We start from the raw sequence: 244,509 nt of genomic DNA, 5'->3' as shown, positions 1-244,509 counted from the left end.
TTCGAGTTAGATATTTCTTGAGCTCCTGCATTATCAGCAGGCTTGGATCTGTTTCCCCAAAGGTGTAAAACTACAGACTTCTCCTTGTCTGAGTGGGGAAGCCTCGTCCTCTCTGGAAACACAGGTCGGGTTGGGAGTTTCATGCCCTTGCAGGGCTGGAGACCTGATCCTAAGGCCATGCTGTTGAGTCTAAAAGCACCAGCTGTTTAAACACGCACTTACCACTTGTCCCTGCATGACAAATAGAGCATCCTCCAGATGTGAATAAGGTTCCTTGGGACAGATTGTCTAAAATGCACTGCCTTCCTCAAATATTTCCATGCCTTTTCCATGCCTTTGCATTACAGATTGCATACTTTGCAATCTGTACTTAATTTTGGTGTTTCTCAATTCTGGTTCATCTGCAAGAAAGGAACCCTCTGTTCTGCCACCAAGTGCCTGGAGAATTCCGTACTCCAGGAACTGAAAGAAACTTCCATGTGGAGGGCTGGATGACATTGCCCTTTGATCTCCTTTCACTCAGGAACGAGGTCTCCCTGCAGCAGTTCTCCACGAATGTGTCAGACTGAGAAACAGCACCAGCCTCTCTAGCACTGCACCCACTCGCCTGTGTTCACTGCCTCTCCTAGCAGCTTCCTGACAAACTGGTCTCAGCAAAGGGCCTTTCTAGAAGTACATTCTGTGTTAGCATTTAACAGAATGACTTATTTTTTAAAGGGCTTTTAGCTTTTGCAGTTGTGACAGGGCAGAAACTGACAAGAGGTGTTCTCAGCCTTCCCTCTTCCCCTCTCTCTACCCCTCAGAGAAAGTATGTTTTCCTCTCTAGACTGCTCTCTGTGTCTTGTTGAGAGCAAGCTGGGGAATGGGTAGAGAGGAAACAAAAGGAAGACAGACATTCTGGGGAAGACAGTCAGAGAAGCGATACTGGGGTCAGAATTTGGTGGGTTTTGGAGAAAGCCATTGTGGGCTTGAGGGAAGTAGGAGGAAACATCCTTTTCTAGAAGTTTTGTGACAAGTTATACATTAGTTTTCAATTAACGTTCAAGAGATACAAAGGTTGTGTTAAAACATACTAAATATGGCCTAAGAAGGACTCCTTACTTCTATATTTGAGTCCTTGTGGGTGAACTGTAATCTAGCTTACCAGTCAGACAAAATTGAAATCCTAAACAGTATGCACCTGTAACAATGGCTGAGTGCTGGCCAATCCCAGTGGCCATACTTCAACCACTCACAGACTGCTGAATGTTCAAAATGCGTTCAAATAAGGCAAATGCCGAGCTGTAACCAATCCCACTGTTTCTGTATCAAACTTCCAATTCCTGTACGTCACTTTACCTTTTTTGTCTATAAATTTGTTCTGACCACGAGGCACCCGTGGAGTCTCTGTGAATCTGCTCTGATTCTGTGGGCTGCCCAATTCGCCCCCAGTCGTTCGTTGCTCAATTAAACTCCTTTAAATTTAATTCGGCTTAAGTTTTTATCAGTTGGAAAACATTTACATTATTTTAGGTTACCAGACTGATTCTCTTAGTGCAGCTTGGTACACAGATCTGTGGGAACACGAATCTGTTGGTACATGCATCTGGCCACCTACGGCCAGAACATTTATTGGGATGCTAGTGTACTCAGAGGGACAACCAGCTATGTTTCCATGGGTAGAGACCCTCTAAGAGTAATGGCATGTTTAAATCCCCCTCTCCTCCCTGGGGACTCACCTGCCTGTGATTCCTGGAGTCTGCCCTCTGCAGGGCTGACATATCAACTTTCAGGGCCCACAAATTTAGATTTTCTTCTAAAATCAGAAGAAAACAATGAATATAAACTAGCCTGGGTGAGATATATATAATGTATATCATATATATGATTATACATATATTATATATATTACATATATATAACCAATGCAGTAGTAAAATTTGTGTGTTTTAGCAGACCTACTTAGTATCCATAATACTGTGTTTATAGAGGAAGGGGCCCACAAAGTCAAAAGCACTGAGGACCCAAGAAGGTTGCAACCCTACCTCTGTCTTGTCCTTTGATTGGGCCAGATCCTGCGCTGCCTCCGAGGGCAACAGGGCTGACTACAGTCAGGGAAAGCTGAACTCAGCAGTGAAATATTTGGAGCATTGTTTGCAGCAGAAGTCAAAGTCGTCAATATTACTTTCAATAACGTTGCTGCAGTGATTTGCTGTCTCCCTAATTCCTCTATCTATTGCTCCACTGTCCTGAATTCAGGGGGCCCCTCAGCCTCCAGCATCACATTCCCAGTTACTTATTTCAGTGGGTCAAACCCACTCATTCTTTTCACAAACTTCATAATGGCTAAATTGCATTTTGATACTTTTTGATTAAACAAAATTTAATCCAAAAAATGTTTTATTGCTTGAGGAACTTTACTTCAGTGATCTCTTCTGTGGTTTTGGTGCCATTTTGTAGAATGGGGAGTCCGCCTCACCAAGACAGACATGACCTTTTCAGGATCTAGTATTAGCAAAGGGGTCTCTGTATTTGGTTGTGTTCACCATGACCTTGACTCTGATGGCCAGGCTGAAAGCCTCCCTGATAGACTTCTCTTTTCCTTTCTAGACCCACAGACTCATTTTCCACACTGCAATTGGGATGATCCATTAAAAATATAAACTGGAATATGTTGCTGGTGTGCCTAAATCCCTTCCATGACTTACCCTGTGTCTGGGAAAAAATGAAGATGCTAACGTTGCCCACACAATCCTTGGGGTCCAGCTCTTCCCTTATATCCCACAGTGTCCCCACCACCCCAGCTCTCCATCTCACTGAGGATGCTCCAAGTATAGGCCTCTCCCAGTCCCTGGACCACACCCCACAGTTCCCATCCCCAAGCCTCAGCATGCTGTTCCTGGTATTGTCTACTGTAGCTCTTCTCCTGGCGAATACCCCCTGATCCTTCAGGGCACAGCATTACTGTTGCTCTCTCAAAGAAGTTGTCTCTGATTCCTAAATCCAAAAGTCCTCTGACATTATCCTCACTGACCCCTTCTTTTTCCTCTACACACTTATCAAATCTTGCAATGACATTTGTGTGATTACTTGTATAATATCAGTCTCTCCTATTGGATCGTAAACTCTATGAGGGCAGGGTCCGTCCATGTCTGGGTCACTGTTTCTTCAATGTCAAGCACCAGACTGATTTCACTATGACTTTATAAAGAACACGAGGATTTTTAAAAAAGAATAACTAAAGCCATACTGTAATGGAGCCTTTATAACTAAAGATTTCAGAGTGTTTTGCCCTCAATTTCTTGTTCTTCCTCATTAAAGAACTAATACGTTTTAAACCTCAGCATTGTGGCTGAGAGAACAGTTTGCATTCTTCCTGGACTCCCTCTTCTGGGTGGTCCACATTGTTCAGAGTCCCTGTTGAGCCCCATACTTTATTTCAGGGCTCTTAATGCTCATCGCAGACAGGTCTGTGCTGCAGTTTATACACTTGCTGAAGAAAAAGTCTCCATGTAGGAAATCCCCATCAACTAATTTCTATGGAAGTCTTGGCTTCTCTCCAATTTGCTTTGCAAATTTTTGAATGGCTGTTTTACTTTCTGATACAAATGACTGAGTGATGCTGCAGCTCTTTCTAACTTGAGCACCTCTATCCGTGTTCTCTCAGGTAGCTGCATTCTCTCTGTGGGGCCAGCACTGTCTGTGACTGGGCATTGGTGAGGACGCCACCATTCTGGAATAACAAGAAGAGTTACATTGAGTGCTTACTTTGTACCAGGCACTTTTCTAAACATGGGTTCATTTACTCTCCAAAAACAAAACAAAACAAAAACTAACAAGGCAGGTACTATTACAACCCCCACTTAGAGGTCAAAAAACAAAACAAAACAAAACCGAAGCATGGGGAGTTTAAGAAACTTGCCCAAGATCATACTCTAGCCATAGAGTCAGGATTCAAACTCAGGCAGCCTGGCTCTAGTGACCTGGCTGCTAAGTACTATGTGCCAGGACCACTCTGGAGACTTGTGAATGCCATGACATTTCTGGGCAGCTTAATTAATTAAATGCCACATTGAAAGAAAGGGCTAATGAGTGGCTCAGGATATGCATCTCCTCTCCTACTCTCCTGGCAAGTGTGGTATTGCAGGTAGATGGTGGGTTTATGGAATTTTCTTCTGGTTCAGAAGTAACTGCTACCTTGGCAGTTACTCTTTCTCAGGTGGGAGTAGCTGCTTTCTGTTCAGTGACAAGGGAGCTGGCATACATGCATGGGCTGTAAATAAGTGAGATGTTTAGAAGTTGACTCTTTGTATTTATCATATGACATAGTAGTGTTCATAATAGGAAGTCAGAAATGAATGTTGAATGAAGAAAATAATATGAGTGGAACAGTTCCTGGGCTCCTGGCACATTTCAATGTTAAAATCCATTCCTCCTGTTTAATAGAAAATAGCAAAATAATTAAATTCACCCAATAAATGAAAAGGAAAAAGATGTTATTAAGTCGAACACTTGAGCCATTAGAGTAGAATCAAGAGTAGATTTAGAAAGACATTTCTTGGCCCTCGCAACCAAGGAGCTGCTGGGTTTTCCCTGAGGATTCTCTTTCATTTCTTCCAATACCCTTGTGTCCCTCCCTCCCCATATCTTTCTGGACTCCTAACACTGCCTCATATCACGTGTCCTACTCAACAATCCGACCCTGCTGTCGAGCCCATACTGACCAACCCAGTCCTTTGCTCTGTCCAGCCCCTTGGGTCCTTTCACTTCCTCTTCTCATTCATGCCTTGTTTTCACTATTTTTCTTAACTCTTTAATGCTCTGTCTCATGTTTACATTTTTTCCCACTTTGTTCCAGGTTTCCCAAAGTTTCTCCTTGTTTTCCCCTTTAAACAATCATTTGTGATCACAGTGGAATCCAAACTGGAAAATAATGACAAAAAGACAAAAACATATAAGCATAGGTAAGTTTTAAAATAAAATTCTAAATACTTAGGCTCAAAGAAGGAATAAAAACAGAAAATATAGATTATAGAAAAATAACGATGACAAGATTGCATATCAAAATCTATGAAATACAACTAAAGCCATATACATGGGAAAATTTTATAGCTTTAAATGGTTTTATTAAATTAGAATGATTGAAAAGAACTAAACTTTCAATTTAAAAAGGTAGAAAAAGGCCCAGCGAGATGGCTCATGCCTGTAATCCCAGCACTTTGGGAGGCAGAGGTGAGAAAACTGCTTGAGGCCAGGAGTTCGAGACTAGCCTGGGCGATATAGTGAGACCCCCCCCCCCCATTGCTACAAAAAAGGTAGAAAAAAAAGGTAGAAAAAGAAAACTCAATCAAGAAAAATGAGGAATAGGTATATAAGAAAGATAAAAGTAGAAAAATATTTAGAAAATGGGAAAAGAATAGAATTGATAAATATGACTAACATTTTTTCTTGGAAAGTTTAATAATGTCAATATCTAACAAATCTAAAATGAGAAAATTCAAATAAACAAAATTGGGAATAAGTACTAGGATATAACCATTATGTTTTACTTGATGCTTATACATTTGCATTGCTTATACGACCAAAAATTTGTAATAGAATGAATGTACTTCAACGGAAAAAAAATTGGAGAAATAGATACCATGGAAAGCAATTTAGTCATTAAAATAATGACTTCCATACACAAGATGTGAAGGACTCAGGATTACACACTCTTAGGGGGATTCCTAGGTGTTCTCTCCCTGGTCTTCCTGTGTTCAGGCCCCTCCCGTTGGCCCATCTGCGGTGGATTTTCTTACAGTCCTCTCTGATGGTGTCATTGGTCTCCTTGACAGCCGGAATAGTTCCTTCATTATCAGACCCAGCAAATCTGCTACTTGAATCTCTTAACCACTTGGCACTCGGTTTAATAATGTTTCTGTGTGGTGTATATATGTGTGCATGTTCATGAACTACAAGACATAGTTTCTGCCCTCAAGAAACTGATAACTGCATACAATGATCCGATAAAAGTTACAAAGCAACATTAAGTACACAGGGTCAAACTTTCAGGGCTGCTACGAGACTCAGGGAAGCGGAGGACATGAAAATGTTTTGCAAACTGGAAGCTGGCATGCAAATATTAGTTATTTTTGTGTTGGTATTTTCATTGCTGTAGTTCCAATAAAAACTCCCGAGACTGTCTAGAATATAAATTGCTTCCCTAATTTCCTACTCCTGTTTAGCCTGCCACCTTTCACGTCATTCATTTGACCCCCACACAAGCTGCTCCTGAACTAAAAATAGTGAATGCAAAGGAAGGAAAAGCTCAAAAGAAAAAGGCAGGAGGGAATGAGTGGGAATTCAAAAATGTATTAAGTCAAGTGGCCTTATGGTGATGCCATGTACAAAATCAGCTTGTTGAAAATCAGGGCCACTAAAAAGTCTGTATGTATAAAAATTGGACAAAAAGTAGCTTGTTGTTGTTCAACTTTTGAATATTTATGTTACAATATCCTGGACTGGGCCGGGCACGGTGGCTCACCCCTGTAATCCCAGCACTTTGGGAGACTGAGGTGGGCGGATCACGAGGTCAGGAGATCAAGACCATCCTGGCTAACACGGTGAAACCCCGTCTCACTAAAAAACACAAAAAATTAGCCGGGCATGGTGTCGGGCACCTGTAGTCCCAGCAAGTCAGGAGGCTGAGGCAGGAGAATGGCATGAACCTGGGGGGCGGAGCTTGCAGTGAGCAGAGATCGTGCCACTGCACTCCAGCCTGGGCAACAGAGTGAAACTCTGTCTCAAAAAAAAAAAAAAAAAAAAAAAAAAAAAAAAAGAATATGCTAGACTGAACAATTTTGAAAATAATTCGAATGCGAAAAGTATTGACCATTTATGCCTTTTGAACATAACCGGTAGGTATACTGACTGCAGACATTTGGCCATTCTCATCTTAACACAATATAGATGGTCTCCAGTTTATGATGGTTCGATTTTTTGACTTTATGATGATGCCTTCAGCTGTGTACAATAGCAGTGAGTACCCATAAAACCATCCTGTTTTTCTCTTTGAGTATGGCATTCAAAAAATTACAAAATATTCAATACTTTATTATAAAAGATACTTTGTGTTAAATGGTTTTGCCCAACTATAGGCTAATGCAAATGTTCTGAGTGTGTTTAAGGTAGGCAAGGCTAAGCAATGATGTTTGGTAGGTTACATGTATTAAATGCATTTTCGACTTAGGATATTTCCAATTTAAATAGGTTTATTGGGACATAAGCCCATGGTAAATTCAGGAGCATCTGTAGATCTATTTTGGGTAATCAAATACAACCAATCTGGCTGGGCGCGGTGGCTAACGCCTGTAATCCCAGCACTTTGGGAGGCCGAGGTGGGTGGATCACTTGAGGCCAGGAGTTCAAGACCAGCCTGGCCAATATGGTGAAACCCCGTCTCTACTAAAAATATAAAAATTAGCCAGGCGTTGTGGCACATGACTGTAGTCCCAGCTACTCAGGAGGCTGAGGCAGGGGAATAGTTTGAACTCAGGAGGTGGAGGTTGCAGCGAGCCCAGATGGTGCCACTGCACTCCAGCCTGGGTGACACAGCGAGACCCTGTCTCAAAAACAATCTTCACTTTTGAGTATAAACATAGGGAAGAAAAAAAATCAATGAATAGAATTCGTCTAAACATTGCTTTGTTGGTGTTATGGTGGCAAATATTTCCATCATTTTATGGAATTATTTCCACAGTTTCCTTAAATTCTTCTTCTATAAATCATCTTAGGAGGTGACTTTACTTTATTCAACATTTCATTGATTGAATCAACAATTCCTTGATAGCTGAGAGCCTTAGAAAGTCCGGTGAATTGCCTACAGACCTGTGCATTAAAAAAAGTGAATATTCATTTCATAGTAACTGTGGATTATCACTTGTTATACCTCAGTATTTAATACAGACAAATGATGAAAACTCAGTAAGCATAATTTTTAGGCACAGCATCTTAAATAAAAAATTTCACAATTTCTTGAGTGAGCAACCACAAAATCCTTTCTGTTCTCTCATTTTTTCTCGTAATAGAAACATTATGGTCTAGGCTTTCATTTTCTTGATAAAAATAGCATAGAAGTACTGCACACAATTGAGAAATGCTACATTGATTATACTGAATTAAACACTATATTTTTGTTGAAGCTCTAGAAACATAATTGCTTATGTATACTTGAAGGTATAAGATATTTTGTGAATATGAAATAAGAATATTTAAGAATTGTTCCTAATTTTCTAAGCATTTTAGTTATGAATGTTTATACTAGTGACCGACTGTCTTTAAATCCATTAGAAAATCAACTTCTGTTCATGAACTTTGTACAGCAGGCAACAGGGATGGACCATGGCTTACAGCATTTAGAGTCCATTAGTGGAATCTAAAAGGAAAATTCAGAAAAAGACAAGGAATATGGTTTAAAAACAAAAACATTTCAAATAACTCACTATAATTAATCAGCAGCAAAGTAGTTTTTAAAAAAATTTATTAATTCCTCCAAAATTATTTAACTTGTATGAGCTTTTCTCTCTTTCCAAACAGATGTTCATTATTTTCTGGATAAACAAAAAAGAATTCCTAATTCTTTGAATATTGGAGACTAAATGTACACGATACTTACTTTAGCCAATAAACCAAGCAGAGTTTTTGTTTTTTTTTTTTAAATATGGCAGAAAGCATAGGGAATCAACATGTTCAAATCATGCAAAATATACTTAAAGTTTTTTTATGTTTAATTTTCTATTTTAAATCCTTTGACATTGGTACTATTTTCTATAAGGTCCTATCCTAGCATAAGCAAATTGCAATCAGTTCAAAAGCTAAAATTCTGGAGTTTGAGTAAGAAGTTTTATCAAAATTGAAAGAAATACATTATAAAGGGTAGAGAAAGCACTCCAGGTTCATCACATTTATGCTTAATGATTATTTGAAAATTTGTAGAGCCTGTTTAAAAAATGGTATGTAGAACAAAGGCATAGTTTTTATAAAATCTAGTGATCTTTCTTCCCATGTGAGCTTGTCTGAACGCTTAAAATTCAGTTTTATTTTTGTGGGTTTTTGTTGTCAAGAAAAGCTTAAATAAAGTCAAAACAGCGTAATGTTATCTTAAATTTTAAAAAGCGGTCATTTTAGTTTCAAAAAATAAAAAAAGTATGTAATCTTTAAAAAATAAGCACCCACTGGAGAGATATGGAAACTGAAGTAGAGTTCAGTATATAATAACAGAAAAAAGTTAAACACACCAAATAAAATAGAATTTAAATTTAGACTATCATTTTCCTTTAACAATTTTTCATGTAAATTAGAGGAAATTTAAAGATTGATAAGTGAAATACACTCATATTCAGTAGTGTCAAAATTTACCTAAGAAGTAAATTTGGATGTAATACACAGAATTTCCCAAATTATTTCAGTACTTGTCTGTTCATGATAAACCAAAGCACAAGATGATAAGTGGTACAATCTCGGCTCACTGCAGCCTCAACCTCCTGGGCTCAATCAATCCTCCCACCTCAGCCTCCAAAGTAGCTGGGACTACAGGCACATACCACTGCACCCAGCTAATTTTGTTCATTTTTTTTGTGGAGACAGGGTTTCACCATGTTGCCCAGGCTGCTCTCCAACTCTTGAGTGTTGGGATTCACTCAGGATGGTGGCAGAAATATTGAAGGAAAATATTAGGGAAAGTTATAGGGAATAGTCACAAATCTTTTGGAATGCCAAAAAGGTTACATAGCTTGTAATAATTGAAGGCAGCCGTTCTTACCTTAGAGCATTAGGTCATAGGGTAAATAGTAGGGACAATAGAGGCTTCCCCATTAAGTCTGTTTACCCGACCTCCATTAACTAACCTTTGAGTCAGATGGCCCTCTGGGGGGAGGTCGACCAGGGAAATTGCTCCCTAATAGTATTTACTTTAGACTGCCCTGAGATTTAATCCTTCCTAGAACTACTCTCTTAACCATGTTAATTATCCATAAGTGTGTCTACTTAAAGTCTCTGTTGTTAATTCTATACTAAATAAATGCCTGGAGTGCAAGCTGCTCAGGGCTGGCCCGCAGTGACAAACCTCTCATGGTGTGCAGGCAGCTGGACACTCAGCTGGACTGGCAAAGCAGAATATCTGTGTGTCAGTGTACGTTTTATTCAACTGTCATTTGGGTCAGGGTCTGCCGGCAGACCCTTGCAGCTAATGCCATCTTGTGAGGAGCAATACTTCGCTTGAGTTCAAGTGATCTGCCCTCCTTGGCCTCCCAAAGTGCTGGGATTACAGGCATGAACCACTGTGTCAGGCCACAAGATGTTTTTATAGCATAATTAGTTAAAAAGATTTTCTTGGCTTTAAATAATTTCTTTGTATATGCAAAGAGGCATAATAAAGAATAATCATTCACAGAGGACTGTTCCATTATTAGTCATTTTGGCTTAGTTCAGGAGGGTCGTTACATTTAAAGCAGTGTAAAAGCTATCAGAATCCAAATGGAGTCACTAATGTTAGGAAATCCCTGACAAATAGAGCCAAAGAGGGCCACGAAAAGAGGGTCCTCATGCTTATATGACTAATAACAAAAACTATCACAAAAGACTCTACCAAAACCACAAGCTTGCACAAAGGCCATTGAAAACTTGCACAAAAACAAAAAAACAAACAAAAAAAACAAAAAAATTCTACACGGACATTTGCCCAACAACTGCCTGTCCAATCTTGGACTGGTGTCACCTGTTATTGATCTTTGTAAGCCAAGTATACTTCAAAACAATTATGTAATCCTTCTCACATTTTCCTTTAAAAACTCTTGTCTTCCTTTACCTCCCTAAATATGCGCATAGTTTACTATAGCGTGCATATTCCCATTGTAATGCTATATTTCCAAACCAGTATCTTTTCTTTTAGAGAGCCTTTCTCTGTGACTTAGGTTGGCAGCCGGCATAACAAGTTTATAAAGTTTTAGCTTGAGAGATCCTCTCAAGCTGCATTTTGTAACTAACAATCATTGGCAGTCTTCTTTTCTCATTATATACATGTAGAAAGTTATAGCAGACACACAAAGATCAGAATTTTGCTGAGTTCAACACCGCTTGTCCTTGATAGGAAGGAAGGATTTCAAGAGGAAGGATTTGATCCAGTTTTCCAAGGTAATTTTCTGGTGCAATTGAAAGAGGGTTAGTGTAATCTGACTACTGCTTTTTCAAGGTGGTAAGCATATAAATCTGCCAAATAGCTCATTCAGTGTCTTGTGCTGGAAAAATAATTCTAATGTCAAATTGACTCCACCAGTCCATACCAGTGTACTCACCATCTTGGGTCGCCTTTCTGCACCTCAGGCTATTAATTCCAAGTTCTTCTTACCGATTTCCTCGCTCCAGCCCCACGCCTTGTTCTCTGCAGAGCATAGCAAACCAATGCTCTGAAAAGGAGGACAGCCCTTCCGCAACAGTGAAATACTTTGTCCAGTATTCTCAGTGAGTCCAGACCACTGGTTATATAATCCTCAAACGAACACTGGCACGTATTTGTCCTTGCTCAGTTTCCAAGAAGGCAACGCCCTATCTTTCCTACACTTGGAAAGCCAGGTGTCCACTTCAGTTAAACTCTTTTACCGGCATAGAGCAGGCACTGGATGAGGAAATTGCTTTCCTGAAAGCAGAGTATACATCCGTTTGTACTTGCATTATGTTAAAACACAGATGAATTGGATAATGAGATTACTGTGACTTTTCTTTTTAAGTTTGACATGCGAGTGAAAGAAATATCAAGTTATTTGAAGCCATTTAGAGTACTTCTCCTTACAGTATGGATTACTCAAAACTTTCCATCTGTTTCCTACTCAGATGCTTTTCAAGAAATTATGCATCAACTGGAAAAAACAATCAGAACGGCCTACGCATATTCTTCTTAAATTCTCCTCTTTGCCTCGCCCTCTCGCTCCCCGTCACTCATGCCACCAGTCATGCTTTGCATCATCAAGACGTCTGCTGTGCTCTTTACAAGGATTTCCTGCAGGGAGAAGTGGAGTCGCTGCTGCTGGGCCTTGCTTCGTAGCCCTGGTCCCCTGCGTCCCTGGGGACTGCGAAGTGGCGGCGCTGGGGGAGACGGGCCGAGGAGGGGGTCAATGTGGCGGCCGCGCCCAACCGCCGCGGCGTTCCTGCGTGTCCCCGGGGCGCACGTTGGCGCAACAGGGCCTCCACGTGCCGGGCTGCGCAGACCTGCCCGGGAGCCCCGGCCCGGCCCGGCGGTCTCTCCCAGGCTCTGTCCGGTGTGGGGGGCGTGGCGGACGGCCGGGCTCTCTGACTTGATCTGAAAACGCGAAGCATTTGCGTCCCGCGTGGAAGCGGAGGGTGTCCGTTGAACCGAGTCTAACGTCCAGGGCAAACCGTAATCCTGCGTGGGTCGCGAGGCGCTTCGCGTCCAAAGCTTTTGCAGCCTCAGATTTCTTGGCGGGATGCGGACCCTGGGAACGGGGAGAACCTGGGTCAAAATGGCCAGGAGCTTTGGACCGGTTCAGGGTCAGCTGCGGTTCAGCAGGTTCCTGAGCGGTGGCCTCCCAGGCAGGCGGTTTGAGTGTGCGCATTTTTTTCTAAATATCACCAAGATGTCCATTATTCCTTTCTTGTGCCGTTCGTTCCCTTCCTCCCGTTAAAGAAAGGCCTCCCCCTCCCATCCCGGACATACTGCCTGTGCTCCCTCCGTTTGAGGACCGGCCTGGGCGACCTCCTCCCTGCACAGTGACCCGCCCATCTGCATGTTTAGGACGGTGCCATCCATGCCACTGCCCAGCGGCAGACAAGAGTCCATGAGTCTTGCGGGTGTGGTAACCAGAAAGGGAGGGCCGGGAGCCAGGGGAGGGTATTCCAGCCTCTACCCAGACCCTAAGAACTTCTGGATTCGGGAGACACATTAACAGAGGCTTCCTGGAATTCGGGGTGCCTTCATCCATGTCAGAGTTAGGATGGTGCGGTTTTCAGGCCGGTAGAGGAGAGTTTGTTTTCAGTAGGTGTGTACAGGGGGGCAGAGGTGGGGCATAAACTGGGGGAATTTTTAGGGTCTTTAAAATCTGGCTGTCTAAGGGTAACCCACTTCCCCTTGCAGGGGTTTGGCTCCGTCTGAAGGTGTGCCCATGTTCGGAGTGTGCCAGGAGCCTCAGGATCCCATCCTGTTTCAAGGCATTTAGTGCTTCCTGACTCCTACTCCTCTCTCTGAGATCTGCCTTCTCGGTTGGTGTTCCCCGTGGAGGCCACCCTGGCCCAGTCCTTCCTCTTCTGTTTTTTTCTCCTTCTTTTTGCATTTTTCTCCTCACCTTCTGCATTTGCTTTTCTTCCTTCTTTGCAGTTTCACCCTCCAGTGAGTTTGATCCAATCTCATGACTCTAATTACTAATTTGCATTCATGACTCATAAATCTGTCTGCACCAGACCTCTTGCCAACCTGCACTAACTGCCTGTTGGATACATCCCTTGGCTGCCTGCCAGGCTACAAATCTAAACTCCAGGTCACCATGTTCCCTTTGAACCAGTTCCTCCTCCTGTGGTGCCTGCTTCTGTTAAGGAGACAGGGGTGCCTGCACCCCTGTCCTCCCACTCTCCTGAGCACAACCTTAGACTGATCTTTGATCCCTTCCCTGGCCACCCCATCCAGCTGTGGGGGCAAATCCTGTCCCTTGAATCTTTCTGTTACTACCAGTATGTCCTCCCTCAGGCCTTTGTCGCCTCTTGATTATTAAAGTAGTTTCCCAACTATTCTGTCTCATGCTGATTCATGTTACACAGTCTTCAAGATCAATCTTTCTGATTATATTGTTTCCTTGATCAAATTACAATTACAGACCTGTGCAGCTGACAGGGTAAAACCTGTCTTTAACTTATGTAAAGTTAAACTGATGTTTAATTTATGTAAAGAAGGCTTTCACTTATGTTTAAGACCGTCTGATATACTTTGGCTGTGTCCCCACACAAATCTCATCTTGTAGTTCCCATAATCCCCACCTGTCCTGGGAGGGACCCAGTGAGAGGTAATAGAATCATGGGAGCGGTTACCCTCATGCTGTTTTTTTGATAGTGAGGTCTCATGAGATCTGTTGGTTTTATAAGGGGCTTCCCCAGCCCACCGCACCCACCCCTGCCATCCTGCTTCACTTCACACTTCTTGCTATGTGAAGAAGGACATGTTTGCTTCCTGTAGGCCATGATTGTAAGTTTCCTGTGGCCTCTTCAGTCATGCTGAACTGTGAGGCAATTAAACCTCTTTATAAATTACCCAGTCTTGGGTATGTCTTTATTAGCAGCATAAGAACAGACTAATACACCATCTATAATCTGATCCAGGCTAGTTTTCTAATTGTATCTCCAGATTTTCCCCTTCACAGCCTACTCTCCAGTCAAATTGTCTATATTCTGAGACATACCTGATTCCTTCCTTACCCCCAAACCTTTGCTTCTATGTTTTCCTCCACCTGGAGTTTCTTTTTCTTTATGTCCACTTGTCTAGATCCTACCCATCAGCTGGATGTCATCTCCTCATCACCATCCATGGGAGTGCATTTAGGCTGTGCCTGGTACAATACTTTCTACTTGCATTACTTTCATTATAAGGCAATACATAATTAAACTAAGTTATGAGCTCTGTGAGGTAGGATCCCTAATTTATTTTTACCATTCCTTAAGTGCTTGGCCACAACTTTTTAGATGTTCCATTAAAATGTGTTGAATAAATGTATAAATGATTATGCATTTCAGTCTGCTCTCTGTTACGTCTTTTGTCTTTGTTATTGAAAAGGAATGAGTCTAAGAGTTTCAACCACAAAAAAGCTACCATCATACAATTAACAATTTGTTGCCATATATCTTATGTACCTTAGTACAGAACTGTACTAAGTCTTTTCAAATGCATTAAAAATGTATTAATATTTAATCAGTTGAGGCTGGCACAAGTCTTGTGGCTAAGGGAAGTTACAGCTGCTACTAAGTTGGAATAATGGAGTACTGTTTGTAATATCCTTGCCAGACCCCAGACACCTATCCCCTTCTGCCCCTGTGACCCCATCGGAAGTCTTTCTTCACTCATTTCTCCACGAGGGTGTTGCAGGCTAAGAAAAACAGAAAACAAACATGATGCTGGGAACACCAAGGACTGGTTGGGAATAATAACAATAGTCGTTATAATAATCATTAACATTTAGCTGTTAGTATGTGCTGGCACTGTGGTAAACACTTATAGAGCTAAGCTCATTAAATACAAAGACACGACTAGGTAGATCTTTTTGCTCTTTTACAGTTGTGGAAGCTGAGGCACAGGTAGGTGAAAATCTTGCCTAAGGTCATATGTACAGCTATTAAGAGGCAGAGCTGGGATTTGAAGCCCGCATGTGATTTCAAAGCCACCACATTACTCCAGCCTTTTCAACTGATCAGGATTTTCTGAGTGCAGAAGCTCGGTGACAGATGCAGAAAAAATATAACATGATGCCTTCTTTAGAGAAACTTGCCACCCAGCTGGGGCAGAGTCAGGGAACCCTTTGGATGAATAAATAGCTTTCAGTTCTTTGTGCTGCCTCAGCATGCGGTCCCCAGCATTGGGTGGTTTGTGCAGTAATCACCTCTTTCAACAGCTGGCTCTCCACTAGACTTTGGACTCCTTGGGCAGGGACCAGTGCCATTTACTGCGGTTCTTCCTTCGCCCAGCACAATGCTTTGCACATAGCAGGTGCATAGAATGTACTTGTTGAACTGAACCAAAGTGACAAGCGGAGTTTTCCAGAAGCCAAATATAATAGCAGAGCAGAAGTGGGATTGTCTGTTGTGCTGGGGACATTGGGGGATGGCTCAGGAATGAGGTGATAACGGAGGAATGAATGAGGTTTAGAGCCTTTTCCTTTGCTGTTCTTCCCTTCTCTTCCTCTTTGTTTCCCTTCCCTTCTTTCTCTTCTCTTCTTTCCTATCCACTCCCCTCTTTCTTTCTTGGTATTCACTTTTACATGCTGGACTTTGTGAAGGTGTTTTAATCAAATGATTGATTTCCTTTCCTGGTTCCCCACAGCCACTAAATCTCTTCCACCTGTTGGTGCCTCTGCCTTTTCCCTCATGTCACAATGCAAAAGGGATTGTCCACAGCAGCGCTGTCCAACAGAACTACCATGCAAGCCACAGGTGGAAGTCAAGTATAAAACATAAATTTTTCTAGTAGCTATGTAAAAACAGTAAAACGTAAAATTAATTTTAGTGATTTATACTTAACCCAGTTTATCCAAAATATCATTTCAACATCTTATCAGTATAAAATTATTACTCAGGTGTTTTTGAATTCTTTGGTACCACATCTTCAAAATGCAGTGTGTGCTTTTCACTTGCAGCACATCTCAATCTGGACTAGGCTCATTTAGAGGGTCCTGAGCCCCACATGGCTCCTGGCTATGACATTGGTCAGCACATGGCTAGAGCCACAGGCAGGGCTTCCTAACTTCGTCCAGGTCATGCCACTCTTGGGAAGTGATGGTATGGTATATAGCACACCTGGGGCAAATGGGGATGTCTGATTGGCTGAAGGTTGCTGTGCAGCTGGAAGAATCAGTAGTTGGACTACCTGCAACCTTTTCAGGGCCCAGATGGGAAGGACCATTTCTTAATCCTTTAAAATCCATATTCCCCTTTGATAAATAGAAAAATCCTATAACTTTCTGTTTGAAAATTCAAAGTAATTTTATTTTCTAAATGAAAATCTTATACTGGTTGGGATCGTGAAATGACTTTTAAATTGACATGTCCCCTGCCCCCATATGCATTGAGAATTACTGAAGAGGGGAGCAGAGAATTCATAGTCAAGGTGGAGGGACCTCATACCAGGTCCATAAACCAATCCACACAGGTCATTCAAATCTGCTCCCGTGTGATTGGGCTGTTTATTGTCAAAGTTGGGACCAGGCCCCTCTCCCTGCAAACTGCACCTACAACTTCAGTTATGGCGAAGAACACAGAAGACCCTGGAAACATTCTGACTCTCCTAGACCCTGGGGGTGGAAGAGAAAAATCAAAAGAGCATTTTTTTCACAGTTTTTTTTTAAAAAAAATTTAGTTTTAAAATTTTTTATTTCCATAGGTTATTGGGGAACAGGTGGTATTTGGTTAAATGAGTCAATTCTTTAGGTGGTGATTTGTAAGATTTTGTTGCACCCATCACCCAAGCAGTATACACTGCACTCAATTTGTAGTCTTTTATCCCTCACCCCCTTCCCACCCTTTCACCCTAAGTCCCCAGAGTCCTTTGTGTCATTCTTATGCCTTTGCATCATCATAGCTTAGCTCTCACAAGTGAGAACATATGATGTTTGGTTTTCCGTTCCTGAGTTACCTCACTTAAAATAATAGTCTCTGATCTTATCCAGGTTGTTGCAAATGCCATTAATTCATTTCTTTTTATGGCTGAGTAGTATTCCATCATGTACATATATATACTATGGTTTCTTTTCTTTTTTCTTTTTTTGAGACAGAGTCTCACTCTTGTCACCCAGGTTGAAGGCAGTGGCGTGATCTCAGCTCACTGCAACCTCTGCCTCCTGGGTTCAAGCGATTCCCCTGCCTCAGCATCCTGAGTAGCTGGGATTACAGCACTCACCACCATGCCTGGCTAATTTTTGTACTTTTGGTAGAGACAGGGTCTTGCCATGTTGTTCAGTCTGGTCTTGAACTCCTGACCTCAGGTGATCTGCCCGCCTTGGCCTCCCAAAATGCTGGGATTACAGGCACGAGCTACCATGCCTCACCATACCACAGTTTCTTTATCCACTCATTGATTGATGGGCATTTGGGTTGATTCCACGTTTTTGCGATTGTGAATTGTGCTGCTATAAACATGCATGTGCAAGTATCTTTTTCAAATAACTACTTCTTTTCCTCTGGGTAGATACCCAGTAGTGAAATTGCTGGATCAAATGATAGTTCTACTTTTAGTTCTTTAAGGTATCTCCACACGCTGTTTTCCATAGTGGTTGTACTAGTCTACATTCCCACCAGCAGTGCAGAAGTGTTCCCTCTTCACTATATCCATGCCAAAATACACTGTTTTTTTATTTTTATTTTTTGATTATGGCCATTCTTGCAGGAGAAAGGTGGCATTGCATTGTGGTTTTGATTTGCATTTTCCTCATCATAAGTGATATTGAGCATTTTTTTTCATGTGTTTGTTGGCTATTTGTATATCTTCTTTTGAGAATTGTCTATTCATGTCCTTAATGCACTTTTCTTTTCTTTTATTTATTTATTTTTATTATACTTTAAGTTCTAGGGTACATGTGCATAACGTGCAGGTTTGTTACATATGTATACTTGTGCCATGTTGCTGTGCTGCACCCATCAACTTGTCAGCACCCATCAATTCATCATTTATATCATGTAAAACTCCCCAATGCAATCCCTCCCCCCTCCCCCCTCCCCATGACAGGCCCCGGTGTGTGATGTTCCCCTTCCCGAGTCCAAGTGATCTCATTGTTCAGTTCCTACCTACGAGTGAGAACATGCGGTGTTTGGTTTTCTGTTCTTGTGATCGTTTGCTAAGAATGATGGTTTCCAGCTGCATCCATGTCCCTACAAAGGATGCAAACTCATCCTTTTTTATGGCTGCATAGTATTGCATGGTGTATATGTGCCGCATTTTCTTAATCCAGTTTGTCACAGATGGACATTTGGGTTGATTCCAAGTCTTTGCTATTGTGAATAGTGCCGCAATAAACATACGTGTGCATGTGTCTTTGTAGTAGAATAATTTATAATCCTTTGGGTATATACCCAGTAGTGGGATGGCTGGGTCATATGGTACGTCTAGTTCTAGATCCTTGAGGAATTGCCATACTGTTTTCCATAATGGTTGTACTAGTTTACAATCCCACCAACAGTGTAAAAGTGTTCCTATTTCTCCACAACCTCTCCAACACCTGTTGTTTCCTGACTTTTTAATGATTGCCATTCTAACTGGTGTGAGATGGTATCTCATTGTGGTTTTGATATGCATTTCTCTGATGGCGAGTGATGATGAGCATTTTTTCATGTGTCTGTTGGCTGTATGAATGTCTTCTTTTGAGAAATGTCTGTTCATATCCTTTGCCCACTTTTTGATGGGGTTGTTTGTTTTTTTCTTGTATATTTGTTTGAGTTCTTTGTAGATTCTGGATATTAGCCCTTTGTCAGATGAGTAGATTGCAAAAATTTTCTCCCATTCTGTAGGTTGCCTGTTCACTCTGATGGTAGTTTCTTTTGCTGTGCAGAAGCTCTTTAGTTTAATTAGATCCCATTTGTCAATTTTGGCTTTTGCTGCCATTGCTTTTGGTGTTTTAGACATGAAGTCCTTGCCCATGCCTATGTCCTGAATGGTACTACCTAGATTTTCTTCTAGGGTTTTTATGGTATTAGGTCTAACATTTAAGTCTCTAATCCATCTTGAATTAATCTTCGTATAAGGAGTAAGGAAAGGATCCAGTTTCAGCTTTCTACTTATGGCTAGCCAATTTTCCCAGCACCATTTATTAAATAGGGAATCCTTTCCCCATTTCTTGTTTCTCTCAGGTTTGTCAAAGATCAGATGGCTGTAGATGTGTGGTATTATTTCTGAGGACTCTGTTCTGTTCCATTGGTCTATATCTCTGTTTTGGTACCAGTACCATGCTGTTTTGGTTACTGTAGCCTTGTAGTATAGTTTGAAGTCAGGTAGCGTGACGCCTCCAGCTTTGTCCTTTTGACTTAGGATTGTCTTGGCAATGCGGGCTCTTTTTTGGTTCCATATGAACTTTAAAGCAGTTTTTTCCAATTCTGTGAAGAAACTCATTGGTAGCTTGATGGGGATGGCATTGAATCTATAAATCACCTTGGGCAGTATGGCCATTTTCACAATATTGATTCTTCCCATCCATGAGCATGGTATGTTCTTCCATTTGTTTGTGTCCTCTTTGATTTCACTGAGCAGTGGTTTGTAGTTCTCCTTGAAGAGGTCCTTTACATCCCTTGTAAGTTGGATTCCTAGGTATTTTATTCTCTTTGAAGCAATTGTGAATGGAAGTTCATTCCTGATTTGGCTCTCTGCTTGTCTGTTACTGGTGTATAAGAATGCTTGTGATTTTTGCACATTAATTTTGTATCCTGAGACTTTGCTGAAGTTGCTTATCAGCTTAAGGAGATTTTGGGCTGAGACGATGGGGTTTTCTAAATATACAATCATGTCATCTGCAAACAGGGACAATTTAACTTCTTCTTTTCCTAACTGAATACCCTTTATTTCTTTCTCTTGCCTGATTGCCCTAGCCAGAACTTCCAACACTATGTTGAATAGGAGTGGTGAGAGAGGGCATCCCTGTCTTGTGCCAGTTTTCAAAGGGAATTTTTCCAGTTTTTGCTCATTCAGTATGATATTAGCTGTGGGTTTGTCATAAATAGCTCTTATTATTTTGAGGTATGTTCCATCAATACCAAATTTATTGAGCGTTTTTAGCATGAAGGGCTGTTGAATTTTGTCAAAGGCCTTTTCTGCATCTATTGAGATAATCATGTGGTTCTTGTCTTTGGTTCTGTTTATATGCTGGATTACATTTATTGATTTGTGAATGTTGAACCAGCCTTGCATCCCAGGGATGAAGCCCACTTGATCATGGTGAATAAGCTTTTTGATGTGCTGCTGAATCCGGTTTGCCAATATTTTATTGAGGATTTTTGCATCGATGTTCATCAGGGATATTGGTCTAAAATTCTCTTTTTTTGTTGTGTCTCTGCCAGGCTTTGGTATCAGGATGATGTTGGCCTCATAAAATGAGTTAGGGAGGATTCCCTCTTTTTCTATTGATTGGAATAGTTTCAGAAGGAATGGTACCAGCTCCTCCTTGTACCTCTGGTAGAATTCAGCTGTGAATCCATCTGGTCCTGGACTTTTTTTGGTGGGTAGGCTATTAATTGTTGCCTCAATTTCAGAGCCTGCTATTGGTCTATTCAGGGATTCAACTTCTTCCTGGTTTAGTCTTGGGAGAATGTAAGTGTCCAGGAAATGATCCATTTCTTCTAGATTTTCTAGTTGATTTGCGTAGAGGTGTTTATAGTATTCTCTGATGGTAGTTTGTATTTCTGTGGGGTCAGTGTTGATATCCCCTTTATCATTTTTTATTGCGTCTATTTGATTCTTCTCTCTTTTCTTCTTTATTAGTCTTGCTAGCAGTCTCTCAATTTTGTTGATCTTTTCAAAAACCAACTCCTGGATTCATTGATTTTTTGGAGGGTTTTTTGTGTCTCTATCTCCTTCAGTTCTGCTCTGATCTTAGTTATTTCTTGCCTTCTGCTAGCTTTTGAATGTGTTTGCTCTTGCCTCTCTAGTTCTTTTCATTGTGATGTTAGAGTGTCAATTTTAGATCTTTCCTGCTTTCTCTTGTGGGCATTTAGTGCTATAAATTTCCCTCTACACACTGCTTTTAATGTGTCCCAGAGATTCTGGTATGTTGTATCTTTGTTCTCATTGGTTTCAAAGAACATCTTTATTTCTGCTTTCATTTCGTTATGTACCCAGTAGTCATTCAGGAGCAGGTTGTTCAGTTTCCACGTAGTTGAGCGGTTTTGATTGAGTTTCTTAGTCCTGAGTTCTAGTTTGATTGCACTGTGGTCTGAGAGACAGTTTGTTATAATTTCTGTTCTTTTACATTTGCTGAGGGGTGCTTTACTTCCAATTATGTGGTCAATTTTGGAATAAGTGCGATGTGGTGCTGAGAAGAATGTATACTCTGTTGATTTGGGGTGGAGAGTTCTATAGATGTCTATTAGGTCCGCTTGGTGCAGAGATGAGTTCAATTCCTGGATATCCTTGTTAACTTTCTGTCTCATTGATCTGTCTAATGTTGACAGTGGAGTGTTGAAGTCTCCCATTGTTATTGTATGGGAGTCTAAGTCTCTTTGTAAGTCTCTAAGGACTTGCTTTATGAATCTGGGTGCTCCTGTATTGGGTGCATATATATTTAGGAGAGTTAGCTCTTCCTGTTGAATTGATACCTTTACCATTATGTAATGGCCTTCTTTGTCTCTTTTGATCTTTGATGGTTTAAAGTCTGTTTTGTCAGAGACTAGGATTGCAACCCCTGCTTTTTTTTGTTCTCCATTTGCTTGGTAGATCTTCCTCCATCCCTTTATTTTGAGCCTATGTATGTCTCTGCGTGTGAGATGGGTCTCCTGAATACAGCAGACTGATGGGTCTTGACTCTTTATCCAATTTGCCAGTCTGTGTCTTTTAATTGGAGCATTTAGTCCATTAACATTTAAGGTTAATATTGTTATGTGGGAACTTGATCCTGCCATTATGATATTAACTGGTTATTTTGCTCGTTAGTTGATGCAGTTTCTTCCTAGCCTCGATGGTCTTTACATTTTGGCATGTTTTTGCAATGGCTGGTACCGGTTGTTCCTTTCCATGTTTAGGGCTTCCTTCAGGGTCTCTTGTAAGGCAGGCCTGGTGGTGACAAAATCTCTAAGCATTTGCTTATCTGTAAAGGATTTTATTTCTCCTTCACTTATGAAACTTAGTTTGGCTGGATATGAAATTCTGGGTTTAAAATTCTTTTCTTTAAGAATGTTGAATATTGTCCCCCACTCTCTTCTGGCTTGTAGAGTTTCTGCCGAGAGATCTGCTGTTAGTCTGATGGGCTTCCCTTTGTGGGTAACCCGACCTTTCTCTCTGGCTGCCCTTAAGATTTTTTCCTTCATTGCAACTTTGGTGAATCTGGCAATTATGTGTCTTGGAGTTGCTCTTCTCAAGGAGTATCTTTGTGGCGTTCTCTGTATTTCCTGAATTTGAATGTTGGCCTGCCCTACTAGGTTGGGGAAGTTCTCCTGGATGATATCCTGAAGAGTGTTTTCCAACTTGGTTCCATTTTCCCCCTCACTTTCAGGCATGCCAATCAGACGTAGATTTGGTCTTTTTACATAATCCCATACTTCTTGCAGGCTTTGTTCATTTCTTTTTCTTCTTTTTTCTTTTGGTTTCTCTTCTCGCTTCATTTCATTCATTTGATCCTCAATCACTGCTACTCTTTCTTCCAGTTGATTGAGTCGGTTACTGAAGCTTGTGCATTTGTCATGTATTTCTCGTGTCATGGTTTTCATCTCTGTCATTTCGTTTATGACCTTCTCTGCATTAATTAGTCTAGCTGTCAGTTCTTCCACTCTATTTTCAAGATTTTTAGTTTCTTTGCACTGGGTACGTAATTCCTCCTTTAGCTCTGAGAAGTTTGATGGACTGAAGCCTTCTTCTCTCATCTTGTCAAAGTCATTCTCTGACCAGCTTTGATCCGTTGCTGGCGATGGGCTGCGCTCCTTTGCAGGGGAGATGCGCTCTTATTTTTTGAATTTCCAGCTTTTCTGCCCTGCTTTTTCCCCATCTTTGTGGTTTTATCTGTCTCTGGTCTTTGATGATGGTGACGTACTGATGGGGTTTTGGTATAGGTGTCCTTCCTGTTTGATAGTTTTCCTTCTGACAGTCAGGACCCTCAGCTATAGGTCTGTTGGAGATGGCTTGAGGTCCACTCCAGACCCTGTGTGCCTGGGTATCAGCAGCAGAGGTTGCAGAAGATAGAATATTGCTGAACAGCAAGTGTACCTGTCTGATTCTTACTTTGGAAGCTTCCTCTCACGGGTGTACTCCACCCTGTGAGGTGTGAGATGTCAGACTGCCCGTAGTGGGGGATGTCTCCCAGTGAGGCTACTCAGGGGTCAGTGACCCACTTGAGCCGGCAGTCTGTCCGTTCTCAGATCTCAACCTCCGTGTTGGGAGATCCACTGCTCTCTTCAAAGCTGTCAGACAGAGTCGTTCGCATCTGCACAGGCCTCTGCTGCTTCCCCTGTTGCTTTTTAGCTGTGCCCTGTCCCCAGAGGTGGAGTCTACAGAGACAGGCAGGTTTCCTTGAGCTGCTGTGAGCTCCATCCAGTTCGAGCTTCCCAGCGGCTTTGTTTACCTACTTAAGCCTCAGCAATGGCGGGCGCCCCTCCCCCAGCCTCGCTGCTGCCTTGCAGTTAGATCGCCGCCGACTGCTGTGTTAGCAATTAGGGAGGCTCCGTGGGCATGGGACCCTCCCGGCCAGGTGTGGGATATATCCTCCTGGTGTGCCCGTTTGCTTAAAGCGCAGTATTGGGGTGGGAGTTACCCGATTTTCCAGGTGTTGTGTGTCTCAGTTCCCCTGGCTAGGAAAAGGGATTCCCTTCCCCCTTGCGCTTCCCAGGTGAGGCGATGCCTTGCCCTACTTCAGCTCTCGCTGGTCAGGCTGCAGCAGCTGACCAGCACTGATTGTCTGGCACTCCCTCGTGAGATGACCCCAGTACCTCAGTTGAAAATGCAGAAATCACTGGTCTTCTGTGTCGCTCACGCTGGGAGTTGGAGACTGGAGCTGTTCCTATTCGGCCTAATGCACTTTTCAATGGGAATTTTTTTTTAAATTTGTTTGAGTTCTTTGTAGATTCTGGACATTAGTCCTTTGTCAGATGTATAGATTGTGAAGATTTTCTTCCACTCTGCTGACTGTTCCCTTTGAGCACAAAATCTCTTCAGTTTAATTAAGTTCCAGCTATTTATCTTTGTTTTTATTGCATTTTCTTTTGGGTTTTTGGTCATGAAATCCTTGCCTAAGCCAATGTCTTGAAGGGTTTTTTTTTTTTAATGTTATCTTCTAGAATTTTTATAGTTTCAGATCTTAGATTTAAGTCCTTGATCCATATTGAGTTGATTTTTGTATAAGGTGAGAGATGAGGATCCAGTTTCATTCTCCTACATGTGGCTAGCCAATTATCCCAGCACCATTTGTCAAATAGGGTGTCCTTTTCCCACTGTATGTTTTTGTTTGCTTTGTCGAAGATCAGTTGACTGTAAGTATTTGGGTTTATTTCTGGGTTCTTCATTCCATTCTACTGATCTGCATGCTTATTTTTATACCAGTACCATGCTGTTTTTGTAACTATAGCCTTATAGTATTGTTTGAAATCAGGTAAGATGCTTTTGGATTTTTTTTTTCTTAGTGCTGCTTTGGCGATGTGGGCTCTTTTTTGGTTCCATATGAATTTTAGGATTGTCTTTTTCTAGTTCTGTGAAGAATGATGGTGGAATTTTGGTGGGAATTGCATTGAATTGGTAGATTGCTTTTGGCAGTATAGTCATTTTCACAGTATTGATTCTACTCATCCATGAGTGTGGGATGTGTTTCCATTTGTTTGTGTCATCTATGATTTCTTTCAGCAGTGTTTTATAATTTTCCTTGTAGAGGTCTTTCATTTCTTAGTTTAGGTATATTTTTAATTATTTTATTTCTTTGTAGCTATTGTAAAAGGGTTTGAGTTCTTGATTTGATTCTCAGCTTGGTCGCTATTGGTGTTTAGAGGAGCTACTGATTTGTGTACATTAATTTTGTATCCGGAAACTTTGCCAAATTATTTTATCAGTTCTAGGAGCTTTCTCGAGGAGTCCTTGGGGTTTTCTAGGTAAACAATCATATCATCAGCAAACAGTGACAGTTTGACTTCCTCTTTACCAGTTTGGACCCTTTATTTCTTTCTCTTGTCTGCTCTGGCTAGGCCTTCCAGTACTACACTGAAGAGAAGTGGTGAGAGTGGGCATCCTTGTCTTGTTCCAGTTCTCAGAGGGAATGCTTTCAACTTTTCCGCATTCTGTATTATGTTTGCTGTGGGTTTGTCATAGATGGCTTCTATTACATTGAGGTATGTCCCTTATATGCTAATTTTGCTAACAGTTTTAAATATAAATCGTTGCTGGATTTTGTCGACTCTTTTTCTGCATCTATTCAGATGATCATGTGATTTTTGTTTTTAATTCTGTTTATGCGGTGTATCACATTTATTGACTTGCTTATGTTAAACTGTCCCTGCATCTCTGGTATGAAACCCATTTGATCATGGTGGATTGTGTTTTTGATATGTTTTTGGATTCAGTTAGCTAGTATTTTACTAAGGATTTTAGCATCTATGTTTATCAGAGATATTGGTCTGTAGTTTTCATTTTTGGTTATGTCCTTTCCTGGTTTTGGCATTAGGGTGATTCGGGCTTCATAGAATGATTTAGGGAGGATTCTCTATCTTGTGAAATAGTATCAGTAGGATTGGTACCAATTCTTCTTTGAATGTCTGGAAGAATTCGGCTGTGAATCTATCTGGTCCTGGAATTTTTTTGGTTGGTAATTTTTAAAATTACCATTTCAATCTTGCTGCTTGTTATTGATCCGTTCAGGGTAGCTAATTCTTCCTGGTTTAAGCTAGGAGGGTTGTATCTTTCCAGGAATTTATCCATCTCCTCTAAGTTTTCTAGTTTATGTGCATAAAAGCGTTCACAGTAGCCTTGAATGATCTTTTATGTTTCTGGGGTGTCAGTTTTAATATCTCCTGTTTTGTTTCTAATTGAGCTTATTTGAATTTGTTCTCTTCATTTCTTGGTTAATCTTGTGAATGGTCTATCAGTTTTATATATCTTTTCAAAGAACAAGCTTTTTATTTCATTCATCTTTTGTGTTTTTTTTTGTTTCAGTTTATTTACTTCTGCTCTGATCTTGGCTATTTCCTTTCTTCTGCTGGGTTTGGGTTTGGTTTGTTCTTGTTTCTCCAGTTCCTTGTGGTGTGACCTTAGATAGTCTGTTTGTGCTCTTTCAGACTTTTTGATGCAGGTGTTTAGGGTTATGAACTGTCCTCTTAGCAGAGACTTTGCTGTGTCCCAGAGGTTTTGATAGGTGAACTGTCCTCTTAGCAGAGACTTTGCTGTATCCCAGAGGTTTTGATAGGTGAACTGTCCTCTTAGCAGAGACTTTGCTGTGTCCCAGAGGTTTTGATAGGTGAACTGTCCTCTTAGCAGAGACTTTGCTGTGTCCCAGAGGTTTTGATAGGTGAACTGTCCTCTTAGCAGAGACTTTGCTGTGTCCCAGAGGTTTTGATAGGTGAACTGTCCTCTTAGCAGAGACTTTGCTGTGTCCCAGAGGTTTTGATAGGTGAACTGTCCTCTTAGCAGAGACTTTGCTGTGTCCCAGAGGTTTTGATAGGTGAACTGTCCTCTTAGCAGAGACTTTGCTGTGTCCCAGAGGTTTTGATAGGTGAACTGTCCTCTTAGCAGAGACTTTGCTGTGTCCCAGAGGTTTTGATAGGTGAACTGTCCTCTTAGCAGAGACTTTGCTGTGTCCCAGAGGTTTTGATAGGTGAACTGTCCTCTTAGCAGAGACTTTGCTGTGTCCCAGAGGTTTTGATAGGTGAACTGTCCTCTTAGCAGAGACTTTGCTGTATCCCAGAGGTTTTGATAGGTGAACTGTCCTCTTAGCAGAGACTTTGCTGTATCCCAGAGGTTTTGATAGGTGAACTGTCCTCTTAGCAGAGACTTTGCTGTGTCCCAGAGGTTTTGATAGGTGAACTGTCCTCTTAGCAGAGACTTTGCTGTGTCCCAGAGGTTTTGATAGGTGAACTGTCCTCTTAGCAGAGACTTTGCTGTGTCCCAGAGGTTTTGATAGGTGAACTGTCCTCTTAGCAGAGACTTTGCTGTGTCCCAGAGGTTTTGATAGGTGAACTGTCCTCTTAGCAGAGACTTTGCTGTATCCCAGAGGTTTTGATAGGGTTGTGTTACTATTGTCCTTCAGTTGGAAGAATTTTTAAATTTCCATTTGATATGATTTTTGACCCAATAATCATTCAGGAGCAGGTTATTAATTTCCATGTATTTGCATGGTTTTGAAGATTCCTTTTGGAGTTGATTTCCAGTTTTGTTCCACTGTGGTCTGAGAGAGTGCTTGATAGAATTTCAATTTTCTTAAATTTATTGAGCCTCATTTTGTGGCCTAACATATGGTCTATCTTGGAGAAAGTTCCATGTGCTGAAGAACAGAATATATAGTCTATGGTTATTGGGTAGAATGTTCTGTAAATATCTGTTAAATCCATTGTTCCAAGGTATAGTTTAAATCGATTGTTTCTTTGTTGACTTTCTGTCTTGATGACCTGTCTAGTGCTGTCAGTGGAGTATTGAAGTCCCCCACTGTTACTGTGTTGCTGCCTATCTCATTTCTTAGGTCTATTAGTAATCGTTTTATAATTTAGGAGCTCCAGTGTTAGGTGAATATATATTTATGATTGTGATATTTTCCTGTTGGACAAGGCCTTTTACCATTATATAATGGCCCTCTTTGTCTTTCTTTAACTGCTGTTGCTTTAAAGTTTGTTTTGTCTGATATAAGAATAGCTACCCCTACTCACTTCTGGTGTACATTTGCATGGCATGTCTTTTCCGCCCCTTTACCTTAAGTCTATGTGAGTCCTTATGTGTTAGGTGAGTTTCTTGAAGGCAGCAGATGGTCAGTGAATTCTGCGATTCTGTATCTTTTAAGTGGAGCGTTTAGGCCATTTACATTCTATGTTATTATTGAGATGTGAGGTACCATTCCATTCATTGTGCTATTTGTTGCCTGTTATCTTGTTTTTTTTTTTAAATTGTATTTTGTTTTATAGGTCCTGTGAGATTTATGCTTTAAAGAGATTCTGTTTTGATGTGTTTCCAGGATTTGTTTCAAGATTTAGAGCTCCTTTTAGCAGTTCTTGTAGTGCTGGCTTGGTAATGGTGAATTCTCTCAGCATTTGTTTGTCTGAAAAAGACTGTATCTTTCCTTCGTTTATGATGTTTAGCTTCACTGGGTACAAAGTTATTGGCTGATAATTGTTTTGTTTGACGAGGCTGAAGATAAGTCCCCAATCGCTTCTAACTTGTAGGGTTTCTGCTGAGAAATCTGCTGTTAATCTGATAAATTTTCCTTTATAGCTTACCTGGTGCTTTTGCCTCACAGCTCTTAAGATTCTTTCTTTCATCTTAACTTTAGATAACCTGGTGACTATGTGCCTAGGTGATGATCTTTCTGTGATTAATCTCCCAGGTGCTCTTTGAGCTTCTTGTATTTGGATGTCTAGGTCTCTAGCAAGGCTGCCAAAGTTTTCCTTGATTATGCCCCCAAATATGCTTTCCAAACTTTCTAATCTTCTTCGGGAACACTGATTATTCTTAGGTTTGGTCGTATAACATAATCCCTGACTTCTTGGAGACTTTGTTCATATTTTCATATTCTTTTTCCTTTGTCTTTGCTGGATTGGGTTTGTAGCAGGATGAGCCATGGACAAAACCCCACAGACACCGAGATAGTGAAGGAAGTGGCTTTAATCAGCTGGAAGCATCAGCAGACTAGCGTCTTAAAATCCGAGCTTGTTGAATGCACAATTTCTGTCCCTTTTAAGGGCTCACAACGCTGAAAGTTTTGCATGAAAGGGTCGTGATTGATTGAACAATCTAGGGGGTTCTCTGACAGGGGCTGCAAGCACCGGTAATCAGGGTGGAACAGAACAGAACGAGAAGTTTCACAATGTCCTTCCATACAATGTCTGGAATCTATGGGTAACATCAGTTGCTAGGTCATGGGTTGAATTGTAACTATCAGGCTAAGGGCAGGCAGGCCCAGGCCTGGTTTTTGGGTCCGGTGCCTGGCATCGGGGTGCCTGCCTTTGGTTTCGTTTCCTTGTTTCTTCTTAAAACAGGTACTGAGTATAAAACAACATATGACTATATGGGGGTCTCCTTCTCTCCTGTCTCAGGTTAAGTTGAAAACCTTGTCTTCGAGTTCTGTGGTTCTTTCTTCTGCTTGTTGGATTCTATTGCTAAGACTTTCCAGAGCATTTTGCATTTCTGTAAGTGCATCCATTGTTTCCTGAAGTTTTTATTGTTTTTAATTTATGCTATTTATTTCATTGAAAATTTCTCCCCTCATTTCTTGTATCATTTTTTTGACTTCCTTATATTGGGCTTCACCTTTCTCTGGTGCCTCCCTGATTAGCTTAGTTAACTAACCATCTGAGTTCTTTTTTCAGGTAAATCAGGGATTTTTTTCTTGGTTTGGATCCATTGCTGGTGAGCTAGCGTAATTTTTTGGGGGTGTTAAAGAACCTTGTTTTGTCGTATTACCAGATTTGGTTTTCTGGTTCATTCTTATTTGTGTAGGCTCTGTCAGAGGGAAGGTCTAGGGCCGAAGGCTGTTGTTCAGATTCTTTTGTCCCATGGGATGTTTCCTTGATGTAGTACTCTCCTCCTTTTCCTAGGGATGTGGCTTCCTGAGAGCCAAGCTGTAGTGATTCTTACCTCTCTTCTGAATCTAGCCACCCAGCAAGACTACCAGGCTCCAGGCTGGTACTGAGGGTTGTCTGCACAGAGTCCTGTGATGTGAACCGTCTGTGGGTCTCTCAGCCGTAGATACCAGCACCTGCTTTGGTGAAAGTGGCAGGGGGGTTAAATGGACTCTGTGAGGGCCCTTAGCTTTGGTTGTTTAATGCACTATTTTTGTGCTGGTTGGCCTCCTGCTGGGAGGTGACGCTTTCAAGAGAGCATCAGCTATGGTAGTATGGGGAGGAACAGGTGGTGGGTGGGGCCCTAGAACTCCTAAGAGTATATGCCCTTTGTCTTCTGCTACCAGGGTGGGTAGGGAAGGACCATCAGGTGGGGGCAGGGCTAGGCGTGTCTAAGCTTGGATACTCCTTGGGTGGGTCTTGCTGTAGGTACTGTGAGGGATGGGGGTATAGTTCCCAGGTCAATGGAGTTTTGTTCCCAGGAGGATTATGGCTACCTCTACCGTGTTGTGCAGGCTGTTAGGGAAGTAGGGGAAAGCCAGTAGTCACAGCCTTACCCAGCTCCCACGCAACCCGAAGGGCCAGTCTCACTCCCACTGTGCCCCATTAATGGCGCTGAGTCTGTTTCCTGGCACTGGGTTAGCAGGGCTGAGAACTTGCCCCAGGCTACCCACCTCCCAGCTGTGAAAGCAACTAGGGCTTTCATGCCTCCACCACCTGTGGAGCCTGCACACCCTGTTCACACCCTCCCCAAGTTCTGACCAGGAGACTTCTGGATTGGTTCAAATTGTGACAAAGTTCAGCTGGAGGTTTTCTTCTCCTTTGGCCTTTCCCCAGTGCCTCTGGCAGCCCTCCTCAAGAACCCCTGTGAGGCAAGGCAGAAATGGCTTGCTAGGGGACCCAGCAAGCCCACAGGGCTTTTCCTGCGGCTTCCTCTACCCCTGTGTTTCATTTGGCTCTCTAAATTGAGTCAGCTCCAGGTAAAGTCAGCATCTTCTCCCATGATCTAGATTGTCAGGTTCCCCAGTGATGGTGTGTGTTTCGGGATGGACACTGCCCCTTTTCCACTTCCACAGTGTGGGCCCTCACAGTATTTGGGGTGTCTCCTGCGTCCTGCAGGAGCAATCTGCTTTCTTCAGAGGGTCTGTGGGTTCTCTCAGCTTTCCTGATTTATTCCTACAGTCGTTCTGGAGTGAAAGTTACAATGCGAGCCTCCACCCACTGCTCTGTCCATCTGAGTGGGAGCTGCAGTCTAGTGCTGCCTCCCATCCACTGTGATCTTCAAGATTCCAAAAGAGAATTTTTAATAAGCATACTCGAGGACACCCAGCCTGTGGGAAGTTGGGGAGGTAGTGGGCACAATGACCCCTTGCCTGAGCTGATTTAGAAAAGCATCTGAAGCTGTTCCCTCCCTTTCATCCCAGGAGCATTCGGCTGGTAGGCCTTGGAGAAAGCCAGAGTAGGACCTCTATCTTGTTCACTGCTGAATCCTTGGGCCTTGCCCAGCACCACATTTATGCAGGGGCTCAGCAAATATTTGTTGACTAAATCCACCATTGATAGAACAAACATGTTAGTCCTGGCTGACAGCTTCTCACCTCATCCAAATCATGTCTACTTGGGGTCATTCTTTTTTGAAGATGATGGCCTTTTCAAATGTCCCTCATGACCAGTTCTAGGGCAGCTCTGAGCTCTGCTGCAGAGCTTGGTTTCTATCTGTGTAGGGAACTGCCTCATCCTGTCCTGGAAGAGGGTAGGCCCAGACAGCAATTCAGAAGCTGGCAAACTTGCCAAACAGCGAGAGATTGGCTGAGGCCTGGCATGCACATGGCCAAGGGGACTGTGTGGGTGGGGTGGCGAAGCCAGCTGGAGTTTCGGGTATTAACCGCAACACAAATTGGGCTTTGAAAGGATTAGTAGAGTTTAGAAACATCTTTATTTTTGGCTGATGCTCCTAGTTGGGCCCATGCCCAAGGGTTCACCCAAGGGTTTATCCTCTGTATTCGGAATTTAAAAAATAACAGGCTTTAAAAAGCTTTGCTCAAATTATAAACAGAGTGCTAAACTGAGTCAAAGCTTCTACAAGGTACACATGCCCCTTCCAGCCGATTCTGATGTATCCTCTTAGTAGGGCTGACTACCATCAAGGGTCTCTGGGTTAGATGTCCCTGGGGCAAAGTTCAAGCATCCCAGAACCTGGGCCCTGCACAGCTTTGTCAGGGGAATGCTCGTTCATCCCATCTCCTATGGAAGGCGCCATCTCACCTACCATCTGCCACTGTTCCACTTGGGTGTGCAGTCTGACTCCTGCACAAGGGCTGGAGGCAGTGGGATGACATCCAGCCCACATTCTGCTCACCAGACCCTAACTGTGAGGGGCACATCCACCTGCAGGAAGGGACCCTTTCTCTTTTTTTTTTTTTTTTTTTTTTTTTTGAGACGGAGTCTCGCTCTGTCGCCCAGGCTGGAGTGCAGTGGCCGGATCTCAGCTCATTGCAAGCTCCGCCTCCCGGGTTCACGCCATTCTCCTGCCTCAGCCTCCCGAGTAGCTGGGACTACAGGCGCCCACCAGGTCGCCTGGCTAGTTTTTTGTATTTTTAGTAGAGACGGGGTTTCACCGTGTTAGCCAGGATGGTCTTGATCTCCTGACCTCGTGATCCACCCGTCTCGGCCTCCCAAAGTGCTGGGATTACAGGCTTGAGCCACCGCGCCCGGCCAGGGACCCTTTCTCTAATGCATCCAGAGACACTCTGGGCTACAGCAGCCTTGCGGTGGTGACTAAAACCTACATGACCCTGCCCTGATGGAGTTTAGGTTCAACTAGGAGAGATACAATGAAGAAATACACACAGAGATGTGCTTAGAAGTGGGAGAGGGCAATCGAGGAAAAATATCAGGTGCTACCAGGGGAACAACTGCGGGCACCTACATAAGCTGAGGGGTCAGAGCTGGCTTCCTGAAGATGTGACCTTTATGCTAGTATCCAAGCGTGAGAAGGTCCCAGTCAGGTGAGGATGTGGGGGAAATCCCAGGCAGACAGGCAGGGCATGATGGTTAACTTTGTGTGTCAACATGGCTGGGTTATGGTACCCAGTTGTTTGGTTCAACACTAGTCTAGATATTGCTGTAAAGGTATTTTGTAGATGTGACTAACATTGACAATCACTTGACTTTAAGAAAAGATTACTCTTGATAATGTGGGTGAGCCTCATCCAATCAGTTGAAGGCCCAAGCCCAAACTGAGGTTTCCCAAAGAAGAAGGAATTATTCTGCTTCAAGGTTGCAACATAGGAGCCCTGCCTGGGTTTTCAGCCTGCTAGCCTGCCGTACAGATTTTGACTTGTCAGCCATCACAATTGCACAAGCCAATTCCTTCAAATAAATCTCTTTATGTGCATATATATGCAAATGTATATGTGTAATATGTGCATATGTATTATAGATGCATGGATGACATATGAGTGCATATATCATATATGCATATAGATGCATACAGACATATGAGTGCATATATCCTATTGGTTCTGTTTCTCTGGAGGACCCTGATTGAACCAGGGGGCATGTGGAAAGACCTTAAAGAAAAGAATAGCTGGGCCCACGTAAGATGCTGAAGGCCATGTGGCCTAAATGCAGTAATTGTGGCACAAGGAGCCCTCAGGAAAGGTCAGCAGGGTCATGCAAGGCTTTGGAAGCCACGTTAAGAACTATATGTTTTATAGCAATGTTAAGAACTATATGTTTTATCATCAACTCAAGAGAAGCCATCAAAGGGTTTTCATTGTTGATTTATACAACTTTCTCCCTACTCATATGCTCTTATTAGCAGTAGCTAACTGCTGCCTTAACTCACATAAGACACCTAAGACATCCCTTAAGCAGTGCCTAATGCTGGCAATTAGCAGGCAGTTGGGGAATTTATTGGACCCAGGGAGGCTTCAGGTGACATCAGCAGGTGGCTTACTAGTCCATCTAGACTGCTCAGTTGGGTCCCACAGCAGTGACCAAGAGGCAGCCCTGTCCTCACCAGAAGCCAGCTCTTCTCTGCTGCTGGAGCTACACAGGTTCACACCCTACTCCCCTGCAATTCCCTGCTGCCCCACTTCCTGGCAGGCTTGAGTGCTGGAGGCAGGTGATAGAGATCCTATGACTGTGATTGTCTTTCACCTGATTTCCACATGGTGCCACCTATATCTTTCCACATGTGCCACACTACTGAATCCTGTCAATAACCCTGGAGAATGAGGTTCTTGCACTCCAAACTGTCCTCCCAGGGTCAGGTGGCTACCTGTGGTAGAAGTGGGCTCAGGGAGAGGTCTGCAGGGCCCAGCCCGTCGCTCTTGTCCCTATACCTCAGCTGCGTGCAGATGAGAGCACGCAGGTGCCAGCCCACTGGGCAGGGATTCCAGGCCTGGAGAAACAGCACTAAGGGAAGAGACATGTGGTCAACCAGGCCTTTGCAAGGTGGCATTCATTATAGCTTGAGGTAAAGTCAGTTTCTTCACCCAGTCGATTCCTGACTGTATCAGAGCTCTAGATTGGATTGCCCCCTAGAAGACTCCTCAAACTCCCCAGGGACTGCTGTGGAAACCAGACCCACCACATTGACTTACAGGGAGAAACCAGACTGCAGCCAGTGCTGTGCACTCTTCCTGCAGGCACATTTACAGGAAAGTCAAACTGTGACCAAAAGGCCCTTTGGTGGGCTTAAAATTGGGCAGAAATATACAAGTGATATTTTACTTTAGCCATAGAGAAGTTTGATGAACAATGCTACCACCTTGGCCAAAATTGGAGTGTGTCTGTCATGTTTGAGGCTGAACGTTCATTTAACAGGTACTTGATGTAAATATTGAATGAATGAATAAGTGAATGAGTAAACACCTGTCTAGAGTGAGTTTGCTTATTAGTGATAAAAAGAGCATAAGCGACATTAGCAGCTAACACTGTCAGTTGGTCACGTGCAGGTACGTGGGTTACATCCCTCAATCTTCACAATTCTATGAGGCAGGCACTGCCATAGTCCCTATTTTAGGTGAGGAAACTGGGACTCAGAGTGGTTAGGTACCTGCCCAAAGCCCCACAACTAGTAAGTGGTAGAACTGGGATCAGAACTCATTCAGTGACACTCCTGAACCTTAAGCCCTGCACATTGTGACTGTGTGTCACTTTCTCCTGCAGGATGATTGTGTTTGCTGATACATCTGATTTTTCCTGGTATCCAGGTTACAGGATGGTTTCTCCAGTCCCATTTTCTGCACTCTGCATTGAGCAATATTACAGGTGTTTACCTGTCCCTATTACTTAGAGCTTCCATATTATTAAATCTTTAGAAGGTTTTTCTCCTTTCCCCTGGATGGCATATACCAATGATACAATTCATGTTTTTGTTTTGAGTGCTGGGCTACGGGAGAAGCACTGAAGGCAGGTAACGAAGCCCAGTCTATCTGCACGTAAGGATGAAGAGTTCAGAGGTGCTGAGAACTCCCAGAAAGAAGAACAAATGCTTCCCAGGATGAAGGGCAATGGCTGCATGACAAATGGACAATCCCAGCTCTCCAATGAGGTCTCAGACAGTGGTGTATGTCGTGCTGGGTCAAGAGGCTTCCTGTAACCTATATATGTCTTGCTTGAAAAATGAACACATTGAAAAAAGCAAGCCATTGGCCAGGTGTGGTGGCTCATGCCTGTAATCCAAGCACTTTGGGAGGCTGAGGTGGGGGGGATCGCTTGAGTCTGGGAGCTCGAGACCAGCCTGGCCAACATGGTGAAAAACTGTCTCTATGAAAAATAAAAAAATTAACTGGGCTTGGTGGCACACCTCTGTGGTCCTAGCTACTCAGGAAGCTGAGGTGGGAGGATTGCTTGAACCTAGGAGGCGGAGATTGCAGTGAGTCGTAATTGTGCCAGTGTACTCCAAACTGGGTGACAGAGTGAGAATCTGTCTCAAAAAAAAAAAAAAAAAAAGAAAAGAAAAAAGAAAAAAAAAAAAGGGGGGGAAAAAAGGCAAGCCATTAAGAGAGAAGGTGACACTCTCCCAAGTTACTATCAGCCAGATATATTATCCCAGGATTTCAAAAAGCCGCAACGATTGGAAAGGAGAGTGTACTACAATGAATACCCTTATTTCTAGGATCTGGAGTAGGTGCCTAGCTGTCACCTTTGTAAACCCTCTGGAGGAGACAGAGTGCAAGCACTGTGGGCCACCTTCACAGGCCTAAGTAGTATCTGTGGTGGCCCAGTCTCGTCACCTGTTTGTAGAATTTCATAGATATTATCTAGTTATTTTGATGCTATAAAAATGTATTTTGGAAAAATATACCATGTCCTATTGATTTTTATTTTGATGAAATTTGTTTAAAAGAAGAAGAAACTGAAGCGACAACACAAGTCCCCAATTTTTGAGTAGCCTGTCCTTTCATGAAACTATTTAAGTCAAAAGGCTTGTTTTGAACTTGCTCTGGAGTGAATTTAAGTTTGCAATGTTTGTTAGGGCTGAAAAGGAGGACATATATCACTCTATGTTGTTGGGGTGGAGGTTGGGGTAGAATTGGAGGAAGAAGTAGTAACCGGGGTTACATTTGACCTGGATATAGGGAATGGGCACTTCAGAGCAGTATTTCTCCAACTTTTTTCAACCATATTCACCTGTGAGATGTACATATTACATTTTTACCAGTCCGCTCATATGTATATGCAGACAGACAGATCCTTAAGAAATAAATACTTTCCCTTACTATGTGTAAAATATTTTGGTATTTTGTGTGTCATTATATCCTGTTTGACTTAATTAAAAATGGTGTTTGTTGGCCGGGCACGGTGCCTCACGCCTGTAATCCCAGCACTTTGGGAAGCTGAGGAGGGTGGATTGACTGAGGTCAGGAGTTCAAGACCAGCCTGGCCAACATGGTGAAACCCTGTCTCTACTAAAAATACAAAAATTAGCTGGGCGTGGTGGTGCATGCCTGTAATCCCAGCTACTCAGGAGGCTGAGGCAGGAGAATCACTTGAACCCAGGAGGTGGAGGTTGCAGTGAGCTGAGATTGTGCCATTGTACTCAAACCTGGGTGACACAAGTGAAACTCCATCTCAAAAAAAAAAAAAAAAAAAAAAAAAAAAAAAAACAAAAAAAGGTGTTTGCTACCATCAGACTGAACAGACAACCTACAGAATGGGAGAAAATTTTTGCTATCTACCCATCTGACAAAGGGCTAATATCCAGAATCTACAAGGAACTTAAACAAATTTACAAGAAAAATCAAACAACCCCATCAAAAAGTGGGCAAAGGATATGAACAGACATTTATCAAAAGAAGACATTTATGCAGCCAACAGACATATGAAAAAATGCTCATCATCACTGGTCATCAGAGAAATGCAACTCAAAACCACAATGAGATACCGTCTCACACCAGTTAGAATGGCAATCATTAAAATGTCAGGAAACAACAGGTGCTGGAGAGGATGTGGAGAAATAGGAACACTTTTACACTGTTGGTGGGACTGTAAACTAGTTCAACGATTGTGGAAGACAGTGTGTCAATTTCTCAAGGATCTAGAACTAGAAATACCATTTGACCCAGCCATCCCGATACTGGGTATATACCCAAAGGATTATACATCATGCTGCGATAAAGACACATGCACACACGTATGTTTATTGCAGCACTATTCACAATAGCAAAGACTTGGAACCAACCCAAATGTCCATCAATGATAGGCTGGATTAAGAATATGTGGCACATATACACCATGGAATAGTATGCAGCCATAAAAAAGGATGAGTTCATGTCCTTTGTAGTGACATGGATGCAGCTGGAAATCATCCTTCTCAGCAAACTATCGCAAGGATAGAAAACCAAACACCACATGTTCTCACTCATAGGTGGGAACTGAACAATGAGAACACTTGGACACAGGGTGGGGAACATCACACACCAGGGCCTGTCGTGGGGTGGGGGGAGGGAGGAGAGATAGCATTAAGAGATATACCTAATGTAAATGATGAGTTCATGGGTGCAGCACACCAGCATGGCACATGTATACATATGTAACAAACCTGCACGTTGTGCACATGTACCCTAGAACCGAAAGTATAATAATAAAAACAATAAAAAAAAAAGGTGTTTGTAACATAGTAAATTAACTTTACGACCCTTACCAGGCAGTGAACCACAGGTTGAAAAACTCTACTCAGGAGTTTAACCTGAGAAATTTTACCCAAGGGACAGGAGAAAGGTACAGGGAAGAATGATCCCTGTCTTTCTTTAAGATGTACAGTATAGTGAATGTTACACTTTTTGTAGGGAAATATAGGGGCTGATGGAGTGGGTCTGGGAGTCAGCCATAGATTTGATTTGACTACAGAAAAAAATATCAGTTCAACCTATCCAGTATTTATTAGATGTGCCCTACGTTTAGGCACTGTTTTAGGGCTGAGGATACGGGGTGAGTGGCATAAGCCTTGTCCTCAAAATGCTTATAGTTATTTACTAGTGGATAAGAGTACCTAGGGAATGCCTATAGAATAAAACCCAAGAGGTCCAGAATGGAGTCCGAGAATACCAAAATTTAAAGGATGGGCAGAAAAAATGGGAATCTGCAGTAACAACAACAAAAAAATCCCCCCAAAAAACAAAAAACACCAAAAAGCAAACAGAGGAGGAGGAAGCAGGAGGGCGAAGCATCACAGAAACGAAGGGAAGCGAGTGGTTTAAGAAGGAGGGAGTGGGGTCAACTGTGATGAATCTGCTGAGAGGCTCAGGATCAAAGAGAGTCCATTGTATCCAGTAGCCCAGAGGGCATTGGGGACTTTGGGGAGAGTGATTTTAGTGGTGAGGTGAGAACAAAACATAGCAGAATTGAGATATAAACCAGTTTAAGTGAAATGCTATCTAGAGGCAGCAATTTTTGAAACTGACTGTTGAAATTGACCATTCCCTGAGACCTTATTAATATTTCCCATTTCAACATCTCATCTCTGTATGTGGGTCACTGTGTTGCAACATCATGAACGATGACCAGTCCTTTAGGGCAATAGGGTGTTATTATTGAATGGTATTGCTATTGAAAGGGCATCATTAAATCCAACCTTCTGGTGCCAACATATTGGAACCATACTTGAGATTGAGATAAGGATGTCCATCTGGCCATGCCAATCATTAAAACTTAAAAAAGATTAAAAATCAAATGGAAGATTAAGTTCTCCAGGGACTATAAGCCTCTAAACTCCACTCGTATTAAAATGGATCTCAGGTCTCAGTCTTCTTGTGTGACATTTAGGTGATGGTATAAAACTCTCAGCTGCCTTTGACAGGGAAAACAAACACTACAAAAGTGCCTGGGAAATGGGAATATAGTTGGCCTTAGATAAGAGGAAGTGGTGTGGGGGTCCTGGAAAGTCAGATGAGGTGACAAACCAAATCATTCCCCCACAGAAAGGATGGATCATATTAGTGAACAGGCAAAATGCATGTATAGTGACATCTCTGGGTTTGGCTTGAGAGGGGATCCAGGGCTGCGCATTGGAAGGGCTGAGGAAGGGGCAGAGGGTTCCCTTGCTCAAACTCAGTTATTTCAACAGCCTCCTCTGAGCTTTAGGGAGGTCAACTGTGTTTCACAGCTGGGAAAGATTATGTAACTAGAGCAGGCAGGCAGCTGTGAAGAGCAAGGGTGCAGCGTGGGCTCCAGGTCTCCCTGGCCCTGACCTGGACTCCATGCAGCCTGGGAAGACACAGGCATTCATGTCCTTTCCTGAAACGGGGTCTTGTGCAGAATGTGGAGGTTGTGCACCATGTGGAGGTTGGGGTAGAATTGGAGGAAGAAGTGAAAGAGACAGGACCAGCTTTCCGCTTCAGCATCCTGAGCTTGACCGGCAGGGCTGCCCTGGCTTTGCCCCCTCCGGGTGTCGGTTTCACTTTTTGGCACATTGGCGCAACCATCTCACTGACGGGGGAGCTTCACAAGGGAAGGTCCTTGGGAGCAGCTACAGTGTTATGAGTGGAGCTTAGCCTGCTTCTTGGTTGAGGGGTAGAGTGAAAGAGGTGATGGTGTAGAAAGTTCCTCCCTGTTAACAGTGGGGGCAGGTTTTACAGGGTGCAGCCTCTCTCTGTTTGAGGGGTAGAAGATGCTCTTGCCATGAGGCCTTCTCCTCGCTACTGGTCTAGAGGCTGAATGAGGTTAAAGGAATTCATAGAACATCATCTGCTAGTTCACCTGTCCTTCCAGAGAGGATAAGCAGCCCCCACTGGCTTGCTGTGTACACATTCCGAGAGCTCCAGAATGCATCAGGATATAACTGACTATGAGACAAGTTCTTGGAATCTCATTTTGAGAGTTTTAGCAGTTTAGGTGAGCTACTGTACCATGTGATCCAAGAGGAGGGCAGGATCCTTCGGACTCTGAGGTTTTTGTGGAGGTATTATATAACCACGGGCAGAGCTAAGCTAACCCCAGAAAGCTGTGGTAAATCATGGCCAAAGGTTCAGAAAGAGGGGATAGGTGCTTAACAAGCTAAGGGAAATTCACTGTCCCCTTTATCCTTACTCCCCTTCAAAAGGAAGGAGTGTTGTTACCAAAACAGGTCAAAGGCTAAAGACAGTCGATTGGTTACTGATTTCACTGTGAGGACATTTCAATAAGGAGAGCTTGCATCCTGACAAGCAGAGGGACCCAAACTCACATTGAGATGTTCTCTTGTCTTCATCTTGAATGATTTTTCTGTCCACAGGATGGAGGCTTGAGAAGGCTGAGGCTGCTCTGAACAGGAGGTGGGAGAGAGGAGAGGCAGGGCCGGGTCTCCTCTCTTGGGAGGAGGTTGGTGCTCTCTTTCTCTTTGGTTCCTCTTTGTCCCTCCTCTGATTTTTCTTCCCACTTAGCTAAGGAAAGAGGGCTTGGGGCATTGCCCACAAGGGTGCTATGCTCATCCTGGAAGGTGGGGGTAGGGATTAAATTCTAGCTTTTGTGGAGAAACTCTTCTTCTTGCCCCCAGCGTATGCAAAGGGGTCTCCGTGTGGATGCCAACATAGCTCCCAACCTTCCACATGAGAGCTTGGTGCTGAAACTTTAAGGGAAAAGTGAACTGATTTGTAGGTCAATGCCTGAGACTTTGAGGGCAGGAAGTCAGGGAGCTTAGGGGAGTTTAGGATACCACGTCATGGCTATCTAGAATTATTTGTCCACCTTTTAATTGTGAGACAAAGAGTTCTTGAGAATTGTAAATTGAAAAGTTCTCTCTGTGTGTGTATAAGTTAAAATTTTTCTAGAAAAGAACCTTGTTCTTGAGTAAAGAGACTGCCAAAAAAAACAAACAAAAAAAAAAGGATAATATTCACTTAAAACCAATGTCCGTATTGTTTATTAATTCAAGGACTCGGTAGTTTGTTCCACTGGGAAGACTTTGGGAAGTTCTAAATGTGTGTGTATGTGTCTGTATCATTTTTGGAATTGACTTTTGAATGTGTAAAGGGAGTATTTTTTGTTTTTGACATTTTTCTTTTTAGACAGATACTGATTAGGTGAAGGAGTTGCTTGGTTTCTAGACACGTCAAGACCCTGGACCCCGTTTCAGGAAAGGAAATGAATGCCTGTGTCTTCCCAGGCTGCATGGAGTCGAGGTCAGGGCCAGGGAGACCTGGAACCCACGCTGCACCCTTGCTCTTCACAGCTGCCTGCCTGCTCTAGTTACATAATCTTTCCCAGTTGTGAAACACAGTTGACCTCCCTAAAGCTCAGAGGAGGCTGTTGAAATAACTGAGTCTGAGCAATTTTAAGGGATGCGTCATAAGAGGTTTTTGATAGCATTCAAGGAGAAAAGGGGACTTGTGCTATGAGATGGTGCGTGGGAATGTTAAGAAGTCTTTGATTAGCATCTAGGGCTACTTTCTACCTCAGCAGCATTTCAGAGGCACATCTGCCTTAGTTAATGCTTTCCCCTGTTTCCAGGATTAGGCACAGTTAGCCTTTGCTCTCCTAGTATTTCCTCATCTATTAAGCTGAGCCATATAAAATTACCATCTTTATAGGTAAAAAATGGTTGAATACAGCTGGGTGCAGTGGCTCATGCTTGTAATCCAGCACTTTGGGAGGCCAAGGTGGGTGGATCACTTGAGATCAGGAGTTTGAGACCAGCCTGACCAACATGGTGAAAACCCATCTTTACTAAAAATGTAAAAATTAGCCAGGCATGGTGGTGGGCCCCTGTAATCCCAGCTACTCGGGAGGCTGAGACAGGAGAATCACTTGAACCTGGGAGGCAGAGGTTGCAGTGAGCCAAGATAGCACCACTGCACTCCAGCCTGGGCAACAAGTTAGACTCTATCTCAAAAAAAAAAAAAAAAAAAAAAAAAAAAAGGTTGACTATGTCAGTGATTTTATATATCTCAATCTAATATTAAATAAGGACATCTAATGACAAAGCATGACCCCCTTGTCTTGGAATGCTTGGATGAACACAAGATTTTATTTAATTTTGGTACTGTGTTCTAGTGGACACATGAATTTATTTCATTTTGGTGCTTGGTAATACCAATTTGGTAATTTTGGTATTTGTCTGAAACACTTGAAGAAGAATTCTTCTGATATCCTTAGGACCAAGGGGTTGAGTAAAGCTGGAATCCATCTGGAAACCTTTCAGGTCTTATGGGTGGGCTGTTGTTAGCCATAAGAGAGCAAATGAGACACAGACTGCTTTGGAAGGGCCTCTCCACTGGCCTCTGCTGATTCTGGCTCCTCTTGGTCATCTGTTGTCATGGGAAGAACAAGGAGATGGAACTGTGAGGGGCTGGGAAATGAATCTGATTTCTCTTTTTGTATTATTTAAGCCTTGGCTCAAATGCAGCCCTCTGAGCCAAGCTTGAGAAGTGCATGGCTGAGTCCTCTGGTATGGGCAAGCGTCACAAAGACAACAAAACCCCCCAAGATTCTGCAAAGAGTATCAATAGAGCTTCTGTATTTTATCAGAAAACCCCCAGGGCTTCCGGACACCGAAATGGGTGCTAGAAATACCTCTGAGGACTAACAATAGCAGAAAGCATCTATGGGTCACCCTTTTCATGTCCTGGCATAATCTTAATACAGTTTGCCCTTCTGTGTTCTCTCTCATGTTTTTCATCTCTATATCTCTCTGGATTTATTCTTAGTGAATTACTCAAGATGACATTTTTGTCCTGATATAGAGTTTGGTTCATTCATTCATCTATCCATTCATTTATTCATTCATTAAACAAACATATTGACCATCAGTGCTTACCTTGGAGGAGTGGATTGCTGCTGAATTTTGTGATGGTGTCAGCAGAAACACATGGAACTCCTCTCGGATCTCAGTAATTTAAGGAATTTTGTACTGCTTTGGATAACAGGTGTATAGGACCCCTTCAGGAGAATATTCCAGTTTCCCTAGTGTTAGTACTTCAACGACCTTGTGTAAATGCCCCTTCAATCAGAGACATAGAAAGAAATGAATCTCACTTTTCCATGCTGTGTCAAGAATTTCCAAGTATAAAAGATGTTGCTCTTTAAATGACTGATTCCTCCTAAAGTCCAGGTCTCTGTAGCTTTTCATATTCTACTTGCAGATGACTTTCTGATATTCCTGGGTAGATTTCAGAAAAAATGCCTGGACCTGCTTATAAAAACAAGTAATGTTTAACTTTCAGTGGTCCAATAAATCAGTTGCATGGTAGTGATTTTAGGAACAGATGACCGATTTTCCTGTGGCCCAACTTCTGGAACAAGGTTTATTCATCCCAAAGTCATTTGACCCATGGAAGGACAACTCTTCAGTCCCTTTTCCAGTTATCAGGGTGTCTTAGAAAGTCTGAGGATGATGGCTAAGATCTTGGGTTTGTTCTCTCTCAAGGAACAAGGGCTTGGATTTGTTCTCTCTCAAGGAAGAATTTTCCAGCCAAATTCTTTAGCAGTGGGCTCATATCCTAGCATCACTCCACTTCTTTCCCTCATTCCAAGGGCTAAATTCTGACATAATCTGATTGTATTTTTAATTCAATAGCTGTTTAAATAGAATTTATCCCTATAAAAATGAGATTCAAGAAGATTTAATGTAAAAACTGTAAATGCTATGCTGAAATAAACTTTCAAACATTTTCTTTGTTAGTATCTGTGATGTGCTAAAACATTTGGGTTACATTAAAAATGCTAACACATACAATTGTGTGATCTCCACTGTAGAGTTAAGGGCCCCAAGTTTTCAACCTTGGCCCATTCTCTCTCTCTCTCTCTCTCTCTTTCTCTCCCACCCTCTCTCTCAGTCTCTCTCCTCCCCTCTCTGTGTGTCATCATCCCGGATTCTCATGGTTTCAGCTATCACTTCTCGGTGGATCACTCTGAAATGTACATCTTCAGCTCAGGTCCTGAACTTTGGACTTGGATATCCAGCTTTCTTCTTGACATTTCCTGCTGGATCTCCCATTGGCACCTTGAAATCAACAGAGCCAAGCTGAACTCACACTTCTCTCTTTAAAGTGTGTACCTCTTTACTTGAATTTTCAGTCCCTGGGACTACCACAACTTTGAAAATCCATGATGGAAATTTGGAATCTATTCTTTCTTTATTTTTTTGTACTACCTCTCTCTCCATCAACCCTGGCCAGTTGCTGATTTTACCTCTTAAGCATTTCGGAACATCTGTTTCTTCTTCCTCCCTCTACCCACTGTCCCAGTTTATGCCTTTCACATCTCTTGCCTATCTGTAATGAGTTCCTAAGTGATCCTCGGTCATCAGTCAGTGGTGTGCATTATCTGTCAGTGGCACACATTCCTGGAAAATTCATTGAAAACACAGATTCCTGGGCCCCACTTGATTCTGTGTCTGTCATAGCTTACATCTCTGCAATCCATAAATGTTTGTTGGATGAACAAATGGAATTCAAGAATTTTCCTTCCACATTATGGTGCATAAAGAAGAAGAAAGACAAGGAAATAATTTTAGCTGATAGAACAAACTATTTAATAGCACTCAGAAAACAGAAGACAGAGTTGCTTCTATCAACCTGTATATAGAACAGGTAAAGTATTACGTGACACTCAGATTCATAAAACATTCAGATTCTAACTCCTGATACAGTAGAGTAAGGTGCACATATACCTGTCCTGTGTCCATAACAGGATTTATACTGAGAGAAGCATCCATGGTGATGTTCTGTAGTGAATTAAAAATAAGCTGAAAGCTACATTGCATACTCCCTTTTATAAGCAGTAAGGATACCTTCTTTTACTGGCATTTAAATGATGATTAGAAAATACCATTAAAGGCCAGGTGCAGTGGCTTATCCCTGTAATCCCAGCACTTTGGGAGGCTGTGGTGGGTGGATCACCTGAGGTCAGAAGTTTGAGACCAGCCTGGCCAACATGGTGAAACCCCGTCTCTACTAAAAATAAAAAAAGTAGCCAGAGGTGACAATGCACGCCTATAGTCCCAGCTACTCGGGAGGCTGAGGCAGGAGAATCACTTGAACCCGGGAGGCAGAGGTAGCAGTGAGCCAAGATCACACCATTGCGCTCTAGCCTGGTCAACAAGAGTGAAACTCTGTCAAATAGAGAAAGAAAGAGAGAAAGAGAGAAAGAGAGAAAGAGAGAAAGAAAGAAAGACAAGACCATTAAAAAGTTCTACTCCTTGTAGAATCTTTAAAAATACCAAATATTGTCAGTTACAATATGTTTCTTAAAATAAATAAAAAATTAGAGGTTTTTGGCTAAGTAATTATTACAGAATTCTTGATATGGAATCTACCAGAATTTTTTAAGCTTATAAATATTGAATACTAGTTCATCTCCCCATAATGTTTAAGTTGCAAATTTTTACCTTAATCAGTCTTAATATTATACAGCCATTTAAAATAGCAGTTGTGAAGATGAAGTATGATAGCAGCATATCAAGTGAAAAAAAGCAGGTTATAAAATTATATTCATAGATGAGAATGTATGTGTAAAGCTATGTAGAAAAATACTGGAGTAAATATACCACAGTTCTCAGTATGGGCATTTTAAAGTAATAACATGGAAGAGTTTTAGAAGACCTAACTTTTCTAATGAAAACATGTGGCAGGGTTGTCTTTGTCTTCAGGATTAATGAATAGGCACCATTTATTGAGTATTTACTTTGTGTAAGACACATTGCTAACACTATATGTAGTATCTCATTGAATCCACATAAACACCCATGTAAGGTAAGTTTTAATAATTTTTTTCCCATTAGAGCTTTGCTTTTTATATCCCATTGTTTCCTTCCAGTTTATTTGTTGTTTTTTTTTCCATGAAAATTTGTGGTCGAGAAGCTCTTTCATTCCCATTGGAAAAGTCCATTCTCACACTGCTAATAAAGACATATCCAAGACTGGGTAATTTATAGAGGAAAAAGGTTTAATTGACTCACAGTTCAGCATGGCTGGGGAGGCCTGAGGAAACTTACAATTATGGCGGAAGGGGAGCAAATATGTCCTTCTTCATGTGGCGGCAGCAAGGAGAAGTGCAGAGTGAAGCGGGGGTGGGAAAAGCCCCTTACAAAACCATCAGATCTTGTGAAAACTCACTCATTATCATGAGAACAGCATGGAGGTAACCACCCCTGGATTCAATTACCTCTCACTGGGTCCTCCCACGACATGTGGGGATTATGGGAACTACAACTCAAGATGAGATTTGGGTGGGGACACAGCCAAACCATGTCAAAAGATTACGGAAATCTAGGTTGACAGTTATTTTATCTTAGCCTTTCGAATACATTACTCCATTGTTTTCTGGCATCTGGATTGTTAAAATGGTCTAGTGTCATTGTTTTGTTAGTAATCTGTCTTTTGACACTGATGGCTTTTTAATATTTTGTCTTTTATCTGTCACCTTAACGTGTCCACATGTTGATTTATTTTTATATATCCTCCTCAGCATTTGTTATAGACTTTAAATTTTGTATTTCTTTCAGTTCTAGAAAATTCTCAGCTAATATCTTTCTGCTATTCCCTGTATTTGCTACTTCTGAAACTCCCGTTAGACATGCCAGGGCATTTTGGTTTGTCCTTCATGTCTCCAATTTCTATTTCATATTTTTAATCTTTTTATCTCTCTGGGCTGTATTCTCAGTGAACTCCTCCACATAATTTTTAAATTCACAAATTCTGTTTTTGACTAGGTATTGTCTCAAGTTTTTTTAAGTTTAATGACAATGTTTTTCATTATCAGGGTATTTGGCTCTTTTCACATGCACATATTCTTGATTCATAGTCACCAACTTTTTCAGTCTCCCATTTTAAAAAAATAGGTACATTTCTTTGAGGATCTTACACATACTTATCTTAAAATCATTTCAGTTTGCTCTATTCACCCCTTGATAATAAATTATCTTATTTATTGTATTGCACGGCATTAGGCTTTTTTTTTTTTTTTTTTTTTTTTTGGATGCTTTTAAAATTTCAGTCTACAAGCTTATCCTGAGGAGAGTTTCTATTATTTTTTCTCGTCTATCTCTTATCGATTTTATGGTTGCTCTCATCTGGTTTCGTGGTTTAGAATCAGACCCTCTGTCAGCAGCTCTGGGCTCTTTTCGCATGGGGAGATTGTTTTTGGTTGGACCATTTCCTAGTTTCCTGACAACCATTGTAGCTTTCCTCAGAGTCAGGAATGAACAGTGATGGTTTGGCTCTGTGTCCCCACCCAAATCTCGTGCTGAATTGTAATCCCCACATGTTGAAGGATGGTCCTGGTGGGAGGTGATTGGATCATGGGAGCAGACTTCTTCCTTGCTGTTTTTGTGATAGTGAGGGAGCTCTCCTGAGATCTAGTTGTTTAAAAGTGTGTGGCACTTCCCTCTTTGCTTTCTCTCTTCTGCCACCATGTGAAGATATGCTTGCTTCCTCTGCCTTCAGCCATGATAGTAAGTTTTCTGAGGCCTCCCCAGCCATGCTTCCTGTACAGCCTGCAGAACTGGGAGCTAATTAAACCTCTTTTCTTTATGAATTACGCAGTCTCAGGTCGTTCTGTATAGCAAAGTGAGCTCGGACTAATACAAACGGGAAAGCTCAGCCTCAGTCCCTGTTTCTCACAGAGAATAAAGCTCTGTTCTCCATTGTGATGAGGGTGGATTTCAGTCCCTGTTTCCCTGAAAGAGTTGAATTCTTGGCTGCTTTTGCCTGTTTCCCATCCTGGAGTCTGGTGCACCTAAAGCTTCAGTCCCCAATATCTGTGAACTCCCACCCTACAGTTTAGGAAACGAAGGCTCAGGGGGCATATGTTATTATCCTAAGGTTGCCCAGCTAAGGCATGGCTGACTGACACATGTAGGCCTGTCTAATGCATGCAAAATGCACATATCTAAATGCTCAGATGTGGCAGGCTCTCACCAAGAGTACCTCAGGAGCAGGGGCCATGTCATGCTGGACTTCACAGCCTGGGAGAAGGTGTCACCAGTACTCGGTATACGGATGCTGCAGTGATTTGAACTATAAGAATCTGGGTCAAGTTCCAGTTTCCATTAAGACATTGTCTTGCCAGTAGGCTTCATTTGCTCAGGTCCAGACTTATGTGCCCCTCTTTTGAGGCACAGCTGTCATGTGTTTTCCAGGGGCTTTTCAAGTAACTAAGTCTGTTGCCAGAAGATATTAGAATAAAAGATGTGTGGCTTTCTCTCTGGCTATGACAGAATAATAAGGACAGTTCACCACACATGGACTAGTGTGTGGTAACTTATCTTTATTGTGCCTTAGTATATGTGGATGAACCAAATGCTGATTTGTCATTTGAAGTGACTTATTTAAAAACCTGGAACTACTGTGACGTAGTGAACAGAGTATGGAATTTAGAGTCTGTTTTTGAGTCTTTGCTACACCATTTACTAACTGTAATTTGATTGGGGAATTTAACCTCTCTGAGCCTTAGTCTTCTCATCTGTAAAATGGGTATATCAATATTAATACCTAGCTCATGGGGTTGTTATGGAGATTAATGAGGTAATATACTGGAAAAGGTTTCACTAATTGCAAAGGGGTATACAAATGCTAGTGGTATGCAAAAGCAAATCTGTGGTATACAACTATGATAATAGCATGATATTGACAGCACTACAAATTAAGCTAAAATTTTACTAATTCAACAACCGTTTACTGAGCACCTATTATGTGTCAGGCACTGGGCCAGGCTCTGGAAAAATAAAACTGAGTGAAATGCAATTCCAATTACCCAAGGCAGAAATGAGCATTGCTCTTTCCTTTTTACTTCCTCACCATTCCCTCAGCAAGTGCCATCAATCCATCAGTTTTCCATCTGAAATAAGTTTGGAACCTGTCCCCTCCTTTCCATCCCTACTAGTACTCCCTAAGTTCAGGTCCTCATCCTCTCTGGCTTAGATTATTGCAACACCCTCCCAAAGGGTCTCCCCACTTCCTAGTTCTGCATTAGTCCTGCCTTTTCCTCAAATCCATCCTCTATGCAGCCACTAGACTGAACTATCTAAATTCCAGACTCAACCGTGACTTCCTTCTGTTGAAAACCCTCCATTGGATCCTCACCCCTAAAAGACAGATACCAAATGTGTCAGTGGGTGGGAACATGGCCTCTGTGGTCCCTGACTAACTCCTGGCTTCATTTCCCAGAATCCCTTGCTTTGTGCTTTCTACAAGGTGGCCCCATGTTCCCCAGACACAGCGAGTAGGTGTTGCTATTTCTCTGTATAATAACTCCCCATCTGCCCCCTCGCCTGCCTTTTTCTATGAGCATGACTCGTCTTCTAGATCTCTACTCCAGAAGCTTTCCCCAACCACCTTTCTGCCTCTTCCTCCTGCTCAGGTTGCATTAGGAAAAATGCCTAATAGTAGCATTATTGACTCAAACGGTATGCACAATGTGAAGTGTAATACATATTTCGAGGAAGGTTAAACCACTGAAATAAATTATGGCTAACACCGTAAACAGACTACTCATTTTTCTACATGCTTGCTGACACCAAAATGATTATTTATTATTTGCCTATGTGACAGGCAAAAAAAAAAAAAAAAGCTCTGCCTCAGCATTTTTACTAAAAATTTACCATACCAGGGATATGGGATTTGCCGCTTATCTTGTGAGTGCCTGTCATATCATCAATTTCAACTTCAGAACAGGCCGCTCTAAAACCACAATGAGGGTTGATGTCACCTTCTGCCTTCTCTCAGTCTATGTGAACTTTAGAGCCCCTGATAAGACAGAATAGACTGTGGTTAGATTGTAGGACTGGAAATGAAGCTTCAGCTAAGAATATGGAAATCAGGTAAGTTAAATTGGCTTCAAAGAGTTAAAATATGCCACAAACGTAGGATGTTATGCTCCTCAATGTTTCACCAAGTACTTAGAGCAGGGGAGACATGAGCCCACCATGAGGAGAATAATCTGCTTCATTTCAACAAAGGAAGATGTACTTTTAACTTTAAAAAGCCTAAAAATTTTAAAACCTGTACTCCACAATATATCTTTGTTTTCAAAAATATTGAGCAGCATTTTAAATGACTATGGTTGAGAAAAGAAAGAAAACCCAAAATACTTTTCTTTTTTAAACCATCTTGTTGGTTGGTGGGCTAGTTGCTGTGGCAATGAGGATGTATTTTGCCGGAAGTGAGGCTAAAATGAATTCAAATGACACAGTTTATGAGACCAAGCACACAGATGGTGGCCATTCCTCCTCTTTGACTTATTGCTGAGACATTTTGAAAGCCCAGACTCACATACGCTTGTGATACAACTGCATTGTCTTATGAGCTATGTTGGGCAGTCACGGAGTTGATAGGTCCAGATCCTGCTGAAGAAGTGTAATATTTCAATATATCTAGGAGGATTTTGTTGGAAAGTTCCAATAAAATATTTTTCAGCTAAGGAGAAAAAAAACCTTCAGTGAAGGACTTTTATTCATGATGCGGTTTCTTTATTTCAACAATAACACAGACATAGAGGTCCTATGATCAACTCTCTCCACTCAACTTTGAAGTATCATTTCCTTTGTAATAGTCTTTCCATCTGAGATCAAAGCATTTACAACTGTGCCTTGCAAGAAAAAACCCTGCTAAAGAAGTCCTCTTTTAAAAAGCAGTGATTAATAATTACAACATAACATAATAATGCATAACGTAAAATTACTACTTTATTATAATATGTATAACAAAATTACTACTTTATATAACACAAAATTACTATTTTATATATAATAATATATAACATAAAATTACTACTTTAAGCATTTTATATGTAACATAAAAGTACACTTTAAGCATTTTTAAGTGTAGCACTTTGTACCATTAAGTGTATTTACTCTGTCGTGCAACCATCACCACCATCCATCTCCAGAACTTTTTCATCTTCCCCAGCTGAAATGCTGTCCCCATTAAACACTAACTTCTCGTTCCCCTCTCCTAGTCCCTAGCAACCACCATTCTACTTTCTGTCTCTATGAATTTGGTGCCTCAGATAAGTGGAATCACCCAATATGTGTCCTTTTGTGACTGGCTTTAATAAGCCTGCTTTTGAAAGCCACTCTTCGAAATGTGAAATCTTTCACTTTATCTGGGTTTTGTATCTTTGTGCATCTGTTCCAATGTGCACGCTTGTGTTCTCTGTCTCTCTCTCTCATTTCTCTCCACCCCCACTTCCTCTTCTGTGAAAAAAAATTAAAAATTCAATCTTGTGTCTGAAACACCTTTTTTTGGTCAAACAAACATGAATGTAGTCGAAAAAGTCTCAGTTATTTTTCCATTTTGTAACAAATGGGCAGATATCCAAACCATTGTTTTTACAGCATGAAGAAACATTGTGTCATTTAACACAGGGAAAAGTAAACTCTCTGGGGCTGGGTGTCTCTTGATGAACGGTGCAGCCTCAGCTGGTACATTTGTGAGGTGGAGTGTCCTAATGAAGGCCACTGCTCAGGCAGTTCTGTGTCTGGTGCTTGGCTCCAGCCATGCATGCGAACTGCACATATTTAATATATCAACACCATGTTCAACACAAATCTCACAAATCATGAAACGTGACATTCTCTTTACCACTCTCAAGCCCTTTGCCAATTAGAACATCTTCACAGACATCATCATCACATGGTAGTTAGTGGTCAGATCTGTCACATTTGTGCTTTTAATTAGTTGCAGTATAAACAATCAGGTTAACTGCTGTTTTGAGCTGCTCTTCAAGGATATCTTTTGGTACTTCTACTGATGTTATGAAAAGGTATCATTTGATGCTGTCATTTGATAAGATCAGCTCTCTTTTTAATCTCTTGTCCTATTTGGGGGCACATTTTTACAATAGTAAATCACCCCAATTTTCCCTTTTGCATGATTTTCACCTTCTTACATGATTTTGAAATTAATCCTCACCTTTGAGTAACTTTCTTTTATTTTGCTACTCCTGGTCAAGGTTTTCATTAGCTGCAAAAATCTCAGCAAGTTTTGTTCCTCAAAATTACATAACTTGATCCATCTGGACAAAGTTGCTGATATTAAATAATTGATGCCAGCATTGGGGAAATGACCTGCCATTTCCAACATGGTCATCTAAATGAATGAGACTTTCTTCTTTTTCCTATAAACTCTCCATTCTTCTCTTTCTTTCACAAATACTCCAACTCCTTGTCTTCCTACACTGCCATTCACCCTATGATGTTAGTATTTTACACATGCACACATGTATATATATTCTATGATGTTAGTATTTTACACATGCACACATGTATATATATTCTATGATTTTAGTGTTATCATGGATAATACAGGTTATAATATTTTCTGAGTATGACAACTCCTCTTTTACCATTTTTCTTGTAGTGAAATTGGTTTTGACATATATGTGTTAAAAGTTGCACAGTGTTTTTCAGAAGTATCTGTTAGAAAGTGACTATGTTAACACATTAAGCAGAAGAGGAGTTTGTGAAGTCTTGTGAGCTTGGGAGAAAAACAGAAAGAGAGGTAAATGCTGGCAGTGGGCTGGGAACCCCTGCCAAATTTGGGTATTTCCCAGCTCGGCTGACAGTAAGACGGATTTGTGAGTTTGGCTTGCATAACTGCACTAAGGAGTCAGTTTATTGATGTTCACTTTTGAATTCTATGTTTGTTAGGGAAACTTCTGGTTCTGGTCTGGCTTCCTGTGTAGACCTGCCTGCAGGGGAATGTGACCACCATGTAGACTCTGAACATTCTGTTCCCTCTACAGTTGTTATGATTCTGCAACTAAGGAGAATGAAGAAGTGGGGAGGGCTCTGGTGATATTTTGGCTTCACATCTAAGTTGACTTTCAGAGAGAAACCAAAATGGGCCACAGGTCAACAGTAGAGTGAATTCCAGAAATAGAATGCTGTGAGGACTTTAAAAAGCAAAGATCAGGAGGCAGTCTCCTACTGATGGTATCTCAGGATGCTTTCTAGGGGCCTTTTAGAAATGTTTAAGTTTGGAGAAATACAGCAAAATAAAATAGGTCCAAAGAAGAATCATAAAAATGATTGCATGATGGGAAACCTGTTCTTAGAAAAAAAGAGCAAAAATTTATGACCAGATTTGACCAGTGGGAGCTCCTTCCATCCACCTCGGTGACCTTTTGACATGTCCCCATTATTCTGTGAATACTTCCTTGAGTTCTGGCACAATTAAATATTCCAGGTTCATTTTTTACTTTCCCTGCCCTAGTCCTGGAATCAGCTGTTAGGATTGGAGCATAACATTAATTGTATTAAGTAAATAATAATAGTAACAAATTATCACCCATTGAATAAAACAGGAAACCATAAGCCCATACTTTTGTAAAAAATAAACAGGCTGGGCGCGATGGCTCACTCCTGTAATCCCAGCACTTTGGGAGCCTGAGGCGGGCGGATCACGAGATCAAGAGATCGAGACCATCATGGTCAACATGGTGAAACCCTGTCTCTGCTAAAAATACAAAAATTAGCTGGACGTGGTGGCGGGCACCTGTACAGTCCCAGCTACTCAGGAGGCTGAGGCAGGAGAATTGCTTGAATCTGGGAGGTGGAAGTTGCAGTGAACCGAGATTGCACCACTGCACTCCAGCCTGAGCAACAGAGCGAGACTCTGTCTCAAATAATAATAATAATAATAATAATAATAATAGTAATAATAATAAATAAACAGAAAGTTTAATGAGGAACAATATCTTGACGTAGTTTCAAATTATCTCCCCACAGAATATTTATTAACTACAGAAGGAGAAAAACCACCTCACTGTGGACAGTCTTGGTAGATGCCATCTTAACCAAGTATGACACGTCGAAGTCATGTGTCGCCTGGCAGGATGCCATGAGGGGAACGCAGAGTCACTTTTGTAATAGTCTGACAAAGACGCATAATCTTGATCTAACCACGACAAAACAATAGACAAACTCCAAACGGGAGACATTGGACAAGATAACTGGCCAAAACCTTCCGCAGTGTCAAAGTCATGGATGTCAAAGAGAGAGGGAAGACCTGATCCCTGCTCCAGGACACCCAAGAGACAGGACAACTCAATGAAAAGTGAGATTCTGTATTGAATATTTTTGCTATAAAATACTTGATTGGTACAATTGGCAAATCTTGAACGGAGTCTGATAATGAGATAGTAGTTGTGTATCGGTGTTAATTTCTGGATTCCGATGGGTATATTGTGTAGTGTGTAGGACTAAACTCTTAAGTATTCAGGGCTGATGGGGCATTAGGTCAGCAATTTACTCTCAAACGATTCAGGGGAAATAAAATTCTTTATAGTATACATGCAACTTTTCTGTAAACTTGTTTCAAAAGCTAAAAATGAGTTAAAATCAATTCTGGTAAAGAGAAGGTTGAGAACTGGCTAAATAATGTTCTTCAGGTATGACAAGCATTGTTATAAGGAAGGTCTTTTTCACCTGCCGAGAAACTTAAAAGATTCATGTGAGACATACATATTTAATTCAATTTCGCTTATTTCCTAAACAAGCCTTACATGAGTCTATTTATAGAAAGCATTCACATTAGATACAAATACAATAGTCAAATCATTAAAATAAGTGTTAAAGATGAGAGTCAAGAAATGAGATGAAATGAATAATAAGAGAGTAGGAATTTATATATGATAAAAACTGGCCAGGTGTGGTGGCCTATAATCCTAACATTTTGGGAGGCCGAGGCGGGAGGATTACCTGAGCTCAGAAGTTTGAGACCAACCTGGGCAACACGGTGAAACCCTGTCTCTACTAAAATACAAAAGAAATTAGATGGGGGTGGCAGCATGCACCTGTAGTCCCAGCTACTCGGGAGGCTGAGGCAGGAGAATTGTTTGAACCCGGGAGCCAGAGGTTGCAGTGAGACAAGATCATGCCACTGCACTCCAGCCTGGGTGACAGAGCAAGACTCAGTCTCTACAAACAACAACAGCAACAACAAAACATAACTAAATGAAGCATAAAATTTAACTTTGAGTTTCCTGGTTGCCAAGGCAAAGATATATAAAGTTACCAAGTGCTTATTTTACAATAAGCCCTGGCTGGGTCCCAAGACTAGCCACCGAGCCTCTGTTGCATCTTAGTGTCTTTCTCCCTCACTATCCATCCCTCGTCATCTGCTATAGCCTCTCAAGCTCACAGTTCTTTGTCTCTGTTGCTGGTGGCCTGGCTTTTTCTGCCAGCTGCTTGTCTCTGGTGGCATTCTATACTTGTGTGCCAGGATAGCTTTCCATTTTTGCCTATTGCTGTGAGGAAATTTCACTTTTCTTACTAAAAATAAAGTTCAGAACCTCAGGGTTGGCACTGGGTCGTCCTTATGGCCTTGGCTTTCACCCAAGACTCACTTCCTTTGGGGTCTATGTCTGATCCTACCACTGACACATTGGCCTAACGGGGCACTGTTTCCCTCTTTTTTTCTTATACTGGATGCAGGACTCTTGGGTTGATTCTCCGTAGACCAACTGATCAGAGTTAGAATGTTCATATAAAACCTGGATAAATGAAAGGAGGAAACAAAAGAACAAGAAAAAGAGACAATTTCATTGATCTTTACAACTCAGCTTACTTCTCTTCAATTGTTGAACCAATACATGGGTTCTTCCTGGTTTCTGGTCTACCTCCTCATGATGGTGACTATTATTTATACCCACTGGCCAGGGGTGCCTGTAACTTCCATGGTTGACCTGTGAGACCAACAGAATATGAGCTCCCTCAGTTCTAGTTTCCTAAATTCACGTCTTTCCTCTGGGTTACTGACACTAGGCATGACCTCCCCATTCAAGAAGATCCAACCTACCTTCAGATGTGAGCTTTGTATTTATAGATGCCACCAGGATACCAGACAACCCTCCCAATAAGCCTAGGAGATGTGCCCATGTATGCTCAATATGGTAAAAGCATGGTTAGTTTCTTATTGCTTCCAGTGAGATCTTCCTGTTGCTTGTTTGGACAAATTCTCATGTCTAATGGGGTACCTTGCTCAACTTCCCATGCTATCTGTATGGGGTTGTTTTGGTCATCACAGCTTTTATAACCAATCTCCCATTAGACAAGAGAAGAGAGTCAGTCACAAGAGGCAGGATATAACGCAAGATTTCTGGAGAGCAAGAAATATTAGAAATCCCAAAGTGCTGCATCCTATTAGACACTAAGACTGAAAGGTATAAGCACTAAATCCATACTGGGAAACACTAAAAGCTTTGCAAAAATCCCTCTGTCTTTATCTGTCCTCACTATTCACAGTATCATTTAATATCAAATCTATAAGGCATTGCAGGAAGGAAATTATGGGACTCATCTCAAAATTATCTGCCTTCCTGTTCTGATAATACAGCATTTCTCTTTCTAATGAAAACCTTTCAATAAAAAAGAAATAAAATAAATAATAATAGACTTAATATTAAAAATATAAACAACTGAGCACATCTTTTCAAAGTCCCTTTTCCATTCTAAAAGGGAATAATTGTAGGACGGTATCAGATACCTTTTACTTAAAATATCCAGTGGCAGAGAGACTAATGCTTTGAGCAAACGCTTCATTAACCTGCAAAAAAGAATATGATGAAAGGAAAAATACACAACTGGACAAAAGCAAAACATGGGAAAATAATGGTTTTCTAGATGTCATAATTTTCCTTATTGTTGGGAATGTTATTTTACTGAGTGAACAAGCAGAGTGCCCAAGTGGGTTCTCTGCGAAGAATGATTGCTAAGGATGCCCAGGATGATTGCTAAGTCATTGCTTTGGTGTATCTATTTAAAGAGCAAGGGAAGAAGTGATGAAGGTAAACACCTGTGGTGGAAGTTTAAATTCAGGGTCCCCAAACAAAGTCTAGCCGAGGATCTCCATCCTCCTGTCTCCATATATGGGGAACCAGTCTAGATGGAGCGTCAGCTTGGTTGGAATATGCATGTATTTTTAAGTTTCAGAGAAACTAAGAGATAAAGGAGGTAAGTTCGGTAATCCCTCAATTTACTGCCACCACATCCCATCCATTGCCGCTCCCTGAGGGCTTCCCACAAAACTTCAAAATCACCTGGAAACTTTCTAACAGCACTAATTAAATACTCAGGGCCTTGCAGAACTTCTGCTGCCTCAATTTTTAAAAATCTGGGTCACGTTTTAAAATGAAGTCTTTATTCTGAAAGAAGAACAAGAACTACCACCCAAAGACTATCCAGTTTTCCCTATAAATGTTTGAAATGCAGGTGTGAAAAATAGCAAGCATTTGTAGTTTTAGCTGAAGCTGTTTTTCAAAATGTAATCCAATATAACAGCTTCCCCCTGCAAGAACTTCCTTTAAATGTATTGCTTTTTTTCCCTGAAAATTTCCAAAGTTGACCTTTTTTTTTTTTTTTGAGACGGAGTCTCGCTCTGTCACCCAGGCTGGAGTGCGGTGGCGCGATCTCCACTCACTGCAAGCTCCGCCTCCCGTGTTCACGCCATTCTCCTGCCTCAGCCTCCCGTGTAGCTGGGACTACAGGCACCCGCCACCATGCCCAGCTAATTTTTGTATTTTTAGTAGAGACAGGGTTTCACTGTGTTAGTCAGGATGGTCTCGATCTCCTGACCTCGTGATCCGCCCATCTTGGCCTCCCAAAGTGCTGGGATTACAGGCGTGAGCCACTGCGCCCGGCCCAAAGTTGAACTTTAGATGATGTAGGCTCTATCTTCCTTAGCAAATAACCAGACACACACTAAGTGGTATTTAAACATGAATGGCTTTAACACTGTTACTGAGCTATTTCTCCAGATGTGAGTAAATATCTAGATGAATCAGAGATTTCTGTTTCATAAGATGTGGTTGCAAGGTGAATGATTGATTTATATCTGTCCGTTATGAACTCAGCTTACTAATCTTTAATTGCTGGACCAATGTAAGAATGACCTTCTTCCTAGCTCCTGGTCACCTCCTTATGATGGAGATACTATCATTTTATATCCACCAGTCAGGAGTGCTACTTAAAGCGTGGTTCAGCAGTGCAGGTATTACATGGGAGGTTGATGGAAATGCAGACTCTGAGGCCCCACTCAGACATACAGAATAAGAATCTGCATTTTAACTGATGCCCAGTTGATCCGCCTGCTCACTGATGACTGGGGAGGGATGCCCCAGGTTGTACAGGACAGGAGGAGGAAGTGGCAGGGATGCAGCATACCTGGGAACAGGTGCTTCCACTCAGTGATCCCACAGGAGCTCTGCAGGCTTCAGCCACACCTGGTGTTCATCCACTTCTCCCAGGTGCCACTAGCACTCCATCTGATGATAGGTTCAAAGCATTCCATGAGAGTCTGGCAGGTATTCTGTAGGTGGAAATGGACAGAAGAGTGGCAGAGAATCAAATAGGGAAACCTTTCAAACTCGACTGTGTTTCTCACCCTGTAACAATCACCATCCTCCCTGCGTCCTGCAGATACCTTCCATTTGGCTTGTCTCCACCTCTGGACAAGGGGCTGACTCTGGTGTTCCCTGTGGAACCAGTGCCAAGACAGGGATTTTTCACCCAGGAGGTAAAAGTGGAGGCTAAAGGGAGGATAGATAGACTGCAAGATCCATTTGCCTAGTTCAACCAAAATGGCTCTGTTTTTATGTGTTTTATGTGCTGAGGTTCCATTTAGGATTTGCTGCATACTTACCAAGCCTATGAAAATCCCTGTCCAGGCAGTGAACACAAGAACGCAGGCACAGAGAAAGGCAGCGTGGTGTGTAGAGAAATGTGAGTTTTAGAGTCAGACATCCCTGTGATTGAATAGCTCTGCTTCTTCTCGGTATATGGATCACTTATACTCTCCATGCCGTGGGGATCTTGTCCGTGACCTGGAGATACCAGAACCAGGTGACCACACAGCCTGCTTTGCCCAGGACAATCCCTGTTTACACTGGTTGTCTTTGTGTTAATGTCAGTGGCTCCCTTTGCTCTCCAAAGTATTTTTGTTTGAATTATGTGGGCATTAATACCTACTTTGAAGGGTTGTTTTAAATGCATTCACGTGTGGCATAATGATATTTTAGTCAACAGTGGACCACATATATGACAGCGGTCCCACAAGATTATAATGGAACTGAAAAATTCCTATTGCCTAGTGACATCATAGCTGTCATAGTGTTGTGGCATAATTACTTTATTTTTTAATTTAACTTTATTTTTTTGGCTCTGTTGCCCAGGCTAGAGGTCAGCAGCATGATATCGGCTCACTGAAACCTCCATCTCCTGGGCTCAGGTGATCCTCCTACCTCAGCCTCCCAAGTAGCTGGAACTACAGGTGTATGCCACCATGCTTGGCTAATTTTCATATTTTCTTTTGTAGACACAGGGTTTCCCCATGTTGCTGAGGCTGGTCTTGAACTCCTGGACTCAAGTGATCAGCCTGCGTCAGCCTCCCAGAGTGCTGGGATTACAGGTGTAAGCCACCACACCTGACCTAATTATTTTTAAAATAAATGTAGTGTAGCCTAAGTGTGCAGTGTTTATTAAGTCTACACTCATGTGCCAGGTCTTCACATCCACTCACTACTTACTGACCCAGCCAGAGCAACTTTTACTCCTACAAGCTCCATTCATGGTAAGTGTCTTATACAGGTGTAAATTTTTTTTATCTTTTATACCAGATTTTTACTGTACCTTTTCTATGTTTGGATATATCTGGGTACACAAATACTTACCATTATGTTACCATTGCCTACAGTATTCAGTGTAGTAATATGCTGCGCCGGTTTGGAGCCTAGGAACAATAGGCCAGACCATATAGCCTAAGTGTGCAGTAGGCCATACCATCTAGGTTTATGAAAATATACTACTCTGTGATGTCCCCACAATGGCAAAATTGCCTAAAGATGTGTTTTTCAGATCATATCCCTGTCGTTAAGTGAGGCATGACTGTACAGCACTCAGTATTGTTTTCATTACGTTACTCCAGGGGCAGGTACTCATTAAAGCTTTGTGAGAGACTTGCTTGGAACCTGGGTCACTGAGTGACCAGCATTGAGTGAGATACTCTTGGCACTGGTCTTCAAGTTCAGCTGACCAAACCAGGGATATCTGCACCTGTCCCCTCTCAAAATGGGATGCCGCGCTTGCCCTTCTCCAGATACCAGGATCTTTGGCTCAGTAAGGCTTCTGCTCTCTGTCCTTCCAAGAGGGCAGCCTGGGGAGATCTCTGTTCTCAAATAAGGAGGTCTGCATTCTAGAGGGGGGACCCTGACCTTATCATGGGTGCCCTTTTCATAGAGTAAGCATGAGAAAGTGGACTTGACTGAGGAATGAACAAGTTGTCTGGCACCAGGAAGTCTGGATTTGGGGTGCAATTAGAACTTAAATATATGTGTAATTAATACACAGGAGTTGTCCGGGAATGCTGCCGCTCCTCACTGAACTTTGGAGCCCATGAAAAGTTACAGCTGCTCCAGTCAAGGGTGAGGAGCCACTGGTTCCCTGGGAAGCTGAGTTTTGGTGAAACCCCTCCCGCTAGAGAAGGCAGGTGAAGCCCTCTTCCCAAGTTCCAGTTGGCTTATTACCAGGTAATTCAGAATGAGCTCCTAGGGATGCTGTGGAGAATTCTAGTCATTGCATCACAAAGCCCAAAGGTGATACAGTGCAGTCTGGGAATATTTTATGAAGTCCAATTCTGGCTGATGGCGAAACTGAAACAACCTCTTTCACCTGTGTCATTTTGGTGTTAATACCCTGTCCCAATTCAGCTCTGCCATGACCAACTAATATAGACCCATCTGTGTAGATATGAACTAGAGCAGCAGCCTGGAAATAAAATTAGAACTCCGTTCTTTCTGCCATCAGTAAGTGAATTTTTGACAGTAAGGCAGTCACAAATGAAGTAGCAAAAGCCACAAAATAAAGCTACAGTTTCACTGGTACAGGACCAGTGGTTTCATCCAAAGGTGTGTGCCACCTGAGAATAGCAAAGGTGCTGTTCCATGAAATCTGTGAAACAAAGAAAAGCCTAGACGAGTCCCTTACTGTTGAAAGGTGGTCGTCAGCTGTTGCAGGGGCCTCTCACCATTTTCAGCGGCATTAACTGGTTAGACTTTGAACGCCCACTGGCATTGTCCTCCTTTCTGAGTCTCTCGTAGTGTAAGGTTGAAGTCAATAAGGAGAGTGCCTCACTCTGCGGTTCCAACTCTGCAAAGCAATAGCAAATTGGCCTAAATTGTTAACAACTAGTAGAATTTAGAGCTTGTTTTTGTTGGAGCAGACCCTCTTTGCCCTTAGTTGTCATTCAGGGAGGAACACTGTCCTCGTGAATTCTTTCTCCTTGTTCCTCTGAACTATTATTCTCAATTGCTTCTGGGGAGTAAAAAACTGGCAAAGAATTATAGAATAAAATACAGCAAAATATAAGAAACAAAATCTCATTTGTCCATAATCTCATTGCTCTCACACACTGGGTTATTATAAGAAAAGTTGAATAGTGCTATTGTAAGTCCCCAGTCTGTTACCTGCAATTCTGAATTTGAAAAGCCCTGAGCACCTATTTGGTGGAGAAACTTACCCTGATCTCATCCAATGAGAGATTCATAGTCTTCAAAAGATCTCACTTGGTGTAAGTAATCATAAACTTCACTGCAGAAGTATTACCATGCTTGAATGTGGCATGTTGCCCCAGACTCTGCTGAGGACTTTAATAAATAGTGTAGAGATCATATGATCTTTTAAAATCAGAAAAATTTAGAATCCCAAAATATACCTGGTCTCAAAGATTTCATAGAGGGAAAAATGAACATGGTGTATACTTAAAAAAAATCAAACATTTTAGAAAGGTACAGGATGGAGAATGAAAGCACCCCTGCCCACTTGTCTGCCCTGTCCCATCCTAAAAGTAACTGGTCATCAATTCCTTGTGATTATTTATGAATATGGCATAATTTTGTGATAGAATGTTTTTAAAAAGTGTAAGAGTAAAAACACCATTCTGCTGTTTTTTTTTAACTGATTAATGAATCTTGGGTATTTTTTTCTATATCACCATATATAGATCCATCTCATTTGCTTTAATATCTGCACAATATTCCATCATATATGTAATATAACTTACTTAAGAAGTTTCTAAATAAGGAACACTCTGTGCATTTCCCCCCACTCTTCTAAGAATAGCTTCCAAAAATGAACACCTTTGCATATATGTCTTGGCAAAAAATCTCTTGAAAATGACCATCAGATAAATTTCTAGCAGTGATAGCGTGTATAAATATTTTTTTGGGGGGTGGGCTAAATGTTCTAAAATTAGGTTTTGGTGATGGTTGCACAACTCTATGAATGGTACACTTTAAATGGGTGAGTTTTATGGTATATGGATAGATTAGGTCTCAAAGTTGTTTCAAAATTCTTAGCAGTGAAAGTGGTAGGTCTGAGGGCATGTGTATTAGGATGTTTGTGGTCATTTTTATCATTAGAAAGGTGCACATTCAGCCGTGTCCTCACCAGCAGTCCTGCCTGCCTTCTTGCTGGGGCTTCTATGTCATAATGGTTCTTGTGTGCTTATAGGAATCCCCCTGAGCCTATGAGCTGGAGCTGCTCTCCTGGAGGTGTCTCGCCGTGAACAGATAGCATTTTGGGTCTGCACTGCTCCTGTTGGCCCAGCCATGAGTATTTGGTGGATGTGACCCAGAGCAAGGGTCTTCCCTTAGCGTGTTTTGTAGATCAAGGGATGCAGGGTGTTATTCTACTAATGGGATGAAACTGGTGCATTCTGTGTGTGGGCACATCTCTTATCCACAGGAGTTACTGCCCTTGGACATGAGGGTATATGGCCCTGCCTGCAGCAACTAACTGCTCCAGGACTGAAATTATTCCATCTGTGTTTGCGTCACCTCTTTGGATAACATTTAGTTTCTTAATTAGGTACTGCACCACACTTCCTTTTTATCTCCCATATTGTCTAACACACTTCATAACTTAAAAATACTTTCACGTGTATTATTGTATTAATCCTTATAATTCTGTGATACTTATACCATTCCCATTTTGCAGATGAAGAGACTGGGATGAGAACTAGATACTTGTCAGGGTCACACAGCCATTAAATGTACAGAAATAGGGTGCAAACTCAGACCTTCCAGTAATAAATCCCATTTGCAGCCCCACTGCCTCAATGATGTCATCAGTCACATAGTAGGTGTCTGGTGACAGTGCACTGAGTTGACTGGCCTCTGGGTTTTATCTTTCTTGATTCATAGAGGATGACTGAGGTGACTTGAGAGGGAATATGTTAAGTGGATTTTCCAGGGAGGCAGAGAGATTTTGCACACCAGTCTTACCCTCTATCTCATTACTGCTTCCTCAAAACTATTGCTTTTTCATGGAGCTTAATACTTGGTTTCAATGTACTTACTTATTCACTAGGTGAGGAAGAAAGGTAGTAAGTTGGAAATGAGAGGAACATTCTCACGCAGAAACGTTACATCATTTTATACCAAACCTTTGTATAAGTGTGTGAATGTGAACTATGATTACAGGTATGTCAGGAAAGAAATGGAGGGACGTGTACCACACTGTTAACACTGGCTACCTGGTGGCTGGAAGTGGGGAGAAGCAGGGAGGAGGAGGCAGCATTCTGTTTCCTCACCAAAGCAAAACAGAACAAGAAAGAAAACTCTTAAAAAATGTGTCCACAACTAAACGCAGCACGTGCAAAATGATCCCAATTGCTCAAAATCATATAGACATATGCGATGTATAGAAAAGGATGTTGACAAAATATGAATAGTAGTTATCTCTGCATGGTGGGCTTCCAGGTGATTTTAATTTTTTTCTTTGAACTTTTTGTATTGTTTACAATTTCTTTGCAAAAACAGTGAGCATATATTATTTGTATAATCACAAAACAATAAAGCTAGTTTCATTGAGGAAAAATGTTGGCCACTAAAAGTATATTTAAACAATTTTCTTTGAAAGGAGGTGTGCTGAGCAGCCGTCTATGTGCTCAGTCATAAACAAGGCTTGGCGTCCCCTTGTCCAAGCCTGGGTCCTATGGGGCTCCCAGAGTGTCGAAAGTTCCTAAACTGGGAAAACATGGAGATTTAGGCACCACCTCTAGAACTCCCTCATTAAAATACAGATTTTACCAGGTGGGTACAATTTATGAGTGTGTCATCTCAGATTCTCTTCCTTCAAGAGCAGAGCAGAGAATGTCTTGAGCAAGGAGAAGCCTCATCAGGACTCTACCCTTTGAGAAAGGTAGATGAAAATGTTCTGGGAGCCAGGCGTGATGAAAGGGCGTATTAGCGTTGGGCAACTTTGAGTGTGTTAAAAATTATACATATATATTAATCTGAAGCAAAAAAAAGCTAAACTAGTCATTGTCTTCCCTGAGCTTAACTGTTGCTTTCAATCACAATTCTAGGTGTGGTTAATTAAACATTTGAAAGAAATCTCTGTTTAAAAAGTGATGATTATATACCATCTCACACCAGTTAGAATGGCAATCATTAAAAAGTCAGGAAACAACAGGTGCTGGAGAGGATGTGGAGAAATAGGAACACTATTACACTGTTGGTGGGATTGTAAACTAGTTTAACCATTATGGAAAAGAGTATGGCAATTCCTCAAGGATCTAGAACTAGACGTACCATATGACCCAGCCATCCCACTACTGGGTATATACCCAAAGGATTATAAATCATGCTGCTATAAAGACACATGCACACGTATGTTTATTGCAGCACTATTCACAATAGCAAAGACTTGGAATCAACCCAAATGTCCATCAGTGACAGACTGGATTAAGAAAATGTGGCACATATACACCATGGAATACTATGCAGCCATAAAAAAGGATGAGTTTGCATCCTTTGTGGGGACATGGATGCAGCTGGAAACCATCATTCTTAGCAAACTATCACAAGAGGAGAAAACCAAACACCGCATGTTCTCACTCATAGGTGGGAACTGAACAATGAGATCACCTGGACTTGGGAAGGGGAACATCACACACCGGGGCCTATCATGGGGAGGGGGGAGGGGGGAGGGGGGAGGGATTGCATTAGGAGTTATACCTGATATAAATGATGAATTGATGGGTGCTGACGAGTTGATGGGTGCAGCACACCAACATGGCACAAGTATACATATGTAACAAACCTGCATGTTATGCACATGTACCCTAGAACTTAAAGTATAATAATAAAAATTAAAAAAAAAAGAAAAAAAAAGTGATGATTATGTTTCCGAGTTAACCAGTGGGAAAATGCTAATAGAGCAGTAGAGGTGCTGAAGTAGACGCAGGACCCAGTTTGACTCAGACGCATGACCCAGTTTAGGGCAATTTAAGGCGTTAGAGCTGCTCCCTGTCCTATAGGAAGGTGGTTGCTAGAAGCATGAGAAGTGCCTAGTAGACACGTCTCTTAGGCAAGGAGCCCATGGATGTTCAGTGTAGGAATGTTTAGATATTTTTACCTTTTTGTTCCAATAATCTTTTCATACAATTCTACAAAACTCAATTCTTGCAAAAAAAATTCTAAAATCCCACCAACATTACCTTTTTGGGGATCTATCTCTGATTTCAATGGCACTGATTTAAAAAGATTCATTTTTAGTGTCTGGCTGTTTCTCCAATACCAAGTGATATTTTTTTTCGAGTAGGGAGAAATCTACAGACAACAACAATAAATCATGAGCAGAAATGTTGATGTCTTCTCTGTAATTCCACTGTGGTTTTGTAGGAAGGACCAAGCAATCTGAGCTTATTTTTCTAGAAGTTGTAGAGCATTTTCAAGGAAATTACAAAGAAAGACCCAATACCCCCCAAAATTGTTTCACCTCATTCATGTAACAATGCATTCACCCATCCATCATCCATCCATTCATCCATCCATCATTCCATCCATCCATCTATCCATCATTCCATCCAAACATTTATGCTAGGAGGAATAAAGAGAGGAATAAAGAAATGACTAAGACATGGGTATAGACTAAGACATGGGTATAGTTCCTGCAGTGAGAAACCCTATAGGGAAATCAGCAATTTCAACATAGTGCAACTGTACTGAGTTAAGAATCAGGAGTGGATGGTGCAGTGTAGGTATTGGAGGTCAGGGAAGCCTTCCAGAAGTAATGCTTAAGGATCACACAGAAACATGATAAGAAATGTTAAATGGGATTGTGACTTAAGGCAGTCCTCAAAATAATCTGTATGTTAGAACTGTGGTGTTTTAAATATCAGTTTTCCTTGTAGACTTCTTTGTTATCAGTAATTCTTCATCAACCAATAGCACCATAGCTGCTAGAGCAAAAGAAATGAAATTGCTAAACCAGCAGCAAAACCTATGGAATCACTAAGTTATTCTCTAAAAATTAGTATCAATAGATCTAGGTAAATTTTTTTCAGCCTTACAAGCATTTCTGAAAATTACCTGATGATAAAACATCTTTGGATATCCAACTGAGAATTTCATGGGGATAATGACAATTCCTCTTTCCTTCCAGTAACTCCACTGGTTAAATTGTTCTATAGCTTTTTTCCTGCTGTAGTATGAAGAATTTTTCATACGTTTCTCCAGCAATCTTATCAGATTCATTGGATCAAATTCTTGCTTGTGAATTGTCTTATCAACCAATTTGCACATGTTTATCTCTAACCTGGTGGATGAAAATGCCAACCTGCACAACAAGGTCCACAGTGAGTCCGTAGTAGAGACTAGCTGTAGAATATTATAGAATCAGCAGGAAAGAACACTTTGAGAATAAATTAAGCACTTAAAAGACAATGCAACTTTTAGAATTGAAATACTGTTCTTTTATTTATTTAAAGGCCTTTTTTATGGTGATCAGTTCCTATTACTTTCTCTGGTGCTGAGGTGGCATTTGGCTGTCACAGCTTCATCCAGGTCTCTGTTACATATGCTCCCTGGGGAAACCCAAACCTTTGGAAGGTTGTATTGGAAGGCAAATTGGTCTTTGGTCTTGCAGGCTCGGCCTCAGACACGCAGGAAGGAGAAATGCCAGCCCTTCTAAGGTGTGTTTCTGTATTCAATTCTCAGTACCACCACAGAGGGGAATCTCATACCTACTTAGGTGACTGTCTAATTTTAAATTATATGGATTTTATTTTTATATATAAGTATATAATATTTATACTTATATATAAGTAAATATATATATATTTAATTTAAAATGCATATAATTTAAAATTAAATATATATATAATTTATAGATTAAGTAGATACATCTTTATATAAATGGATAAATAAAATATTTTTCTACAATTTAAATCAATTAATGTTCCATATTTGGTTGAAATGGAAACAACGTAATTTTGCTTTTTGAAAAAGTTACTGGACACCCTCAAAATGTTATTGGTATTACGAACACTCAGACCTTTTTTCTTTTTCTTTAGGTTGGAGACATCAGTTTCTATAATATTTCCTGGGATCTTTTCCATTTCTTTCTTGCATATTTAAACCATGCAAACCCAAGCAAAGCCCAAAATTTCTGATCATGACTCAACCAAAGTATTTCAGTGTTGGTGGCACAGAGTGACTCTCCCGAATCACTGAGTCTGACTCCAGGTAGAAAAAAGAGTGGAAAGAACAGCTCTGCCAGGTGGGTGCAGCCCTTCCCAACTTTTTGTGTAGTTAAGACAAATAGCTGTTTGCTGGCCCTCAGGACAGCATCTCCTCCTCCGAAGCATTATAATGCAGATTTGTTATTAAATTAGACTACATCTGTTTTGAGAATTTTTGAGAATACATCTTATAAAACCATGTGTGGGCAGGTCATAAAAATTCCATCTGTAAATGGAGTGGGCTGTGGATTTCTATCCTAGGGATCATTAGAAAGCAAAGAGAACAGGTGGAGCGTCCCTCTGATGAGATGAGTGGGTAGAGAAAAGACAGTTCTGAAGCTTCTAGAATAGAAAGAAACTTTGTGGGGAAAGCCAAATGGGCCAGTGATGTCTTCATACCTATTATCAAGGGATTAGACTGTGGGTAAAGGGGCCATGGGAGGACTCAGTGTGATTTTGGACATGAGACAGCTGGGCCTGGATAAAGGCCTAGGGTGGGGCCCAGGCTCTGGGCAGGAGAGGAGATTCTGGGAGTGTGTAGAGAAGAGGTTCCCAGGGCATAAGCAGAGGAGAGACTTGCCTGGGACAGGCCCAAACCTTGACCCTCCTTCCAGATGCCAACTGTGTCCTTCCCTGACCCCCACAGGCCTTGCCTAGGGTGAAGGTGTCGGGAGGGAAGAGAGAAAGGGATGATTGAGACCTGCTCTATGGATGTTTTCTGGGGACAAGGGGAGGTATTCATCGAGGGGATGCTCTGTAACTAGAGTGTGGCAAATGGAAAGTGAGCCTCGGGGACCTTCTGCCACCAAGTGCCTCAAAGCTGAGAGGCAGCAGCTCCCTGGCTACCTCCCAGACAGAGGGGGTGGAGATTGGAAGCTATGTGAGTCATCCTGGCTCACAACTCATATGCATGCAAAGTGAGCATATGTTGGTGGACACAACCTTCTAAAGCTATACTCTAAGAATCCAAGCTCACACTTAATTTATGGCCACAAATAACTGGAACCCCAGAAGTTTTTGTAAGTGGAGTACCATTTCAGAATCATCTGATATGTAGCCTCCATGGATGTGATATTCAATGTCTGCTGCCTTGATTTTCCCATTGTTCATAAAGCCAATCTGTGAGTGGTAATCAGCACACTTCTGTGAGTGCCTGAGGTTCAAGTACGACATCCAGGGCACTGGAAGAGTGCGAGGGGGAGTCCTTTCCACTCCTTGTAAGCATGTGGCTGGGAAGCCAGACTGCTGGAGTTCAAACCTTGGCTCTCCCATTTACTAGCTGGGCGACTCTGGGAAGCCCACTCCACACACAGTGACATGTGTTGGTGTCCCTCTGTGTAACAAGGAGGACAAAACTATAACCTAACTCACAGGTTCATGGAGGTCCAGTGGAGGGCTTGTTAAAACCCAAATTGGTGAGCTCCACCTCAGCATCTCTGACTCAGTAGGTCTGTGCCTGAGAATGTGCAATTCTAACAAATTCCCGGGTGATGCTGCTGCTGCTGGTAGTCCAGGAACCACATCTGAGAACTACCGACCTAGCCCAGAGGACTGCTGTCAGCCTCCAAAGAGGATTAACAGAAAGCCACATGTTGCAAGCAATGAAATAGCCCCATTCATGCTAACTACATCTTACTGTTACGGTGGTTGCTGTTATGGTTATTAGTGCGGAAAGCATGGTTCATTAGAAGTTTACTCTTCCTAATTAATGGGCCAAGGGGTTTTCTCACTGCTGAGGGTTCCCTGAAAACCACAGTGCACAGGTCCCCATCTTCTGGACTCAGGGAATCATGTGCCTAGACCCCTCTTTGTGTGAATCATGAGCTACCTGTTCACGATAAACTTGTTGTTTAACTTCCTCCACATGTACATGCTATCTCTCCAGCAGGACAGGTGCCATGTGATAGATCTGTGTCTCCCATAACTCTTAGTATAACGCTTTGTACATTATGGGCTCAATAAATCCCAGTCTTTGCAGTTGGAAGGAATCTAGAGGCCAGCTGCTCCAAACTCTTCCAGTGCAGGGGTTCATTTTGGAGCTTGCATTTGGGTCTCAACTCCTAAATATTCAGCTTCAGGAGGTCTGAGTGAGGCTCAGGAGTCTGCATTTTAACCAAGCATCTCCGAGGCCCTGATGCAGGTGTTCTCTGGCCACTGTTACAGAAATTCCATCTTACTCAGTGCTTTTCAAACTGTCCCTTATGATTCACTAGTAAGCTGTGAAAATTCAGTTAGGACCAGCATATTTAGAAGAATAAATAGAAAAGAAGGGAGGAGGAAAGGAGGGGAGAGGAAAGCAGTGCAGAAGAAGTGTCAGTGTATGACATGTAGCCAAATAAGTGTTGTCCTGTGTAATTTCGTTCCTCTCTCTCTCTCTCTCTCTCTCTCTCTCTCTGTGTGTGTGTGTGTGTGTGTGTGTGTGTTCATGCACATGTGCTGGGTCCCATCATAAGGTGCATTTTATGGGCCACAGTAAAACAATTTGAAAGCTGCCTAGAGCACATCTCCCTGTTGGCAGGAACAGCATCTGGAAGCCAGGCGTTCCAGTGTTGGCCAGCTCTCACACAATGTGGAATCCCATCTTCCTATTGTATCCTCTTTTCTAGCTGTGCCTCCCATCAGAGCCGTGAATGGCTCTACTCCCTCTTTCCACAGGTTTTTCAGAAATTTGAGGAGGGGCAGCATTCTGGGCAGGAGTGGGGGTCTGGGCTGCCTAATCAAGCATCAGAAAGGTGAAGATGGGGTTGCCACTAGGGCTCGGTGTCAGGGAGCTCTGGTGTGGCAGCAGGAGCTGTCAAGGGGTGAGGGGAGGGAGTGAAATCCAACATCGAGAGCACCAGCCTAGACATGCAGGGAGGGGACAGGAGTGAGATGGGAGGGATGGGGGATTCCATCCTGAGTTGACCAGTCACTGTGACTTGCACGTTTTAGACGTGCACGTATGCAGTCCTTCCTCCCTGTCAGCTGAGACTGGCCCACACTGCACATGGGCTCTTTTCTTCTTCAGACCAAGCACACTGAGTTTTAATAACATGGTTCTCAATCCCCTCACTGCTCTGGCTGGCTCAACTGATATTCTCTGGTAGATTCTGTTGAAGGTCCCAGCACAGATGTTTTATCTGTTGAATGAAAGACCACTCCAAGGAAAGCAAACTTATTTGACCCTCTTCCTGCCGGACCCTCTGACTCTTTTAGAGTGTGTTTGTTGTTGCACACTTCATTTCAGCATGTATTTTTTGAGCACCTTTTATGTGCAAGGTCTAGGAAAACAGAAATGCAAAGAAAGGAACCTTCCCACATAAGAAACCAGTCATCTGGCAGAGCAGAATGAGATGTTCAAGGCTAGAAGGCTCACCAGGTACCCAGGAGGCAGAGGTGAATAGCACCTGGCACTCGAGAAGTACTCTGTGATTGTGGTGCTGACTGAACAAACGCAATTCTGTAAGGAGCCAGGGCTCTGTTGGGGAGGTCTCCCAGAGAAGATGATGTCTGAGGAGGGATTTGATATCAATCAAACAGTGGAGTGAGAAATTGTCCATGCTTGTGAGTTACAGTTGATAAAGCTCTGCATGAGAACAAAAGGTCTCTTATGAACTGACCCCTGGGGTTTAGTGCTGGAGCTTTGTGATCCTTATGTTAGGTTCTAAGCAGTGTGTTCTGCTCCATTCTAGATTCCAGGTTATATTCCACAGCACTGAAGCTGCCAGAAGAATCTCCTTCAGTGAAGAGGGAGCTTTCTATAGAACAAGGATCACTACAAATCCTTAACACGTCTGTATTCTGGATGCCCCCAGAAACGGGGAGATCTTCAAATGCTGTGGCCTCTGCCCACACTTCTGTCTTGCTTCCAGCCTTTCTTTCACCCTCTACATAAATGTTCCCATATCTTTTATGGGCAGTGACTTGACAGTCACAAAGTGTAGTACCAAAACTTGATACAGCAATCACATGTGGATGAGCACAGGGCTCTGCAGATGTTTGAAACTGCAAGTTAGCGAATCACTGAATTTGTGCTGCATGTAGTGACTTTCCTATTTGCTTACCTTATGTGTCCCAGGTAGTGGGTGCCATCCTCCAGTTATCAACATGTTGTTCCCAGGTTCCAGAACAAAATGGATTGGGCAGCCAGATCTGGGGAGAAAAAAAAACCAGGATCACAACTTTAAATGATTTGAGATCTCAAGTTTGGGTTTGTGGGATGTTTCAGGGACAACTGTGATTCCTTGACTACACAAGTAAGAGACAAAGAGTAGAACAGCTCAGGAAAGAGCAGGAAGCCATGAATTTCTTGCTTTTTCATAATAAACAAGCAGCTAGGAAGCAATCTGTATGTTTAGGAACTCCTTTGCTGTCGCCCTGTTTTAGAAGTCATGATAGAGCATTATCTGTGGCTATTTTTGTGCCTAACTCTCAGTTTCTGAGTGGTCATCCACAGCTATTCGTTGGATTTTCTCTGAGTAATCTGGGAATTTAAAAACCTTCTGGAGTTTGTCATTTCTGTGATTCCTTCATTATTACCTTTTCTGGCCAGATTTTTCATTTATACAAATGGCAAGAATATCCTCAGAAGGTAACACAGATCACACATAAAAAGCAAAAGCTTCATTCACCAAAAAATAAATTTCTTGTCATTTCCCCCAATTTTGAGAAAAAAAAAATTATTTATCTATTGGGGGGTACTGACTGAGAAAATTCTATAAATGCCTGCAAAGCCCTAGTTGGAGAAATAAATTGGTATCGCTTTCCAAAATTTATTAACGATAGATTGCATTACAAAATGTAATTAAGATGGTCACACTGAGGTCCTCATTATCCTCTGCTCAGCAGTCCCTAGAGTGCCACAGAAGGTCACCCAAGACTCCTCCCTTTTAGATATTAGCATTAGCACCTTATATAAATGAGTTGGCAGAAAATAAAGTCAGAGGGAGCTATGCACCATCCAGAGGGAAAAAATAAAAGTGATCCTGAGTTGGACAGGCAGGATCAGAAGTCCATGTGACCTGAAGATAGGAGGAGGGGCTTGAGTGGAAGCAGGTGGGCCAGAGGGAAGCTGTGATGATGTACAGCTTGCAGCTGCAGGGTAGAAGGAATTTTAAGGGAAGGCAACTCCTATTCTTTATATAGTATCTATCTTTCTGCTCTTTCCTGTCTTGACGTCAAAGAATCATAATTTGGCCAAGTTTCCACAGGCCATTATTATTAAACACATGATAGATAATTGAGTAATTATATATAATTAAAAATCTCCTATACCTTTACTCTGGTTCCTGCCCAAATCAGTGTGTTCTCAAGACCGAGAAGCGAATTATTATTGACTTGAGGAAGGACTCCATCATCAGATAAGGATAAATAATGAGATCTTCTTATCTATGGGTGAACCTGTTTCTGTAATGAAACTGCCTGGGGGCAGGGTTGACTTTATAGAACATATAGAAACTAGTTCCTCAACAGTGACGCCCAAACAGCTATCCATCTTTTCATCTATTTACTAGCGATATTAAATCCCAAGCCACAATTCAGCACCCACTGAGTTGAAAGAGTCCTCATTAAAACCCATAGGGGATTCAGCTATGTAGAATAAATGGGTGTACATGAGGGGAGAAGTGAGGGAAAGAGTGGAGAATAAAAATCTTAAAAAAAACAATTCTTTTTACCTAACTATGAAGGAAAAACTTCAGAAATCTATGAATAACCAAAGGTATTGAGAAATAAAGTTTGTTTGCATTTAAGAAGCTGGAGGTAGTGCAGAAAAGAATCAGGGCAATTGGAAAGACTTGGTGAACCATTTAGTAATCAGCCCATAAATGCAAATTTTAAGTTGACCTGGTATCAATAAACTATATATGAGCAGCCCTTGATTTCATACCCCATGAGACATCTGGGAATTATCAGGTTTGAAACCGCCTTTGCAAAAATATGACTGAGACAGTGAAAGAGATCTAACCTAACTGGCTCCATCTTGCTTCTAAACTTTAAGCTGTCCTTGTTCCTTCCTGGGCATAGGCTGAACTAACTTTGGGAGGCACTCAGTTTATAGTTTAAAACAAAGATGATAACAGCGCTTACCCAAAACAAACCTCCTTCTTGCCTGGGGAGTAGACTGCCTTTGTAGGACTAACAAATTAGCCAAAACATTAGAAATTATGATTTAGGAGTCCTGCAGCTGGAGGCATCCACTAAGAAATGGGTGTGCCTTTCCTTACTCTACATGGGGCAGGCCTTTCCAAACCGGTCTGTGTTTAGCCTAAACTGGAATTTTCTTCCTCATGGTTGATGTACCTGAAGCTAAAGAGGGTAGGTGTGATGAAGATGAGACAGAGCAAGGACTGGGGCATGAATGAAGATGGATTTCATGGCAGGTAGCATGTGGGGAACTCTGCTTTTCTGAGAAAACCTGAATGTTTTATGAAACAGATCTTACTGCTTGAGATAAAAATTTCCCCTACTGGCAAGTGGAAGTCCATGTGCTCTGATTAACACCATCATAAAATTTAGGGGTCTTGTGTAACCAGCCCATGTGAGGTCTCCCTTCAGGCAGGAAGACAGTGCTGGGCAAGTGTCAGATGGGAAACTGGGAGATATGAGTGATAGCCCTAGTTCTGCCATAAGTAACTTGGGGCAGGAGGTTTGTTTGTTTTAAGCACTTTGGGCTTCAGTTTCTGAACCTACAAAATGAAGGTACAAGATTAAATTCGTGCTTTTCAACACTTTGAACTTGTAAACTAAGATAAGAGAGTTTTCTACTGATCTGGGACTCTATGACTTTGGAGGTCTGGTGAGGATAATCTTTCTCTCCCTTCGTTCAGGCAAATGGCATAACACATGATGAAGCTCTTTAAGGGATGTCAGTTCTTATATTCTGTGATGTCATGTAGCCACAGTCACAGTGCATACTCCTGTCCCTTGAAGATGTCTCCCAGTGATCCTGGGGATGAACACCAGGCAGCTTTCCAAATAACAGGTTTTTTTCTGCCATCTTGTAAACTTCTTGGACCAACAACTAACCCAGCTACAGCAGATCAGCGGGAGAATCAGGTTGTCTAGTTTGGAAAATAAATTTTGACACTGCTCTGTCCTCCCTGTCCTGATAAGTCCTGGATGTACAGTGGCAGGTTAACCTGGGGTCCCCAGGGTCACATGAATACGGCTATATGTCATGCATGCGACTGTAAGTCCTCCTTGTAGCCACCGTGGTCAGCTGCAAAGTCCCTTCCCTCACATTTCCCTCAGGCTTCTTGCTTACCTTTTGTTATATTTTTGCCGTTCAGGTCTATCTTTAGTTTTCCCTTTTATGACATTTTATCGGCATAAAAACAGAGTTATCAATAGAAAATAAACATATGAAAAAGGTCTTACTTTACTAATTAAGTAATATAATTAAAATAATGAGAGATAATTTTTCTCTAATTTAGAGAAATTTGTCGAAGAAGAGAGGATGTGATAACCAATGTTGGTAAGGCTGTGATGAAAGGGCTGCATTCATACCCAGTTGCTAAGAGTGTGGATTGAAACCATCTTCCTAAAGGTCACAGTTTTAAGAACCTAAAAAATAGACAGAAATCCCACTTCTAGGAATGTGTTCTAAGGAAACTATTGGAAATGTGTGCAGATTTATGTTCTAGAATATTTACAAAATATTATTTGTCCCTGCAAATGGGGATTGGTTAAATAAGTTATAGCACATCCATTTGAATAAAAAACAAACACATATCCATTAAACATCCTGTTTTGAAAAATCTTTAGTGTCATGGGAAAATGTTTGTGGTATACTATTATGTGAAAAAAAGAAGAATGTAGGATTATATATATAAATGCGATCTTTATAAAAATGTGTTTTATGTATTCATATATTTATATATACCCTAATAACTCTTGAAACTATAAGGAAGCTTATTAAAATTATAATAGCATGTTAAGAAATATTATCTAAAACTTGGAAAAAAAGACAAGAGTCACTCAATGGCCTTTCAATGCATTTTGGAACATAGTCTAACAAGTCCGTTCCATGGTTATCTCATTCTCTAAGGGAATGTTCCTTTGTTGAACTTATTTACTATTGACTGGCGCTTAGACTCTGTGAAGCTACATAAGAACATGTAGATTTTTTTCCAGTAAAGAATCAAACTATTTCTGTCCTGTAGGAAAGGCAACCTCAAAGGTTACAGTTTTATTACCTGTAAGATATTAACCGGTTTTTTTACCTAAACTAGCAACCTTCTTCATTGTGCTGGCATGCCTATATGCTCAGTCTCTCAAATTCACTTTCATTCAGTTTTATCATTTTGCTGATTCCCTCATTGTCGAGTTAAATAAATCTTTGACATTTGCGTACTTAAGATTTGTATGAGAATCAAGTTTTTAATACAGTATTTTAAAAATACTTTGGCAATGGCCATATACAGCTGGTGGGTTTACAGGAGATTTTGATTTTCTTTTTATATTCTTCTGTATTTGTCAAATGTCCATTAAAGGGCATGTTTTACTTTTATAAAAAGAAAGCGCAAAAATGTCTGTGTGTATATATACATGCTTTCTATATTGATTTCTCAGATTGTACTTTCCCTAACTCTATACCCAGTAAAGGGCCTACTTCCCAAGGATGCATAAAGACACCTTTGCCGTTGACCGGGCAGACCCTGAATCCAGAGGACATGGAGAGAAAGGTGCTGCTATGCTCCCTGAACACTGATCTGGATAAGCATTGCTGGGTCAGTGCAGAGGTGTCCCCAGTCAGCTGAGCTGGCCTAAAGCTGAGGACCTCTTAGTGGGAGCTGAGGAGATGTGCCTGAAGAGGCAACCCCTTGACTGATGGAAATTGGAGTCTGAGTTCTATGTTGGGGACTGGGAAGCACAGCAAGGTCTGAAATGGGATACCCAGGGGAGGGCAGAGAGGACCAAAGGAGGAAAGGGGTCTACAGTGTGGGAAAGAGCCTGGACTCAACAGCCAGGGGAGGGGGCCTGCTCTGGCCCCAGTGGCCCCTTGTAGGCAGAAAAGGCAGCTGGCTAGACCTCCTCTGTGTTATTCACTCTGATTTTATCTTTTATCTTCCCTTCCTAGCCTCACCTCCTTTCTAACCCCAAAGCCATGCTGCTAATATGGCTAAGGTTGCTGGGCGTTTGCTTGGAAATGTGAATGAGAGTTTCTGGTAATTTCCTAGTTTCCTTGCTCTCCTTTGTCAAGTTTATTGACGGAAAAGGACTCTCAGTTAAAAAAAAAAAAAAAAAAAAAAAAAAAAAAAAAGAATCCAGATTTTGAGCACTAGCTGTTTAATGCCACCTTCCTGAGGAGCTGGAACTGCCCAGCTCTGTGACAACCTGGAAGAGAGGCGCAATCACAGACTTGGCTCTGATGGGCGGTACAGCAAGAAGCCTTGCTTGCATGTGGGATGTGCCCATTCTGGGCTGGAGAGAGGGCCCAGAGACACTACCTCGCCACCACCACCTGATTACTCATTGTCACCAATGAAATGATAAAAGCTGATCATGCATTTCCCTTTTGCTACCCTCTGATACCTCAAAGACCACAGCAGAGAAAAAGCTGCTTTTGTAAAACTGGAACATGAACTATGCGGAGGCCCCACAGGGGGTCTCTGCTGCCGTCTGTTGCTGGCTTCTTGGTAACCCTAACCATTTTTAAGAATACAGTATTTGGTTTCAGTAACTTTATTATATGAAAAGTATGCTTGGAGGAAAAAATGTGTCAAATTTAATCAGTCTTGGGTATTATCAACATTTTAAATTGTTGCCAATCTAATAGGGAAAAATGGTATCTCATTGTTGTTTTAATTTTTATTTTAAAAAATCTAAGTGAGGCTCAAAATAGTTTAATGTTTTATTTTTCCAGTTTTCTGCCAGTGGGTATACCTTGTTGTTTTTTTTTAAATCTTTTTCTTATTGATTTAGAAAACTTTTTGCTGTAAATGTGTTTCTTTCTATACTAATGTTTTTCTCTGTTATATAGTCAAATTTATCAGTCTTTTCTTTATGACTTCTGGCTTTCATGATCCTTAGGCTATGGATTTTTTTAATGCATGCATATATTTAGTATAGTTTTTAATATTTAAAACTTTAATCAATCTGGAATTTATTTGTATTGTAAACTGGGAATTAGAAGTACAGTTTTATGTTCCTTTGTTTTTAAAATGGCTTGCAAGTTGTACCAATATTCTTTCTTAAATACTCCATTTTATGGCTTACTTGAAGTGCATTTTTACTTCTAATGAGACCTCATTTTCTGGCCTATTTCAGGACTTTACATTGTTCTGTTGGTCTGTTTCTATCCTCCTGTATCAGTACCTATAATGTGTAACTACTAGACATGTATTAATATAATAGAATACATTTCAATATTATGTAGGGCTAGTTTCCCCTCATTACTATTCTTATTTTTCAGAAGTATACATTTTTTTATCTTTCTAGATAAACTTTAAAATCAAGTTTTCAAAAGATGCTGTTGATGTTTTGATTGGGAATGTGTTACATTTAATTTATAAATTAAGAGAAAATTGATGTTATATTTTGTGTACTTGTAGCTAAGGCTTATGTCTTTCCCTTTTTAAATGTCTTTTTTTTTTTTTAAGTTCACCAATAGATTTTAAAAGTTCTCTTCGTGTAGGTCTTGCACATATTTTTGTTGATTTTATTCCTAGAGAGTTATTTTTTGGTTGTTACTATAAATGTTACTGTTATTCCATTGTATTTTCTGATTATTGGTTGAATATAGCATTTCCACAGCTGATCCTTTCCTAAAAGCTGACACTATGACAGCAATTGGAAATTAAAAAGCAAAGCCATGGCAAAAGACAGTCACAGCTCCACTTGGCTGTTCTGTTCTTTCAGAAAACGTAGTGACCTCGTATGAGTACATCCCCTGAGGTAGGGTCAAAGGAAAGTCTATTAGGACACTTAAGAGTTTCTTGGAGATGTCAAAATATCCACGGGGTTCTGAAGTAAAGATGCTGTCATTATTTTAATATAAATGATCAATTTTGAAGCTACAGCTGATTGTAATAAAAGTACTTTTAAAATCTACATTACCGCATAGTCTTCAGACTTTTACTTTTATTGCGTGAGGAAGTCTGTATGAAATAGAGGAGCTCCGTGGTCTTCATCCAACAAGGGACTTCAGAAAAATAACATGGGCTGGGCGCGGTATCTCACGCCTGTAATCCCAGCACTTTGGGAGGCCGAGGCGGGTGGATCACCTCAGGTCAGGAGTTCGCCACTAGCCTGACCAACATGAAGAAACCCCGTCTCTACTAAAAATACAAAATTAGTGGAGAGTGGTGGCGCATGACTGTAATCCCAGCTACTCGGGAGGCTGAGGCAGGAGAATCGCTTGAACCCAGAAGGCGGAGGTTGTGGTGAGCCGAGATCCTACCATTGCGCGCCAGCCTTGGCAACAAGAGGGAAACTCCACGCAAAAACAAAACAAGAAAGAGAGAAAGAGAGAGAGAGAGAGAGAAGGAGAGAAGGAGAGAAAGAAAGAGAGAAAGAAAGAGAAAAAGAAAAAGAAGGAAGGAAGGAAGGAAGGAAGGAAGGAAGGAAGGAAGGAAGGAAGAAAGAAAGAAAGAAAGAAAGAAAGAAAGAAAGAAAGAAAGAAAGAAAGAAAGAAAGAAAGAAAGAAAGAAAGAAAGAAAGAAAGAAAGAAAGAAAGAAAGAAAGAGAAAAAAACATTAAAACAGAACTGTGGTAAGATCAACCCATGGTGCTCCTTTGAGCGTCCCAGGCTGAGAGAGGCTGGAAGCACTAGGAACAAACTCTCTTCCCCTGGGCAGCCTGAAGACAAACACATCTTTACCCTCTTCTTTAACTGCTGCAGAGCATCTGAATAGAATCTGAAGAGGAAACTTCATGAGAGTTCTTCAATGTTCCACCGTGTCTCCAGAGGTGACTTCGGAAGGGTGGTTTTATCTAGAATTGCCTGCAAGCTTCACTTCACATTCCTTCATCCTAACATCTAGTTTTAAAAAAAATCCAACCAATTTAGTACAGTCAGGGATAAACAGGTGTGTCATATTTATCAGAAAATTAATTTAAAAAGTATAAACAAAGTTGATAAAATCTATCTTCTCACATAGGAACATGATAGCACACAATTGGGCCTGTGTGCACACTGTTTTATTTAAAATCTTGCTTTTAATAAACACACTTACTCTAAAATGCTATGATTCTATAGAGAAGAGACACAGGCCTCACCCTTTGATAACTATGTCAATTGTCATAGTTGACTATTCAAGGGGTTATTCTTTTATGCTTATTATTATTTTATGGGTTTTTTTAATAGAAATGATTTGTTATGAAGATATAGTTGATTGGTATAAAAGCATTTTAAAAATCTACACTGTTGCATAGTCTTCAGACTTTTATTTTCATTGCCGTAGGAAAGTTTATATGAATAAGAGGAGCTCCATGGTTTCCATCCTGTAAGGGACTTCAGAAAAATAGCATGAAAACAAAACTGTGGTAGGGCCAACACATGGTGCTGCTTTATTTGGTTTGAGGTGTAAGTTAATAAGTCACCTTCCGATAAGCTGCTGACAGAATTTATTTGCACCGACTGTAGTAGGGCCACCTCCTCCCTATAGACACTGAAGTCCACAATGGTGTTTGTGCCATCTTTGAAAAGGACTCTCACCTCAGCATTCATAACCACAAGGGCATTTTGCTGATGTGGGGCCTGTCGGAAAGCTAAAGCAAAATCCCGCTGGAATACAACAAGAACGTCTTTTTTTTTTTTTTTTTTTTTTTTTGAGACAGAGTCTCGCTCTGTTGCCCATACTGGAGGCTAGAGTGCAGTGGCATGATCTCGGCTCACTGCAACCTCCGCCTCCCAGGTTCAAGTGAATTCTCCTGCCTCAGCTTCCTGAGTAGCTGAGACGACAGGCATGCGCCACCATGCTCAGCTAATTTTTTGTATTTTTAGTAGAGATGGGGTTTCACCATATTGGCCAGACTGGTCTTGAACTCCTGACCTCAGGTGATCCACCCGCCTTGGCCTCCCAAAATGCTGGGATTACAGACATGAGACACCGTGCCCGGCCGACTTTTTGTTTTAATAAATTTCAAACCTACACAAGAGTCTCAAGGATAATACAATAAGTAATAATACCTATATGCCCTTCACCTAGATTCACTGATCACCAATGGTTAACATTATGCCACATACACTCACTCTTGCTCTAGCTAACCCTGGCTATCCCCGTCATATGGTTTTAGCTGAATCACCTAAGAATTCATTATTGACATCATAACACTTCATCATTAAATACTGCCTCATGTAACTCCTAAAATACAAGGGCTTTCTCCTACATAACCTCACCATCATTGTCAGGATAATGAGACTTATTAATGAGTATTGAAACAATAGTGTTTTTTAACATACAGTTCATATTCGAATTTTTCCAATTACGCAAATACTGCATTTACAACCTCCCCCTTGGGAGCAGTGAAGATGTCATCTTAGCTCTCTTGACTCCTTTACTCTAGGAAAGCTCTCCAGTCTTTTCTATTGTTCATGACTCTGACATTTTTGAGAGTCAGACTAGTTGTTTTGCAGCCTGCCCCTCAATTTGGGTTCATATGATTCTTTTTTCATAAATTGATTTAGGTTAAACCTGGGAGGTGGCAAGAATGCTCCACGGATGATAGGGGACAGGACCTGCTGCTTTGTTTACTTAAACTTCCCCTCCGTCCCCACTCCTGGCTGCAAACACCCTCCTGGAAACTCATGGACGTATCATAGGCACCATTCTCACAACATCATCTGCCTTCTCATTTGGCAAATGTTTCTGAAGTCCTAGCATTCCTAAAATTAACCAGCACAGACTCTGCATATTGGGTCCTGTTGATCAAGAGCAAGTTATCAATAGCAAATCTTTGTTTAATTTTATTCTTCAAATTTATTCCACCATGTCTCTAAATTATCACTGGGGCAGGGGGACACCTAGCAATATTTCTGGTTAATAGTGGCAATCGTCACTATTTATCTGTGCTGGTGCTCATGTACCACTCAGTAGAGTGTCAATCAGTATCGAATGAGTGAATGATAGTGGGGGAAGGTGTCAACAAAATGAGTGTGCTGCTCTTCTCTCTTCTGGCAATCGCCATCGGTTTTCATTGATTGGTTGAACTGAACTGGAGCTGAAGAACTGAGATTCAGTAGTAACATCCACATTTGTTCAAGTTTTCAGTTGGCAAGCAGATATTGCCATTAAACAAAGAACAAGTCAAAGCCATATTTTGCCCATCAACGAATACACGAACTGCTCATATTGGAACAGTATCTTAGTATGATCAGAACTTATTTGGTTCCCTGTACATTTCTCTGAAGTTCTTATTAGTTTGAAGAAAACATCAATCTTGGGCAGTAAAGCCAAAATAAAAGATCTTATAGACCTGGCACAGTGGCTTATGCCTGTAATCCCAGCACTTTGGGAGGCCGAGGCAGGTGGATAACGAGGTTAGGAGATCAAGACCATCCTGGCTAGCATGGTGAAACCCCGTCTCTACTAAAAATACAAAAAATTAGCCAGACGTGGTGGCAGGTGCCTGTAGTCCCAGCTATTTGGGAGGCTGAGGCAGGAGAATCGCTTGAACATGGGAGGCGGAGCTTGCAGTGAGCTGAGATCACACCACTGCACTCTGTTGCTGGGCGACAGAGCGAGACTCCGTCCCCAAAAAAAAAAAAAAAAAAAAGATTTTATTCTTTATTCTGCTTAACTTCTCTGAGGCTGATGATGGGTTTTGGTCATGGTTCTGCCACCCATTCACTGTGCAACTTTGTTGAAATAATTTAACATATTTGGGCTCCAGTCTCCTCATCTGTACAATAAGGTTATTGGTTTCTTTCAAGTATATGACTTACCATTCCAGGGATCCTAGGTTTTTAGAGCTTTTGAAGAAGGATAAGAGAACAATGCAATGTTCTGAAATTCTCTAATGAAGCAGATTGACATCTAATCTGTTATTGTTTGCACCTAGGCATGTATAAAATATTTGATACAAATTCTACTTTTTATTGTGCTGCATTTAATCCAAGATAAAAATAAAGCAACAAATGCAAACCCAGATTCTGGTTGTATACAGATGTATCTGGGAGCCCTGTCTTGGGAAAACAGTCTCCTACTTGTGCTAATGGAGCAGAACTCCTCCAGTTTATGGGGAACATTCTGTCAAGATTACAGTGTGCAACTTACAGGGAAGAATGGTGGGAAGCAGTGGGTAAATGTGGTGACAGTGACAGACAGAGGGGTGTGTTGTGGGGAGAGAGATTGTGAGTGATTTTGAAGAGCTGAAATGTCTAGAGAGTGATGGTGATGAAAACGGATATATTACTCGTGAGAATAGTGACACTGGCCGATGAAATACAAATGCTAGCAGTAACATCAATAAATGAAACAACCTTAAAGTCCAGTGATTATTTTAAACCCAAATCCTAAAACATAGCCACACAAATAAACGTTACTCACTTTGAAATGGCCAGCTTGGGAGAGATTACACATTTGTCTCAATAGTGCTATCATGACATTGTGGGAACTCTGGGGGATAGTCTCTCAGAGTCTGTAGTCTCGGGGCTGATAAGTCTTTATCCTTTGAAGGTGAGTTTGATTTTTAGTAAGAGGTCAAAGGCATTCAGAAACCACCTTCACATATAAGGCAGTGGGTCAAATTAGCCATCACACTTTTTGGTCAAAAGTGTAGTGAAAAAGAGACACTTCTTCGTTCTGTTCTGTCTTTTGTTTCACTATGTAGAGTCACTTCCTCAGGCTGGTCCTACTGGAACTTTCCTTTCAAATAAATGTATCTGACAAGGTCTGTATTATTCAATGGGCCCTTGGCACTATGAAGGGTGTCTTGTGAGTCTCATGAATCCCCTTCAGTGGTTTTCACTGTAGTTATACATTTCCCCCATAGAAGCTACTTATGAAATTGTAAGATAATAAAAAATACATATAGTGGTCCCTGACCTCAGTTCCTGAGCTCCTAAAACCCTTGTAGGTAGGGGCACCAGAAGAATGTTTGGTTTTTAACATTTGGTCTTTGACCTCCAGGCCTGACACAGAGCTCCTAAGACCTTTGTAATTTCCTGAGTGATAGAAACATCTGACACAGAGCTCCTAATCCCTTGGAATTTTCTGGGCGACAGCAGCATGTTCTGTCCTAATGAGGTGGTGGTTGGTGAGCTCCTGGTTAGCCTGAGAATGGGGGCTGGTTGCCAAGGGAATCAACCTTGCAGTTAGGGAGTTGGAACTTTCAGCCCACCCCCTGATGGAGAGAGGAGAGAGGCTGAAAGTTGAGTGGCTCACCAAAGACCAATGATGTAATAAATCATGCCTATGAAATGAAGCTTCCATAAAAACCCAAAAGGTCAAGGTTCAGATGAGCATCTGGATAGCTGAATGCATGGAGGTTCCTGCATGGTGGCGTGCCCAGGGAGGGCATGGAAGCCCCGCACCCCTTCCCACATCCCTTCCGCTATACATCTTTTCCATCTGGCTGTTAATCTGTATCCTTTGTAGTATCCTTCATAGTAAATGGGTAACTATAGGTAAAGTGTTTCCCTGAGTTCTGTGAGTCACTCTAGAACATTAATGAAACCTGAGGAAGGGGTCATGGGAGCCCCCAATTTCTATCCTCTTGGTCAGAAGTTGCAGAGGCCTGGACTTGTGATTGGCCTCTGAAAAGGAGAGCAGCCTTGTACGACTGAGCCCTCAACCTGTGGGGCCTGACACTGTCTCCAGGTAGGGAGTGTCGGAATTGAGTTAAATTAAGTTGGTGTCCACTGGAGAACTGCTTGGTGTGTGAGGAAAAATCCCACACACATCTGACATCAGAAGTGTTCTGGGTTGAGTGGTGTGTGAGGGTAGAAAAAAGTGTGCTTTTTCCTTCAGAGTACCAAAGTATAAATTTTTAAAAATGTAAATGATCTCTTTAGAACCTAAGCAAACAAGTCTGAGACAAAAAGGAAGCCATAAAGCTGTTAAAATAAAACTGCCTCTAAAATAAAACTCTATGCTTCATTACATTCCAGTCTTGCTTTATAACATTAATCAATTACAAGTGCTTTGTCTCTTGATAGTGACTATATAAGAAGAAAGACAGATTGAGATGGTTTCACACGTGCTTCCTGATCACTTAAAGTGTGTCATTTTCATCCACTGTCCTACAGTGTCTGTGCTTCCAGTTCTATCCACAGCAAAATGAAAAGTTAACATGGTGTCCAATGATTTAAATGACAAGCTCATATTATTCCACAATTCTGCGTTCAATACATTTATAACACTGACATCAGCACTTCTGAGTAGCTCACCTTTTGAAGCAAGGTTGAGTACGCAATTGCCTACACCTGAAACAGGAATGAGATCAGAAGTTGAAAGTCTGCTAACAATTGACTGCCTAAGGACTAAGATAAAAATTAATCAGCAACCTCAGGGCTTTTATTATGAATGCTGAATTAAACAGAGAATGACATTTCTTTTCAGTCTCAGCAATTAGAATAAAAAGTGCCAGCATAAATGAGAGATTTTCTTGCAAATCTTAAAATGTTTTAGAAGAATCACTAATCTCTTTATTTATTGACAAAACAGAACTGTGAAGACAAATCGTGAAAATCACTTCCATGTCACCCACTTCTAAGTTCTGATTAGGAGAGGACTCCTGTGATTTATGTATGAAGAATTTATTTTGAAACTCCACATGTGTAGCTTGCTTGATAATAGGAGATAGTTAAGCAGAGTAACCCCAGGTGCTTGCAGCTGGTGGTGGGTGGGTGGGGTTAGTAGAGTATATCTGGGAAGAAAGAGAACAAGGGCTGTTTGGGGTGAGATGTGGAGCCGGAGGCAGGAGTTGAGCCAGAGAGGGCTTGAAAGAGGAGACCAGGCAGCATTCCTGAGACAGTGACATCTGCAGGGTGGGAAAAGTTGATCTCCCAGCCAAAATATCACCTCTAAAGCCTACCCATGGCTACAGTGCAGATTCAAGGAGCACAGAGGTGACAATATAATGAGAAATTCAGATGTGACAGGGGGCAGAGGAGATATGGCTTGTGAGCAACATACCCTGACAACCTTTGGTCTGGGGAAGCTGCCTCCTGGGAAAGGCCATTGTTGGGGATTTCATCGTTGAAGAATTTACTTTGAGCAACAAATTGCAGCTAGAATAACTGAGATGAACCTCGCTGGTTAAAGACCCTCCTATAAAGATAGAACTGTTGTAGTCAGGCAGCCTGGAATGTGCATGTCACAGGACCCAGAAGAGGCCAGCAGAAACACCAAGCCACAGTAATCAAAGAGGAGGATGCAGACTGGACTACAGAAACAATCCAATGATTCTTTCATACAGAGGCATTGAGGGTAAGCAAGGATAATGCTGCTTTTGTGTTATTTATAGCTGATAACTATATGTATATATGTAGTCAGTATTTTACAGCTATATATCATATATCATAGTCGGAATATTATAGAATTACACTGAAAGGTTGAGTTAATTGTGTGGTTCTCATTCATATTTGTTATCTGGTCAGTTGTTCTCAATGAACCCATCAGTTATCTCTGTAAGTAACAAGTTAAATAACCCCTTAGGGAGCTGTTAAAGATAGACATTTCTGGACTGGATAGATCCTCGACAGACAATTGCAGATACGAACCAGGTCATGGGTGGGTGGACCAGGAAGGCAGCACCTCCCCTCTGGCTCCCTATTCTTAAAACTTGGGCATTTAAGTGGCTCATCCACAAGGGTCTGAAATTAAGCAATCTCATGTTTCAATCATGTGAAAAACACCAATGGATATGCAGCAGAAAATGGTAGAAATCATGAATGATACAACCTTTCCTCACTAAACTACCTGCACCCAGATAATGGGTGCAGAAAACCTACTGCCGTGTTCCTGACGTATTGTCCAGCCAGGGTTCTCAGATGCTTCAATAAAGCATGACGTGTCTGTGTGTTCTCTGGGACTTGGGGACCACATCAACCAGGATGTCCCTCACCTAGGCCAGGCAGAGGCCAGCACCCAGGGTCAACTCTGAAAGTGAGACACCTTCATTAATATTCTGTAAACCTGGGAAAGAAGAGGGCAAGTTGGAAAGGCCAAGGTAGACATATAATGCCACCACTCTCTTTCATAAAGGATCCCTTTTTTAATTATGAAAGTAACACATCTTCATTGTAGACTACCTTGTAAATACGGAAAAGTAAGGAAAAGAGAGTAAACGTGATTCAGAATCCCTGAAAAGCAATCAGAACCATTACAGCCATGCTTTGCACTCTGCCCTAAGGGTCAAGAGAGATTTCCCTGATCAGGTGCTGGGTAGCTCCTCTGCCACCATCTCCCCCACTCTCTGCTCCAGCAACAGGCACTGCCTCCAGTCTCCCACACTCTGTGTGTGCTTTTCCACCCTCTTTACCTGGTAACTCCTCCTTCCTTTCATCTCAGCTAAGAGAAGCCTTCCATAACTGTCCAATAAGTTTGGGTCACCCTATTACCTGCTCCTCTAACATCACATTCCACTTTCATAGCACTTGTCACAATTGCAGTTTTGCATTTCATTTGCTTATTTCTTTGATACCTGTCTTCTCCATCAGATTATAACCCTCATGAGAGCAAAGTCCAGGTCTTTTTCTTTAAGTCATTGTATCCCCAGTGCCTAGCACCAAGCTTGCTTCCTTATCTAACTTCACCAAGCCCTTCCCATCTTTATGGTTGAGCTTGAATTCCACACCTCTTTCACCATACCTTCTTTGGTTCTCTTATCTCTATCATTTCCTACTAAATTTGTATCCAGTTCCATGTGATTGGCACTGAATCATTCTCCTGTTGAACCATAATCCTAAGTGACACTATAGGTATAGGCTGACCTGCCTGCCTGCTTTTCAGCCTTCCTCAATTCATTAAACAAATCTGAACACCTACTGTGTGTCAGGCATGTTCCAGGGGCTGAAAGCCCAGACATGTTATCCTCTGTCAGGAAGTCAACATTCTCCTAGGGGAAGACAGTCATAACCAGACAATTGAATACCTAAGTTATAATTTCAGATATAATAAGTGCTGTGAAGAACCAAAGCTGGGTAATAGGGTGGTTGTGAGAACAGGGGCTTGCAAGCACCTCCTGGTAACTCATCATAGTGATTACAAAGCATTGCTGTACCAGCAGCTGTTGCTCAGGACCCTTGTTATGAAATTGAAAAGCCTCAACTAATGAATCTCTACCTTGTAAATTATTTTTCTTTACCTTTCTATCCCATTCTGTATTATGAGTTTGAAAAAAAGAAAATATAAATATGTTTTATATTTATAATTGCTTATGTTTACAAGAACATAATGGTTCAATAGGTAATATACACACGTTTTTGGATTCTGTTTCATCAACACATATGAATTCATTCAGCAGAGGGAGCTCATGCATTAATTTTGGGAAGTTGGACAGAAAAGGCTCTTGTAAAAAGAACCCGAAGTAGGCTTTGTGGCTCTCATTTTAAGTAAGATTTCTTTACAGTACTTCTTGAAGCCAAGACCATTTGCTTAAGGATGGTTTGATTTTCATTTGCATAAACAGATGTGACATTTTGGGGCAGCGTTTTCTTCAATAAGGTTCTGTTTTGCTTACCAAATAGACCAACCAGGCATCCCAGCTCAGGAATCCAAGGATTCATATAGAAAGAAGGTAACTGTCCATAAGTTACCTACCTCTCTACAGCTTTTCCTATTACACCATGAACTAAGAACATATACTTATTTGACCTGTTTTAACATGGCTGTGATTTGGCATTGAAAACTTACAAATAGAGGTCTTTGCCCTTTGAGATTATAAAACAGATATTTATTGAGACTTCAAAGGTTGTTCAAAGGATATTTACAACAAGGTAATTTAGGTTCAAAGGCAAAATAAAGACTGAGAGAATGAATCAATTTTTCAGATAGAGCCAGAACCATGAAGTTGACTCCACAGTGCTGAAACCACAGGTGAAATCAGCAACACAAACTGATGGAGTGGGGTGTGTGTGTGTGTGTGTGTGTGTGTGTGTGTGTGTGTGTGTCTGTGTGTGTGTCAACTACAATTTTCCAGTTATTCAGAGGACTATAAAATGATGGAAAAGGGTGTTTTAGGTCAAAGTTTTTCTAGCATCATGCCTGCTCTTATTATGCATTTGTACAAGAGAGAAAGCAACATTTTAAAAACTCTATTTGTTTAATTATCAAAGAGATTCATTTGTAGAAAATACAGGGAAAAGTGTTAAGAGGAGCATAACAAACACAAGTTATCTTACTAGTGCTTGCAACTTTATATATAGCTTTAAAATTAGTGTGTGTAGCATTTTAAGTGGGTATTTATTTTTGTCTTTTCCTTTCTTAAAAATCCCAGATTTTCCTCAAAATTTAAGTCACTAAAACTGAGCTAATCCAAAAAAAGTCAATTTTGAATGCATTCCATAGATTGTGGAGGAAGAGTCCACGAATGATAAGGAAAAATATTTATGTCAAATATACTTATTGCATCACTCTGTAATTATTCCTTTGTATAGCTACATTTACTACAATACTGTTAGTTCCTAGGGAAGAATTCATGTTTTTTTTTTCAGGAGGATTGATTTACTAGCAGGTAGCCCAGTGCCTGGTGCCTGGTAAAAGCCTAATTAACTATAACATTAATAAACAAATGAGTATTTAAAAATAGTTTTATTCTACCTGTAGTTTTCACCAAAAAATGTTGATCTAAAGAATTGAGTCCTAAATTGTGGGGGAAAATATCAATGCCTCTCCTTGTTGGGTAGCTTTGAGTCAATTGTTAAAATTGGTTCTTCTGAGTTAGAGAAGGGAAAACTGAAGGACTACCTGGTGAAGTGCCGTGGCCTGTGGAAACGATGCTTGCCATTTAGCAGGGAATGTGGTAACTGTTCTCATCTGCTACTGGAGGGAAGAAAAAGGCTAAGTACGCCCTGAATCATGGTCATTAGGGACAGCTGAAAGACTTCTGGGTGAATGACAAACATTTGTTGAGCCCCAGCTCTGTGTAGAAAATTGAATCTCAACAGAGGATGTACAGTCTTTACCAGGATTTTCTGAATCTAGCAGACATTCTAAAGATCCTATGTGGTTCAGCATTACAATGTCAAATATGCTTTCCTCCAGCCACATGATCTCATGATTTGCTTAGTGTCAAAGTAAGAGGACAAACACAGAGACAGGAGACCCAGGTTCTAACCCTGGCCTGGCCACTAAGTAACTAGGTGAATTTAGGAAAATTCCTGGAACCTCTCTAGGCCTAGCTTGCTTTATCTCAAAATTAGGTATTTGACTAGATGATACAGGAAGTGCTTTTGACTCTCAGAGGCCACTGAAGTATGGGCCACTATGGCTCTTCGACCCCACTGAAGTGTGGAGTAAGGCTAACAATTGTTGAACAACAGAAATACAGTAAAAGCGTAGAACATTAGATTAACTAAAGCTGACGGGGACCTTCCTCTCACAGGCCATTATTTGTTCGTAAGCAAGATTGAGGAGTCTCACAGCTACGGTTGAAAACCGGACTTTTCTCAATTAGCAGAAGCAGTTAATGGGCAGAATTTCTTCAAAGTTTTCCTCTTCTCTATTTCTCTAAAACCAATGACTGTGATAGCTGACAATAAAATGAAATGAACAAGTATAAAATAAATATTTATGAGGGTATTTTGCAAATAGTTGACTATGCTTAATTGGATAGCCTTTTTCTTTTTTTTCTTTTCTCTTCTTTTCTTTTTTAATGAGCCTCTGTGCTCCCAGTTATGATGCAGTACAGGATCATCTATTAAGGTAATATTTTCTAAGTCTAAAATTGTTACTATTCTACAAGGTCTAATTAAATTTCCCACTATTTTTATAGTGCTCAACAAAGAATATGGCATTCAAGGAAAAGCCCTTGACTTCTGATCGTTCCTTCACGTTTATCACAGGAATAAATCTGAGAACCACTGATCTAGCTTTACAGAAGAAAAAAACAATGAGGCCCAAAGAGGGAAAGTGAGCTGGCCAAGGTGACACAAATGGTTAATGTGAACAGGACCATGAACCCAAGGGCACCAGGCTTCTTGACCAGAGTCCTCTGAAACTGAAATAGTCCCATGCTTCTGGAAGAAGAGTTTAAACAATTTCTGCAAGTTAATAATGAACAAGGGAACTATTTCTCGAGTAGGAATTGAATTGCTTAATTCGTCTGAAATGAGATTTCACCATATTGCCCAGGCTGGTCTTAAACTCCTGAGCCCAAGTGATCTGTCTGTCTCCACCTCCCAAAGTGCTGGGATTACAGGTATGCGCCACTGTGCCTGGCTTACCAACAACATTGGTACGCAAGCTCCCTCCACTAATAAAGAAGGCCGAAACCCCAAACTTCATCCCCAGTTCCCTTCCATCTACTGCCCTTTTCATTGCTTCTCCCTCATCAAAATTTGCAAAGATTTTGCAAAATTCTTTTTGCATCACTGTCTCCATTTCTTTCCTTCTCTATCTTCAACACACTCCTACTGCTTTTGTGAAGGTTAACAGTGACATCTGCATCACTATTTTCAGTTCTCATCCCACTTGGTCTCTCAACACTTGCTGTATTTGACTAATCTCCTTCTCTTTTCTTGAGACGAAGTCTTACTCTATTGCCCAGGCTGGAGTGCAGTGGCGCGATCTTGGCTCACTGCAACCTCTGCCTCCCAGGTTCAAGCGATTCTCCTGCCTCAGCCTCCCGAGTAGCTGGGACTATGAGACTACAGGCATGGACCACCATGCTCAGCTAATTTTTAGTATTTTTAGTAGAGACGTGTTTCACCTTGTTGGTCAGGCTAGTCTCAAACTCCTGACCTCAGGTGATCCACCCTCCTTGGCCTCCCAAAGTGCTGGGATTACAGGCCTGAGCCACCATGCACAGACTTGACAAACCTCCTTCTTAAACACACTCTTCCACTGCTTCTGGAATACCCCAGTCTTCTGAATATGGCACCCCCTTGCCAGCCTCTCACTCTGAGTCCTTTGGGTCTACTTATTCTAATAACCATTCATGAGCCTTTGAAATTCCACCAGCTTAGACCCAGGGTCTCTTCTCAGCTACACCCTCATCAGTACCCCTGGTTTTGATCTCAATGATCAAACGTAAATTTATACAAGCCTGGTGCCCTTGGGTTCATGGTCCTGTTCACATTAACCATTTGTGTCACCTTGGCCAGCTCACTTTCCCTCTTTGGGCCTCACTGTTTTTTTCTTCTGTAAAGCTAGATCAGTGGTTCTCAGATTTACTCATGTGATAAATGTGATCAGAAGTCAAGGGCTTTTCCTTGAATGCCATATTCTTTGTTGAGCATTTATACAAATGTAAATTTATACAGACCTCTCCTCTGAGCTTTCAACTACCTACTTGATGTTCCCCTTTGAATTTCTTAAAAGGATCTTAAACTAGTATGTGAAAATCCAGATTCCTGATCTGTCCCCGGAAAGGTGGTTCTATTCCAGAATCCATAACTCAGCCTCTTACTGTGTAAATGCTAAGTCTAGGAGTCATTCCTGACCCTCCTTCTTGTCACCCTTTCCTGGGCCACTGTGGTAATCATATGTTACCCTGCATTCACTTGTGTTCCTCCCAATCTTTTCTCCATACAACAGCCAGAGGGATCTTTCACAGTAGTAAATACAATATGACTTTCCCCCATTCAAAGTCCTTTAATGGCTCCCCATTACCTGTGCAAAAAATTCCTGCCCATCCAATCTGTATTAAAGTCCCACCTCCTGGCCTCCACCTCCCTTTCCAGCCTCCTACTACGGGGTGAAGGTGGGTGTCACAGTCAACTCTCTAACATGACATGTCCTTATCATTTGGAATTGCTTGATTTCTTTTTAATTCCCAAATTCTGCAAAGCCACAGACCAATGCACATGATTTTTACTTTGCCTAGAATTCCCTCTCCATGTCCCATTTATTCTCCTTCACCACATCTTGATAACATCTGTTTATAATTGAAGTTTAGCTCCAGCTTAACTCTTTGCGAAGCCTCCCTGAATGCTCACCCTATCCTAACTCTTGCTCTCCACTGTACTCCCAGAGCCTGGTTCACAAGTCCCATGTGTAGCCCTCTTCATGTTCTGCTGCTGGTGGTTACTGACAGGTCTGTCTGTCTCCTCATTGGCCTGTGAGCTCCTTGGGGGCAACTAGTTTGTTGTTCCTGTATCCCAAGTGGCCAGCTCAGTGCCTGGCACTTGGAAGTCTCCTAAAAGAAGTTTGTGAAACAAATACGGAGTGAGTCCAAGGAATGCCTAAGGGAAATATTAAGAAAATAAAAGAAAAGGGAGCAGTTAAATGCTGTCAATCTGTGTGGAGCTGCTCTGAGAGACAGGAAGGCTGTCACCGCCCTTGCTGGCTCATCACGCACATCCTGGCTTTTCCTTCTGGCTTCAAAAGGTGCTTGTGTGGCAGAGTGGACTGTGCGAAGGTCCTGCCCTGGACCAGAGGGAAAGGAGTTCCATGAGACGAAAGACCAGGGAAAAGGTGGTCCACCTGGGGCCAAGTCTGGGATGAAAAATGCTTTTCATAGGTTCTGAGGGTGACAGTTGTACAAAGGCCCCCTTGGGGACAGAAGGTGGCGAAGGCACAGCTGCAGATGGGCTGATGAGACTGTTTATGCCCTCGCAGTTGGCATAAGAGCAGAAATAAATCAAAAAGAGAACATACCGTCAGTTCAGATGGAAATAGCAAGTTCCTGGGTTGGGTCTAGGGGCTGACATTCTTCTTTTTTATATGATTTGGTACAAATCTTAAGGGAAAAATAATTAATGTTTCAATTTTTCAGTAAAAACAAAGTCAAAGTTTGATGAGTGTCATGATTGTTAACAGCCTACTGTTGAGTTTCTCCTGTCTGGTGGGCCTGGACTGGGTACTGGGGACACAGGGTGCTGAGAGACAGCCCAGCCCTGCAATTGCATTCTGGCTGGAGAAGGCTGGGGTGGGAGGAGCGGAAGGAAACTGGCACCTGTTAAGTAGCTGTTCTGTACTGGCAGTTGGAGACAGATGAACTGCAAGGAGGAGTGGCAGGAGCTGAGCGTCAAGGAGTGATGCAAACACAAGCTCCCCGGGAGGCCAGTGAGCAAAGGGCTGCAGAGGCCCCTCCTGGGGAGCTTGTTCTTACTTTTCTGTTGGTGTCAGAAGCATCCAGTGTTGCTTCAAGGAGGCCATTCCTGGTATTGCCCTTAGGCCCTGGGTCACTGGGTCCTGTGGCCCCCACTCACCATGCCCATCCCTCAGGAGCAAGGGAGGGAGGAGTGGGAGGAAAGGAAATAGAGCCAGCACAGAATCACATGGGAAGCTGTTCCCTGGGTGTAGAAAGAAGTCAAGCAGATCCTCTTGGCCACACAGGGGAGGCTAGTAAGAGACTGAGAAAAGGCAGGTCAGACAGGACTGGAAAGTCGTCAAAGCAGGCCTCAGATTTGAGACAGAATTCTGGGGTCTGGGAGAGCTACTCTGAATTTCTGAACCAATCTAGAAGATGAATTTGACTGTGGTATGTAGTCGTTCCCAATTCCAGGCCTGCTGACTGGTCGCATCCATCACCTGGGGAGGTTTGTAAAAGTTCAGAGCTTGTCCTGGGCCATACTACAGGTGGTTCCAATTCAGTAAAATGGAAGGGAATCTCAGGCAAAACATTTTGGAGCTGGAAAGTTTCAGAGCTAGGATTCAAGCTAGGTTCCATCTTGCCAAGACTGGTGTCACCATGCTGGTGCCATGTTTGAATAATTATTATATCTTGCAGGCCCTGGATGGGGGTTCCTTTTCTTCCAGGTAAACTTGGGTTTGCAATGATTGGGGGAAAATGGAAGGAAAGGAATAGAAGGACTGAGAGAAAGATAATTGTTTTTAGAACTCCAAAACCCTCTTCCACCAACACCCCAAGCCCTAATAGTCAGGGCTATAGGTGATAAAAGAGGAGGATTTGCAAATTTGGTGCAATGAAGCTACTAATGTCTAATACTTACCACCAGCACCTAGAGGGAGGAGATTCAATATCGGAATCTGGCAATGAAGAAAGTAGGAAGGGAAGAAAGAAAGAAAGAGAGGGAGGGAGGGAAGAAGGAAAGAAGGAAGGAAGGAAGGGAGTAAAGGAAGGAAGGAAGAAAGGAAGGAAAGAAAACCAACACAGGAGGCAGGAACTACACGATCATAAGACACATGCTTTTTTTTTTTTTTTTTTGAGTCATTGCCAGGTTTATTTACTTATTTGTTTAACTTTTATTTTAAATTCAGTGTACCACTGCACTCCTGCCTGGGCAACAGAGCAAGAGTCTGCCTCAAAACAGAAACAAAAACAAAAACTTTAGCCCTGAGACAAATACACCCTGTTGTGGGCCTCTGATGTAGTGAGGGGATTCCTGAGGGCCAAAGAACCAACAGGCTAGTGACCTTCCTCCCCTGTGACCTTTGACTCAGTGATTTGCCAACGACCTTTATGGAACACCAATTCCTTGTGATGGGAGAGGGTATTTTTAGAATAAGACATAATCTTTATATCCAAAGGTTTATAGCTTGGTTTGGTGTGGGGGTACTCAACATATATTGTTGTTTTTTTCTTCTTATTTTCTTTATTTTCTGGCTCTTCTATCAACATCTATAGTCTTGACCAGACTATTACATAGCAACAGGCCAAATTATAACATTCGGGACACAAAATTATTCTTTCTGGCTACAATTATCAGCATGACTATTTACACAGACCAAACATAGAATATGCATCCTTATTTTTCTTATTTTATTTTATTATTTTAATTTTTATTTATTTTTAGAGATGAAGTCTTGCTCTGCCACTCAGGCTGGAGTACGGTGACCTGATCATAACTCACTGCAGCCTCAAACTCTTGGGCTTGTGATCCTCCCATCTCAGCCTCCCCTGTAGCTAGGATTACAGGCACACACCACTGTGCCCAGCTGAGTTGTTTATTTTTTTACAGATGAGGTCTTGCTATGTTGCCCAGGCTGGTTGCAAACTCCTGGGCTCAAGCTATCCTCCCACCTTGGCCTCCCAAAGTGCCAGGATTACAGGTGTGCACCACTGTGCCCAATCCTTTTTCTTATGTTATTATAAGAACCATAATAGATGTGAATTGTCCCTTTTTGATGTCTTTGTGGCAGGACCCAAAGCATTCCTAGGGGAGAAATTCCTCTCTGAGGCGATGAGATGGTCTGAAATGACAGGCTGGGGGGTTGCTCCCTCATCACCACCTCCTCCACATTTTCATGGAAGTGTAATAAGCCTCAAATAGTAATCAATAAAGCTGCAGAAGGAAAAAGGAAATTAAGAATGGGTAATATTTCTTCTTGTAAAGGAGACAGAGACCTTCACCTGCCATCTGTGTCCTCTAAAACCATAAGCGATCACCCAGACAACGAAAGAAGCTACCTAAACCCATCATTATCCTCAAACATGCTCTTACCCGAACTGGGTGAATCCTGGGTCAGGTGTTTCCTACACCTTCTATGGTGGTGATGGCAGCCCTACAGAAAAAGGAGGTGGGCACTAGGTAAGCGGTGACAGAGAAGTGACTTCAGAGTTTACACAGTAAAGCCAAAAATGATTGGCACAGTGACAGCAGCAGTGTTAAAAAAGAAAAAGAAAATATGTATTTAGATAATTATAATAGTAATTACTTTGATATGAATATAATTAATTGAGTGAGTGTTAGAGCTGGGCCATGACATAAATTATTTTGAATGTATAATAGTATGGTTACCTAAAAATAAAGAGTCTACTGCTTGGAATTAAGAAAGCCATTTTTCTTTCCAAACTATCCTGTTAAAATTAAAACTCTCAGGAGTTGAAATGGTTTCTATTTGTTCCTATGCCCATTTCAGTTTGTTGGTTGTGATGGTTGGTCAGATAATTAATTAGCTCATTACCCTTCAAACAATCTCTAGTATGATTTTATAAAGAGCCTGGAAGGTGTGGGGAAGAAGTTAAATGAGACCAACTGGAAGGCAAGTCATTCAATAACTTCAGCAGAGTGTAAGCTCTGTGAGGGCAGGTAATTATTTGACCAGCCATCACACTGACAAACTGAAGTGATGCATAATAGAAGGAAAATGCTCTATAAGTGCAAGAGAAATTGCAGTATCCAGAGGTTTTTTTAAAAATTTACTTTGCTTTCTTAAACAAACAAAAAGATATGATATTTTCTTAGAAAAAACAGTAAATTTACTTTGGGGTCTGAATTTCTCTCAATGACCTGCACAGAGGAACTGATTATATAGATTGAGTAGTTTTCCTGTGGCCCATTATTTCTGAATAGTAAGAATCATTTAGAATAGATTGGTTGATCTTATTTGCCTGGCTTGATTAAACATCTCTTTAGCAATTATAGAGTTATATGATGCTGTACTGTATTTGGCTTTCTTTTGGCAAGACAAATATTTGGCTTTGTTTCAGAGGATAACCAACAAGAATTTGCATTGTAACAACTCTGGCTTGAAGAAAATAATAAAAAGTTATGAAATATTGAGTAGCTATACACTTTTAAAATTCTTGCATTCACAGTTCAATAAAAGAATGGAGACTTGAACTAAGGGTTTTAATTCTCATCACCACTTGCAAAACATACTCTTTGTTCTTTGATAAAATTTGAAAAGTTAAGTAAGCAAGACCTTGGCAGCAGTAGACAAATAGCATTCTTTTGGCATCCACAGGGAAACATTTGCACAATCCACTAGCACCTCCCTTTAACAGGGAAATTCTAGAAGAGTTGCCATCTCCCTGGGGGAGGAAATATGGAGCAGCAGAAAACAATACAAACTTTGGAAGCAGTCAGTTGAAAGCCAGAATCTTTTCAGTGCTTGTTAATTGAGAGATCTTTGGGAGATTCTTTGGGAGCAGTCGAATGAAAGCCAGGATCCCTCTAGTGCTTGCTAACTGAGGGACCTTGGGGATGTTACATAACTACCCTGAGCCTCCGCTTCTTTTCATAGCCGCATGTGGAGTGCGCAACACGCAGGGCCAGTGTGCTCGGTTTCAACTTTACCTCTTCCTCTTGGCCAGTGGTGCTAAAAACAAGGATATTGAGTTGCACATCAGGCACAATGTCAAGGACAATGAAAGGCAAGGAGCTCCAATTCTAGTTATAGATGATGCCTTAGCTAAATCTCAAGCACTCCAGGCAAAGTGGGCCCAGACATTGTTTGACCCATTCACTTAAATGATTTAAGAATCCCTGCATAAAGGAGAGCATGTTAAAATGTCAATGAACTGTGAAATTTATTCCTGGCTTTCTGGATGACTTCTCTTCCATTCTTGCTAGTCAAAAGTTTTGTAATTATTTGCAAATGATGGGAAGATCTGAGACCTTTAATTTGTGTGTGTTTGTGTGTGGAGGCAATGGTGGTGGTGGTACAAGAGTTTAAGGAGGCAGAGCTGTGGGAAGAAGTGAGAAGGAAGAGAGAGATGCAGAAGATCCTAGCAAAGAGAAGTCAGTGCCTGATGGCTTGGATGAATACAGGTGTAATTACAAAATGTGGTCTGAAGTCAGCAACACAATCAAGCGCTTTGCATCTGGTAATCCTGACACCTTTACATGCATTATAGAGATTCTCTCTGTCTCTTTCTCCATCTCTCTCTCCTTTACTCCTCTTTCCCTCCCTCCCTCCCTCATTCTCTCCTCCCCTTCCCCTAAGAACTACAGATACAGATTGATATAGGTTTGTCACAGTCACACAGCAAATCAGCAGCTCACACACCAAGTCACCTGAACTTAGGATCTTCTTGGCAAACATTAATAAAATATTGCCTCTATCATGGTTTCTTTCTGTATATGAGTTTATTAATAATGTAGAAAACTTACTTTTCTTCCATTCACACACACACAAGCCAAGTTTATCTGACACCTTGGAATGCGACTTTATGCCACCATCATTGGCTGAATCTTGTGAAGTTGTATCAAAAGTACCTGTTCCTGTGTCCACCTGACAGGCTTGCCATGTGCTCCCTGGAAGAGGATGAATAGTGGATGAAGCAGCTCCAGCGGCCATTTGTATCTGCTTCCTGAGTGTGTTCCTCCAATCAACTCCTGTCTGTCTATATTCCCAACCCTCTTGTCTGCCTGCCTTGCTCTGTTACCCCCACTTTCCTCCTCCCTTAAGCCAACCTGGAACTTTAATTGCAATTTAGCCCTTACATAATGTATATTTTTCCTTGCCGTGGGGGCAACCCACTGGAATAAGCTTGCTTCTTCCTCCTTCTTCCTCCTTTTTCCTTTCTTCCTTCTTTCTTCTTCTTTCTTATTCTTCCTTCTTCTTCCTTCTTCTTCCCTCCTCCTCCCCCTCCTTCTCCTCCTCTTCCTCCTCCTCCTTCTTCTTCGTCTTTCTTCTTCTTTTTTGAGATATAGTCTCACTCTGTCACCTAGGCTGGAGTGCAATGGTGTGATCTCAGCTCACTGCGACCTCTGCTTCCCGGGTTCAAGCAGTTCTCCTGCCTCAGCCTCCCGAGTAGTTGGGATTACAGGCGCGTGCCACCAGGCCCGGTTAATTTTTGTATTTTTAGTAGAGACGGGGTTTCACCATGTTAGCCAGGCTGATCTCAAACTCCTGGCCTCAAGAGATCTGCCCACCTCGGCCTCCTAAAGTGTCAGGATTACAGGCGTGAGCCACTGCACCCGGCCTTAAACTGTCTTCTTAAAGCAGCAACAAGAAGCTGCTTTAGTCAGTGACATGGAGCTAAATCATGCTAATGAACTACATTCAGGGGAGTTTCTTGATGATAAATGTACTTTTTTTCATGATTTGTTTTTAAATTACAAATAGAAGGCTTATTTTAAAAACCATAAAAGTATGTAAAGCAAAAAGTGAAAATCCTCTATCCCAGTGTTTACTTTGCAGAGGAAACTATTATCAGATTCCTGTGCATCTGTACAGAATTTTCCCATGCACATATACATAGATACATACATGCATACATTATTTTTAATAGTTTCTAAAAAGTAAACTCAAACTATTCATGCTATTTTAAAATTTTCTTTTTTTCAAGTTATAGGTTTGTGCAAAAGTAATTGCAGTATTTGCTATTACTTCCAATGGCAAAAACTGCAATTACTTTTCACCAACCTAATACTTAGGCTCTCTGTGCCTCAATTGCTTTCTGTGAAATAGACAAAATAACAGTATCTCCCTTGGGGTTGTTGTGAAGTAAAGTGCTTAAAACAGTACCTGGCACATAGGAAGGTAAGCTGTCAGTAAATGTTAACTATTTGCATTATTGCCATAAATTATTAAATAGTCATCTATTGATTTATATTACATTGTTTTTACTTTTTCACTATTATAAATAATGCTGTGATGAAAATCCTTGGACTTCATCTTTGGACATTTGAGCAAGTATTTCTGTTGGACAAATTCCTAGAGTTGGAATTCCTGGGTTGAAGGCTATGCACACTGCTGAATCCAGCTAAATTACCTTCTAAAATGTGTTCCCTGATACAACAATCATGTACATAGCCTTCTCCAGCTCTGAGCATTATCCCTACTGTCCAGTTTTCCAGTATTGGGAGAAATGACATTTCATAGTAGGCACTTCTCTTGTTTGGTGAGGTTATCCGTCTTGCTACACATTTAGTGAGTGTTTATATTCATTCTTCTCTCCTTTGATTATTTTCTCCTAGTAGGTTTTATATTTATCTATCTGAAGAATTTTATTATATACAATAGGTACTAACCATCCTCTGTTATAAATGCCCAACTATCCTCTGCCAGTTTGAACCATCCACTGGGGACATAGCATCATATAGAATGCTCATTTTCCAGCATCCTGCATCCTAGAGGAGGGAGCCCATCCTCTAGCTAGCATTCCAGCTGTGCCTGCACGAGGTTGTTTCATTGCTCTGTCAGAAGAGCTGTTCCAAGGAGGATAGTGTCTGACATGACCAGCAGGTTCCACGGTCATGCACTCACTCCCAGGCTGCTGTAAAGCAGATCCCCTTACTTTGCTGTAAATTGGCCCGGTGTGATGTTACATGGGATCTTATGATGATTAATCTAATACTGTGTAAGCCCTTAGACAGTGGTGATGGCTAAGATCTTGCAGGCAGGAAAGGCAAACCTTTACCCAGAAAACGTTAAAGTGAATCATTGCCCCTTCCAGAATGGAAAGGGTTTAGTGTAGTCAGTTTGCTACCAAATGGCCAGTTGGTCTCCTGGAGGGATGGTGTCAAATTGAGGACCGGCTTTGGTCTGTATTGGGAGCAGATTGGATGTCCAGCATCAGCAGCAGCTACATGGCAAGTGGGAGCCCATGCTGTCGGGCCCGTGCATGGCCTCCGTCCCTGACACCATTGGGTCAGCACTGACTGGGGTGAAGGATGACAGAGTTGGCTAATGTCACATGGCCATGTCATTTGGTCCACTTAATTATTTAGCAACTCTTTTACAGTGGGAGCTTCCTTCTGGGTGTTAACCTGTGATACAAAAATCTTCACACATCATGCCCACTTCCATATGCCCATTCATATGCCATCTTGTCCCCAGTCTTGTAATATCACCCCCCACACCCAGGCCCTTGACCAGCTGGTCAAACCATTTGTTCCATGTATATCCTAACCTTGGGTGGGGCCACTCCTGTTTTCCACATAATGTGGATAATCAGTATGCTCCCCAAAGCCCTGCCCATTGGGAAAATTTCCCCTTGCCACCTCTAAGAGGGGCTATACTGCCTACACTGTATATCTGGATTGTACCCAGGTATGGAGCTAACCCTCTTGTGAACCCAGCTCTATCTTTTTCCTTCTCCATCAGCTTAAGGACCCCTCCACTCACGCCTAGCAGCTCTAGGCGTGAGTGGAGGGAGAGACGCTGAAGCACCGGCATGGGTCACTGTGTCTGGGGTACCTGCTCCTGCTGCTGGCTTGTTCCTCCCACTCCTGCTGCTGGCTTGTTCCTCCCACTCCTGCTCCTGCTTGGTTCTGGATGTTCTGCTTCCTTCTTACTGTATAGTTTCTGCTTGCCTGATCTTATGACTTGTGTTTTCACAAGATCCTCACGTTACTTTTGTGCCTGTAACTGCAGAGCAGTACTGGATAGTGGCAGTCAGACCCAAGGAGGGGTAAAAGTGATAGAACCCTCCAGACAGAGGACACATGCAAAGGCTCCAGAGAGAGAGCTACAACAGGAAACCCAGACGGGAAAAGGGAAGGGATCATGAGCCAACGCTGGAGAGACAGGCTGGGGCTAGATAACCTAGGGTGTAGGTGCCAGCTTAGGGATTTGGGACATTGTTCTGCTGAGACGAATAGGAAGCAATTGAAGGGTTTTAGGGAAGAATGTAACTTAATGATTTTGTGTGTGCATGTGCATGTGTGCGTGCTCATAAAATTCATGTATATATTTGGCTTCAATGTGAGAATGGTTGGAAGGGAAGCAAATGAATGCAGGGAAATCAGGAGGGGATTATTGCAATAGTCAGGGGAGAAATGAAGGTGGCTTGGAGTAACATAGTGGCTATGGAAACAAAGAGAGGGAGAAGCAGATTCAGGAACTGTCTTTGATGTGAGATTGACAGGATTTCGTGCCTGAATAGATGTGTGTGCAAAGAGAAGAGAGCGCCTCAGATCATTTCCCCATTTCTGGCCTAGCAACCTGTGGACGGTGGTGCAGACAACGAGATCTGCTTGGGACACATTTGAGGACATTTTGTATAGATGGAATCATGTAATATGTGGCCTTGAAATATCCAAGTGGCAATGAAAAGCAAGAGTTGGGTTTACAGAGCCAGAGCTTAAGCAAGAGAGTTACCCCCAGCCACGGGAGTAAAGGAGGTCACCCACCAGGAAGAGAGCCTGGGAAAGATGGCCCGTGGCTCCCTCGAGAATTCCGTCATTTACAGAGGTGGGTTGGAGGGGAAGGAGTTGGAGAAGGGACAGAAAGGAGGCGTCTACCCTCGACCTTTGGCCTCCCACGACCTCCGTCAGCACGGCATCCAGGGCAATCCTTTGCAACAGAAGCAAGTCCACTTCACTTTTCTGTTCTGCAGCCACTTAGATTAAAAGCTCAAGTCCTTATAACAGCCCCCAGGTTCTACATGGCTGCCCCGATCCCTGGGTCTGTGCTAGCCACATGGGCCCCACTGCTGCTCCACAAACAGGCCAGGAGCACTTGCTCGCAAGAGACTCTGCTCTAATGCCCTGTCTCCCCAGAAATGCTCTTCCTCCAGATACCTGCTTAGCTCACAGCCTCCATTCTCATTTCCTCAGGTGGGCTTTCTCTGACCTATTCTAACCGCAACCTGCTACCTGCTCTATCACTCTCCACTGGCCTTAACCTGCTCCACGTCTACTTCTTCCCTTAGCACTCAAACATCAACCATACTCCCGTAATTTACTTGTTATTTTTAATTTTTTTCTGTCTGCCCTTACCAGAATAGGATCTTCCCAAGGACAGGGATCTCTGTCTATTTTGTTTGCTGATAAATCCCAAGTGCCTAGTACAGTGCCTGGCACAGAGTAAAATGCTCTATAAATACTTGTGGTATAAATGAGAAAATCTGTTCTTAAAGGGAGAGATCCATGTGACTTCTCTCTGCTGTTAATGGAAATAGAGTTTTTCCTTGACTGTGCCTTGCTATTTAGCCTCCCTTTGAGGCTTCCATGTTTTTGGAAAGCCATTGATTGGGATAGGCTTCTTGATTCTCACAACTTCTCAGTCTTTCCCACATTTTCTGTTTCTCTCCACAGATACTTTTTTAAAAATTGAGGTATAATTCACACACCATAAAACTCTCACCTTTATAAAATGTACAATTCAGTGGTTTTTAGTATATTCACATGTTGTAAAATTATCACCACTCATTCTAGAACATTTTTCTCACCCCAAGAAGGAACCCCATGCCCATGTGGTCCTAGAAGCCTCTGGTGGCCATTAATCTACTTTGTGTCTTTGTGAATTTGCCTGTTCTGGACATTTTGTATAGATGGAATCATATAATATGCGGCCTTTTGTCCCTGGCTTTTTTTTTTTTTTTTTGAGACGGAGTCTTGCTCTGTCGCCTGGGCTGGAGTGCAGTGGCGGGATCTCAGCTCACTGCAAGCTCCGCCTCCCGGGTTCACGCCATTCTCCTGCCTCAGCCTCCCAAGTAGCTGGGACTACAGGCGTCCGCCACCTTGCCCAGCTAGTTTTTTGTATTTTTTAGTAGAGACGGGGTTTCACCATGTTAGCCAGGATGGTCTCGATCTCCTGACCTCGTGATCCGCCCGTCTCGGCCTCCCAAAGTGCTGGGATTACAGGCTTGAGCCACCGCGCCTGGCAGTCCCTGGCTTCTTTCATTTAGACAATGTTTTCAAGGTTTATCCATGTTGCCACATGTAATAGTGCTTTCTTTATATGGCCAAATAAAACTCTCTTGTATGGATGTACCACATTTTATTAGTTGATGGAAATCTGAGTTGTTTCCACTTCTGGGATACTATGAATAATGCTATGAACAGTTATGTATACATTTTTTGCGTGAATATATATTTTAAATTCTCTTGGGTATATACCTAAGATTATGGTAATTCTATGTTTAACTTCTATGTTAACTATGTTTAACTCCTTGAGGAAATGCTGAACTGTTTTCCACAGTATCTACACCATTCTACACTGCCCCCTGCAGTGGGTAAGTGTTCCCATTTTTCCCTATCCTAGCCAATACTTACTGCTGTCCATCATTTTGATTACAACCATCCCAGTGCATATAAAATGGTGGCTCGTTGTGGTTTTGATTTGCATTTCCTTAATGACTAATGAATTTGAACATATTTTTATATGTTTACTAGCCATTTATATATCTTCTTTGGAGAGATGTCTACTCAAATCCTTTGCCCATTAAAAAATTTTATTGATACATAATATTTATGCATGTGATATTTTGTTACATACATAGAATGTTAAATGATCAAGTAAGAGTAGTTAGGGTAAAAACTAAAAATAGAACTACCATACCATCCAGCAATTCTTTTGCTTATTTTTAAATTACTTGCCTTTTATTGAGTTGTAAGAGCTCGTCATATCTCTGGTTATAAGACCTTTATCAAATATATGATTCACAAATATTTTATGCTATTCTGTGGGTTTCCTTTCAATTTCTTGATAGTAACCTTTAAAGCTTTTCGGTTTTCATGAAAACTTTGGTGAAAGTTTGCTCTTTTTCCTTTGGTCTCACTTAGATACAGTGTCTATATTCATTCAGACAAGAGGAAGGTGACAGCAGAAAGGGACAAATGAAAAAATGACAACTTCACAGTTCATATTAGTAATGAAATTATTTAGAAAATTGCCTTTCACTATATGGTATAATTTCTGTTGGTGGATACAAGCCAAGTATGAGTCATATGCAAGTCATCGTCTATTCCATTTAGCTGGATGGATCAAAGAGACAGAGTAATGGCGAATATCACCCTAGAGGAAACCAATTAGTGTTTATAACATTGAAAATGATTTATAGATTGCTTAAGCGTATCTATCAAATCTAAATGGAATACTTTAAATCAGCTCCATAGAAAAGCAACACTGTGGGATGATTTCTGAACTGTGGACACTATGTCTTTCAGATCTAGTGTCTTCCAGCACAGAGATAGGACAGATTGCCATCTGGGAAGAGCCACTCCATTTTCTCCAGAAGTTTGCATTTGATTCAGATGGGTACATTCCAAGGAACATAGGACCCAGGTTCATCTCTCGGAATCTAGAATAAAAGCAAATTTGGATGTTCAAACCTGGGAAATGTTTGTGACTTAGGTGAAAAATAGCAGAACATAAAGTAGGTTAAACACCAGCAGAGGGCAACCAGGGCCCTGACAGGTCAGGGAACAGCAGCCTGTGAAGTGCGGAGGAAGTCAGGGGAGGACTGGGGAACTCCTGGGGTTATCATCTCACGCTTGAAGACCACCCAGTGAAAAGTGGAGTGGGTCTCTGTTTCTCCAGAGTAGAAGAAGCAACGTGTGGGGGGCTTAGGGAAAACCATGAAAGATACCACAAAGAGCCGGTGTAAGTGGAGGATGGGGGTCTTTCCCCTCAGTCTAAGTCAGGGTGGTAACTGTGAACAGCATGACTTTCTTCCACAATTAAAAACGCTGTCCCTGAAAATATCCAAGGAGGGTAGAGATGTCTGCTCGGCATGGGCGCTGTTGCCAGAGGGGAGAGGTTCCTGCTAGCATACTTTCCTGGTGCCCTTTTGGGGTTGGGGTGAAGGCAGACTGTCAGAGGGGCCTATACTCCTGGCCTGGGTGTCCTAGGTTCAGGGCACAGTTCCTGAACTTCTGTTCCTGACCAAGATGTCCTAGGAAGGGAGCAAAGCAGGAGAGGAACATGAAACTAATGGGAATGAACCTTCTTTTGTCAAACAGTATAGAGTGGAGCCACGGAGGGCCAGGCTGATGAAAAAATGCAACCCGAGGGGTACAAATTCAAGGACCCCTCTGCACGTCTGCTCAAATGCCCCCAGGTTTCCCGTCACCTTTTCTGGCAAGAAAAGCGACAGCAGTGGGTTCACAAAACCTTACCAGAAGAACAGAGGCCAAAAATGCAGAATTTTATGATCACTATTTTTTTTCTACTATGTAGAACATACCATTTTTGTGAACTTGTCTTCACAGGCCATCCTAATCTTCTCCGGGGTCAGTGGACTATTAAGGCTCAAGGGTCCGTGCAGGCCTCTCTCCCGTCGTGCTGCATTCACCGCATCATGGATAGCGAAAAACACGGAACACCCCAGGAACACCCCCGACTCTCCCAGACCCTTGAAGGGAAGCATGCCAGCTAGATTATACCTCTCTCTCACTCTGCATATATGTGTACATTTATAGCATATGTACATACATAAAAATATTACACACTACATATGTAATTTTTTTGTTTTTGAGACAGAGTCTGGCTCTGTTGCCCAAGCATGACACTGGAGCGCAGTGACACGATCTCGGCTCACTGCAACCTCTGCCTCCTAGGTTTGAGCCATTTTCCTTCCTCAGTCTCCGAGTAGCTGGGATTATAGACATGCACCACCACACCTGGCTATTTTTTTTTTGTATTTTTAGCAGAGATGGAGTTTCACCAGGTTGGCCAGGCTGGTCTCGAACTCTTGAACTCGGGTGATCTGCCCGCCTCGGTCTCCCAAAGTGCTGGGATTACAGGCATGAGCCACTGCACCCGGCCTATGTAATGTTTTTGTTTCAAAAAGTAATTTAATCTTTTGATCCAGTATTCCCATTCTTAGAATTCTAGCCTAAGGAAATGACTTACATACAGAAGATGATTATTAGGCATGAAGATGATTATTGCAAGGTAAAAAATTAGATAGAACCTGATGGCAATAATTGATGTTAGGTTCTAAGATTTGGAATACTAAAAATTTTTATCATGATGTTAGATTAGAATTAAAATGTTTAATAAGAATTTTTCTTCGGCAATCCTGGTAAAAATCCCAAACAGTCAAGAGACGAATGTAGCCCTCCTGTCACCCAACAGGTATCATATAAACATGCATATTCACCCATAGAGCGTCACTTACCTTAGATGAATAAAGAGTATTTGAGTTTTCAGAGGGAGGCAACAAAGAAATGTGAAACTCTGTGGGTGTGTCACAGATGGCAGGGATTTTATATTGGTCTGGACCACGAGTGTGCAGAACGCCCTGGGGAGAATAATTCAGTTCTTCTATTGTATAAAGTCCCATGCCTTGAATAAATGCACCTTCAATCTGAGGCAAGAACAAAAAAAGAATTTCCACGTATGAGAAAACACAGTCAACAGTAAGTAGCATTTCAACTTCATGCTGTTTGTTTGAATTTTAAAATTGCAGTTTAAGAGCGTTTTCAGGGTGTCTTGGAGTGTGTTGCTGAAAGTTTACCTAAAAGCCATTTTAAACATCTTGTGCAGCATTAAGTTAAAAGAAGTTCAAAGTCAGCTGGGCACGGTGGCTCATACCTGTAATCCCAGCACTTTGGGAGGCTGAGGCGGGCAGATCACCTGAGGCCAGGAGTTTGAGACCAGCCTGACTAACGTGGAGAAACCCCGTCTCTACCAAAAACACAAAACAAATTAGCTGGGTGTGGTGGTTCATGCCTATAATTCCAGCTACTTGGGAGGCTGAGGCAGGAGAATTGCTTGAACCTGGGAGGCAGAGGTTGTGGTGAGCCAAGATCACACCATTGTATTCCAGCCCGGGCAACAAAAGCAACACTTCATCTCAAATAATAATGATAATAATAAATAAAAATAATTTTAAAAAAAAGTTCAAAGTCAAAGGACTTGGGTTCTGATCTTGGTTTGGCCATTGAAATGAGTGCTCGGGAAGAGTCTTCACAGAGCTTGGAGCCTAAGCACCCTCTTTTTTTTGCCCATGAGGCAGACAACCCCCCACTGACTGATGTGTCCAGAGACCCCAGAGTGCTAGTGAAAGCTACAGTCCCATTGTCTCATCCCACCTCCTTGCCCACAAGGTGGCTAGCCTCACATCTCTGGATTCTGATTTTAGATCAGTCTTCCAAAAACTCCAGTCCATCCCCACTAAGTGAAGTCTTGTTTCTAGAAGCCCTCCACCCACCCCTGGCAGTCCCCAGCCCTCTTCTGCTCTCCAACTCCCTCATGGCCCACCCCTCCCACACAGGCCTTCCCCATAGTCATCCGCCCTGGCCTGATCAGCAGCCATGAACAGGCATGCTAAATTCCCTGTTTCTGTAGGGTGACTTCCTCCACTGTTCTTTCACCCCAAATGTCGTTTGTCATTCTTTCCTTGACAACCTGGTCCACACCCACTTCCTCCCGAAGCCTCCTTTGACTTCTCCACACCATAGATTCTTCCCATTCGCCAATAACACAATGTCATGATGGTGGGGGCATGGGGTGGAGGGGGAGGGGACACTAGATGGTGCCCTAAATCAGAGGTAATGAGCTAAATTGCCTCCAGGTTGGAGACACGTAAAGCCAGTATGTGAAGATTCCAGGTGGGTTCTGGAGAGTGTAGGTCTCATTGGAGTGTGGGACTCTAGAGGTGCAGCCCACTGACTTTTCGCTCGTGGAAATGCAGATGCAGTGTAGGCAAATTTTCTGTTTTCGAGAGAAACTAGATGTTTATGACTTTCCAATCTTTTCAACTATTTCAAGTTTAAATTTGAAAATGTCTGTGGGGAGAATCCAGCACTACAGGCTGCCTATCAATAGCTACTGCTCTAATGACTTGAGGCTTGTGATCCCAGCAAACTTCAAACTCCTCGAAGCTGAAGCCCATCGTGTGGCTAAGGCTCAACACTGGGCACTAACTCTACTTATGTCCCAAAAGTTTGGAGCTCATCGGTCACCTCTAGGCTTGGTCTTGCCTCATTCAAGCTCCCTAGTCACAGATTGTATGTTTCTTCAAAAGCTACTGAAAACACTTTATTTCCTTCCCCCTTTTAAACAGTAAGACATTTGAGCTTTGCAGCTGGTCTGAATAGAGTTGACTAAAGGGGTAGAAAAATAAGATGATGAATAAGCCTGATGGAATGCTCCCCCGCAGACCCCGCTGCACTTTTGGCATTTACAAATAGAAAGTAAGACACATCAGTTACACATACCTGGCCTATGTCAATGGCTGGATTTATACTGCAGCCAACATCCATGACAATGTCTGTTCTGATGTTCTAGTAAGAAAAAAAAAAGTTAAAATGTTTATTTTAATGAGGATAACTTAGGGAGAAGAAGCTGAGGAACACTTCCTGCCAGGCTGACTTTGGTATAAAGCCTTTCTTGGAGCCATGTCATTTCAAAAGAAGCAACAAAGGTTTTCTTATATGACAAAGTTTATTATGTAAAACTTTCAAAATTATACAAATACTCTTAGCCAGCTGAAGCACTGTCTTTTTTTCTTGGAAATAATAGGGGAAAAAAATATTTACTTGATTTTGATTCAAGCTGGATGATGCAACAGATTGAGAAATATATGACACAACAAAAGAAAACATCTATGGCCCTCACGATCCTAGTTGCAAAGCTTAATGGCTAACATGCAACCCAACAGCCAGATACAACTGGCTGAGGAACGTTTACTGAACCACAGAGTTCAGGGTGCATCAACAAAAAAGTCTTTGATTTGTCATCTGAAAATCTCCAATTTTCATTTTTGGAGCAGAGAAGAGAATAAAGTTGACACTACAACTTGCTCCTGATAACCTACAAATGAGGAGAAGTACAGCAGGCCCAGCCAGAGTGTTAGTAACACCTTTGCTTTCCAGCAAGTCCATACATTTTTTAAAAAATGTGATGTAATGGTCTCTGCCATGACTAACAGATTGTACTTATAATTACTAATTGAACAAAATAAATGCAAGAGTTTCCTTATTTGATCTAGGACTTTCATCTAGCATTTGAAAACTAGATAATGATTGGAATGTTTGACAATAATAAAACTTCAGGAACTTACATCTCTTATTTAAAGATACAGTAAAATGTAAAATCCTCTTTGACATCAGTCAGCAAGACTGGTCTTCCAGGAGATAAGTGGCCTCAGCTGGAGGTGAGAGGAGGCACTCTAAAGTCTTCAGTGTTAGTGAAGTTTCTGCTTTCAAAGCTGTGGGCTTAGGTTGGTGGGGCTGGCTCATGCCTGTAATCCCAGCACTTTGGGAGGTCAAGTGGGGGCAGATCACTTGAGGACAAGAGTTCGAGACCAGCCTGGCCAACATGCTGAAACACCGTCTCTACTAAAAATACAAAAATTAGCCAGGCGTGATGGCACATGCCTGTAGTCCCAGCTACTCAGGAGGCTGAGGCACGAGAATCACTTGAACTCAGGAGGCAGAGTCTGCAGTGAACTGAGATGGTGCCACTGCATTCCAGCCTGGGCAACAGAGCAAGACTCTACCTCAAAACAGAAAAAAACAACCCACAAAGCTGTAGGCTTAGTGCTGTCTGTCGTGTCTTTTGCTAGGGCTGGAGATAGTGGATGTAGGTTGTGGTAGGCTGCCTCAAAGATGGCTCTGGATAATCCTCACCTACTGGCATTCACATCCATATGTAGTCTCCTCCTCTATTCTACCAGGCCAGCCTGTGTGACCAATAGGCTATGGCAGAGGTGACAGTAGTCACTCTGAGTTAGGTTATAAAGCTGGACTTCTGTCTCAGGTACTCTCTTGCTTGCTCACACTCTCTTTCTCTTGGGCTGGTCTCTCTGGAGGAAGCCAGTTGTCATGTCCTGAGGACACTCAGGTAGCCTACAGAGAGCTGTCCACATGACAAAGAATGGAGGCCTCTGGCCAACAGCCAGTGAGGAGCTGAGGCCTCCTGTCAACAATGCTATGATAGAGGGAGGTGGAATAGGATTCTCCTGTCCCCACTGAGCCTTGAGGTGACTGTTGCGCCCCAGCCACAGCTTGACTGAAGCCTCAGGCAAAATCACCCAGATGAGCCACTCCCGGAGGCCTGCCCCTCAGAAGTGGTGTGAGCTAATGAGCATCCACTGTTTTCAGCACTAAGTTTGGGGGTAATTGGCTGTAGAAGAACAGATAACTGATATTTAGATGTAAGTTCAAAGTGAGGAAAACTTTGTTGGAATAAGGGCAATTCTATCAACAGGAGAATGGCTGAGAAACAGGCCTTTGGGAAAGGCCCCTGGTAGAATGTCACATTCTAGCCCTTTGCCTAGCAGTGACACCAACCTGAGCTGAGAGTTAGCTTTTATGAAGGCATTTGATGAGACTATATGGCACATCTCCTAATATCATTCAAATAAGTTATAGGAACATGCCTTAAAATTTCATACTAGGCTAATTATTACCTTGTTTTTGGATCTTAACAAGGACAAGGCATATATAGGAATATAAGAAAATCCACATGACTAAGTTTTTACCAACTTTTGCTTTGAGGGAGAAGGAATTTAGAAATTAGTTATATGGGCAGGGTTCAGTTTCTCACACCTATAATCCCAGCACTTTGGGAGGCCAAGGTGGGCGGATCACTTGAAGGCCAGGAGTTTGAGACCAGCCTGGGCAACATGGTGAAACCACGTCTCTACTAAAAATACAAAAAGTAGCTGGGTGTGGTGGTGCAGCCTGTAATCCCAGCTACTTGGGAGGCTGAGGCATGAGAATCACTTAAACCTGGGAGGCAGAGATTGCAGTAAGCCAAGATCAAGCCACTGCACTCTAGCCTGGGTGAGAGAGTGAAATTCTGTCTCAAAAACAAACAAACAGAAATCAGTTCTTTGCAAGAACCCGCTCCCTAGTAGTGTCAGGCTGCTACTCTAATACAAAACCATGCTCAGAGTGACCATTGTTTTGCCCTGGTCCAAGGTTACCCTATAGAGATCCAGTCTGAGTTAGAACCAGACAGGTCAGATACTTGAAAAGGCAGGTTCAGTAAAGGTGACCATAGTTTCAGAGATTAGGTTGACTATAGTTTTAAAAAATACATGCAGCCAGGTGCGATGGCTCATGCCTGTAATCCCAGCACTTTGGGAGGCTGAGGCGGGCAGATCATGAGGTCAGGAGATCGAGACCACGGGTGAAACCCCGTCTCTACTAAAAATACAAAAAAAAAAAAAAAAAAAAAAAAAAAAATAGCCGGGCATGGTGGCGGGCACCTGTAGTCCCAGCTACTTGGGAGGCTGAGGCAGGAGAATGGCATGAACCCGGGAGGCGGAGCTTGCAGTGAGCTGAGATCACGTCACTGCACTTAAGCCTGGGTGACAGAGCAAGACTCCAACTCAAAAATAAATAAATAAATAAATAAATAAAAATACATGCTGGGGACTTACTAAATGAAAACTTAAATCTGATCATAATCCAAGAATGCAGGCATAGAGGATATTTGTAAATATCAAGAACTAGAGCTTGCTTCAAGGTACATTTTGGAAGAGATTATCACTAAACTGGTAGCTTGGTCACATAACAGTTGTTAGGGTATCGCAGTCCCATTTAACGGATCAATGATCTTTCATTATTATTGACTGTGACCAGTAAGTGGCTTCTTTTACTCCCAAAGGCTCCGCTACAAGAAGAGAAATTCTATGAGTCTTTAAAGCAAGAGAGAGAGAAAGAGGGAGTGTGTGTGTGTGTGCACGTGCACGTGCATGTCTCGTCAGAGCATCCCTTGAAAGCATAAGGATGCTCTGAAACTATCTAAAAAGCAAGACCAAGCCGGCTCTGTGGCACAATGGATAGCACATTGGACTTCTATAAGGCAAGACCTAGCTGAGAAAAAGACATAAAAAGGTGGCCACTACCTGCCCTGGGCTGGCTTGGTGCTTGTTAGCAGATTACAGATGTCTATGAAATCCTTCAAGAATGATACATTTTGGCATTTCTCATAAGAAGTCAGAATTGCTGGTTGTGCCAACAGTCTACATGAAAGCCCCCTTTAGAGCATGTTTCTTTCTTCAAGTAGTTTCTTTCCTGATTCCATTTAAAAGGGCCAGGGAAATAAAGACAGGTCACCAGTTGTTTTCCATGGCAACAACCAGACCACCAAGGCAATTGTGGGGATTCTACTTTTTTCTGGTAATCCAGGGTAATCACCCTTAGTCCAAATGCACGGTGCTGCCACTCACTCAGCTCTCCTCAGATAGATGGCATCTGTGGAATTTAGGTGCATCCTAAGTGCAACTTGAAGACCTTTCCAGCTGGTACTGACCTTATGATCCCCCGTCAGGCAGTCTATTTCAACCTCGGAACAGGCAGCTCCATAAACGAAGTATTCGAAGGGATGGCCTTCGCCTTTCTCCCAGTTTATGTCTGACTCATAACCTCTGGAGGAAACAGAATTGAGTGTTGTTAAGTGATCAAGTCCCCTAACTGCAGACCATGATAACTGAACAGACTCATGAGGAGTTATGCAAACCACAGGAATATACCTGTACAATGACATGCCAGCACCAAATGTATGTGTGATAAATGCGTTGAATAAATAAATTTTTTTTTTCTTTTAAAACTTGCTTTGTCTGATAAAAATATCTAACTACTCCTGACTGGTGCCTCCTTACTCCTGGAGGTTAGCTTCTTACTTCATGAATGTCCATCTTACTGCTTTTGGCTAATATTGGATCATCTGATTTGGGAAACTCAACCTTCATTACACACCAAATGCTATTTCAAAGGTGCATGCTTCCTGCTTTGTTTATCTTTCTGGCTCCAGAATTTGCCCCTCTGTGTGAAGGATCAGGTCCTATGGTTCCCATTCTTTGTCTCTGCTCTGGTCTCCCACCATCAAGCTCCATGGCCTGCTCTGTTCCTAACTAATCTTTAATAACATCAAACAAATATTAATGGTAAAATAGAAGCATGGGTCAGCAGCTTCCAGAACTCTCTACCCTCTCTCCTCTGCTGCCCTGCAACCTGGAGATGGCCATTAAAAATGTTTCCAATGCCTGTTCCTGACAGGGAGTCAGTGCCCAGGACTCCCACACCAATGGCAAAGTGATCAAACCAGGTAAGGCTCTACATCACTCTGCTGTCAGACAGCTTTCACTCTCCATTAAAATAATTTAATAAACTGTTTTCCAGATTCGGTGAGTTCCTGTTGTTTCACATCTTAATGTAACATGGTTATGGTCCAATTTCTTTTTTGCCATTCCTGAAGGTGTAAAATGTTACCCCTCTTATGGGTTTAATTTGCATTTCCCCACCTTTATTTCTTAAGAGGTAGATTGTGTTTTCAACAAAAAGTCAACCACTGCTGAGTATTCCAAGTGCTGACCCCAGAGAGCCTTAAAATACCACCCACTATGATTAGAATCATCAGTTCAGCTGAATTTTGTGTGCCTATTTTCCCTAACAGGAGTCTTTCTGGATACCAGCAATTAAATGTTCTTTATAACTGTGGATTAACCAGCAGTTAAATGTTCTTTATAACCATGGGTAAATAGAGGGTACAAAGTCAACGTTTGCCAAAATTGCAAGGGAACCGAAACTCTTCCTCAAGATACCACTGTCATTCTCCATAGCATAGTGATTGGAGGGAGTATTTACCTGAAGTATCCAACAGCTGAAAGGCTAATGCTTTCATCAAAAGCAGTCTGTGCCTGTGAAGAAAGAGCATAGCATGCTGCAACAACGATGCCCAAAGGAAGAATCACTCAATACTTCAATTTTAATTTTACCCTGTCTGCTACATAAAACTACCAGCAATAGTAACTAGGAAGGACCCAGATTAATCCATTCCTTTTGGCATTCTCCATTTCTACAGGCGTTTGTGGTTCACAGCTTGTAGCTGTTTGTTCAGCACCCATGATTGTAATAAATGCCTGCTGTGGTATGCTACAGGCTGGACTAAAGTCATCAACATATGTTCCACTTAGGAAGAAATTCACTCGGTTATCTGTAGTAGATTTCCAATTCACATGGGACATTTTAGAAAACAATGGTTGGCTGGCTGCTTAATTTTAATATCAGGTTCCTGCCAGTCTATAGAGTAAGGGTTCATTTTATAATCCATATTTATGAGAACTATCAAACCTTTCTGGGCACATTTGTTTCAGGTGAGGGGAATAATTTTGCTAAATTGTATCATTTACACCAAAAGGTCTCCTGACTCTGCAGTGCAGAGTTGACTACTATGCAGAAAAATCAGGGTTAGGTCCAAGTCCCTAAGTCTAAGAAGGAAGGTCAGAAGCGCATCAATCATTAGAGAAGAAAGTGGGCCGAATGGCTGCATTTCATGGTGGTGGAGAACTACTCCCCACGCTGCACCTCTCTCCAGCTTTCTCCAGTCACACTGACTCAGGCTTTCTGGGCTCAGGTAGCATGGGGCAGGGGACAGAAACAAATATACCCAGGAAGTATAGACAGATCCCATAAATATGAGTTATAAAATGAGTCCTTACTCCACGGAATAGCAGAAACCATTTCTAAGTGGGATCCTCAAATGTTATTTCCCCCAGACCTGTATTCATAAGGTTGCGAAAACTGACATTCTAGAATAGCCAGCGTGACACACGCTTCCAGTTTTTATGGATATTTGTTCCACAACATCTGGGAGTTGATAACCTATTACTTCGAAAAGTTTGTTAGTTGACTTTAGAATGTGTCTTCTTTTCCAACTAGATTGTAAGCAGATCAAAGGAAGCAGTTGAATATTTCCATTCCATTGAGTACCTATTACTGGATGAACATATACCCACTGGCTTGGTTTCCTATTTCTAAATGAGTGCTTATATGATTTTTACTTTTACAGAATGGTTCTACTATTGTTTTTCTATTTTAGGAACAGTAGAACCCAAAGAAGGAGAAAAAACAGATGTACAGTTATTATCCAGACAATCCCTAGGTTCCGTAGGATGAAACATTAATTAATTCTGGATTAAAATAGGAGTTCTGGCAGAAGAACTATCTTTTTCTCTAACAGAAAATTTTCCCAGATGCAAGAGTTCCTCCACCACATTGTGATAGGATTTCCACATGCTAAGAGCCAAAGGACCTTTTATTTATCGTTATGCAATGGTGGTACCTTTGCAAATGCCCTTTCTACAGATTTCAATTAATGCATATTACCCTTGCTCTCCTCCCAGTCCTTTTTCTTCTAAAATAAAATACAGAGAACCATTGATTCTCACCCAGTCTTTCCAAGTTCCTTTAGGATTCTTGCTGATGATGGGTTTGAGGCGTTTTAGAAGAGTTTGACAGGCATCCTAGAGATTATTTTTAAATTAAAATTATGATCCTAATTTCATGCAAACACCAAATTCAAAACAACATAATATGTACCATTCCATAGGCTTATCTAAGAGGGGACATGGCAAAATAAGACACCAACCCTGTATGAAGGTGATATGAAAGGTTTCATACAAGTGTGTGCACATGTGTGTGTGTGTGTGTGTGTGTGTGTGTGTGTGTGAATGAACTGGCCTTGTAGGCCATGCTAAAAAGTCAGGACTTAATAAAAAAAAATCTCTTGGAAAACCACCAGCCATTGCTTTCAGACATGGCATGGCCACATTTATTTTGTGAGAAAATTCACTCCGGCAGCAGAAAGCTAGAGCAAAAGGCGATGAAGTTGTGGTGGAGAGACAGAAGTCCTGCATCGGCCCTGGGGAGAGGTGGGAGTCTGTCTCAAAGTGATACTAACATAATATGGAAACAGAAAGACAAAGACGTTTTTGAGTAGACCTGAAAGGACTTGCTGATTAGAAAAATGTCAGGAGTGAGGGAGAAAAAGAGGTGGCATTCCCAGCACAGGAGAACCACTGGGTGCTGTACCACCGACTGAGGCCAAGATGGGGGAAGGAGATAGGAATTGGATTAACTCTCAGCATCTTTGGAGCTCCACCCACCCACGTATTTGGCCCTGGGGGAGTTCATGATTTGGACGCCACTGCAGTGACTGTTACCTTTACTGCCAACCCGTTGAGATCTGCCACCACAGAACCTCCAGAGACATTTGCATTAGGGACGGTTTCTGTGCTTGTTCCACGCAGGTGGACATTCGAAATTGGCATTCCTAATTCACGGCTGACCACCTGGATTTTAAGAGAGAGTTTCTTTTAAAACACTGATTAGTCACAGAGCTGTGCACATGCCCACGTGGTAACACATGTGTGATGCCCTCATACTCATGACAGGGACAAGGGAGCAGAATCACAAATTCCTCCAGCCACAAAAAGTTTCTCGTTTCTAAAAATCCTATAGCTAGTCTGGACCCAAGTTCTGAACACACTTTCCTTTTCTTTGACTTTCTGGTGATAGTGTCAGAAAGAGGAGGTGAGGTCCCAAGCCAAGGTAGGAAGAAATGCTTCATTCTTGTTTCTATAATCATGATATTGACACCTTTGAGGCTTCTCCTATGACCACACTCTGCAAAATTCTAGCAGAACCTTATCAATGGTAGGAGATGTCTATCTCCTACCCACATTTCTGTAGTTGCCCCAGGAAAAGAGTGCTTCTTATGAGAAAGGACAATGACCTTGGAAAAGCAGTGGCATGAACATGTGGGTCACAGGAGATGGTGCCAGTGTCACCTGCCAACACAAGGGCTTAACTGGCTGCTTTATTCTTTATTTTTAGCGCTAGAGAGCAAAATCATATTGCTAACGTTAGTTGATCCCAAACTCGACTCTCTCCTGCTAGCAGCATGGCTTGAAAGTGCTTGTCCACAGCTTCTACAAGGACACAGGCACACGGAACCCTTCCATGAGGTCTGGCTCTCAGATCCTCCACACACAGTGCATAGGCTTAGAATATCAAAGTCTCTGGTGATCCAATAAGGAAAACACCCTCCACTGGGGAAAGTCAATTCTCAAGTGACTGAGAGAAAATGTGTATTCAACATCTTTATACTTAGAAAAATGTAAATGAAAGCAATAATGAGATACTTTCATTCACTTATCAGATTATCTATAAATTTTCAACAATCCATAACATTCACTGTTGGTTGTGGGTATCATGAGAGGGATACTTTCTGGAAAACAATTTGATAATATGTGTCAAACAATTTAAAATAGTCACACTTGTGACCCAGTAATTCTACTCCCAGAAATCTATTTTAAGAAACAATCAATGATTTGATCACAGGTTAATGTACAAAAATATTCACTGAAGTATTCGAACAACTGGGGATGGTTAAATAAACCATATATATATCCACATATAGCCATGAAAATTCATGATTGTAAAGACGACTTAATGACAGGAAAAAGGATTCACACTATATAAAGTGGGTGGAAAAACAGAATACAAAATTATACAAAAGCATGTTGGTGACTTTTTGCGAAAGAAAAAAAGACAAGATATAAAGACCCCCAAATAATGATTATGCTGTGTGGTGAAACTGTGTAGGGTCTTTGTTTTTAAAAATTTTCTGCTGCTTCCAAATGTTTTATAATCTATAATATTACTATTATGATTAACAAAAGAGAAATGGTAGCTTAAAATTAACCTAAAATAAGACAGCCAAAAGCAAACAGATAAAATTTGGCTATAAATATCAAAGGTGATTTATATTAGCGATTGTTTGGAGCCCGTAATACAAAAAGGGCAAGAAATAATCCAAATTCATCAGAATTTACACATTATCTTATTGCCCAAGAAAAATTCAAAAAGGACAACTCAACTGTCACTATATCCAAAGGAAAGCAGCAAATAAGTATATAACTTTCTTTAGCAATAAAACAACTCAAGACTCTTCTGCCACATTCTTTTAGGGGTTTGGTTGCAAAATTGGTTTGTTTACCTAGTTTCTGCTAATTGTTTAACAGCGTAAACTGTCAAAGCTCAAATCTCCTATCCTTTATTTTTTATTTTTATTTGTTTTTACTTTTTGAGACAGGGTCTTGCTGTGCCATCCAGGCTGGAGTACAGTGGTGCAACTGGCTCACTGCAGCTTCGACCTCCCAGGCTCAAGCAATCCTCCCACCTCAGCCTCCCAAGTAGGTGGGAAAACAGGCTCATGCCACCATGACCTGCTAATTTAATTTTTTTTTGGTGGAGATGGAATCTCCCTTTGTTCCCTGGGCTGGTCTCGAACTGCTTCACTTAAGCAATCCTCTTGCCCCAGTCTCCTGAAATGCTCGAGCCACCCCACCCAGCTTCCTATCCTGTATTTTGTAACAGAAAATATTCATTCATAGTTTTTCTCTCATGAGCAGATCTATAAGCACACACCTAACTCAATCTAGTTATTTGCATTCTTACCTGAATCATTTTAGTGTGGACCCCCTGCCCCATTTCAATTCCACCGTGAGTGACCAGCACAGAGCCATCAAGATAAATGTGAACCAAGGCAGCAGCCTGAGCAGAAAAGACAAAAAGTATTTCTAAGATCTTTTTGATATTATCACATAGCATGTCAATTAAAACATTTTCCTTGGAAATATTTCCCTCCAAGAATCCCCCACCCCCCAGGGTGGAGCAACATTTTAGGTTTCTCTTTGGGGTGGGGGAAATGGGGGCAGGGACTCTGTTTTAAAATGCAAAGTAATGTATAGACAGGTAGAGGGAGAGGATGAATAATTGTGTGCACGCATATTATCATAGTTGTAGGCATGTCACAGAAAAATGAAAATGGAAATCTATTTTGTTATAATCCCATAAAAGATGAGATAGATAGACATTAAAATTTTTTTGCTGCAAAATGACTAAGCTCACCCTAAATCATCTTGGCACTGAACTACAGAGCTTTGGAGTTAGACAAGAACTTGGAAGTAATCTTATCTAACTGTATAGCTCCACACAAGGATCCAGAAGGAACAAGACTGCTAACAGCATTAAAGGCTCTTATAATCAGAAACATCCAGTCTCTAAGCTAAACATGTTTTATAATTAACAAGAATGTGCCTTCTTGCATATCTGCCTGTGCTAAACTAGAATATGGGGATATCCCAGAAAATCACAGCAGAAAACAAGGATGGCTTCTTCCCTTTGGGTCTCCAGTGTAAAAGCAACATCAGCAGCATATGGTCCTAGGGCAGGTGTCTCTCAGTGGTTCCACTGTGGTCCAGGAAAGCCTGCAAGGCAACCTTTACAGCTCTTCAGCAGGGATGTGCTGACCGTATGGGTGTGGTCTGGGTCAGCTAGGTTTCTTAACATCTAAGTTTCTAAGCAGAGTGACATAATAATCTAGGATTTGTAATGTCAAGGTTACAAAATTCTGGTAACAAGCCAATGTCAACTTAAAAAACCAAAAATTTTCCTAAGCCTTAATTGCTCACTTAGATTATTTGTAAGTAACCCTGGTCATAAGTGAAAGTTGATGGAGCTACATGTTAATCAACAGATAAACCCAAGAAAAAGACAGCATTTCCAGATCAATTCTCTGCCCATCAGAAGGGCCTTCCAAGCTGCCCGGGAACTGTAGACCACACTCGGAGAACTGTCTCTTGATTTGTATCCAAAGGTTCACATTACCCCTGTGAATGACAACCAGAAAGCTCTATCATTCCAAATAAGGCAAGTTTGATGGTGAAAATGCACTCCATTTATTTGGTCAGCAGTATTGGGCAAATGGGGACATCAGGATACTCTTTCTCTGAGGACAAAGGCACATATATCCACAGTCCAAAGGAGAACCTTAGACTCTTGAAGAAGGCATATCAGCCATGAAAATGACACCCAAGGACCTTGGGAAGATGCAGCAGAGTGTTTTTTACAGTTTATTAACTCATGACTCCTGGAAACACCATCTTTTGCTCCTGGACATTCATCCTCAAAATAATAAAGATAAGGAATAGTTTTCCTCTACAGAAAGCCCAGGACTGGCTGCCTGGGGGCCATGCATCAGATGTCAGGTGATGCCAGCTGCAACAAGAGCTCCTGGGCCCCATTCCATGGCACTTCATTGTGCTTTGCTAGAATATGAGCCCCCTGAAAGGAAGGATCACATCCTAAGGAATCTCTCGGAATGCAACATAGCAACACACATGCGGTAGGTGGTCAGTAAATGTTTGGTAAGTAAATTTGCAGTAGCATAGCCATACAATCTGTTTCTTAATCTTGTAGACTCCATATTTGGCCTCCTTGGCTCTGCAAAGTGTGCATGTAATTCGTAGTTGGACTTGGCCCATGTGATTGAACTACAATTATAGTGGATTGTACTTTTCCTACATTGTGTGACCCTGCTGGTGATAGCATTCAGCCTGTATGTCCATGACAGCATGTCTATCAGAGATCACTCAGTAATTTGTTCCATGTGGTGCTGCAATCTCTTTGGGCCATTTAAAATGTCAGATTTGGTTTAGTTAAATGGCACCACTGTACAGCTCATTGTTAGTGCCACAAAATATAATTCTGCAAAGCTTCATCTATAAAATAGGCACAACTGGAGAGCTGGAGCAGATGGTTCTCCAATATAAGTAGAGGACCTAGTCAGGGAAATTTAAACCTTCAAACAACTACTACTGGTATTGATGAGAAGTTAGCTTCAAACCCACAGATTCCCCAAATGTTTCAGCCATTCAGACATTTGAGTTCCTACTCTGTGCCAAGTGCCATAGTAAGGCATTGGACACAGAGGTTGGTTAGGTCCTGTCTGTGCCATTCAGTGTTCACAGTGCAGGAAGTAAGTACACCGATATTGCAGGTTCAGCTCCAAACCATAGCAATACAGCAAATCACACAATTTTCGTTGTTTCCCAGTGCGTATAAGTGATGTTTATGCTACACTGTACTCTATTAAGTGTACAATAGCATTATGTCTAAAAAGATTGTACATACTTTAGTTTTAAAATGCTTTGTTAAAAAATGCTAACAGGCTGGGTGTGGTGGCTCACGCCTGTAATCCCAGCACTTTGGGAGGCCAAGGCAGGCAGATCACGAGGTCAGGAGATCGAGACCATCCTGGCTAACATGGTGAAACCCTGTCTCTACTAAAAATACAAAAAATTAGCCAGGCGTGGTGGCAGGTGCCTGTAGTCCCAGCTACTTGGGAGGCTGAGGCTGGAGAATGGCGTGAACCCGGGAGGCGGAGCTTGCAGTGAGCCGAGATCGCATCACTGCATGCCAGCCTGGGTGACACAGTGAGACTCCATTTCAAAAAAAAAACAAAACAAAATAAATAAATCAAAAATAAATAAAATAAAATAAAATAAAATAAAATGCTAACAATCATCTGAGCCTTCAGAGAGTCAGAATCTTTTTGCTGGTGGAGGGTCTTTTCTCATTGTTGATGGCTGCTGACTAACCAGGGTGGTGGTTGCTGAAGATTGAGGTAGTTGTAACAATTTCTCTTCTTTTCCTTTCTCTTTTCTTTTTTGGAGATAGGGTCTCACTCTGTCACCCAGACTGGAGTGCAGTGCCTTCCTTACTAAGCTTAATCATTTCTAGCTTTTGATTTCAAGTGAGATTTGTGACTCTTTTTTTCACTTGAATACTTAGAGGCCATTGCAGGGTTATTAAATGACCTAATTTCAATATCATTGTGTCTCAGGGAATAGGGAGGCCCGAGGAGAGGGAGAGAAATGGGGGAAGGGCCAGTTGGTGGAGCAGTCAGAACACATAAAACATTAAGTTTGCTGTCTTATGTGGATGTGGTTCATGGTGCTCCAAAACAATTACAATAGTAAAATCAAAGATAACTGATCACAGATCACCATAATGATGAAAAAGGTTGAAAAACTGTGAGAATTACGAAAACGTGACAGAGAGACAAACAGTGATCACACACTGTTGGAAAAATGGCACCAATGGCTGCCACAAACTTTCAATTTGTAAAAAATGCAGCATCTAGGAAGTACAATCAAGCAGAGTGCAATAAAACAAGGTATGCCTGCATAACGTGGGGCACATTTGACCCCCTCAGTTGCTGGGCAGGGACTGCCTCTGCTCAGGGAGGCACTGTGGGACGATGAAGGCAGTGCTGAAGTTGAATCCCTGTTCTGCCATTTACTGGCTGGATGTCCTCGGGCAAGAGAGAGAATCCCTATGGGCTTCAGTTTCCGCTTCTATGAAACAGAGATTCATACCTACCTGATAGAGATGAGATAGGGAATAATCAAGTGGAGATTACAAATTCCCCAGCCCAGGTCCTTCCATGGAGAAAGCACTCAAATATCATGTCTAGTTTCCTCCTCTATTTATTTTGTTTCAGAATGGAGTCTTTTAGCATGTGCCTTCCAAGGAGTTTGGTCTCAAATTCCTTGATTCAGCACTAAGTAAATATTTTCAGCACAGAAGCTGGTCAGTTTCCCAGTTGGCCTTCAAGGATGAAGTTGTACTGTTGGCTGTTGTTGCCTAGTTTGTCCTCAGCTGAGCTGAATCCCACTTCAGTTCCTATCAAAAGGTGTTTTGGGGAGACCACGTGGTGCAACTAGAAAGCCCAGCTTTCAGAGCCACTCAGACCTGAGTTCTAGCCCTAGCCCTACCTCTACCAGCTGCAGGACCTTGAGCCAGTTATTTAAACCCTCTAAGCCAAGATTTTTTTTTTAATCCCTAAAATGAGGATACAAATCTTCTAGGTTGTCCCAAGGTTAAATGAAATACCTAAAAGTACTTACAACATCATAGTACTCAATAATTGTCACTATGACTTTTTTTTCTTTCTTGGAGAGATGGGGCCTCACTATGCTCAGGCTGGTTTCAAACTTCTGGCCTCAAGCAGTCCTCCTGTCTTGGCCTCCCAAAGTGTTGGGATTACAAGTGTGAGCCACTGCACCTGGCCATATTTTTAAAATCTACTTTTTGAGAAAATTCAGAGTGGAAAATGGGTGAGACCTGGTCTATGGTGGAGGCCAGATGTAAAGTAATGGCAGCCATCAAATAGAGGCAGTGTGCCATGTTTATCCATGGCCAAACATGAGAAGATTTCCAGAGGCTCTGTGAACAATGGGGGCTGTTTTCCCTGATGATCCTGACAGGTCTGTTCAAGGACAAATGGCCCTGACTGACCTCACTGGTAGCTGCCAGCTCATCGGTTTACCCAAAAATTCTATACCAAGACTCAATGCTTATAAACCTTTTTCCCAATGGTAGTTTTTTCTCTCTTCTTTTGTAATAACCTCATTTTTGCTTTTATTTCTCAACCACAGTATCTTGACTGTCTCCCACATCTGAGTAAATTGCATGCAGACGACTACATGGCTCTGTGTTGTTTTTGCCATCACAAACAGGCAAGGAATGAGAAGGCTTAATAAGATCATCATTTGTTGTAATACTTCTCTGACCTACCACCTGCCTATGATCAAAGCTGCATGCAAATGTCCTAAGGCTCACACCAAAGCTCAACTAGGACAGTTAGGTGAATGGATGGATATGGGATGGGGAAAGGACCTTCCTACCCACTTTTCCTGGCCTCTTCTGATCCCTTAACACACAACATCCACACTAATGCCCCTCTCAAAGCTCCCCGCCCCTGCCATTTATTCCTATTTTGTGATCACTCAACACAGCTGCATGCCTTCTTTGTGGCTCCAACCAAGGAGTGAATTCTGCAAAGAGGAGTGACAATTGTGAGGGTCCTGCCAGTTTACCTATATATACATGGATGTGTGTATGTAAGAAAATAGATAATAGGGGTTCCCCACTGCCATACAATGAGTTAGAATGTTGCAGTCCTTCACTAGCCGTTAGGGGTAAGTTTTATTCATTCTTGAGAAAGAATGAAGTCAAGAATGAAGAGATAGAAACAGCAAGTGGGATTCAGCAACCAAGCAAGGGGATTTCTTTAATCAATGAAAGAAATTAAACTGCAAGAGCAGATTCCCAGTCCTCCCTTTCGCAGTTTTAAAAGCTACAAGGTGAATAAACTTCAAAAATTCTATTTAAAAAGTGATTTATTTTTCCAAATTTAATTTATTCCAACCCACCCAGAAGGAGTGGAGCACCCAAAACCTTGCAGCTCCTCATTCCTATTTCATGGTCCAGCGACACAGAATTGTGGACACTGGAAGAGGAGTCTTGGAGGTCATGGGTCCCACACTCCTGCTTTCCACATGAGCAGTCTGAGCCCAGAACAAATGGACTCAGCTGCCATTTGCCAACTCCTGTTGCCAGGGCCAGGAGTAAACCTCAGTCTCCCAATTTCCAGCAAGAATATTTTTCACCAACCATGGGCATGTGAGCAGAGGAGCTCTGGTCTCTCTGGAGTAAAGCTAGCTTAATTACTTTGACTTTGGTGGCTTTTGTGAAATTTAACAACTGGGCATTGCAACCATATGGCTAATACGACTAAAGGAGAAGTTTCCTCAACACCTCTTGCTTTGTCAGGGCTGCTTCCAGGCATCATCCTCGTGTGTGTTTGAAGAACTGACCTGACCAGCAGCGCGTGAGCCAAGGCCAACAGGATACTTCAGGGGGACTATGGCCAGTCCTTTCTTCTTCCAGTAATTCTCCGCATTAAATTTTTCCACAGCCGCTTTCCTCAAGGAGTAGGAAGACACGGCCATACATTCTCTCCAACACTGGATCAGGTTCTTGGCATTGATCTCTTGTTTGTAGGGTGTTTGATCAATTTCCTTGTACATGTTTATCATTCGCACCTATGAAAGAAAAGGAGATTAAAGCGGGGAGGGGAAACCCAGCAGACATAGGCTCATCCATTCACCATCCTCCTGGTCAAATTCTGCTCATCCTATAAGGTCCAAGCTGAGTTCTACTTACTCCTTGTGGAAAGCTTTCCTAATGCACAACATTGTCCTCTTCCTCTACTCAGAGCTTCTATCAAACATGCTAGCATTTACTTACGTGCTTTCTATGCTACTCTTGTGCAACTTTGAAGGATGGAACCCTTCCCTTATGTTGCAATATAACTCGACCACAGTCTGTGTACACTGTAGACTCTTAATTCTAGTTGCATTTGGAATATCTGCTGAAGGATCATCTAGGCCACATGATTGGGATTACTCCCATGCTATGTTGCAAGATAAGACTACTCATCTCCAAAACAAGCAAACATGCAAGTTTGTTTAAATATGACCAATATCTAGGATGAAGAACAAAGTATTCTATCCTAGGATGTCTGAAGCACTGAGTAGAATTCTTCCTGTATTTCCAGAACTGGCAACTAAGACCCTCAGCTAATAATAAAAGGTGCCAAGTATGTCACATTCTCAGCTGAGAAAACTCTTAGCACCTGTGGCCAGCCCCTTCCCTAAGCTGACAGAGCCATCACAGACACACTCTCCCCACCCTCCTAAGCAAATTCTCAGATCATTGTAAGAGAAAGACTGGAAATTAATGAGCTGTCCCACTTGGGGAAAAGTGGTGTTTTTAAGAGGCTGTTCCCTGCTCTAACTTCCCTGGGGATGAAGGGAGGTCTTCCTATAATTCTCCTCCATAGTGCTACCAAATGTGGCAGGACATCAGGAGAGAGTCTAGTGGGATGGCCAGGAAGGGAGGAGCAAGGCCTCCCACACATTCAAGAGAAGCAAAGAAGGTGGCTACTATTGGGTGAAAGATGGTAGATGAATTGGGACCTGGGGCCTTCTAAAGACTGCTGGGGCATGGGCAGAGAGGTGTGGTCACCAGTGGAATGCTGTGCCAGTCGCCCCCTGACGGTCCAAGGACTGCTAATTTCTGGAAGAGCTGGTAGAAATCGAGCCATAGACAATGCACTTGAAAAGTGACTACATCTGACCAAAGACAGGACTGTGAGCTTGCTGGGAGAAGTCACAGAGGGAGAAACTGGCTGTTTTCCCTGGTCCTTCTCCTCTTCCTCCTTGCATCAGCATCACAGCAGAAGGCACAGGGGAGGAGAAGGGGCTGAGAGAGCTCACTCCATCTCCCCACACTAATTCTACTCCAGGATCTGGGAAGAGGAGCCAGGCAGGTGAAAGTCCTTGTCGATAAACGAAGTTGGAGCTGAGACAGAAAGAACCGAAAGGAGAACCTGGATCATCATGGCAGACAGGAGGCAGGACTAGATTGCAGCTCTGGAGAGAGTAGCTTGTGGAAGTTCGCCTTGTGAATTTTAGCTCCAGATCAACTGCAAGAACAAAGCAGTAATCCCGAGAGGACCCACAAACCCTCTGAAGGAAGTGGACTACTTCTGCAGGACATGGGAGATACCCCAAATACTGTGAGTGCCCCAGCTGTGGAAGAGGGAAAGGGAAATCCTCCTCTCCCAAACACACACTCCTACTGAAGGAGCTGAAGGTCTGTTTGCAGGAGAAGATTCTGACTTTACCTGGAGCTGAGCCAATTTAGAGAGCTGAGCAAAATGCAGATAGAGGAAGCAGCAGAATGGCCTGCTAGGAGCTTGCTGTGTCCCCTAGCAGGCCATTCCTGCCTAACAACACAAGAATCCATCAGGGGGTGGGGGTGACCAGAGGAGCAAGGGGTGAAACTCCACAAGGAGAAAGAAATCTCTAGCTGAACTTTGTAACGATTTGAATGAGGCAAGAAGCCTCCTGGCCAGAGCTCAGTGGGAGGGCACAAATCTGGTGTGCAGACTCCACAGACCGGGGAAGAACCAAGCCCTTTTCTCTCGCAGCTGGGAGGGATGTAGCCCAGGGCAAGTTTTCAAGCCCATCACACCCTCTGCCTGGAAACACACTCAGGGCTGCTGGGGAGTGCATGGTGGAAGTGAGACCAACCCTTCAGTTTGTATGGGACCTGGGAGAGGCCTGTAACTGCTGGCTTTCCCTCACTTCCCTAACAACCTGCATGACTCAGCAGAGGCAGCCATAATTCTCCTAGGTACCCAACTCCAGTGACCTGGGAATCTCTCCCTTAACCCACACAGCAGCCACGGCAAGACCCACCCAAGGAGAGTGTGAGCTCAGACATGCCTAGCCCCGCCCCCACCTGATGGTCCTTCACTATCCACCCTGGTAGTGGAAAACAAAGGCCATTTAATCGTGGGAGTTCTACGGCCCCACCTACCACCAGTCCCTCTCCACATTACTAGAGCTGATGCTTTCTGGAAAGTGTCACCTCCTAGCAGGAGGCCAACCAGTACAAAAATAGAGCATAAACCACCAAAGCTAAGGACCCTCATGGAGTTCACTGCACCCTCCATCACCTCCACCAGAACAGGCACTGGTATCCACGGCAGAGAGACCCATAGATGGTTCACATCACAGGACTTTGTGCAGACAACTCTCAGTACCAGCCTGGAGCTGGGTAGATTCGCTGGGTGGCTAGACCCAGAAGAAAGACAAAAATCACTGCAGTTCAGCTCACAGCCACATCCATAGGGAAAGGGGGAGAGTACTACATCAAGGCAACATTCCATGGGACAAAAGAATCTGAACAACAGCCTTCGGCCCTAGACCTTCCCTCTGACAGAGTCTACCCAAATGAGATGGAACCAGAAAACCAACCCTGGTAACATGACAAAACAAGGCTCTTCAACACCTCCAAAAAATCACACTAGTTCACCAGCAATGGATCCAAACCAAGAAGAAATCTCTGATTTACCTGAAAAAGAATTCAGGAGGCTAGTTACTAAACTAACCAGGGAGGAACAAGAGAAAGGCAAAGCCCAATACAAGGAAATCAACAAATGATACAAGAAGTGAGGGAGAAATATTCAAGGAAATAAATAGCTTAAAGAAAAAACAAAAATTCAAGAAACTTTGGACACACTTTTAGAAATGCAAAATGGTCTGGAAAGCCTCAGTAATAGAACCGAACCAGTAGAAGAAAGAAATTCAGAGCTCAAAGACAAGGTCTTCGAATTAACCCAGTCCAACAAAGACAAAGAGAAAAGAATAGGAAAATATGAACAAAGTCTACAAGAAGTCTGGGATTATGTTAAATGACCAAACTTAAGAATAATCAGTGTTGCTAGGAAAGTAGATAATTCTAAAAGCTTGGAAGACATATTCGGGGGGATAATCAAGGAAAACTTCCCCAGCCTTGCTGGAGACCTAGACATCCAAATACAAGAAGCACAAAGAACACCTCAAAATTTATCTCAAAAAGATCTTCGCCTAGGCATATTGTCATCAGGTTATCCAAAGTTAAGACAGAGGAAAGAATCTTAAGAGCTGTGAGGCAAAAGCACCAGGTAACCTCTAAAGGAAAAACTATCAGATTAACAGCAGATTTCTCAGCAGAAACCCTACAAACTAGAACGGATTGGGGCCCTATCTTCAGCCTTCTCAAACAAAACAATTATCAGCCAAGAATTCTGTATCCAGTGGAACTAAGCATCATATATGAAGGAAAGATACAATTGCTTTCAGACAAACAAATGCTGAGAGAATTCACCATTACCAAGCCACCACTGCAAGAACTGCTAAAAGGAGCTCTAAATCTTGAAACAAATCCTGGAAACACATCAAAACAGAACTTCTTTAAAGCATAAATCACACAGGACCTATAAAACAGAAATACATGTTAAAAAGCAAAAACAAACAAACAAACAAACAAAGTACACAGGCAACAAAAAGCATGATGAATGCAACAGTACCTCTCATTTCAATACTACCATTGACTATAAATGGCCTAAATTCTCCACTTAAAAGATACAGAACTGCAGAATAGATAAGAACTCACTAACCATCTAGTACCTTCAGAAGATTCACCTAACACATAAGGACTCATATGAACTTAAAGTAAAGGGGTGGAAAAAGGCAATTCATACAAATGGACACCAAAAGTGAGCAGGAGTAACTATTCTTATATCAGACAAAACAAATTTTAAAGCAACAGAGTTAAAAGAGACAAATAGGGACATTATAGAATGGTAAAAGGCCTTGTCCAACAGGAAAATATCACAATCTTAAACATATACACACCTAACACTGGAGCTCCCAAATTTATAAAACAATTATTAATAGACCTAAGAAATGAGATAGACAGCAATACAATAATAGTGCGGAACTGCAATACTCTACTGACAGGACTAGACAGGTCATCAAGACAGAAAGTCAACAAAGAAACAATGGATTTAAACTATACCTTGGAACAAATGGACTAAACAGATATATACAGAACATTTCATCTAACAACTGCAGAATATACATTCTATTCAACAACACATGGAACTTTCTCCAAGATAGACCATACGATAGGCCATAAAACAAGCTCAATACATTTAAGAAAACTGAAATTATATCAAGCACTCTCTCAGACCACAGTGGAATAAAACTGGAAATCAGCTCCAAAAGGAATTTTCAAAACCATGCAAATACATGTAAATTAAATAACCTGTTCCTGAATGAGCATTGGGTCAAAAACGAAATCAAATGGAAATTAAAATATTCTTCAAACTAAATGACAATAATGACACAACCTATCAAAACCTCTGAGATACAGCAAAGGCGGTGCTAAGAGGAAAGTTCATAGCCCTAAATGCCTATGTCAAAAAGACTGAAAGAGCACAAACTGACATGCTAAGGTCACACCTCAAGGAACTAGAGAAACAAGAACAAACTAAATCCAAACCCAGCAGAAGAAAGGAAATTCAGAGCAGAACTAAAAGTGGAAAACAAAGGCCACTGAAAAAAAAATACAAAAGGTTAATGAAACAAAAATCTGGTTCTTTGAAAAGATAAATAAAATTGATAGACCATTAGCAAGATTAACTAAGAAGAGTGAAAATCCAAATAACCTCACTAAGAAACAAAAACAGGAGATATTACAACTGACAACACTGAAATACAAAAGATCATTCACAGCTACTATGAGCACCTGTACACACATAAACTAGCAAACCTAGAAGAGATGGATAAATTCCTGGAAATACACACCTCCTAGTTTTAATCAGGAAGAATTAGATACCCTTAACAGACCAATAACAAGAGTGAGATTGAAATGATAATTTAAAAATTACCAACAATAAAAAGTCCAGGACCAGACGGATTCACAGCAGAATTCCACCAGACATTTGAAGAATTGGTACCAATCCTTTTGACACTATTTCACAAGATAGAGAAAGAAGGAACCTTAACTAAATTCATTTTATGAAGCCAGCATCACCCTAATAACAAAACCAGGAAAGGACATAACCAAAAAAGAAAACTACAGACCAATACCCTTGATGAACATTGATGCTAAAATCCTTAACAAAATACTAGCTAATCGAATCCAACAACATATCAAAAAGATAACCCACCATGATCAAGAGGGATTCATACCAGGGATCCAGGGATGCAGGGATGGCTTAACACATGCAAGTCAATACATCTGATACACTACACAAACAGAATTAAAAACAAACATCACATGATCATCTCAATGCAGAAAAAGCATTTAACAAAATCCAGCATCTCTTTATGATTAAAACTCTCAGCACAATCAGCATAAAAAGGACATGCCTTAATGTAATAAAAGCCATCTATGACAAACACACAGCCAACATAATACTGAATGGGGAAAAGTTGAAGGGATTCCCTCTGAGAACGGGAACAAGACAAGGATGCCCACTCTAACCACTCGTCTTCGACATAGTGCTGGAAGTCCTAATCTGAGCAATCAGACAAGAGAAAGAAATAAAGGGCATCCAAATCGGCAAAGAGGAAGAAAACGTCACTGTTTGCTGACGATATGATTGTTTACCTTGAAAACCCTAAGGACTCCTCCACAAGGCTCCTAGAACTGATAAAAGAATTCAGCAAAGTTTCTGGATACAAGATTAATGTACAAATCAGAAGTTCTTCTGTATACCAATGGCAAGCAAGCAGAGAATCAAATCAATAACACAACCCTTTTACAATAGTTGCAAATAATAATAATAAAATACTTAGGAATATACCTAATCAAGGAGTTGAGAGACCTCTACAAGGAAAACTACAAAACACTGCTGAAAGAAATCACAGACGACACAAACAAATGGAAATACATCCCATGCTCATGGATGGGTAGAATCAATATTGTGAAAATGACCATATTGAAAAGCAATCTACAAATTCAAAGCAATTCCCATCAAAATACCATCATCATTCTTCACAGAATTAGAAGAAACAATTCTAAAGTTCATATGAAATAAAAAAAAAGCCTGCATAGCTAAAGTAAGACTAAGCAAAGTGAACAAATCTGGAGGCATCACACTACCTGATTTCAAACTATACTAGAAGGCCATAGTCACCGAAACAGTGTAGTACTGGTATAAAAATAGGCACACAGACCAGTGGAACAGAACAGAGAACCCAGAAATAAACTCAAATACTTCCACCCAACTGATCTTCGACAAAGCAAACAAAAGAATAACGTAGGGAAAGGGCACCCTTTTCAACAAATGGTGCTGGGATAATTGGCTAGCCATGTGTCGTGAGAATGAAACCGGATCCTCATCTGTGACCTTATACAAAAATTAACTCAAAATGGATTACAGACTTAAACCTAAGACCTGAAACTATTAAAATTCTAGAAGAGAACATTGGAAAAACCCTTTTAGACATTGGCTTAGGCAAGGATTTCATGACCAAGAACCCAAAAGCAAATGCAATGAAAACACAGATAAATAGCTGGGAGCTAAATAAACTAAAGAGCTTTTTGCATGGCAAAAGGAACAGTCACAGAGTGGGAGAAAATCTTCACAACCTGCATATCTGACAAAGGACTAATATCCAGAACCTACAACAAACTCAAACAAATCAGTAAGAAAAAAACAAACAATCCCATCAAAAAGTGGGCTAAGGACATGAATAGACAATTCGCAAAAGAAGATATACAAATGGCCAACAAACATATGAAAAAATGCTCAACGTCACCAATAATCAGGGCAATGCAAACCGAAACCACAATGTGATACCACCTTACTCTTGCAAGAATGTCCATAATCAAAAAATCAAAAAACTGTACATGTTGGCTTCAATGCAGTAACAGAGAACACTTCCGCACTGCTGGTGGGAATGTAAACTAGCACAGCCACTATGAAAAACAGTGTGGAGATTTCTTAAAGAACTAAAAGTGGAACTACCATTTGATCCAGCAATCCCACTACTGGGTATCCACCCGGAGGAAAAGAAGTCATTATTTGAAAAAGATACTTGCACGTGCATGTTTATAGCAACACGATTCACAATAACAAAATCATGGAATCAACCCAAATGCCCACCAATCAATGAGTGGATAAAGAAACTGTAGTGTGTATGTATAAGCATATATGTTTATATATGTGTGTATGATGGAATACTACACAGCCATAAAAAAGGAATGAATTAACAGCATTTGCAGTGACCTGAATGAGACTAGAGACTATTATTCTAAGCGAGTAATTCAGGAATAGAAAACCAAACATCATATGTTCTCACTGACATGTGGGAGCTAAGCTCTGGGGACACAAAGACAATGGACTTTGGGGACTTGGGGGCAAGAGTGGGAGGGGAGCGAGGGATAAAATACTACAAATATGGTGCAGTGTATACTGCTACTGCTCGGGTGATGGGTGCACCAAAATCTCACAATTCACCACTAAAGAACTTACTCATGTAACCAAATACCACCTGTACCCCAATAACTTATGGAAATAAATAAAAATAAAAGCCAATCTATTAATGTTACAAAGGAAAAAAAAAAAGAACAAAAAGGAGATCAGTTTAGCAACTGAAATGAGCAACTTTTTCACAGCTGGCTGAGATGTTCAGGAAGCGGGGAACAACGGCCTTGAGGGAATTGTGGGTAGCAGTTATACCCCCAGCCAATGGAAGCTTCTCACCAGCCATGGGAGAATGCAGTGCTCACTCCTCAGGATCTTCTGCTTCGGGATTTTGGAGCAGGCGTCTGAGTAAGGGGGTGAGGATTGCTGAACTTTGGAGTCTGGGTTCTGCCTTAACCAGTTAGCTGGGGGACCTGGCACCAATCATTTACCGCTCTGGGTCTCAAATTCCTCAACCTGAATGGCCCCCATTCTCTGACATTCCACATGTTTTGTCTGTGAAGCTAATTTAGCATTACCTTCTCAGGGGATAGTCCACATTTGGCTGCAACTTCCATGATACAAGATTCGGTGATCAGCCCTGCCTGAGGAAAGCCAAACCCACGAAAAGCCGTGTTGGATGGAAGGTTGGTTCTGCATGCCCAACCCCGGCAGCGGAGGTTGGGAAACTTGTAAGCATTGTCCATTTTCAGAAGTCCCATTTCTATCACCTGGAGAAATCCAGAGTTGATGTGATTAAGACCTTCTGAACCTGTTTTACCATCCTACGACCTCATACCAAAACCAGGCTGGGAATGGCAGCCCTCTTTACATCTCATCAAACATGCTAAAATATTCCCATGCCCCCAATTAAACACATTTTTGCTATAAAATAATTTTTAAGTATTTGAATAATGTTTCCTTTGAGAGCATGATTTTTTATTTTTGTATTTTGGAGTTAATGCATTTTTTTTTTTTGAGATGGAGTCTCGCTGTGTTGCCCAGGCTGGAGTGCAGTGGCACGATCTCCACTCACTGCAAGCTCCACCTCCTGGGTTCACACCATTCTCCTGCCTCAGCCTCCCGAGTAGCTGGGATTACAGGCACCCACCACTATGCCCAGCTAATTTTTTGTATTTTAGTAGAGACAGGGTTTCACCATGTTAGCCAGGATGGTCTCAATCTCCTGACCCCGTGATCCACCTGCCTCAGCCTCCCAAAGTGCTGGGATTACAGGCGTGAGCCACCGCGCCCGACCTTAATGCATTTTTTAAGATTTCAAACATACAAAGGCCTTTGATATGTTCACAGGCCCCAAGCACTGGGTTTATATAATGTAATGATTATAATATCCTAGAAGACAGAGAAAACAGAAAAAAATGTTTTGGCATTGGGTCTAATGTGTTGTTTCTTAATGGTGAGCAATCTTTTCCCTGCTCCTGGGGACATTTCACAATGTCTGGAGACATTTTTCATTGTTAACATTTTGGTTGAAACTCTTTTTTGTTTTGAGATGGAGTTTCATTTTTGTTACCCAGGCTGGAGTGCAATGGCGCAATCTGGGCTCACTGCAACCTCTGCCTCCGGGGTTCAAGTGATTCTCCTGCCTCAGCCTCCCAAATAGCTGGGATTACAGGTGTGTGCCACCATACCCAGCTAATTTTGTATTTTTAGTAGAAACAGGATTTCACCATGTGGTCAGGCTGGTCTCGAACTCCTGGCCTCCAGTGATCCACCCACCTCAGCCTCCCAAAGTGCTGGGGTTACAGGCGTGAGCCACTGTGCCCGGCTTGGTTGAAACATTTTTATTTGGGGTTGGGGTGGACACAGTGGCTCACACCTGTAATCTCAGCACTTTGGGAGGCTAAGATGGGAGGATTGTTTGAGCCTAGTAGTTTGAGATCAGCTCTGGCAACATAGTGAGACCCCATCTCTATAAAATAATAATAAAAAAAAATTAGCTGGGCATGGCGGCATGTACCTGCAATCCCAGCTACCTGGGAGGCTGAGGTAGGAGGATTGCTTGAGCCACTGTACTACAGCCTGGGCAACAGAGGGAGTCTCTGTCTCAAAAAGTAAAAAGTAAAAAATAAAAAGACTACAGGGTGGTAATGCCACTGACACCTACTAAGTAGAGGCCAAAGATGGTACAATGAGCAGGATAGTCCCCACCATAAAGAGCTACACACTCCAAAATGTTAGTAGGGCCAAAGCTGGGAAAGCTTGGTCTCATGTGTGAATCTGGGAAAAGAGCTCTAAGTTTGGGAAGCCGGGGGTGAACACACAGATACAACTCAGCCAGCATCTCTGGGCTCACACCAGGAAGTAACACATGGCTATCCCTGCAAGGATGGTCATTATGCCTTTATAATCAAATATTACTTAACTATTGGACATTTTCTAAGTTAAATCATTTTATGTAACACTCTTTCAGGAATGTGAACTTGTTCCTTAAAACACTTACCAATAATGATTCATCCAAGGAGGTGCCTGCATTGCTATAATGCTCCATGTCCAGGGCCAAGATTCTGCCATCATTCATGAATCCAGCCTGGGGAAGAGAACCGACATTGAACGCTGGAACAGCGGCCAAGTCTCTCTAAATTTTGTCATTTGCGAACCCTCCACACATAGGGGAAAAGCGTCATGACATTGGATTTGGCAGTGATTTCTTGGATAATATATAACTGGCTCTGTGATCTTAGGCAAGCTATGTAACCACTCAGGCGATTTGTGAAATGGAAGTAAATAAGGCAACACATAGAAAATTATAGGCAAGTGCCTGAAACATAGCAAGTACTCTAAATATAATTAATATTACTACCGTAAATAGTATTCATATCACCTTTCCTCACACTACTCTCCATCAGAAAACATTATTTTCTCATTGTTTTAGTCACCATTATGGCAACGGCTTCTGTCACTATAATCCAGTCCTTTCAACAAAGTCCCATGGGGGTGAAGGGTATTTCTGCTTCAGGGTCCTGTTGTCACTTCTTCCCCCAGTATTTACACAAACAAGTTCTTCACTGTCCTTCCAGATCGGCTTCTCCTTCCAACTTGTCGCTTTCTTCTAAAACCCTCCAAGTCATGTTTGTGGTTTTATTCTTCATTGCATTTTGCCAAGATTTTCACTAATCCTGTTTTATTTTACACTATAATGGCTTTTGGACCCATCTCTTCTACATCTTACTATCATATCTCAGACCCCCCAGCTGCTTCATGTCTGAATGCATCAGCTGCCTCCCGCTGGTCTACCAGCTTCCATCCTCTCTCCTCCCCAGACCATCCTCTTAGCCTCCCGAAAGTACCCATGTTTAATTATGGCACTGAGCCAGTCAAGGATTCACTCACTCTCACTCTTTCTTTTAAGATCAAGTTTAAACTTCCCACTCTGGGACCGTAGGCCCCTCTTAGTCAGGCATCACCTAAGCCCATCAGTCCTATTTTTCACTACCCTCCAGGAAGTGCTCTGTGTTCTAATTGCCCCCTCCCCTTACTCCTGCCTCTATCAAACATGCCATGTTTATTACACCTCTGTAGTTTTGCTCTTACTATTCCCACACCTGGCATGCCTTCTTTCTGTCTATTCTGTTTTTTTTTTTTTTTTTTTTTTTTTTTGTGACAGAGTCTCACTCTGTCACCCAGGCTGGAGTGCAGTGGCGCAATCTTGGCTCACTGCAATTTCTGCCTCCCCGGTTCAAGTGATTCTCCTGCCTCAGCCTCCCAAGTCGCTGGGATTACAGGTGCCTGCCACCACGCCTGGCTAATTTTTCATATTTTTAGTAGAGACAGGGTTTCACTGTGTTGCCCATGCTGGTCTCAAACTCCTGAGCTCAGGCAATCCACCCACCTCACCCTCCCAAAGTGCTAGGATTACAGGCCTGAGCCACCGTGCCTGGCCTCCATTCTTGAAGACCTATCTTTTACCTTCTCTAAGAAGGTGCTTATATATACTCCAACTCATATTCCTCTATCTTTTAACCTGAGATTGTTATGTTTTCATAATGACTTCACATATGTCTTATTTTAAAAAATCTCCTTCAGGATAAAGTTTACTGTAACAAATGTTTCTGAGCTAAATCAAATTCAAAATACAGTTTAGAGTGTGATGTGAAATGGAAACATTCATTATCTCCTAAAAAACATGTATGTAGTTATGCAGTTTTGTGATGGAGACAATGCTATGCATATAACAAATCCTGTTGTCTTTCATCCTGGGCACACAGGAAGATGACATTTCCCAGCCTCCCTTACAGTTAGGTGACAGAGGTCTCGCCAATGACATCTGGACACAACTGAGGTCCGGTGCCTAAAACCTAAAGCACCAACCACATGACACTCCATGCTCTCTCTCTCTTCCCTGTCTGCTGCCCTCAGCAAAAGATCTCCTGGAAGACTCAGAGTTTGCAGGGCAGTGATACCCAATAAAACTTTCTGTGATGATGGCAATGTTCTGCATCTGCACTGTCCAATATGGCAGACACTAACCACATGTGGCTACTGAGCACTTGGAATATAGCTAATACAACTATGGAGCTAAATTTCTAATTGTATTTAATTTGGGCAATTTAGATTTAAATAGTCATATGCCCCTAGTGACCACTATATTGGATGATGCAGTCCAAGGGCACAGTGGCACCAATAAATGGAAACAGCTCCAGTCCTCAATGATTTCACAAAGCAGAATCCTCCCCTTTTCCCCCTCAATGATTATACTGAGCTGTTACTTGAGCAAGAAATGACATAATGAAAGCTTAAGAGCTTTTAAGTTGTTTGTTAGAGCAGTTAGCCCACTCTGGCAAGTAAAATTTTTCTTATAAAGCAAAAGAATCACTATTTTCTGCTACAAATTTTTTTCTATGAATTTCTGGAACCCCATTTTACAAAAATATCCTTGATACATTGAAGAATGAGGAACCCATTTATAAATAATCGTTTTTATTACAAATACTGTTATGAGAATTATTCTACTTTTACCTTTCTTATATGTGGGAATAAGTATGGTAATCAGATCTACTTTAATGATGTACACACTCATCTTTCCTAGTTATTTGCTCTGTACAGCCAATACCAGCTAGCACTAAGTGTTTTATTTCTGAAACTGTCATCTTTGAGCTAAGCAGAAAAGCCTCCATTGAACCAGCTAGTAATTAAAAGTCAGTGCAACAAATAGAAAGTTAAATTGATGCTCTGTTTGTTGATTTGCTCATTGTTACTCCCCACTAGAGAGTAGCCAAAGGCTGCCCTGTGCACTGATAGGATGTTATATCTACAACATAAATCATTCCTCCACACCTTCTTGTACTCACTTTGTACTTTCCAAGGTAAGGATGGCGGCCTCCAGTTATTAACATGTCTTCTCCTCGTTCCAGAACACAGCGAACTGCACGGCCATGTCTAAAACAGAAAACAAGCAAGTGAAGTAAACTCTCTTACCTAGTAGGCATTCTCTGGGCTTTATATAACTCCTAGCAAGAGCCTGAGTGAAGCCTACATGCACCACAGAACAACACAACTACTTCCCATGCCTAGCCTCTGCTGATCTAAGGCATACACAGTGGGCTTTCCTCCCGTGAGGTCAGGGAGTAATGGCAGGTATTTGCGACTTGTGGGACGGAGGCTCTTGGGTGCCAGGGGCTCCAGGGCATTGTGTTGGGAGCATTTCCCATTGCGGTAACAACTTTTATTATAGGCAAATTGTCCCAAGGTCTTATTTTAGACTCACCAGAAATGGAAGAATGCAGGTGCTGTCTAACTACCAAGTGCTCCCTGATGGGAGAGATCTGGAATCAAGGTCTTTTTGCTTCCTGAGATGGAGGAACTGACCCATATTACTCAGCAAACAAATTAAGCCTTCTAGGTGTGCCTGCTCCAGAGACAATTTTCCATGAGAATTTTTTGAGATCCTCAAAGGAAAATGGCTATATAAATGAATGTAAGCATAACAAAAGCAAAGTCTCTATTTAAATCAAGAAAATATACATATACACACATATACATATATACATATATATACATAAACATATATGTACATATATGTATATATGTGACCCCATTTTATAAAAATATCTTTGATATATTGAGGAATGTCCATATATACAAACATATACATATATGTTTATGTGTATGTATATAAACATATATGTGTATATGTACACATAGGTACATGGTTCAAAAAGTCATATATATGACCTCTACATATATAGCTCAGTCCAGCAGGTGCTGAGGACAAGTAACTCCCGACCATTCAGGACCTGTTTCTGCCCACTTTCTAGGTATTATAATATTTTTTCTGTGGCTTTTACTATTTTCAGTAATTGATTCTTATTTTGGTTTCTATAGGACAGTATAAGACAAGTAAGTGTAATAAGCTGGCAGCTTGATTGTGTGTTTGTATAGTATATGTGATATTAAATAATCTTGGCCCAGGTTTTTCCTCATTGATTCTGACAGTGAGAACGTTCAGCGTGACTTCATTTTATTTTTAGCAGATTTTCTCCACTTACTTGTTTGCGGCAAATGCAGTGATGGCTGCAATGACTCCGGTTTTGAACGCCTTCCCTCCAAATGCTCCACCAACACGCCTTACATGGCACATGACCTTGTTAGCCGGGAGCTTCAAGGTCGAGGCAACAATGTCCTGTGAACATTAATAGTTCTGATTAATCTGATCCATCTTCAGCAAGGACTTAACTGTGACTATTATTGTCACATCTATGATCTTAACAAACAAAACTGTCCCCTGAAATGGGAGTGTGACAGCCACTAGATGTTTTGATTCTTTAATGTTGCACATGATACCCACACGGTGTGGTTATGCTAAATAATGGGATAATGTTCAACAACCCTGGCACACAGCCCCACCTGATCTCAGCAATACTTGGCTATAATGACATTGCCAAAACTAATTGGTAGTGTTTTCATTGCCAGTGACATATTTTTGTGCTCATACTTTTTTGTATTTTCCCTATGAACCACACCTAAAGTATTCTATTCACACGAATCCCTAGGCATACGTTTCCTGAAGCTGTGGGATTTTGCAGTCTTCTAAGCCTCACTCAGCATGGGTCTTTTCCCTGCATTCTACTGTCTCTGCTGGAATATAAGCACTTCTCAGCCAGGTGTGGTGGCTCATGCCTGTAATCCCAGCACTTTGGGAGTCCAAGGCAGGCGGATCACCTGAAGTCAGGAGTTCAAGCCCAGCCTGGCCAACATGATGAAATCCCATCTCTTCTAAAAATACAAAAAGTAGCCAGGCATGGTGGTGTGTGCCTATAATCCCAGCTACTCAGGAGGCTGAGGCAGGAGAATTGCTTGAACCTGAAAGGCAGAGGTTGCAGTGAGCTAAGATTGCACCCTGCACTCCAGCCTGGGTGACCAAGCGAGACTCTTGTCTCAAAAAAAAAAAAAAAAAAAAAAAAGCACTTCTCACTTCTTGCTTGGATTGCTGCTAAAGTTGACTAGTTGGTCTTTCCTGGATGCAGATCTCACTCTTTTCTGCCATCCTAATAATTAGGGGTCATTTAGTCTTAATAATTGATTCTTACAGATGTGAAGCCTGAGACGGATGAGGTTACGGACCCAACATCCCACAGGGAGTGAAGAGTAAAGCAGGCCTAGAGTGGAGTTCCTCTGACTCTCCTTAGGATCCTGCCTTTTACGAGGCCTCATTCTCCACAGTCTTACATTCCTACTCTTCTGCTAAGAGCACTGGCTCCTTATGACCAGAATCAAGACCCCTCTGCCTCATTTCCCTTACTCTCAACCTGATGCTTAAACCTAGCCTCCCTTAAGGCACCCCTCCATTCCAGCTGGGGTGGTCATTGTGCTATTCCTCCTTCCTTCCATGCATATGCTGCCTGGAGTACAGGCAACAGGCAACAAATGCTTGCAGAAGAGTTGAGAAAATAAATGAATGGATGTCATTTGATCTTGCTGTGGAATTGCCTGGAAGTGACCTCTCTTGTCCTACCATCTAGACAAACCTCACTCTCACTCTGAATCCAAACTTAAGACTTCTTTGTGGGACTTCCTGGATGATTCTAGCCCTCAGCAAACTCTCCTTTTTCCTAATTTCTCCACCCATGTAAATTTTGCCTTAGCTGATTTAGCACCTGGTTGCATCCTTTTCAATATTGTTTCCTAACTGTTTCATGTGAGTTAGGCACCATAGACTTTGGAGAGCAGGTCTTGCTCTTCCTTCTCCTGTGTTCTTAACAGTGGTTCCAAGAGCTAAGCAAGAGATCTGCTGATTCCATAACTGGTTTTAAAGCTATAATTCACGAACAAAAGGTTCCCACTTTAATAACACTCTTTTAAAAGCATTGATGGCTCAAGCCTGTAATCCCAGCACTTTGGGAGGCCGAGACGGGCGGATCACGAGGTCAGGAGATCAAGACCATCCTGGCTAACCCGGTGAAACCCCGTCTCTACTAAAAAATACAAAAAACTAGCCGGGCAAGGTGGCGGGCGCCTGTAGTCCCAGCTACTCGGGAGGCTGAGGCAGGAGAATGGCGTAAACCCGGGAGGCGGAGCTTGCAGTGAGCTGAGATCCGGCCACTGCACTCAGCCCGGGAAACAGAGCGAGACTCCGTCTCAAAAAAAAAAAAAAAAAAAAAAAAAAAAAAAAAGCATTGAACTCATATGACTATTAATACCCAAATCAATATGGCTATTAGTACTCAATATTTCTTCAGTCCCTGAAGAAATAACATTTTTTGTTTTGTTTTGTTTGTTTTGTGTTAGAGACAGGGTCTCACTGTCTCCCGGGCTGGAGTGCAGTGGGTGATCATAGCTCACTGAAGCCTTGAGCTCCTGGGTTCAAGCGATCTCCCCACCTCAACCTCCCAAATATACTTTCATCTCTAATTGCTCTTGATATATTTCACTGGCCGGAAATCATTTAGCCATGTCCTCTCCACAATGGTCCCATGTTACCTGTATATATTTGGGAAACTGTGTAGACACGTAGACATCCATTTCTTGATCCTCTCCCCTGGGAACAACAAGCATGCTTTGGGTTTCCATATAAAAATGTTCTTGACCTCCCATATGTATTTCACCTGTTACAGGAAAATACATGAAAGTCAAGAAAGCAGTCAGAAGAAACAGGTAGTGTCCCCCAGGTGTCATCCCATTATGCAGAAATTCTACTGACAGTGTTTCTGCTGGGGGAGCAGGCTGCACAGTGAAGTGTAACAAACAATGTTTAGCTTTCAGTCTACTTGCAGATTTGAAGTAAAGTTCTGTAGGAGAATCTTTTGTGTCTGCCAATATCTAGGTCACAGAGTCCTAGAGAAAGGTGTATGACTTTCTAGAACCAAAAGCAGAGGGGTCTTGATTCAGTAGGTCATAAGGAGCCAGCGCTATTAGCAGAGGAGTAGGAATGTGCGAATGTGGAGGCTTCTAGCTCTAGGACAAGTGGGAGTAGATATACTGCTCTCTGTACCTCCTGTTAAGTACAGATAACAACCCTGAGCATTATTTATAAAACAAAGATAAGAAGACTCTGAAAGGTGGAGAGAAGGCAGACCAGCTAGGGACTTCAGGACCCAAGGAAAGACACAGCAGTGAGTTCAGTGAGTTTTGTTGTTGTTTGCCTCAGATATCCCAGACTTAGTTCCGCAGAAGCCAGCAATCTAAAAATACCAACAGGCAAAGACACACACACACACACACACACACACACACACACACACACACACAGTCTTCAAGAAAAGCCCACTCTCCCTAACCAAAGGACCAGAAAAGGGGAAGACTAGAATGCAAAAAACTTAGACAATAAGCACTCTACTCCAGGCAAACATCATAGAAGAAAACTGCAGCCCTACCCCTACTGTAAAGGTTGAATAGGATATCTATAGTTCCACCCTTGTCAGGCTGCAATGAGGTGTCCCAGCCTCTCTGTTGGGGTGCTGTCAGTGGACGCCACATGGAGAATCCGGACTTACAACCCCTACCTAGCAGTAACAAGGCATCACCCCCTTCTTCCCCATCAGCAAAAGGTTAAAGTAGTCCAGTGAAACAGAATATTATAATAAAATAGAAGATTCAAATAAGATCTAAAGTTTCATTACATAATATCTAAAATGTCTAGGATACAATCAAATATCATTCATACCAGGAACCAAGAAAATCCCAACTTCAATGAGAAAAGACAATCAACAGATGCCAACACTGAGATGACACAAATGTTGGAATTATCTGACAAGGACTTTAAAGCAGCTGTAATAAAAATGCTTTAATAAACAATTACACAAACACTTGAAACAAATGAAAAAATAGAAACCTCAGCAAATAAATAGTATAAAAAGAAAAAACAAATATAAATTTTAGAATTAAGAAATACAGCAAAAATTTCAAAAGTTCAAGGGAGGGCTCAGCAACAGAATAGGGAGAACAGAGGAAATGATTAATGTATAAGAATACAGAACAATCGAAATTGGCCAATCTGAAAAGCAGAAAAAAATAGACTGGAAAAAAATGAACAACACCTCAGGAACCCATTGGCTATATAACAAAAGAGCTAACATTTGTGCCATTGAAGTCCCAAGTATTTGAAAAATAATGGCTAAAAATTTCCCTAAATTCACAAAAGACACAAATCTACAGATTCAAGAAGCTGAGTGATCCCAAATAGAATAAATTCAAAGAAATACACTCCAAGACACATCATAGTCAAACTTCAGAAAACTAAGGACAAAAGCACCATCTTGAAAACTATGAGAAAGAAACACTACTTCACCTATAGGAGAAAAGTACTTTCGTGGTGAAACCCTGTCTCTACTAAAACTACAAAAATTAGCCAGGCATGGTGGTGGGTGCCTGTAATCTCAGCTACTCAGGAGGCTGAGACAGGAGAGTAGTTTGAACCCGGGAGGCAAAGTTTGCAGTGAGCTGATATCGTGCCACTGCACTACAGCCTGGGCGACAGAGTGAGACTCCATCTCAAAAAAAAAAAAAAAAAAAAAAAAAGGAAGAGGAAAAGCACTTTTAAAGATAGCAGATTTCTCTTCAGGAACCATGGAGGCCAGAAGAAGTGATAAAAATTTTTCTAGTGTGAAAATACCTGTCAACTCAGAGTTCTATATCCAGCAAAAATATCTTTCAACAATGAAAGGGAAATCAAGACATTTTCAGATGAAGGAAAACTAAGAATTTGTTTTAAACGGATTTACCCTGTAATAATGGCTGAGGGAAGTTTTTAAAACAGACAGAAAGGGATTTTTTTTTTTTAAATGAAGAAATGTTAAAATATCAGGAAGGAAGAAAGAACAACAGAAAGAATAAAAATACCAGTAAATACAATAGACTTCCTTTCTCCTCTTGGGTTTCCTAAATTGTGTTTGAAGCAAAATTATAACATTATTTCATGTGATTATAAATGTATGTAGAATAAATAAATAGAATTATTATATTATAAAAAGGAGAGGGATGTAAAGGGAGGTAAAACTTCTACACTTCAACTTGTAAAATGTTGAAACCAGACTGTGATATTTCATATATGTAAATATTTTATATGCATATAAATTTTATTATATATATGCATGTGTATATGTGTGTGTAAACTATCTAGAGCTACCACTAAAAAAAATTGTACAAGGAGAGATACTAAAAATACTATAGATTAATCAAAATGAAATTCTAAGCAAATATTCAGGCAACCCACGGGAAGTTGGGGAAAAGAATAAAAAGCAGAGGGAACAAACAGAATACAATTATTACTGGCCATCATGTTAATGGAAGGCAGAACTTTTAAAAATTAAAAATTTACTCAGTAATAGTGATTTGCAAATTGTTTGAGGATTCCCAATGAAATGTTTTCAATTGTAATCTGGACTTCCTATCTTATCAAAAATCTGAGTTTAAAAAAGAGCGCAGAAAAATGAATAAATTCTGCTTCACTTATAAAATATAAACATTAAAATTTCACAAGTTTGGATCTTCACTTCAATTTAAGCTTTTATCAAATTGTCTAAAGACCCATGTCATTGTCACTAGGCTCAAATTCAAGTTTGCAGTATTATTGATTCTGCCTATCCACTCAGAATTTATTTTGTTAGGTATTCACTTTATTTAAAATACACAGAGCTAAAACAATTAGAGCTGTACCTGTTTAAATCTGTAAAGCAGGCAAAGTTTTAGAAACCTGTTATATTGTCCTGCCTACCACAACAGCCCCCATCATGGTGTCCCCTCTTCACCTTAGGGTATTGCTCTCAACTCTCTAGGTTGGAAACCAATTTGATCAACTAATCCCTGAGATAAAATGTTATCCCAGTATGGGTTTAGGAGTGATTCCTCCAGGCATATTTACATTTTAATAAGAGGCCCTTAAAGTCCCAAATTTACTAAGATGTGAATGTATCTATTTGTACCATGCCCAGCAGAGCAGGTTGTGGGGAAAATTGTCTCAGGTTCAGGGCTCCCTGAGTCTCTTGCAAATCCTTCTATACAGATTGTCCTCTGTGCTCTTCAGTATAAAGCACATCCCAGTTAACAGAATTTTAATGAGATAAATAAGAAGCAGGATAATGTAGAGGAAAGAATACTAACTTTGGAATTGGGAAAACTCTTAGATTTGATCCTGGTCAATCAGATAGCCTCTCTAGCCTCAGCTGGCTCATTTGAAAATGGTAATCTTTAGCATCCTCCAGTGCTATGACACTGGGATTAGATAGAGCTGAAATGTATCTTTGCAGCAGGTAAGTGCAAACAATAATAGTACTCCCTCCAAGAACACATTCTAAGACCTGATGTAATGCTCCATGTATTTTAGCTTTTAAATATTTTTTTTTTCCGTGAAACACCTATTTTCTTTCTTTTTTTCCTTCAACTTTTAAGTTCTGGGGTACATGTGCAGGATGTGCAGGTTTGCTTCATAGGTAAATGTGTGCCATGATGGTTTACTGCACAGATGAACGCATCACTTAGGTATTAAACCTAGCAGCCACTAACTATTCTTCCTGATGCTCTCCCTTCCCTTACCCCCACTCCTACAGACCCTAGTGTGGGACACTTATTTTCTTAGAAGACAGATAAAGTGTTGCTATGATAATTAATTCTAATTACTTCTCATTGAAATAAGTAATCACAAACTCATAATCCAAATGACGATAGCAGACAAAGGAAAAACTAGACTCAAATAGTGAGTCAAAAGGATGAAAACTGGTTTTCTTTTGCCTTCCCTCGTCTTTCCCTTCCCTTGTTTTTCCTTTTCTTTCTCCTTCCCTCCTTCCCTCCTTCTCTCTCTCTCTCTTTCTATCTTTTCTTTTTTCTTTGACAGTCTCACACTGTCGCTCAGGCTGGAGTGTAGTGGCGTGATCTCATCTCACTGCAATCTCTGCCTCCAGGGTTCAAGCCATTCTGGTGCCTCAGCCTTCTGAGTAGCTGGGATTACAGGTGTTTGCCACCACACCTGGTTCATTTTTGTATTTCTATTGGAGACAGAGTTTTGCCATATTGCCAGGCTGATCTCAAACTCCTGACCTCAAGCAATCTGCCTGCTTCAGTCTCACAAAGTTCTGGAATTACAGGCATGAGCCACCGCTCTCGGCTTCCTTTTCCTTTAAATAGAAGGAGTCTTGCTACATTGACTGGGCTGGTCTCAAACTCCTGGCCTCAAGCAGTCTGCTTGCTTCAGCCTCACAAAGTGTTGGGATTACAGGCGTGAGCCACCACACCCAGCTTCCTTTTTCTTTTTCTTTCTTTTAGACCTCAAATGTTCTGCCTTGGCCTCCCAAAGTTCTGGAATTATAGGTGTGAGCCACTGCACCTGGCATTTATACTGAAAAGTAGTATAAACGTCCTTTTTAATATTCCCATATTGTTTTTATACTTATCAATGGGGTATGCAACAATAACAAAAATTAAAGTAAGAGGCAGACTAAATCAATCGCCTAATTGAATTAGATAATTAAAGAAGATGTCAAGGAAAAATACAACAATAGAATTCTTGCACAAATACTCATTATGTCAAAAAACAAACATGAGACAAGGAACCCCCCTAAATATTGATATTTCTGACATGCTCATGCCAGGAACCCTCCATGATAGAAATGTACCCTCCTTTTCTCTTCATTCCCATAAATCAAACTTACCTTTCCAGTGTTTTCCACATTTTACTAGCCCTAAGAATTACCTGGAAAACTTGTTAAGACTGATTCCTGGGCTGTTTTGGATCCTCTACAATTCTAAAAAAGGGCACAGGAATCTCTAGGTCTCATAAATATCCTCAGTGATTTCTATAAGGAGAAAATCTTGGAAACACTGGGTTTGATAAATGAACACCTGCCAACGTATCTCACTAATAGACAACCTCTTCAGGAGAACAAAATCATCTGAATCTAATAATCATTGCTCACAATTATTGATTTGTTACTATATGCCAAGAACACGTGATTATCTCTTACAATCTTTATAATTCATGTTTGAACTTGTTTTTACTTTATCCACATAATATTAAAACAGGAAGACTGAACCCTGAGAAGTGCCCTGCCAGGTCACACAGCTAATAAGACACAATGCCAAGGAAAACTGGTAGGTGACAGTTCCAGGTATCTTTCCTACAGCTTCCAGGTGACATTTCCAGTGAGCTCTGAACACGCTTCAAGTTTAACACACCCATAGAGTTGAGACATGATGGGCTTGGAGCTCAAGAAGCTGGGCTGACTGGTGACATATTACACAGCTCTGGCTGTGCACTCAGGATGGGATGTGTCTTAGGACTCTTCCTATTCTTGTGATCAAGGTTGGAGAGAAAAATTAAGAAGATGGGAGTTGTGTTTGTTTGTTTGAGATGGAGTCTCCTTCTGTCACTCAGGCCAGAGTACAGTGGTGCAATCTCGGCTCACTGCAACCTCCGCGTCCGGGGTTCAAGCAATTCTTGGGCCTCAGTTTCCTGAGTAGCTGTGATTACAGGCACCCACCACCACACCCAGAATTTTTGTATTTTTAGTAGAGAGGGGTTTTCGCCATTTTGGCCAGGCTGGTCTCGAATTCCTGGCCTCAAGTGATCCACTCACTTTGGCCTTCCAAAGTGCTGGGATTATAGGCGTGAGTCACTGTGACCAGCCCAGAAGATGGGAGTTTTTAACATGCACTAGAGGCCAATGTCCTGGAAATTCACTTAAAGACAGACAATGCAAGGTGATTTCTCTGCTCTGAGATGTGACACAGACTGCCCATAACCATCCAGTAGCATGTCTGCGTAAATCAGAGATCTTGTGAGGCAGGCATTAGGACAGCTTTCACAGCAGCAATGACAGCAGAATGTAGTGGGGAAAGCACGGGTTATTTAAGACTTATGATGAACTTCTTTTTTCTGCTATAAAGGACATTATTGAGACAACTGGTGAAATTTCAATAAGGTGTGTAGATTAATAGTATATGTGTTAATATTCTGATTTTGATAACTATGTTTATGTTAGACAACATCCTGTTTTTAGGAAACAAACACTGACTATTTAGGGGTAAACAGACATACATCATGTTTACAATTTACTCTCAAATGGCTCAGAAGTGTGAGAAGTGTGTGTGTGTGTGTGTGTCTGTGTGTGTGTGTGTGTGTGTATCACTGGGGAATCTGAGTGAGAAATATTTGGGAGTTTCTTTAATGTTTCTGCAACTTTTATGTAAATTTAAAAATATTTCAAAGCCAAAAGTTAAGGAATTGTACTGGAAAGTTATAATTAACTATTTTCTAAGAGGCAAATTTAATTTTAATTACATACATACATGCAGGAAAGAAGTCTGGAAGAAAGAAAGGAGAAAGGGAAGGGGAGAGGAAGGGAAGAAAAAGCAGAGAAGGAAGAAAGGAAGAGAGAGAGAATCAATGAGAGAAAGGATGAAGAACAAACGTGGGTTTTGGATATCTTAATAAAGCCTATCAATTCAATGGCCGACTCTGTCATTTAGTAGCTGTGGTGTGACCTTGGTCACACTCCATAATTACTCTGAGCCTCCATTTTCCAGCCTATAAGATTGAGATAATAATACTGTCTTGCAGGGTGGTTGTGAACAGGAAAGGAAATGACATCTCTAACAACCGGAGCCTTGATGAGGGAAGGGGGATTGGGCACAGGGGCAGGGTCTTGCCTCCTGTTTTGCCTCCCCATTGGCTCCTCGCCTACCACAGAGACAGAGGGAAACGCATTTGTGAATGAGATGCCTGTTCCACCTGATCATGAGGAGCAAAACCCTCCTAGGCTACCAGATGATTTCCAGAAGGCAAAGGAAGCATTAAACTGACATGCTTAGAAGGCTTCCAGGGTCGCTTACCCTTATATTACTTTTTTACCTTCAAGAATTTGATCAACCACTTTAAATGCTTCATCAACATTTCCATATTCCAGTTTCCTTTCTGGCTCGAAGAACGAGTTGTGTTGTATAGCTTCCTAGAAAGAAAACAGAAGAGTGAGGCAGCTTGGGCAAGACCTAGGGTGGCAGGCACACCCCACTGCACATCCTCTGAGCAGAAGCTGTTTCTCCCTTCACCTTGTCGTCCCGTGCACTTTCACCATGACCCTGGTGAGCCAAGCTAAGAATCCAACCGCAGAGAGACTCCCCATGAAGAAATGTAAATGTGCCCACGGAGTCTGAAGAAATAATATGCACAGAAAAAAACTGGCATCTAAGTGATCCCAGAATGAAACTAGTATTTTCCAGGCAGATTATTGTCTTCACATCAAAAGCCATATCATGTAGCCAAGGCTATATAGCATAGGGCTTCCGAGCCTAGGCTCTGGACCCAGACAGCATTGCACACATTTTTTCCATTTACCAGCTTTGACTGTGGGCCTGTCACTTCACCTCTCTTATCATCGTCTGTAAAACGGAAGTAACAGGTGTGCATATAGCTCCAATAGGATCGTGGTTGGTGAAGATAAAATGAAATAAGACATGTGAAGAGCTTATATGGCATATAGGAAGCACTCAACAATTGGTAGTTGAAGAGACTCTAGTGATTGGGATCATCGTGGCTCTGCCTGCCAGCCCCACATTCCTTCTTTGTGGGGATGAGCATTTCATTTGCATGGGGCAGTAGAGCACCTGGGACCTCTAGCTCTGAAGTAAGATTTCAGACACGCCCTGTCTGGGTGCTGGGTGTACAAATCCATTTATACACTGGCTCCTATTGGCTCTCCCTGGGTGCCCAGTAAAGGGGTACAGCGGTACACATAACGAGAGATGTATTTACAGTAACACAGGTTGGTTTTTAGCTATCTCTGAGAATTTATCTTGCAGTAATCCATGTGTCCACTGGCAAATGTGGTGTGGCAGCTCCTGCTGGCATTATCCACTGTGGGTTATTATCCATCCATGAAATTCCACTCTGTTGGTAATTGGGGATTCTCTTATCTCTGTTTCCTTCTGGCCACCAGTAAGTGTCTAGACAACACCCCTTAGAGGGATATGCTATTGTGATTCGGCCATTTCCCCCATTCAAACACTAGGTTGGTTTGTTTATAGCACCGGTGGGGCCCAGCTTCTTTGAGAGAGTATTTGTTGATTACTTTTGTTACTGACTAGCTATGTAACCTTGGGTAATCCTGTCTTTCAGTTTCCCCATCAGAATGGGGATGAAAATTGTTTTTACCTCATAGGATTTTTGTGGGCATTTAGTAAGTTAATGTGTGAAACTGACCTAGAACCATGTCAACCACGTAGTGAGCTCTGTATAGGTCCTAGCTATGATCATGTTGTTGTTGATGATTATTATTCATGACAGATTCCAGTAGGGAACACATTTTTTTCCATTATGGTCATCATCCTTACCCCTTGATTCAAGGGTTTTGATCATTTCCCCATTCAATCTACTAAAAACTCGAAAAGCATGAGCCAGATTAAACCTTTGTGATAGTGACAGAGATAAGTTTGGTTTTGTTCTTTTTTGATTGATAACACACTTCCTGTTGGAATCAGTTCATGTGCTTTTCTTATTAATCCAAGATTAAAGAGATTCCAGGTTGAAAAAAAGCTAGGTTTTTTTATAAATCCTATTTTTAAAAGCTTAATCTTTTTCAACTTTACTGGCTGGTTGCTCTTTGAGTAACTTTGAGCCAATTTTCTGAATTTTTCTTAGTCAGGAAAGTGATAAAAGAACTGTAATGAATAGGGAGAGGGCATATTTCCCTCCTCTCAACTTTGATTACATTCACTCTGATCCAGTTGATGAAACTTTGAGAGCTTAATCTCTGAACACAATGTAAGGCAACTCTTTCCCACAAAGCCAAAGCTTGAATCTGATGTTGGGATTCTCTGGCAGACAATCACGAGTCTACTGGTTGAAGTGATGAGGGCAGGGGGAGTGGCATCTATTATATTTGCTTATATGGGCTTTTATTGGACTGGAAGGTAGGGGGAGTGAAGAGTAGATATTTAGCCCCTGATATTGGGCAAAGATTTATACACAAAACATTGATGAAGTATTATGTAAATAATTTCTAATAAGTAATTCTAACTCTCCAGCAAAACTTCGGGGGGTGGAATATAGGAAGCAAGAGCAGCAGGCAACACGTAAATGAAAAGGGCCTGAGAAGGGAACAGAATGTTTGAATTTGAAACTGGCCAGGAAAATTTGGGAGGCCTAATCACACTTTGACTCCAATTAAACTTCTACATTTTTGTCTTTTTGACATGATTTTATTTTTATTTGAAAATGTAAGAAAAATTCCCAGAGACAAACTCCATGTTCCTAAGCATCAAGCAGCATGGCAGGAAACACCCCCAACACCCAGTTCTCCTGGAGACACTCATCGTGCCCAGGTCGCTTCCTCAATTCTGCCTTAGGCCATGCTGGTCACCCAGAGAACAACGTGTTCATTATGCTGTGAAGCTAATATTGTGTCCCAGAGCACATGCAGCCTGTATGGACTGAGTCTCATCTATTTACACTGCCTCCCCAGTGTTCACTCTTTCATCATTCAGGAAGTTATAAGAACCAATGGAATGCACGCAGAACACCCTATCATTTCATGGAGATGAGTCTTACAGCCTTTATAAATTTTCAACTCCTCTCTAAACATCAGAAGAGAAAATGCAATTCTCCAGTTTGTTTAAGTTGCCAAAATACCTGTAGGCATTATACGATTTATCTCTTGAAAAATCTAAAAATCGTGTCTCTGACACTCACTTCATGGAACATCCTGTTGGTCCTCACTGTGTGCCTGGGTGAAGGTGGGTACAAAGTCACAGAGTGGATCCACTTTCCTGGACATCACTGGTTCCCATCCAGCATCCTCTCCCCTTCCCCTTTCCCAACAGGGCTCAGATTTGTTTCAGTTTCCTACACTCCCCTATGTAGCCCACTTACCTCAGAGAAATCTGGCCCCAACTCCGACCCCTAGAAGTAACCAACAGCTCCTCCATTCCCCTGCCAGTCATTAATTCAGAGATGGATATGTCACCTAAATGGCTTAATGAGGCTGGATCTCAGGATTTGTGCTTGGAATGCTGGGGCAATAGGGTTCCTCTTACTCCTTGAACATGAAGGAGGAAGTCCAGGTTGTCCTGGCGGCCATCTGTGTGACCACAGGAATCGAACCTCTATCATGGGCAGCAGAGAGGAGCAGCAGAAAGAAGCCGTGTCCTTGGGGAAGTTGTTAACACTGAGACTGTTTAGAGGTTAACAAAGTCCCTGTATTTTGGAGGCCACTTTGAGCCACATTTTCCTGTTACAGTAGCCAAAAGGATTTTAACCGATACTTGTTCTGGCTCCCAACTGACACCACCATGGAACTCATTACCTCGATTGTTAGGATCAGTGGCTCCAAATCTTGATAGACAATCTTCACTTGCTTAGCAGCTCGCTTTGCCTGAACCTCAGAATCAGCAAGCACGGCACAGACAAGCTGACCCACACAGAACACCTACAACACAGAAAGACCTTTGTTGTCAAGGAGGGCAGGCATCAGGTCCTCTCTTTTATTTATTTTCTTCCTCTCTCCTAGTACTAGATCACATGAGGGTTAGGGCTAGATGTGACCCCTCCACATCTGTCCATGACTATAACCGCAGCTGGCCTCCTGACCCCAGGCACTGGGGGAAGTTTAGATCCTTGTGCTGTATCAGAGGAGCAGGAGTCATGCTGTCTTGAGGACAGGAGGCTCAGGCTCCAGGCCAAGCCTATGAGGCTGTGTGAAGGCCAGCCTGTCCCATGGCTTGACGTGTGGCTGTCACATGACAATCAGAGCTGTTCTGAGAGACGCAACCTCTGCCTTCATGGACAGGGAGACCAGGAAGTCACAGCTCATCTCAACCAGAGAGAAAAAGGAGGTGACCTGGGAAGGGGAGTCCCCTGAGATAACAGAAGCCTGCTGGTGAGCACATCTCTCCTCACAAACTGTCTTTTCATGAAAAGGCATCCTAGCCAAGATGCAACCAAGCAGACAGCATCCCCTTCCTGGGGATTATTCACCTGCAGGTGGGGTAGCTGGACTCAGGAGTTCACACAGGGACCAGAGCAGAAATTTAGATGGGGAAAAGAAACCTTAAGCCTTGAGAAAGGTAAAATCAGTCTGGACTGGAAGAAGTCACCGTGACTACTGAGTTCTCTCTCCTACCTTATGCTGTGATTCACAATTTCAATGTAATCACTCATTTTAAAAATCGACTTTAAACTACTCTGTCTTTTCCACAATGAACATAAAGTAGTTTTGTCATCAGAAAAAAAAGGTATTAAAAACATTAAATCTAGCAAGAACACACAAAAAAAGTGTGTTCGTTGGAGGGGGGCAGTGAAGGAGAGAAAAATGAAACAAGAATGGCAACATGTTGATAACTCTTGAAGCTGGGTGATGGATCTATGGGGTTCATTGTACAGTACTTTCCCATTTTTGTGTATGCTTACAATTTCTACAATGAAAACATTTTTAAAAGCCATTAAGTGTCATAAATGAATGTTTTAAAAAGCATTAAACCAACAAAAGCAATCATTCACAATGGCACTCCAAAGTCTCCTGATTTGGCTTCTGTGACCTGGCACATAGATGTGGCCCCTGAGATGCTTATAATCTTCATAAGCACATCTCAGAGAGCAGACACTATCATGCAGCCAAGATCAGTTTCACTTGTTTAGTAAACATTTATGCAAAGGGCTTAAATTCTCACCGTCTCTGCCAGTGCTACACAGCCCTGCTTTGGGGGAATTTCAGCCTTGAGTTCAAACTCTCAGTCATCAAGCTTTCATTTCTACAGACAGTATCTTTCAGGAAGTATCTTCCAGGGAGAGCCAGAGGAAGGGACTGTTTCAAATTATGAAGCCCTTTTGGGTAAACACTGAACTGAGCAGTCTGAGTTATGCCGAAAACCTGCTGACTGCTGTCCTTGCTGTAGCCAAAGTTTTAATCATTCGTAATTTTCACAAGGCAACAATGTTATCACTATACCTCCACTCATTCACCCTGCAATGTGTGAAGCAGTGTGTGGGATACACAGATGAATCAGACATGGGTCCTCACTCAAGGAATTTATACTAGATAGAGGAAATATAAAAGACATCAAAATAAACAAGCTTAACACAAGGTAGAAAGTACATTAAAGGTCACTTCATTTTCTTCTCTAGACTTTAAGCTCCATGAGAGTAGAGATCATACATATGTGGTTCAACTATGATGACCAGACATCATAGATGCTCACTTTTAAAAAGCCCATTTAGGCCCGGTGTGGTGGCTCATGCCTGTAATCCCAGCACTTTGGGAGGCCGAGGCGGGCAGATCACCTGAGGTAAGGAGTTCGAGACCAGCCTGGCCAACATGGCAAAAATCCTCTCTCCTAAAAATACAAAAATTAGCCGGGCATGGTGGTGCGTGCCTGTAATCCCAGCTACTCAGGAAGCTGAGGCAGGAGAATTGCTTGAACCCAGGAGGTGGATGTTGCAGTGAACCGAGATCATGCCACTGCACTCCAGCCTGGGTGACAAAGAGAAACTCCATTTAAAATAAAATAAAATAAAATAAAATAAAAAATAAAAAACCCATTTAACACACGGAAATATGAATGAATCAGAATAAGTTGAGAGAGAGACAGAGAGAGAGAGATTGAGAGAGAGAGAGAGAAAACAAACACTACTTCTGGATTGAAGAATGAGAAAAAAGGCTTCATGGTGTAGATACCACTTGAGCTTGTAGTTGAACTTTGACCACACTGAGACTGGGACAATAATAAGGAGTTCTCAGGAAAGGGATTTCCATATAAAAGTTATCATTAATCCATCTTCATTTATCCATTTATACCATTAGCAGCAGGCCATCTCACTATTAGAAAATGTAAAATACCAAATAATCTTTGACATAACTAGTTAATGTCTTCACTTACATGGAAAATGAACATATTTGAATTCATTCAATATTAGAATATACCTTTATAATAAGCATTCTAAGAACACTGGAGTCTTTCATGGTGTACCAAATTAGATGATATCTTTAAGAAAATATGAAACACCATTAACTGAGAAAGTTATTTTTCAAATAGAAAGCAAAAATGCAGTACCTTATCTGTTGCCAGAAATTCCTCAGCTTCGGTGAAAAAGCAGAAGGAGTTGACGTCACTAAGATGTTCTGCTGTCATGATGTCCACCACACCGGGCATGCTGAGAGCTTCTGACAGATCAATAGACCTAGGTGATATACACAGCAGAGCTCCTGAGAGTGGCCATAGAGGCTGAGAACATGGTTACTTGGAGAATAAGATATGAGAGAGGTAAGAACTGTCCAACAGTCTCTGCCAGACAATTGAGAAAAAATTCTTGGGACAATGAAGTTGTAGTAAATCCTACATTTCGATCCCATTTCACCTCTGGTCTGCATTGGATATCACCAACAAATAGCCTATTTCTTCACACCATTACTTTTCACTAATGTGACTTAGATGAAAAGACATTCATTTACGCCCACTGGGTAAGAACTTTATCACTTACACAATCTTAGCATGAGCTCTTGAACTAGTCACAAAAGTCAAGAAAAGTTCCTGGTCCACCGGAGGCATATCATCACAGTAGATGGCCTCCCCCGTGGCATGCTTCACACCAGACAGATGCATGATGGGGTGGCCAATTGGGTCTTCAGGATGCTGCTTTGGGCCTATATGCTGCTTAATAAATAACCAAAATATACTTTTACATTTCTACAGAGAAAGTAGGAATTATTATTATGCATATCTCCCATAAGAAGGTAGCTATACAATTTACACTCAAACCAGAATACTATTGCGTATGAAAAATCACTATTGGGCTGGGCACAGTGGCTCATGCCTATAATCCCAGCAATTTGGGAGGCTAAGGTGGGCAGATCACTTGAGGTCAGGAGTTCGAGACAAGCCTGGCCAACATGGTGAAACCCCATCTCTATTAAAAATACAAAAATAAAATAATAAAAAAAAAAATTGCCAGGTATGGTGGCACATGCCTGTAATCCCAGCTACTCAGGAGGCTGAGGCTGCAGAATCGCTGGAACCTGGGAGGTGGAGGTTGCAGTGAGCCAAGATCACAGCACTGTACTCCAGCCTGGGAGAGAGAGTGAGACTCCATAAAAAAAAGAAAAAAGTCACTATTAATAACACCAAGACAATAAACCTACTACAGTAATTCAATAAGCCAACTGGTATGTCGATCCCTGATGTTGTTCTTATTTTTCACCTTTTTTGAATGTAGACCCCAAACATCTCTAATGGAAATTCCATTTGCATAAGTAAACAAATTTAAATCTTTCTTCTTGATAATATAAAATTATGTCCTCTTGCTAATGCTTATGTATCTCTTTAAATTTTATTATCAAAATGACCTTACTGTTTCTATATAAGCATGACACATATAATATTTTACAGAAGAGTATGGTGATATCGTGACTATGTTTATAGAAAATACTGAGGTTATTACTTCAACCAGAGTAGCCTTCTTTTTTTCTATTTTGAGTGAGGCAATGTAAGAAACAATTGGCAAAACTCTTAACTTAGACAATCCTGGTAGAGAATGAAGCCAAAGGGACCTGCAGTTGGAGGAATGATTCACAAATGTGGCTCTTTCTTAAAGCCCCATGGAGCAGAATGTCTTGCTGGTGGCTCTGTAAATACCTTAAATGTGTTTCATTAACCAAAGCAGAGATTAATCAGCACAATGTCCGCCCTGGTATTTCAAATATGGGAGTTTCTGGCTTTTCCACTTGGGTGTGTATTGTGAAAAGAATTGAAGGTATGAAGAAAGAAGGAGAACGAGTGAAGAGACATAAGGCCAGGGTGAAGGCTGTGGCTGAGGAGTGGCCCTGGCGGGTACCCCAATCTGTAACTCACTGTGTCCACATTGCACTTGGTAGTGGGACTGAGGCCAGACTCCCAGAGGCTTTCTCTGGAAGACCTGGGGGTGAGGGGCAGGCAGTCATGTTGGCCAGGTTGCAGTCAGGGAAAAGCTATGGACGCCTCCCTTTCCCATCCTGCAATTCACAGGATCACCCTGAGCACTTGCTCTTCCTTTGAGATGAGCCTTACAATGCCCTGGACCTTCCTTTGAGATGAGCCTACACATCATATGGCCGGAGGGAAGAGAAAACAAGTCGCCAACACATACTGGTTAAAAATCTTTACTGGGAGAAAAAAGAAGAAACAGGCCTATTTCCAACATAGTGTCCTTTAAGGCATCTGAGCGAGGAGAAAAGCTAAATTCTTTTATTTGATTACCGAATGTGCAGTTTGAGAAAGCCTATTCAGTACATATGAACAATAAGTTAGATACTTGAATCCATCTAAAATGGCATTTCATTTCACTCTTCACTGCAGGTTTTCCTATTTCAAAGTCCGCCCTGGTCCAATAAAAGTGCTCCAAGCTTCTTGCTCTATGGAACTGAAGAGAAGCTGTCTGGATTCCCCTGATTAACACATTTCCTTTTCATGTAGATGTTTTGCTTTCCTTTCTGAACATTTGGATTTAATTCATCTAATCCCACAAATGGAGGAGAGCTCTGGTTATAATGAGAGCTTTACTTAAGACAGCTGTGAAATGTACAGTTCTCCAGTGCCCTCTACAGATCCAGGAACTCGAGAAGAGTGCTCCCCACTCACTACCCAACTACTTAAGGGCCTCAAAAAAATAAAGCTCTGGGTAGAGATAGAGATCAGAGATTCTCCAGGCAGGTGGCAGGGCTGGAATATCAGGAGAGAACAGCAGAGTGGCATGTGTTATTTCAGAACATGTTCAACATTGATTTGAAAAGAAAAAAAATACTGCTTTCATAAGCAATGAAATATTGTCATTTCATAATGACAAGAAGTAAAATGTCAACCAAATTGTGGCTGACAACTATGCACAGAAAGTAGTGTAATTTCTACAATTAACTAGGTATAAGACATGTGTGTAGGATGTACTTATTCCTATTTTATATAAAATTTACCATCTTGCTGCAAAATAAACACTGTTGATAAGCATTTATTGTTCTAATTTCGTATTTCTTTTACTTAAATGTAAACTTCAATTTTGTAGTTAGTATAATACAGGGCACAAAAAACAGAGTATTGACTAAGTTTTTGTTTTTTCATTTTCGGTTATTGTTGAGTCATCCTGACTTTATAAGCTAGAAAGCAGGAGACTACCAAGAAAAATAATTTAGGCCTTGGCCCAGGGCTCCATTAAATAAAGGTAGATATTAGGCCACGAATGTAGGGGACTAAGTTTACTTATTGGGGTTCAGGCATGAGCACAGATTGGAGGCAGTCCCAACACTCCAGCCCTTTGACGTAGCTCACACTGCCCTGTCCTCATGGCAAAGGACTCCCCTCAGTTCTCCTCTTCCTCCTCTGTTTTGAGGAGCTGAGATAGTGACGAAAAGGAAAAACCAACAATGAGGTTCTACCAGGTGTGGTTTTTCATATGTTGCAGATGGTAGGAATTGACTTCCTTGGCAAAATATCCCCCAAAGTGCTGAGCTGTGATGCTGCTTGGGCTTTCAACCTGAACCACATTTGAGTGAAAAAAATCACTCACATGTTCTTTTTAAAACCCTAAGAACTTTTTTCATCCTGAAAAGCAAACTTCCAGATACTTCACAAGCTCAGACATTAAGGAAAGACATTCATAGGTATCTGTAATGGGTCTGGGAGTTAACTGACGTAACACGTTTCACTGTAACCAACGGAACACTTCATCACATTGAAAAGAAGTCTTTTGAAACCATGTTGTATGAGGCCTGCCAAAAAACTGAGGAAAAATTCCAAAAATGTCTTTGTCCTATAGTCAAAGATATCATACTTTTCTTTCTTTCTTTCTTTCTTTTTTTTTTTTTGCAGTCAGTCATGATAAATCTACTGGTAAAAGAGGCTGTCCTCCATTACCTGCTTCCGCTTAGTATTTGGCTAAAGATACTCTGGAAGGAAGAATGTTGCCACCTCAAACTGGTGATCTTTTGAAGCTGTGTCAAAATGCTTTCAAAACAAATCAACTGATTTAGGGGAAAATGCTCTTCGTGAGTGCTGACGTTGCTCTAGCAATGCGGATATTTGTATGTGTGTGTGAAAAACCACGGGCAAAACAAAAGCAAAACTCACCTATCTGGCAGACACTTTGTATCTAAAACTTTGTTTTGCAATCAATGATAAACTCTCATTCAAGATCATGCACTATGTGAAAATTTTCCTTTTTCTTTGGATGATTTCGATATCTACTAATTTGCTGTTGCTTCTTTCTGAAATTTATTCCATTGTTTAAGAAATATTAGGGTATTTATAAGCCAAAGGGTTCAACTATCATATTTGAAAAGAACACCAGGGGAGATGGCAGCTGTTTTTAACTTTCAAAAATGATCATTTTCAATGGAGTTTGGTGCATTTTAACTTTTAAACATATTGAACCGAAAACCTCAAGGAATACACACCAACTTCAGTGTTCATTATGACATATTATAAGCTTTTACAACTAAATCCAACATTAGATTCAGTGAACAAATGCTTTAAAAAGCCTTTTCATGTTCTTGACTTATTAAAACTCTCAAGGTCAAGTTTCCTGATAATAATGTCAAGGAAAAACACACCACATTGTATCCACTTTACCAACAGGGTGACTTCAGGCAATATTTTTATGAGGTGGCAGAAAATGCCATTTGAGAGTTAGGAATTCTGTTTTCTAATAGTCAGCCTTCATTAGGAGAGCTTACAAAAAGCTCTTAGTACTTACGTTTGCCTCAATTCTAAAATGTAACTCACAGAAAAATCACTAGGAGAATAGGGACTAAGGGAGTGAAATATCTTCACATTCACGCTAAACAAATCAGCAGTTCTTCTTAAAAGCATTATTGCATTTTCATCAACCTCCAGGGGCTGTGTCTTTTCCTCTGAAAATGAAAGCAAAGCAGCCCATGGCCCTGCCGAAGAGCCTGGCTTTATTGGACTCTGATGCCTGCAGTGCCCAGAGCAGGAAACACGTGACAAGGTGGCCAGCTCATGTGTGTCTGTGGTACAAGGCCGCAGTGCAAAGCACGTGACCTTTAAGAACCAAATCAACATTCTTCTTTAATATTACCACTGCTAGATTTGTCTTTAATCACAATTCTTCACTGATTTTGGAATTTTAATTACCCCTAAAGGAGACTATGAGTTTACCAGAAGTGGAGCTTGGACTCACAGAGCTTGAGTTTCATGGAGAGACAGTGGGAATGTCCAGGTCAAAGCACTATAGCCCAGACTGTGAATTTTGAAAAACAAAAATACCACTCACCTGGTACTTTAATGTACTGTAGTGATGTTTGGAATGAAGATCTTCTAAAGCACTTTCATACTTGTCTGCAAGGCTAGGATAGTGAACTGGGTCCTGAAAAGTAGAACCATTGCAGATATTTTAAATGGTTTGAATGTACCAGAATGATTTTGGAAGGGAGGCTAGCATGAGTCTTAGCAAGCATCTCTACTCTGAAGTCTCACATGTATTAAGCACTCGCCCTATTCAGAACCCCAGAAATACAAGCAGCTCCCTGACTCACGGACATATACTCTGAAAGGTGCATACATACTTCCTGATATTATGAATAGCCAGATGAATATGGTACGTAACTGGCTTCCACCAGCTGTATGTTTCTTATGATTCTCTCATATACTCTCCTAAATGATATGAGGACTTACAAACTGATCCAAAAGTAAGATAGAAACTAAGCAAATAAAATGGAAAGGAAGAAAATACTTAAGCCAGGAAAACATCAAAGTACACCATTGCAAATAAGCGTAAAGCTGTTCCATGTTGCTTTCCAGCTGTGTAGAAAGGGGGACACAGGCTGCATCCCTGCTGCTGCCCCACGGCAGGAAGGATTCTGGTCCCCAGCAAGAATATTCCTCAGGACTGAGGGAAGTGAGTCATTCGGTTCTTTACACAAGACTGTGAACATTGTACAGCCTAGAGCTGGATGGGGGGAAAGGCTTTCAACAATACACCTGGTGGTTATTTTTCTAATTTACATAATTTTAATAGAAAATAAAACCAGCTAGGTGCCATGGCTCATGCCTGTAATTCCAGCATTTTGGGAGGCCAAGGCAGGAGGATTGCTTGAGTCCAGAAGTTCAAGACCAGCTTGGGCAACATAGTAAGATCCTGTCTTTACAAAAAAATAAATAAATTAGCTGGGCATGGTGGTGCATGCCTATGGTCTCAGCTACTTGGGAGGCTTGAGGTGGGAGGATTGCTTGAGTCCAGGAAATTGAGGCTGCACTGTGCTATATCACACCACTGTACTCCAACGTGGGTGAGAAAGTGAGACCCTCTCTCAAAAAAAATTAAATAAAATCAACAAAAGCTATTATTTTTAAAGAGAGGAGGGGTATAAGACTATAAGGCAAAAGTTTTAAATTATATCACTTGAGTCACCCAGAAATTATATTAGTTTGCTACAAATTGGAGGAGTCTATAATTGGTTACCTGGTGACAATATGTCACTTATCTATGATTTCAAGTTTTCATTCTTAAAAATGTGATACTACCCTTCTGGTTCCTAGTTGCTGCCACCTACAATGAGAAGATACCCTAAAAAGCAAGGATAAGAGAGGACTGTGTCTCCTATTAAAAGTGACCGTACTAACTACTATACCACAGGAAGACTATTCTTGGCTTCTAGTCTATTTTGGTCAGCTGGTTATAGCATGGGATTTGTGAGGCCAATGAGGCTCAAGTCTCCTTTGGGTCTAATGGATTTATTCAGAGATTGATTTTTTAGTTGTGTCCTCCACAGTCAACAATCTTGTAGCTTTCATTGTTTGCCCTAAGAGAGATCAGGCAAAAGAATGCATGGACTGTCACTGCTATTGGTATGACTAATACTATGGATTTCCTCTGAAGCACTAGGGACCATGTGAAGCCATTTTCCCACCATGACACATTTCACAATCATCTTGTGCAGTGGCTGCCATTGTCACCTGACAGGCTAGGGAAATGAAACTGAATCTGGAAAAGAACACTAAACACATGAAGTCAACCTCAATGTGAAGGTAATATCTCAAGAGGAAGAAATGCCCTATGGAGGGAAAACATATTTAAATCATTAGCAAGTTTTCTGAACATAATCTAGGAAAACTACCGGTCAGAAGCAAAATTATTGAGTGGTGTTAAATACAAGCTTGCCCAACTCTTGGCTCTACTTGCAATTCTTCCCTAAACCTATCTCCACCCACAGACAGGCTGAGGGATGCTCAGCAAGTACATGTGTTTCTAAAGTGGATTGTCTGTTTTATTCTACAGCTATTTGGTAGGGAGCCATTGCCTCTACTTTGGATGTCGTCATAGCTCCCAGTACCAAGGAAGTTAATGTGTAACCAGTTCTGTTTACCATCTTTTTCAAAATTTGTGACACTTCCAGGTAGAACTTGAAGAGGAAGCTGATGATGAGAGTCCTCTTGAACTCCACCTTTCCACCTGGTGCTGAGCCCAAAAGGGAGATTTCCTCCAGAACAAGCCTGCAAGCTGTATCCAGCATTTCTTCATTCCAGTGCCTGGAAAGTCCAAAGAGAAAAACTCCTAGCCTGACAGGGTTTATTACCCCACATCTTCACCTAATGGGTAAGACAAATAGCCACAGTTTAATACAGGAAATAAGAGTACAAGCTCTAGATCAGGCAGCCTGAATTCAAATTGGCCTACCACTCTCAAGATACCTAGCCTGGGTCTCACCATGTCCTCACCTGTAAAGGGGGAACATTAGTAGAACCCAACTCACACAATGATCCAGAAAAATAAATGACAACTCATATAAAATCCATAGTCCAGGAGTAACTGACCCTCATATCACTAGGACATTTATTGCATGCCAAGTTCTGCTTTTAGCACCCTATATGTATTTACTCACTTAATCCTCTCAACTGCCCTATGAGGTAGGTATGATCACCCATCTTTGACAGATAGAGAACCAAGCAAATGCCTTTAACAATTTATTATAGAACAAACTCACATAATTGGTTTTTCATCATGGCAAATTATTCTCCCAAAATAAAGAATACAAATTGGCACCGTTGGGAGAGGGCTTCTCTCTCTCTCTCTCTCTCTCTCTCTCTCTCTCTCTCTCTCTCTCTCTCTCTCTCACACACACACACACACACACACACACACAGAGTATATAATTCCCACTTCAGAATTCACTAAAATCAAGACATATGGAAATAATAACAAAATCTTATTGGAATTCCCAGGCATTAAATAGAAAGGTATGGAACACTTTTCTTCTCATAATCACATCTCACCACAAAAAGGGCTCCTTTAATACTTGGAGTCTAAGGACAAGTATTAGAGGAGCCCTTACCTCTAATGCCTTACCTTCCAATGAGTTTCTGGCAGGAATTCTTGGCACAGATGGTGGCTGGACCAACGCCTCCATATGAGATGGATAACTCTCTAATAATGCCATGCCCTTCTCCAAAAAAGACTCTCATTCCTGAATTGACTATTGCTAGTGCATTCTCCTGTCGCTGGGCTTGTCGGAAGGCTGACACAAATTCCAACTGAAAGAAACGGTTAAGTGGCACATGTAGAAACACTGAGCACCACCTATGCACCAGGCAGTCTGTATGTGTTGAGTGTCACCTATGCACCAGGCAGTCTGTGTGTGTTGAGTGTCACCTATGCACCAGGCAGTCTGTGTGTGTTGAGTGTCACCTATGCACCAGGCAGTCTGTATGTGTTGAGTGTCACCTATGCACCAGGCAATCTGTATGTGTTGAGTGTCACCTATGCACCAGGCAGTCTGTGTGTGTTGAGTGTCACCTATGCACCAGGCAGTCTGTGTGTGTTGAGCATCGCCTATGTGCTGGACAGTATGTGTGTGTTGAGTGTCACACTGATATCAGATGTGTAGCCCCCAGTATCTCCAAAAAATCAGTCTCTGCTGTTGAGGCCACCCAGTGTGTAGTTCTTTGTTATGGTAGCCCTAGCAAACTAATACATCCTCTGAGGCAGGCTTGATTATTCCCATTTTATAGATGAGGAATCCAAGGCACAGAAGGATTCAGTAATTAGTTCAGTTCTTGAAACCAGGATTCAAACCTGATTCTATCTCATGCAAAGACTCATGTTTTCTCCACTAAGTTCTATTGCAAATGTATTTTTAGGCTTTTTTCAAACCCCAAGATATAGGTAGAGGCATACTCTTCATGTCATATTTAGGGAGAAAGGGTTATGGGACAAAAACCTGTTAGAAAGTTACTTTAGAGCTTGGGGTAGGGAAAGAAAGAGTGAGAAAGGCAGAGATGAGGCTGGGAGTGGTGGCTCACAACTGTAATCCCAGCATATTGGGAGGCTGAGATGGATGGATCACCTGAGGTCAGAAGTTTGAGACCAGCCTGGCCAACATGGCGAAATCCCATCTCTACTAAAAATACAAAAATTAGCTGGGCATGGTGGTGTGCACCTGTAATCCCAGCTACTCAGGAGGCTGACGTAGGGGAATCACTTGAACCTGGGAGGCAGAGGTTGCAGTGAGCCAAGATCATGCCGCTGCACTCCAGCCTGGGCAACAGAGTAAGATTTGATCTAAAAAAAAAAATCTCCTAATTTGAGGAATGATAGGGGCATGCGTAATACGATGAAAACGCAACTATTCACAAGTGTTAAAATAATGATCTCATACCACTTCCTGAATTTGAGCCTTTATCTCCCCCATAAACACTTAACCCTTTTTCTTATTCCACCATAGGCTGGAATAAACAAACCACAGCATCACAGGTGGAACTGGGAAATTGACGGTGGGATGTTCTCACCTTCCTTGAGTAGGGGATGTTCACTGAGACCAAGATTTCTTGAGGCTTAAGATCTGCATTAGGGCACTTGCTGAGGAACTGCTCGTTTAAAGGAATCTGTCGTTTTCCTTCTGTGGAAAGAAATGACACTTTCCCTGGAATCTGTTTGGTCTATTAAATAAACTTCCAAAACTTGGGAAGTAATTCCACCAAATACCTGAGGAAACTGGTTGTTCAGGGAAACATGTGCTCTTCCTATGCTTAGCAGGTCTTTTACCCTATAATGCATCTTGCAATGCTTCTTCTGGTGTAGGCCCCATCTCTTTTTGTTTTCCTTGCTTTCTCATCAATAAAAACATGGACTGGGCACGGTGGTTCACACCTGTAATCCTAGCATTTTGGGAGGCCGAGGCAGGTGGATCATTTGAGGTCAGGAGTTTGAGACCAGCCTGGCCAACATGGTAAAACCCCTTCTCTATTAAAAATACAAACAAATTAGCTGGGCGTGGTTGTGCATCCCTGTAGTCCCAGCTACTCAGGAAGCTGAGGCAGGAAAATCACTCTAACCTGGGAGGGAGAGGTTGCAGTGAGCTGAGGTCATGCCACTGTACTCCAGCCTGGATGACAAAGTGAGACTCTGTCTAAAAAAAATGTTTTTAAATAAAAAATAAATTTAAAAAATAGATAAAAAGATCTCACAGAGTAGCCCAGAGTTTCAGGTAGAATAGAACCTTAGCAGTCCTCTTCCTGACAACACAATTCACTTAAAGCTTTACAAGTAGGGAGTAAATATTCATATCTCTTTTGATATTCTGATCAAGTCAGTCAACAAATATTTATTGTTTATAACCAGGAACCCCACTAGGTACAGTCATGAATAAGAAATTATCTTTAATAAATTTGTATACTAGCGAGGTGTTATCTTACTTTTTTATATCTCGTTCCAACACCTGAAGAATTTTAGTTCTTTAATCAATATATTAGGAAGAGTTTAAAACTATAACAAAATAATGAAAGCTAAGAAGCTTTTGATGTCTATATTCACATCACAAAACCTGTTTCTCATAGTATGACTTTTTAAGGGGATGTTACTTAAATTGAAAACCCTGAATGTAAATCTTCCTCTTTAAGATAGTTTTGCAACCAAGCACAGTGGCTCACGCCTGTAATCCCAACACTTTGGGAGGCAGAGGTGGGTGGATCACCTGAGGTCAGGAGTTCAAGACCAGCCTAGCTAACATAGTGAAACCATGTCTCTATTAAAAACACAAAAATTAGCTGGGCATGGTGGTGCGTGCCTGCAGTCCCAGTTACTCGGGAGGCTGAGGCAGGAGAATCGCTTGAACCCAGGAGGTGGAGGTTGCAGTGAGCCAAGATCGTGCCACTGCACTTCAGACTGGGTGACAGAGTGAGACTCCATTTCAAAAAAAAAAAAAAAAAGATAGCTCTGTGGTTTAAGTGATGTGAAGAGTAAGTATTTAACAATGCAGATGATAGAAAACCAGTCCATATTTTTTAATGAAACAAAAACCCCACAAATTTATAGAGGACCAATTAGAACTTCCTAATAATTTTCAAGCAAGTTGGAAGAAGCAATAAATTAGATGTTGTGGACTTAGTTTCCAGAACAAAAATCAAGTAAATATAGAATGAGGCCCAATCATTGTTCACCTGAAAAAGACCTGTATGTTTCCATCAATGATAAATTAAGTATGAGCTCAAAGCACAATGTGGGTGCCACAACACTCCTGTGCCACCTGGAGAATGTCTTCAACAGAAGGACCCAACAGTTCTCAATAGCATGTAGTTCTCAGCAATAGTCAGATTACATCCAGACATTAACCAACACAGACATGTCCAGTGTAGGGTGACCAGTATGAGAAAAAAGCCCCAGAAAGACACAAGGGAAGAAAGCCTATGCTATTAAGACAAGACTCACAACATTTCCAGTATCCAGAAAAGCAGGGAAAATTATTGATATTATAGGGAAAAGTCATTTTCAAGACTGGACCTCCTGCCTCCCCAGAGAGAAAAAGGGGTAGAGAAACAGTTTAATAATCTCCAAGTCAGGGCTGTCACTTACCTTTTGATAGCAAGTTGAGGGTACAGTTACCCACAACCAGGATGGGATTCAGATCTGAATCTGGATGCCTGCTAATGATGTGTCCCCCTAAAGACTTTTTAAAATAATGAGTTATTTTCATTTCAGTTATATAATCATAAAAACACAAGTGCTAAAATAAGGATTAAGTACGGCTTTGGAGAACTAATTTTTTTTTTTTTTTTTGTCTGTTCCAAAAGAATGAAAATGTCATGATTCATCAGGGAGAGTCACCAAGGGATGCCTACCAGAGTTCACTGTCATCAGATACATACAGCCATGTTCCTGATCTGGGACCCAGCCAGGGTTCCCAAATGCTTCAGGAGAGCATGGTACGTCTGTGTCTTCTCCTCTGGAAGCTTCTGGACTACATCAGCCAAAATGTCCTTCACCTGGGCTAGGCTGAGACCAGCACCAAGGGTGAGTCCTGAAATGAAGTCATTTGTAAATAACACAGTGTGATCACTGCTGACCTGAACATGTCCATTAGACCAAAGCTACATAGAATCTTTACACTGGATACATGCTGCTCTGCTTATTGGTGATGGTGGTGATGGGTAGTGATGGTGTTGAAGGTAACGGTGGTAATGCAGGTGGTGGTGAGGCGGTGGTGGTAGGGATAGCAGTAAGGGGGTGGTGTGGTGATGGTGATGAAGGTGGGGGTAGTGGTAGAGGTGGTGCTAGTGATATAAGTGGTGGTGATGGAGGTAACGAAGGCTGAATTCTTTGAACACTCACTCTATCAAGTATTATGTTGAATGCTTTAGATAATCTCCTTAAATCTGAACATACCTATGAGATATTAATAGCCCCATTTCACAGATGAAGAAACTGAGAGTTAAGTAACTTGCCTAAGATCTGACAGCTAATATATGCCATTGTCAAGAGTTAGATTTTAGAGGCTGTACTCCAAATCCACATTTCTATTGTTTCTCATCATTGCCATTAAATCAATCTCCTCCACAGGAATAGAAAAACCAGTCTGTAAGCTGTTTAATACATAAACTTGCTACTGTGGTTTTAAAGAGCAAAGACTGTGTTATATCCAGTTTTATCTTCTGTCCAGCACTTAGCACTGTATCCTTCATTGAATAGTTTTTATATTTCTCTGATATCGCAGACAGAAGTTTTTCGGTAAAAATTGAACTATTCAGACAACTAGTATTTAGATTAACTTTAGAGAATTCTTCCCTGAGTCTTCCTCCAGAATGTTATCATTCTTTTTTTTTTTTTTTTTTAATGCTTTCTGTCCCCATTTTCTTTTTATTTTATTTTACTTTAAGTTCTGGGATACATGTGCAGAATGTGCAGGTTTGTTACATAGGTATACATGTGCTATGGCGGTTTGCTGCACCTATCAACCTGTCATCTAGGTTTTAAGCCTTGCATGCATTAGGTATTTGTCCTAATGTTCTCCCTTCCCTTGCCCCCCACCCACTAACAGGCCCCGGTATGTGTTGTTCTCCTCCCTGTGTCCATGTGTTCTCATTGTTCAACTTCCACTTATGAGTAAGAACATGTGGTATTTGGTTTTCTGTTCTTGTGTTAGTCTGCTGAGAATGATGGCTTCCAGCTTCATCCATGTCCCTGCAAAGGACATGATCTCATTCTTTTTTATGCCTGCATAGTATTCCATGGTGTGTACCTGCCACATTTTCTTTATCCAGTCTATCATTGATGTGCATTTGGGTTGGTTCCAAGACTTTGCTATTGTAAATAGTGCTGCAATAAACATAAGTGTGCATGTGTCTTTATAGTGGAATGATTTATAATCCCTTGGGTATATACTCAGTAATGGGATTGCTGGGTCAAATGTTATTTCTGATTCTAGATCCTTGAGGAATTGCCACACTGTTTTCCACAATGGTTGAACTAACTTATACCCCCACCAACAGTGTAAAAGCATTACTATTTCTCCATAGCCTTGCCAGCATTTATTGTTTCCTGACTTTTTAATAATTACCACTCTGACTGGCATGAGATGGTATCTCACTGTGGTTTTGATTTGCATTTCTCTAATGATCAATGATGATGAGCAGCACATCAAAAAGCTTATGCACCACGATCATGTTGGCTTCATCCCAGGGATGCAAAGCTGGTTCAATATATGCAAATTGATAAATGTAATCCCTCACATAAACAGAACCAGTGATGAAAATCACATGATTATCTCAATAGATGCAGAAAAGGCCTTTGATAAAATTCAACATCTCCTCATGTTAAAAACTTTCAATAAACTAGGTATTGATGGACCATATCTCAAAATAATAAGAGCTATTTGTGACAAACCTGTAGCCAATATCATACTGAATGGGCAAAAGCTGGAAGGATTCCCTTTGAAAACTGGCACAAGATAAGGATGCCCTCTCTCACCACTCCTATTCAACACAGTATTGGAAGTTATGGTCAGTGCAATCAGGCAACAGAAAGAAATAAAGATATTCAAATAGGAAGAGATGGAGTCAAATTGTCTGTTTGCAGATGACATGATTTTATATTTAGAAAACCCCATCGTCTCAGCCCAAAAACTCCTTAAGCTGATATGCAAATTCAGCAAAGTATCAGGATACAAAATCAACGCGCAAAAATCACAAGCATTCCTATACACCAACAATAGACAAGTGGAGAGCCAAATCACGAATGAACTCCCATTCACAATTGCTACAAAGAGAATAAAATACCTGGAAATACAATTTACAAGGGATGTGAAGGACCTCTTCAGGAAGAACTATCAACCACTGCTTAAAGAAATCAGAGAGGACACAAATGGAGAAAACTTCCACGCTCATGGATAGGAAGAATCAATACCATGAATACTGCCCAAAGTAATTTATAGATTCAATGCTATCCCCCCAAGCTACCACTGACTTTCTTCACAGATTAGGGAAAAACTACTTTAAATTTCATATGGAACCAAAAAGAGCCTGTATAGCCAAGACAACCCTAAGCAAAAAGAACAAAGCTGGATGCATCACATGACCTGACTTCAAACTATACTACAAGACTACAGTAACCAAAACAGCATGGTACTGGTACCAAAACAAATATATAGACCAATGGAACAGAACAGAGACCTTAGAAATAAAACCACACATCTACAACCATCTGATCTTTTACAAACCCTTCAAAAACAAGCACCGGGGAAAGAATTCCCTATTTAATAAATGGTGCTGGGAAAACTGGCTAGCCATATGCAGAAAACTGAAACTGGACCCCTTCCTTACACCTTATACAAAAATCAACTCAAGATGATTAACAATTTAAATGTAAAACCCAAAACCATAAATACCCTAAAAGAAAACCTAGGCAATACCATTCAGGACATAGGCATGGGCAAAGAATTCATGACTAAAACACTAAAAGCAATTGCAACAAAAGCCAAAATTGACAAATGGGATCTAATTAAACTAAAGAGTTTATGCATAGCAAAAGAGACTAGGATCAGAGTGAACAGGCAACCTACAGAATGCGAGAAAAATTTTGCAATCTACCCATTGACAAAGGACTGATATCCAGAATCTGCAAGGAACTTAAATAAATTCATAAGGAAAAAACAAACAACCCCATCAAAAAGTGGGCAAAGGATATGAACAGACATTCCTAAAAAGAAGACATCTATGTGGCCAACAAATATATCATTCTTGTAAGAAGAGAATCTCTATGTGTATTATAATTAGGAATCATTCTTTTTCTGTTTGCTGGGCAAGGTAAATAAATTGATTAATGCATCTTAACTAAGAAAACAGGGACTTAAGAACTCACCATTATATGTATGGTTTACAACACTCAGTTCTTCAATTCTATCAGGAGAAATTATAACTGGGTGAAAGACGCCTTTAAATTTCACTTCAGGCCCTAAAGGATAAAAAAAATCATAATAAGACTAGAATAAAGGAATTAACTGCCTTTTAAATTTGAAATTATTATTAAACTAATATCTTTAAATATATAAAAATTACGTTTTTTTTATTCATCTGTTTATTGCCAAATCACATACAGAGAGAATGGCTGGATAGATTTTCATCAAACTTGGAAGACTCTGGAATTGTCAACCTTGAAACTTGGGCCATATTGCATACTCAAAATTATTTCTGGGAAGATTCTAGGGCCTGCTCCTCAAGCTAAACATACACTGGATGCAACAGGAAGACCCTGTAGCGGTTGTTTAAGTAAAACATATTATACCTATTGAGACACTGTGAGAGAGGAAACAAAGAGCAATTTCAAATTCGAGGCCCAGATTAGTCCCCAAATGGAAAGACAGGACAGCTGTCACTGGAGCTGCTGCTGCTGGTTTGCTATGGAGCAAGCCCCTTGGGTGCAACTCTTCATACTGCTCCAATAAGAGGCAAGATGAATCTACTTAATAATAGTTAGAAAGTCTCTTGAGCAATGCTCAGAAAGTCTAGCTCAAATGATTAAAAATGCTATTTCAGACTGCTTTTCCTGAGAACACATGTATATGGAGTTTCCCCAGCCCATTCTGGCCCCATCCCAAGTCCTTTTCCTCAATTTCCCTATAAGAAATCCCTGGGGTTCTACATACCCACAGAGGTGTTTCCCATGATGACAGGGGCCTGGGGATACTTGAATTTAAATTCCAGCAGTTCCTTCAGGGTCACGGGGGAAAACCACATCATTCTCTCACTGCCAAACACCCTGGTCCTTTGCGGTTGTTTCTCAGCCATTATCTATTGAAAAAGCACATGGATTCAAGGTACCCAATGGTGCCATCTCCACCTGTTTCCACTCAACCATTAGCACTGTAGAAACAGAAGGAGAAAATACCTATCTTCTAAAAAGTAAAGCACAAAGTGACCTAAAAGTAGAGCTTTACAAGGAATTAGAATTCAGAATAAAAGTACAATGGTTCTTTACTCCCGGGAACTGCTTGGTCTGTCTCCCTTTGGTGCTCTTATGCTTCAAAGAACATCATTTTAATGTTTGCAAATATAGTAACATGCTGAATCTTGTTAAATCATTCTATGGAGGAATAAACTTCAGCAAAAGTGAAAGTAGGAAACACGTCTACACCTATACACACTGCGATTTCACGATTTCATAGATGCTATCTGCTGCTCCTTACAGTCAACTCAGCTGTCCCCCATGGTGACCCCAGCCCCATTCCTCCTCCTCTTCCTCAGTCCATATTCTTTAGACCTTGAGATAAGGATGACAGAGAGGCCTTACTTATTTGCTAATCAGCTTTTGAGAGAACCCATAAACAAATATCCTTCCTGATATTTCACCATGAATTCTTCCAGGATGAGCTCAGCATTGCTTTACCTACCATTAGCTCAGGAGGAAATATCAGTTCCTGGGTTGGATCCAATGGCAGAAACTCCTCTTCTGCGAAGAGTTTTGGACTTGTCTTAAAAAGAGAACGTATCAGAAATTACCGTTATCGAGCAACTTTAAATCCTTTGTGGAATAAGGTCAAAAGATATAGACACATGGTCAGATACAGCAAACCAACAAAAAAGTCCGCTAGTCAGCCACAATCCCTGAGCTCCAGACCAAGGGCTCTAACACAAACCTGGTCATCAGTAACTCAGTGCTGATGCCAACGGGCCTCTGGAGGCCTCAACTCCCTGCACGTTGTCTTTGGAGTCTGAGGACAGTAGAAGAGGAGGCAGCAGCAGCAGACAACTGGAACAAGAACGGCTCCCTGAACCTCTCCTGAATCTGCTTGCTCTACTTGTTCTTTCATTTTCATGACATCTCCACTTTACTTCTGACCCTTGAAAAATAACTTGAAAAAATGCTTTTAAAAGCTAAGAGACACTAAGGAACCAACATGTTTTCCCTTCTGTAGATAACTGTATTTAAATGGGAATAATATCTGGAATGAGAACAAAGTTGCTATGATGTAATTTTTTTTATAGTGATGGAGTGAGAATGGGAGAGGGCAAATGTTGACATACCACAAATTAGTCAACTTGGGTAGCCATTTATTCTTCCTAAGAGTATGTTGGCTCCTGTTCATGTCCTGAGAAAGCCTTATAAAAGCTTTATATTTTTCACTGACCTTACTTCCTTCCTCAAATTCTGGCAATCCATTGATTCCTTGATCCAAACAGCAAACTCCATTTTCTTTACTTTGACAGCAGCCCGAAGTCTAGTGGACAAAAAACAAATCACTAGGAATTTATTGTTGATTCTACTAAGTAGTAAATAAAGCAGGTGACTACCAGTTGAAACGTAATGCCGAATCAATATCGTTAGATGCCATGAGAGAGAGCCATTTGTACTTACACATATTCAAACCGACTTTAATGAAAAACCCCAGCTTATAGGAAATTTTGAATAGCAGTGATTAATAAGTTAAAAGACATAAAGATCTTATAACTAAGTGTGGCACATAGCATTAAATAGTAAATATTAACAATGATTAGTTAATATTATTTTAAATATTAATAATATTAATAGGTATTGTTATTATCATCACTGTTCTTATCTATGATATACTGAATTCATTGTTTAGCTTCCAAAGGGCAATCTTATATCCTTCATTGCAACTTTGTTTGTTCATTTATTCATTCAACAAATATTGAGTAGCTACTCAGTGACTGTGTGGTGACTGGACCTGGAGACATACAGCCTCTACTGTGAAGCAGCCCACAGTCTGGTGAAGAGATGGGATAGCAAATGATCAATTGCACAACATTGTGACCAAGGCTGTGACAGTACATGCGTATACCCATCGTATGTTCGCAGAGGGCTATAGGAACACCAGGCCAGGGTACCTGACCCAGGCAAAGAGGTCAGGAAAGACCTCCTGGAAGCAATGACACACAGCCAGTGTGTCAAAACGCTCAGGTGTTCATTATGTGACCACCAAGGCAAGCTCAATGAATGAGGGTAAGTGCCCTGCTCAAGATCAAATAACAAATAGCAGCTAGAAACCTGGAGATAAGAAATAAGCACGTATTAGCACGATGCTGCCCGTCTAATCACTGACAACTCCTACCATTTCGTTTCACTGGGGAAAGCATACTCAAACACGTGGTCCTTTCCACTTACTTCACAGAAAGTCTTGCATGCATCAATTATGGGCCTGTATCCAGTGCAACGGCACAGGTTACCTGAAGGAGAAAAACACAGCTCTGTTAGCCAAGTGACCCAGATAGAGGCACAGTCTACCAGGAGTGTGATGGAAATAAGGACCCTATCACAGAGGAAAGCTCTGTTTGCCATTTTAGGCCACCTAATCTACAAAGTCAGATTTTTTCAACAGCAACTTGGGATATTTCGTTAAGAATCTTGAGGCAGATTTTAAAAGTTCAGGTATTTGTACTTTCTCTTGTAAAGTTGTTATGCCTTCTGCTTGTGACAGGTGCTCAAACAACACAGTAATTTCAAGCCAAAAACTTGCTCTACAGTCACATTCAAGAGCTAAGCCTTATTTTTAAAATAATTTATTTATTTATTTATTTATTTGAGACAGGGTTTCATTCTGTCACCCAGGCTGCAGGTGCAGTGGTGCAGTCTCAGCTGGCTGCAGCTTCCACCTCTTGGGTTCAAGCAATTCTCCTGCCTCAGCCTCCTGAGTAGCTGGGACTACAGGTGTGCGCCACCAGGTCAGGCTAATTTTTGTATTGATAGTAGAGATGGGGTTTCACCATGTTGGCCAGGCTGGTCTCAAAATTCCTGACCTCAGGTGATCCACCCACCTCGGCCTCCCAAAATGTTGGGATTACAGGCATGAGCCACGGTGCTCGGCCAGCCTAATTTTTTTTTTTAAAGTAAAGTCCATTTTATTGAGCTGTTATTGACATACAAAAAGCAGTACAACTTGGTAAATTTGGAGATAAGTCTTACACCTATGAAACCATCACCACAGTCAATGTCATAAACATATCTATCACCTCTAAGTTCCCTCCCACCATTTATTTATTCATTTATTTTGTGATTACTATAACATCTGACCTTTTAGCAAATGTTTGAGTATACAATGCAGTGTTAACTATAAGTATTATGCTGTACAGTATCTCTAGGATTTACTCATTTTGCATAACTGAAACGTTTTACCTTTGACTAATACATCTTTGTTTTCCTGTTCCCCAGGCCCTGGTAACCACCATTCTATTCTCTGCTTCTATGAGTTTGACTACTTTAGATTCCTCATATAAGTGGGATCATGTAGTATTTGTTCTTCTGTGCCTGGCTTATTTCACTCAGCAGAATGTCCTCCAGGTTCATTCATGTTGTTGCAAATGGCAAGCTATACTTCTTTTTCTAAGGAAAAAAACTCCTGATTTTTAACACTTACTGTGACAAAAGAAAAAAAAAAGCACTCTAAGCTTCAGCCGATAGAAAGATCAAAGTTATTATACGGCAGCAAAAGTAGTTATTGAACTGTGAAAGCAGTTGGGCACATTATATATTTATAATAAATCATTAGGCCAGCATTTCTCTCACAGTGTGGTCCAGTGTTCCTCCTCCACCCCTAAATCTGAAGTCTTATTTAAAAAACAGTATTACTGAGTCAAACTCTCTAGGGGTGGGTCCCAGGAATCTTCATTACCCACAAATTCTCATGTATGATCTAAGAACCCCGAAATCTGAGAACCCCTTATCACTTTTTTACATCATAAACAGCCATGAAATCAAATTCATGGTAAGATCTACAGGAAATCAGGCAGAAGACAGTTTATGAGCAATGTCTCTCCTTTCTACGTCCGTTTTGGTTTTCACCGGAAAATTTTTGCAGAGTAGGTGTACATATGAGCTTTAGGCTCATTTTCTCTAGCAGAGAAAGGAGGTCTTCAGGAGGCCTGAGACAAAGACAAATGCAGCCATGGAGAACTTCACCAGAAATAGGACTTGAGAGGGCATCACTTAAAAAACTTGTTTAGAATCTTGTTGATGAGGATATCCCTCCACCACATGCACCCTGAGCTCCTGAACTTGACAAAAACGCTCTAGGGTGGATAGAGACAGTTCTTTGCAGTAAGTATCAAGATCTCTGTCTCTGACTTTATGCTGTATCCATCACCAGCCCTCTGATGCTGAATATGGTCCTGAAAGCACCCACTCATCCAGTAGGGAGAGTGGTGACCGAGCAGCACGTAGGGATAACAGGACTATTCCCAAGGGCTGATGAATAACTGGCTTTTTAATGGTTATAAAAACAAAAGAGACTTCAGAAATACATCAGCCAAATGCAATGTGTGGGTCTGGTTTGAATCCTGATTTGAACAAACCAGCTCTTTCACTTATTGGGGATGTAACTTTGAACAAATCACTCTCCCCAAACCTCAGTTTCTGTATTTATGAAATGGAGATAACAATAGTATCTGTCTTATAAATTTTTTGTGAGGATCAAACGAGATAATCTTCAAATAGTATTTAATGCAGTGTGTGGCACATGAAAGGTATCCAATATTAGCTGTTGTTATCATTATCATCATCGTGAAAAAATAAAAGCCTGCAGGGAGGCTGAGGCACGAGAATCGCTTGAATCTGGGAGGCAGAGGTTGCAGTGGAGCCAAGATCGTGCCACTGCACTCCAGCCTGGGCAACAGAGTGAGATTCTGTCTCTAAGTAAATGAATGAGTAAATAAATAAATAAATATTAAAAAATAAAAGCATGCTCATATAACCTACCACCAAGGGCATCAGTCAGCTGATCCAGAGTGGGCTCCGGGTGGTTCCTGAGCAGCGTGTAGATGGACATCACCATCCCGGGTGTGCAGAAGCCACATTGGGTGCCGTGACACTTGGCGATCCTCTCCTGGAAGCACAGGAAGGGTTAGAAATGCAGAATCTTGGGCCCCATCCCAGGCCTAGTGAATTGGAGCCTGCATTCTAGCAAGATCCCCAGGTGATTTGTCTGCATGTTAAGATTGCAGTAGAGTCCCCTGAGAGCCCTTCTCATCCCAGGCGCCTCCCTCCCGAGGGCTGGGTTGTTGTGAGGTTGGGCCTCATCTGCTTTTGAGCTTCACTTAAAGCAGTGGTTGCCACTTTTGAGAATCACCAGGAGAGTAGTAAGATTTCAAGCCCCACACAGCACCACAAACCAACCGACAGAGTCTCTGGGAATGGGGCACAGTCATACATCTTTTAAAGATTCTCAGATGGTTGGTTTCAATGTGCAGTTGTGGTTGTGAATTACTGAGATAAAGGAAATCCTTCAGAGAAATAAGCCAAATTATACTCAAGTTGAGAAGTGAAAAAAAATGAAAAATAAAATAAAATGCTTTTATTACCTTTCCCTCCCTCCAGCATTTTTGCTTTGGAGTCTAACTTCTAAGGTTCAAGTCGATTTTGGAAGCTGTCTTCTGGTAACATTGTAACAATGGGAGTTCCACCTCAATAAGGAAATGAAAGGGTATTGTATGCCTGTGTATGATCAGGTCTCACATGGGCATCCAGGCAGAATTCTCCTCCTCTAGTTAATGATATTTCATCATGATCCAGGCAAAATTCTCTCCCTCTAGGTAATGATCTTTCAAATAAATAGAATCCAAGATTCCTTCAAATCTAGACAATTTGAACTTGGGTCATTTTCTATGTTGCTGCTATCTTTTCCTTCTTCTATCTTTCCTCACATTTGATCTTCATTAACTTCGATAAAAACAAGTAAAAATGGCTTTTTTGTTTGTGTTTTTTTTTCTCTTTTTTTTTTTTTTTTTTTTTTTTTTTTTTTTTTTTTTGCGATGGAGTCTCACTCTGTTGCCATGCTGGAGTGCAGTGGCACGACCTTGGCTCACTGCAACCTCCACCTCCCGGGTTCAAGTGATTCTCCTGTTTCAGCCTCCTGAGTAGCTGGGGACTACAGGTACACACCACCACGCCCAGCTAATTTTTGTAGTTTTAGTAGAGACAAGGTTTCACCATGTTGGCCAAGATGGTTTCAATCTCTTGACCTTGTGATCCGCCCACCTCAGCCTCCCAAAGTGCTGGGATTATAGGTATGAGCCACTGCGCCCAGCCTAGAAATGGCATTCTTACGGACAATATATACATAAAGAGTCAGGTGTCTGAAGATGCTTTTTTACTTGAGGCTAAAACTCTAACAAGGTGCTTCTTTAGGAGAAAAGCCAAAAAACTTATTGGCAACTCCTATCATCTGTCTTCCAAACAAGCTCTAAGTATAACAAAGCTTTTTGGTAGCTGAGATTTTCACTCAGCCTTAAGATGATGTTATTTTCCACTTTATTTAAAAAGTAAAATAAAATTATATCCCTCAATGCACATGGCTCTTCTTTCTCTTTCTTCCTTATTTCTTTCCTTCCATCCCTTCCTTTCTTCCTTCCCTCCCTCGTCTCTCCCTTTCTCTCCTTCTCTTTCTTACGACAGGGTCTCACTCAGTCACCCAGGCTGAAGTACAGGGTGCAGTCATGGTTTACTGCAGCCTCAACCTCCCAGGCTCAAGTGATTCTCTCACCTCAGCACCCCTGAGTAGCTAGGACTACAGGTGCTCACCACCACACCCGGCTAATTTTTGTACTTTTGTAGAGATATGTTTCTCCATGTTGCCTAAGCTGGTCTCAAACTCCTGGGCTCAAGCAATCCACCTGCCTTGGCCTCCCAAAGTGTTGGGATTACAGGTGTGAGCCACTGTACCTGGCTTTTGCGTCTTTATGAGTTTAGAAGACGTCAAATAGACAGGTCCCATCTAATTAGAACACAGAAAACAAACCCACAAATGTCAGGGCATTCTTAGAGAAGAAAAAGTGTTCTAGCCTTCCAAAAGCATCTTTCCAAGAAGTTAGTTAAAGACACTCACATATCCCAATACGCCAGCCTTCGCTTTTGTTCCCAGCTAGGTTGTATCTGTTGGACCTGCCAAGGCAGCAGGCCCCAGGTTGCTCCACTCTCTTAATCTCAGAGACTCAATGTCATGAGGTTTCTAAAGCACAGAAACCCTATAAGGAAGGGCACATCCTCACCTGAACAGGATGAATTCTGGTGTGGGTGCTTCCTATGCCTTCTACTGTGGTGACGGCAGTACCATACAGAGAACAGATGGGAATCAGACAGGCATTGGCTGGGTGATGCCTTCAGAATGCAAAAGAAAAGCACAAATTACAAATTATGTCACATCCAGTGGGAAGGGGCCAGGCATTCATTGAGCTTCTCCACTGTGGCAGGTTTTTATATAATGTCTCCAGGTTTTACACCTATATTTCCTCCTTAGCCCAGGCTCATTTTATAGAAGTGAAATCTGAGGGTCAGAGTGATTTACTCAGGGTCACAGCCAGAGTGTCAGAGGCAGGATTAAAATTAGGCCTCCTAATTCTAATTCCAGAATGGTGTCTACTTATCAAAAACTGTTACAACTTTGATGGTTTTTGCTCGAATGAGGGGTTGACATTCTCTAGTCACAGGTAACCACCCACCTATGGCAGGCCAGGTCTCCATTAGCAACCAGAGAAGCCAGCCTTCACCAACACCTCACTGTCATGCTGATGAATGCATAAGTTAAACATTAAAGAACTGGAGAAACTGGTGCCTTAGTACAAAGGCCAGAATGTAAAAACAAGGCCATTAAGAGCCTACCTGGGCTTCCTCAGAACTTAAGAGTTCCATTAAAATAATGGAGACATTCTTATACACCTTGTACACCTTGTACCAGGATCCACTTTAGATGAAGTAACTCTTCCAAGGCTCTGAAGTAATTGTCTAGACCCCAGGCCCTAGTTAAAGATTAGACAGAGTGAAACATTTTGGCTTTCGGCTTGTAGGTACACTGAATGCATATAAGCACTAGGAAAAATCTGGTAACGTTTAGTTGGTCTGGTGAGTTACTTCGACCTTCTCCCTATAACTGGTTGCAGAAACAAACTCTCTTCTTTCCCAGTCTGTCTGCTTCTTGTTTTTAGACCACAAGAACAAGCAGCCAGACCTCATCTGTCTGGGAACACACCCACCTAGAGTTCATTCCATCTTCCAGATAGATGCTAGGCCAGGGGTTGGTTGAGCAATAAAGTAAAAGTGATACCAAGCTTCAGAAGAAGAAACAGGGTGTGGGATCCAGAACTCCTCAATCCGACAGAACCACTGCTAGAAAATGTCCAACTCACAATGTCTCCTAAATGTTCTCATTCACCAAAGAGAACTATAAATGGCCAATAAACACATGAAACAAGTATTCGACCTTAAAAATCAAGAGAGACTCAAGCAATGAGAAACACAATTTTTGTCAAAGAAAATAATAAATATTTTTAATATTTATAATATCTATTAGTACCAACAGCTTGGGAAGATGAGACTCGTACTGTTTGTAAGAATGGAAATTGAGTTCTCCCTGAGAACTGCTGAGAGATATTTCACAGGAAGACATAAAAAAACACTTTAAAATGCACACTCTCTTTTACACTGCCATTCCACCTCTATGGATATATCATAAGGAAATAATCATAGGCATAAACATGAATATATCTATAGGAGTGTTAATTGATGCATTGCTCATGCTAATAAAAACTAAAAGTAATCTAAGTGGACAGTATTTGGGGGGTGGTTTTGGTACGCCCAAAGGATGGAACACACACAGCCATTAATGAATTTATTATTATAAGATATTAAGGAGAAATTAACAAAATATACAGGTTTCTAAACAGTATGTACAGTATGCTTCCATATGTATACACACAAAAGAAAGATTGAAAGGATATTATTCATTTATAAATAAGTGCAAATATTTATTGAGTGCCTCCTATGTGCCAGGCAGAGTTCCACATTGGAACTTTAAAATTCACTGCTAAAATCACTGGTGAACAAGACAGATAAAATCTCTGCCCTTGTAGAGTGTGTGTTCTAGCTGAAAGAAGACAGCACGTATGTACGTGGACAGTACACACAAAAATACATTAATTGAAATGTCGAGAAGTGCTATGAATACATTAATATAGGCTAACACAATAGAGAGTCGTGAAGGTGAGGGGGAGCACAGCTATTTAGTAGGTGATTGGGGACGACTGAGAATGCAACATTTTTGTAAAATCTGAATGATTTAAAGGGGCCAGACATGAAAGGCAGTGGAACAAAATACTCAGGCCTTGAGGCAGGAATAAGTGTGGGATGTTTAAGAAAAGGAAGAGGGACAGAAAAAAGTCCAGTGAGGCAGGAACATAGTGAATGCAAGGGGAGTGGTGTTACTCATGGTTAGAGAGACAGGCAGAGGCCAGGTAGGTAATGGTAAAGGCTTGATAGCAAAGGTACAGAGTTTGAATACTGATTCAAAGGCAAGCGAGCTTTCAGTTTAGAGGTAGAAAGTTGTAAGAGACTGCCACTCTCATTCTAAAAACCAAAGTAAACCATACGAGGAACATAATCACATATTTTCAAAGCTCATCAGATGCTGAGTACACAAAGAAACTTTATGAGCAAAACTTAATAAATAAATAAACTAAACTCCGTTGTGACAATCTCTTCATAAGAGAGAAGATACAGTTGTTCTCATCCCTGAGATACAATTATTCTCTTCCTGAAGTTGAAGGAGGAAAAGGAACCTGCCTTAAACAGGAATAAGGAGAAACCAGACCAACTTCCAACAAACTTTGAATGGCTGCATGTGGGCTGGTAACAACAGATTGAAATATAAAGCTGGGCTGCATTCTCTCCAATCTCTTCCCCACCAGAGATCACTGAGTTCCAGGGGTAGTTCCCCAAAAATAGGCAGGGAAGCAGAGCTAAAAGAAACTTTCCAAGCATACTGGTCCTTAAACAAAGAAGGCTGGGGGAGAGAGAGGAGAACTGAAACTCTACGTACTCACACTTCACAGAGTATAGGGTAGTCGCCACTTCCTAGAGGCTAAAGACAGAGCAGCATGGCTGCAATAGATCTCCCAAAGCATGGAAGGTGAGACAGGTAAGCAAAGAGAAATCCCTCATGAACTAAAAAGCTGACAACCAGGCTGTAAAGCAGGGAGGAACCTCTCAGAGTTCAGACAGCAGGTAGTTTGGTATGGAACACAGCAGACATATGAAACCTCACCAGTGCTCAGATCCTTAGCCTTCAAGTGAGATCTGTGAAATGATGTAAAATGGTCTAACATTAGCATAATTGGAGTCCCAGAAGAACAGAGGGAAGAGTGTGTGGCACAGAGTAAATATTTGAAGAGATAATGCCTTGAGAAGTTTCCAGAAGACATCAACACACAGATCCAAGAAACTTGGAAAATGTGAAGAAGGATAAATACCAAACATAAACAGATGTTAAACATAATGGGAAGTCATTGGGGGCTTTTCAGTATGAGAATGACTTGATCTGATGATAATTAAAGCAGGTCACTGTGGCTGATGTGTGGAGAAAGCACCAGATGGGAGGAAGGAGGTAAGTTAGGGGCTGGAAGAGTAATATATGAATGTGATGATGGCATTATCCTCCCCTGCAATTTCAGCCCTGCCTTTCCTCCCCCAGACAGGCAGTTAGGCAGCTATTCAACTTTTGACAGGGGATTTTTTTTTCTTAGAGACAAGGTCTTGCTATGTTGCCCAGGCTGGACTCAAACTCAACAATCCTCTTGACAGCCTCCCAAGTAGCTAGAAATGTGTGCCACTGTGCCTGGCTTTGATGGGGAATTCTTTGACCATATGTTATCCTCACTGATGGTACATTTTTCTCTCAACACATCCATATTCCTGGGACCGTGTCTGTCTTGTTCATCATTGTACCCCCAGTGGCCAGTTCTTTTCACATGGTAGGTACTCAAAATATATTTACCAAATGAAGGAATATAACAAAGTTCAAAATTATAAAAATTTCAACCATATCTGGACTTTGCTGCATGGTACCTTATCCTGTTGGTGATGGGGTTATATCGTGATATCATCACTGTACAAGCACCACAGCCTCCTCCTCCACAGCCATACTTAGTTCCCGTGAGTCGAACTGGAAGAGGTATAGTTAAAGATCATATGTGTTATGTAATTCTCTTTCTAGAATAGCCCCGCCACTAGGAGACAGTAACATCACAGACTCTTAAATGTTAGTTAAGTTCAATACATATTCATCAAATAATGCGTTTATGTCATAATTACTATTATAGCAGCTATAATAATCTTGTAAATTCTTGATTTCTCTTTGGGTGCTATATCTTGTATCCTCCCTTTGAAAACAACTGGACCTCAGGTTGCCAAAAATAGGGCCAAACTGAAAAAAGAAGAGTCTATATATGTAAGGGCTTGAGTATTTGAAGGTATGAACACATTGCACATTTATTCTCATCCTTATCTCTGTCTTTGATGACACAAAGCAAAATATTAAATTGTAGATAATTCTTGGAATATTCATGTCATGTTAGCCATGTTTTTGTATTTCTCTGCCTTTCAGCGGCAAAAACTGCCATCTGTTCCCTAATATCTCTTCTCTTATTATTCCTCAGAAATAGAAACCCCAATTGTTAGCCACACACATATGGCTTCCAAGAGTAAAAAATAGACTTTCCCAGCCTCCTCTGTGACTAGGTGGGGTCATTAACAGTGCTGGCTAATAGGATGTAATTATAAGTGTTGTGTATGACTTCCAGGAGAAGAGTGTCCTTAAAAGCAGAGGGCTGCTTCTTTCTTTGCTCACTACTTCTATTTGCTGGAATTCACATATGAGGGCTGGCTCTCCATTGGTCATCTCTGATGGTGAGGAGAAAGCTATGTGCTGAGGAAGGTGCTGCTTGATTCCTCAACAACATTGTGACACTGCTTGACCATCCCTGATCCACCTATCTGTGGGCTTCCTTTATGTGAGTGTGATAGCCACGCAAACATGCCTCACAGACCTCCCTTCAACATGGAGGGTAACTGACCAAGGGACCCCATTGCTGCACTTTAATACTGATCACTCCAGTTCTCACTAAGACCATGCCTCCCATGGACTACTCTCCACCAATGGTTTAGTGCTACGGAGAGACATGGAGTCCTTGTCAACCATCCCCAGTGGTTCTGAAGAACATGCCTTAGATTGACCAGCAGTCTAGGGCCCTTCCACTCAACCTTATCTCCAGGGTCAGACTTACATGGTGATCAAATGGCTCCCTAAGCCTCCTCTGATTCACTCCCTACTTCCTTTCCCACAGACATTCCTCCTAATAAAATCCTGGCACATTTAATCTCATTTTTGGTGTCCACATCCTGAAGAACCTGAACTAACACAATGAGAAAGAAAGAAACTCCTACCTTCTATCTTGTTTGCCATGAGGTGGAGTTTTCTGTCACTCACAGTGAACCAAACTTTAAATATTACACATAGGTACTGTGGATAATCAGGAAGTCATGTTCATGGTTTTTTATGTCTAAAGCTCTTGAATGACTTTCATGAACATGTTTCAGAAACATATTCATGTGTCTGAAAAACAATTATTGATGCTTTGGAGTTGTATACTCTTTTGGTAGTTTTACTCTCTCCAGGGGGAAGAAATGTACACACTCCCATTGAAACATAATTTTGCATATAATTATAGTGTCCTTCACCCTCTGGTAACTCACTGGAGTTCATGCATAGCAAGCTAAAAATCCATTCCTTAGATGGTCTTATATGGCAAGTTTTTCTAGGATAACATTTTCAGGTTTAGTTCTTCCATTTTTCTTTTACTTTCATTTCAGGTGACTTCTGTGCTCTCTTTTCCTAATGGGCATAATAATTGGTCTTTAAGGACAGAGTATAAATATTGTGACTCTTAATTCTAAAGGATGCTTACTTAGGTCCTTTTAACATCTATTAAGTTTCCATTACTAGTTTCTCCATTTTATACAGAGACTGGAAAAAAATTGGTTCTTCTGACAGCCACATTTGTGCCCTGCCTATAAAACTATAGGACTTTCTCAAATATGAGCATAAAACCATGAGAGCAGGGAATATATCTTAGCGTCTCTACTGTATATTTGAAATATTTAATGAGGAAACTGGAGTTATACAAATACGCACACACATACACACTCAAAGTAGAGAAAAGGATACGATTCTTCCTCAGATAAGGCAACAGCATTGTTTCAGGATCAACATTTTTTTCTATCACCTATACCAAAGGGAAAATAAGAGTTAGGCATACAAATTTTAGAGAGCTAATATGAAATTCACATTGGTAGGATCACACTAATTTGAGGGAAATGCATGTTAATTAGCCCTTCTACTCATATTTTCAAGTAGATTTCAGCTTTATGGAACACCTGTGATATGCAAACCACCTCTCTTAGGTGTAATTTTGAGCCCCACCACAATTGTGCTGCTGTCCTTGGTCCTGAGTTATTGCTATTCTCTAAGGCAATTGTTTCCGCTAACAGGAACACTACCTCCTGTCCAGTTTTTTTCCTAGAAAGTTTAAAGCAGGTGAGAGTAAAGACATTAGTAGAACAGTTCAGACTGGAGAGGGGATAGATGAAATAAGAAAAGAAAGGAGGGAGGGGAATTGCTGGAATAGAATAGCCTCTAGGACATTGATATAGTTAATTTTTTAAAAGTCTTGTTTGTTTATCTTGTTCAAATGATTGTGGTTTCCAGTAAAAGATAACCAGCCATGGCCCCAATCAAATAAACAAAGGGGAAGATAAAACGTGTATGCTAAGTGATGAAAGACTATGCAGCAAGGACACACTTAGGCAAGTTCGTGGGAGCAGCCTGGCAGCGTAACAGCAGAACAGCATGCTGTCTTTTCCCAAGGATGACATCAAAATGTCATGATTGGTTGTGTTTTCCAAAGTGATCAAGTTTTCTCTTTTTTCACTAAAAATTTGACATTTCTTCTAGATTCACAGAACACATAGAAGCATGACTTGCTTTGCCATTTCAGAAGCTGAATTCATCTTTCACCATATTATAGTAATTTTCCCTACTGGGAAGTAGTAGGTGAGGAGTGGACATATGCTTCTTCTAGGGCTGCTGCCTTACCCTCAATTTTAAAAGGTTATACACCAGGCAAGGTGTGGCATATGCCAATTACCAAGGTCAGATCTGTGCCCTAGAAGAGTCTGCAATATAGAAAGATTGGTGTGTGTGTGTGTCTGTTTGTGTGTGCGTATGTGATAAGAAAAAATATGGGGGACCTCTCAGGTATCTTCAATTTAATTGGCTCTCAAATGGAACTCTTTATTTTATTTTTCAGACTTACTCCTTCCCTTCTTTTCCTTAAACTGTTTAATGGCCTCAGTATCTGCTAGGTCATCTAAGCTAAAAAACCTGAGCTATTTTCAACTTTTTTTTTCCAGTCCACCACAATCAGTTCTTCCACTTGGGCTTCCAGTGATACTCTAAACTCCTTTCTCTTTTACTGTCACTACCCATGAGCCCATATCATCTATTGTCCGAATGATTATAAGACCAGCCTGACTGGTCTCCCTGCCTCCACTCTTGGTACTCGCAATATCGTCTTCTGCACCATGACCAGAGTGACTGCTGTGAAACCCAAGCCTGATCATCTCATGTATATGCCTAATTTAACGTGGCTTCTGGCTGCCAAACTGCCATTCCAGGAATTCCTGAATCACGGAGATGCTTGTTAAAATGAAACCCCTATGGAATCAGGATTTCTGGTAGGGGAAACCAGAAAATGTGCTTTTTAAATGAGTAGACTGAGTGGATCTTAGGTGAATTAATAGCCAACCATTTCCAGAATACAAGAAGAAATCCGAATTCAGGCCACACGGATGAACTGGCTAGTCCAGGAGGTACATTGGACTTTCACCTTCACTGCATGTGCATGCAAGCTTCCCTCTGTCCTGAAAATCTGTCCTCTCTTCTTGGCAGAATTTTGTGTGCCATCCGTTCACCACCCTGCTCAAATGTTCTTTATGGAGAGTGCTGCCACCTAAAATACCCTTCCGCATCTCTAAGTAACCATCCTCCTCTTTGTTCCCATGGCTGATGTGTTCACCTCTTCTTTTATGACACTTTTTACACTGTATCTTAATTATTTGTGTGTGTACAAGACTATCTCGATCCTGAGAGAGGCCATCTTCTGCTATTCTTCTTTATGCCAAACACTGAGCTTGGTGGTGGGGATATATCACAGGATGTAATGAGTGTTAATTAATGAAATGAATGACTGGAACATGCTATGTATGATTTGGTATGAGATACCAAGAAGGAATGAATAATTTCTCACAGACTTGGGCATCTGAACAGATGGAAAATAAAGAAAAACACAGAAGTTATTGGTGGCAGAAACTGTAGGTTGTCTATCCTGGCATGCATTCTCCTGTCCTTTCTTCCTGCTACTTTGGAATAGCAATGAAATGGCTAGAATCCCAGCAGTTATCTTAGACCATGAGGCAACATGTTCATGGCAGGAGACAAAAAAAGAGAGAAGAAACCTGGGTCTCAGATAATACCATAAAGCTTCTGCCCCAACCTCACAATGTCTGTTCCTAGATATGATGGTAAACCACAGAAGCCCCGTTTTAATGAATAGACATGGTCTGGGTAGCCTAGTTAGTAAAGAATAGCACTTTAGGCTTGTGGAATATTTCTACATTTGAGGAAGGAATTCATGGAAGAAGGTGGTCATGCTTGTTTGGGTATGTGTTCCAGGAAATGTTCAAGGGATTGGAATCTGGCTCAAAGTCCCGCCAGTTTGAAATGTGTTGTTGTTGTTGTTGTTTTGATATAGTGAGTGTTGTATTTGGAGGAAGTGGGGGCAGGGATCTAGCATGCATCTTGTCCTGGCAGCTCTGGGAATGAAAACAGGGAGGTTAGGACTCAGATGGAGGCTAGGAGGTGTAGAGGGGATGGGTAACAGTTATTCTGGTTGACTCTGGATTTGAGAGATGTTGCCAGTTCTCTGGTCAGGGTCATTGCATGTACTCCTCTCAGCATAGCCTTGAATCTGAGGGTGGAATCTGCCCCTCTGTATCACTGCCAGCCCTTTTGGGAGAGTCCAAGTTCATGCCGTACTTGGTTAAGAAATCACTTTTCTCTGTGTACTGCCAGTGACTGGTGCCTGAGGAGGCCCTGCCAGATCCAAGACAGGGTCAGAAAGAGAAAGGAAGAGAGAGATAAAAGGGGAGACAGTAGAAAATAAGGAAGGGGTAGAGGTGCATGTGAAGGGCCAAGGCTGAGAGGGAGAAGAGGAGGGAAGAAAGGGGTGTATGTTGTGAGATGCAGTTAGTAGAGAAGAACAGTGATCCATAGCAGCCTCAGAGGAGAGAAAGAAGCCTCAGGGAACAGCCATGAGGACACACCTTCCTGAGCTTTAGGTTGCTTTTGAAATTCATTTTGCTTGTTACTTCTTTCTGCCTAAGCTGCCTCCACCTTCTCCACTTTTCTCCGAATCATCGCAGCCATTCCAGAAGCCCAGAAATTTCCTCTCTCAGCTTTGTAAACCAAGAACCTTAGAGAATGCTAGCCAATAAACTGCTCTTTCCAGATTCCTACAGCAATATCAAAAGTCTATGCTCATTGTGCAAATAATGCAGGATGACTGTTTCTTAGCATCCTTGACACCTCTAAGCAGGTTCTGGCTCTACTAATGAAACAGATTATTTTCTAGTCCAGACAGTAACAATTGTTTCCATATATCAAGTGTTTACTGTGTACACGTACCCTGCTAACCACTCTCCATGCAACTTAATCAGCCTCAATTTCAAGGGAAAAGGCTCTGTTATTAGCTAGATTTTGCAAAGGAGAAAACAGAAGCTCAGCGACATTAAGTACCTTGCCTGAGGCCCCAGATCCTCCACGTCCAAGTCGCAGAGCAGATAGCACAGGATTTAAACCCATCCCCGACTAGTTCCAAGGCCCATACCTTTGATTTCCACACCTCATTGCCTCATGAAATGACATGCTTCATTTCCTAAGTTGAGGTCGGAATGTGGCATCTATGGTAGAATTTATTCATGGGCTCTTCCTCCCTTAAACTCCATGTTAAATGGGTCATCTGTTCTTCTGGGGGCCTTGGTAGAGTGAATAAGATTTCAGAAAACTCTCTGCAACTAGGTCCCTGGCCAACGTGCACTGTTCTTGCCTCCAGATGTCATTACCTTCTGCCTGAGGACAACTTTTGGTGACCTGAGAAAATTTAGCAAAAAGCAGAATAGAAGCCAATCATGTCACTTATTGTCTCCTAAGTGGCTTCACTTCTAAGCTTCTTTTTCAAAGGTGGGTTTTTAATTCTAGAGATTGCGTTTGACTTCAAAAGCCCTCTTCTAGGGTGGGTTTTCTCTCCACACTCTTCTCAACAATCTCTTACTCTCTGGAACCACAAAGTTTATGCTAGGCTGGGCACAGTGGCTCAAGCCTGTAATCCTAGCACTTTGGGAAGCTGAGTCAGGGAGATCACCTGAGGTCAGGAGTTTGAGACCAGCCTGGCCAACACGGTGAAACCCGATCTCTACTAAAAATACAAAAATTAGAGTGGTGGTGGGTGCTTTTAGTTCCATAGTCCCAGCTACTCAGGAGGCTGAGGCATGAGAATTGCTTGAACCTGGGAGGCAGAGGTTGCAGTGAGCTGAGATCACGCCACTGCACTCCAGCCTGGGCAACAGAGTGAGACTCCATCTCAAAAAAAAAAAAAAAAAAAAAAAAAAACTTATTCTAGTTCTTTCCATGTAAGTAATTAGGCTTGTTTATTAGTATTGAAGCACACACCTAACAGAATTTAGAAGGGAGGAGAAGGAAAGGGAAAGATTAACACAATTTATTCTAATGGGTAATTGCAAAAACAGAATCAATATCTCCAGATTATACTTTACAAATAACCACAGGACATTTGGCCCATAGACAAAGTGAGTCCATAGATAAGAACTAGCTTATCTAATTTTAAAAATCAATAGAGCACAAACTATTGTTGGCCATTATGTTAAAAATCCCAATATTTGTTTGGAAGTGGGGGAAGGAGAAGTGAGGAGATGTTAGACTCAAAACCCCTGTTTCTTCATTTAACCCAAACCCTTGCCATCACCTATAAAGCTCTCGTAATCTGGCCCCTGCCCATGTTGCCAGCCCCACCACCCTACCTCCCTAGCACACAGAAATCCTTCCACCTCAGGACCTTTGCACCTGCCATTCCCACTGCCTGCATGCTCTTTCCCAGATGTTTGCATGGCTTGCTCCTCACTGCATCCCAGTCACTGCTCAAATGCCACCCTTTCAGACAGGCCAAAACATCCATCCCCTCTAAGTATCCTGCACACTCTCTGTCCCCACGCTGTGCTTTATTTTTTATATTAGCACTTCTCACTTCCTGACATTGCACATTTCCACGTATTTATATGCTTGCTATCTCCCCAGCACAATGTAAGTTCCATGCACACAGGGACTTGTTATTTCTGTGCTCTGCTGTATCTCATAAGCCTGGAACACTGCCTGGCATACGGCAGGCCCTTAACAAAGAAGTGGATTGAATGCTCATGATCACTCTTTATGAAGTAAGTGGTATCATCCCCTTTTAACAGAGCAACTGGCCTCTGAGAGGTTAGATTTTCTCAATCAGAATTAGAATTGGAATTGAAGACTTGTCTAAACAACAAAACCAGTGTTGTGTTTACTATATCATTCTGTTACACAAAAGAAGGAAAAAAATGACATGTCAATCACCTCACCCCATTGTCATATTTCACCCTCACAGCAGTCCTGTGAAGGGGTCCTAACGATCCCCTTTACAAATCAGGGAAAACAAGCTCATCTTATCCAATGTGGAACCCAGGCAGCAGGGGCAGACAAAGCTTTTGAGGAGCCTAACGTACAATTTGGGGATTCCTCTTTAAGAAACATAATACAAAACCACAATGAAATTAGGCTCAGGGTCTTAGAACAGCCCTCACAACTAGGGCCTGATGCTTCACCCTGGTTAGCTTCCACGGGAGGCAGCTGGTGCCCATCAGGAAAAGTGTTGTGGCTGCCCTTAGCCAGAAGCAGGGGTCACAGGTGGCTCTGAGTGAACCGGCACCAACACGAGCACCAGGGAAAGCAGGTGCCACTGCTCTTGCTTGGTTGTTAGCTCTGTTTTTGTTGTTTTTAAGAGACAGGATCTCACTCTTTTGCCCAGGCTGGAGTGCAGTGGTGTGAGCACAGCTCACTGCAACCTTGAACTCTTAGACTCAAGCGATCCTCCTCCTTCACCCTCCCCAGTAGCTGGGCTACAGGCACACACCACCACACCTGGTTGTTTTTTATTTTTTTTGTAGAGACAGGGTTTCACCATGTTGCCCAGGCTAAACTCGAACTCCTGGGCTCAAGCAATCCTCCTGCCTCGGTCTCCCAAAGTGCTGATTACAGACGTGAGCCACAGCTCTTAAGGGAGCTCCTTAACCTTCCTGCCTCAGTTTCCTCCTTCAGAGTAATGTCAATGAAACTGGAACAACATTAAGAGTGAGCAGAGTTGATGCTCACATTCAGGGGGGTGTTTCAAAGGAGGCCCACGGGGCTTTGCTGCTCCCAGACATCGGACACTGCCTGGAACTGTCCCTTGGGTTGCGCAGAGCGAGCCCGGCTTCTGAGGGGACAGAGCCCGCACCCAGCAGTGGACCCCGTGAGGACCTCGGAGCCCCCAGAGCCTGACTTGGGTTCAACTCTGCCAGGAACTAGCTGTGACTTTGGAAAGTAACGATTTCTTCATCTGAGAAACGATGGGGGTAGCTTGAATGTGTTCGTTTCTACGGTCTTGTCCGGAATCTAAGTTGCTCTCTGCGCTTCTAAACACACCCCGCGAGCTGAGGCTCAGCCTTCTCTGTAGGCTGCTCTCAATGTACTGGGGGGACGTTCCCGTTATCGGCTGGGATTGAGGGAAGGAAGATTTGGGAGTACTGACCTTGATGGGCAAGAATATTTTTTATCTTACTGTTTAGGGAGGGCGTGTGTTTGGTAATAATCAGCTTCTGAGCCTTGGAAGGAGAGGAAAGGGGAATATGAGGAAGTTGGGGGCCCAAAGATCCAGGACAGTCCCTGAAAACGCAGCCTTTATCTGCCCCGGAGGCGGGGTGGGAACGCGAAGGCAAAGCCGCTGTTAAAGGAGAAAGACAGTCTGTGCCTGAGCGCCTTAAGCGGCGGGCACGAAAGGATGGGACGAACGGCCGGGGCTCCTCTCTGCCACGGCCGGGCCGCGGGTCTGGGGTCAGGGGCAGCCCGCAGGCGCTCACCTTGCGGCCGTTCACGTAGAAGAGCAGCTCGGACGCCCTGTCCATTGTGGTGTCCGCGCTGGTTCGAGGGCCCAGAGCGGGAGGCGGCGGTTCTGGGAAGTAGCGGGCACCTGGGACCGGGCGGCACCGACCCGCCGTGTGGGGCGGGGCTTGCTGGAGCCTTAAGTCCAACCCACACTCTGACCGAGAAAGCCTTGATTAAGATCCAACGTTCCTGAGCTCATTGCCAGGAAAACTCTTCCCGGGACACCAGCACGTGTGTGGGCGTCACTGGCGCCCTCTATGTGGGCGGAAATCATCCGGCGAAGATGAAGACGACCGCTTCATCTCCTCGCCAGTGGCGCTGAGCGTCTGTGTCACACCCTCTTGCGTCTTAGCAAACCCTGTAAGTCCTGGGACATTGCTTTTGATGGTCTTATGTTATTGGTATTTTAGGTGGTGTTCCAGCTGGATTTAAGTCTGGGAACAGTAGTACCTCTCCTCCAACCAGGCCTGCTGTAGTTCTGGACTCTTAAGTGTAAACAATCATATTTATTCCAACTCTGCAGGAGCGGATCTTAGGGAAAACAAAAAGGTTTACAACTTGATCTTCTAGAAATATAAGGTTGGTGCAAAAGTAATTGCGGTTTTTACCATAACTTCCAATGGCAAGATCTGCAATTAATTTTGCTCCAACCTAATAATTACTGGTTTTAAAACGAAGAGCTACCTTGATATAAATTTAAAAATTTTATCACTATTTACAGTTTATCCAGTAACTAACCACCAAGTTTATCTGGTAAATAAGAACAGAGATGTAAAACATCTTTGAAAACTTTAAAAACAAAAACAAAAAAACTTGGAAAATACAGCAAAGCATAAAAATAAAGATTACCTGTTAAGTCCACAACTTAGAACTTACCACCGTTCACTTTAGTCTATCCTTACTTTTTGAAACATGTACACCTTTAAAAACTTAAGTGGGATTAAACTAGTTATTTTCCAGGCTTTCACTTGCCATACCTTAGAACATTTTCCCATGTTACTTCATTTATGTAAACACAGAAATTTTGTTGTGAAATTTTCTAAACTTTGTACATAGAAGTGAAGAGTGCAACAGGCATCTACCTGCCCTTCATTGAGCTTTAACAATGGTCAACATTTTGCCATACTCCATTTTTTGTAGTATTTAAAAGCCAATCCTGGACATATTTTAGCCCTAAATACTTCAAAAACACACATACGCATTCTTTTAGTCAGTTGCAATGCCATTTCTCAGTGTCTAAAGAATGTCTTTTACACTTGACTTCTTTGACTCAAACAAGAGCTGTGCAATGTATTTGCATGTGGTCTCATCAGTCTCTTTTGATAGAAAACAGACTTTTTAACACTGTTAACATATTGAAAAAGAAACCAGGTCAGTTGTCCTATTTAAATGAAACATTTTTTGAATGTGGCTCTCCCTGGGTTTTCTACTCTACTTATTTCCTGTGCACTAAATATTAGATCTAAAGCTTTGATTAAATTCAGGTTCAATTTTTTTGTGGGGAGAGGGCAAGAACACTTCATAGGTGGTACCATATACTTAATATTGCAGCACAGCAGGAAGCATATGGTGTCTGGTTGTTTCATTCATAATGATGCTAACATTGATCAGTAGGTTCAGAGGGCTATTCCTTTGTAATGAATTTCTTCATCAACATTTCACCTAATTGTTTTACATCCATTAGTTTTAATAGGGGGTTGCAATTTTTCTAATTCTAGTCTTTCTTCTTCATTCATCAACTGGGATTCTTTGAATAAAATTATCCATCCTTCACTAGAGCTATTGACTAAACCCCTACAGCACTCTGTACCCCTACTGCAGTCTCTCAAAGTGTGGTACTAGGACAATCTGAGGACAGACTTACTGGAAGCATCTGATTAAGATGCAGATTTCTGGGCCCACCCTTTAGTGGTCAGATACTATCTAAAAAAGTTTTCCATCTAGGTGGAATAGAGTTTGAGTAGTTATTTGAATTCAATAAACTGTGTATTGATCTCAGATATGAATAAGATTTTTTACTACTTATTACTGGAAGAGTAAGTGATCTTTAAAACAAAGATATAAAAACCAAATTCAAAAGAGCCTGAAAGGTTAATCTCCTCCGCTAAGTCATCAGATTACATATAATAGAAGTAATACAGAAGCTGACATTCAACATGTATTTCTCAAAATACAAGAATGAAGGGAGAGAAAACGGGCCAGAGCAGGAGGTGGCTTTTAAACCCTTTTAGATGTCCACATATATTGAATGGATTAAAAACACACAGCAAAACAAGACAGACTAGTATACAAGATAACCAATGCAAAGGTATTTTAACACATTTTATTTGGTTAAAACGTTAATAGCTATTGTTTGGTTAAAGGCTACTAGGTAAAAAGAAGCTTAAATAAACAGGAAGATGTTATATGATGACCAAAATGACTTAAAAAGCTTAATGTTACAAAATAGCTATTTTATCACATATACCTATTAATAAATATTAATGGACAAATCAACACTCTGTCAAAGTCCAAAAACAACAACAACAAAAAAACTTTTCATCAAGCACTTCATCTTCTTGATACTAGTTATATTTCTGTTTTGATTCCTTATGCTTTGAAAATTCAGAAAAACCAGAATCCATACATTCACTTCATCTTCTCATCTTGCTGCAAAGTAGAAAAAAAGGAAGATTAATAACAACCCAAAATTAATGCTTTTGCTGTGACGCATGGAGAAGAAAATTGTTTCATCATATCAGTAGAAAAGAAGTTTCCTTAAACCATAAGCTTTGTTAAATATTTGAAATACTCTATTTTTTCTGAAATCTTATAGTTCTCACTATCAAGAGTATTTCAAATAATTCATTTCAAATATTTAAGAAAAATTAATCAACATAGATTTTATATATTACATTTATTACATAGTTCCTTTTTATTAGAAATTTAGCATATGTTCAAGAACATGTGAAAATATACAATTTAAAAACAAAGTAAGTGCTCATATTCCTACACCCAAGTTAAGAAACAAAATATTACCACACCTCCAGTGTGCCCCTTTCTGATCACATCCCTCTCCTCCCCGAAAAAGGGACCACTATCCTGAATTGTATTATCACTCCTTCTTTACGGTTTTTGTTTTAAGCACTTGTGTATTGCTCTCCTAAAAAGTATAATGTTTGGTTTTATCTATGTTTAATAGATATCTTTACATCAATGGAATCGTACTGTAGGTGTTTTTCTGTGACTTACTTTTTCCACTCAACATCTTCATTCATTTTCAAGCCTCTCCTTTATTTAAACATTAAGCATTTTATATTCTGTGTCTGATTTGCTGTTTCTGCTGATACCTTGTTCCCCTGTGTATGTAGTGTTTTTCTTAACTATGAGCTAGCCCTTCATTTTCCTTGGAACTTTGGCTGTGCAAAAAACATGTTGAGGTGTGAGATGGACAACTCCCTACAAAATATTTGCTTCTAATAGACAACAGGGCACTACAGTTCATGCACTAATTATACTCAATCCTCAGCTTCAATTTTTTTGTGCCTTCGAAATATTGTGAATTCCAGCTATAATCTGTAATAAAGGCTGTATTTTGGTTATGAATTCTAAGGAAAGATTTTTTTCCTCCTTAATCAGCACCCAAGTTATTCCCTGGGGCTGAGCAAGCTAGTGGGGAGCTTATTTTTAGTTTGCTCTTCTACTGAGAAAGTAGATCAACTTTGTGGAAGAAGATCTAATAGACTCTTTATTTTGGATAAACCCTAGGATTTGTCTTCTGTCCCTAGCCCCATAAGGCTGTGAATGAAATGTTAAGGTTCACCTAGTTAGACAAATATCTTCAGGATAAGGTCAGTTCCCCTCTGAGTTCCTGCTCTCATTTGATCTTTGATCTGAGCTTTTCTTAGTTTCCTACTAAAAGAAACATTGGTTAGCTAATAGTCATTAGCTAAGAAATGCGTTCAAGGTACGTTTTTTAGTATTTTACCCAATAATTTTATTTTTTCAGTAAGAGGGTGGATTCATGCACCTAATACATCATGTTTCAAGATATAGAGTTTATTTATATTTTACATGCATGTGTGTAAGTGTGGTTTTTAGATGAAATACATAGACATGGTCCCAAATTAAAAAGGTATACAAGATTAGGTGGAAAGGTGTCTTTCACGCCTTTGTACTCCTCTCCAGAGCCAGTGTGATACCACTGCCTTGCGTAATTAGACAGTTTAATTAATCCTGTGAAAAGTACCTATTCTAAATAAAACACAGCAAAATGCTGTAAGGAAATAATGTTCTATTTTAGTTTAGATGTACAGTGCATGCAGATGATTTGCTATACAGCTTAGCTGGTAAAATTTTAAAAGCAAAAGTCACAACATTCAGTATAAATTCTGAGTGATGACCACCCAGTTGCCACTTTTTTTCTACCTTCTTTTTGGATTGGAAATGGTATGCACTAGCTTCTAGTAGCTCCCATGAAAGTAGATCCTAATTAAAGCTGCTTGCTATTATGGAATGATCATCATAGGTACTGAAGGTGGGAGTGGTAGGAGTTATCAGGAAGGTCACATAAATATGTTTTTAAAGTTTATCTCTTAAAGACTTTAAGTCTTTAGTCCAGAGCACTGAACATGAGAAATGAGGACATTTTTAATATAAAAAAGGCCACAATCCAAAATGAATAGGTAATAATTATGATATTTACATAGCAAAAAGCAGAGGAACCACCTTTCTGAAGCAAAAACTACAGGAGATACATGGAAACACAGGACACAATACATTTTAATATACGACTCTTAGTATAACCTTAGTACAAAACAGATCACTTATTTACAAAAAATAAGTAAAGAGAAGATCTAAGCAGCATAATAAATACAGTAAGTCTTATGGATATATATCAAACTTTAGATCCTGATTATAGAGAATACACATTTTTCTCAAGCACTCATAGCACTGTTATAAATGCTGATCCTATAGTAAGTCACAAAGAAAATACTGGCAATTTCCATAAAGCAGAAATACTACGATAAATAATTTCTGACCAAAATGCAATAAAACTAGGTTTACAAATAAAAACAAAAAACCAGAAAGGTTCATCTACCTGGAATTTTTAAAACCTCCTAATAACTCCTGAAGAAAAGAAGAAACTTAAACCACATTGGAAACATTATGTATCAGAATCAAGATACACTGAAAGCACTGATCAAAGAAAAATTGATTGCAAAAGATACTTATTTTTAAAATCTGTGTTTTGTGCTCTATTTATTTATTTTTATTTTTAATTTTTTGAGTCAGGATCTTTCTCTGTGCAGTGGCACAATCATGGCTCACTGCAGCCTCAACCTACCAGGCCCAAACTATCCTCCCACCTCAGCCTCTCTAGTAGCAGCTGGGACTGACTACAAGCACATGCCAACATGCCTGGCTATTAAGTGTTGGGATTACAGGTGTGAGCCACTGTGCCTGGTCATAAAACACTGTTATCTATATAAATGAAAGAATAAAAATGATAAATTGAAATAAGAAAACAACAACAATAAAGTAAATCAAAGAAAACACAAAGAAGGAGATAATAAATATGAAGCAGAAATCAGTGAGTTAGAGAACAGAAAAATAGATACAATTAGTAAATCAAAGTCCTGATTTTTTGGAAAAGTTAATAAATAAACTACTACCTAATTTGATCAAGAAAAAGAGAAAAAGAACACACACAAAAAATGATAAATGATATAGGTAAAATAAGTATGGGAAAAAAGATTTAAAATTAATTTACATGTCTAATTCATAAAAGATAATTTGCAGACTTTTATGCAAATAAATGTGAAAACTTAGATGAAATGGATAATTTCCTATGGAAATATAATACAAATAACGAAAAAAAAATACAAATAACAAAAATTGACCCCATTAGAGCAAAAAAGCTTAAACAGACTAATTTGCACACACACAAAAAACAGTCAACATTATTAGGGAGCTATCCCACACAAAACAATACTAGGTCCAGATGGTTTCAGAGGGGAATGCTAACAAACTTCCAAAAACCAGAGTCTCAATGTTCTAAAGTTATATAAGTATATAACATACAAATAATTATAAACATAAATTATAATGTACTCTAAATTATAGTGAAATAGAAATTATTTCATTAAAGGAACCAAGATGATGACTTTCTTGATTCCCTTAATATGATACCTAGGCCAGATAAAGACAATTCAAAGATGGATAACTATAGACTCACATCAATTATGAATGTTGATATAAAAATTCTAAACAATATTTTGGCAAACTCAATTCAACATCACATTATGAAAAACATACTCCATGACAAAGTGAGATTTATTCCAGGAAAGCAAGGTGAGTTTGGTACTAGAAAACTCATCAACAGATGCCATGTTAATGCATGTAAGAAAATAAAGTGTATGATTATTTTCATAAATGCTGAACAAGCCTTTGACAAAATTCAACAATCATTCATGATAAAAACACTCAATAGGCATCAAGGGGCATTTTCTTAGTAAATTATCTACATATCTTAATCTTAAAGCAAGTATCTTGTTTAATGGAGAGACAAAAATACTTCAACAGAAGTATTTCTACTAAAATCAGGAACAAGGCAAGCATGCCTACTATTCCTGCTACTATTTTAACATTGTACCTGAGTTATTAGCCAATGCTAATAGAAAAACAATAAGAGGCATACAAAGGGGTAATGAGGTAAAACTATCTCTATTTTCAGATGATATCATACTATACCTGGAGAACTCAAGACAATCAGTGAGATAAGAGAATAGCAGAGTTCAGTAAGTAGCAAGATATAAAATGACACAGAATTCAACGGCTTTCATATATATGAACAACATTGGGCATCAGTTACATGTCCATATATAATAGCAAGAAAACTAAATACTTGTAGACTAGTGGTTTTCAACTCAGGATGATTTTACCTCCCAATTGAAATTTTGCAACATCTGGAGACATAATTTTGGTTGTTATAAATGTGAGGGTGCTACTGACACCTAGTGGATGGAGGTCAGGGATACCACTAAACATCCTATAATACACAGGAGAGCATCCCATAAAAGAGAAATATCTAGCCCCAAATGTCAACAGTGCTAAGATTATGAAACTCCGAGCCAGACAAGTCAATACCATCCTAAGGTTCATTTGGAACAACAAACATTCAAGAACAGTGAGGGAAACAATGAAAAAGAAAAACCGTGAGAGGATATTAGCACTACCAGACATTAAAACATACTAAAGATCCTCTACAATAAACAAGGAGACCACTGGCAAAGGTGATGAGACGTCTCACTTCCGAGATGACATTTTGTTACATAAGACTCTATCTTGCTAGAGGACTTGCTCTAGAGATTCTCCATAGCTGGCTTTGAAGTAAGTGGCCATGCTGGAAAGGAGGCCGTGTGGCAAGAAGCTAAGGACAGCCTCTAGTCAACACCAAGAAGATGAGGCCCTCTGTCCAGAACCACAAGGAAACAAATTCTGCCAACAACCTGTGTGAGTTGAAAGCAGATTCTTCCCCAGTACAGCCTCCAGATGAGAACCAGCCTGTATGACACCTTTAGTGCAGCTTTGTCAGACCCTAAGCAGAGCACCCAATTAAGCTGTGTCCAGATTGCTACTTTAAGCCATAGGTTTATGGGAATATTGTTATGGAGTAATAGATAACTAATGCAACACAATAGAAGCAATGAGCATACTTAGTGCTCAGATCTTGGTTTCTAAGCAAAATTCTCTAATTAAGGGAACCAGGATTCTCAAAGAAGTGCCTGATTCTGGCACTTCTCACTAGGATGAGCCTGGAACATCCCATGTGTTAGAAAGTAAGAAAGTGCTCCAAATAGTACGAAGTCATGTCAAAAGGACATGGAAGCCAACCTGAAGGAACTCTTAGTGGTCAAAGTTGGAATAACTTGAGCAACCAGATAAATATTGATGGTATTGGACTTTCATCTATAGAACAAAAGAGATATATAAATAGAGGGAGAAAAGACAACTCTTCCTTACAGATGGATTCCAATTAATGTAGAAGAAAAGGGAGAAATCAAAAATCATTACTAATAGTACCCATAGTAGTAACTGTTGCAGGCAAGATCCACCAATGGACGCTAAATTTAGTAGGTGAAAGTTTGAGAAATGGAATATATAGACTCAAAGTATCTCCCTTCCATGTTCATTAACAACAGAGGAAAAGATTGTGACTTCACAGTAAAAACCCCAGCAGATACCACCTTAACCAAGGAATCAAGGCTAACATGACAGTAATGAAACATGCTGATATCATGAAGCCTTGAAATGAGGCAAGAAGGACATGTAATTTCTGTGAAATATTTGCCAAAAAAGCACAACTGCATTGCAATCATGAGAAAACATCAGACAAACCCAAACCGAGAGATATTCTACAAAATAAACTGACCAGTAGTCTTCAAAGGTGTCCAAGGCAGAAAAAAAGAAAAGACTGAGAAACTGTCATAGGTTAAAGGATGCTTAGGAAAAACAACAACTAAATGCAATGTGGGACTCCAGATAGAATTCTGAAACAGAAAGTGATGTTAGTGAAAGTCTATAGTTAGTTAATGGTATTGTACCAATGCTAATTCTTTAGTTTTGATAATTTTACTGGGCACATAAGACATTAAAATTAAGGAATGCTGGGAGAGGACCATACGGGAAACTTTTGTATTATTTTTACAACTTTACCATTAGTCTAAAGTTAGTTCAAAATAAAAAGTTGAACTTATAACTCATTAAAAGGCAAATGACCCAACTGAAAAATGGGCAAAGGATCTCAACAGGCATTTCTCCAGGAAGATATACAGATGGCCAGTAAGCACATGAAAAGACACTCAACATCATTAGTTATCAGGGGATTGCAAATCAAAACCACCATGCAATATCACTTCAAACCCACTAGGACGGCTAGAACCAAAGTCATAGAAAAACAAGTGTTGGTAAGGATAAGGAGAAATTTTTTAAAATCATCATAGTTGGTAAGCATGTAAAATGGTACAGCAGTTTTGGAAACAGCTTGGCAGTTCCTCAAACAATTACACAGACTCAGCAATTCCACTTCTAGGGATATATCCAAGAAAAAAAAAAAAAACTTTACACACAAAACCTTGCAAATGAATGTTCATAGTAGCATATTCATAATAGCCAAAAGATGAAAACAACCCAATTGTCCATGAAAGCACAAATGGATGAACAAAATGTGGTATCTACACAATGGAATATTATTCAGTCATAAAAATGAATGAAATACTGATACATGCTACAATATGAAAGAAACTTTAAAACATGCTGGGTGAAAGAAGCCAGTTGCAAATACCACATATTCCATTATTCCATTCATTTGAAATGTCTAGAACAAGGAAATCTAGAGAGACAAGAAGTTGATTAGTGGTTGCCTAGAATTGGGGGATAGGAAAGAGATAATTAAAGGGTACAGGGTTTCTTTTTAAGTAAAGAAATGTTGTCAAATCGACTCTGGTAATGGTTGCACATATCTATGATTATACTAAAAACCAGAATATTGCACACTTTTTTTTTTCTTTTTTGAGACAGAGTCTCACTCTGTCACCCAGGTTGGAGTGCTGTGGTATAATCTCAGTTCACTGCAACATCCGCCTCTGGGTTCAAGGTGATTCTCCTGCCTCAGCCTCCCAAGCAGCTGGGACTATAGGCATGCACCACCATGCCTGGCTACTTTTTGCGTTTTTAGTAGAGATGGGGGCTAGACTGGTCTTGAACTCCTGGCCTCAAGTGATCCACCTGCCTTAGCCTCCCACAGTGCTGGGATTACAGGTGTGAGCCACTATGTCTGGCCTAAATTGTACAGTTTAAATTGTGTGAACTGTATCTCTCAATAGCTGTTAAAAAAAGAAAAAAAAAAAAAAAAAAAAAAGAAAAAAGAAAGAAAAAGAAAGAAAAGAAAAGAAAAAAGGTCCCTTGGTCCTTAATTTCACTTTTAATTTTCTTTTACCCTCCCTTATATTACTGCCATCTGTTGGTTATTGTTTTAAAATACCCATGAAAATCATTCTTTTTTGTTAGATGTGATCATTGTTGTCTAGTTTTGCTAAGAAATTTAAGTTCTTACTTTTTAGAGAGAGATATATAGAAGTGTTTTCAGAATTAAATGACTCAATATTTGAGACTCTAAAATACAACAAAAAGGACAGATGAAGCAAATATGACAAAGTGTTGATAACTGTTGAACCTGAGGAATGGATAAATTGCAGGAGGGCACTATTCTCTTTGTTGGGGTATGTTTGAAATTTACAAAAATAAAGAGAAAGGACTGTTATTCTTTTGAGAATAAAGGACACATAAACCACTTTGACTTCTAGGGAACAAGGTAGGAAATAAACAAATGGGGTAACAAAAATAGCTTGCAAATCACAGGCCACGAATTTTAAAAATTATAATTATCAGGTTACAATTTAAAATATGACAGTAGTAGAACTGGGAACTACCCAAAAGTAAATCAATTTAAATCCAGACAACCCTCCAACCCCCCAAAAATAGCCTGTTCAAAGGACATATTTCTTCAAATCTTACCCAAATCATACTGTGGTTGTTACATATCAATAATATACGTTTTATTGAATTATCAGAAGTGCTCAAATACTAATTCAGGCAGAAATTTTTTTAAGGATATATTTTATAATGGCATACTAAAATCACTTGAAATACCTACTCTCTGAGGCTTGGCTCTTTAAAATGGAAAGGAGTACACCTTCTTCTTCTGCTTGTCCGTTCTGAAGATAGATCTTCTGACTTATTTTCAGATTCAGCAGTGTTATTTGAAACAAAACTGGTATTTGTCAAGTCCTGTAATGGTCTATCGCCTGAAAAGAATATGATTTTTCACAAATATTTTTAAAAGTATATAGAGATACAAATAGATATGAGCTATATAGTGGTTTGCAAATCCCTGCAGCAAATTTTAAATCTTGATTCAATTTTGAGAGGAAAGAGACTAACATTTGAAACAAACTGTCAGAGTAGCCGGCAACTTTTTTATTCTGAAATCACATATGGGTCCCAAAAGTTCATCCTAGTCCAACTCTTTTCATGGAAGCACACAAATTACAGAACATTCATTCAACATATACACCACTGATCACTCACTCTGTGAAAGGCACCATGAGGAGCAGATAAAAAATGTCTCACCAGTCCTCTAACAAATCCTGCAACTCTAGACCTTCGTAATTCTTTTGCTTCGGTGTGCTTTTACCTGCAATTGACTTACCCACCAGAACCTTAGGGATCTACACACATATATTGAAATAATAGGCTCCCAGTAAAAATTTTAAATTGGTATAGGAATGTTTAATATTACAAAATTTCTAATGGCAAAAGAACTTTAGGATTCACTGTTAAGAAAAAAATGAGGTAAGTAATGAGATAAATATAGTATGACTTCAAATATATATTTAAAATTCCAGATTTGGGTCTGCATGCACATGGTAAATGGACTAAAGTTCTCCCAGGTGATTATTTTCCCCTCCCTTTTTCTGACTTTCTACTTTTGATTTTCTGCAATGAGTACTATTTTAATAACTGGGAAAAAATAAAAAGTAAATACTACAGGTAAAAATCTTACTTATCCTTTAGGGCCTAAAATGCTACCTATTTAAGGATGCTTTTGAAGATTCCTCTAGTCAAAATTACGCCCCATTATATCCCTTAGCATAATACATGTGCTTAAAGAATCATTCCATTTCACAATGATGTTTGTTACATGCATGGAATCTGAGGAAAGGGGGTTGGTACTGTTTATTTTTCAGTCCTCTAAAATATTTAGAAGGGTTCGATCACATTAAATATATGTTGTTGAATGGGGAAAGTCTCTCACCCTCAAGAAAAGTGCAACTGTCTTCAGTAAAATAAAAACCAGTACAATTCATTATTATATACATTTAAAACATTCAATTTTCTTCAAATGTATGAAAAAGGAAATTATTTGCCTAAGGTCTTTATTAGGCAAGTTTGTGGTAAAGGCCAAATCCGTTTGTAGTTGTAAATGTCCAAGATACTCTCACTGTTATTTCCCGAAGTATGAAACTTTCTTTATTCCTTCATGCTATTGCTATGGATCATGTACTCAGTTATATATTGTTTTTAAATTCCATAAAAATACCACTTAGAAAATACTTCATTGGCTAAGTAAAAAACAAAAACCAAAACCAAAACACTTCTAAAGCTTTATCATTTCATAATGATTATTAACCTACCTATTCCTGACTTTTGGGTTCTCCGGTTGACTTTAAATTTCATCTCGTTCATTTTCTCATGCTCATCATCACTTACTTGAAAGGCTGGTGAGCACTCCAAGACAAAATTTTCTTTTATTATCACATTTTTACTAGAAGAAATGCTCAAAGGTACTAAACCTTCACGAACACTGTGAAAGGAAGAATCTTGTATGTTGGGTGAATATATCTCAGGCAAAGATTTAAATGCCTTTGCGTAGAAGTCTGGCTTATTTTTGACCATTTTCTCATTCTCCAAATTGTTTTCCTTATCAGCATGTTCACATGCAGTAGACTTTCCCTGAATGCTGTCAAGTATTCTTTCCATTACTTCATGGCTCTCTGGAGAAGGATCTATGGAGGTCTTCCTTTTCTTTGACTTAGATGTCACTTTATTTACCTTTTTAACCTGACATTCTCCTTCTTTTATTTCTTCCACAAAAGGGGTATCTCCTTTTTTATTCAAAGTGGTAGTGCTTTGCTTCTGAGTCTTACATAGTTCAACCGGGTTTCCTGGATCAGAATCTGCTTCACTAGTAATATGTTTTAAATCAGATTCTAAGGAGACAGATGTCTGTGAAGATTCTGTTAACTGTGAAGCAAGTTTGTTCTTACCTTTTGTCAAAATGTTCTTTGCCTTGCATGATGATTCTTTCCTACACTTTTTAACTACTTTGTAGGAATCTGAAATTTGATCACAACTTTCCTTTTCATTACTGTTGATTTCCATATAGTGTTCATTGATAATGTCTTGGCATTCAGGTTTTTGTTTAGATTTATTTACTTTAAAATCAAGATCTTTTGTACAGCTTTCTTGGACATGTACATCTTTATCATTATCCTCATATATCTGGTTCATTTCAGAAATTATTTCTGTGTTCCAATTCACTTTATTCCTGAGCTTCTTATTTATTTTTGATTCATTTTGCTCAGCAGATTTCCTATCAGTAACATACTTTTTCAAATCCAGTATACTCTGGGTGTCATAATCACATAAATTTCCATTATCTTTGATGGGAAGATCAACTGTTTGAAATTCATTTGTGACTTGTAGACTTTCAGAAATTGTTTCTTTATCCTTTGGGGTTAGAGAAAAGAAGTTATCTTTTTCCAGGTCATGTACACTTTTGTCATAATTCTCATATATTTGATTGGTTTCAGGAATTATTTCCGACTTTTGAGATACATTTAGTCGAAGCTTCTTACCTATTTTTGAATCATTTTGACAAGCAGGTTGCCTATCATGGACATGTTTCACCCCCAAAACATTTTGAATCTCAGAATCATACAGGTTTCCACTATCTTCGGTAGAAACAGTAGGTGTTTCAAACTCACTTGGGTCTTCTAAGTTTCCAGGGATGATTTCCTTATCTTTTTGAGTTAAAAAGAGTGAATGACTTTTAACTGTGTATTCTATACTTTTGTCATTATCTAAATGATTCACTTCAGAAATTATTTCTGTCTTCCGATTTACTTTCTGCCGAAGTTTCTTATTAACTTTTGATTCATTTTGCTGAACGGGGTACATATTGGTGATCTGCTTTTGCAAACCCAACACATTCTGGGTCCTATAGTCACATCGATTTTCATTATCTCCAGTAGAAAGAGCTGGGATTTGAAGCTCTTTGGAAACTTCTATGTTTTCAGCGACAGGTTCTTTATCCTCTTGGGTTTCGAAAAAAAAATTATCTTTTTTTAGGCCATGCACCACATCTTTATCATTATCCTCATACATGTGGTTCATTCCAGAAATTATTTCTGTCTTCCGGTTTACTTTCTTTCTAAGCTTATTAATGTTTAATTCATTTTGCTCAGAAGGTTGAATATCAGTGACATACGTTTTCGAATCCAATATATTGTGGGTCCCATAATCACACAAATTTCCATTATCTTTGCTGGAAAGACTGACTGTTTGAAATTCATTTGTGACATCTAGGTTTTCATAAATGGTTACTTTATCCTTTTGGTTTGGGAGTAAGTTATCTTTTTCTAATTTGTGAATCACAAATGTCTGTCTAGAAGCTTTCCTTTTATTACAAGTTAGGGAATTCTGACCCTTATCAAGTTTACTCTCCTGGTGAAATTTATCTGAACTTTGGGATAAAGAGTATGTTTCCTCTTGCTCATTTGTTATTCTTTTCTTCTTTTTATTACACTGTATGTTTTCTCTGTCACCTTGTTCAAAGCCAGTTTGAAGGGTCATTTTCTTCAGTTCATTCACCTGAGCCAGCTGTTCATTATTGAAAATAAAACCAGGATCTTCAGCATCCCTTTTGCCATCCAGGACATCAGATCTTTCTGGCCTGTTTTCAATCTTTTCCCCGATATCCACATCTAAACTATTTTTAAACTGCCTCTTTGATCTTTCTCTCTTTTTTTCAGAGCTTGAATCTTTCACTTTTCTGAAAGTTTTCATTCCATGTTCATTTGTTTTTTTATTACTTTTCTTTTTAATGCCTGTTGAAACTGTGACAATTTTGCTGACTTCACTAGCAGTTAAATCCATGTCAGCATCATACACAGTTTTCTGCAACTGAAAGTCATCATTATCCTCAACTTGATTCATGCACTCTGCATTAGGTTCTCTGGCAGACTCAGAAGATAAGCCAGGAAGATCCTGTTTATTTCTTTGCATTTCAGTATTTGTTTCATTAGTATGACCATTTATCTCATCATTGCAATTTAATTCTGGACTTGAAATGTGTTGTTGATCTAAAACTGTTGCACAGGGAGTGTCTGCAGAAAGATTATTTGATTCCCAAGATGACCCACGCTTCTTCCTTTCAGTCACATTACTAGGAGATGGTTTCTCCCATCTGTGGCCAATAGATTGGGCGTTTCTCATCTCACTCGTTAGAGAACTCTTAGAACATTGGTCTGAGTGGGAATGGCTTTCTATTAAGAAAAGGAAAACAAAACTCAGAAATAAGTAATGAAATATGTAATAAGTTACTTTAAGTAAATTAGATTAAAAATCAAGCTGTTTCACAGATATAATTTCTGACAATGTGTCCTGCTCAGATCCTAATATTACTAAGAATCTATGCTTATAAGAAAATAAGTTAGAAATGATGAGTACTCCTAAATCACATTTTACATTTGTATCTATAGAAAATATATACTGAGAATTCTGCCTCAGCCCCAACAATAGAGTGGAGGACAGCCAAGAGTAGAGCCATTAGCATACATTTCTAGAGTGGAAGGAGGCCAGCAAATGAACCCAAATAATCGTGATAACTCTGAAAAGGATTACTGTCAAAGACTATCAACAGGCAGTTAAAATTTATATAAATTATATATACATATATTAATATATGTATGTGTGTAAATATATACACGTATATACATATACTGTATACATTATATGTATATATGTGTGTGTATATATTATATACGTGTACATACACACACACACACACACACATTCAGAAAGGAAAAACAATTCTAACCTCTAAATTCAAAATTGTTATGGTTCCATATCCCAGTCTGAAAATCTATGGCAAATCTGTAAGCACCAGACTACACCACAGATTATCATTTAGGAATACTATGTAAATAAAATGTAAATGCCATCTTTTTTCTTGCTCAACCATTACCCAGGTTCAAGTTTTTGCTTTACCACTAATTAATTGGTGATGATCTTAAAAGAGTCTCTATATCTATCTAGACCCCAATTTTCATATCTATGAAAAAAGAGGGTAAAACTAAGTAAATATAGGGTATCTTTCAAATCATAAGCTAAGATACCAATAAAAGCTCATTAGGTCCATTTATTTCTAAACATTTCTTCCAGAGTAACAGTATTAGGCCACTGTGGATCTGATGTTTGTCAGCATATTTACTTTAAAATTAAATCTATCACCAGCAGTTTTAAATGGCAGAAGTTAGCAAATCTGTAACATAAGAGAGCTAACTTATTAACTGTTACACATAATTGCCCTCAGGAAGAATATCTGATGAATGTAACTAATACAAATATTCAAAATGAATTTTTAAAACAATCTCACCACTGGGAGGTACATCAACTATAGAAGAAATATGTTCTGAACCATCTAAACCATATACATTTTGATTATTTTCTTTAAGAAATAACACTTCCAAATTATCCTGAGTTGATAAAGGTTGTGTTGTTGATCCTGAAGAGGGAATATCAGGTAACGTCTTTGATTTAACATTGTTGTCACACTGCATTTTCTCTTTGTCATCATCTTCATCATCATTTGAAGGTAATGGAACCCTAAAGGCAAGTGGAAAGGAAATGAGAAATTATGTATTTTATAAATTTTTTAAATGCATGGACAGTTATTTGTATATTCTATTTAAGATCAAACCACAAATCCACCCTGGTACTTTTTCAATTTCAATGAAGACACTTAAAGGTAGGAAATGAGTAGTTCCCACTAGAACAGAACTTGAAAGGAAACAGGAATGCTTCTTAACCCCTTAGTCACAGTGGCCCCCAAAGAAGATAATTTATACATTCACTCCTTGTGCTATTAGAAGACTACACTAAGGATATTAAAAAAGTCCAAACTTACTTACAAATAGCCATATATAATATTTATACTTTCCATATAATTAATTATATGTAATACCCAAAACTCTTCCTTTGGTTTCTAGCAAATATAATTGTTTATAAAATTATGTGTGAAATAAGTTTGCTATGTTTCCAAAAGGCATCCAAGTACACTAAAATCATTATTCCTAGAGTAATTAAATCTATGGGAGGAAAACAGATAGAAACTCACAGAAATAATTTGATAAACTGACATATTTGAATTCAAAGAATGAAGAGTAATATCGTCCACCAACAGTAAAGAGTTGTCTTGTATTCCAAGGAAATCACAGATATTTTAAAATAATTTATAATAAGAAAAATAAAATATTTCTGATAAATATTTACGAGAAATTTAAAGGCAACTACCAGTAGAATAGCTGTTGGGAGGAAATGTCTATACCACTGAGGAAACAAGTTAACAAAAATCAACAGAGAGGCTCTGTTTCTGGTAATGTCTAAACAATTACTATCAGACCAACCCTACCTAACATAATGACTATAAATTCTGGACAAAATATTTTAAAAAACAACTACTAGAATTCAGTGAATGGACAAAAAGCAAGTAGAGAGCTAGCAAAGGAGGTGCCGACACTTGGAAGAAGAGTGAGTTTCCCATTGTTTTACAGCCTCAGCTGGTGCCACATTCAAAAAAAGTTAGAAACCTACAGTCTTATTGGTTCAAGTTTAGAATTCAGGGCAACTATAACAGCTGTAAAGTGATGGGGGAAAATATCAGATAAGAGAGGTAGAGAGAAGAGCCCCAAATTTTGTGTATAAATGCTCCCCAAATATCTAGCTGACCTCTGAATCCCATATATATGAGGAAGATTCGAAGCAGCCTATCTAAGGATAAAATAACTAAAATGAAACTTCACTTGTTGCTTATTTTGGGTTCAGACAAGGTTACTGCCTAATAAAACTGAAACATCAAAACTCTTTGGGAGAGCATAACTGAATCTACATTTTCTACAACAAGGGATACACAATACCCAGGTGCAATCTAATATTATTCAATATATGAAGCAATAGGAAAACATGATTTAAACTCACAGGGAAAAGATAATCAAAAGAGAATGATCCTGATATGCAAATGGCCAGTAAGTACATAAAATATACTTGATATCATTAATTATTAGGTATAATAATTATTCAAGATATTATCCAGGAGAACTTCCCCAACCTAGCAATGCAGGCCAACATTCAAATTCAGGAAATACAGAGAATGACACAAAGATACTCCTCAAGAAGAGCAACTACAAGACACATAATTGTCAGATTCACCAAAGTTGAAATGAAGGAAAAAATGTTAAGGGCAGCCAGAGAGAAAGGTCGGGTTATCCACAAAGGGAAGCACATCAGACTAACAGTGGATCTCTTGGCAGAATCTCTACAAGCCAGAAGAGAGTGGCGGCCAATATTCAACGTTCTTAAAGAAAAGAATTTTCAACTCAGAATTTCATGTCCAGCCAAACTAAGCTTCATAAGTGAAGGAGAAATAAAATCCTTTACAGACAAGTGAATGCTGAGAGATTCTGTCACCACCAGGCCTGTCTTACAAGAACTCCTGAAGGAAGTGCTAAACATGGAAAGGAACAACCGGTACCAGTCACTGCAAAAACATGCCAATGTTGTAAAGACCAACGATGCTAGGAAGAAACTGCATCAACTAACGAGCAAAATAATCAGCTAACATCGTAATGACAGGATCAAATTCACATGAAACAATATTAATCTTAAATGTAAATGGGCTAAATGCTCCAATTAAAAGACACAGACTGGAAAACTGGATAAAGAGTCAAGACCCATCAGTGTGCTGTATTCAGTAGACCCATCTCAAGTGCAGAGACACACATAGGCTCAAAATAAAGGGATGGAGAAAGATCTACCAAGCAAATGGAAAACAAAAAATAGCAGGGGCTGCATAAAACAGACTTTAAACCAACAAAGATCAGAAGAGACAAAGAAGGCCATTACATAAATAGTAAAGGGATCAGTTCAACAAGAAGAGCTAACTATCCTAAATATATATGCACCCAATACAGGAATACCCAGATTCATAAAGCAAGTCCCTAGAGAGCTACAAAGAGACTTAGACTCCCACACAATAATAATGGGAGACTTTAACATCCCACTGTCAACAATAGACAGATCCACAAGACAGAAAGTTAACAAGGATATCCAGGAATTGAACTCAGCTCTGCACCAAGCAGACCTAATAAGACATCTACAGAACTCTCCACCCCAAATCAACAGAATATACATTCTTCTCAGCACCACATCGCACTTATTCCAAAATTGACCACATAGTTGGAAGTAAAGTACTCCTCAGCAAATGTAAAAGAACCAAATTATAACAAACTGTCTCTCAGACCACAGTGCAATCAAACTAGAACTCAGGATTAAGAAACTCACTCAAAACCGTTCAACTACATGGAAACTGAACAACCTGCTCCTGAATGACTACTGGGTAACATAACAAAATGTAGGCAGAAATAAAGATGTTCTTTGAAACCAATGAGAACAGAGATACAAAATACCAGAATCTCTGGGACACATTTAAAGCAGTGTGTAGAGGGAAATTTATAACACTAAATGCCCACAAGAGAAAGCAGGAAAGATGTAAAATTGACACCCTAACATCACAATTAAAAGAATTAGAGAAGCAAGGGCAAACACATTCAAAAGCTAGCAGAAGGCAAGGAATAACTAAGATCAGAGCAGAATTGAAGGAGACAGAGACACAAAAAACCCTTCAAAAAATCCATGAATCCAGGAGCTGGTTTTTTTAAAAGATCAACAAAATTGATAGACTGCTAGCAAGACTAATGAAGAAAAGAGAAAAGAATCAAATAGATGCAATAAAAAATGATAAAGGGGATATCACCACTGATCCCACAGAAATACAAATTACCATCAGAGAATACTATAAACACCTTTACGCAAATAAACTAGAAAATCTAGAAGAAATGGACAAATTCCTGGACACATACATCCTCCCAAGATTAAACCAAGAAGAAGCTGAATCCCTGAATACACCAATAACAGGCTCTGAAATTGAGGCAATAATAGCCTACCAACCAAAAAAAGTCCAGGACCAGACGGATTCACAGCCGAAATCTACAAGAGGTACAAAGAGGAGCTGGTACCATTCCTTCTGAAACTATTCCAATCAATAGAAAAAGAGGGAGTCCTCCCTAACTCATTTTATGAGGCCAGCATCAATCTGGTACCAAAGCCTGGCAGAGACACAACAAAAAAAAGAGAATTTTAGACCAATATCCCTGATGAACATCGATGCAAAAATCCTCAATAAAATACTGGCAAACCGAATTCAGCAGCACATCAAAAAGCTTATCCATCATGATCAAGTGGGCTTCATTCCTGGGATGCAAGGCTGGTTCAACATACGCAAATCAATAAACGTAATCCATCATATAAACAGAACCAAAGACAAAAACCACATGATTATCTCAACAGATGCAGAAAAGGCCTTTGACAAAATTCAACAGCCCTTCATGCTAAAAACTCTCAATAAATTAGGTATTGATGGGATGTATCTCAAAATAATAAGAGCTATTTATGACAAACCCATAGCCAATATCATACTAAATGGGCAAAAACCCAAAGCATTCCCTTTGAAAACTGGCACAAGACAGGGATGCCCTCTCTCATCACTCCTATTCAACATAGTGTTGGAAGTTCTGGCCAGGGCAATCAGGCAGGAGAAATAAATAAAGGGTATTCTATTAGGAAAAGAGGAAGTCAAATTGTCCCTGTTTGCAGATGACATGATTATATATTTAGAAAACCCCATTGTCTCAGCCCAAAATCTCCTTAAGCTGATAAGCAACTTCAGCAAAGTCTCAGGATACAAAATCAATGTGCAAAAGTCACAAGCATTCCTATACACCATTAACAAACAGAGAGCCAAATGATGAGTGAACTCACATTCACAATTGCTTCAAAGACAATAAAATACATAAGAATCCAACTTACAAGGGATGGGAAGGACCTCTTCAAGGAGAACTACAAACCACTGCTCAACGAAATAAAAGAGGACACAAACAAATGGAAGAACATTTCATGCTCATGGATAGGAAGAAACAATATTGTGAAAATGACTATACTGCCCAAGGTAATTTATAAATTCAATGCCATCCCCATCAAGCTACTGATGACTTTCTTCACAGAACTGGAAAAAACTACTTTAAAGTTCATATGGAACCAAAAAAGAGCTCACATTGCCAAGACAATTCTAAGCCAAAAGAACAAAGCTGGAGGCATCACACTATCTGACTTCAAACTATACTACAAAGCTACAGTAACCAAAACAGCATGGTACTGGCACCAAAACAGAGATACAGACCAATGGAACAGAATAAAGCCCTCAGAAATAATACCACACATCTACAACCATCTGATCTTTGACAAACCTGACAAAAACAAGAAATGGGGAAAGGATTCCCTATTTAATAAATGGTGCTAGGAAAACTGGCTAACCATATGTAGAAAGCTGAAACTGGATCCCTTCCTTACACCTTATACAAAAATTAATTCAAGATGGATTAGAGACTTAAATGTTAGATCTAAGACCATAAAAACCCTAAAAGAAAACCTAGGCAATACTAATCAGGACATAGGCATGGACAAGGACCTCATGTCTAAAACACCAAAAGCAATGGCAACAAAAGCCAAAATTGACAAATGGGATCTAATTAAACTAAAGAGCTTCTGCACAGCAAAAGAAACTACCATCAGAGTGAACAGGCAACCTACAGAATGGGAGAAAATTTTTGCAATCTACCCATCTAACAAAGTGCTAATATCCAGAATCTACAAAGAACTTAAATAAATTTATAAGAAAAAAATCAACCCCATCAAAAACTGGGTGAAGGATATGAACAGACACTTCTCAAAAGAAGACATTTATGCAGCCAACAGACACATGAAAAAATGTTCATCATTACTGGCCATCAGAGAAATGCAAATCAAAACCACAATGAGATACCATCTCACACCAGTTAGAATGGCAATCATTAAAAAAGTCAGGAAACAACAGGTGCTGGAGAGGATGTGGAGAAATAGGAACACTTTTACACTGCTGGTGGGACTGTAAACTAGTTCAACCATTGTGGAAGACAGTGTGGTGATTCCCCAAGGATCTAGAACTAGAAATACCATTTGACCCAGCCATCCCATTACTGGGTATATACCCAAAGGATTATAAATCATCCTGCTATAAAGACACATGCATGCGTATGTTTATTGTGGCACTATTCACAAGAGTAAAGACTTGTAACCAACCCAAATGTCCACAATGATAGACTGGATTAAGAAAATGTGGCACGTGCTGGGCATGGTGGCTCACGCCTGTTATCCCAGCACTTTGGGAAGCCGAGGCGGGCGGATCACGAGGTCAAGAGATTGAGACCATCCTGGCCAACATGGTGAAACCCCGTCTCTACTAAAAATACAAAAAAAATTAGCTGGCCGTGGTGGCGGGCGCCTGTATTCCCAGCTATTTGGGAAGCTGACGCAGGAGAATCGCTTGAACTAGGGAGATGGAGGTTGCAGTGAGCCGAGATCATGCCACTGCACTCCAGCCCTGGTGACAGAGTAAGACTCTGTCTCAAAAAAAAGAGAAAGAAAAAAAAAAAAAAAAAAGAAAGAAAGAAAATGTGGCACATATACATCATGGAATATTATGCAGCCATAAAAAACGACGAGTTCATGTCCTTTGTGGGGACATGGATGAAGCTGGAAACCATCATTCTGAGCAAACTATCGCAAAGACAGAAAAACGCATACCACATGTTCTCACTCATAGGTGGGAACTGAACAATGAGAACACTTGGACACAGGGTGGGGAACATCACACGCCGGGACCTGTCGTGGGGTGGGGGTAAGGGGGAGGGATAGCATTAGGAGATACACCTAATGTAAATGACGAGTTAATGGGTACAGCATACCAACATGGTAGATGTATGCATATGTAACAAACCTGCACATTGTGCACATGTACTCTAGAACTTAAAGTATTAAAAAAAAAGAATAAGAAAAGCATAGTATAAACAACTTTATACCAATAAACCTTACTGACTAGATGAGATGGGTGATTTTCTTGAAAGACAAACATTAACATTTTCTTTTTTTTTTTTTTTGAGACGGAGTCTCGCTCTGTCGCTCAGGCTGGAGCGCAGTGGCCGGATCTCAGCTCACTGCAAGCTCCGCCTTCTGGGTTTACGCCATTCTCCTGCCTCAGCCTCCCGACTAGCTGGGACTACAGGCGTCTGCCACCTCGCCTGGCTAGAGTTTTGTATTTTTTAGTATAGACGGGGTTTCACTGTGTTAGCCAGGATGGTCTTGATCTCCTGACCTCGTGATCCGCCCGTCTCGGCCTCCCAAAGTGCTGGGATTACAGGCTTGAGCCACCGCGCCTGGCCTGAAAGACAAACACTTTCTAAACTGACTTGAAAACAAACCAAAAATTTGAAAAGCCCATATCTATTTTAAAAATTAAATTCATAATTAAAAACTCCAGGCCCGAATTACTTCTCTTGTGAATTCTACTAAACATTAAAGAAAAACTACCAATTGTACAAATTCTTTCAAAAATTGAGGAAGACAAATGCTTCTCATCTCATGAGGCCAGCACAACCATTGTCAAAACCTATCAACGGTTTTTGTAAGAAAATTAAAGACCAATATCCCTTATGTACATAGTACAAAATTTTAAAGAAAACATTAGCAAATCAAACCCAGAAATACAATACAATAATCTTTGTATTATGTAAATAGAATAATACATCATAACAGATTGGAATTTCTTTTCAGGAACGCAAAGTTTGCATTAGAAAATCCACTGAAGTCACTGTATTAATAAAACAAATGAGAAAAATAATGATTCTCTCTACAAATGCAAAAAAATAATTTGATAAAATTCAATACAAATTCATTATAAAAACTCAGAAAACCAGAAAAAAGGGAACTTCTTCAGCTTGTAAGAAAGGTGCTAACTTTTCAACAGAAAAAGATAGATGCCTGAAGATGATGAAATGACACCTGATGGACCTATATAGCATTTTAAATATAACAGAATTTGAAGTGAGGGTATAGAAAAAGATATATCATGGAAATATTATACCAAACAAAATAGACTTTAAAGCAGGAACCATTGCGAGAAATCAGAAAAATAAATCAGTCCTAAATGTGAGTACGTAATAATAGCTTTAAAATACATACAGCAAAAAATGAGAAAACTAAAAGGAGAAACAGATGAATCCATAATCATAACGGTAGACTTTAATAAACTTCTCTCAATAACTGATAGAATAAACAGACAACAGAAGCAGGAAGGATATGGAAGACTATAATTAACAAACTAGACATGGCTGCCATACATAAAATACAGGGTTCAACAACTGCAAAATACATGTTTTTTTTCATGTGCACCCCAAATACTTACCAAATTAGATCAATCTTTGTCCTAATGAAATTCCCAACATACTTCAAAAATCTAAATTCATTTGAATTATGGTCCCTAATTATAGTGGAATTAAGCTAGACATCAACAACAAAAAGTAAAAATAAAAATACCCATCAGCTTAGAAATTAAACAATATACTTGTAAGTGATCCATAGGGTCAAATAAAAAATCAGAAAAAAAAAATCTTGAACTAAATAATGATATGGTATATCAAAAACTGTGAATCTAGGAGACTGATGATGCATGCCTGCTAAAGCAGGAGGATCATTTGAACCCAGGAGATCAAGTCCAGCTTGGGCAACAGCACATGAGAACTCATCACAAAATAAACAAAAATTGTGGAACACAGCTAAAGCAGTGATTATAGGAAAATAACCTGAAATGCTTATTTTTTTAAAAGACAGGCTGAAAATTGATAATCTATCCCAAGAAGCAACTAATAAGAGTAATAATAATGAAAAGAAAAGCAAAACAGAAAGAAGGAAAGAAACAATAAGAAGCAGAATCAATGAAATAGAAAACAAATATACTAAAACAACAACATAGCTCCAAATGGGACCTTCACAAAGATGAATAAAATTGACAGACCTCTAGAGCAAGACTAATTAAGAAAAACAGTGATGAAACACAAATAACCAGTACTGAGAAAGAAGAAGAGAACCTCACTACATACCCAAAACACATTAAGCACATAACTTGATAATATTATGGACAATTTTATGCCAGTAATTTTAGATGAAATGGTCAAATTCTTTAAAACAATTTAACCTAACATAAGAAGAAATAGGAAATCTGAATATTCTTATACCTATTAAAGAAATGAGATGTTAAGTCAGGCATGGTGGCTCATGCCTGTAATCCCAGCACACTGGGAGGCCGAGGCAGGTGGTTCAACACCAGCCTGGCCAACATGGCGAAACCCTGTCTCTACAAAATATACAACATTTAGCTGGGCATGGGGGTGGGCATCTGTAATCCCAGCTACTCGGGAGGCTGAGACAGGAGAACCACTTGAACTCGGAAGGCAGAGGCTGCAGTGAGCCAAGATCGCAGCATTGCACTCTAGCCTGGGTTGCAAGAGTGAAACTCCATCTCAAAAAAAAAAAAGAGATGTTATCAAAACCTTTTCCACAAGAAAACTGCAAGCAAGCCCAGATAACTTCTAAACATTAAAAAAAAAAAACCATATCGTACACAAATACTACCATAAAACAGAAAAAGAGGTGCACTTAATTCATTTACAGTGACCAGCATACTATAAATACAAAAACCTGATAAAATCTATTACAAGAAACAAAAATTATAAATCATTTTCATCAACATACAATGATGTAAAATGATGCAAAAATCTTTTTTAAAAATTAGCAATTACAATTTTGTGGCATATCAAAAGGATACTTCATCAGGAGCAGTTCATTGTAGAAATGAAATTGTGGTTTAACATTCAAAAATCCTTATAATTCATTATATGAATAAAAAATATTAAAAATCCATAACATTAATAGAAAAAAGAAAAAATTAGTATCTACTCAGTGACAGAAAAAGCATTTGATAAAATTCAGTAGCTATTCATGAAAAACTCTCAGCAAACTGAAAGTACAAGGAAATTTTCATAATCTGATTAAGAGAATCTACAAAAACACAACAGCAGGCATAATATTTAATAACAGGAATACAATATTTAATAATGGGAATACAATATGAATGCCTGTTCTTACTTCTTTTATTTAATATTTAACAAGTAGCTGGCCAGGCACGGTGGCTCATGCCTGTAATCCCAGCACTTTGGGAGGCCAAGGTGGGCAGATCACAAGGTCAAGAGATTGAGACCACCCTGGCCAACATGGTGAAACCCCATCTCTACTAAAAATACAAAAATTAGCCAGGCATGATGGTGTGTGCCCGTAGTCCCAGCTGCTCGGGAGGCTGAGGCAGGAGAATCGCTTGAACCCAGGAGGTGGAGGTTGCAGTGAGCCGAGATCACACCATTGCACTCAAGCTTGGTGACAGAGTGAGACTCTGTCTCAAAAAAAGGAAAAAAAAAAAAAAAAAAAGTAGCCAATGCAACATAAAAAATAAAAGCCAAAACCTGGAAATAAATAAATAAATAAATAAATAAATAAATAAATAAATATAAAAGAAAAGCCTATATACTAGGAGGTTGGGGGGAATAAAACTGCCCTTATTCACAAATAGTAAAATTATATTCACAAACTATTAGAATAGCAAGGTCACTGGAAATAACGTCAATATCCAAAAATTATATTGCTATATACTAACATTAAGAAGAATATTAAATTTAAAAAGCAGAGCTTCTCTGCCTATGGGGTAGCCATTTCTTATTCCTTTACTTTCCTAATAAACTTGCTTTTACTTTAAGGATTTGCCTTGAATTCTTTCTTGCGTGAGATCCAAGAACCCTCTCTTGGGGTCTGGATCAGGACGCTTTCCAATAACATCTTCCCGGCAAACCATGAAGGGACGATACTGAGGAGACCCCGACCCAAAGGAAATAGACCGCAGCACCAATTGGCCAACTTTGGGTAAGTGGTGGGGTGCTCAGGTAAAGGATGGGATTGGGTTAGAGGCCCAACTTAGGGGAGTTAGAGTCTCTCCTAAGACAGAGTAGGTTAAAGGTCCCTCTTAATAAAAGGCAAGGATGCTTCACTGAACTTCAGTTTGAGGCCCAACTTATGAGGGTTAGAGTCCCTTCTAAGATGTAGGGATTAGAGATTAGAGGCCCCCCATCAGTAAAGTCCCTCTTGGCTAAGAACAAATTTGGAATTATGGGATGTTAACCACTCTTCTCTTTGGATTAATTTGCCTTCCACTCTTTGCAGATGGCTGTGGGTGACAGGATTAGGCATGTACAGGTTCATGGGACATGGGGAGCTTTTTCCTCCCCTAAAGGGGGAAACCTGAGAGCTGATGGGACTTCTGGAAAAGATCCTTCACAACTGACAAGTGGCCACCTGAACTTTTGATTCAGTGTCATTGCAATGAGTGGGTCTTTCTCTGGCTTCCCTGAGCTCTTTGCCTTCCCCACTTTGACACAGGCAATCTCTCTCTCTCTCTCTCTCTCTCTCTCTCTCTCTCTCTCTGATTTCTTCAGAATTTGAAAACTAGTTGTGAATATTCTTAATTTATGGCAATATAGTTGTTTGTATAAGTACAATAAGAATCTGTTTTCTTGTGCAACAGGACACAGTTGGAAAAACTGGTTATTTTACCAAGGCATTGACTGGAATGGTGTACTTTCCTTTAAGGAATCAAATTTGACTTAGAGAGCCAATAAAGGCCCATTGGGAAAACTGGCCTCATACCTTGTCTACACAATCCCTGCACAGGTTTCTTGACCTGTAAGTAAATAATGTCATTTTCTGATGGGCCCAGGAGCCCCAAGTTATCTTGGGACCTCAAGAAGAGAGGAATTTACTCAAGTTCTAGGTATTGGAGGGTACAAACCCATGGCTGGGCTCAGCTTTTAAAAAGTCTCATCTGAGATTCTTTATGGAACAGCATTCCATCAAAGCCAATTTAAAAAGAACTTATGTTCTTTTTAGACTCTGCTTATTCCTGTGAGCCCATCAGTGTTCTCTGGCTGCTGCTCAAAAGAAACAAGAGGGACAGGTAATGTAGAAATCTCTATCAGTATTCTAATTCTGGACATGTTTTGGAATCAGTTAGTGACTCCCTATTAGCTTGGTTCCAACAATTGCCCAGTTCATGGAAAGTCTTCTTATTTAGTTTACTTGGGATAATTTTACTTATTTTGCTTTACTGTTGTAGAATATATTGCCGTTGTACTCTTTGTGTAGGAATGCAGGATGGGCTCCCTTAATGTTTTCTGAAATGGAACACTTATTAATCTTCCGGGTATCACCTTTTGTCAGAACTCAAGAGTTATGAATGGCCCTCACCATACTGTTGCCTTCTGACTGAGCTCCTCTCTACCCGAATACAAGAGACCTTAACAGTTAGGCAGGAATATCATCACCCCTATTCAGCCTGAAGAAGTTACAGAAGATGAATTTTCATCCCTCTACAACCCTTAGGATTAAGGATTCCCTTGTAAAAGGAGGGGAGGGGGCGGATATATCAGAGGTGTTTGAGCCAGAGCAACTCCTTCTTGAACAAGGGATAGCTAAAATAAGGCTGAGACCTACTGGGCTGCACTCCCAGGAGGTTAAGGCATTCTTAGTCAATGGATGAGACAGGAGATCAGCAAAAGGTACAGGTCACAAAGACCTTGCTGATAAAACAGCATGCAGTAAAGAAGCCAGCCAAAACCCACCAAAACCAAGATGGTGACAAAAGTGACCTCTGGTCATCCTCACTGCTCATTATATGCTAATTATAATTTATTAGCATGCTAAAAGACACTCCCACCAGCACCATGACAATTTACAAATGCCATGGTAATGTCAGGAAGTTACCTTATATGGTCTAAAAGGGGAGAAAACCTCAGTTCCAGGAATTGCCCACTTCTTTCCTAGAAAACTTATGAATAATCCTCCCCTTGTTTAGCATATGATCAAGGAATAACTACAAGTAACCTTGGTTGAACAGCCCATGCCACTGCTCTGCTTAGGGAGTAGCCTTTCTTTATTCCTTAACTTCACTAGTAAACTTGCTTGCACTTAAAAAACAAACAAACAAAACCCAGTAACATTCAGAATATCATTTAAGAATATAAAATAAAGCTGAGCACTGTGACACACAACTGTAATATGCCTTTGTATATATATATCTTCCATACTTTATCCACACATCTGTTGATGGGTGCTTAGGTTGATTCCACATGTTGGCTATTGTGAATAGTGCTGCAATAAACATGGGCGTGCAGATAGCTCTTTGATACACTGATTTCCTTTTTTTTTTTTTTTGGATATATACTCAACAATGGAATTGCTAGATCATATGGAAGTTATATTTTTAGTTTTTTGAAGAACCTCCATGCTGTTCTGCATAGTGGCTATATTAATTTACATTCCTACCAGTATATGAGGATTCCCCTTTTTGCAAGCAGTTTTTTTTTTTTTTTTTTTTTGCTACTTAGTTGTTTAAGCTCCCAATATAGGCTGGTTATTAATCCTTTCTCAGAGAGACAGTTTGCAAATATTTTCTCACATTATATGGGCTGTCTCTTCACTTTGTTGATTGTTTCCTTTGCTGTGCAGAAGCTTTTTAGCTTGATGTAATAATCTTAATTGTCTATTTTTGCTTTGGTTGCCTGTGCTTTTGAGGTCTTACACAAGACAGTTTTGCCCAGATCAAGTCCTGAAGTGTTTCCCCAATGTTTTCTTCTAATAGTTTCATAGTTTTGGGTCTTAGATTCAAATCTTTTATCCATTTTGATTTGATTTTTGTGTATGGTGAGAGATAGGAGTCTAGTTTCATTCTTCTACATATAGTTATCCAGTTTTCCCGGCACCATTTATTGAAGACACTATTCCTTTTTAAGTTTCTGCTTTGTAGAAGATGAGTTGGTTTTAAATGAATGCATTTATATCAGGGTTCTCTGTTCCATTGGTATCTATGTCCATTTTTATGCCAGTACCATGCTCTTTTGGTTACTACAGCTTTGTAATAAATTTTGAAGTCATGTAGTGTGATGCCTCCAGCTCTGTTAATGTGATGAATCACATTGATTGATTCATGTATATGCTGAGCCATCCTTACAACCCTAGCATGAATCTCACTTGATCATGGTGAATGTTCTTTTTAATGTGTTGTTCATTTTGCTCAAGATTGCTTTGGTTACTCAGCGTCTTTTGTGGGTCCATATAAATTTTAGGATTTCCCCCCCTTATTTCTGTGAAGAATGTCATTGGTATTTTGATATGAATTGCATTGAATCTGTAAATTGCTTTGGGTAGTATTTTAACAGTATTAATTCTTCCAATCCATAAGCATGGAATATCTTCCCTTTCTTGGTGTCCTATTTCTTTCATCAGGGTTTTGTCATTTTCCTTCTATAGAACTTTCACTTCTTTTGGTTAGATTGATTCCTAGGTATTTCATATTTTTTGTAGCTATGATAAATGGGATTGCTTTCTTGACTTCTTTTTCTGATTGTTCACATATAAATGCTACTAATTATGTTGATTTTGCATCCTGCAACTTCACTGAATTCCCTTATGTGTCCTAACAGCTTTTCAGTGGAGTCTTTGTAAGATCAGGCCATCTGCAAACAAGGCTAATTTGACTCCTTCCTTTCCAATGTGGATGCCCTTTATTTTCTTTTCTTGCTTAGTTGCTCTGGCCAGTACTTCAGGCATTTCGTTGAATAGCAGTGAAAGTGGGCATTCTTGTCTTGTTCCAGTCTTCAAAGTACAATGCTAGATGTGGGTTCGTCATAGATGGTCTTTACTATTTTTAGGAATATTCTTTTTACACCCATTTTGGTGTATCAAAAAGGGATGTTGAATTTTACCAAAAGCTGTTTGGCATCTATTGAAATAATCATATAGTTTTTGTTCTTGTTTCTGTTAATGTGATGAATCACATTGATTGATTCATGTATATGCTGAGCCATCCTTACAACCCTAGCATGAATCTCACTTGATCATGGTGAATGTTCTTTTTAATGTGTTGTTGAATTTGACTTGCTAATACTTTGTTGAGGATTTTTGCATCTATGTTCATCAGTGATATTGGTCTGTAGTTTTCTCTTTTCATTGTGTCCTTGTCTGGTTTTGGTATTAGGGTAATGCTGGCCTTGTAGAGTGAGTTTGGAAGTATTCCCTCCTTTTCAAAGCATTTTAGTGGGATTCATCATCACTGTTCTTTAAATTTTTGGTAGAATTCAGCAGTGAATCCATCAAGTCCTGGGCTTTTCTTTTTTTGAGACAGGGTGTTGCTCTGTCACCAGAGCTGGAGTGCAGTGGTGTGAACACTGCTCACTGCAGCCTCAACTTCCCAGGCTCAAGCAGTCCTCCCACCTTAGCCTCCCGAGTAGCTGGGACCACAGGATTAGCCTGACAGGATTAGCCGCCACACCCAGCTAATTTTTTATTTTGTAGGGACTGGATCTTGTTATATTGCCCAGGCTGGTCTCAAACTCCTGGCCTCAAGCAATCCTCATTACTTGGCCTCCCAAAGGGCTGGGATTATAGGTGTGAGCCACTGTGCCCAGCCTGGGCTTTTCTTTAATGGGAGAGTTTTTATTATAGCTTCAATCTCATTACTTGTTATTGGTTTGTTGAGGTTTTCTATTTCTTTATGGTTTAATCTTGGTAGGTTATATGTGTCCAAAAATGTATTCATTTCTTCCACATTTTGTGATTTGTTGGTGTATAATTATTCATAATCATCTCTAATAATTATATTTCTGAGGTCTGAGTTATATCTCATCTCTTGTTTGATTTTATTATAGTCCTCTCTCTCAGTCTAGCTAAAGGTTTGTCAATGTTGTTTATCTTTTCAAAAAACCAACTTTTCGTTTTGTTTATCTTCTATACTTTTTTAGTCTCAATTTTATTTATTTCTGCTCTGATCTTTATTATTTCTTCTGCTAACTTGGGATTTGCTTTGTTCTTGCTTTTCTAATTCCTTGACATGTATTTTTAGGTTGTTTATTGGAAATGTTTCTCCTTTTTTGACATAGGCATTTATTGCTATAAACTTCCCTTTCAGTATTGCTTTTGCCATACCCCATACACTTTGCTATGTTGTATTTCCCTTTACATTTAGGAAATTTTTTAATTTCCTTCTTACTTTCTTCTTTGGCCCACTGGTTGCTTAGGAACATGTTATTTTCCATTTGTGTGTGTATTTTCCAAAGTTCCTCTCACTATTGATTTCCAGTTTTCTTCCATTGTGGTCAGAGAAGATACTGGATATGATTTATATTTTTTTGAACTTGTACAGACCTGTTTGTGCCTAAGATATGGTCTATTCTGAAAAATATTCCATGTGTTGATGAAAAGAATGTGTATTCTGCAGCAGTTGGGTGAAATGTTCTGTAGATGTCAGTTAGAACTACTGTATCTAGTGTGCAGTTTATGCTGTTTCTTTGTTGATTTTCTGTCTGGATGATCTGTCCATTACTGACAGTAGGATGTTAAAGCCCCCTACTATTACTGTATTGCAGTTTCTCTCTCCCTTTACATCCATTAATGTTGGCTTTATATGGAGCTTCAGTGTTGAGTGCATAGATATTTATAATTGTTATATCCTCTGGTTGAATTGACCCTTTAATCATATAGTGACCCTCCTTCACTGCCAGTTTTTACAGTCTTTGTAGTTTATCTTATCTGCTATGAGTACAGCTACTCTTGCTCTTTATTGTTTTCTAGTTGCATGGAATATCTTTTTCCAGCCCTTCTCCACTTTCAGTCTATATGTGTCTTTATAGGTGAAGTGGGTTTCTTGTAGGCAGCACATAGGTAGGTCTCATTTATTTATCCATTCAGCTACTCTATGGCTTTTAATTGAAGAACTGAGACATTTTACATAAAAACACACAAAATAATTCTATAATTTAACTCCATCCTCCAACATTTTGTCTTTTAGTTGTATCAATTTACATATCTTTATATTATCTATTAACAGGTTGGTATAGTTTTGATACATTTATCTTTAGGGCTTCATACTAGAGTTTGAGTGGATTGCACACCATAAATACAGTTAACAAAGTATTCTGGGTTTGTCTGTGTACTTAATTTTACCAGTGGGTTTTATACTTTAAAAAGTTTCCTTTTGCATGGTAGTGTTTTTTTCTTTCAGATTGAAGAACTCCCTTCCGCATTCTTGCAAGATGGGTCTTGGTGGTGGTCAGTTTCCTTGGCTTTTGTTTATGCGTGAAAGACTTCAGCTCTCCTTTAAATTTGTATGACAATTTGTTGGACACAATATTCTTGGGTGTCAGTTTTTTGTTGTTTGAGTGCTTTGAAAATGTTGTTCTACTCCCTCCTGGCCAGCATGGTTTCTGTGGAGAAGTCTGTTGCTCCATGAATTGGAGCTCCTTTATCTGTTATTTGCTTCTTATCTCTCATTGCTTTTAGGATCTTCTCTTTGTCTTTGACCTTTGAGAGTTTGATTATTATATGCCTTGGAGTAGTCTTATTTGCATTGAATCTGTTTGGTGTTCTCAGGCCTTCCTTTACCTGGATATGTGTATCTTTCTCATGTCTTGAAAAATTTTCTGTTATTATTTCTTTGAATAAGCTTCCTATGCCTTGCTCATGCTCGGCTCTCTCTTAAACACTAATAATTCTTAGATTTGGTCTTTTGGGGTAATTTTTTGTATCTTGTAGGCACTCTTCATTCCTTTTCCTTCTATTTATTTTTCTTCTCTGACTGTGTATTTTCAAATAGCCAGCTCACTGATTCTTTCCTCTGTTTGGTTCATTCTGCTATTAAGAACCTCTAAAGAGTTTTATAGTTCAGCAAATGTACTTCTCTTCCAGGATTTCTGTTTGACTTTTTTTATTATTTTAATCTCTTTGTTAAATTTCTCTGATAAATTTCTGAGCTGCTTTTCTGTGTTATCTTGGAGATCACTGAGTTTCCTTAAAACTACTATTTAGAATTCTTGGTCCAAGAACTCACAAATTGCCACTTCATTAGAATCACTAAATTTCTGCCTTTTGTCCTTTTGGGAAGGTCATGGTTCCTTGTTTGCTGTAGTTTCTTGTGCATATATGTCTATGTCTTTGCCTTGAAGGATTAGTTATTTATTCCAGGTTACTTTGTCCAGCTTGTTTTGGATTTTATTGAATATATCTGCTTAGCAGATCTTTACTGCTAGTTTGCTGCCTCCTTTTTGGCTCTAGGTGGTGCCTTCAACCTAGGTTCACATTGGAGCTAGTAAATGGTTTGACCACTGCCTGTCCCAAAATGGGGGAGGTCCCAAAGGGTTTAGGACAGCAGTGTGGGAAGGCTAGCTAGGAGTTCACACCCAGGGGACCTGGGGAATGTACCTCCTACAACCACTCTCTTTTGGTGCTTCCTTTGGCTGAGTTACAGAGGAGAGTTTCTGGGCTGGGGATTGTAGTCCAGCCTTGCTTGTTTGTCTCTGCCTGTCCTCAGGATATTTCTCCCTTCAGGCAGTCACAATACTACCCGTCAGTTAAGGCAAGGACAGTTCTCCTGACAGGGAACTGAAGAAGGTGGGGAAGCTGGCTGACCATTTCAATTTTGCTTTTTCCAGTACAGAAACTGTGAGTTGAGGGGAGATTTTCTGCACAGTTGGGGCCTGGCAGAATGGGAGGGAGGGGCATCGCACATGTGTAAGTGCAGTTCTCCTACCATCTGCTCAGAGTTTTTCCACCTCTCTTTGGCCTCAGGAAGTATCTCATCTAGCTTGAGCTCTGGGCTGTTGCTGGTGGAAGATCTTGGCACTGTATTTGTTTGTTTGTTTTTGTTGGGGCAAGAGAAGCCAGCTTATTTTACGCTGCCATTTTAGGACCAGAACCAATAAAGATTTTCTTTAAAGAACACAAAAGTTAGTAACTGAAAAGGGGGGTGAGGGAGAAGATACACACCTCCTCGCCGCAAACAAAGTTGGATTTCATAAAGAGCTACTTTTCATCTAAAGACACCATTAAGAGAGCAAAGGGGCAAGCCACAGAGTAGAAGATACACAAAGAATATGCCAGGCATAGTGGCTCACACCTATAATCCTAGCACTTTGGGAGGTTGAGGTGGGCAGATCACTTGAGCTCAGGAGTTCAAGGCTAGCCTGGGCAACATGGCAAAACCCTGTCTCTACAAAAAGTACAAAAATTAGCCAGGCATGGTGGCATGCACCTGTAGTCCCAGCTACTTGGGGGACTGAGGAGAGAGGATCGCTTGAGCCTGAGAGGTCAAGGCTGTAGTGAGGTGAGATTGCACCTAACTAAAATGAAAAAGACAGACAATAACAAGAATTGTTGAGGATATAGAACAACAGGAATCCTCATATATTGTTAGTAATAATGTATATTGGTATAACTCCTTTAGAAAACTACTTAGCAGTTTCTCCTGAAGCCAAAGAGATATAAATATATATCCCAAGTAATTCTACTCCACACTATATACCTAACAGAATATGTGCATACCTTCATCAAAAGGCATATATGTGGCAGCCCTATTTGTAATAGGTAAAAACTAGAAAACCAGGTCAGGTGTGGTGGCTCATGCTTGTAATCCCAGCACTTTCAGAGGCCGAGGTGGGAGGATTACTGGAAGTCAGGAGTGAGACCAGCCTGGCCAACATGGTAAAATCCTGTCCCTACTAAAAATACAAAAATTAGCCAAGCAGAGTGGTGAGTGCCCATAATCCCAACTACTTGGGAGGCTAAGGCAGGAGGATCGCTTGAACCCGGGAGGTGGAGGTTGCAGTGAGCCGAGATCGTGCCACTGCACTCTAGCTTGGGTGACAGAGCAAGACTCTGTCTCAAAAAAACAAACTGGAAAACCAACAAAATGTTCACCATAAGAAAAATGGATACATTGTAGTATAATCATATAATGGAATACTATACAGGAATGAGAACAAATAATTCACAGCTACATACAGCAATATGGACGAATCTCACAAACAATGCTGGGCAAAATAAGACAGAGACAAACATACATACTGTATAATTTCATTATATGAAGTTCAAAACCGTGCAAAATTAATCAATTTATAATTAGAAGTCAGCATAATATTTATCCTTGGGTAGGTGTTGGGTAGTGGGTAATGACTAGAAAGGGACACAAGGAAGTATCTGAGATGTTGGTAATATTCTGTTTCTTGTTCTGGGTATTTGTTACACAACAGTGTTCACTTGGTGAAAATCCACCATGTCTGAATGTGTATAATATAATTCCAACAAAAGTTCACTTAAAAACACACAATACAATTTTTTGGAGGATAAGTTGACACTTGATTTGCATATCTATATGAAACAATATGTGCATAATGACAACATACTTTTGAAAAACTACTAAGGATCTAATAAACAACAAAATTTACTATTTTAAAATTATAACAATTAAAATGTACTGGTACAAAATGGTAGTAACACACATAATAGGCAAGTCAATGGAACTAACTATAATGAATAGAAAGTGATACAGTAAATATGAGAGTTTTTACTATGGCATAGATAGCATTTCAATAAATAAGTACATTTACTTGTACACTTAAGTAAAAGCATTAAATCTATAAGTTATATATAATAGAAAGAACATTTCTAAAAGACATAAGAGGATTTTGGTCAATGCTATCAATTCATTCAATCATTTTGCCTTTCTGAGCGTCACTGACTGACTTGTAAAATGATAGATTTGAAATAGGGTGCTTTCTATAACTTATAATCAAATTAGTCAAAAATAAGAATTGTGGACAGGAGGAGAAGAGCAAAGACAAAAGTTAATTTTTGTTTGTTTTTGAGAATGAGTCTTACTCTGTCACCCAGGCTGGAGTGCAGTGGCGCAATCTCGGCTCACTGCAAGCTCTGCCTCCTGAGTTCACGCCATTCTCCGGCCTCAGCCTCCTGAGTAGCTGGGATTACAGGCGCCCGCCACCACACCTGGCTAATTTTTTGTAGTTTTAGTAGAGATGGGGTTTCACTGTGTTAGCCAGGATGGTCTTGATCTCCTGACCTCGTGATCCTCCCAACTCAGCCTCCCAAAGTGCTGGGATTACAGACATGAGCCATCATGCCCGGCCGGCTGACAAAAGTTAATTTTAAAGCTTAGGACAGTACACAAGATAATAAAGGTAGAAACAGTCATCAGATTTACCCAGGAAAAATCAATATGAGGCCAGGTGTGAACTAGATGAAAAGAAAAAAAAGAACTGTAAAGTGGCAAGACATTACAAATAAACCTGGTTTGGGGATTGAGTGTAAGTTTCCTCAAATTCCTAGAGAAACAACCTATAGCAAGACACTACAAACTACCTCATTTCTACCTTAGTAGATAACTACAGGTTGATGATCCTGAACATTGTACAATACAAACACTAATTGTGTTATATAAAATCTATATACTCTGAACTAGTGTAATTCAAGCCCATATTTACCTTGCAAATGGAAGACGCATCAACTTGCACTGTTTACTAACTCGTTTCTTCTTGCTAGCTGACAGTAGAAAGGAACTCTGATGGAACTATTTTTGAAAAGAATAAAGAAAACAGAAAGTTTCTAACCTTATTAAATCATGTTAGTTATCACAGTACCAAATTATACAATGACATTAATAGTAAAAGAACATTTCTTGCATTTGCCTTTAATAGTTTAATGAGAATAATGTGATAAGGTTAAAACACAGTTCATCCTTAATTATGCCAACGAAAGATAATCACTGCCAATATTTTGGTAAATAACATCAACATTCCTCCATGTGTAGGAATAAATACATGACTATACCTACACAAATACAATATCTTTACATACATGCAATATGTTCATGTCTATGTATGTGTTATGTAATATTTTATTGAATTTTATAATCTTCTAAATGGCCTTTTAAAATTCAAAATCTGGGTGATTTTAATACATCTTTTATATATTTGCTTATCCACATTTCTAAATTTTCAGATACAAACATGTTTTTAATTATTAATAAAGACCAGAAAATTAGGCAACACACAACCATATTTCTTATTACAGAGCTAAGCTGTAATAGAAACAAGGGAATGGTGCCAAATTATCAAGCTGATTTTAAAATTTATATGAAAATGCAAAAGACCTAGAATAGCTAAAACAACAACAACAACAAAAACTTTGAAAAAGAAAGAAGTTAGGAGGGTTACAGTAATTGAGACAGTATAGTGTTATTATGATAGACAAATAGATCAATGACATAGAGCAGAGAGTCCAGAAATGGATTCACATATATTTGGCCAATTAATTTTTGACAAAAGCACAAAGGTCAAACGGGGAACCTAAACTTCCACACTCACCAGGCTATAATAAGACAACTCTTTTCCAAATCTGGGGTACCATCAAAAAAGGCTTGGGACAGCCCAGTGTTAGAGTACATCCCCGCCCAGCAATGTCAGTGGAGGACATATTTGGATCGCCATCCTGTTTCATATTCTTTTTATGAGATGGTCAGTTGGGTGCAGCCATTAAAAGAAGGCAGAGACTCAGGAAAAAAATAAAGTTTATTATACTCACAGGTCCTAGAGATAAGAGGTACAGCAGGCCATGCAGAGCCACACAGAAAAGACACTAGGATGGTCAGGAGGCAGAAGATGGGAATGAGGGGAAGGTTTAGGCCAGAGCCTATTACCAGAGTTTCCACAGGAAAGGCAAGGCAGGGCAGGGTGAATAGTCTAGAATTGGCTAGTTTGAATAATACTGGCAGGCTCTAAGACATGGGAGAGGTAGGTCCCTGGTTGCCTAGTACCTGACCCAGGGACAATCAGAGGACCATTGCCTCCTGAGATATAAGGGCCAGACAGGGGAGGTATGGCTCTGGATTAGTTAGCTTGCATATCAAAAGTGCTATGGTTTGAATGTTTCCTCCAAAACTCATGTTGAAACTGAATTACCATTGTGATAGTATTAAGAGGCAGGACCTTTAAGAGGTAATTATGTCATGAGGGCTCTGCCCTCACGAATGGATTAATGCTGTTATTGCAGGAGTGGGTTAGTTACAGGAGTCTGGTCTCCTTTTCTGTCTTGGATGCTTTCTCACCCTTCCACCTTCTATCATGGGATGACACATACCAGATGTTAGCATCATGCTCTTGGACTTCCCAGCCTCCAGAACTGTGAATCAAATGAATCTCTGTTCTTTATAAATTACCCAGTCTTTTTAGAGAATGAAATCTCAAATGAAAAAAAGAAAAGAAAATGATAAATTACCCTGTATGTGGCATTCTGTTATAGCAGCAGAAAACAGACTAAAACAAAAGACAAGCTCCTGGCTGGTCCCTTGCTATCTCTAAAAATTGGCTAGCCCTGGGAAGGGCAGTGTCTCCAGCCAATAATATTTTAAAAGATGTAAAAACATCATAATACACAGAAAATAAAATGTATATATGCTATACATCCCCATTCAGTGATAGGAAAGAGTTCCCCTCCCTCTCCTCTATGGTGGGGATAGAAGTCGTTTAATAAAGAACTAGGATTTTCATCACTCTTCAGGAGTAACAAACTCCCCCCTTCATTATCCTCCTCATCCTCATGTCAGCAGAGGCCATGAAAGTAATGAGGTGCCCTTCCCTGTTCCAGCCACAGTGGTGTCAGCCTGAACTCCCAGCTCCACTCATCAGTTATGCCCACCACAGTGTTGTCAACAGAGGCTGAATGGGAAGTCTAAACTTCAGTACCCACTTGGCAGTAGGCAGCACCTCCCCTTACCACCAGTGTAGTGTCAAAGGAGGACTCCTTAAACAGAAGATGGAAATAAGATTCAATGTCTTATAATGCACCTAAAATGTCCCAAGATACAATCAAAAATCAATCAATCGTCATGCCAAAAATCAGGTAACTCTAAATTTGAATGAGAAAGGATAATAGATACCAACACTGAGATGACACAAATGTTGGAATTTATGACGAAGATTTTAAAAAAGGTATCATAACAATGCTTCAACAAGCAATTACTAACATGCTTAAAACAAATGAAAAAATGGAACATCTCAGCAAACAAATAGATGTAAAGAGCCAAATGGAGCTCAGAACTGAAAAATGTAATAACCAAATAAAACAAATTAAATGGGCTCAACAGCAAAACCAAGAAAACAAAAGGGGGAAAAATCTGTGAACTTGGAGATAGAACAATAGAAATTACCCAAACTGAACAAGAGAGAAAAGAGACTGAAAAAAATAATAGAGGGTTAGGGATTTGTGGAATAGCAAAAAAGATAAAACATGCATGTCATCAGAATCCTAGAAGGAAAGGAGAAAGAAAAAGAGTTCAGGACTGGAAAAGTATTTGGGGACATAATGGTTGAACATTTTTCCAAATTTGATAAAGATATCAACCTACAAATTCAAGAAGCTGAGTGAACCTCAAAAAGATAAACCCAAGGAAATTCATGGCAAAACACATCAAAGTCAAAATTCTCAAAACTAAAGACAATTTAAAAAATGGAAAATATTGAGAGAGAAATGGCATCTTACCTACAGTTAACAATAAAAAAAAGCATTGACTCGAAGTTAGAAAAGTAACAATGAACCACAAAAAGGCAAAATAACTTATTAAAAATAAAAGCAAAAAATGTTTGAAACATCAAACATTAAATTAGAAAGATGGTTCTTTCAAAAAAGAATAAAATAAAATAGAAAAACCACAACAACCTAAGATAGTGGGCGGGGGGTGGGGGGGGGATAGACAAATAAAAGCCCAAATACACAAAATTAATCAACTGGGGAAATACAACACAGACGAAATTAAAGAATAATGACAGACTACTCTGGTCAACTCTGTGAATATCAATTAAAAAGCTTAGATTAAAGAGATAACTTTCTAAGGAAAAGTAATTCAATAAAACTAAATACGAAAGAAAGACATTTTCCTAAGGGGACCAATATCCATAGGATAAATAAAGTCAACAAAGAGCTACTATCACTCTCATCAAAAAAGTCCCAGGTCCAGATGGTTTCACAGAATAATTCTACCAAACCTTTAAAGAAAAACAATTTTAATACTGTATCACTTTTCAAGAACACAGAAAAAGAAAGACATCCAAATTCTTTTTATGAGCTTAGTATATATATAATTGTTATCAATGCCTAAAGACTGTATGGTCTTATTTTTTTTCTATGCATAGAAAAAAAACTTCAGAGTCCTCACTTACAACTAACAATAGAAAAATCCTAAACAAAACTGGCAAAAAAGAATTCAGCAGCTCATTAAAAGAAAAATAAATCATTTCTGAAGTTTATTACAGAAATGTAAAATTAGGAAAGTTACTAAAATAAATAATCATACGAAGACACTTAAAAATACCATATCATCATCATGCTAAAAAGATACTTACATTATTTGGCATTATTTTTATTTAGAAAGCTCAATCAAAGAGGGACTACAGGAAACATACGTACCTTACTTATTTATATATAAAACAAGCATCATTCTTACTGGGGAAACACTACCTAATATTTTATACATGTGTATTGCATCCTATTATGTTCTAGATGTTGTTCTGGTAAAGACATCCCTGCACTCAAAAAGCTTACATTCTGATGGGATAAACAATAAACAAAATTGTCATACAGTGTTAAGTGTTAAGGAGAAAGATGAAAGAAGAAAAGCAGGATATGAAATGTTAGTACAAGGGTTGGGAGTGTTTAAATTTATGCAGAGTTGCTAGGGAAGACTTCACTGTAGTCACTTTTGAGTCAACATTTGAAGGATAAGAACTTGTCACATGCAGACAGAATATGTACAAAAGCACTGCGGTACCAACTTACCTCTGTTTGAGGGAGTGGGAAGAGAACGGCACTGAAAAGGTTAAGGAGTGGAAGAAACAGGAGAGTAGTAAATGAGGTGGAAGAAATAACAAGAGTTTCAGTTTTCAGATCATATCAAGCAATAGATAAGACTCCACTGGAGAGTTTCAAGCAGAGACTAACATTTTAACAGGATCATTCTGGCTGTTATAATAAGAGAATACATAGAGAAACAAGAGAAAAAGAAGGCCAAGTTGGGATGCTATTATTAATACAATATGTAAGTGAGAGATAATGGTGCCTTGGACATGGGTAGTGAAAGAGGGTTGTGAGAACTGGTAGAATTGTAGACTGATTTTGAAGGCAGAACTAAAATGATTTGCCAAAGCATCAGATACAGGGTGTGAGAAAAAGATAGGAAAAGAGAGTTGTGATTATCTTAGAGGAAAATCGCATAAGGAACTGGTTTGGTGGCAAATGTGAAATTTGAGATGCCTTTTAGACGTCCAGATGTCAAGTAGGTAATTAGATATAAATCGTCTGGAGGTCAGAGGAGATGGTCAGGCTGGAGTTACAAATTTGAAAGTCATCAGTGTACAGTAGTAACTAAAACCATAAGATAGAATAAAATTATTTAGGAGGAGTGAATGTAGATAGAAAAGAGAAGTCCAAGAACTGAGTCATAAGGCATTCCCAAAACTTAGACAAACAAAGAGAAACCAGCAAACAGACTGAAAAAGAATAGCCAGAAGGGTAGGAAGAGACTTAGTAGAGTGTAGTATTCTAAAAGTCATGAGAAGTCAATATAAGAACCAAGAATTATCCATGGGTTTTCGCAACATGGACATCAATGGTGACTTTCAGGATTTAGTGGATTGGTGGTGAAAACTCAGTTGGAATGGGATCAAGAGAAACTAGAGATAGTGAATAAATCTCTCAAAAAGCTTTGCTGTAAAGGCAAGAAGAGAGCTGAGATAGTAGCTGGGAAGCAGGTGGAATAAGAGGTTTATTTGTTTGTTTGTTTAAGATGAGAGATGGTAACATTTTTGCATCCTGATGGGAATAATTCAGAAGGGAGGAAAAAAGTTAATGATGCAAGAGGGAAAGGCACTCTACACTAACACAAGCCAACAGCAAAGGACAACCCAAGTGTCCAACAACAGGAGCCTAGTGAGGTAGATTACAAGTCCACTCTAGATCTATCCAAAGCAGCACCAAAAGAGAATGAGGAATCACTCCACGTAATCATTTGGAGAAATCCCCAAGATATGTCACATAAAAAGTAAGGTATAGAACATCTGGTATAGCATGCTATCTTTTGTGTAAAGAAGAAAATAAGAAAAATTTTTTTTATTTGTTTTTATATAAAGAAACAGATGAAAGCAATCACCTGCATGAGGTACAAGGAGAAGAGAGAATGGAGAAAAAAGTAGCTGAAGGCGGACAAAAGCATGTGTGAAACTTTATTCTATACTTTTCTTATCTCGTTCTGATGTTAGAACAGTATGTCTATATGACCCATCACCTGCCCGACTTAATAACAACCAGAAAGAAAAAGAATTTTAAAGCTTGGTATGCAAAAGTTAGTCTGTTAAATAGTAAGTTCAAGAAGGTAGCTACCAAGATTGTATACTATGCCTTCACCTCTAGCTTCTCCATCTACCTGCTGTCCAGTTTTTAGTTTTCCTTAATCTAGATGTTGACCTCAGCCCTCTGAATTTTCCAAAAAGAACCACATGAAAAGCATTTGGGAAATTTAGAATTTGTTTTAGAAAACAGTATAAAGTAGGACCACCTTCTATTTTTTTCCCTAGTTTTTCAACTGTGTCCATCTTTAAAACAAACAAACAAACAAACAAACAAAAACCCCAAAGTCTTTCCTCACTCAAAATGCTTCCTTTCTACTAATGTCTTCATGTTTCTTAGTCCATTTAGGAGCCAGTATGTTCCACTAACCTGTCTAATCCTGTTACTTTTAATAAAAACCTGATTTTCATATGACATTTTCAATAACCAATTATACAAAATGATAATATGCTGTTAGCCAGTTAAAACTGATATTATCATCAGTCCTTTGCACAAAACTTGAAATATGAATCTCCAACCTTGATGTTATTTAATCTCAGTGATCCTCTGTAATCTAAAGAATGACACTATTTACATATAAATTCTACTTACCTCAGAAAGACTGCTCATTTCAATTGCAGTTATCAAGTTATTGTTCATGAGAGCTTCTATGTCTATAAGCTTCTTATTCTGCACATGTAAAATAAAGACCGCTTTTAATCAGTTAAGACTTGGAATGTTTTATAATATCAAGCGTTTATGAATGCCATCCATGTGAGAAAACTTAAAAAATAATTGATATCACATTGAGCTAAAAATTGAGATCACATTCAGCTAAAATGTTACATTATATAGTACCAAATAGTGTTATATAGTCCAAATAGTCATACATATCATACATACATACATGTACACACACACACACACGTTGAATGCTTTGGAACTAACAATTACACGTTTTCCTATAAACATTTTTCTATCTTCTTATAATAATATATCACATGGCAAGAGAACAGTTTGTCAGCCACAGTAATTTAACCCACAAGTAGAGTAGGTCCTTTTTCCATTATAAATAAGTTCTACTTATTTTAGATTTAGATCTATAGTTGTAGCCTAGCTAATCATTGGCTCTCACTGCCCTGTCTGTGAACAGAGTTGAAATTTGGAAGGAAAAGAAACAACTATAATCTTCATTCTGTTTGGCTTGTGGCCAGGTAAATGCTGAGATTAAAAAAAGAATAACAACATTCTGGGAACTCCTTTCCTTTCAAGAACACTGGAAGAACTATGACCATCTTTTAAAAATGTATTAATGTACCAAGCTTTGCTTATGATTAGCAATCAAACGTTGGTCAAGGTATTATACTGGTTTACACAGCACACAAGCACACATTTAGAATGCAGATTTAAAACACATATTTTATTACCCATTAACAGTTTGTCCTTTAACATAGACTTACATGGCATACTGACTTTCAATAATTTTTCACAACTGGAGATCTGAAAAATATTTTTAGAGCTTCTATAATAATGCAGCTAAAAGATTTAAGTTATAATTAGAATTCAAAAACAATATAGCTTCCATACCAAGTTATTCAGCTTTAGGCGAAGAAATGTATTCTCAAAATTCAGTTTCTCTACTTCTTTTTGCAATAGCATCTTTTCAGTTGTAATTCTTCGAGAATTCTCTTTTTCTCTACTAAGAGCCTGAGCCAATGCCCTGTTGTTGTGCTTTAAAGATATTTTGAAAATAGAAGAATTATCTGTAAAAAGATTTTTAAAATGAGTTAATATTGAACTTACACCTTAATAAATTTTGTATTCCTTAGTAAAACTACATTAGACAAAATGCATTTCACTTTATAAGTTTTAACTGAAGATTGGAAAAGAGAATAACAATACAGATGTAGTTTTGAGAAAAATAAACTCACAGTTTAGAGCTGAAGAAATGAAAGCTAGACAGAAGATGATGAATTCAAGAGTTGTGAGGAATGCAGAATATGTATAAAAAGTTAGGAATAAGAGGACTGCAGCACAGACACAGCATTCTACATAATTAGATCAGTCACAAAAACTAAATCTTGATACTTGCTGCTCGACCTACTTTCCTACGTTTGACTAGCAGACAGAATTAAGAAACTGATTCTGCAGCTCTAACTGGAAATGTCCCACAGGAATGAGGATAGCCAATCTGTGAAAATTCTAAAGCCAGTTTCTACAGCTCCAGAACTGAAGAAATTACTTAATACTCCCAAAGTCCATTTTCAAACTTTGAGTGATAGAGGCATACTTACTCTAATGTTAGACGGATAATCTAAACCCCGTGGGACCTCTTACTGCCATCTAAAAGATCCTACCTCTTATTTCTAGGCATCTACTGCAATCTAAACTTGACTTCTCTTTAAAAGCACTATGTAAATATGATTTAAATCACTCCTGGAATGCTTTTCTGTTGGAAGCAAAGAAATTTCCTTGTGAGTTCATTGGTAGAGCTTACCTTAAATACAGTGTGTTCCCTTAGTATATTTAAAACATCATATTTTCATAATTTTAACTTACATGTCACCATTCAATAACATATGCCACTGAATAAAAGTCTAGTGTATGTGAAGTAAGTTTTATAAAATATAAGAACATTTTGTAAGTACTCAGGGAAAACTCGGGATTCTGCAAAACAGGGTCCAAAACAGTACTTTACCTTTGGCAGAGAGAGTAGTTTTGGATAGCCATCCTTGGCATAGCAAATGGAAACTGACTAGAACCAGCTTAGGATTTCCAGAAGATAAAGAGTAATAACATTTTCCTATTGTACTCCTCAAAGTCAGCATATTCCTTCGTAACATGGGTTATGGAATAGTCTTGCCAAAGGGAGGAAGCAAGAGCCAGTGTAAGGAGTGGCCCTAGAGACCTGGGTGGGAGCTGCATCATGATTTACAGGCACCCAGGAGGCTGGGTTGTTTTAGAAGTCACACGTGATTGTCCTTCGCAGAGCTGTATCAGCAGATAATGTGACTAAAAGGATACCTCTCCGACTCCTGCTAAGATGGTTATGAACATTGAGATAATTTTCAGAAGTAATGAAAATTTATCTTGGAGTTTTCCCACCTCCTTTTTTTTTTTTTTTTTTGCCCTTCTGATGCCTTAACTCCAGAATTCATGAAATTCCATTTCCAAAGTGCTCAGTGTCTTTGTAAGACTGCCTATATAAAGTCACACACACATATATATAAAAGCACCCAGTGTGAGCCAACCTCCTCTAGGCTACCCATCATCCAGTTGCCACAACATGCCAGAACAACCTGCTACACTTATTACGTCTTTTCCAGAAAAATCATGTTGGTATTCTTTTCTGCGCTGTAGAAAGTAGCTGTCTTGGGCCACTGCAGCCTCACTGCTGAAAATTCAGCTGTCACACTTAGGGTAAATCATCAAAACCACCCAACTAACAGGAGTTGAAGGAGATAGGAAGGATCAAATTTAAAAAGTTATCAGTTAACAAAATAGTCATTTTAGTAATTTTCTGTACTTGATAAAATAAGGTAGAAAACATAAAACAATTCTGGGGAAAAGTTAAAATGTGAGAGTATTTTAAAACTAATGGCACTTACTTAGAATTTTTGTTTTTATTTTTGAAGCAAGAGAAACATTCAACTTAGCAGTCTTTGAAATTCTTTTGTCTTTCACATGTCTCTTAATTCCTGAGGTAAAAAGTGAGCCAGTTTCCATCACTGGGCACGCCATCACTGAAGTGAAAGAAAAAAAAAATCATAGTATTGATTAATAAAAGAAAAAGGATAACTGATAAATACATTTTAAAAAGTAATAATCATGACTGAATATATTCTGTGCATTAAGTATTTGCTAAACTTTGTATAAAATCTGAAAGTATGAATGTAATCAAAAGTGGCTTAAGGTATAATCCAAAAAGGTAAATGATTATTTTTTTCATTTAAACCTACATTAATCATCTATGTACCAGGTGCAGGGGACAGATGACAGGATATGGTCTCTGCCCTCATGGAATGCATGGAATGTGGGTACAGACAGTGCTTTCATACAATGTAAGAAGTGTAACCTTAGAGATATACATAGCGTTTAAAGGAAGTACAGAAGAGATATACCTAATAATCCAAGGTGGGGAAGGGGGTTGGAGAAATAGGAAATCTTAAATTTGTCTATTAGATTTATGGCCTATTATAGAAACAGGAAGATAAAGAAACCATTACATTATAGTATTACAAGAGTAATAGCTACAATACACAATGCAGAGGAGAAGTGATTAACTGTGCCTGGGCAGAGGAAAAGGATCAGAAATAGCTTCACTGAGAAGGAGAGCTTGATGATGAGTCATGTAAGACCAACCTCCCCATGGCTCCATTTCCTCCCCAAGCCTCCTTACCTCCATCTGCAGAGATCTAAAAAAAAAAAAACAAAAAAAACTCTGTCCCCTGCACCTGCCTAACCCTCAATACTCAGCCTCCCCACCACTACCTGCCTTGAGTCCACAGGACTCAGCTCACTATGGCAATCCAGAACTCAGCTCACTATGTCAATCATGGCAAGAATCCCTCAACTCCTGGGTCACATTCATCCCCCTCACTGGAATCCCCTCAGCTCTACACATTCCTCATCTGGTCCTGTGGTAAGCTGGAAAATGGCCCCCCAAAGTTATTAGATCCCTTTAATTCTAAACCTCATGTGGAAAAAGGGCCTTTGCAGATTTGAATAAGTTGAAGATCTTGTAATGGGGAGATTATCCTGGATTATCCAGGCAGGCCTAAATACTATCACAAGAGTCCTTACAAAAGACAGCAGAAACAGGAGTGATGCAGTCACATGCCAAGGACTGCCAGCAGCCATCAGGAACTGACAAAGCAAGGAACAGATTCTCTGGAAGAGCCTCCAGAGAGAGTGCAGCTGGGAATACACCGTGAGGGGGGTAAAATTCAGTGATAACTGAATTTAGACTTCTGGCCTCCAGAACTGTGGGGAAATACATTTCTGTTGTTTTAAGCGCCTCATTTATGATAATTTGTTACAGCAGCCAAAGGAAATGAATACAGCCTGCCTATCTTACCCTTGCCAGACTCATGAGGTCCTCTAGAACTCACATTCCATCATCAACCAAACCTCTGCAGCCTCAATCTCTTCTCTGAATGTTCTCTTCATCTTCTTGAACCACCCTCTACCCTGAGGACACAGATTGTCCTGCAGTCCTGTCAGGCAGGGGCTGTTTTCCCTCCCACACACCTTCCCTCCTCCCTAAAAATTCCCATCCTTGAATATACTGTCATTTTATTCCTTTTTCCCTTTGTATCAGCTCTTCCTTCAAATGACCACAGGGCTTGCTCACTTCCTTCGAGCATTTGCCAAAATGTCACTTTCTTAGTGAGACTTCCCAGTCCAAACTACTTAAAAATTGCACACTTACGCCCATTCTCCCCTTCTGTTTTATTTTTTTCCATTAACTTACCAATGTCTAAGATAAAATTAAATAGTTTATTTAACTTATTATCTGTTTTCTCCTACGAAATTGTAAGTTCAATGAGGGCATAAACTTTTGTCAAGTTTGTTTGCTTCTGTACCTTAGTACAGAAATATGCCTGCCACATAGCAGCTGCTGGATAAACATTTGTGGAAGAAGTGACTATGAATGAATGGAAGAACTTTCCAATAGAAAAACTGCCCACTCTTGGAATGGGTCTCCTTTGAAAGTGTTAAGCAGATGTTGGGAGGTGTCAAGCAAATAATGGAAAGATGGTTTCAGAAGAAATTTCTGCAATGGGTAATAAGTTGAACCAGAAACTTTTCAAGATTAAGGCTCAACGGTTCTTTTAAACGCTTTGCCAAAAAGAAACTTTAAAATCAAACATCACTATCTATCTCATAGACAGTAGAACACAGAAACTCCCCTCAGACTGTTGCATCTCATACACCTGAAAGGGATCCTAACATAGAAATCTAGTTCATCTCCCAAAAAATCCAGTCTGGAATATCAAATCTCATTTTACTAATTAGGAAACCACAGCTGGACTGCCCTCCCCAATAAACTGGTTCTGACACAATTCCTTAATTTAATAAATGACACTGTCAATCACCTATTTAAATCCTCATGCCAGAAATCTGGGAGTGTTCCTTGACATTGCCCTGTCACCCCCTACATCAATGACCTTACCAAGGGAAACTTTAGGAGCCAGAACCAGGCATTTGGAGTACTGTTCCAGGGTGATTTACCATGTAGACACTGAGACATAATGATAGTGATTACAACTGTGTTGGAGCTCCAGTTCCAACGTTTCATAGCTATGTGATCTCAACACCTCTTCGTCTCAATTTCCAGATTTATAAAACCATAAAAAATCAGGTCATCTCCTTGTAGGGACTAAATGAGCCAATGTATGTACAGTGTCTAGTACAGGATCTAGTATACAGTCAGCACTCAATACCAGCACCTATTTATTACAACTCTGTGACACTTGTCCGGCCAGCATCTCGACTATCTCTAAATACGAAATACTCAGTTCCACATCCAATTCTCCTGAATTGGCTACCTCATCTAAAAATTTGTCCTATTCTCTACTGAATAGGATAGAACAGGACATCTCTACTGAACAGGACATTGTCCCTATTCTCTACTGAAATCCCACCTGTACATCAAGTAGCTCAAGTTCCAAGTTCCAAGTTCTCCCCAGTCTTCCATCACCTCTTCGCCTTCAGCCAGCCTCTCCAAAGGAGAGGGCTCCTTCGAGAACTTTGGCACGCAGTCCCTAACATTCATTCCGCAGACGCATACTGAGCGCTCACAATGCCCTAGAAACTGTTCAAGAGAGTAGAGCAGTCCCAGAGACAGAAATTTCTTCCCTTAAGTAGCTGACCTAACTGGTGGCTCTCCCTGCTCGCCCTGCCGGACGCTCAAATCTCAGAAACAAGAGGCAGCGACTCAAAGCCAAAACAGGACTCCGTCAACGAACCCCTCGGAGCCAGAGAGGGGCGCCGTCCCGGATCCCGGAGGACAGAGGGCGGAAGACGAGCCGGAGACCGAGGCGGACAGCGCCTAGAGAACCAGCTCAAGAACGACACCGATCCCGACAGTGAGAGGGCGGTCACGTCAAACGCCGCAGGCCACTAACTTACCTCTCTTTCAGCGTAGGGCACCCCCACCTAGCTCAGGGCGCTCCGCAAGCAGCAGTAGCAGAGGCTCAGGTTTAAACGCCACAGCCGTTGGCGGTTGCCCCATCAGCCAATCGGGTCCCGCGAAGATGGCGCAAGGGAGGACGGTTACTAGGAAGTGGAAGGCGGAAAGGGCGGGACCCCGCTGCGAGGGCAGGAGGGGGCGTGCCCAGGCGAGCCGGGGGCGGCCCTGTCTCCGTGACAGGGGTTCTCTTCCACCCCATGTTGGTGGCGGTCCGCTGTCTCCTGAAGCGTTGATGGAAAAGGAAACGCTCCTCTGACATTCATTATCAATCACATGTCTGAAAGGCTTGACAGCCACCTCAAGTCTGTTAGAAGGTATATGTTGTTTACTGGGATACTACCCACCCACATCTTACATTTCTTCTGCATCCTTGCATTTCCAGTTGTGATACCAGCACCTTTAGTTTTCACTTAAAAGCTCTCCCCATTTTTCTTTTAACTTTCTGGGGGAAAAGGAGCAATGACATTTCGTTGCAAACCCCGGATCTCATTAATATTTAGGTCTTGCACTAATGGTTTGTTTTAGCTGAATACACAAGACTGACGTTTTCCATTATACGCAACTACATTTTAAAAATGTATTATTCACCTTATATTCCATGTCAATTCGCTTATTTTTCGCAAATTACTTTCATAATCTTTACAAAGAAATTGGAGAAACTACAAAGAATAAAATTTCCTCTTTGTATGCCATTGGACTGAAAATGAAAATAGCTTGTTAAATCAAGGTTCCAATAATTGATTATACAGTAATGCAGTCAACTTCATACTCTTGTCAATTTTTTGTTCATTCGAAGACATTTGAGAATTACTTTTACTTTAGAGAATCTAGACAAATGATGCAAAACATGCTTTTGAGTTCAGACCTTTTAGTCAAATATATATCACGATCAGTCTCCAAACAGATCTGGTTACATGAATCTTGTGTAAGTAGAAAAGTATTTACTGACTGTCCAGCTGCTAAAATTCCAGAAGACAGTAAAATAAAAATTTCAATAACAGTGGTTAGAAAGTAATATACTGGTTACAGAAATTTGTGCTTACCTAGGAGTTAACTAGCACTGTATC

General features: G+C 40.5%; 2 protein-coding genes and 1 long non-coding RNA gene across 5 annotated transcripts; all 3 read right to left on the bottom strand.

Annotated features, from left to right (window-relative positions):
- Positions 1 to 55,528: 55,528 nt before the first annotated feature.
- On the bottom strand, positions 55,529 to 60,987 carry LOC115893198. Its single transcript, XR_004053164.1, has 4 exons — positions 60,244 to 60,987; positions 58,739 to 58,883; positions 57,070 to 57,122; positions 55,529 to 56,040 (listed from the first exon to the last, which is right to left on the bottom strand). It is a non-coding gene; the product is annotated as an uncharacterized LOC115893198 (long non-coding RNA).
- Positions 60,988 to 104,921: 43,934 nt separating this feature from the next.
- On the bottom strand, positions 104,922 to 193,317 carry LOC104670357 (aldehyde oxidase 1). 2 transcript variants are annotated; one of them, XM_030916338.1, is made up of 35 exons: positions 193,032 to 193,312; positions 185,923 to 185,980; positions 183,765 to 183,861; positions 179,918 to 180,026; positions 177,630 to 177,756; positions 175,044 to 175,105; positions 174,049 to 174,138; positions 173,311 to 173,391; positions 172,567 to 172,711; positions 171,783 to 171,875; positions 168,296 to 168,447; positions 168,003 to 168,096; positions 165,941 to 166,050; positions 164,502 to 164,686; positions 163,522 to 163,684; positions 161,430 to 161,522; positions 156,654 to 156,826; positions 156,227 to 156,353; positions 153,484 to 153,606; positions 150,036 to 150,132; positions 142,676 to 142,800; positions 140,245 to 140,378; positions 139,048 to 139,135; positions 136,200 to 136,286; positions 134,275 to 134,466; positions 125,739 to 125,966; positions 119,692 to 119,787; positions 117,393 to 117,521; positions 116,619 to 116,693; positions 115,036 to 115,088; positions 113,702 to 113,816; positions 109,654 to 109,719; positions 107,610 to 107,798; positions 106,674 to 106,841; positions 104,922 to 105,788 (listed from the first exon to the last, which is right to left on the bottom strand). In XM_030916338.1, the coding sequence occupies exons 1-35, from the start codon at positions 193,074 to 193,076 to the stop codon at positions 105,738 to 105,740; spliced, it is 4,020 nt and encodes a 1,339-aa protein (XP_030772198.1). In that variant the 5' UTR covers positions 193,077 to 193,312; the 3' UTR covers positions 104,922 to 105,737. The 2 variants fall into 2 exon arrangements, with proteins under 2 accessions (XP_030772198.1, XP_010371869.2); XM_010373567.2 differs by having other exon boundaries at positions 105,348 to 105,788; positions 156,654 to 156,823; positions 193,032 to 193,317.
- A 2,035-nt stretch (positions 193,318 to 195,352) lies between these two features.
- On the bottom strand, positions 195,353 to 243,494 carry SGO2 (shugoshin 2). Of its 2 annotated transcripts, XM_030916337.1 has the most exons (8): positions 243,382 to 243,494; positions 239,856 to 239,990; positions 237,835 to 238,010; positions 236,860 to 236,937; positions 230,355 to 230,440; positions 209,318 to 209,547; positions 205,293 to 208,205; positions 203,749 to 203,903 (listed from the first exon to the last, which is right to left on the bottom strand). In XM_030916337.1, the coding sequence occupies exons 2-8, from the start codon at positions 239,986 to 239,988 to the stop codon at positions 203,749 to 203,751; spliced, it is 3,771 nt and encodes a 1,256-aa protein (XP_030772197.1). In that variant the 5' UTR covers positions 239,989 to 239,990; positions 243,382 to 243,494. The 2 variants fall into 2 exon arrangements, with proteins under 2 accessions (XP_030772196.1, XP_030772197.1); XM_030916336.1 differs by lacking the exons at positions 237,835 to 238,010; positions 239,856 to 239,990; positions 243,382 to 243,494 and adding an exon at positions 195,353 to 195,705 and having other exon boundaries at positions 203,753 to 203,903; positions 236,860 to 236,932.
- Between the last annotated feature and the right edge of the window lie 1,015 nt (positions 243,495 to 244,509).

The sequence above is a fragment of the Rhinopithecus roxellana genome, chromosome 14 (assembly GCF_007565055.1).
Source record: "Rhinopithecus roxellana isolate Shanxi Qingling chromosome 14, ASM756505v1, whole genome shotgun sequence".
Classification (NCBI taxonomy): domain Eukaryota; kingdom Metazoa; phylum Chordata; class Mammalia; order Primates; family Cercopithecidae; genus Rhinopithecus; species Rhinopithecus roxellana.
The sequence above is the reverse complement of the archived record's forward strand: the minus strand, read 5'-3'. Positions and strand labels throughout refer to the sequence as shown.

Coding starts and splice junctions, on each gene's coding strand:
- LOC104670357 (XM_030916338.1), bottom strand. CDS start 193,076: ATGGACAGGGCGTCCGAGCTGCTCTTCTACGTGAACGGCCGCAAG. Junction 142,801..150,035: donor GGTTGATCAAATTCTTGAAG/GTAAAAAAGTAA, acceptor TTCCTGTAACAG/GTGAAATACATATGGGAGGT. Junction 117,522..119,691: donor TCCACACTAAAATGATTCAG/GTAAGAATGCAA, acceptor CTTAAAATCCAG/GTGGTCAGCCGTGAATTAGG.
- SGO2 (XM_030916337.1), bottom strand. CDS start 239,988: ATGGCGTGCCCAGTGATGGAAACTGGCTCACTTTTTACCTCAGGAATT. Junction 230,441..236,859: donor AAATGAGCAGTCTTTCTGAG/GTAAGTAGAATT, acceptor TTTCAAAAATAG/TTCCATCAGAGTTCCTTTCT. Junction 203,904..205,292: donor AACCCAAAAGTCAGGAATAG/GTAGGTTAATAA, acceptor TATTCTTTTCAG/GCGATAGACCATTACAGGAC.